Source organism: Neolamprologus brichardi, chromosome 5, assembly GCF_056152115.1.
Source record: "Neolamprologus brichardi isolate AB-2024 chromosome 5, ASM5615211v1, whole genome shotgun sequence".
Lineage (NCBI taxonomy): Eukaryota > Metazoa > Chordata > Actinopteri > Cichliformes > Cichlidae > Neolamprologus > Neolamprologus brichardi.
In genome coordinates, this window is record NC_142108.1 from 13,876,644 (window position 1) to 14,119,734 (window position 243,091).

General features: G+C 40.2%; 14 protein-coding genes and 1 long non-coding RNA gene across 24 annotated transcripts; 5 read left to right on the top strand and 10 right to left on the bottom strand.

Moving 5' to 3' along the window:
* Positions 1–241: 241 nt before the first annotated feature.
* On the bottom strand, positions 242–11,290 carry LOC148102747 (uncharacterized). The gene is made up of 3 exons (XR_015719035.1): positions 11,173–11,290; positions 6,283–6,353; positions 242–724 (listed from the first exon to the last, which is right to left on the bottom strand). It is a non-coding gene; the product is annotated as an uncharacterized LOC148102747 (long non-coding RNA).
* On the top strand, positions 4,716–10,615 carry LOC102782313 (thiol S-methyltransferase TMT1A-like). The gene is made up of 2 exons (XM_006807543.3): positions 4,716–5,272; positions 9,922–10,615. Exons 1-2 carry the CDS (start codon positions 4,778–4,780, stop codon positions 10,153–10,155), a joined length of 729 nt encoding a protein of 242 aa, XP_006807606.1. The 5' UTR covers positions 4,716–4,777; the 3' UTR covers positions 10,156–10,615.
* Positions 10,666–12,590, top strand: LOC102782606 (thiol S-methyltransferase TMT1A-like). The gene is made up of 2 exons (XM_006807544.3): positions 10,666–11,313; positions 12,160–12,590. Exons 1-2 carry the CDS (start codon positions 10,816–10,818, stop codon positions 12,394–12,396), a joined length of 735 nt encoding a protein of 244 aa, XP_006807607.1. The 5' UTR covers positions 10,666–10,815; the 3' UTR covers positions 12,397–12,590.
* Positions 12,557–19,656, bottom strand: atf1 (activating transcription factor 1). Of its 4 annotated transcripts, none has more exons than XM_006807547.3 (8): positions 19,640–19,656; positions 16,600–16,703; positions 15,628–15,750; positions 15,430–15,527; positions 15,209–15,342; positions 14,738–14,920; positions 13,838–13,991; positions 12,557–13,549 (listed from the first exon to the last, which is right to left on the bottom strand). In XM_006807547.3, exons 2-8 carry the CDS (start codon positions 16,696–16,698, stop codon positions 13,405–13,407), a joined length of 936 nt encoding a protein of 311 aa, XP_006807610.1. In that variant the 5' UTR covers positions 16,699–16,703; positions 19,640–19,656; the 3' UTR covers positions 12,557–13,404. The 4 variants fall into 4 exon arrangements, with proteins under 4 accessions (XP_006807610.1, XP_006807608.1, XP_006807609.1 ...); XM_006807545.3 differs by lacking the exon at positions 19,640–19,656 and adding an exon at positions 17,502–17,691; XM_006807546.3 differs by lacking the exon at positions 19,640–19,656 and adding an exon at positions 17,340–17,475.
* A 3,603-nt stretch (positions 19,657–23,259) lies between these two features.
* Positions 23,260–68,488, bottom strand: dip2bb (DIP2 acetate--CoA ligase B (putative)b). 3 transcript variants are annotated; one of them, XM_087840715.1, is made up of 39 exons: positions 68,208–68,488; positions 50,846–50,917; positions 49,463–49,606; positions 45,117–45,242; positions 44,711–45,037; positions 44,159–44,305; positions 43,410–43,529; positions 41,478–41,675; positions 41,160–41,251; positions 40,723–40,833; positions 40,505–40,628; positions 38,851–38,960; positions 38,599–38,701; positions 38,372–38,436; positions 38,004–38,097; positions 37,796–37,915; positions 37,588–37,702; positions 37,197–37,336; positions 35,418–35,554; positions 35,212–35,292; positions 34,978–35,105; positions 34,614–34,728; positions 34,267–34,468; positions 33,293–33,405; positions 32,820–32,843; positions 32,254–32,334; positions 32,028–32,151; positions 31,820–31,941; positions 31,296–31,407; positions 30,036–30,145; positions 29,452–29,582; positions 29,194–29,362; positions 28,935–29,105; positions 28,775–28,836; positions 28,199–28,256; positions 28,006–28,080; positions 27,743–27,917; positions 27,389–27,512; positions 23,260–26,416 (listed from the first exon to the last, which is right to left on the bottom strand). In XM_087840715.1, exons 1-39 carry the CDS (start codon positions 68,290–68,292, stop codon positions 26,164–26,166), a joined length of 4,860 nt encoding a protein of 1,619 aa, XP_087696841.1. In that variant the 5' UTR covers positions 68,293–68,488; the 3' UTR covers positions 23,260–26,163. The 3 variants fall into 3 exon arrangements, with proteins under 3 accessions (XP_087696841.1, XP_087696842.1, XP_087696840.1); XM_087840716.1 differs by lacking the exon at positions 32,820–32,843; XM_087840714.1 differs by having other exon boundaries at positions 37,588–37,915.
* Positions 68,489–70,578: 2,090 nt separating this feature from the next.
* atf7b (activating transcription factor 7b) lies at positions 70,579–77,575 on the bottom strand. Of its 2 annotated transcripts, none has more exons than XM_006807551.3 (12): positions 77,266–77,575; positions 76,269–76,330; positions 75,932–76,028; positions 75,657–75,784; positions 75,434–75,559; positions 75,187–75,344; positions 74,069–74,165; positions 73,828–73,947; positions 73,552–73,701; positions 72,919–73,107; positions 72,677–72,782; positions 70,579–72,530 (listed from the first exon to the last, which is right to left on the bottom strand). In XM_006807551.3, exons 2-12 carry the CDS (start codon positions 76,314–76,316, stop codon positions 72,301–72,303), a joined length of 1,449 nt encoding a protein of 482 aa, XP_006807614.1. In that variant the 5' UTR covers positions 76,317–76,330; positions 77,266–77,575; the 3' UTR covers positions 70,579–72,300. The 2 variants fall into 2 exon arrangements, with proteins under 2 accessions (XP_006807614.1, XP_006807615.2); XM_006807552.3 differs by having other exon boundaries at positions 72,397–72,557.
* A 210-nt stretch (positions 77,576–77,785) lies between these two features.
* larp4ab (La ribonucleoprotein 4Ab) lies at positions 77,786–88,102 on the bottom strand. 2 transcript variants are annotated; one of them, XM_006807553.3, is made up of 15 exons: positions 87,511–88,102; positions 85,806–85,944; positions 84,486–84,711; positions 83,875–84,011; positions 83,329–83,432; positions 82,931–83,041; positions 82,636–82,689; positions 81,851–82,078; positions 81,505–81,608; positions 80,921–81,082; positions 80,747–80,798; positions 80,464–80,625; positions 80,253–80,371; positions 79,981–80,158; positions 77,786–79,840 (listed from the first exon to the last, which is right to left on the bottom strand). In XM_006807553.3, the coding sequence occupies exons 1-15, from the start codon at positions 87,511–87,513 to the stop codon at positions 79,472–79,474; spliced, it is 2,148 nt and encodes a 715-aa protein (XP_006807616.1). In that variant the 5' UTR covers positions 87,514–88,102; the 3' UTR covers positions 77,786–79,471. The 2 variants fall into 2 exon arrangements, with proteins under 2 accessions (XP_006807616.1, XP_035771109.1); XM_035915216.2 differs by lacking the exon at positions 87,511–88,102 and having other exon boundaries at positions 85,806–85,950.
* Positions 88,103–89,021: 919 nt separating this feature from the next.
* pfdn5 (prefoldin 5) lies at positions 89,022–92,728 on the bottom strand. The gene is made up of 6 exons (XM_006807554.3): positions 92,592–92,728; positions 92,244–92,346; positions 91,376–91,407; positions 91,184–91,258; positions 90,971–91,076; positions 89,022–89,319 (listed from the first exon to the last, which is right to left on the bottom strand). The coding sequence occupies exons 1-6, from the start codon at positions 92,655–92,657 to the stop codon at positions 89,237–89,239; spliced, it is 465 nt and encodes a 154-aa protein (XP_006807617.1). The 5' UTR covers positions 92,658–92,728; the 3' UTR covers positions 89,022–89,236.
* Positions 92,729–94,582: 1,854 nt separating this feature from the next.
* Positions 94,583–110,043, bottom strand: espl1 (extra spindle pole bodies like 1, separase). The gene is made up of 32 exons (XM_006807555.3): positions 109,876–110,043; positions 109,644–109,732; positions 109,183–109,485; positions 108,336–109,088; positions 108,123–108,224; positions 107,376–107,487; positions 106,964–107,091; positions 106,551–106,744; positions 106,174–106,416; positions 105,871–106,015; positions 105,214–105,373; positions 104,954–105,093; positions 104,083–104,217; positions 103,882–103,995; positions 103,581–103,755; positions 103,311–103,448; positions 103,065–103,221; positions 102,773–102,882; positions 101,401–102,545; positions 100,913–101,306; positions 100,527–100,658; positions 99,992–100,205; positions 99,711–99,904; positions 99,388–99,515; positions 98,727–98,849; positions 98,398–98,547; positions 98,131–98,298; positions 97,873–97,977; positions 97,559–97,674; positions 97,392–97,475; positions 96,438–96,602; positions 94,583–94,814 (listed from the first exon to the last, which is right to left on the bottom strand). Exons 2-32 carry the CDS (start codon positions 109,722–109,724, stop codon positions 94,613–94,615), a joined length of 6,510 nt encoding a protein of 2,169 aa, XP_006807618.2. The 5' UTR covers positions 109,725–109,732; positions 109,876–110,043; the 3' UTR covers positions 94,583–94,612.
* An 867-nt stretch (positions 110,044–110,910) lies between these two features.
* On the bottom strand, positions 110,911–119,506 carry pfkmb (phosphofructokinase, muscle b). Its single transcript, XM_006807556.3, has 22 exons — positions 119,263–119,506; positions 116,979–117,052; positions 116,499–116,576; positions 116,034–116,223; positions 115,650–115,815; positions 115,517–115,561; positions 114,992–115,100; positions 114,798–114,893; positions 114,622–114,714; positions 114,407–114,532; positions 114,203–114,267; positions 114,043–114,106; positions 113,773–113,919; positions 113,558–113,628; positions 113,368–113,455; positions 112,326–112,478; positions 112,061–112,225; positions 111,902–111,963; positions 111,705–111,816; positions 111,504–111,603; positions 111,292–111,397; positions 110,911–111,172 (listed from the first exon to the last, which is right to left on the bottom strand). The coding sequence occupies exons 1-22, from the start codon at positions 119,345–119,347 to the stop codon at positions 111,031–111,033; spliced, it is 2,337 nt and encodes a 778-aa protein (XP_006807619.2). The 5' UTR covers positions 119,348–119,506; the 3' UTR covers positions 110,911–111,030.
* Positions 119,507–154,215: 34,709 nt separating this feature from the next.
* c1ql4b (complement C1q like 4b) lies at positions 154,216–172,524 on the top strand. Its single transcript, XM_006807557.3, has 3 exons — positions 154,216–154,713; positions 155,456–156,602; positions 171,761–172,524. Exons 2-3 carry the CDS (start codon positions 156,063–156,065, stop codon positions 171,938–171,940), a joined length of 720 nt encoding a protein of 239 aa, XP_006807620.1. The 5' UTR covers positions 154,216–154,713; positions 155,456–156,062; the 3' UTR covers positions 171,941–172,524.
* An 8,982-nt stretch (positions 172,525–181,506) lies between these two features.
* On the top strand, positions 181,507–193,239 carry smarcc2 (SWI/SNF related BAF chromatin remodeling complex subunit C2). Of its 3 annotated transcripts, none has more exons than XM_087840718.1 (26): positions 181,507–181,624; positions 182,255–182,374; positions 182,472–182,557; positions 182,679–182,760; positions 183,286–183,378; positions 183,474–183,543; positions 183,630–183,699; positions 183,874–183,949; positions 184,355–184,599; positions 184,725–184,849; positions 185,021–185,074; positions 185,252–185,289; positions 185,378–185,508; positions 185,676–185,747; positions 185,833–185,946; positions 186,035–186,188; positions 186,268–186,384; positions 186,492–186,554; positions 186,673–186,931; positions 187,330–187,491; positions 187,618–187,679; positions 189,415–189,535; positions 189,623–189,786; positions 189,894–190,028; positions 190,153–190,521; positions 191,173–193,239. In XM_087840718.1, the coding sequence occupies exons 1-26, from the start codon at positions 181,514–181,516 to the stop codon at positions 191,254–191,256; spliced, it is 3,177 nt and encodes a 1,058-aa protein (XP_087696844.1). In that variant the 5' UTR covers positions 181,507–181,513; the 3' UTR covers positions 191,257–193,239. The 3 variants fall into 3 exon arrangements, with proteins under 3 accessions (XP_087696844.1, XP_006807621.1, XP_006807622.1); XM_006807558.3 differs by having other exon boundaries at positions 190,153–190,516; XM_006807559.3 differs by having other exon boundaries at positions 182,685–182,760; positions 190,153–190,516.
* Positions 193,240–193,561: 322 nt separating this feature from the next.
* On the bottom strand, positions 193,562–198,175 carry myl6 (myosin, light chain 6, alkali, smooth muscle and non-muscle). The gene is made up of 6 exons (XM_006807561.3): positions 197,987–198,175; positions 197,685–197,712; positions 196,636–196,779; positions 195,757–195,930; positions 195,517–195,594; positions 193,562–193,897 (listed from the first exon to the last, which is right to left on the bottom strand). The coding sequence occupies exons 1-6, from the start codon at positions 197,987–197,989 to the stop codon at positions 193,869–193,871; spliced, it is 456 nt and encodes a 151-aa protein (XP_006807624.1). The 5' UTR covers positions 197,990–198,175; the 3' UTR covers positions 193,562–193,868.
* A 1,597-nt stretch (positions 198,176–199,772) lies between these two features.
* On the bottom strand, positions 199,773–204,306 carry tsfm (Ts translation elongation factor, mitochondrial). Its single transcript, XM_006807562.3, has 6 exons — positions 204,178–204,306; positions 203,757–203,909; positions 203,526–203,654; positions 203,279–203,401; positions 201,889–201,970; positions 199,773–200,360 (listed from the first exon to the last, which is right to left on the bottom strand). Exons 1-6 carry the CDS (start codon positions 204,223–204,225, stop codon positions 199,969–199,971), a joined length of 927 nt encoding a protein of 308 aa, XP_006807625.1. The 5' UTR covers positions 204,226–204,306; the 3' UTR covers positions 199,773–199,968.
* An 8,581-nt stretch (positions 204,307–212,887) lies between these two features.
* Positions 212,888–215,565, top strand: LOC148102748 (uncharacterized). The gene has a single exon (XM_087841297.1). The coding sequence runs from the start codon at positions 213,013–213,015 to the stop codon at positions 215,218–215,220; it is 2,208 nt and encodes a 735-aa protein (XP_087697423.1). The 5' UTR covers positions 212,888–213,012; the 3' UTR covers positions 215,221–215,565.
* The last annotated feature ends 27,526 nt before the right edge of the window (positions 215,566–243,091 follow it).

Here is a 243,091-nt window from a genome sequence, read left to right on the forward strand (position 1 = left end):
CTTTTTGATTGATGTTTTCATTTATGAACCTATAAGTGTATTGTTTGGTTCAGTACCATGACTCTTTTCAGTGTAAACCACACAACATGGGAGTTTATGTGATTGAAAAACCTAGAGACAAATTTTTGCCATATAAAATGCACCTGTTAAAAAAAACTGAAGCAGCTGTAAGGTTTTAAACATTAGGACATTTTTTTTTTTTAAAAAAGAAGAAGAATCAGGTCCGTGGCAGGTTCTCAAATTGTTTAAACACATCAAATGAATAGATGAACAACAATACATGAACTATTTTACAGTGTCATTATTAGAAACAGTGTTTGGAAAAACTAGGTACATGTCATGACTCAATAGCTTGCAGAACCACCTTTAGAGGAAATATCTTGAAACAATCATTGTCCTGTATAACTTTATCAAGTTCTCACATTGTTGTAGGGGAATTTTGGCCCTCTACTCTTTACAGTATTGCTTTAGTTCAATAAGGTGCATAGGTGTTTTTTAGGCACAGCCCATTTAATGTCCTGCAGCATTTCGATCTGGTTGAGGTCTGGAATTTAACTGGGACATTATGTCACCTTGAGTTCTTTCTTGCCCTCACATTTGACTCTAGAATACACTGGTACACACAGAAGTTCATGGTAATTTCAGTGACTATAAGGTGCCCAGGTGCAAAACAAGCCCAAATCATCATCCCTGGGCCACCATCTTGACAGCTGGTTGATGAAATCTGAAAAAAAAAAAAAATTATCTTTATTAGTTTTATTTACCTTTGCAAAGGGGTTAAAGAAGCGTATTGAAATCATGCCATTGTGTTTTTTGACAAAGAAGAATTACAAAAATAAAGACATTTATAGCTCTACAGTTGTGATTAGAAGTTTTCATACCATCATCATTGGCATGAATGTAATTTTGGGCTCTATATAATTTCTTTGAACTGTTTTCCTGGGTTGAATAACTGCACAACATACATCTATGTTGACTTTAAAAAACAAGAATGGGGTGCAAAAGCATGAATTTATTTGTGATTTTCCCAAATCCACACAGGGTCTATACTGCACATATAGCCTCAACAATACAATACATCCCGGCTAATATTTGGTTAAATCTGACAGTTTTAGTAGCCATTGACAATTTCACCAATTTGGTTGGTTTCTGGTACAGACCTGGCTTTTAAGTCCAAGCTTCAAATTTTCATTAGGGTTGAGGTCGAGGCTTTGCTCCAGACCAACAAACTGCCAAAACTGTTTTCATGGGTGTCCACACTTATTGATGACATGTTAATCGAATGCATTTGATTAACAGCACCTGGCTGCTATTTACCTTTTTAATTCCTCTTATTGGAAACAAAAAGGGTGCTATTATTAAATAAATAATGAGACAGTGTAATATGTCATGTGCTGTTGGTCATCTGAGGTTGTATTTTAGGTTAATCTGCTAGTTTCACATGGTGGACTCTACTATGGGGCTAGAAAAATTATTTGGGTGTGTGCATTTTGATCTCTGTGGGGATTTGTGTGTGTGTGTGTATTCTGATTCATGTATGCGTGATCAGAAATGTGCAAATATATTTGTAAATCTTTAGAGAGATTTGTTCATGTGTAATTTGGAATGTGTGTGTAACCAGATTTGCAAATGTGAAATTAAATCTGTAACCATGCATAGATGGTTTTACTCTAAGCACTGAAAATACAGACAAATCTTCTTCATCTTTGTCTTCTTTTAGCTTGTCCATTTAGGGGTCACCATAGCAGATCATTTGCTCCATATCACCCTCTCTTCCCTCTGCATGTTCTCCTTCATTACATCCATAAAACTTCTCTGTGGTCTTCCTCTTTTCCTCCTCCAAACCATATATTATAGCAGGTCTCACTACCACCTTGCAAACTTTCCTTTTTTCTCTTGCCGCTATCTGTCTTTCTGTCTCAAATCACCCCTAACACTCGTCTCCATCCACACCGTCCTACACTTTCTTCTTCACTTGTCTCCTGAATTGTCCATTTCTTTCGATGATTGACCCCAGTTATTCAAACCTGTCCAGGCTCTCTTCCACCTACTCCCTACTTCCACTACAGATCAATATCATCTGCAAACATCATAGTCTATGGAGACGCCTGCCTGACCTCATCTCTCAGCATGTCTATTACGAGTGCAAGGGGCTCAGGGCTGACCCCTGATGTAATTAGTGAAATACTCTAGATAGCTGGGAGGGCATGGTGGTTTCCCCTCATAATTTGGGGGAAAAGACCATGGATGTCTTTCCCCACTCTCTCCATTAGGGTACCCTGCAGGAAACCATTGAAGATGGACATCACCTGGAGCACCATCTCCCACAGGTCGGTGGTATGAGCAACTGCCATTTCTTTTCTTCTGTGGGTGGCTCTCACCAGCATTACACTAACATAAACAATCAAACACCAACCAGAGTCCCTTTGGAGCTTGAGACACCATGGTAATCTCACACAAGTACCAGTTTGATGTGAACATCATCTTCATGTATCCGCCTCCACTCTGCTGCATCCTTAGCAATAAGCTTTTGGCTGATGTCTCTTCAAAAAAACCCGGCAATGTTCAAGATCTCCTGATCCAACACTGCTGACCAAGAGGAAGAAGGGCTCAAGTGAGGAAAGCACTGGGACCTCCACTAAGCCATCTGTAGTGAAGTGAAACCTTAAAGAGGTTTTTGGGCTTCCATCAAACTACAGAAGGCTTGTAAGGGGTTTCTCTTCCACTGTTGTTCTTTGATCTACTTACTATAGAAAGGAGCACAGTTTTTGTGTACAGAAACCCCTCTTTAAGTCCTGAATACATCTGAGGGTTGGCCAATCCCTTACACATTCTACGGAGCTTACATCATCAGTGCCTTAGCCTGTGGCCTACTAACATGGCCTTATGTCACATGAAGCACCATTTATGTAGATGTTTTTGCCTTCCTGCCTTCATCCTCTCCAGTACACATCCAAGGGCTTCAAAAGCACCATTGAAAGATGCACTGTGCGCAAGAATGTCATGAAGAGACCACAAGCTAAGACACTCTGAATGGAAGTGGCCATGTGAGCTTAGGTGCATTCCTTCAGTACCATTAGCCTGGTCTTAAATGTGAAACTGTGAATAAAAAGCTTCCCTGTCAGCCTTGACATTATATGTCAGAATTTTCATATTAGCATGGAGGCTTTCCTGGTGCACATGTGCATTTCTGTCCACATCTCCAGCGTGTGCTGGTTTCACCTAAAAGGTACACCGGGCACAAGAGTGATAGAGCCTGCAAAGCTAGCTTCAGTAGCCATTTTTGCAGTCACTTATCTGACCTGCTCTCTGCTCTTTAACCACATCAACTTCCTGCTTAATCTTGGAGCAGTCCACCAGAAGTTTTTTTTTTTTTTTTTTAACTTTTGACATCAATTGAATCTTCCCTCTTTGTGAACATAGCGGATTAGACAATATACAGTTCTGCTCGCCATTTATTTTGAAACAGCTTGCCGTTAATTCTAAGCTAAGTTTTTCATTTAATATATGCAGTTCAATTTCATGTCAACCTTCATAGTAATTGTGTTGCAAGTTATGTAGTAAATGTAGTTTAGTAGTAAATGGGTAAAAAAAAAAAAAAAAAAAAAAAAAGATTGTTATAAAATATGGATTTTACCAGAGAGAAAAATTATTGATTTGGAACTGGTTTTAGTAACTAGTAGAATTTGTGTTTATTGTAATTATTAATAGCTTTTATGGTAATTGTTTTCTTGCTTGTTTTGCAGCCTTCCCCTATGTTTCTCTCAGTGTAAAGGTTCTGTGTTTATATGCGTGTCTAACTCTGTATTTGTTAGTTAGCTTTTGGTAATGGTTACACTGTGTCTTATGTTAAGTTATGTACCTTAGTCCTGTTTTCAGAGAGAGAGAGAGACAAACAAGCGTGAAAATACATTGAACTTTAACTCACTTTCCTCTCCTTTGTCATGTGACCAGCAGAGATAAAAAGTGCCGGTCACCTTAGAGTGATCCTTTAGTTTTGTAAAAAGAAAAGATAAACACTAAAAAAACACAGACGGTGTATAATACAGATTTTGTATCCAGCTAAAGTGACAAATGTATTTTGGTGTTTGTTATTCTGTTCCTCATCTTCCGAGACTCTTGCCTATACAGTTACTAAAATAAATAATGACCCAGTGTAGTCCATCATGTGCTGTTTATTCATCTGAGATTGTATTTTATATCCTGGTCAGTTTTCATAGTAAAACATCAGAATTTAACTGAAGAAGCGTCTTAGATGAGGGGTGAAAGACTGCAATGACCTGGATGAGCGAGAACCTTCACAGACAATTGAAAAGGGGATAAACTCTTTTCTTTCTTTTTTTTGACATGACTCGACAATTTTTGAGAAGTTGATGGAGGAAAAAAATGATCTTATAAAAACGTGATAAAGGATGGGTGGTCAAAAACATGATTCCACCATAATGGATATGCCCATGTCCATTAAAGTTTCACTGATATATCAGTAGTCTGATATATTGTCTGAGACTGGCCTGTTACCAGTGAATTACACTGTACTGATATGTGGTAATATTGAAATATGAGCAGGTTAACTATTTCTGAAATATATTTCTGTAAACTTCAGCAATACCGCCACGTACAGATATATATGCTTGCAGCTACTGTTTGTAACGTGATAGCTTTTTTAGGTCGACTTTTATTTTGAAAAGCGTGACACACTTCCCGTCTGACCTCCTATACCACGATCATTCGCTGCTGTTTACGCGGCCTAGCTGCACGACAGTCGTGCTCCGCAAAAATGACTTCTGTAATGAGATTTCTGAGCTCTGTAGTAAATATATTATGCATTCCGCTTCACCTGATTCACGCCGTCGGCCTGTCCGGAATATACAAGCGTATTTTCCCAATTTGTATAAATTGGATGGCGAAATCGTACAATAAGAAGATGCACAATCAAAAGAAGGATTTGTTTTGCGTTTTGCCAGAGTTCAAGAAGGCTGGCGGGCAGCTCACAATTTTGGAGATTGGCTGCGGCACAGGTGCAAATTTTGAGTTTTATCCGCCTGGTTGCAGATTGATCTGTACAGACCCGAACCCGCATTTTGAGAAATATCTGACAGAAACTATGGCCAAGAACGATCACCTGAGATATGAGAGATTTGTGGTGGCGTCGGGGGAGGACCTGAGGGCAGTGGACGACGACTCGATAGATGTTGTAGTCTGTACCCTAGTGCTCTGCTCTGTGGACGACGTGAGCCAAACCCTGCGAGAGACACACCGCATACTGCGACCAGTGAGTGGGCTTTGCAGCAATAACTTCAGACTGAATCGAGTCCATTAAACACTGATCGGCAGCCATGCTGTTTACGTTATTATTTGTGCTGCTTCTCTGATTATATGCTGACAGTACGTGTGGGTTTTGTTGTTGTTGTTGTTGTTGTTGTTGTTTTTTTTTGGGGGGGGGGGGGGGGGGGGGGGTTCAGTTCAGGGGCGATTCTAGGATCAGAGCTTTGGTATGATAAATGATGCTCATAGTGAGTAAAAAGTAAACTGTGTGCATTTTTTGGACAGAGATTCACTTCTAAAGTGTATGTATAATACAATACAGATACATAAAAAATACACTCCAAAAATAGAAGAGTCCTTGAAATATACAAAATATTATTAGAAAATGGAGACACTTGGCCTTTGGTACAATGTATACAATGTATGAAAAGATCTTTACTGCAGATACTACTATGGCTCTGCAGATTTTTTCTTTTCTTTTAACCTACGTCGCCTCACCTTGAGGTTGGTAAATCTGTCTATCACATTTTGGTGGTCAAGTCTCTCACGCATCTCTTTCTCAACTGACATCACAGCCAGGTGCTGGAGTCTGCTTTGACCCATGGTCCTTCTCAGCCAGATATGGAGCTGACTCAAGACACTAAAAGACCTTTCACAGCTACAGCTGCTAACTGGGTTTGTTAGGGCAACCTGAAAAACAGTTTTCAGTTTGGGGAAGATCTGACTATCCAGAAGATTGTACAATGTCAACATATCTGGAATGGCACCAGCCTCACTCTTGAGCTTTATAAAGTCTTTGGCAACCGTGACTTCCTCTGACTGAAGCTCAGTATGGTAATGCAGTGCCAGGGCTGACAACCCAGTTTGTTTTGCAGAGACTGTATAGCAGCTTTAATATAGGGAGAACACAACTTCCAGATTGTATGAGTTGTTTGTATTAGTTGTTTGTCTTTCTTTTTCTTTGCCAGTTTAACAGTTACTGTTTTGCCTGTTAGTACTCCCTGTCTGTTTTCTTACCTGGTACTTCCTGATCTCGTACTTTGTCCTCATGTTCCCCTCTTTCCTCTCTCCCTCTTTGGACTGACAATCTGTACACACACACACACACACACACACAACAGGAGTTATAAGGTTAATGGACATCCAGTCAGTTAGCTAGTTAGTACCTTGGGTTCAATATCGGCACATGGACATATGGCAAAATAACCAGTTTCTCTCATTACATTTCAAACAGGACAGTGGTAACAACAGCAGGCTACGGACAATGTTAAGTTTTAGATTTTAAATAGGCTGTATACATTTCAATGAGATCAACAGGGCAGTCAAATATCGCTAATTTTACTACAGAGCAAACATCGTCGGAAAACACGTTTTCAACTAGGGCTGCCACAAACGATTATTTTGATAGTCGACTAGTCACCGATTATTTTTGCAATTAGTCGACTAATCAGATCATGCATCCATTGGATGTACAGCGTACAGCTTATTGCACCAGCATGCATCTGCTCTCATATAACTATCATTAGCTTACAGCTTTAAGTGTTTAAGGTACGTGCTAACTAAAAATAAAGACAAGATGATAGTTTATTAAATTTGAATGAAATTTGCAGATTGTTTAGGTGAAGTTTAATAAACTCATTGTTATCTAAAATATAACGGGACACCGGAGTATATTCTCGAGCATCTCACACTTCTGATAATCCGTTGTCTGCTTGACGTTCATTCAGCTGTGTAAAAACTATAACTTTAATCTCAGCCTAACTGATTTACTCAGGAACAAATAAAATACTAAAAAAAGCCAAACAATAACATTTTTAAGTTATCTAAGTGACTTATATATGTTTAACCTGAGTAGCGAAAGACCGCAGTGGGTTTGAAAACGATTTGCCGGAGTCCGGTGTTCTCACGGGCTCTAGTGAGCCTTGCCCCCGGCTAGCTGTCAAGCTAGTGGGTAACAGACGTCTCTGAAAACGTCGGAGCGCTTTTGAAAATATGTGGTGTCTTGATAAACTGAGCAGATATTTGAGGTTTACACAGCTACATTATCGCCTGAAAATATGCTAAACGTTTATTTTGTGACCCAGAAAGAATAATAAGAGTAATATTAAAACTAACTAGCTGCCGCCATTGTTGGAAACTGAGCTGGGCCGCGCTATGAATTCTGGGCAGTGTTGCCAACTCCTCAGTAAGGAAAATCGCTATTGGTTGTCCTAAAAGTCGCTAGAAGTCGCTAAATGACGTCATCACCTAATTTGCATAATTTGTCATGCTAATGTCATTGTAACCTATGTTGTTGTAGAGAGAAATAACATCGTGGAAGAGACATAAAGTGAGTAAAAAACGTCCTAAATGCATATGAAGTTTATTTAGAACTACAAATTAAATTTATTTTAGCAATTATTGTTTTTTTTAATGTCACATTTCCAACCCTGCTCCTTTACCCGGGCTTGGACCAGCAAAAGTGACCCGAAATAGGCACTCTGGTGGAGTTACTTTGTGTGTGTGTGTGTGTGTTTATAAGTAGTTTTAAACCTTGTGATCCACAAAACAGCATAACAGTAAAAGAGTAAAAGAAGAACTGACTGCGTTACAGCACCCGCTGCTTGTTGAGAGTAAAAGCGATATGCGCTTTCACGTCTTTTTTTTAGAAAAAAAGTCGCTAGGGGGTCTGAAAACTCGCTAAATATAGCGACAAAGTCGCTAAGTTGGCAACACTGGACACAGCTCCTTCTTCTTCTTCGGGGTGTAACGGCAGCTGGCATCCTTGTACATGCAGTGCTGCCATCTTCTGTTTCAGTCCGTTATTACACTCTTAAATTATACTACTTGTTCCTGCGTCTTTTGTGATCTTACAAAGTTTCAAACGACGCGTCGACTATTAAATCAGTCGTCGATGATTTTGATAGTCGAGGTAATCGTGACTAGTCGACTAATCGTGGCAGCCCTATTTTCAACACAGCAGGTTACCTGGTGTAATGTTTTTCAGTTAAAAAGAAACATGGTCTGACTCCTACCTAACTATATAAAGAGTAACTGAAAGTTAAATGCAGCTAATATGTCCTGTTTTAAGCCAGGCACTTCCACCTCTGCTCCGCTGCGTCTCAGCCACCATGGCTCTGGCAGCAACGACGCTAGAGCGAGTAGGAGAGAGCCGAGCTGGAACAAACCATTTTGGGAGGGGGGAGGGGTTATCTATACTTTTGTTGTTAAAATGTTCCATCTCAATTAAGTACTGTATGCTTTTTATACTTTTAGTAGTGTGTCCCACAAACAGCAAATATTTTCAAAAAAGTAAGGCATCTTTGGGGGTGCTTTGATTCATTTTGGGGGTGCTGAAGCACCTCCAAAACTGGGCTAAAATCGCCCCTGGTTCAGTTACTTCGTATCCTAAGAGTCTGTCATTGTCTAGAGTCAATATATTTTCATGGAAGTAATAATTGTCTAAGTGTTCTCTATCGCTTTAACAATTGTGAGCTTTAGGACACGTGATCGTGATAAGCGGGTACTGCCACCTTCTCTTGGTGGACTTTACTGCCTTCCAGCTGTGGTTCTGCATTAATCAGTAAAAGTTGAGGAGTCATCAAGAAAACAACTGTAGTGTTCACACTTTAAAAAGTTTATCATCATTTTCTGTTTGATTGTACAACATAAACATTACTTAAATTTATTAGAGACCACCTGTTATATCCAACAGCAATACTGAAATCAGTTCTTAGTTTCCAATATCAGTCCAATAGGCACTAAGTCACTAGATGGACAGTAATAGCACTTTGTACCATGCACCTTTTTTTTAAAAATCTGTCTCCAGTTTAAGGCCTTTAGGTCTGTTTTATGGGATTCCATATTAATTTAAAGCAATATTAATTAAATTATTAGATCGTTATAGTGCATATATTTCTTAAGGATATTGTTTTATACATTGAATTTTTAATTTAATCAGAAAAATGATGATTTTCATTTATTAAGGGTTAAAAAATTATCCAAACCTACCTGGCCCTATATGAAAAAGTAATCACTCCCTAAACCTGGTAACTGGTTTTTCCACCCTTGACAACAAAAACTGTTATCAAGTGTTTGTGATAACTGGAATCAGTCTTTCACATTTCTGGGCAACTCTTGTGTTTTAATTCAGCTACACTGAAGGGTTTTTGAGCATGAATGGCTGTTTATGGCTATGTCAAAGGATCTTGGCCACGCCAAAACCGTCATTTCTTTTTTGAGCCATTCAGAGGTGGACTTTCTAGTGTTTCAGATAATCGTCCTGCTGCATAATCCAAATAACCTTGAGATTTAGGACATGAATTGATGGCCGGACATTCTTCTTAGGGATTTTTTTCAGTAAACAAATTTCTCAGTCTTTAGATTATGTTCTGTTTTTTTCTTTCTGTCCTCCTGGATGAGACATTGATGTTTTCTTCGAGTGATTTTGGTAGGCTGGCCACAGCTACAAAAGCTCACCACTGTTCCACTGTTTTGGTTGGTTGTTTTTTTTTGTTGGGGATGTATTTTTTCTGTTTATCAATTTGTGTGTTCTGTAGTAGATCTTAAGTTAATGAAATGAGCGCCTGCGTGTTTGCCAGTTAAACTATTAATTTACCACTCATTACCCAATATTGACACACTTTATAGTTTACATGTTAAATCTTTGTCGTGCAGGGTGGAGCCTTCTTCTTCTTAGAGCACGTAGCTGGTGACACCTCGACTTGGACGTACTTCTTTCAGCACGTTCTCCAGCCTTTGTGGTACTACTACGGTGACGGATGTTGGATCATCCGGGAAACATGGAAATATGTGGAGGAAGCCGGATTCTCTGATCTCAAACTAAGACACATTGAAGCGCCATTCTTCTTCATAATAAAACCTCACATCTCGGGCTATGCTGTCAAATAAATGCAGTCTGATTATCTTTTTAGGGAGCCCCCCCACCCCCTTCCAAAACACACAGACACACAACCAGCTTCTGAATATGCTGAGCATTAACTGCCTTTTTCCTCTTCTATCATGTGACCACCAGTGATAGAAACCACCAGTCACCTTAATACTATTTTTTTTTTTTTTATTAGAGTGAGTCATTAGTGTTGTACAAAAAAGATGAACACTAAAAAGACAACCTTACATAGACAGCACACAACTCTAATTTTGAATCCAGCTAAAGTGACAAATACATTGTGGTGTTTCGTCCTCCATTCCTCATTCCCAAACTGCTTGCTGGGAAAAAAAATTTGTTAGTGTTTGTGAGCTATGGGGATTGATTTGTACCTTTTGTGATTAAAATCAGATAAAATTTATATTTTTTGCTGTTATTTAGGTGACTGTGTCAAAACAGCAGCAATTAAAAGTCTTTATCCCACTGAGTTTGTCTGTGTTTTCTTTCAAAGATTGGAGGAACTTGGTGTTGCTTTCACTCTCATGTAGGCTGCACTGCATTTCCAGCACCTCCTGGTGTTAATGAGATGCGTTGGTCACGTGTTAAAGATTATAATCTTTTGAGCTTCTTAAGTCGTTCATCTTCAGGTGCCACAGCAAAATTTCAGGTAAGCTCAGTGAGAAATGAAGGTTTGTCTAATGAAATTATGCAGGCTGCTTTGTTCAGCCTTGAGTCTGCCCTTGCACGCAATGCAGGTCATAGGGCTGCGTGGCATGTACAAACGCCTTTTTCCCTTGCTCGCCTACAATGTGACATTTTCATACAACGACAAAATGCACAGAGTCAAGAGGGAGCTTTTCCGAAACATGGCCAGATTTGCAGATACCGATGGCACCCTTCGCCTGCTGGAGATCGGGTGCGGCAGCGGAGCTAACTTCAAGTTTTACCCCCACGGCTGCACGGTGATCTGCACTGACCCCAACCCGCACTTCGAGAAGTACCTGCGGATGAGCATGGACGCAAACCAGCATCTGACTTACGACAAGTTTATGTGCGTCTCCGGGGAGGACATGCGAGGAGTACGGGACGGCTCTGCGGACGTTGTTGTCTGCACCTTGGTCCTGTGCTCTGTCAGCAATGTGCAGCAGGTCCTGCAGGAGGCCCGGCGCGTTCTCAGAACAGTAAGTAACGTCTCGGTGCTGCCTTCAGGCTCAGTAGGATTTATTTTATTTGCTGCTAACGCGCATGAATGGCAGTGTAGTCGGTTACATGAGGACGGCTAGTAAATCCATTATGTGGCATTAAACACACTCGGTGTGTTATTACCACCATTTCCCGGCTTCTTGTAGAGCAGTGGACAACATATCCAATTTAACTCAGTCTTATTTACATAGCGTTACATCAGAACAACAACCTACTCTCAACATGCTTTACATCAGATGAGCCCCAGGCACTTGGCAACAGTGAGAAGGAAAAAGTATTTGGCCCCAACGTCCGCCAATATTAAAAGCTAGGGCTAGAGACTGGGCAAAAATCTGTAGCTCTAGAAGCCCTTCTTCCAGAAGTACTCAACATGTAGTATAGTCAGTGGCATCTCAAGTGATGAAATGAAATGAAGCCATTCTACAAAGTATTAGACTGGTTTCTCTGTGAAGTATCTACTTATGCAGATTTTGCATCATCTGTGGTCGACCCACTGAAGGTGATATTTTACCTGAACTTCACACGTCTTGCATGGCATTTGAACAACTCTGTTAAATATTTTAAGTTAAAATATGCAAAAGACCGCACTTTTAAAGTAGACTTCTTTTTCCCCTTATGCTTGTCAAATCCTAAGATATCTGATAGATGTATGGCTCCAATGGAGGAGTCCAATGGTTATACTGGGGTCGCCACACCCCTTCTCTGTCACACTTCATCTAGTTTGAACCAGTATCAGTCAGAAAGTCAGCCCCAGTGTATGTATAACCAGCATTACACAACCACACATGAACACAATGTAATCTTTTTTGCTGACTGTGTTTCAGGGCGGCGCCTTCTACTTTTTGGAACATGTTGTCTCAGATTCTTCATCCTGGACATACTTTTTGCAGTATGTGTTTGAGCCTCTCTGGTGCTTTCTCGGGGATGGATGCATGATTACCAGAGCAACATGGAAAGATATAGAGGTAGCTGGTTTTTCCGAGCTTAACTTGAGACACATTGATGCTCCAGATGTCAGTTTGATGATCAGGCCACACATCATGGGATATTGTATTAAATGACTGCATGGTGGACTGTGGAGTTTATATTAAAGCATTCAGGTTATACAGTGACATACATCCTAAAGCAACACTTGTAATGGCCTGTCCAGAGTTCACATATGAATTTCAAACTACTAGTTGAGGTCCAAGTTCAGGCTGGAGGTTTATTTTGAAAGGCAGCCCATCTGAGTGCACACAAGTTTAAAATTCTGAAAAAACACCTGAAATTATTTTCATTCATCCCTGTAAGTATAACAGATCTGCTTACATTTTTATTGCAATACATTAGCCACACTACATAAATTGAGTGAAAATATATTTATTTACACAATCAGCAACATTTCATTTACTGTTTTGTTCTCCTTTCCCTTCCCTCCCATGATGTATATAATAAATATTACCTGGACACCGTGCTTTTTTTCCCTGATTGTCTAAGGAACGGCCATAAAACACCCAAACAAACCACACTTAATTTTGTTTGTTTCCTTTCTCTCTTACCTTTTATATTGCATTGCACAAACATAAGGAATGACAATTGTAACATCTCCTTATAGGGAAATGAAGGGAAATGCTGGTTCATAAAATAAACAAAATATGTCTGTGTAGTAATTATATAGTCAAATTTCTGCAGATGTTGTTTAAGAAAAAAAAAAATCCAACAGCAAAGTTTTAAAAAAAAAAAAACAAGAAAAAAAGGAAAGGGATACATTTAGAAACTGAGACTAAACATTAAAGCTCACAATTTCACATCTCCCATTATTAAAAATGTACACAACTATAAATGTTATAGCATTAGCATTTTTTAAAAACAGCAGGTGGAAAAATGGCCAATTTGTATTTTTTTTCTGAGTAAACGTCACTGCTATAAGTCACTTTTTTTTATATCAAACAGAGTAAAAAAAACAAAAAACAAAACCCTGTAGAATCTCAGCCTGAAATGAAGTGTTCCCAGAAACCCCATCACGTCCAAATGGCTGAGGTGCACCACTGTCACACTACGTCCCAATCCATGAACATTATTCACACAGGTTACCCTGTTTTAACACAATAAAGATCTTTTAATGTTTTGAGTTCTTCAATCAGAGTCTTGTTTTGGTTCTCAAGAACAGCTACGCGGTTTTCCAGGCATTTAACATATTCCTTTTTCTTCCGTCGACATTCACGGGCTGCCTCTCTGAAAACAGGAAAAAAAGTGTTTCACAATGTGCACTATAAACTTACTGATACGGTGATAGAGGATTTTGTCCAATCCCTACCTCCCCAAACTATAACTATAACCATAAAATGAATGTACACAAAGTAAAAGCACCTAGGGCATTTTCACACCTATAGATTGTTTTTTCGGGTCCAAATCAGTTGATGATTTTGTAAACTTGTAGCTTTTTCATACAACTTGTTAAAGCTTCCCCATCCAGGCAGAATATGAGACCTTGTTTTACTCACAAATACACTGTGGATTTACCTGTTTTTTGCGAGCCTAATTTCTCTTTTCAGTGTTGGATCATCAGTTTTAGTCTGGGACAGTCCCACAGGAGACGTCATAACTACAGTCTGAGGCAAGGAAGTGGATGTGGGTGCTGTGCGGATCTGGTACGTCTGCACTTCTCCTCCTGCACCTGTGTGGAACAATAGTCAAAGAATTACAACCGGAAAAACAAGAGTTTCGCAAGCAGGCATGAGTTAAGATGTTTGATCAGTAATTATTTCTCAGTTGACCAGAACTATGTACAGTGGTATAGTCCAACAAGACATATATTACTTCACTTGGCACACACGAGGAATTCTTGTGTTCACCAGAAATTTGAATTATTACTGCTTGGGTTTGTTGGCCTTTTTTCTACCCTTCTTATTTCAAAAGATTTCAAACCTATGTGACTCAACTAGCAGTTTGGGTTTGTTTTTCAAATAAACAATAATTAGACTGAAAAATAAAAAGACATCTTGTTGGAAGTAAGATGGTTCTTATAAAGAACCTTACAAGCTGTATCTGGCAAGTTACTACACACATACCACTGAGCAGATAAAATCTAAGAATGTAAAGATTTTCAGACACAAGGCCACTACACAATATGCTGCATGGTAGGTATATATTTAGTGTAGTATGTGTGTTTTCCCATATTCTACTGGTCCGTGGTATGTACTACAGGATGTTGGAGTAAGCTCCAGGAAGACTTGTGACTGGATTTACTTTTTTTAACTGCCAATCCTACATTGTTCTTGTAGTCAGAGCCCCTTGATAAGGCACCGTCATCTGACTGGAACATGTTATGAGAGAGCATAATTTAGCTGAACACATTTAATCTCACAAAAAAGTAATCAGGCAAAAACTGGTTGAAAACTCTGGCAAATTCTATTGACTAACCTTGTACAACAACCTGATTGCTAGGCACCAGTATCTGCTGTCCATCAGGTGTCTGGGCATACTGAAGGATGGTGGTGCTTGACTGGGCTCCACCAGAGTTGGCCATGGTGACAGCCTGAAGTCCCTGAATGCCTTCAGACCCTGGAGATGCCAGCTGGATTGTGCCATTTGCAGCTATGGTAACTAGAAAAAAAATTACACAAACAGTATTAGAAGCCGGTAAAGCAAAAGTAAAAATGACATTTTTTGTGAGTAGCTCAAGTACTACAAAAATTCTAACTTTCAGTATAGCGCTCCATGTATATAGAGCTCTTTCCCATATATATATATATATATATATATATATATATATATATATATATATATATATATATATATATTACATTTCAAGGCAATTCTTAATTTCGCAAGTCAGCGAGAAACATTTTGTAGGTTCTCCTTTCAAGTATAACTGAAGGGAAAAGCGCTTACTGTACTGGCCGCTGCTGGTCTGGTAGATTGGTGTGGTTGGTACTGTAACACCCGTAACTCCTGTGGATGTGGGACTGCTGTCCTTTCCCTCAATGTGTGCCACTTCCTCTGCTGAAAGGTCATTCAGGATTTTTCTATAATGTGAGAAAATGACAGTCCCTGAATTGTTGTTTATTAAACGAGAACTGGGTTTTCAGCTTCTTTTTGTTTGTTTTCCTTACCGATATGAAGGCCGCCTCGCCAGTATTTCTCTGGTTTTTTGAGTTGCTGCTCCACTGTCTGATGAATCCTGTGAGTCTTCACTGTCTGTACCCAGGGCCTTGAAAGTAGGTGGTCAATTATGATATAAAAACAATTTAAGCAAAAGGTCCATTTGAAAATAAAATAAATACAGAGCTGAGAAAAGCAGCCGGTCTTACTTGTGTATTCTGCCCCTGAGGGGACTGAATGACTGATGACTGTGCAGACTGGATCACACCCTGAACCTGAAACTGACCACCAGGCAGCTGCACAACAGCTACAGGAGAACCACCCAGTGACATCTGGAAAAAAAAACACAGAAAAGTTCTAAATGTAAAAAAACTGTATGTTTGACATAGTAGCTTGGTGTCAGTGTGTGTGTGTGTGTATACATACACACAAGTGTGCTCAGAACCTTTGAGAACAACAGAAACATTAATAAGGATATAAGGAAATTTTCACTCAAATTTACACACAACATACTTTTTATTTTTGCCATATTTCGTCACGAAGCTTCCTGTGGCACTCCGGTGTAGTTTTAGTAGAGGTAAATTCGTCTTTAATTGTTCACAAATGCTTTTCCCCTCCTTTTTTTAAAAGACACTCAGTAGCAAGGGCAATATCCAATTAGTATGACTAAAAATAACAAACTATAAGAGAAAAAATTAAGAAAAACTATCTTTAAAATTATTATTTATAAACCTGACAAGCTGATAACAATATGATTCCACATAGTTGCTTTTTGTCACATTTACGTCTTCATTTATCCTCATTTGGACACCATGTACTTTAAGTGGATAGTTCATAGATACTGTGACCTCAATAGTACTACAGATATGAATTGAAACAGCTTTATGAAATAAGCAGCAAGACTAAACCAAGCAGACTTACTACACTACAACCTAGAATGTATTTGGTTATTTCGTTTCAATTTTTCTTTAATCCATTTTAAGTAAACAAATTTAAGGTGTGTAACAGCAAGAGTTGAAAACAAAAAACTTCATGAATGAACCTAAACATGAAGCTGTAACAAAAGGTCAGATATGCGCTTTCAGCCTGGCATTCATAAGTGGCCTTGTATTATCAGCAGTGCGAGAGCAGCTGTAGTATAGCAGTGATACTTCTTAATGCATTTTGAATCTATTAGTTACCTGGTGGCCTATCTGTGAGAACTGAGAGGTTGTGATGGTAGTGGGAATGGTTGCAGTCTGTAACTCAATACCATTGCTGACCTGCTGTACTTCTTCCATAGTAACTGGGAAGAAATAAGTCAATATTACCGTTTCATAGTGGCGCTAGTGTTAACAACAACTTTCTGTGGCGGGGTGGTACGCCTGTGACATGTTGTAACCAATCCGCTGTGGCCTTCTCTGCTTCTTTTCCTCTACTACTTAACACCATTAAAACAATCACTGTGAAGAATATATGAGCGGTCAAATCACAGTTTATTTAATTATTCTGCAGTTTAAAAAACGTGAATTAAGGCCAACTAAAAAAAACCAACTTCCTCTTTGGTTAGGTCGCGCTAGCCCAAATGCAACTAACGTTGCAAAGGAGTTACGAAACATGCCTAGGCCCGACAGTCAACAGTTTTAACTTTTTTTCTTTATTCATTTATTGCCAATTTTACAATGTGCAACTTCCATGCCAAGGAAACGTTTTCGGATAAAATAAAAGCTCCTCACTGCTAGAATGATCTAGATCACTAAGGTTACACTTGCTAGTTAACGGTAGCTAACGTACAGTAAAACGGATGTTGAGCAGTTTAAATCTTATAAATCGATTTCATAGCAACATCCGAGGCAAGTTTCTCTCCTCTGATTCAAAGGATGGACAAGCTTTTGTCTGAATGAGCAAATATGTGCAACTCTGTCACTGGCACGCAAGTTACCGCGTCAACAGACGTCAGCGATACGGGGAGCCATTAAGCTAACTACACCTTCCCTTTTCGTAAAACGGCGAGGAGTTGACGAAGTAGCAGCCGCCATTACCGCCACAGCCGAGCAGACAGCCACACGAGCACAAAATTACCGCTCAGGCAGCTGAAATTTACCTTTTCAAATGCAGAGAAGCTGCTCTCGCTCACAGCGTGGACTTCCTGCGATTTGGGTATAGACCTTTGATCAAAAAAGTAATCCTAAAAGTACTTAGCACCGAAGGCTAAAAGGCTAAAAACATAAAGATGTCAGCTAAAAAAATCGCTGACCACTTTTTTCCCAAAGGAAATGGGCGGTGCTGCTAAAGCAAAGACGCATTACGTAACAGTTTCTTTAGGCTTTGTGATTGGTGAGAAGAGTTTGAACAACTAGTAAACAGAGAGAAATGAAAAGTTTACTTCATTATGTTTTCAGGGAATAAAGACAATTCTGACTATTCGAGCTGCAACATTTTCTGAGATGTTGATTTGAAGAAGGTTCATTTAAACTGATCAAAGAATGACAGGTGTGAAATGCTCTATCTGTGGACAGCCTCCTGACACATCTTCTCATTTGTTTTTGTCTTCATGTTAATGGTTGATATAGTTGACAACATTTTCTCTGATTCTTCTCTAGTTGTTGCTGATTATGCATTTTATATTATTCATGTAGTGCAGGTTCTTGCCATGTTCTACGCATTCTCAAATCAAAATTTGCACACGAAAGGCCAATTTTTTTCTTGCTTTTAATGAAACAACAAACTCAACTATCTATGATATTTACTCATATCATATATATATATATATATATATATATATATATATATATATATATATATATACACATATGACTTTGTGCTTGCAATGCAAGCAGAGCATTCAAGGCTAAATGTCTGCAACTTTTTAACGTCGTCCATCTGTCCTTTTGAGTTTGATTTCTAATTTGATTTTTCTTTTTATGATTCTGTGTCCTGATTTGATGATGCTAGTGCCTTCTTAGTTATTTTTGTTTTTTAATTATAAGTTTTTAATAGAAGTTGTATTTTTTTTACTATATCTATGTGATTTAAATTTGACAAAAATATTACATATTTTTTAGATCATGTATAATGTACAGGGAAAGAATAAAGTTACGTTGAAACCAAGCTCACCATTGTTTTTCTTGTGACATTACCAATAAGTTTGATGTGTCACATGGCCCTCTTCCTATTGAAAAAACAAAAGTTGTATCCAAGAAGGCCGACTTCTAAATGGCCACCATGGTCACCACCCATCTTGAGGAGTTTGCCCCCTCGCATATACTAAAGTGCCACAAACAGGACTTTAATATCACCAACCATTACCATGTTATTACGGTGTATCCATATAAATGACCCGCCCTGTAGTATATTTTGTTGTTAACGCTTCTTAGACACTTGCCACTTTTATGTACGCATGTAATTTAATTTAGTTCACATTAATTTAATTTGTATAATGCGAAATCACAACAACCATCACCTCAAGGCGCTTTATATTGTAAAGTGTAGACCCTACAGAAAATAGAGAAAAATCCAGCAATCAAACAACCCGCTTGGCCAAAGTGGGAAGAAAGAACTCCTTTTTAACAAGAATAAACCTCAGGCTGAACCAGGTTCAGGGAGGGGCAGCCATCCGCCACAGCTGGTTAGGGGTGAGTAAAATCTCAGTACCAGTAAAAAAAAAAAAAAAAAAAAAAATCCCCTCTGAAGTCACATCAGTGGTTTGACCCATTTGCTAAAAGTTATGTTCATGTTTGTTGCATATCTTTTAAAATACTTTGATATGTTTTCAGCTCGGAGTCAGTGACAGCTGTGCAAATGTAAATCTCAAACTCCATGAGGCAATTTTTTTCAGATTTCACACAAACTGACACGGGCACGAACTAGTTATGGTGATTATGGTCAAGGTCACTGTGACCTTACAAAACACGTGTAAAATTATTGGTAGAACTGTAGAGCCTGTTAATTGAGAATATGACCCAGGTTATTCTGTAATAGGTTCAAAAGATGTATCCTATAGAAATACACTCACTAAATGTCTGTGTGCAGTTGTGCCTGCTGAAAATACGGCAGTGCAGAAAAGATAAGACTGCAGCTTTGCAAACCTACAGTGTGTCTAAGTGAGTGACTTAAGAATTTTTCACAGAAAAAAGGTGTTGAGTTGTTTTCACATCCTTTCAGAGAGGATCAAGACTTCTACTGCACATAGTGTGGAGCAGGTAGCAGTTACTGTAAAGGAAGCACTTACACTTAACTTACACTTTGTTATGTGCACCCATTCAGCAGCTCCTTAACAAAAAAAATATTTAAAAAAAAATCACCCATTCCCATGGTAGCACGTCAATGTATTTAGGCAAGACAACTTGCAAGAGCAGTTGTCCCCTAAGAAAGGGGATTTAATGTAGCTTTGAACATGGTATCCTTGCTGGTAACCAGTGTTGGGACTAACGCGTTATTAAGTAACGCGTTACAGTAACTACGTTATTATTGTGGTAACGAGCACGGTAACTAGTTATTATGCCAAAATCAGGAACGCGTTAGTCGTTACTGGGATTTAGATACGGTCGTTACTCGTTACTTCGTGTGGTGGCTATCGCGGAGCTTCCACAGATTCAGTAACATTAGCAAGTGGTGGAGGCCAGCAGGTGGATGAGGGAAAGGGGACGCAGAAGGAAAAGAGACCCGAGGCGGCCGCTGGTCCAAGTGTGAACTGAACTTCAGGTAAGAAGTTATGACCTGCAGTCTATCTGGGTCAGATATAAACCAAGTTTAGGTGGAGTTTATTTTCGTTATGCTAACTTTTTCCGTACTGCGTACTAGCTAGCATGACAGAGTTTCTATACAGCTGGGTGGGTGCTATGAATGATGTTGAACTTTATTTTGTTCATAAGCAGTGTTGGGGAGTAACGGAATACATGTACCGCCGTTACGTATTTAAAATACAAAATATGAGTAACTGTATTCCGTTACAGTTACCGTTTAAAAAGGTGGTATTTAGAATACAGTTACTTTGTTGAAATAAATGGATTACACGGCGGTACTTCCCTGTTTCATGTTGTCGCGGGTCAGGACTGTTTGGGGTTTGTTTGACAGCTACGTTCTGTTGTTCCAGGCGGCAGCGTTACGGTTGCCATGGTTACAGGGTGACGCTCTCTCTCTCTGCGTGTTTCCTGGGTGAGAGAGGCCTTGTTGTTGTTGTTGTGCTAAGCTAACAGGCAGAATGCTACAGGTATAGCTCTAAAGAATGTAGCATCATAGGCAGTGTAGTCCGTGCTGCAGGGAGAATGGACTGCCATACACGTTATGTGTCTGTGAGCGAGGGAGGGAGAAAAAGGAAAAGTACGAGCTGTCATCGAGCAAAAACGGGAGCTGGAAGCATGTAAATATAATAATAACCACTGCAGCCAAGAAGAGAGCCTGACGAGCCCAGCTGTAAGTAAGCTATTAAGACTCGACTGTACACCGTGTTCGTGTTTTCCTCCAAAAACAATAAGTTCTGTTGGAGCAGCCTTTCAACGCCTCTCTCTGTCTCTGCTAGCAAAGTTGACCCAGACAACAAAGTAAAGCTAGTTTTCAGCTACGAGCCCGACACGAACCCAACGTATTAGCCAGAGGTCCCTTTACTACGGTTCGGAGCCGCGGACCTTCAGTAACAGTAATAAATCACAGCAATAGTACATTCATGTAGTTGTAAACAGCATGATAATATATTAAGTAATCCAAAGTATTCAGAATACGTTACTCTCATTGAGTAACGTAACGGAATACGTTACAGAATACATTTTGGGGCATGTATTCTGTATTCTGTAATGAAATACATTTTAAAAGTAACCTTCCCAACACTGTTCATAAGTTATTAGAGTTGCCAACCGTCCTGTCTGGTATTCAGAGAAAATATTAAGCGTTTTGTATTGAGGTGAAAAGGAACAGTTTGTCCCATAATTCAGCTACAATGAAAAAGGCACAAAGCTGGAGTTATTCTGTGTCTTTGCTGCACAGCTGCCTCTCCTTCGCTCATTCTCCCCCTCCCTCTCCCGTTTCTACTTCAATTATGAAAACTGATCAATGATCAGCTGATCGGCTCTCTTGTTTATTTATCGCCCACTTTGCGCCAGAAAGAGGAAACCAGCTGATGTCGCGCTAAACAACAGCAGCACGTTTAAGCTTGATCAGCTGTTGTTAGAATTTATTTAATATTACTTTCTAGTATCAGCTGATGTTTGCTGGAGCCACAGCTGCAAAGCTGCTGGTCATGATGTCGGTTTGGTTATCTGGTGAGAGGGAAACATGAAGATGAAACCAGGTGATGTCCTTACTGAATCATCAGAGCTGTGATGGAGAAACAGGTTTACCTTTTAGGTGACATGAATGAGTTGAAGTGAAGTTATGAACTGTTTCTGAGAGACAAATAACACCAGGATCCTTTTTTAGGTAGCTGACAGCAGGTAACTGTGCAGGTGCGGATCTAGCAAAGTTTTGCCAGGGGGGCCAGGTAGGGCATTAACAGGGAGAGGGGGGCACAAGGAAATACTTTTCTTTCTTATTCTCATTTAAAATGTCTGGCTTTTAAAAAATAATTATCTGAATCTTACAACAAACGATTGATAGATTGATGCATATATATACCATCAAAACAGTGTACATCACTGTCACAACAGCGTTTGTTTTCATTCAAAGGCTTTATGATTTTTCCTATAATGGTGGGCCGGTCTCTAGTCAAAATGCCCGGGCCGATTTTCTGTCCCAGTCCAGCCTGTATGCAGCTCATCTGCAGTCTGTAGTTGCCTACATCTTCCTATTCAGAAGGCAGAATTTCCGAGTTCTGAGTACAATCAAAGCACCACGACTGCAGTTTTTGTGTTGGATGTAAAAGGCGCACATGATGCTGTGATGTAGGCTAGAATCATGGCAGCAGTCAATGACGGTCCAGGCGTGGGATTTCTCTCGTGGAAATATGCACATTATCTTTTCCTTTCTATTGGTAGGTGGCACAGTGCACTTGTGGAAAGTAAGCAAGCTAGAAGACTGGCAAAGTTATGGAAGCAACACATTAACAAGAGAATTCTGAGTAAAACCAAAGTTACTTTCCCTAGTAACTAGTTACTTTGAAAGTAACAAGTAACTTGAAGTAACTGAGTTACTTTTGATAGAAGTAACCAGTAATGTAACTAAGTTACTATTTTAAAGTAACTTACCCAACACTGCTGGTAACAGAGTGATCTGAGAGTTTCAGTAACTACTGATGTATTGGGATTTTCCCCACACAGGCATCGATAGAGTTTACTGAAAATGAAATGAAACGAAAATGATTGGAAAAAGAGAAAATATCCAGTGAGCAGCAGGTCTCTATGTGAAAATGTGCTTTTGATGCCAGAGGCCAAACAGCTTCTACTTGATAGGAAAAGACAATAATTCAAATAACAACTTGTTACAACCAAGCTATGCAGAAATGCAAGACATCTACCTGTGAAGTAGATGGGCTACATCAGCAGAAGACCTCATCGGGTGCCAGGTTTGTCAAGGCTAAAATTCACATGGGCTCACTAAAATTGGAAAAAGGTTTCCTGGTCTGCTAAGTTTCGATTTCAACATTCGGATGGCAGGGTCAAAATCTGGCTGGAAACATAGATCCATCCTGTTATATCAACAGTTCCAGCTGGTGGTGGTGCAGTAATGGTGTGGGGGATCTTTTCTTGGAACATTTGAGGCCCCAGCTGACCATCGTTTAAACACCACAGACTATGCGAGTCACCGACCATGTCCATCCCTTTTTGACCACAGTCTGTGGGGATGCAGTGTGTACAATAATTCAAAGAGTGTAAGATATTTAGAGTAATAACAGTATTCATTAGTAAGCTCAAGAATATCCAGATACTTGAAATGATTAAATGGTTCTTTTTATTCTGCATTACTTATACATAAAGTATAAAACAAAGTACAACAAACCAAAATAGAAAATAAGTGAGAAAATGGGAAAGTGCACCACCTTAGTATTATTTTTTTTAACTATACGAGTTGCAACACCTCTGTAGCAATAAAGATTAATCAGTGGATCACACCTTCTTGGAGCAAGTTTAGATTTCACCAAATAATTAAAATACAACATACTAAAGTGTGCATACACAAAACATTGACAGAACAACTCAAGAGATGAATACAGGCTTAAGAACACTACTGGTTAAATTTGTTCAGTCCTCCGTTCTTAGTAATTACAAAATGTATAAGCATCATGTTTATTTCACCAGACTGTGCAAGCTTTGAAAAGAAATTGCACCGTCGTCGGGATTGCATAGTGTGTAAGAACTCTGACGGAGAAAAAAGAGTGGAAACCAGAAGAAGCCCTTGTAGACTTCCCAGTGAAGCAGGTTGATGGTAGATGGACACTGGTTGTCAGCTACCCCTCTGTATGCTTATTAGGTTTGTAACGCCTCATTTTGACAAATGTCTACATTTTATGGGTACTCTTCACAGATTGCACCACGGGACCAGCTGGTCCATCCCTGTCCTAGGAGTTTTGTTCCCTGAATATACAGTTTCAAACATATTTAAATCCCCTCCCTCCCCCACATTTGTGCCTAAAGACAAGATGTGCCTCAAGACAATTCCTTCTTGTGCTTGGCTGAGTCATGCAAACATTCTCCTGCAACTGTAGGATGCAGTGTTAAAGCTAAGATGAAGAGCTATTCGTTTTTATATATATGTGTGTGTGTGTGTGTGTGCGTGTGTGTGGATTTAAAACTAGGCAAAAACAAGTATCAAGCTGTAAAATTACATTACATAATTAATGTAACATTGAACGGGGATAAAGTCCACACATTAGAAACCTGCTGTTAAGTACAACCAGTGCAAAGTGCAGTCATTAAATGATTATCATTCCCAGTTATGTTAAAGTTGTTTCTAAAATGTTTGGCATGACTGAATGTTATAATAAAACTACAGCAAAAGTCCAAACAGAACAAAAAACAAAAAAACAATTACTATATACATATTGATATTCAAGGTTCATCACTGAAACAGTATGATCCAAAACAAACAAACTTTTACTTCTCTGAGGAGCACAAGGAGAAGCACAAGTTCGCAGGAATCCAACTACAGTTTGCAAATATATCTAGCTGCTCTTTTTTTTTTTTTTACCCATTTTTCTGCATTACCTTTCATTATCAACCAAAGATGTTTTAAATCTGGCTAAGCTCTGCAGATGGATTCACGAGTGCTTCTAAAAATCCAGTGACTGAACACAGAAAATAATCCAGATACATAATGACGGTACTAACAGCATTGCTTTTGCCATTCAGAGTTAACTATTTACAAAGTTGCACAAAGACAAAACACAGTTTGAATGAACCTTCAAGCGGTGAGGGGAGAAACGGGCTGAACTTTTACATACTTGCCCTATTGTGTAAAATAAACTTAGAGGGGCATGGCTCTTTTGCAAGTATGATGGTAATGGATTATATATGAACACTTGTGGGGCCTGCTTTTTCTTACAAAATAACCTGGTAGCCTGAAAACAGTCATAATATTGGTTTTTAGCCTTCTCCGTAGACACTTTTTCCCCCAGCAGCTGATAGAAAGTTTCCTGGCATTACCAGTAATAGTCCTCCCACTGACACCTCAAAAGTCCTCAGCCAAGATTCATCACACGCATGCTCCTGAACCATTTATAATGCCTCATTGTTATAATAAAATAGAGATTTTTTTTGTGAAAGTGCAATGTTAAATTCATCCTGACTAATAATGCTTTAAAGTTATTTACCTTTATCCTCCATTACATAGCTAGTGTACCACTTCGAAACTGTTAAACTGTATTTACAATCTTCTTTCTGCTACTGTTGTAATCTCCCCGTTCGGTTCTTTATCTACAAACCATCAACCGAGAGAGCTGAGTAAGCATCTATACATTTTTACAATTAAAAATATCTATACAGTTACGTACAGTATCTAAAATAAAAGGAGGCCCTCGTAAGTACAGTACAGAATATGGCCTCTTTCATCTTTTGCTTTGATCCCTTTGGATATCTACCAGGATTTCAACTACTATTCAGACCCAAAGGAGAATCAACAGCCGTTCAGGGTAAATTCTTAAAAATTAAGTTAGGAATGTATGGCTGTTTGAAAGTTTTATAAGGCAAGAAATATATTAGGGCAGGAAAATCTATTTGGCTTCATTATTAAGGGGAAAAAAAAGCATTTTAAGTAATGTCCACAGACTTGCTGTTATTTTCACAGTTTGCCCTCTTATTCATCTGTATTAGTGATAAATGACGAGGGCTCAGCAGATGCGTTTGTGTGCGTCTGAAATGTAAAAATATTTCAAGTTGCAGATTGAAGTGCAGTTGCGGTGCGTAGACACAAAAGGGAAGATTTTTGTGGTAACGGCATAATAAAAGGATGCATTTTCACAAAGACTTGATAAAAAGTGGTCCTGTTGTATGTGTTGTTCCGCCCCTTCTGCAGAACAAAAAAGAAAAGAATAGGGGCAGCAGGGACTTTTTCTTTTTTTGCTTCCAATGTGCGACATGCACATGTTACCTCTTCCCCAAAATTCTATATATTGAAAAAAAAAAAACCCAAAAAACACAGTGAACAACTCCAAGCATCACAGATCCAATCGCAGACATGCATGTGGCCAAGATATGCTGGTGTCACACAGGGCTAGGTGTCAGTATATGTGGTTCATGCTTTTGCCTTACACCTCAACCAAGCCAGTAGCCAGATGGCGGAATAATGGCTAAAAAAATTATTATTATTATTTTCAAATCCCAGAACACCACCACAAGCGCTCACATGTTGTAAGCAACATAGATAGGATCCAGCTGGTCAGCGAGGAAAGAGTCACGAAGGTGCATGCGTTGCTTTTCTCCCCTGGAGTTGATCGGAATGACACCGGGGTCAACGATGACCACCACACCCACAATGAGGTGGTGCTCCTCCAGCACCACGTTGGTTATCAGAGGCACGAGGTCCAACGCATCCTGCTCTGAACCACACAGCTCCGACACCACCACCAGCAGGTTGGTCCACGTAAACACAGCACTGTGAGGCACAAGGACGAGGCACTTAACAGCAGTGTCACGATGAGGAATAATAAAAACTAATCGGATATCACGCTGTGATGACAGCCTGAAATGTAATCTTTTATTAAGGCAGTGGGGTTCCAAAATTTATACACAAAGGCCAAATTTTCTGCTTTTACCTTCATGTTTTCAAGGTTTAGCAATAATAAGAAACTGGGAAGAACCCATGCTGCTGCTCTTTTTATTAATTATGTTTTCACAAATGAAAAAAGTGAGGTTATTTTCTCAGTTGCTCCTCCTTTGAAATTAGCTCATCACTTCTTGTATTTCTTTCTCCCATAAACAACAACAAAAACAGCTGATTTCTAAATGAATGTAGACATAATATTTTCAATGATTATCTGCAAGGTTTATATTTCTATACTTATTAGTACCAGCCAGGCTTTTTACTCACGCCAAGGAGGTTATGTTTTTGGCAGCGTTTCTGTGTGTCTTTCTGTCTGTAAACACACTAGCTGGAAACATTTGAATGGATTCTGATAAAACTTTGTAGGGTCATGTTAATGATCCATCGATTCCTCTGTAGGTCAAAATGATATTGACTTTGTTTGCATTAACAGCATATAGGCACATGTAGGGATGTTCATAACATGTCTTTTATCTTTAAAACTATGTTTATAATTGTACTGCCTTTATTTGTGTTGACAACATTTATGAAATGATACTGTTACATGGGGTTTTTAAATATCACAATATAGTATCATGATACAATTGACCTTTCCAACTGCCTTTTTTCTCAAGTTAACCCCAAAATTTGTTATATATCTAAAGTCCTGCCAAAAGAAAGAGAATGAGCTGCCCTTTTATTTTTGATAAATACTATAGGATATTATTATATATTAAGCTCAGGTTATTTATGTACAGTTATTACCTACTCCTACATTGTTAAAAACATTAAAGTGTGCGTCGGTGTGTGTGCATGCATTCGCACCTCTCAGCAATACTTCGGTGAGCCCGTGACACTGACGTTTCAATGTCAGTAGGATGGTAGCGCAAGCCTCGTAGCTCCAATGTCTCATCCAGTGAGCCCACCACAAACAGAGCATCATGCCGATCTGAGCACACAAATGCAAACAATATAAACAACACCCCCCCAAACAAATTCAGTCACATTAGAGCAAAATTTGTAATCGGTTACTGTAGGATCGAGGTTACTTTAGTTTCATAAAGTTTAAGTTTATGCTTTATCAGGTTTAAATCTGCAAACCTTGTTACATTAAACTTATCAGCACTATTCCATCAATATTTCTGAGTCCAGGTTTTAGCTCAGTTGTGGTCTATTTACCCCCGCTTGCATCCAGTAGCTCGGTCCTCTTCACAAAACCCAGGTATCCAGTTCTGGCCCATAAAGTGTGCGGGTCTCCGAAGCTGAGCTTGGTGTTGAAGTGATCAGCCTGAAGACTTTCCTCTCCGTATATGGTGTAGTAGCCACTGGCACTGTGAGGGCTGTTTACCCAGATCTAAGAGAAAGAAACATATGTAACTTTCAGAGAAAAATCTTCTCTAGCTGCAGGTTTGGTCTCGATATGCGTGTGTGCTGTGGTTAACCTCTCCTAGATGAGAATCGCCAAGTGGGCCTCGGGTCTCTGGATTTACTATGATCACCCGAACACCTGGCAGTATCTAAAAATGACAGAAAAACAAAGACACTAAATACAACTCTGACATGCTTTTCATTAAACCTCTCAAAAATTGAGAAAAAAACAAACAAACACACAGGACAGCGCATAATGAGTTTCACCTTGCCAGACTCCATTAGAGGAAGACTCTGAGGTGCTCCTCTCTCCACCAGCCTCACTCTGCCAAAAACACAGGTAGCGCATTTATAAATATTCAAAGTTCTAATTAATCTTTGCGAATTGGACCATGTCAGGGATTTTCCTGCACGGAGAAGTTTCTGATGCCAGTGAGGTTTTAGCCAGAGCCAAAGAAAAATCTTTTGTGTTATTGTTTTTATTGTTTTTTCAGAAAACCCCCCAGAAAAATACATACAATTTTGTCAGTGAACCTCCTGAAACCCCGAGTCCTCATATGGGAGCGTTACATTTTGGCTTTCCTGCACCTCATCCGTCATTCTGCTTAATAAAGCATGTTATTCTTTGTGTCATAATATAAAATAAACTGTCTCCACATGAGGACATATGAGTTTTTTTATATATATAATATAATATAATATAAAACAACTTTATGTTCACACGTGATATTATTTTTTATATTGATCACGTCTAATAAATCCCATTTAGCTAGAAAAAAAAGTGTAAAGTAAGCTTTTACTAAATACTAGCAAGTTTACTTTAACTAACTTGACTGTTCTCACCTGTCATGGCGCAGGGACTTCATGTCCACATACACCGTACAGGGATCAGGACCAGTGGTGCCCTGAAACACACACATATATAAAAGAACAGGTTTAAAGAGGTTCCACTTCTTTCTCATTTGATCTATGATCAACAGCTACATCCTGCTGGTTGGTGTACCTGCAGGCAGATGGCCAGGTTAACTCTGGAACCAAAAGCAGTGCTGACAGCTCTGGACGACAGCCCGACATCCTTAAACAGTTTGGAGAAGGAGTGTGTGAGGGCAAGACGAGGGCGTTCCTCTGCTATCACCACGCAGCTCCGCACACACGACAGGTTCACACCACGGGCCTTAAACAAACATGCAAATGATCAAACCCGTGATGTTTTATTTTAAAAATAGCTGTATTGTTTCTCTTCCTGCATGTCGAGTCCTAACCTTGAGTAAATCTGTCTGAGTACCCAATCCCTTAGTGCACAGCTCCATGACAGAGTAGGAGCAGAAGGTGTCTCTGATACGGTACTGACTGAGCGTGCTTAGCCACAGAGACAAGCTGGTCTCCAGCTCGAACGGAGGAATCAGGATTGACTGGTGACCTGAGTAGACACTGTGAGACAAAACATGTAGGTGAAAAAGTGGGGAAAGTGATACCTTTGTAAATAACCGTGAAATATTGTAGCTGACGTTTTACCGTACCTGGCGAGGCACCACAAGACGAAGCCCAGACCACAATAAGGATCCAGACAGATGGCTATTTGGCGAGAGGAGTACAGCTCACACTGAAGCTTTATAGAGCGGCAAAGTGCGCTGACTGCTGCATGAGAGATCTGATAAAAGACGAGAAAAGATAAAGAATTAATTGTTCATATGTTTTATAAAGCAAAGTAAAGTCTTCCATAGATATCTGCCACTCATATATAATCAGAAACTGTTCCTTACACGCTTTCACTTTTTAAAAATGAAGACATGCTCCAGGTATGTGCATCTGTGACTGTACTGGATTACAAAAAGAAAAACAACACCCTGCTGATTCCTGCTGGTGTTTTAATACTACTCTACTGCTGCTATAATGTATGAGACAGTGTACCAGACAGTCATTAACAAGTTTAAGATACAGCCAACACGAAATTAAAAAACAACTACAGAATTGATGCCAATATTTGGTTTAAAATAGCACCGTGACAGAACACAGTATTTTTACAGTCTTTTTCATGTGGCAAAATTCATCTTGTAAAAGCCCCAGTCAGTAGAGGAGTCATATAAAAAGTCACGTGTCTCACCTTGACTCCAGTGAGCATGCCTGTTGTGGACACGCTGAAATCCAGATAAGCTATCATCTCTGCTGTGGGCGGCTTATAGATCTGTGGAGGCCGGCGGCGAGGAAGGTCATCTGCAAACACAAATAATGCGGGTTTTACAGCGCTGTAAACTTAAGATAATATTGAGCAATGATATAGAATAGGATCCAGCAAGCAACAACTAACTCAAAGTTCTCCAAGCAGGTGTCTATTCACAAATCTACCCACTGAGCAACTTGGATAACAATTGTAGAAAGCAGTGAAATGTCCAGCTTCCTGTTTTAGTGTCTCAGTGTTGCATATTCAAACAGTCCACAATAACTGACGCCAACTTCATCTAAGCTGCCTCGACTGCGACCCACAACTAATGAACCCTGTTTCTGCTTTGAATCTGACACATGAGAAAGTCAAGCGCTGTGAACAACGTGTGCTTAATTTGGAGTGTGTTCGTAAATAATAAGAAACTGCAGGATTTAAAGTTTTGTCATATGTTAAAACTGAACAAGGGAAAAAGTGTTTTATTTTCTAATTATCTTTTCGGCATGTTCGCTTATTTACAGCTTTCACGGCTGATTTATTTAAAAATCATGTTGATGGACCATTGAAAACTATAGCATAGCAAAACGACAGCAAACCGTTATAAAAGCAGCTCCCTCAGTCACAATGGGGCACTGCAGCGGGCAGCTACACACGTTTGCTTTTGCATCGGATGCCTTTACATTGGACACAACCCCAAAAAGGATTTGTGTAACCTCCGGAGACCAAGTAATGGATCTTTTCCTTGTTAGGCAAATGGGTAAACCACTATACTATGAAGCTACTAATAAAAATAAAAACAAAGAGTCATTAACCTTTAATTTTTGATTAATTTTGATCAACATTCTGTTAAATACGATAGTTTATAATAAACAAACTTTTATATTTACCAGAATATTTACCTAAATGAATGAACTGTGAGGACAGTGAATCGTCTTTCTTTAGAATGCCTGACTTTCCCATTACTGACTTATTATTCATAATTCTTTGATACAAGGATTAATGACTGAATACTAACTGCAAACTTACATCTGAGTTGCAAATACTTGACGGTGTTTATAAAACATTAAAAATAGCTGGAATGTCTCAATCATACCAACTGGCACCACAAAGGGGGGCCTGATTTGGCCCATGGCTTGTAACCAGAGCATCATGCAGTACTCAGATATGTTCAGGCTTGATTAACATACTAAGAGTATTTACTACCTGTGTCAATGATTGTTGGCCAGGTTTTAACATTAACAGAGGCAGCTGCCTCTTTGGAGCGCAGAGTCCTCATGAGGTTTTGTGTCGTAAGGATGCACGCAGCTTTACTGACCTGGTAACAAAACACATTTGAATGGGAGCGTGAACAACACAACAGTCAGAATCATTTTTGTTGTAAAATTGTGAGCAGCACATTCCATCAGCGGGTCGATTACAGTTAAAAAGTGGAAACTATGATGGACACTGTAACTGGACCCACTTCATGAGCATAATTTGCTCTCGGAATCAATGTAGCTTGTAAATGGAAATTATTTCAGGAAACTGGATGCCATAAAGATCTGTTAAAATCTAATGAAGCGCAGAGAGGCGCCAAGTAGTTGCAGAGTTATTTTTGGTGAAAGCATAAGCAGAAGTAATCCAGTGTATGTACGTGGTTTTTTTAGTCCTAATATCTACACAAATGAGATCCTGCTTAGGATTAAATGAAAGAACAGGCATAAATGGATGTAACCACATGCACTTACGTCAATGATCATGCGGACAGTAGGCAGCGTGGCTGCCAGGTTCTGAGGGTGCGGAGGCCTGACGTTTACAGGAACACATCCAGCATAGAGACAGCCGTAAAAAGCAGCAATCAAATCGATCCCTGAGGGAAAACAAACGGAGGAAAATCGTTTCATAACAATGATGACGGAAGGAACGCTTAGACATGGAGCCGGAGGTAGAACCCACCAGGAGGATAGAGCAGCACTACATTCTCTCCTGTGTTGATGCTGCCTTTCTCAGTGAGCGCTGCAGCTATCTTCTCAGCTCGCTTATGAAGCTGGACACAGGTCGCTGTCCCCACTGTCACACCCTGAAGGACAGGTGACAGTAAGGTTACTATGATATATTGTTTTTATCAATCACATAGATGATGTACGGCATTTTGCAGAGTATGGACAGATCGGTTTGGTACCTTGGCATTAAGAAGAATGTAGAGAACATGGTCTGGGTCTGTCTGTGCCCTCCATTGTAGCGCCTCTGTCAAATACTGATGCTGTTATTAAATAAGAAACATAATTACACACTGTAAACTGAGGGGTTTTTTTTGTTTAAGTGTATAAAATATTACAAACCCAGCCACTGAGGGTAAATACAGGAAGGGTGGTGTTGAAAAAAAGAATTTATTAGGGTCTAAATTTAAACTAAACAAAGCGGTGCTTACACTAAGTGTGCTGTCTGAGAGCTGTCTGGTATAAATGATCTGAACAAGAATTTATAGCACACTAAGCCAATAAAGCTCTTATAGTAATGAACACTAACTTGGGATGTGAAAGGTACATCAGCAATAAAAAAAAGGGGTGACATTCATGGAAGGTGCTTATTTTCTGAAATACCAAAAAATTAAAAACCCATGCAAATTCTTGCTTACGTCAGAACTGAACGAAAGCACACAAACTAAAACCACAATACAATACAGATTTGAGCATGACCAGAATAAACGAGGGTGGGGAACATGCCAGAGAGGGTCGTGATTCTTACCATCACGGTGGGCCACATACAGAGCTACATCCAGAGAGTGACGAGAGAAGAGAGAAAGAAGAGTCCAGATTTTTCTATAAAACTGAGCTCTGGCTGAGGTAGAGCCATTGTTACAGTGGCAGCTGAAATGTTTCAGCGTTTCCTATTTTAACACACTTTGCTGAGCAATGCTGTTAATCACATGCACAGGGTGCCTGCAGCTTCTGAAAGACTTGCATTTAGCACTTTTGAAAAACAGGAGTGTGGTTAAAAAGGGTACGGTCACACTGCAAGAATCAACGCAAAATTATGATATAGTTCTTGCATACATTCATCCATTCACATTTTCATTTATTGCAGATTCCAATTAATGTGCAGTAGACGCCTGAACATTTCAACCAGTGCCAAAGAGGATGAGAAGATGAACATTTTATGGCCACTTCTGCCAGCAATTTGATCGAAGCTTGGGTTATCAGATTCGGAGTTCGGTGTACCTTTCGGACCAGATCCTGATCTTCAATCAGACCGAGGTCTCTCCCTGCAGCCTGGGCAATCCTCTTTCCTGCCACCAGGTTTCCCACCATGACAGATGCAGGACCGACACCAACTACAAGACAAAACAGTCCGAAAGAGATAAAGTGAAATAAAGTAGGAGGCAAAAACAAGACAGGGAGGCCAGACCTCAAAATTATCAAAGCTGTGTGAGATCATTTTGACACAGAAACAAACAAAAGGCAGCATCGAGAGAAGAGCTTTGAATATCATTCAAGAAGCTTGGAGAACTATTCCTGAAAACTACTTTTTCATCCATAAATACATAAAAAAAATAATGTATACTTTATTGATCCCTGTGGGAAAATTCCTCTCTGCATTTGACCCATTCACTAAGTGAAGCAGTGGGCAGCCATTGGGCACTGGGGAGCAGTGTTTAGGGACGGTACCTTGCTCAGGGGTACCTCAGTGTAGCTGTTCAGTGGATTCGAACCCCCGACCTTCCGATAATGGGGCCACCACTCTACCTACTGAGCTAGCCCTGCCCCAAAAATGGCAGGAAAGCTTGTCTAAGAGAGTTCAGACTCTGTTTAAGACTGAAGGTCGTCAAACCAAATACTGAATTGTTAGAATAGTACAATCACTGTTTATTTAGATGTCATGCATGTTTGCACATTTCAATAAGTTCCTGCTCTTATTTTGCAGTTTCCGAGCAAAACGCCTAGAAATGAGGGGTGACTTAAGACATTTGCAGATTACTGCATACATATTCTTATGACTGCACAGCAGACCCATAGGTTTCCTACAAACTACATCTATTAACAGTCTCTGTGCCAGACTCCATTTAATAATTTATGCTAAATACGTTTAAAATATGAACCTCCTCACCGAGGCTTCGTTTGGCATAATCTTGTAAGAAATTGATGGGGATCATTTTCAGTCATGTTGAACAGAAGTTTGTGTCAGACAGACCTACCTGGCTGCTTCTGGCGGGGCTTGGGCAGGTTGGTGACACAGGTATGGGGACACATTAGGATGTTGCAGGGGTGGAGATTGCCCTCTAAGAAAAACTGCTTTGTGTCGGAAATGTGGATGCCACCCAGCGGCGTTTTTGGTAAGGTGTTCGCCGGGACCAGAGCCAAGCAGTAGAGCCCCACTTGGTGGATGCTATCAATAGCCTACAGATGAAACCAAGCACTGAGATTAGCTTTGCTGGGTAATGCTCTATATGACAAATGATTTTTCGATAACTCCAAAGACTGAAGATTATATTGTAGACACACTGAATGGAGGCTTCCATTCGAACGCTGTGGCTGAATTTACCTGAAGCACCCGGCTCATCCACTGGAAGCTGTCCTCCTCGCTGGCATCGGGCCTCTGCTCTGCCACAATTACAACCCTCTCATCATAGAACACCGTGACTGAAAACACAGCGATCCTGACACACACGAGGATACACAAACTCACTGAAGATTAGCCAGAAGACGTGGAAATCAAACACAAATGAGCAGTTTAAAGCATACAGAAATACTTTATCTTTCAATACTCCCTCCAGTTGTCAGTGTGGGGCCTGCTGTGTTTCCTCTATACCACTAGATGTCAGTAGTTATAAATAAGATTTGCACTTGACCCACCAACGAGCTCTAAGATTATTTTCTTTAATCCATGAAGAAGAGTTTTGCCTCACCTGCCACGGTACACAGTCTTGACCGGCTCAACTGCAAGAGCTGTGGCCACCAGGTCGTCGGCGTTGTGTCTCCGCCCGCTCACCATCAACAGGCCTTCGATCTTCCCCACCACGAAGATGAGACTGCCCTGTACGGAGCAAGTGATGCAACAGCAGGGTTGTTATACTGTTAGTGAGAGAGACGAATGGTTTCAGGTTGCCACAGAAGTGCTCTAATGAAAGAGTCCTACTTACTGGGCCAACAAACCCCAGGAGTCCAGATCGCACAAATGGAATCTCTCCAATGGGAACTCCGTTAGCGTTAACTGGTATCACCTGGGCACGACGACGCAAAGAAAGAACAGCAAAACACACAAAAACAGAACCAGCTTTAACTGCGTCCCTTACTAACGATGGTGGCAGCATGTGCAGTTTGAGTGTTGGTTATTCTGCTTTCGCACCTCAAAGGTGTTTTTGGTGAGTCCAGGCAGGCCGTAGTACATGTTGCCTCCTGCACGGGAGTTGATAATTATCTCTCCAATTTCGTCTGTTTTACACAACTGAGGCGGTCCATCTGGCTTAACGATACACATCAGAGCTGGAGGGACAAAAAGGCAAAGTTAAGAAAACACGGACTTCCTAATTTAAAATAATTCCCTTGATAATTTTATCTTAGACGTATGATTTTAAAAAAGTCCCATTTTCATTCTTTGTTGCGTACATGTATTCAGATTTACATGTTTTCTGTTATTTTTGCAGTTTAAAAGGATTGACTGGATTGACTGAATGTGGGAAAGTGTAGACTTTCAGCTTAAATTTGAAGGGAATTTAATAAAAGAGTGTATTACTTGTTTTAACAAATAACAATTTTTATATGCAGTCCCCTATCTGAGTGTCATAAATATAAATGAACAAATTAACACAGTTACATCAAAATATTCATTTTAAAGACTTTGCTGAGGATCCTTTGCAGGAAATGGCTGCACGATGTCAGGAAGCAAACAGATAACACCAAAGAATGAGTTTCCTCCTTTGGGATTCTTTGTTGCCAGGCCTTTTGCTGCAAATGTTTTTTATATTATATGGTTCTTTATGCCTTCAGTCTTGCCTTTCTTTACCTTCAAAAACTCCTGGGTTTCATTTTAGCTTAAAGTACAAATTCGTCTGCTTAACCACAGATGCACACTTATGCATCAGACTGCCTCCAATGTCTAATCTTTGTTTTCTACTGCTGAGGCTTATGAGGGGCTTATTACAGGCTTGGATAATGACATGTCTGTCTCCTAGAGGTTTGATAAATGCTTTTTTTTCTCTTTATGATGGAAAGGATCCCATGATCACTGACCAAATTAGTCCAGGTTCAAGTACAACAGTGCATCCTTTTACCCCCCTCATTATTGTGCCAACGTGCTAATGTCCCTGCTAGTTCTCTGGTGGATATTGACCTCCACTGAGAGCTCCTTTAGTGCATGTTGTGGGTTCACAGATTAAGCTTTTAAAAATGAAATGTCACACTTGGAATCACTTCCAAACCTTTGATATCATTCATTTATGAGGAAATATTAATGAATAGGCAGAGTCAAGTTTTTGTATGGATTGTCCAATTACACATGAGCCCAGATAAACAGGGCACTATATATATATATATATATATATATATATATATATATATATATATATATATATATATATATATATATGGCAGTTGTTGGTACAATATTTTACTTTGACCTCCTAAGTGAAAACTTAAAGTCTGCATATTCATTACAAACTGTAACATGAACAAGTGTTGGTATATAGCCAAAATAATAAATGCCGTTTTCAAAAACCCAACTGTTTATGTCATGAAGTCTTAGAAATAAACATCTGCCATGCAGATGATCAAAAAACTGGAACGTTTTATCTGGATGTTGAAAAGAAGAAGATAATTATTTGAATTTCTAATTTTCTCTCATATGATTATATTTTTGAACAACCTTGTTTGCCTCCATTTTCTTGGAGACGTGCAAAAGGTCATACAGAAAGATTTCAGAGCTGGCGGCAACTAGGCCTATTACATTTTTACACTATAACCACGTGGTTATAGTTAGTCAATATTGTAATCTCCTAATATGTATAGAAAACTGTTTTTTTTTTTAAGTGTCAGTCGTAATGGTCTCTTTTTTAGCAAATTAATTACAATCAAAAAAACAAATGCAAACAAAAAGCCATTTATCATGCAGCTTTTCTTCTACCCTCACCTCCAGGCATGACGTGCCCCACATCTTGTACAGTCAGAGCAGAGTTCTTGTCTTCCGTGTTCACCCTGATGACACCGTGGCTCAAGCCACCCATGGAAAGGATGGCACGGGCAGGGAGAGGCGCACCAGGCACTCCGGGTCTACACGAGTAGACAGTTCCCAATCAAACATGGATGTTTCCATCTGTTAGCCATCTGCCTACCCTCTTATGAACAACATCACATATAAATTCTGTCTAGTTGGACTGAAATACAGGCTGTGAAGGTGACTTGTGTGAGACATGAAAGAATAGAAAGAATTTGGTTTTAATCTTCTTCTGGTTTTGCCTTTAAGTTTTCTGTAATGTTTAACAACATCCAATAAGAACAGCGAATATAGGTCAGTGAGTTACCTTCGTATAGCTACCGTCATGGCCTCTGGAGATGTGGCACAGGGGCAAATCACCTCAGGCTTCAGCCCATGAGACTGGAACTTGTTCAGGAAGGCATCGCAGGAAGACACTGACCCTGGAAAGCACAATTTTAAAAGTGTGACATCTAATTTGGCTTGTTGGAAAAGACCCAGTTTTACAAAGCAGCGATGGCTCGGGACATACTCACAGGGATTAGCACCATCAGCAACAATGAGCATTCGTAAGGAAGCCAGGCTGATGTCTCTCTGCTCCCGATGAGCCATCATGGCCCAGTGCAGATCACGGCACTTCACCAGAGCTACACGAGCTGCACAACAGCAGGAGTTCCATGGAGTATTATAAAATTATAAAATCATTTTTTAATACACTTCGTCTCAGAGTAAAAGATAATTTACCTTTATGGATGTGGACCCTCTGCACCCAGGAGAGAGGACAGGCTTTCATCACTGCATAGGGAACGCTGATCGTGTGTATCCTGTTCATTACAGCCTGCAATCAAACAACCTGATTACTGGAGGTTGCAAATAAAAAAAACTGGAAGGGATTTTTTTCCTTCCAACTTGACAAACAACACAAACAGTGAGAAACCCATTTTGTGATGATTTTGCTCAAGAAATCTCTTTCATTAGTAATTTAACATTTTACATTTACTGGAGAATTTATAGTTCAGATATAATGTGCACACAAATTAAGACATTGTACATGCACCTAACTGTATATGCAACCTAACCTAACCTAGAAATCTACAGCTAATGACACTCACTGTGAGAACTCCATGCCATAAGCCCATGTCCTTTTTGAAGTCCAAGACATTCACCAAAGTTTCCCCTTAAAACAGAGACACAAACACACAAGTGAGGTTGGCTATGTCTAAACAATCTACACTGAGACATGACTCAAGTTGGGATTTGCTGTTATATAAATAACATGGAGCTGAACCGAAATAAAGCTTTGTGTAATGGATGATGCAAACACTATCCTTCTACTCACCCTCACAGTAGTTGCAGGCCTGAGTCAGTGATTGGCAGTGGGTTAACATGGCCACTTTAGACACAGCCACGCCCACCACTGTGCCCTCCTTATTTGCTTTATACTACAAAGAGATGAAGCAACAGATGAGCCACAACACACCAGACTAAAATGATGCTTTAAAGTATTTTTGGTACTTTGACAGGATGGAATAGGTTCTAAGAATGAAGCAACAAAAGTAAAAAATAATAATAATAAGCACAGCTGTGTTACCTCTATATATGCAGGGTCAGTGTTAGCAGTGGGAATGTGCGGCTGCCAGTCTTTGGATGGTTTCGTCAGGTACTTTGAATCTGTTATCACCCACTTCATTCGAGGCCAGCCTAACAGAGACAGGGAAGATATGCATCACACAACAATTTTGAGAAATATTTAATTTCTTTAAAAACAAAAAACAACAACAACAAAAAACCTCACAAGTATCCTAAAAGCCACCAAAATTGATCTGAATTACAACCCCAATTCTCCCCAAAAAATGGGATGCTGAGTAATGTGTAAAGAAAAACAAAATGCAATGATTTGCATATCATATAAACTCACACATAACACAGAAAACATGTCAAATGTTTAAACTCAGGCATACAAATATTAGATCATTTTATATTTGGATGGATTTTGTAACATGTCTGAAAAAGTTGAGATGGAAGAAACAAAATGATGGAAAAGAAAGTTATGCTGAACTGAACTAACTGGGTCAGTAACACGAGTGTGAATCTGGAAAAAACTGAGACTACAAATTGTGAAGCAATTTCACAATAATGGTGTAAACTATGTAAACTTTGAAGACTTTGAATAGGTCATCTCCCCTCATCTACATAATATCATCAAAAGATGAAGAGAATCTGGAGAAGGGACAAGGCCAAAAATCTATATTGGATGCCTGTGATCTCTAGGCTTTCAGGTTGCACTGCATTAAGGCGTGACTCTGTCATGGAAATCACTGCATGGACTCAGGGACACTTCCAGAAATCACAGTCTGTGAACACAGTTCGCTGTGCGATCGACAAATGCAGTTTGAAGCTTTATCATGCAAAGAAGCAGCCGAAAGTGAACATGATCAAGAAAAAAGTGCCGTCTTCCCTGGACCAAAGTGCTTTTAAAATGGACTAAGGCAAAGTGTAAACCTATTCTGTGGTCACATGAATCAAAATGTTGTATTGTCTTTGGAAAACATGGATGCTGCATCCTGTGGACTAAAGTGAAGAGGGACTATCTGGCTTGTTTTCCATGCTCAGTTCAAAAGCCTGCATCTCTGAGGGAATAGAGCTGCATTGGTGCCTTTTTGGAAACGGTATCTTTCACAAGTTTAAAGGTGCCAACAATGCAGAAAGGTATATGCTCCCATTAAGACAAACACCTCCTTCATGGAAGGCCTGAAGACAATGCTAAACAGCATACTGCATCTATTACAACAGCTTCATAGTAGAAAAGTCGAGGTACTGAACTGGCCTGCCTGCCTGCAGTTCACACCGTTCACCAAATGAGAACATTTGGCTCATCATGAAACAAAAAATAGGACAAAGAAGACCCAGGACTGTTGAGCAGACAACATTTCCTTCCAAAAGGTCCAGCAGCTGGTTCCTCAGTTTCCAGATGTTTATGGACTGGATGCCACACAGCGGTACGCACAGCCCTGTTCTAACTTTTTTGATACGTGCTGCTATGAAATGTTACTTTTTCTCATTTAAAACATTTGGTCTGTTTTCCAGGTTCTACTGTGAATATATAATAGGAGTTTATGAAATTTGCAAAACAAAGCATCCCAATGTTTTTGACATTAGTGTTGAATTAGACAAAGGTTGCTTTTTTTTTTTTTTTTAAACAAAACAGGTATTCAGGACATTCAGGACAGAACTTGCTTGCTGACCTTTAAATTGTAGTATTTCGCCCGTGGGGGTCTTGGGTAGGCCTTTCAGGCAGATCTCACTAGTCAGAGCCAGACCAACGCCACAGCTACCGAGCAGAAAACCCACCTGGCTGATACCTGCATCCTAAACACGTCACAAACAGGACAACAAGAAAGCACTCAGATTTTTGAACATAATCAAAACATAAAATTAAAGTTTCCTGTGACGGTTTTTATACCTTGCGAGACAGCGGTACCTCAATAGGTACAGGTATAACTTCAGCAAGGAGGCATCCATAAAATGCCACCCAGAACATCCCGGGGTCACTGTTGGGGTACACCAGCGCCACCTACCAAGACAGTTTAGTTGGACGTTAAAACCAGCACTTTCTGGGGCCTGTGGTCATTTTAATTAAGTAAACCCTCTTCCATATCAGTCGTTTTACGTAACAGGACATAATAGACATAAAAGCAGCATAGAAGCAGTGTGTGAAAAACTATTTTCACACACTCTATGTGCTGTTATTTTCAACAACAACAACAACAAAAAATCTTGCCTCCCACAGAGGCAGCAGCAATAAATCGGGATACAGTCAATGTTCATTGCAAATACACAAGTTAAAAATAAATAAGTGTGCTGTAAATAAGTGGGATTTTTCTGAATGTGAGCTCTTACTCGGTCTCCTGGTTTGAGGATTTGCTCGTTTTTAGTGCCCAGTTTGTTTAGGAGGGTGTACGCCAGCTTCACACTGCGACTCCACAGCTTCCCTAACAGACAGATGGTAGATTTTTTTTTGGGGGGGGTTAGCACCTTTAGAAAAATATAATGTCAAAGAGTTTGCACATTTTTTTTTTACTATTACTAGGTTTTAAAATAATAAACATATATAATGTTATCTTTCAGTCGTCACAATAAGTGTTTATGACATTAAATGACATATCATTTTACTGACTTGATGACGCTACACTTCTCTCTTTGAATCTTGTGTCTCACCATAAGTCAGTGTATAGAGTGGTTTGCCCGTGATGTCGAGAGCAGTAAGGGCAGGGCTCTTCCCCTGAGTGGCTCCCCAGCGAGCCAGCGCTGCCTGCAGGGCTGGGGGCCAGTTACTGACCACTCCCAAAGGCTCCCCTTTCACTGGGATGATCTGACGGCCCTCTGGCTTGGGTGTGTTGGGGTCCGGTTGGGGCACTGTGAAAGAGAGACAACAGGACACTTTTGAGTATATTAGAGACTAATGAGATGAGATATCACAGAGGTAAAACCGGTCCATGCAGGGTATCAGTTTCCTCCTACACGGTTTCCCCCTTTGTTTCCTGAGCTCTCATGTTACCTGCTTTTTTTATTTACTATATATATATATATATATATATATATATATATATATATATATATATATATATATATATATATATATAAAAATCCAGGAATCTCTGTATGTCTCTGCATGTGTCTGTTCATCTGGTTTGCAGGGAATCTGACAGAGTGCAGTGTTGACTGTGAGCTACTTTCCTTATTCACAAGGGGTCACTATAGCAGATAGAGCCATATATTTTATGTGGCAGTTTTTACACCAGATGGCCTTCCTGACGCAAGCCCAAAGGGATTTTTGTCTCCTCCAGGGAGAGAAACCAGGGATTGTCGCTTGCTAGGTGAGTGCATGCACCACTGTACCATGGAGCCACTAAGTTTGAAGTTTTCAATAACACTGCACGTGAGACGTTCAGAGAACATCAGTAAATTCTAACCTGGCCACACACCTTTACAAGCAAATTCTCAACCTGCAAAAAAAAAAAATTGGGGACATTTATAAAACAATCAGTTCTTACCACATATGAAATGACTGGTTTAGTCATTGCATATGTGGTTTAATAAAATAATACAAACTAGGTTTCTCCTTACCAGCAGCTGTTGACTCAGTTAGCATTAGTACCCACAGGGAGTGGACATTGAGATAGTGGACTCTTATAGGTACCTGGGTGTTCACCTGAATAATAAACTGGACTGGAGCCACAACACTGATGCTCTTTACAGGAAGGGTCAGAGCAGACTCTACCTGCTGAGGTGGCTGAGGTCATTTGGAGTCCAGGGAGTGCTTTTAAAGACCTTCTATGACTCTGTGGTTTCATCTGTCATTTTTTACAGTGTAGTATGTTGGAGCAGCAGTTTATCAGCAGCTGAGAGGAAGAGGTTGGATAAACTCATCAGGAAGGCCAGCTCTGTTCTGGGATGCACCCTGGACCCAGTACAGGTGGTGGGAGACAGAAGGACTCTGGCCAAAATAACATCTCTGATGGACAGAGTCTCCCACCCCATGCATGTAGATGTTGCTGAACTGCAGAGCTCCTTCAGTGACAGACTGCTGCATCCTCGATGCATGAAGGAGCGTTTCCGCAGGTCCTTCCTCCCTGCAGCTGTCAGACTGTACAATCTGAACTGCTCCCAACAAACATAGATGTTTACATCAATGCTGTAACTGCAATAAGTTAGTTAATTAACCAATTCGCACTACAACCTGGTTTGCCTCTTACCTGTAATTATTTTTATTTAATTTAATAACTGTACAGTACTCTCTGTTTATAGTAACTATTGTCCTTAATGTAAATATGTAAGAAAAATTGTGTATGTTTCTGTTCCGTGTCCTGTGTACTGTTTGTTTGTATATTTGTCTTTTTGGCTGCTGTTACAACCAAATTTCCCCTTGTGGGACAATTAGAGGATTATTCTATTCTATTCTATATACATTTGTAAAACAGGTAAGTGTTCATAAATAATCAGAAATGTCTTTTTGGAGCACTACATCTGACTATTTTAACTTATTATAAAACATTGGACTAAGGAGGGGCACAAATTCCAGTTTTTCTATGTGTAATTTGTGCAAGTCAAACAGTCTACCGCTACAGCTAATTCAGTGCAGCAGCATACCTTCTACAATCTCCTCGGCGTCATCGGTGAAGAAGTCACTGAGCGGGGGCCTCTTAGGCCTCTTCAGGGTGTTCAGCAGCTGCTGAATCTTAGTGGAGACCCTGCTGCTTACAGGAACTCCTACAGGCAGGGTGAAGGTGGAGAGGGGCAGCAGCAGGGATAAATACACAGTCACACATCCCACGGCTCTGACACACAGTGACAGAACATTAGAACATTGTTTAAGCATCTTACCATCACATAGTCTGCTGTTTTTCATGCCGTAACTTTTTAGTAAAAAATTGAATTAACCACAGATACACCATTTTGAATCAACTGTAACATATGTCCGGACTGAAAAGCAGCAGCGCGGTGGGTGGCGTCAACACAAGGAGAACGGAGTGAGAGCCGGGATAAAGGTTTTTTTGGTTTGGGATCACACATGAGGATTCTTTTTGTGCGTGTAGACGTTGCTTTTGTTTCATTTCCTGGTAAAATCACTAAGTACACACAGCAGGGAGAGTCAGAAACACAGAACGCCATGGACATTGTAGATTAAGGAGTTTCCTTACTCTGTATATTACCTCTTCCTATCAGCCGGTCAAAAATAATTTGACAGAGTGGGAAAAAAAAAAGAAAGAAAAATCGGGAAGAAAAACAACTTGATTAATAAAAAGGTCACAGCTGGAAGTCAACACTTACTTGAAGAAAGAGAAATCAGATTCTTGCAAAGAGACACAAAATGTTAAAAATTAACTGTTCTCCATTACCATCCGCTGTCTCCATCATGCTCGAGCGGCTCTGTCCCCGGCTCATCCCTCGGACGACAGCGTTGGAGGGCAGGTCCACGCGTGGGCCTCTGGCCGGAGGGGCCACAGCTGTCACATCTGGAGGAGGTGCACTATTCTCTGAGTGGGCTGTAAGGGAAAGCAGTGAGATTTCCACGTGTTTTAATGGGACGAATGTACTGTAGCTATAATTTTAATTTTAAATTTAAAAAATAAAAATAAAACACTCATGCATTAGCAAAACACAAAAGACTATTATTACCTTCACACATGGCAGTGAAAAGCCCCCAGTTTATTTGTATGTGAAACACTACTCACAAGCTAACTATAGCTGGTAGGTTTATGTACTCTGCGTTACAGGATTAGGCTATATTAAAGCTAGTTGTACAGCATTACATAAATTGACCAATCAGATGATCCAAACTTTTTACCTGCTGCTTTTCCTCCAGTTAAATAATTAATAAGTCTACTGTCCTTTGCTTTAACATACACAACGTCTGCACAGAATATTCTCCACACAGGTGCACGTCTCACCAATGCGACTGTGAGCCAGCATGTCCGTCACTGCGGCAGTGCGAGGCTGCTCGTGGGGCTGGTGCTGAGGTTGGTACTGTGGTTGGTGGTGAGGCTTATAAAGAGGCTGGTACTGCGGTTTGTACTGAGGCTGAGGTTGGCTCTGAGGCTGTGGTTTGGCCTCCTGTGAGAGGGTGGAGGAAGCCGAGGAGGAGGTGGAAGAGCCCTGGACGATGTGGTTGACCCAAGACTCCGGGCTCTGCAGGTTGGGGTTGACCTGAGGCTGGGGAGCAACCACTGACGACTGCCTGCGCACGGCTGTCTCATCTTCGGACCCAGACGAGGAGTCTTAGTGCCACAAAACAAAATGTAAATGTCCATAATTCTTAACTAAAAAGTCCAACTTTAATGCCTTCGCGCGTCCTACCTGGTGGTGTGCGTGTTTCAATGGGTGACTGCACGTATGTGGACCTCCGTTTGGTAGGCATGGGGAGCGCCATCTTCTCCTCCTTATGTTTAGCCAAGGCAGCTTGTACTGCCTCAGTATGGATATCTGTATTGACACAAACACATTTAGTTTAGGTAGAGATTAGTTCCAATGGCTTTGGATCTCATTCAGAGCAACAAAACAAAGAAGGCCACAAAGAAAAAAAGCTGTTAACATTCTTTCAACATGACTCAAGAATGTACATTTTGTTTACTACCTCCATTTATGGTCTTTTTCTTCCATTAGTGAGACCTTTTCTTTTCCGTTATATGAAAGTTTATTGAACTACTTCAAAAAGTCACCGCTGTGTGAATAACATTTTCATATGTTTGAATGATTTCCATAGGGGATCTCAACCGAGGAGCCGAGCCCCCTAAATGAGATTTCAAGGCACAGTAACTAACTTTAGGAGTCCCACGATAAAGAAAAAAAAGAAGAAGAGAAGAATCTAGCAAGCTTGCAAAATAATGATGAAAAACATTACTTTGCTTTAGCTGGTGACAGCATTTTTTTGAGAGCAGGAGTGTAGTGTTATGTCTATAAGTCATGTTTAAAACTTGAAGAACGGTGACAGGTGAGAAGCCTGAAGAAATCCTTACAGGAAGACAGCGTTTTCCCAATGAAACAGCACACAGAGAGGAGAGAGCCAAGCCGTGTATTAGCCCACTCACATGCCTACACGCGCAAATGCACACAGTAATGAATGCCGAGATACTTTCACTTGATGACACCCACAGGCGCATTAAAAGGCACCGCGTAGACAGACGCACGCTCAGACCACAAAACAGAACACGCGCCACAAAAAGCGACTTAGTGAATTTTCACATCTATCGACTGGAGGGCATCATTTTTGTTGAAACATCAACAGATTTAAATAAATCACAGAGCACAGCTCATTTCACAGCAGCAGCGGGGACCATAATTACATAACTGCCATTCTGCTTAACAGATTGTTCTCAGCTAAATCATTCTCTCTCATAATGTGCTGTTGCGCATCCTCGCACCGGAGCGTCAGGAGAGACGACTCCTTGCACATGTCCGGGAGGATGAGGGCGGTTTCCACGGTGATGGGCACAGTGGGGTGCGTGGCAGCTTGCGGTGAGTTTTACTCCAGTTCCAATCAACACTGACATGTGGGCAGCTGAGGACCTTTACTTAGTTATGTCTTTGATGCATGCCCGTTTTATTTATTTATTTATCTTCTTAATCTGAATCTAAAATGGTGTACATAAAACATAAAGTGTAATCATAGCGAGAGCAGCTCCAGAAAGCAGTCAGCGGTGTATTCAAGTGAACTCCGTAGTGACAGGCTGTGTAAGAGGTGTAATAACTGGAGGAAGCCAGAGGCAATTCAATTGTTCTGCAGTCTGTTAAAATTATAACCACCTTATTTTTTGTGTTCCTCACTGCTGCAGTTTCGACTATTCTTACATTATTTTAGGCTATAACACTTCTAATTAGAAATCTCTGACCTGCCATTTTCTAACAACATGACTCAAGGCCATCAAGTTCATTTTTTCTGTCGAGTAGGATCACAACTTTGGTTCTGATAGAAACTCCTCATCAGTTTTTGGATGAACTGCCATTATAAGCCTACTATAGTAAACATTTGTTCCCCAGAGGGGTACACCTCCTGACTTTAGTGATCTTCTTTTTTTCCTCATGCCACCATCAGAAACACATGTGCATTTTTATTTTATTTTTTATGTAAAATGTCTCATGTACTCTCAAATACATGCTGCCAGCCTTTATCATGAGATATCCATGTGCCTCAGGGTGAAATGTAACACTTTTGATGATTTTTTTCATTAGTGCAAAATTACAACAAAGTACCTTAAAACTGATGGGCTCAGCTTTAGCTTCTGTTTTACTGCACATTAGCAAAACGTGCGCAAGCTAATTAACGTGCTAACATCAGTTATTAGCACTGCCATTGTACATGGCAAGACTAACATTCAGCTTCAGCATACACCCCATAAACTTACTACCACAACTCTTCTTCCCCTCACCTACAACCGGTTGTGGCAGATTCCCTTTTAACAGGAAGAAACCTCCAGCAGGTTTTTTCCTGTTAAAAGGGAGTTTTTCCTTCCCACTGTCACCAAATGCCTGCTCATAGGGGGTCATTATTGTTGGGGTTTTCTCTCCATTATTGTAGGGTTGCTACTTTACAGTATAAAGTGCTTGAGGCAACTGCTGTTGTGATTTGGTGCTATATAAATAAAATTGAATTGAATGGAATCACCACAGCTTCAGACTTAGTCGTGTAGCCTAAAATTTGCAAGATCAGGAACAGAAATATTGTTTTATACATTCTGTGCTGAAATGGTTTTTGTTGATTTTCTCCAAACCTCAGAGTTAAATATGCACTATGTGGACACAGTATTGGGCCAAACAATGCCTTAATCTTGGAATTCAGGTGTTTTCAGTCTCATTGCCACAGGTGTATAAAACCAAAGAAACCTAGCCACACAGGCTGCCTCTAAAAACATTTCTGAAAGAATGGGTCCTCTTAGATTTTAGTTGAATAAACATAATTGTGAAAACATCAATGTGTGTTGTGTTGTATTTCCTCAGTGCATCAATATATTTGCATATTCTGTATTTTCCAACATGTAAAGGAACTTCTTGTCCACTGTGACACTCCTTTTTGTTCTCATCCTGCAATATAAAATTAGTTGAGGAATACCATCTGCCATTCAGCTTGGTTTTATTTTACATTTTCTCATCTCTCAATTTTAACCACTTTTGCAGTATTTGCAATTCTTTATACCAGAATTCATTTCATATGTCGGAGACTTTCGAGACTACAAAAACATTGTGGAACAAAGCACAACAATTCTGGGAGCAATTTTCATTCCACTAAATATGGAATCCAAATTAAGGGTTTTGAACCACAGAAGTGACTGTGACATAGACAATAACACAGATAAATGCATGTGTCTCAAATCTAAATTCACTGCCCACTACACTGTAAACTACTGATTGTCTTATAAAAGAGCAGTAACTGAATACACAAGGGAGCTTTATTGCCAAGTTTGACTCACGGTAAGTATAACAATCATAGCCTGACCAACATAACAACAACCTATTTTGAAGCCAGGACACAAATATAGCTTTTGGGGACTTTCAATATTTAAATTCTTATCTATCATGCAATGCCATCAGCGAAACATCAAAACAAAGATTTATTTCCTAACACAGACCTGTTATCACAATTTCAATTTAGCCTCTACTGAATTTTTTTAAGCTCTAATCTTTCTGAATCCTCCAACCAGATTAAACAAAAATAATGTATGTTGCCCCTGCCAGTAAGATTTTCTGTAAAGCTGAAACATTTTTAGACAACTCTCCACCAAACTCCAGTCTGACAGACAGACTTTAGATTAGTCAGCCTGGCATTTAGCATGCTGCACAGGCTGAGAGGCTTTTTAAGAAAAGAACCAGCAGGGTGTGGGTCAGCCCACAGGGAGATGCTTTTAGAGTCCGACTCTCAGTCAACAAACACTAGTTGTGTCCTGCACACGTGCTTTGTGCTTCTCTTGTCTCATCTTCACGTGAAAAGGAAACAACCATCTCTGAATCGAGGAGGGGGCCTAAGGGTACATCTTTCAACATGTAACAATGCTGAGATCGCAGACATTCCCTACTCTCTGTGAATGGTACTCGTGACTATTGATCATCAGTCTTGGCAACTTACACAGTAATGATCATGAAACTGGCCGCACAGCCCCACTGTTAGTCAGTGGTGTTGGTTTTGATCATTAAGTAAATATGGCGTTTATGAGGCTGAGGAAATCTGAGGAAGAAACCATGTTGCTGAGGAAGCTGCAGAACATGTCACACGGATGAGTGACGAAACGTTTCTCCCACTGAAAACACAGCGGCTGAACAGAATCAACTTTCTCAGATCTTTACCACTTATATAGGATTTTTTTGTAAAAAAAAAAGAAAAAAAAGAAATCTGTATTTCCCTGCTCTCCTCACAACCTTCTCATACATAGCCAGCCACTGACATCACTCTTCTGCCTGAGAAGGGGGTCCTCACTAAGGGGGTTTCCCAGCTGCGGCAAAGCACTGCTGTCTGCCTCGCTCTCACACACACGTTCCCCACAGCTCTTTAATTTGTCCCTTTGAAACAGCCCAGGATCTGAGCTTAAAAACAGACTGTTGTCGGATCGTTTCAGCTCTGAAAACTGTGCTGTAGTGCGCTGTACCGCTGGTGGGACCGTGGTGGGACAACCAAATGGGATAAAGAACATTTTGGCGCTGGACTTCTCGCTCACCTGATCTGTAGCGGTCATCCCGGGTTCCTCCACTGCGATGCGTTCTGCGAGCGCGTCGCTCACGATACCGGGATGAGCTGGAGGATGGAGGTGCATGGCTCGAGGAACTAGGAGCAGGAGGCTGTACGTTTTGAGGAGGTGGTGCTGTAAAATAAACACAAACAATCAAAAACTGCTTTACATACTCATTTCTGCAAACACTTTGATTTAATAGGCAGGCCTTGAGTATCTGCTGAACTTTTAACTGTTTCTGTTAAACACGATCTGTTTAACTGTGCTGTGGAAGGTGATGATTTGGTTTATGTCCTTCTGCACTACCCGCTAGAGTCAGAGCCATGTAGTAGCACTGTCTTAACATTGCTATTGTAGAGCTGGAGCTTGCTTTTGATCCTATATATTTCTCAGTCACCTATAAGCACCTCTAGCTTTGTTAACTCTGGCTGTGATGTTTTTATGGGCTCTGTTGTGGCTGCTCACCAGGCTACCAAAGTACGTGAATTCTTAGCAACGGGGTGGCTAGAGGAGGAGGTAGAGCAGGTCATCATCTACTAATCAGAAGGTTGGTGGTTTGTAGTCTTGGACAAAGTATTCAAAGTATTCTTGGACAAGATTCTGGAATCTGAGTTGCTCCCAAATATGTGTTGTTCATCAGTGTGAACAGAAGCAGTGCATAAATGAAACGGTGTATAAAGCACATTGAATGTTCATCTGGAGTGGGAAAGCACTATATAGGAATCAGACCATTTAATATTCTTCAGAACCTCAGTGATGATAGTAATGATATTAATGAGCATCACAACAAAGACTGGATAGTTTTCTCTGTTTTAGGAAAACCTCAAATGCCACTTTAGCCTTTTTACCATGAAACCATGTTGCTGTCGTATGTGCACAGTGTGGCTGTGCATTAAACACACCATGTATACTTGTCATGTCAATTGGTCTCTGCTATTGCTATTATTACAGATGGCCGCTCCTCTGTGAGTCTGGTTCTGTCGGAAGTTTTTCCTGTTAAAAGGGGGGTCCTTCCTTCCTTTTTAGGTGGGCTTTTTGGACGTTGTTTTAAGGACATGGATTGTCATATTCCAACTGAGAGAATCGGCTCGTTTTTGTCTGCTTTGTAGATCTGTTGTTCCAAGTCTGTTTTTAATTTCATTTTTGTAACATAATAAATAAAAAGCTACTAAAAAAAACTATGGGTGTGAAATCATTCTATTTTTAGATATAGTTTTTTTAATTTAAGTCAAGAACAGATTCTTTGCCACAGCAAAAAGACAAAGAAAAATATTGTTTTGAGTATGCCTAAGCAAGACAGGAAAACAGCAAAGACACGAGGGATGCACATCTATGCTTAGCCCGATCAAAAAAGGGATTATGAACACTTACGTGGAGTGTGGATTATGTAGGGAGCCAGGAGTTTTGCCCTTTTCTTCTCATAGCCCTTCTGTGTGATGTCACCTGTAGAAAAAAATAAAATAAAATAAAACTCTGTATTGCTTCTGAAAAAATGAGCATAAGATATGCCACCATAAAAATAACAAAACATCTCATTGTTTTATTTGATGGAATTCAAATATACACCATTTAGTCACACTGTCAAAGGTGCTCATTTGAACCCTGAACTTTAATAAAAAATGTTATGATGGTAGTGTTTTCACATTTCTTTTTGCCATTAAAACAATATCAGCATTATTAATATCACTTTTTTCCTCTCATTAACCCTGCTTCAGCAAAGCGGATCGTAGAAAGACTGTCATAAGGACCAAGCAACAGTTACTCAAGAGTTATCGCAGATCGATGGTAGAATAAACAGCTTCAGCATGATCAGCTTTCTATCTGTGAATGGAGTCAGCCAACACCTGTTCCAACCCACTGTGATAGAAAAAGCAGGAAGCAGCAGGGGAAAAAAATGATAAAGAAGATGATGAAAACACAGCTGGACCCACACAGTGTTGCAGTAATCTCTGGAGATGACTGCAGGCGTCAAACATGTGGCTCAATTCCAGCCTCAAAGAAGAGAAAAACAAAACAGGACTAAATCTGGAAACGTACGGAAGCGTGGGCAAGAAATGGGATGATTCAGAGACACCGAGAGAAAAGAGAGAAGTGTGAAAACTGAGGACAAGAAAGGGAAAAACGGAAATGCAGAGAAGATAAAGCGATGAAGTCAGAAAAAGCTTATGAAGATGAGAATGATGCTGCAAAGGACAGAAGAGGAGGAATCCTGAGCTACGGGTTTGACTTGATCGTATTCAAGTGATAGGTAAGCAGTGTCCCTTCGACACCATCTTCCATCCCTCCTGCCAACAGCCCATCTGCAGCTTCCTCCACCCCACCAGACCCAACACAGCCTGACTGAGCTCTCGGCTGGCCCCGAAGCGATACAGAAACTCTGCCAAACTCTTCTGTGGGCAAAGCTGTCAGGTTTTGAGTTACTAAAAATCCATCTGGAGAGCCCGTACACACTCTTACAGTAATTGTGTTGATCAGCAATGATTCATTCAGTATGTTCACCAGTAGCTGCCCTGGCTGCTTTTTAAACTTCATCTCCACATGTCTCTGAAACAACCTGTTATCCTTTTACAGTGCCTGAAAATGTCTGTACGAAGGGGAGATAGCTTTATATCAACTACAAGTATTGCCCGGTCTGATGGAGGACCCTGATGTTTGTGAATCAGCCACTCAGTAGCATAATGCCCTGCGGGCCTCAGTTTTAATCTGTGATTACAATTTAGGATTCTGAGATGCAAAGAAAAATACAAATCTTTCTGGCACTGATTTTTATTCTCTGCCCAGTTACAGCACAGAGGACAACAGAGAGGAGATGAGGATTTTCTGATGTGGTTCCAATAAACCACAAAGTTAAAAGCACTAACGTGAAGTGAGCATCTTGTTACAAAGACAAAGGGTGGAATATAAAGCAGCAAGTGAAGTGTCACTTTTTGAAGTCGGTGTGTTAAAAGCAAAGCAGCATAAAATTGGGACAAAATCATGATGGTTACACGAATCCCCAAAACAGAAGACCTTCCAGCGCAAACCAAAACAGAAAGAGGTTCAAGGTCACAAATTTGTATGAATTCTTTACAGGAGATGTGCAAAGAAGTTTGCACTGTGAACATGTTATTATTAAATCAACATGAAACGCATATGATTTACAACACATGCAGTCAAGACATCATCCAAGTTCGCTCTGAGTAACTTTAAATCTACTTAGAAAACCGCTCAGAGAAATAGCTGACGATTTGTATCCGCAATTATATGCAAACTTCATCTTTAGATGAAGACCATCAGTTATGACTAAACAGTCCAGAAAAAAAAATACACCAATACCTTTGAAACTGTCGTTTGCTTAAACTTTAGTTATTCTTATTTTGTAAAGGGTGAGAATGTGTGCCCTCACATGTTAGGCTAAAGGTGTTTTTAACTGTGGTGGATATTCAAACTGGGCCTCTGTTTCCTGCTTTATGATTGTTGGAATTTTTGGATTTGTTGTTATGAATGCATGAAAACAATAAGAATCACATTTTGCGTAATTGACATTACAGATGATACAAAGATCCTCCTCTTATATTTAAAAACTGACTAATCTGCTTGGTCTCAAACAGAACCTTTAACACAACTCTTAAGCAGAAGAGACAGAAAATCTTAGGCAACCTACAACACAGCCATATAAATTGCCACACTGCTGACATCACTGTGGATAGGACGGTAACAGTGAAAGTGCTCCTGTTTGGAAGATATCGCCTGAGAGCCCGCTCCAACACAATATCTGCTCGGCGACTGAGGGCCCTTTTTTCTGAAAATGGAAGAAAAGCAAACACTTCCATAAGTAATGCATGAACAGTACAGTTGGCCACGCTCAGTCACACAATTTATTTTTAGCTTATGTGAACAGGCAGTTTCACTGCAGATAGGCAGAGAGGGAGATGGAGTCAGTGAAGGGGGAGGGGCTTGTGTGGCATTAAATGAATCTCAAAGTAATCACTGTTCCATCTGGATGATTTGAAAGTCATCTGTGTTTTTACGGCTGCGTCATCACATTTGGTCTCCAGCAGTTGAATTTGAAGGGTTAAACTGATGTGAAAGCACTGCATGCGATCAGTGAACTACAGGTGATTAGAGCCCTGCATGAAAATATGTATGTGTGCTCCCTTATATTTTTTTTTTCCATCAATTATTCCTAAAATGTGACTATAAAAAAAAAAAACTATTACAATTACCAACATCTTTTTTTTTTTTGTACTTTTCCAAAAAGCTATTTTGAGTGAGGTTTTCCATGGGATTGGAAACACTTCAACGCTTGCAGCTTGTAGCAGTGCCTCGCCCTGTGAATAAAGGGCACAGGAAAAACAAAAAAAACTGATATGGCAAGTTCTTAGAAGAAGGATCAGTTAGTGTGACGCGCCTCAATTTTTCACATCATCATAGAAAAAAAAATCGAAGTGCAATATGCTAGAAATGGCTCCAGAAGCATTTATAAAGACTTTGGGGTTTTCTCAGTTCATGATAACTAGCACAACAACTCAAACCACCTTTAGTAGATGGTGTGTTTTATGGATACCCATAAATCCTATTAAAACCTATTAAAATTTGGAGTTAAAGTTCCAAAGTTTATGCTCTCCTCTACATGTTCCAATGCCATCCAGTGGGCTGGATTGGAGATCTTTAATGGGCCCATTCTGGCCCCTGGGTTTTTGTTTAACATCCCTAGTCTAGCGATAGAGGAACTCTCCATAGTGTCGGGCATCATACAAAGTTCACACTATGAACACAGCCCAGAAGTGGTGAAAAAAAATCCACGAGAACGGCAGAGCACCTGCAGATAACTCCACACCTCAACGTAATCTTTGTTAAAGTGTCCAGTGTGAGACAAAAATTGACTGTTCGGTAACACAGATGAGATAAAAATGTAATTTTCTGATAAAAGTTATAAATGTTGTGTTTGGAGGACAAAACAAGTTATGTGGACGGGCCATCAAGATTTGGGACCTGGACAGATTAGGTCTGAATTTCATTGAGAAATTTTGCAGGAGCGTGTCAGAGCAGCAGTCCATGACCATGGACCTCGGTTGTGTTGTGCAAGCAGAATGAGTCAAAGCACACAGGTACATCCACAATGATATTGTTAAAAAATAAATAAAACTAATGTTTTGCAATGGCCAAGGTTAAATCCTGTTTTTCTGACATTCTGTTCAATAAGAACAATCCTGAAACATTTATGAGCTGAAATGGTTTCGTTGGGAGATTTTTTCCTCCTCGCCATTGTGCAAGTCTCATAAGTAAAGGTCGTCACTGTTTGACTCTTTCCCGCGAAAATACGACGTTTGACAATCTCCCCGTACCCTTAATGACAAAGTTCGGTCCCCTAAATGTATATCACCACCATATTTCAGGCCTGCTTCTCGTGCAAGCAGGCCTGAAATATGACAGAAAGTGCTAGTGGTTACCCCTAGCAGGCATCCAAGGGGAAGCAAATTAAGGAGGGTCTATATTCAAGAATTCCCATACTTTACCAACAATTTTCAGTAAAAACATGAGGCACTACTGTTTTAGTCAGTGGGTAAATATAATGACATTGTAATTTCACATAAAAAACATTGAAATCCCATTTAATTAGAGGGGAATTACACCCTTAGTTGCAAGCCATATTATAAAATGTTACCAGAAAAAGAGTTAAAAAGATGTATTATTTAGCCTAGCTTATATTATAAAGACAAACGTGTCTACACACACTATAGATGCAAACAGTCAAAGAAATCTGATCAAGGCAAATCACAGCCCTGCTGAGGTGATGAGGGCCTCACTCGTTAACCCACTTTCTCAGAGTGGCCCAGTCACGTCTGTCCTATTGGTGGAGAGGTCACCATGCGACTATTTCAGTGTTACAGTCAGGCTTCACACGAGGCTGCCGCCACTCTGCTCTTTTGTCTTTGTTTGACAGTTGCATCAGTAAAGGAAACCGCCTCAGAGCGTACGTTTGCACTTTCCACGACGTGAAGGGGAGAAACATCAAAGCAGTGCCTTGTCTAAGCCCTCCACACTCTCACACTTTCTAGCTTCAGATTATTTGAATTGCAGCAGGCCTGCACTCTCCTTCCTCCCCACAGGCACTCAGTCTGAATAGTAATTAGCTACTGCCCTCTATTTTCTTTCCCTGCTTCTTTCTCTCCCTCATCACATTATCATTCGAATACTTGGTCTCCAAAAAGAAAAAAAAGAAACAAACAACTTAAAGTCGTGTTAACACCTGCTTTGTGAAAATTATATAAACACTTGGCAAAATATTACAGAGGAAACGTGGATTTCCTGCCGTTTTCTCTCATCTTACAAGACCGAATAAGCCTGATGATAATGTGTCTACTATAATCACACAATAGCAAACTCCAAGGAGGATCCTCCAAACGGAAGAAAACAAGTTTGTCAGTGAAGTATTCGAATTTACCCAGAGTAACTGACATACGGCCCCTCCTCTTTGGCTCTGGAGCTCCTCTGCATTTGCCTGAGTTCAAGGGAACATGTACAGTGGGGCAAAAAAGTATTTAGTCAGCCACCGATTGTGCAAGTTCCCCCACTTAAAATGATGACAGAGGTCAGTAATTTGCACCAGAGGTACACTTCAACTGTGAGAGACAGAATGTGAAAAAAAAATCCATGAATTCACATGGTAGGATTTGTAAAGAATTTATTCGTAAATCAGGGTGGAAAATAAGTATTTGGTCAATAACAAAAATACAACTCAATATTTTGTAACATAACCTTTGTTGGCAATAACAGAGGTCAAACGTTTACTATAGGTCTTTACCAGGTTTGCACACACAGTAGCTGGTATTTTGGCCCATTCCTCCATGCAGATCTTCTCAAGAGCAGTGATGTTTTGGGGCTGTCGCCGAGCAACACGGACTTTCAACTCCCGCCACAGATTTTCTATGGGGTTGAGGTCTGGAGACTGGCTAGGCCACTCCAGGACTTTCAAATGCTTCTTACGGAGCCACTCCTTTGTTGCCCGGGCGGTGTGTTTTGGATCATTGTCATGTTGGAAGACCCAGCCTCGTTCCATCTGCAAAGTTCTCACTGATGGAAGGAGGTTTTGGCTCAAAATCTCACGATACTTGGCCCCATTCATTCTGTCCTTAACATGGATCAGTCGTCCTGTCCCCTTGGCAGAAAAACAGCCCCATAGCATGATGTTTCCACTCCCATGCTTCACAGTAGGTATGGTGTTCTTGGGATGCAACTCAGTATTCTTCTTCCTCCAAACACGACGAGTTGAGTTTATACCAAAAAGTTCTACTTTGGTTTCATCTGACCACATGACATTCTCCCAATCCTCTGCTGTATCATCCATGTGCTCTCTGGCAAACTTCAGACGGGCCTGGACATGCACTGGCTTCAGCAGCGGAACACGTCTGGCACTGCGGGATTTGATTCCCTGCCGTTGTAGTGTGTTACTGATGGTGACCTTTGTTACTTTGGTCCCAGCTCTCTGCAGGTCATTCACCAGGTCCCCCCGTGTGGTTCTGGGATCTTTGCTCACCGTTCTCATGATCATTTTGACCCCACGGGATGAGATCTTGCGTGGAGCCCCAGATCGAGGGAGATTATCAGTGGTCTTGTATGTCTTCCATTTTCTGATGATTGCTCCCACAGTTGATTTTTTCACACCAAGCTGCTTGCCTATTGTAGATTCACTCTTCCCAGTCTGGTGCAGGTCTACAATTCTTTTTCTGGTGTCCTTCGAAAGCTCTTTGGTCTTGGCCATGGCGGAGTTTGGAGTCTGACTGGTTGAGGCTGTGGACAGGTGTCTTTTATACAGATGATGAGGTCAAACAGGTGCCATTCATACAGGTAACGAGTGGGGGACAGAAAAGCTTCTTACAGAAGACGTTACAGGTCTGTGAGAGCCAGGGATTTTCCTTGTTTGAGGTGACCAAATACTTATTTTCCACCCTGATTTACGAATAAATTCTTTACAAATCCTACCATGTGAATTCATGGATTTTTTTTTCACATTCTGTCTCTCACAGTTGAAGTGTACCTCTGGTGCAAATTACTGACCTCTGTCATCATTTTAAGTGGGGGAACTTGCACAATCGGTGGCTGACTAAATACTTTTTTGCCCCACTGTATAAGATTGAACTGAAACCTGGTGGTGACATTTCAGCATTTTGTCCACGCATTAATAATATATTAAGGGGACAAAATATTAAGAACACATTTGAATTTGATTATCAGCTCTGCTTTTAGACAAGAAGAAAACTGAATGTGTGTACTAGAAGACACACCCACCCACACTGGGATAATATAGCTAGATAAAAAAAAATGTATGTTGTCTGTCTCTCTGTGTGAGCCATGTGACAGATGGGCGACCTGGTACAGGGTGCACCCTGTAGATAAATATGTACATCCAAATACTTTTGTCTATATGGAACATAAATGTAGATCCTAGCAAATGGTTCATGTCCTTTGTATGATGCATGCTTTCTGTACTGAACAATCAGTCCAGACTGCTTGTGAATACAAGACCATGCAAGCGTATCAACAAGACCATGCAAGTGTGAATGACACTTAGGGTGCTACTGACAAAACTTGGAGCTTTTTGTTTCTTCTGTGACTTCCATATTGTTCGCCTTTCTTCAGCGTCGAGGATCTTATTCTACACTGTCTGACATATCACACTTTTACACTGCTTTTTTTTTTAATGATCATTTCACCAATTCAAGGTGTCTTGTGCAATGTTTTATTTCATCAAACAAAACATCTTTATCTTTTTTAGAGAATTTTATAATGATGGTTTTAGTAATTATTGCCGTTTGGGAGGATACAAAAAACAACAATGGATTATCGTAAAGAAAGCAACAGAAAATTTCTGTGTACCTTTACCTTTACCTGTACCTTTACTCTGTCAGACAACAAAACTGGAATTACAGGCACTGGTGAGTGAAAGAAAGTGCTTCAAAAAAGCCTCAAGCTCTAAAACACACACACACAGTTTCCCTGTAGTTGATCTCTCAGGTGATTCGGTTTCCCTGAAATTGTAAGCAGGGTGTGGTTAACTCTGGCCAACAGTGCAATTCATGTTTCCATGTTTGCCTCCACACACTGAGCTCAAGACGTGTCTGGGATGAAACCGTGACTCAGTCGGCAGCCCTTCCACCTCCTTCATTAGTTTCTTTCTTTGCTGGAAACAAGACTGAAAGAAAAGGGCGTGGAGACACACCTGACACATTGCATTTCAACACTTGCTGGAAGAAGCCGTTGCAAACGTTGAACACCGTCAAACGCATATCCTCCTACGGGATTTACACAACCAGTGAGATGCTGAGTTCTGGCTGTAATGTTATGTATGACAAATGATGTAAACCTAAAAACAAAAATGTCCCAGGATCAGTGTCACCGTGTCCAAAAACATCACGCAGGTGCTGACAGAGTTTTGCACGCTGTTAAACACAACCTTTATATCTGTTTTTATTTTTTTTTTAATATTATGCTAACTTAGCAAATGCTATGATTTTGTGCTGTCTTTGACTGCATTAAATATGTCTAGCGTCTTACAGAGCGAGATCTAAACCCAGGCGAGGATTGTATTCCTGGTTTTAATTGTGTGCGTGTGTGGTGGGGGCTGAAATGCTGACTGTGAAGTTCAACACACTTTTAGATCGGCGTCACAGAACTGCCTGGTGAGCAGATGTCACAGTCAAATCCTTTCCAGTCAAGTCAGATTACATCAAGTGTATTTGTACAGCTGACTGTAACGTATAACGTCTCCCTGTGAGGGTTCATGACCAAGCCTGTACACTCTAGAACCACAAAGGAAAACAGAAAATGAAAATGGGAGATGAAGCTATTATACAAAAAAGTCTGGTAAGGTTTCAAAATGGTGTAACAGCAAAGGTTAAGGGTCAGTGAATGGAGCAGCTAAGTGGACGTGTGGTTTAGTTGATGAGATCAGAACAATCAGCCTGGCGGAGCAGAAAAAGAGGCTACCTCTGCTTAACTCGTTCTTACTGTCATTTGCAATTCCTACGAAAACTCTTCACACACCAGTTCTCTTGCTGAGACCTGTACCAGTGGCCAGTATCCAATATGTAGACATCAAGAATTTGATCAAACATGAGGATGTGTGAACAAGTGGTGTGGTCCTTATGAGCAAAATGTAAAAATAACTCAATAAAAAAAAAGATTTGTTTTTCAAAATAAAAGTTGCATGTTGTATAAGAACAACAAAAGCACCAAAGGAGCTCACTTAAAAACTGTTTTGGTGTTAAGCAAAACACATGAGAGTAGCCCTGTTTAATGCAAGGCCTGATACTTCCAAAGACCCATTCCACAGAGACAGTTTATTTTGGAGGACAGCAAAGCATGACTTAACGTGAACCTCCAGAGAACCAGACGTGAAAACTATGATGGGCACTCCTCATTAACCAGTGTGAGGTTTCCCTCAGAAGCATGTAGAACAGGGGTGGGCAACTCCACGCCTCGAGGGCCGGTGTCCCTGCAGGTTTTATACGTGTCCTTGATCCAACACAACTGATTTAAATGGCTAAATTAGCTCCTCAACATGTCCTGAAGTTCTCCAGAGGCCTGGTAACGAACTAATCATGTGATTCAGGTGTGTTAACCCAAGGTGAGATCTAAAACCTGCAGGACACCGGCCCTCGAGGCCTGGAATTGCCTACCCCTGATGTAGAAACTTCAAAAATTCATTCAAATTCAGGGTGAAAGACTATTTTCACCATGAATTCCTTTGAGATTATTTTCTTTTTGATTTTACGTCTTTGTTTATATTCCCTTCTATTAAAGTGTGCAGCTAAGCGTTTACAAACTGAGCTGTAAATAATTAAGAAAGCATTAGAAGGTTCTTAGGCCTCTCATAAGTATTATAGTTACTATAACTTGCTTTAATTGTTAATGGTTTTGCTTAAGGATCCCTGTTCTGTAGCACTTTTTTGCCTCTTTGGTTATTTGAAGTCTGAGTGTTTCGTCTTGGGTTTTTCTTTTTTTTTTAAACTTTTGTCAGGACCCCCTCCTTTGACCTCACAGTTATAATTATCCAATCAGATGCCTTGTTTTTAATCTGTTAGCAACTGCAGAACTTTTACTCGTCCCACCGAATAAAACTTCACGGAGGAACATTAAAAATGTAGAATATATACACCCATGAGGGGCTTTTATTCGTACAGTTGAAACTATAACCAGCTAAACCGTATAGTGCATTTCCTGTCTTCACGGGTTGATGGGAATCGGCTAATTGCTCTCGATTGACTAATATGATTTATAAGAAAATCATGCAACACAGCAACACTCAACTGCATTTCTCCCCCACATTTGCAAAAGCATCTCAGCACATTATCATTGGTGGCAGAAGCCTCATGTTTCCCGTATAATGGTTTTAACAGCTTAGCACAGTGTGCAGTTGTGTTCCTGTATGTGCTTCAACATATGGCTGTTTTAATCTGATAAAGACTTTATGGAAAATTTCAAAAGGAAAAAAATGCATGTGTAAGGGGGGAGGGAGGATTTGGGGGCAGGGTGTGGGTGGTCACACAAGAGCACGAGGGAACGTGACATACGAATCCATGATGGTGTCCTGCAGGTTTTAGATGTGTCCTTGATCCAACACAGCTGATTTAAACGGCTAAATTACCTCCTCGACATGTCTTGGAGTTCTCCAGAGGCCTGGTAATGAACTAATCATTTGATTCAGGTGTGCTGACCCAGGGTGATATCTAAAACCTGCAGGACACTGGCCCTGGAGGCCTGGAGTTTCCCACCCCTGTGTGAAATGAACACGATGGCGCTTTAGAAGCAGGTGAAATCAAGATGAAATAGATTTACAGAAGTAAGCTTGTGAACTTTGCTCAGTCACTGAATGAGCATTTATTTGGAGTCGGCTCCAAAATGATCAACAGCATGCTGAAGAGGTCCTGTTGTGCAACGGATGTTGATAAACGGATGGGCGAACAGTCAAGTGTAACGTAGTTTGCAGTAGTTTGCATATTACAGCCAACAGGCCCTCCAGGCAACAAAACTGCAGGCTAACATATCTGTGTTAGGGCAATGAACTTGCATGTTTAACTCTATTTCAGTATGTTTGGTTTGACCACAGACATCCAGACAAGACAGGATGAGAAGCCTCGTATCTGATCGAAAGGGTCAAGCGGCACAAGGCTCTTTTAAGCTATTCCTCTGTAGTTCTTGTGCTTGAATTAGCAGCTACTATAACATTATTTTCCAGCCAGTACAATCAGTAATTGATTTGGGCTGAGTTATGATGAGGACAGTTTATCAAAATATTAACCCACTGACACGTAGAATAAGTGTAACGTGTTGAGCTCTGGAGGCTCGGCCTGAAAGTGAAAGCAACATAAACCAGAAAGAAACTTGGATAGCAGTGCACTGCCTGGACTGAAGCATGTGAGGCCAAGTCCGACTGCCACTTCTATTTGCCACTTTTAATAATTCAGCAAATAGCATATCGACTTAACCACACTCTCTCTTTCCAACACTGTCACCCTCACTCTGGCATTTCTTTGACTTGTGCTATTTTTAGCAGAAAGTGGCATGAGAATGGAAACTAACAGATCAGAGGAAGTTTAGCTTTAATTACCAGAAGGTGTTGGGAAGCACAACGTTAAAGCCAGAGGAGGCTAAAGACCCACCTGTGGTTCACTGTGAACTTGAACGTGAGACGATTCAGTTACCCAGCTGGAGGGGTGCGCTCGAGTGTCATCTAAATAATTCAGTTTCTTTAGTACACAAAGCAGCAGAGGGTTTTTAGTAACAGTGTGTCTGCGCTCATGGTGAAAGTGGACATGCAAAGTTTTACATGAAAACCATGATCCACAAATTAAAACAAACCAAACCGTATCCTGCTGTGAAACAAGCAGCAGAAGAGTTCATCTTTTCATGGTGTAGGATCAAGCCTGTGGCCTGGGACAGTGAAGATCAGAGGGCAGCTCCTCTGCAACAGTTAATGAGCTTTTAAAGAGATAAAATTAAAGAGATAAAAGCTAAATCAGTTTCCTTCCTGTCCCGGTCAATGCTGTGTGCACACCAGCCACAAATAATTGGAGCTGTAAGCTCTGCAACATGAATACACACATTTTTAAAGCCTGGTACCAAAAAAGGATTTGGTAGAGGTAATTTCACCAACAGGTACAAAGGATTAACTTCACTCAGTTATACTATGGTATAACTAAGGTTAATGTTATGTGATATTAAGGGTGTGACTGCTTTAGGTGGGTGTTGACTGATGTTCAGTGTTTGGTTGCACTAAAAGACACCCTAAGAGCTTAGATTTGCTGATGCTGGCCAAAGTTAGCATCCCATCACAAATCAGAGTAAATCAGCCTAGCTAGCACTAGCAGACAACACTGAAGGTCTACCCTAATTCGAATGTGGCTATGTCCAGTTTTTAAATAAAGAAGCTAACAATACGACGGCCACTTCTAAAAACAAACCTGTCCATCTTTTATATACAGTCTCTCATAATGACAAACTATAATTGTATTAGGTCTTATTATAAAAAACAGCCCACTGAGTCACTCCAACACACACCCTGCGTCTGCTCTTAACACTCTTCACTGCAGGAAATGCCAACAGAACTACTTCAGTATTATTGTTATTTTTTTAATCAGACACACAGGACAGCATTTCATCTATTTTTGTGGAGGGTAATACTGAAATAATAAAGCAATAGGGGGACAGAGGAAGACTGAGAGAAGTCATTTTTAGAGTCAGAGTGGATGGGTGGGAAAGGAGGAGAGATCCCCCCGCAGCAGTCCTGGCCCACTGTGACTCACAGGCTAAATGAGCCAGGCTTGTTGCCCCCTGATGCTCTGTGACCTAGATTGAGAGATGCAGGCAAGGCTATAATCTCTCATTTCTCTCCCTCTCTCTCAGTATGTAGCGGGCTGCCGACATGAAAACCTGCATCCCCTCTGCAGCAGCATCGCAGGCAGACAGCGGGATGGATGCTATTCATTAGAGAATACACACATCCACTCAACAGCAGGCCCTTTGCAACAGGGACTGGAGAGCTCGTAAAAATATGAGAAAAAAAATACTATGTAAACACATAACTGCAGTCTTACTGGACTCGTGATGCACTTATGGTCAAACACATCCATGCAGAAAATCATGGTGCAGATGGCATATATTATCATTACAAGCACCAAAATGATATCTAAGCTTCAACACTAATAGCAAAATGCTGTTTTTGTTTTGTTTTTAGCATAGCATTGCATAGGTTTGGGGGCAGCAAATTCAATCTGACAGTCTACTCAAACATCTCACCCACTGTTGGATAAACTGTCATAAAAATGCAGACGTATATTCATGATCTTCGAAGAATACACCATGGCAAAATGTGCAAACTATTACCAAGGTGTAGATAGGGTCCACGGGCTCACAGCGGCCAGATTTGTCAACACAATAGTGCCGCAACTGTACAAGATGCTATCATCAAACTTTACTAGAGCTGAGTTGAGCTCAAAATGAAGCCCGAGTTCAAAGATGGATCAGTGCCATCCCATAAATAGTGCCGGAAGTAGGGTCAAGGGGGCTATGGGCCCTTCCCACAGTATGCTCCTATACCAGAGTTTTTTCACACATGATGTATTTCCATGTCTTTCCATTTGGTATATAAAACTGGTAGCATTTCAGCACTGAATGGAATAGTGTCAAAAAGCTTGACAGGTAGGTCTGTGCGATATGAACAAAATCTCATATCCCAATATAAGAATTCTATTATCGTTATTCTATTCTATAACGATATAAATCACAAAAATGTAATATTTTCTGTAAATTATGTGAATCTCGGGCAGCTCGACTTGCGGGAAGTGTTTCCAGCTGGGCGTCGTGTACCTGGAGTCGAGTGTTTTAACCGATGCATGAAACGATACATTTTTAGACCTAAGTTGTAACGGCCGCCGTTTTCTTTGTGAGTATTTATCACACGGTGTGCTGTGGGGAAAAGCCTGCTCTAACGTTTGAGTCTAAGGTTTATTTTTTTAGCACCTGGCGGCTCTTTTTTACTTCTCATCCGTAAATAATCTGCTCTTTTACGTGATTCCGTTTATTTTGAAAAGTCTCAACAGGATCTTGAGCTTTATTGTGAAAGGTTTATGTGGAACATAAACAAGCGGACACGCGATGGTGTTACCGTCGTTGTTGCTAACAACAATGCATAAAACAGGTGCTTTTCCGTCAGTAGTGTGGTTATTCAAGAGAGAAAGAAGAAATTAATATAGCCACTACAGTGACCATCAAAACGATGAAAAAATATTGCCGTAAACAGTTTATTTTGCGACACCATGAAACAAATGATAGCATAAAATTAAACGATAGATGTTTTTATATCGTCATCCGATATATATCATTATATCAACAGCCCTATTGACAGGTGTGTGAAAGTCATAGCTCAAGGGCAGGTGTGATCTGACAATGAAATGGTGTCACAGCTGCTGTGATCCCACAACAACAGTGTTTAGTTAAAATCAATAATTGTCTGACTGGAGAATAACTAAACATTATACTCAACATTGCTTGACAAGCTGCTGAAAGTTGTTTTTCACTTTCCTTCTTTTACTTTCACTCACTAACATACTCTGAAGATAGAAGCTGCTGATATTATGAATCCCAGACGCAGAAAACAGTTGTGGTTCAGAGGCTCCAAATTCCAGTCGAGTTCAAACAGCAAGTCTTTGACACCAACCAACCCCCACCCCCCACTCCCCCGCCTCAAAGGTTCTCTTTGTGTCCGTACAGTCAAAGAGGTTAAAGTAGGTGGAGCTGTGCCCTTTCTCTCTCTCACACACACACAGACACACACAAATACAGACGAATAAACACCCACACTGCAGCCCACAACTATTTCTGTCAAAAAAACGCTGATCCACATTTCCTCTGTTTGTTGCTAGGGGAGTCCCATCTATGTGGGCAACAATGAGGGGGAATTGTTGCCATGTATAAGATAGCCATGAGATAGCTTCAGACTCATTGGGGGTCCAGCTGCTGTTCGCCTTGTCCCATCGTATGTATTCTGAGCAGACGGCGAGGGCACTTTATCTCACTAGAAGTTGCGGATACAGAAACAGGACATCTGGACAGCAGCGAACCTTTTCATTAGCAAGAGAATCATGTCTCATCTAAAGTTACAAACGATGCACTCACCCTCTGAGGCTCAGTCCCCAGAAGAGGGACAAGTGGTGTCGACTTACCTCACAATCTCACTAAAAGACTCTCGCAGGTAACTCTGACCACGGTAGGCCCCTATGCTCAAAAATTCCTGCTTGCCAGCAACAGCTGCTCCAGGCAGACCATTTGACAAGAATGAAGAAGCAACCGTTCGCGAGGTCATAACAAAGCAAAAACACCAAAAACTGTACACAGCTGAAATCAGATAACTTGAAATCCAATCAGATTAGAGTAAATAACGAGTAGTTTGAAACCTGATAGACATCCTTTAAAGAAAAGCACATTTGTTTCCTCCCATTATAAGAATAAAATTATACTAGAAAGAAATCATTTATCATAAATATCTATAAAGGTGCACAGAGAACCATTTTTAGCAAATTCCCTCCTGTGGCCCAGTGGTCCACGGTGTTAACTGGTTAAACTGGCTGGTCAAGTGTACCGAGCACAGCTTCTGTGGGTTACAGAAGAACTTTCCTCTAAAACCTATTTCTTTTCTTCTTCTAAGGAAAGAAGGCTACTCCATGCTGAAGACAACAGCGTCCTTCACAAACCAGCACAATCCGGCTCTAAGCAGTATTATTCAGTGAAGTAGCCACTGAGGACCCGAGAGGCATCTGTTTCTCAAACTAAGGACTCTGACATACTCTGGAGCATGTTTGAAGGTAGTGGTACACACACTCAGACCTGGCAATGAGTGGCCTTCATTTATTTAAATAAAAAAAAAAAAAGTCCTGACAGTTTATGAATAACCCTGGGCGATCGTGGCTCAAGAGTCGTCAGTTCGTCTTGTAATCGGAAGGTTGCCGGTTCGACCCCCGGCTCTGACAGTCTTGGTCATTGTGTCCTTGGGCAAGACACTTCACCCGTTGCCTACTGGTGGTGGTCAGAGGGCCCGGTGGCGCCAGTGTCCGGCAGCCTCGCCTCTGTCAGTGCGCCCCAGGGTGGCTGTGGCTACAATGTAGCTTGCCATCACCAGTGTGTGAATGGGTGAATGTGTAAAGCGCTTTGGGGTCCTTAGGGACTAGTAAAGCGCAATACAAATACAGGCCATTTACCATTTTTTTATTGCTTTTGGCCATTTTAATAATAAGACCTGCCAAAACTGATGCTCCAGACATTCAACTAACTATATTTATAGTGGAACAGAGGATATTCATTTCTTTTACAAAGACATTTCCAAACTACATGATAGGTTCTCTTAGAGAAGATCTGACTTAAAAAAAAATCTCAAACTCTTAAAACAGTAAGTTTCACAACCAAAGTGCTGCCTTTTGGGCTCAGTGGCACTTATATTTTGCAATCATGCCACAGTGCTCAAACACCAACCCACACCAGGTAAACTGATCTGACACTGCAGTTTTTCCTTTTTCTTTTTTAAAAGTTCATCAGGAAAAGTGCAGGATGATAACAATCGCAGTTATGAATGTGCCATTACTGCACGCCAGCGTGCACATCATTACGGTTATTTCTCATTCGCTGCCTCTCAGCCACGTTCAATGAGATGAACATACAGTGAACAACCTTAGTTATTCACTCTCATTATCACACTGCTGATTGGAGCCTATAATTAAAGACACAACTCTTTCCCAGCACTAGCTCAGGTCTGAACAGGCTGCAGTCATGCTCTGAGACTCTAGTCTATTAAGAGTGGTGCTGTTTTGTTTATTTTGCAGTTCCTATAACCTGAATCTAAACCAAAAAGGGGGAAAACATCTTTTACATTTCACAGAGGCGTCACCTTTTGAATGAATAAAAAAAGAAAGTCACGACACTTTTGCCGAGGTTCTTTTTGCTCTCGTGCCCATGTGAAGTTTCACCTCTTCTTTCACATGGGCTGGGCAACTCTGTGCTGCAACAGAGACTGAGGCATCATTAGTGGCCCATGCTTCCTCCTGCATGGCTCTCCATGTGAAACACAACATTACTCATCCACCCCCAGGCACCTGAGAACTGCACAGCACCAATCAAGTTGCTGCACAGTGATTCACAGTGTGAGGAGGAGACTTGCATAACAGTCAGCTCCATATTCTCTTTTCTTCCAGCCATTCTTACAAAAATAAATAATTAAATAAATGCACAAAATCCATTTTATTTGTGCAGCAGTTCAGGGTTCAGAGCGTTCAGAGAGCCCAATGAATCAGTTCGTGTCCACAAATTCTTCACACACAATGCCTTGACCCATTTCATTAAACAGGAGTGTATGTGCTCTGTAAACATTGCGTGGTATAGATGTGGGTTCATTAAGAATATAGAGAAGCGGAAGCTAAATAAATAAATAAAAAACCCAAATATTAAGGTGATCATGCCATACACACGAAGATGACGGATGGAGAAACAACAGCTGGAAAAGGAGGTCACTTTGTTTTTATAAATTCTTGCAGTCGTGTCCCGATGCACTGCAGCAGCACCGACTCTCCTCCAGCTGACACGGGAAAGCAGACTGTGGATGACTGCACACAAACACGCTCACGCAGCCCTCTCTATTAACTTCAGCGAGCCGCAGCTTTCCCATCACCACCACCTACTTATCGCCGCTATATGCAAACCCTACCTTCGGAGAGCTCCAGATCCAACTCCGCCAGCTGGTCCCTGACCTCTTTAGGCAGAGCCGACAGATCAACGCCGCGGTCGGCCATCGTTGGAAGCACAGCAGCCTGCGGGATGTTTGTGAAATCTCAAATGACAGCAGGTAAGATCCACCATGAAGCTCAGAGGAAGAGGTGGGGGGATTTACAAAAAAAATCAAGATGTAATAGTCGTGTTGTTTACTCCATCTCCGCGACTTCCCGACACCGCCATGACTGTGGGAGATGGGAACAACTCGCCAGAGGAGTCCGTCAGTCACATGACCAGGCTTGATGGTAATTGCCGTGACAGGATGGTGGGATGAAAAGCAGACTCTCTGCTCCCTCTGCTGTTGTGTTTTTACAGCTGGGAGAAAAAAAAACACAGCATTCCTGTCGCCTCAGCTCACCTGCCACCTTCCCCTCAGGTGGGTGCTAGCTCGAGTTTGTACAGGTATTTTCATGCACTAATGGTGGAAGTGGCGCCAGGTTTTATTGGAGATATTTTGTGTGAAGTTTCAAGGAAATATGTAATCCCCCGTGGATTGGGGGGCGTCTTTTCCTAATAAAAAATAGATAAATAAAAACAAAATATCTGAATAAAAAAATGTAATGTTCACTTGCACGCTTAACAAATTTAACAAATTTTTCAGGCTGCATCACTTTTTATTTATTTTCCACCTATTCCAAACAAAGATGGCGCCGGAAATCACATGTACGCACTCATTTTAAACACGCTCGCCGGTCAACTCCGTACTCACACCTTTGTAGTACCAGGTTGGTCGGTCTTTTGCCTCCAGAACTGCTGATTCAACAAGGTGCGTCACATTCCCAAATGTGCTCTGCTCCATTGAAATCTGGTGACTGTGGCCATTTGAGTACAGTGGCAAGCTCAAGAAACCAGTTTAAGATGATTTGAGCTTATTGTGACATTTCACACTGTCTTGCTGGAAGACAGTGGCATAAAGAGATGGGCATAGACAGAAGGAGTGGAGTTTAAACAGTGCTCAGTTGGTTCTAATGGGCCCAAAGTCTGCCAAGAAAATATACTCCATGCCATTTACACCAGCAGCAGCAGCCTGAACTGTTGATACAAGGCAGGATGGAGGCATGTTTTCTTGCTGTTTCCACAAAATGAAAAATTGAGTCTCATCAGACCTAAGAGCCAATCTTCTATTATCCAGTTTTGGTGAGCCTCAGTTTCCTGTTCGTTACTGGCAGGAATGGAACCCGCTGTGGTCTCTGCTGCTGTAGCTCATCTGCTTTAAGATTTGTCGTGTTGTGCATTCAGACATGCTCTTCTGCGTACTTTGTTTGTAACAAGTATTTACTTGAGTTGTCCTTGCTGTCAGTTCAAAGCAGTCTGGTGATTCTCTTCTTACATCCAGAGAATTACTGGATGCTTTCTCTTTTTCAGACCATTCTCTGTAAAACTTTAATAGACTGGTTCTTATATGGCATCTTTCTACTCTGAGCATTCAGAGCACTTTATACAACTTACCTTATTCACTCATTCATACAAGCACTTTTTTTATCCAACATCCACACTCCAATGGATGCATCAGAGCGCAACATGAGGTTAGCATCTTGCCCAAGGATATCTGGCATACAGACCGGATGAGCCAGGGATTGAACCACCAACTTTCCGTTTAGTAGACGCCTCCTGAGCTAAAGCCAACCCAAACTTACAGCACCTGGTATGCCAAGGCGGTCTGCCATCAAAGTACTAACCAGGCCAGACCTGCTTACCTGCTTCGTTTTTGAGATCAGACAAGTTTTGGTGTGCTCAGGGTGACATGGAAATATCCATGTCTAGGCTGGTGTGCTTGTGTGAAAAGTCCTACTAGATAACCAGTTTCTGAATTACTCAGACCACCCCCACCTGACACAACAACTCTGCCATGTTCACAGTCCCTTTAAATCTAATGATCAGTTTGAACTTCAGGGGTTCGTCTTAACCACGTCAAGCCCTGGTGAGATCTGTGTGCAACTATTTTATTTGAGTAAATACTGTTAATTTGTATAATTATAATAATATTTATATAACAAACAGAATTTGTGTTTCTATGTATCTACGTTGTTGCCCTTTTGGCCAGGTTAACCAACCTATTTTGACAGCAGTAAAGGCAACACTATGTTTAGAGTGATGTTTCAATCAGTGGTCTAGATCCTGCATTTAACACCCTTTAACTTGTTTTTGGTTTTCCACCAACCAAAAAAAAAAAAAGTGGAAATTTTTATGCCATTGTTTTATCAGCTGCACCCAAAAAGATGCGATAAGTTTAATGAAAAATGACTTGCAGGCTTAAAAGCAGCTTACTTACTTTTAATCCCAACATACTATTACTGAAGCACAAATCAGGTTCATTAATTTATTTTTATTATTTGCTCAAGACAACTTATTCATTAGTTGAGACTGTACACAAATAATGTATCCCATCTTGAGGCCTGAGTAAACTCCTTCCAAGACATTTTCCCATGTGGATTCACTGTCGCTAAACACTTAAAAACTGTCCTCTTTACAAATTAAGGGGAAGTACTATTACATGAATTGGGGGGTGGAGGGTCTAACATACCCACAGAACAAAAATAAACATCTTAAAACAAAGACATGTTATAAAAGAGCAACAGGGAGGGGGGGCAATATGATAGTCTTGGAAGTACAATGCCATATAAAATAAGCTGCATTTTAAAACTTGCAATTAAAAAGAAGCACCGTGCACAAGTATTGAGTCTACTTCATTATACAAGACGGCTCGTCAAAAGGTGGAAAGCACACAAGACCAGGACACCTGTAACTCTCTAAAAATGCACACTAATCACAAATCTCATTCACTCAAGAATACTTATCTTCACATTTGCTTTGGTCACCTCATAACTTTAGCTTTTAAAACTCGACCAAACACCCACCACCCCCTCAGCAGCTGGGCTACACATGTCATCTAAATGCAAGAACATCAATATTCAATAGAAAAATATATTGCACTAGTCTTTCCTCAACTGAAATGCATGGGTACTGGAGTTTAAAAATCTACGTATGATTATCATTTAAAGGCCGTCTGAAGGATCAAACTTTTCAAGTGTGTTACATTAGGACCGAGGATGGAATCCTTACAACGATTTTTGCATTGATAACAATGTTAGAGAAGTGAAAAATAACATGAAAACAGTGAATAGGATGAATCACAAACAGTGGTAATCTTCACCCCTAAATACTCCATGCAGTCAATAGGGTTTCATACACAGGACTAACATGTCATCCATTCTGAATGGGTTAAAATACATGATTTTTTAAAAAAAAAAAAAGTGTCAGGCACACAATCACAGGGTAAACAGTGAACACCATCTACAATTTGGTTTGCTAAGAACTCAGCTAACTAAAGCGACAAGTGTATTAACTCAGAACTGAAAGAACAGGTTGAAAACAAAACAATAGAAACACTTTCCAGGCTACTGCTCACTGCATTCAGCTCTCCTCAGACTTTCACTGCATTAGCAAAACATTATCTGACTAACATATCGGGCATAAAAAATCTTTTCTTACACGTGAAAAATACAAGATATTTTACAGAAAAAGTGTCAGCCTGGGAAGGACAAATAAAGAAAAGAAAAAAAGAACTCATCACAACCAGTGTGTAGGAAGAAGATGGACTACAGTGGCTTTGTGAAAGGAAGTTACAAAAAAACTATGTTTCTGATGCAATGATTTTCCATTCAGATTTTTCTTCTCGAGCCTTTAAACCTTTCCCAGGTGTCAGAACTGAACAAGAACTTACCCCAAACCCTGCAGAGTGAGTGTCTGACGTGTAATTCATATTTACATAGAGAGAGTGACGAAGCTTCAATGAAAAAGGGAGCCTGCTTGGAGTGGAGGGCTGATGGAGGCACTGTGCCGCGTCTTTGTGTGATTATCGGTGACTGTGAGGGAATTGGGTGGGCATGGAAGTGGATCTTAGTTTTGGGGTGTGTGTTGGAAGGGGAGAGGGATTTGAGGGCAGGTTCCTCTTTTCAGCAATCTTTGCACGAGTCCGGCCTCCGAATGCCACTCGAGTTCATTCTGGTCTATTAAGTGTCTGCGGATCATCTCGGGGCGGACTGCGGCTGCGTTGCCATGACAACCCCTGCAGCCTGGCCCGATCCCATGCCGGCCAAGACGGACATGGCCACCGCCTCTGCAGCCCGCACGCTCAGCCCGTTGATGGTGGCCCCCGGACTTGTTGCCGAGGGCGACGGCACGTGCTGAATGACTGCCGCCGGGGAGCCGATGGGTTCAGTGGAAGTATCCCTGGAGGTTTCCTCTCCTCCTGCAGCTACAGACAGAGAGAGCAACATTCACCCTTAGAGAGGTGAGCGAGTAAAAATAATGCATTAGATGGGATGAGGTGACAGATGAATCCTGGCACAAGTGACACAGTACAAGAAGTCTGATGGTCAGTTCATTATCTCAACTTGTTACCTAATAAAGCTGCCTTCTTCTGCATAATAGTGACAGGGCAGTCCTTGTGGGCCAGGAGAAGCTGCTTCAGCTGTGCCACCTCATTCCTCAGATGGGTTACTTCATTCTGACAGCAGCACAAAAAGAAATACAGTACAAAAATCATTCCCATCATGCCCCGTTATTACCATATCACCACAGAAACCCATTTATGACCGCCAGGGTGTTTACATGCTTGATGTTACGCCCTGGAGACAACTCACTGTGAGGGAGACGTTCATGTTGGCCAGATCTTCTGCTTTTTTCTCCAGAGAGTTCACCCACAGCTTCCGCTTTTGCCTGCAGCGGGAAGCAGCTGCCCGATTCCTTTCCAGAAAACGCTGCCTCCTCTCGTCAGGGTCCATCTCTGCTGCTCGCCGCCGCCTGCCCCCTGTTGGCTGAGCAGGGGACACCTGGAGAATGAGGAGGGGGTAAAAGTTGGCTACTTGTAAACCCAAATGTGATCATTAAGTGGGGGGAAACAGAACAACTGCATCAGGAACTCCTGACATTTAACAGGGGTAAAAATTCAGGAGTAGCAGATAATTTGGTGCCCTTAACTGTCAAATTAAAGCATCCAAACCAAAACACACTAAATCCAATGCTCATGCGTGACTTAAACTGACTCAGCCTTTATTTTGCATACGTGAGCACAAATTTTGGACAAGCCTGACATTCTGCTAAATATTTCTCTTTGATGCCATCAATAATGTGAAAACTACAGCTGTTAGTATTGAGTCTCATTTAGCTTTTTGAGGGAACATTCAAAGGTTTTCCTTCATCACACACATTTAACAGTCTATAGTCCTAGGTGTGCTCTAGGACCACATAACTTGTATGATATGTGCACCATCTACCTGTGGTTGGGCAGGTGATGGTGCATCAGAGTTTTGAGAGGGCTGCTGGCTTTGTTCCTGTCGCTGTGGAACAGCAGGGATGGATCCTGATCCCCCACCAATGCTATCTTGTGCTCCTGGGCCCTGATGAGTTAGAGCTGCCTTCAACCGCTAAAAAAACACAGAGACAACACCCAGGTCATGTAAAAGTTTTATAAATGTCATTCGTTTGTTTATGTAAATGAAATGTTTAGCCAGCAGCCTACAAAATGATCAAAGTACAACTGATGGTCTCACCATCTTTGCCTCAGAGTGAAGAGTATAGCCAGATGGGGAGGATGAACCACTGCTAGCGCCTCCAACAGGCGGTCCTGGAATCCCAGGGATGTTAGGCACTGTGTTCACTGGCCTCGCAAGCTCCACATAGCAACGAATATCCATAAAGTGGAAGAGAGGGAAAAACCAAAAGGATATGTTAAAATTCCATCCCAAGTACAATTTGTTGTATAGTTTTTCATTTTTCTGGAAAATATCTTACAGATATAACTGAGGTCATCTGCACAGGACTGGGCAAGAGAGGAACTGCCTGCCCATTAGGGAGGTGCCTCACCAGTGGATACGAGCCTGTGGGAGAGCTGTTGGCCAGATTAGACATTTGTTCTCAAAGGTAACTTTGGCTTGAGGAACACGCAAGTCTGGAGAATCGGAGTGGTGCAGAGCTGCAGCTCTCCAACACCTGCCTCAATTTCCATAGTAGATCAAGACACATATGATGACAGTAACCATACTTCTTTAGGAAATTAAAAAACAAAAAGATGCTTTCGGTTATCCTTTCTGGACACATTACTGCACCATGAGCTTCACCGATTAGCGTTTTTATTTGACCTTCCACAGTAGACTTCATGTAGTAATAGATATTCACCTCCCTCTAATTTTAAAAATTCACTCCTGCAGGTGTACCAGGTCTCTGTTGTAGCAACTGCTGCCTCTCCATTGAGTCTCAATCCCATGACAGGAAGGAGCCTAACTCCACTGTGTTGATCTGTGACTGAAGTCAGTAGTCCTTGTTCTACTCTGTGGATCCACTGCAAGCTGCAGGACCACTCTAACGAGCACATTCACGTGCTGCTACACTAAACTGTGGTACAACACAACAACTACAGCTGCTTACTGTAATCCAAGTCTACGGATAACAGATTCGCTGAAGAGGCAGCTATATTTTTAAGTTTGGGGGGAGCGTCTCAAAAAAGTTTAAATATTGGTAGAGAAACAATTTGTTAAAAGAGAAAAAAAAAGTGATGCTTTCTTTTGCACAAAAAAACAAAACAAAAACAAAAAACTTTACAATGGCCATAAATGATGGCTAATAAATAACAGACGCAGAGTCTAAAAGGCACTTTATGGTTCAATAGAGAGCGACTGACAAATATAGACTTTCTAATTAATAGGAGCATATCTCCCCACCAGGTAAAAATCAAACAGCCCCATCTTTGATTTCTGGTTGGACTGGATTACTGACTTTCTTGCTAGTTGGTCATGTGAAATTAGACCTATAATTTCTACATTTTACCAGCAGTTAATTCATTTTAAGTTTTACAAATTGTCAGCATGGTCCACAAACAGTAAAGCAAACCACAGCAACCTAAATTATTTTACCCAAGCTGTCTGTTGGAGGGTGGAGCTTGTGTGATGACGGAGGTTGGAGATGGCAACGTGGGGTGTAGGGAGTCATTACTCATGTGAAGGGGAAGAGAACCAGGACGCACAATAGTTGGAGTGGGAGCAGAGCTTGCCACGGGCTTTGTGTAGATCTCCTGTTAATAAATTAAGCAATGTAACTATTTTTGTGTGTCCATCATTTTTACCTGCGTGCAAGGACAGCAAATTACAACACAGCTCTCACCCTAGAGTCTCTGCTGTTTTCTGACATGCTGGACGAGGAATCAGGAGTTCCAGGAGGAGAAGAATCGACTTGTAAGGGCCCCTCATCCTCATCTTTTACTTCAGATGGTGTTTGTAAAGATGCGGCCTTGAAGACCAAAAGCAAAGATGAGAAGATGAAAGCCTTCAGATTTTATCTCGAAACCAGCACACCGCATGATCTACAGTAACCCTGTCTTTCTCACCGGGTTTTTCGTCCTCTGATCATCTTCCTGCGTTTTGCAAAACTCTTGCTCGAAGGAGGTGGCCAGCTCATTGAACAAACCGACCTCCTCACAGTTCTTCAGAAAACGTGTGGGAGTGGGGGTTTGGTCTGCCAAAAAACAAAAAAACTGTCAGTATCAGTGGACAAAAATATCACCTTCAGACACAGACTATTATATACAATTCATCTATTCAGAGCACTGACCACCTCCTCAGCACAGATTAACATAAAAAAGACAAATGGCGATGCCATTACCTGCAATGATAACAGAGTCTGTCCTGGCAGGACCAAATTTTAATGTCATTTCATGCTTGTGTTTGTGTACTGACAGGTGATCTTCATTTGTGAATCTCTGCAAAAGACACCACACATGACATTTAAGGAATATCAAGACAGTTTTAATCCTGATGTGAGATTAATAATGCCTGGTTTCCACTATTAAAGCAATGTTTCATCATACATTACACAGCACCTTATCAGCAGTCGTAATTGGTGAGCTAAGCTGGGTTCAGTTAATAACAAGAGAATAAAAAGCAGAGATTCAGACTCCTATGGCTGTTTAGAGTTAGAGGTATGTCTTAAGAAATCATACCTGCCCACATCCTGGGGCAGTGCATACAAAGGGCCGGTCATCCGCCATCTCAGACAAATGATCTGTAAAAGAAAGCAACAAACACAGCAATGTCATCCAATTTATTAGGCGATAAACCAGCTGATGCTCAGGTTCCCAAGACATATTACATAAGGGCACCAGATATGTTACTACCAAATGTTCTTAACCTACAGCATCAGCTTGAGTGTTATGGAGCTGATAAGAACTACAATCTAAATCGTCATAATTTACACGTGCCTGCTCATCTGTCACCAAAATCACAATAACATCTGGATAGGAGGGACACAGGCCGAAGACTGTGGGCCTGTTTTGAGCATTTCTTTAGACTCGGTTGGGTATAATGTTGGACTAGCGTTCAACGATGAGGCAGCAAGAGCCAAAGCACCTCACCATGCAACCTCCACTTAGCAGGATCGAGTCACTGGCGTTGGCTATTAGCGCTGTCGATGTAGTCCGGCTATGTAGTTAGCTATAAGACATGGGTTACAGGCTGTGGACAGGACACACAGGTTACCAATCCATTACTAGTTAGCTATGACTTAATGAGAAATGGGCCGCAAGGTAGCACATCCACATTGCTAAGCACGTGAAATACTGTTTTCCACAACCTGACATACGTGTCATTATAGCGAACATGGAAGCTAACATTGAACAAACTCATTCCACATATCAGAAGGCGCGGCACGTCTAGCAAATAAAGCTGTTTAGTGCAAGTACAATCCCCTAGCTGAGCTCATGCTAAGTGCTAATGGAAGCTTCGTTAGCTTGCCTTAAGTTACACTAACACGTCCGCCAACTTAGTAGCTAGCATTACACGTTAGCACGCTAATGCTAAATAGTGCCCATATACCAAGCCACGACTGTATGAGCGCGGTGCATGCCTTATGAATATCCAGACACACATATACACACACATTTTTTTTTTCTTTAAATGACGATTTACATTACATTTTACTAAACTATGCCCTAAACTTACCCCACGTTTAGACTGCCTCTTCACTCCCCCCCTCCCAGCTCCGGACAGCGCTGCTGTGCTGCTGCTTGGCCGTTGTTGACACTCTTGACACTTCCATTACCCAAATACCGCGAGAGAACTTGGAAGAGTTATTATGTAACAAGATTTCTCTGTGCGGGAGGGATCGTAGATTTTACACGAAATAAGATTGATTTTATATAAATCATTACATATTCCCAGACTTTTATCTCAATGTGCCGTTATATCAACTCTCTACATATATGTTCCGCTGTGTTCGCGTCAACTATCAGCGAAAGCTATGAACACACCCACTGAAGACTAAGCCAAACGCGCCTACAGCAGTTACATAATGTTTATTTCCGGATGTTTACTTGGCAGATGGCATGTTGAAATCCTTGAACAGATTTTGTTTTCTGGCTTAAAACACAAAAACCCCAAACCAATTTTAAAAAATAAACCTTTATTTTTTTGAATACATCAAGCTACTATAACTCAGCGTATAAACCAATGTACTCCGAAAAATGTCCAGCCCATTTAATAATTAAAAAAAAAAATCAGGATTGAAATTGTTTTGGTAAGTTAAAAATAAAATGCACACAGGGCAAGTCCTACAGAATGAACTGAAACTTTTGTTGCCTCAAAATGAGGTGGTTTTGTGAACTTTATCACGTTAATTATGACAAGTTTACACCCTTTACAGCATTTTTATAATGAAATTAAATCCCATTAAGGCACTCGGAGTTTGGTTTGATAACTCCTTATAGTCTAAAACACAAGCAGTGTCAGTCAGCTGCACACTTTAAAAACAAAACAAAAAACCCAGTATAAACTACTGATTACTACAGTGTACAGCCTGTTTTGTAAATTCCCTGTTAACATCTGAATTCTATCTTAAATTGCTCATCTCTTTTAACCATATTTAAGAAAATCTAAGTACAAATTGAAAAATCCATCCCAATACCCTTCTGTCATTTGTAACTGAAAGATATTCATTGTCAAGCCACAAGCTGCATTACAGATCAGAACCTAACCGCTAATAAACATTAGTCTACACACCAATTCATCAACATTACAAACACCGAATAACATGTAGTCAACGCTAACAACATAAAATACACTACCATGTGGACAAACGAAAACTGAATTTGCATACACAAAACCACATACATGTTAAAATCATTAAAAAAAATAAAATAAAAAAATGGTTTGAGATCCACAGCTACATTCATCATTTTGATAGCACGTGTGATTCAAGCAATAAAAATGCTACTTTTGAAATCAAGCAGTGAAAACATTCAACATTGAGGGGAAAATTTCTGCTCCCTGTCCCTCAGGCCATTCATAATATTTTAGCAGTAAAGAGGGTTCACTGACGAAGACTTGAGTCAGCATGACTGTTCCACTTCAACAATCTGAAACTATGAAGGAACCACAAACACCAAATTACTACAATGACCTAGTTAACTGGATTATTTACCTAATCCCAGTGTACACTGGTTTTGTGAAATAGAAACCAAAGTTAGCTGAAAACAAACAAACAAACCCTTTTTAGTTGTACTTTACAAAGCAGATGCCAACATTACCAAGATCTGGTCAAACACTTTCCTGCCTACATCCACCAACCATTAGCACTGATAGAATAATTCGATATTTATAATTTATGAAAAAAGAAAGTTTTGTAAAGTCTAGTAAAAATGACATAAGCAGATCTGCTCCACTTATTCCAATGTTAGCGGTATTGATCCAATATTTGCGCCACAAAGGAAAATTATTGCAAAACACAAAACCCAACAAGTATTATAAGTTCAAGACAAGATTCACTAGTCGTAGAACAAGTGTCTACAAACATTTCTACAAATATTGCTACTCTTACCTTTCAAAAGTTCAACCCACTCTAAAGCTGAACACGTCAAGTCCATGGATAACTGACAATAGATACTAGTTTTTCAGATTACTTGTTAATTACATGTTTAAAAAAAAGAGATACAAGGTCTCATATTTTCTAAACCACAGATGTAGATGCCACAAATTCAACAAATGTACAGGGATATTCTCATATCATATCGTGACACTACTTTCAGCAAAGTTCAGCATCTCTAAAGAGATGTGACGAACTCATGAAATGAAATATAGGCATCTGTCTTTATATATTACATATGTACATATATTCTTTTCTGTTTTCAGTTCATTTTTCTCCACCCTTTGGTTACTTTGGTGAACTTGGAGGGATATTCTGTTCTTTGCCACTGCGTCTGGCTGCCCGCTGTGGTGAAAATCGTTTCCCAGTGTTCAGGCCCTTCTGATGTTCCCGAATCTTCTGCCCTGGCTCTCGGACTCTGGCTTGGCCACTTCCCCCTCTGAAGGAGCGCAGTGGTTGCCGAGGAGGCCGTTTATCTCCACGTTTCTCTGCAGTTTGTCGGCCATTGGGACGAGGCTCCTCCACCCTGTTTACCTTGAGCTCTTGCAGGGGTTGGCTGTCTGAAGAGGTGGGAGTGGAGGGAGAGGGCATCTGTGCTGGCAGCGGTTCTTTGGCCAGCTTCTGGCACACCTCTGCATAACTGAGCTTTTTTAGACCCTGGTGAAAGAACAGGGAACCACAGTTTAGAAAAATTAAAACAAAAAACCCAAGATGACAAAACACGCTGAGTTTGGGGAGTTGTAAGCTGATGTTACAAGACAATATAATGTAATAATCAGCACAAAAGAAGTCCTTACCGGTTCTGATGTTGGGGATGTGGGAGGCGATGAAGAGGTTTCGGTAGAAAGAGCCTGGCTGCAGGTGGAGGGAGCATGTTCTGACGGTGATTGTGTGTGAGCTTGTGTGGACGAGGAGACATTTTCCTTTGTTACAGGAGCTTCAGTTTTATCCTCTTCCTTTACTACAAGAGAATCACTAAATGTATACAAAAAAAGTAAGGGATAAGTGAACTGTTGAAGACTTAATACCTTTGTTATTCACTGATGTATTAGCCTGAAGCAAAGGTTACCTTGAGACTGGTGGAGTGGTTGTTTGTGTGGACACAACAGCAGGTTTAGGTGGAATTACAGGATCAGGTTTGTTTACAGGACCTTCTGCGATGTTTGTGGGAACATCTTTGCTGACAGACTGTAATGACAATTAAATTTATGCATTATATTTTACCTTGTTTTGTAAAGAGTCTTAAGGATAGAAAGCAGCAGGAGAGGCAACATATTCACCTTGTTTGTCACCTTCAGGCCACGCACAATATCAGAAAGGCGCATCTCAGGAACACTTTCCTCCTGCATACTGACCACAGATCCTGGCAGAGGTGGAAAATTGGAGGCTGCCAGGTCAAACTTTGGATGCGATGCCTTGGCCTCCGGTACAGGGACGGGCTTCTACATTGAATGAAGAAATAAAATTCAATATATTAAAAAGCAGCACACCAAGACACTGTAGGACACAGTCCCGGCAGTCAACTTCTTAAATAAAGAGCACGAAAAGAGGAAACCAACTGACCGTTGCCTGCTCATCTTCCCTTTTTCTCCTTGTGCTTCTACTGGGGCCTCTTCTATAAAAAACAAACAAACAAAAAACAAAACAAAACAACAACAACATACCATTAGACTGCCACATCAGATTGGAAATCGTTTTAGTGTTAACAGGGGTAAGTGTAGGATAATACTAACTCACCTGCCCCGTCCAGACCCGCTCACATCTTTAAGGTTGAAGGAGGCCAGAGAGATCAGCTGTTGTGTTTGCAGGACCTGTGGACCAGACACACCATCCAACTGGTTCCTTGGAGCAAAAGAAGAGTGCACATCTCCAGGCCTGGGATGACCTTTTAAATGATTTCTAGGTGCACACAAAAATAATTACAAGTTTTACTACAGAAATCAAGCGCTACCACAAAAGCACAGTTTGACAGGATTGTACACGTTTTATTAACAAAGAGTGAACATAAGAGCAATGCAAGAAAGCTCATCTTTATTGGTTTGCAAATGACAATAACAGAGGAAACAGAGTACTCTTTTTTTTTTTTTTAAAGAAAAAAGTTTCAGTCCTGAAGCAAAATAATGGACTCCGGAAGGACTGGTACCAAACTGCGTTCCAGTTACGTTAATGCTAGCATTACCATCCGCAGAAAGTATTTTACCAAGTTCAAAGTCCTTAATTACTTAAATTAAAGCTTACAACAAACACTGCCAGCACCTGATGGTAACGTCAAGTCTGCATTGATCTAATAAACTAAAAGTTTGTATCATAACTGTACATACCGGTTCCTGGTCATAGCAGCATGTGTGTTGATGGAGCTTGAGTTAGCTTTGTAGTTCCCGGAACTGCTGTAACCATTCATATATCCACTGTTGGGGAAAGGTGCCTGCATATCACCAAACAGAAAAAAATCATTACAAATGTAACTAAAAAAACCCCCAAAGACAAACAAACAAAAAAAAAAAAAAAAAAAACCCTCTGATACTCTAATATTAACTTTGAGTTTACAGAGGTTATAAATATTAGTTACAATGGAGACTGCCATTAATTTGAACAGCATTAAAAACATTAAAATAAATAACATAGCAGCTTTAAGGGACATTCTGAATAGTATATTAAGGTTCTCACCAGCGGTGTTTCGAAATAAGGCATGTTTGATGGCTGAGGATTCCAGGAGGGAGACACAATAGGATAAACAGGGTATTGCTGCTGAGGGCTGTACATCGACTGCATGTACACTGGAGCACTTGAGTCATACGGGGCCTGCAGCGGAGCATGTTGACTGTACACACCTGAATCCTGGACACTACAGAAGCCATTCTTGCCAAAGAATGTATTAATGGCCTTAATGCGGGCCTGCAGGGAAAATGAGAGAATCAATATCGATACAACATTTCCACAGGACCCATATAGCTCTACTGTCCTTAGTCCCCTCAGATCTCATAATCTCACGGTCATTAGGCCATAAAAACTGCACCGACTAGGAGGAAAGAAAGGTTTTGAGGAGGGGGAGGAGGGGAAGGAGTATAAAAGAAAAATAAGGGAGAGAGGAACAGCATAGAAACAGACAGATTTTAAGAAAGCTAGTGAAAGTTTCCACCCAGCCAGCCACAGTGCATATGGGTCCTTCCAAGCGCGATACTGATCATCACTGGGGCTTAAACAGGACCATCAACAAATCACTGTGTCATTTGCTCCATCAGATAAAACAGCAGGGCACACGATGTCATAACAAAGTCCAGCAAAAATATCACTGATAGAAAATCTTTTTTTAAAAGTCCTAAAAATAAATAAATAAATAAAAATCCCCATTCTTGCTTATCAAGTGGAACACAAAGTGTAGCAGGCTCCATACATCTATAAACCTATAACAAGCAGTGACTGAGGTAGAAATAAAAACATGGGTTACTCACCATGATTGGTTTCCCTTGGAACATTTTAACTTCCTCTCTTAGGTATCTGTAAGCCTGAGGGCAAGAAAAGAAAACAGTAAAGAAAATGTGGTAGAAATGCCCCTTTAATGCAGAACCTTAGTGAAACATGAAAAGATCAGAAAGTACTGCATCTGCTAGGTAGTGAGATTTAGCAATTTTAAGTTAAATATGCCAGGTAATAATAGAATATTTAACTGGTTGTATACACCTAAAGTTGTACAACCAGTTTAAAAATAAGTAAAAGTAGCTTGTGGTAATTCATAAGGGGACGTACCTGTAGTGCATCCATGTCTGACTGAAAAGTTATGTACCAGTTGCTGTTGTGCGCAAACTCAACACTTAACAGTTTCGGGCAGTGTTCGCTCTTAAAAAGAGCCTCTACTTCCTGTGAGAGGAACACAACATGAAACATTTTGACCTAAAACAGACCATTCCATCACTCTCCACAAGTCAGCATGCAAAGTCTGAGCGAAAAGAAAAAGAGCTATCACTAAGCTACAGCATACACACTACCACACAAAATTTTAATCATCTAAAGCTGACTTGACAATAGTTATCACAATTTATGCAAGCACAATCAGTTTGCAGCCCTCGTTTGTAGATTTTACTATTCAGTCAGACAGTCTGGGGTTACAGAGCAATATTTTATTAGCATGTAGGAGTCATCTTTACCTCAACTGGGGTCGTCTCCGGCACTTCTCTTAGAATAATGATGCAGCGACTGTGGTTTGGTCGAACCTTCTTCCCAGTTTCATCAACTTGCACCATGGGGGAGGCTTATTAAAAAAAAATAATTTAAAAATTATTTTCCTAAATCTTCGCAGTGCAGCTGAAGACAACTGACATATACCATTTATGTAATAGCTATGAAAGACTTTTGCTCCACTGTAGCCAATTTAAAGTTGGTAGACACTGTGAATAATCTTATTTATGTGGTAAATTAACCACACACTAAGAGTAAAACAAAAGTAATGTAATGAAGTGTAATGAAACAAATTATTTCAAGTATGTAATGCATTACTTTTTAAAAAGTAACAATGGGCACTTTAAGTAGTAAACTAGGTAATTGCATTTACCTAATAAATAAAAAGTCTTACATTAAATCTTCTATATTTGATAAAGCCGGAGCAGGTAGCAGTTTAAGAACTATTAGAGTTCAAAACTCTTAAAAGTATCAGCTTGTCTATGTGAAACAAAGACAAACAGAAGCACTTGTACCTCGCAGTACATCCAGAATGAGGTCCATGTCAGTGGTAAGAGCTTTAATGTTCTCCATACAAGCAAGTGTCCAAATGGGAACAAACTGATCACCATCCATCTGGGATATCAAGTAGAGGTCCTTTGAAAGATTCTCTCTGCAATACCCAAAACATTGGTCTCTCTGAGTTACAGCTTTTTCTTTGCAGTAATAGTAAAACACAAACATCAACCTTTTAACAACCAAAATGATGATGGTGGTGGGGTTTATGTTAAATCATTTACATTAGTGTAGGAAAGCCATTTATTAAGCACTTTTGTGTTAGACATTGTCCAATTTAACACGTCACTATAAAATAATTTTTAAAAGAAGTTTTGTTCAATAAGCACAGAGTTTGCAAATACTAAGACATTTCAGAACATTAAATCACTACCAGCCTGAATCATTGTTTGTGCAGCTGAATCAAGATGAAAACCACAGTTAAGCCAAATTAGAAACTTCAGACACCAATGACTCAATATAAGAATATACTCCAATTAAAAGTTAAATGGCTTCTTACAGTTATGAAACAAAGTAAATTCAGTAATTACTGCTGTCCCATTAAGGCAACAATACATTATACACAACTCACCTAGAAAAGAAGAACTCAAGACGTTCCTTTAAAGACTGTCTCAAACTCTCTTCGGACATCGCCTGCACCTCAGATGCATTATCTATGGTGGATTCACACTGTGGGTCAAAGCCTAAAAACCCCTGGTCAGACGGACTGATGTCATTCACAGGGGTATACTCAGCAGTGCTGTCCACGTTTTCACTGTAGTATCCTTTACCTCCTGAAGAGGGAACATCTGAGTAATCTAAGAGAAAACAGCCAAGTGATAAGTGTCACATTCAATAAAGCAGTACACAACAGGACTGAGTGCACCTTTGTGCAATCTCACTAAAAATGTTTCATTATTTCAAATATTACAAGTGCAAGGCTTCATCCTATGGAGATAGATTTTTTTGAGGACTACACTGAAACTATAACGGGCTATAAACTATAACCCTGCGGCCCCTTAACATTGAAATGAGAGATAGGCAAAAAATCCAAGAGATTTCCAATTAGTTCAACTACATGCATGTAAAATGACATGTGAATACGTGAACTCCAAATTGTGGATCAACTGCCAGTGAAATTCAAACATCTGATTATAAGACTTTAGCAGAAAAGGCTACAGAAAAATGGGTGATGACAATCGGTACAGTAATCAATACGTATAAATGAGTCAAAGCATCAGCGACACAATATCTGTCTTCTTAAAATGACAGAGTACCACTTGCACAATCTAAGTGATGAAATTAGATGGGCCAGTGTTTCAGACTTGCCAAAGGGCTTATTAAAGGAAATGACTGTTTCTCTGTCTGCTTGAGAAGTGTCATGGACAATACAGAACTCAACCTTCATGTGTCTTCCAGGGGGGTGGGGAATAAAAACAAAGCAAAACTTCATTGGCCTTCAACACAAAACTGCAAGACCAAACTTTGCTAAACAATATGAACCTGATAAATACAGGAGCACACTAACAGAAAACCCTCAATCTCATTCATGAAAAACCACCAACTTTTGTTGCACTCAGGTCCTACTGTTTGGTCAGCATTTTCAGTTTAGTGAACCTGAACACTTAATTCATTCAATCCTCACTGTGCAACATTTATGTCATAACTGTTGATACTATAATACACAAAACAAGGTTTGTCATGTTTGCATTTACTGCATACTCCCATGGACAAGAGAAGCAACCTCAACCATTTCCTCATACCATGTCTATCTATAATTTTACTACACATGTCTATACTTGCCACACATTAACTCCCTATTTTTTAACACTGTACCAGAGCAAGTGAGAACGTTTGGTTTTAGTGTAGTACCATATAAGAGGAACTAACTTTTTCTTCCCTACAAACATACCTTCGGTCATTTCAGCAGGAGGAGGGCAGGTATTGAGCCATGGAGCATTGTCCATCTCCTCAGGACTCTCACTCTGTTGGGCAGGGATCTCCTGCCACACTTTGGCATTGGGGTTCAGGCCCGCTCCCTTTGTGGTAACCTGCATGATCATAAAAAGAGACAGAATAAACAGCTTTTTCCTTCAAAAATTACACTTTAACATAATTGCATACAGTTGGTAGGTCAGCAACTAATTTCTGAGAAACATGCATCAATCATAAGAAAGTGGTATTCAAATATGTCACTCAAAGTGGAGTGAAAGTAAGACTGGAAGAATTGTAGCAAGAGTAAATGGAATTTTTTTTTTTTTTTTAAATGAGAGATTGTGTACAGCCTTGTATAGTGTGAAAACATGTATATTACTGAATAAAGAGATTACTTTAGTGTTGTACTTACTGCACTGTGGTCTTAATTCATATTTTTGATTTGATATTTTTTAATATATGTACTGGAGTTTAAAAATAAATAAATGAGTCATGATGAGTCTCGTGTGTCAAAAAAACATTTGTGTGCTATATGTCAAGTCAACCAACAAGACAGGTCAGTCAAGATCCTAAATAGACATTCAAAGCTAATTTAGCATTATACATCAGAGCCAATCCAATGGATGAACTCTGTTCATTAGCGATCCTTTAATCCAGCTTTGCAAATGTGTCGACTCTTCACACACATTCACCGGAGCCCTGAAGTAGTACTACTAAAGCTTTGACACGCATACGCACGTAAGCGCCAGCTGAATTTTCATTGGCTTGCTTATCACCATTGTTCCGCCTCTCAGTCGCTCACATGCACCCGTACATGGCGCAGACCCGCCTCAAGGCAGCATGACTCGAATAAGGCAGTTTGACCTGTCATCCATTGTAAAATCTCGAGTGTGCAATATTTAGAGCAGCTACACACTACTAGAATCTTATTTTCAATCCAATCTGCTATCCCACACTGTATTACAAAAGCAGCAGGTCTGGGTTTACAGTGAAACACTAGAAGTACTTTGAGGGTCGAGAAGAGCACATGGCACCGACGTGCCCGAGCGCTTTCAAACACGAAGTGATATTTACTGTGTTCATTTAAAGTTCGCTTAAATAAGTCTCCCTCTGGTTAAAATGGGTGTCATCGATCATCATTACCCCTGCTGTACGTGTTCTTATATTTTCATAATGAACGTCGCATAGGGCTATGACCTTTATCACGGGCTATTCAGCTACAGTGGTGCTAACGTTTAACACAAATCACGTGCCATATTTACTACACGTGTAATCCAACTTTAAAACGCACACCGAGTGTAACTCGTAAAGCAGCAACACCAAGTCAACGAGTTCGTAAATACGTGTTTGCCGAATCGGGTCTTTGGTTGGTGTCCTACCGTAACGTTGCCATATGTAACAAGTGACACCACCATGTTTCGCTAACTCGCTCTCGTCTTACCCGCACACGACACCGGCTACACTTCGTACTGCTAAACTAAGCTAATGTGTTTGACAGGTTAAAATAATGCAAGAGAGGTGCTTGTGTGGAATGAGAAACGTAAAGACAAAGTGTAGTGTAATCAAAGAAAAAGCACACAAGTATCTGAGAAACTTCACACAGCACGCGTGTGTGAAACGAGAGAAAGGAAGCAAACAGGTTGCTGCTCGTTAGCTAGCAATAAGGCCTCGTCAAAACTCACCATGCTGATTTGATCTTCTCCGTAGGTCCTCGTCAGTCGCGGGGAACCGATAGTTCAATTGTCGTGCAAAGTTTGCTATTAAATATCGTAAGTCGAAGTTGCTGATCTTGGTGTCTACGTTTAATTAACGTCTCTTCCAACAACTGCGGCAGTACGGTTAAACGACAGCTCGCGCTCCAGTTCCAAAGGCACGTCCGCGCGCACGACAACTTTGAGATCTGTTATCTTTAAGACACCGAAAACTTTTTTCGCTATACTTTTTTCAACAAGCACTATCCATTTTACTCATGAATTTCTTCCATTCAGATCCTCATCCCGCAGATAAACTTCGCTACGCTCCTCCAGCATGTGACAGTTACGTCCTCTATCTTCAACCGACCGTCCCGACAGGCTGCACTCCGCCTCCACGGCAACAGCAGCGCAGCATAGCAACCATCGGTGACCTCAGGAAACCGAGTACTGCCAAACAGCCTTGAATTAGCTTTGAAAAGACGCAGTCCAATACGTTTGAGTTGTCGCAGTAGGAAAAGTAAAAGCAAGGAGAGGTTTTAAAATGTGAAGTGTGACAGCATGCAGTTCGGACAAAACTGGGTCACCGGGCGAAGTTCACCTAAACAGTAATTGGTGGGTGGGACTTGATCCGGTGCTGCTCCAGCACGACAATACTGATGAAATCATGTCGATTGAATCAGCGCAGCTCTCATAAAACCCGCACATGTGATTTCACTTTTGGCTGATTAAATCTGCAAATTGAATCAGAGAACTGTGGAGGAGTGACAAAATTAGAAAACTGCTATTAATTACAGAGTGAAATAATTAATCAATATAAATAAGTTATCGATTCATTTAATTTAACATTTAATAAGCTAGTTCCAATTTTATTTAATGATGTCACATTACTATTTTTTTAGGGCAATTGTGGCCTTCTACAGTGACCTTGCAATTTAAGTATGGCCCTGCCCACCGTCAGCCTGAAGGGGTCAAAGTCTCATGATCACTTTGTGAAGCTAAGCACATGGCCGTCGGGAGAAGCTGTAGTTTACTCTGAAACAGTCAAAATGTCCTGTAGAGGTCACTGTTTTTGAGATTTACCTCAGTCAAACTTATTACAGGGAGTTCGTTTACCACAGTCTTTCAAAAGCAACACAATTTACACAACACTATGTGATTAGTGGATTGCTGATTACCCAACCTGTGCAATAAGTCAGAATCCCTGCTAACACCTGAAACACTGCAACACAGAAACAATGATCACTGTCTGCCTTTTAAAGCCCTGCAAGCTTCATTCTAACTCAACCCCTTCTAAACCCCAGCTAAACAAGTCAGAAAGGATGGCGCAGCCCCTGTGAATTTAATTAACCAAAATAAATAAAAACATGGGAGTGGGAGTGCAGCGTCTTGTAAGTAAAGTAGAGTCCAGTAGTGCATTTTTACAATGTTCAGTCTTACAAACAAAACAGCTGTCCTTATTAACTTTCACTGATAAACACAATAACACAAACACTTGAATGTTCATTGAATCCACAGTGACCTCTTTAATAATCAAACATGCTGGACACCCAATTTAATTTAAAATTGACCAAGCGCATATGGCTGCTTTACAATAACAACAGGCTACTTGTAATATACTTGAAACAAGGTTTGTGCTCGTCAGATTGAAGCATGTTTTCTCAACACAAACTAAAAAAATCCTCCCGCTCATAAGGAGTTCAAACAGCTGTTCTTATTATGCCTTGGTGGTCCCCATTTGCGAGGATTGTTGGCTCTGTTGTAACTGCTGGATCTTCATGTTCATTACTTCAATTACAGCTGCAAAAAAGAAGACAAGTATAATATAAATCCAACGCTGCTATCGATTACATTACATAACATAACATTTTCCGATATGCACTCATATCCATCTTTTGTAATGGCATGGACACTGGAAATTACTGTTATTCTTTAATGTTAAAGACTCAATACTTGGCTTCATAAAAAAAAAACAAACAGTCATGGTTCATAAGTCCACTGATCAAACATTTGCTGTCCCAGAAAAAGCATATTTAGTTTCTTTATATATTGCTAGTTTAATCAATAAGAATATACATAAAATTCCTGCTAGATTAATAATTTATATTATCCAAATCCCAAAGAATAGTCACTAAAGTGACATTTGGCCCCTCCTTAGACTCACCCCTGTGTAGTGCAAGAATCGCATTGCAATACAGACAGCAGGGAGGGGCAGGAAATGTGCCAAATTTAAAGATTGGGCAGTTCATAAGCATACAAATGACTTTCAGTTGAGCTGTTTCTTAATTTAGCATGCTGTTCCTGTTGGATGGGAGAGGCTGAAAACATTGCTTTTCTTCACATTTGAACTATTCACTCAGGTGATTTGATGAACAACTTTTATTGTATTTTAGCTCTATTACCCTTCATAGCTTACTCAGAATAACCCTTGAAACTCTTTCCTGAGTGGTTTCTCTCATATTTAATTCCTATTAGAACAAAATGAGTGTGTTTGAATCAAAAGTTAGTGAGGGGGTTTCTGCCCCTAGTTACCCTGGATAAACCCGAATACTATTCTAATGGTTGTTGAACCACATCTTCATTGATAAATGCCAAGGTGTAAAGTCGTTACTAACCCAACAACAATAACATGCTGTTTTATATAACTTACACATGGGTTAAATCACCCAGCATTAGTGTACTAGGTTGAGGGTACAGGAGAGGTCATCAAATGTCATCTTTATAGGTTAATTCATCAAAATTCATATTAGCTAGCTATGCTGAAAGCTACTTAAGTATTTAGTTTACTACTCTTTAGTGTATAAAACAAAAACTGTACGGTAAAAAAGCCAAGGCTAAATGAACTAAAAAAAACAAACAGACAGAATGAGGACGAGTATGATGCCTGGCACAGACACAGTGAAGATGCGGGGGAGTTATGTTGCATTGCAAACTTATTATCCAATGGACAACACATTACATGAGTGGACATGGATTTTTAGCTGATATCATCTTCACCTTGTAAGTCTGTGTTTTTGTCAATGATGATAAAATGTGTTTATAAAGATACCTTCTGTACCAGGAACAACTGCAAAGGCACTATGAGTAATTTGGTTGTTATTTGGCACAATCTGTCACCACAACAGTATCACAACTCTGCAAGATACACACATGAAGCTTTGTCGATGAGATCAAAATGAAGGTAAAGTTTCAAGACTGAGGTTCGATCCATTCAAAAAGAGTCGACATTAACGTGGTGAAAATAATCATAATTGCTGTCGTCTAATTTTTAGGATAATTTCCTTTTAATTGAAGAAAACAACAAATAAAAAGTACAGAAACATGCATGTCATTGAATAAAATAAGTAATTCATCCCCCTTCAACCCAGCCAGAATTCTGACTCATACAGTGCTTAATATCAACCAGTATAATGTCACATGGAATGATGGTGCACTGAGATAAGGAAGTTACCTTGTTTCATGGCATGTTTTTCTTGTAGGGCCGGCTGAATTTTCTCTATCTGCTTTGTGAGGAAGTCTATTTTGCGCTTAAAGAATGCCTTTGAGTCTTCCACGTTCTGCAGAGACATAAAGGAGAAATCTCAACACAACTCAAACACATTTAAACATTTTGTTTCACTATAATCCATTCATGGCTTTTCAAATTGCAATTTTTTTTTTTTACCTTTTCAACATAGTATCCTGTCCCCACATCCACTAAAACGTGTTCCACATCATTTAATGTCCCAGGGACATACATCTGAGTAACAGGAATGTCAAGGACAAACATGCATAGCTCAAGATAACCATGGCGTAATTTAAAGCACATCATACAACACAGCAAAACACTTACTGTCCAGTGCAAACAAAAGGATACAGAACTGGTAAGAGGCACAAGGAGTTCTTTTCCTATATGAGAGAGGAGGAAGGAGGAGGTAATAATAAATCAAATTAAGCCACAGATTTCCAGCAAACATTACTGAAAAAGCAGAATTCTGTTTTTGGCCAGAAATGGTCGTGGGGGGTGTCATAAGAACTAATAAGGTTGTAACAAGTGTCATTTTTAATGTGATGACTGGTTATATCATTAGAGTGTGACGCTGTGTCAGCAAAGCTGATGTCGTACATATGAGCTCAGATCAGTGCCTCAGCCCTTCTGTGTTTTGCTCTTGCTTTTTTGTTTTGTTGAAACTGCAAAAGGGGTAATATCCACAAACTCAGTCATGTACACTATAATCCAGGATGTGTAGTTGATTTCTAATAGAGGACGTCGGATGAATGTCTTAGACCTTAGTTATTAAGAGTGGTTATTTGAGTTGCTGTTGTTCTTCCAGTAGCTCAAAGCAGTCTGACCTTTCTACTCTGACATCAACATGGCATTCATTTTGGAAACTCTGGACATTTGTGGCATTTAAACTCCAATACTCTTTACCGTTACATCCGTCTCTCTCACATTCACACTTGTGCTGACTTTCAAACCTCTCTAGGCTCTCTTCCACCTGCTCCTCACTCTCACTACATAACATTTATCAGTTAACTGGCAGGTTAAAAGGGGAAGTAAATAAACAGGGTAGTAGCTGCTACTTGCATTTCATTTGAATACCGGTTCATCTAATATATAATAATACGAGTAATTGCCGATATAGTCAATTTCACGCCTCTTGAGTGTTGAGATAAACATGTTTTTCAATCTACCAGAGGTGCACTGAATTAATAGGCTGTCAGAAGTTAAAATTATTACTCACCTTTATTGTTTTTGTTTAGGACATTCAAGCTATCTTTTGCCTCAACATACTTGGTCTGGACAACTTTGAGCTGACCTATCGAAGACGTCAAGAACTCAACTTCCTGCAAAAAGACACAACAACGTGTAGAAAGCAAGTGGCACACGGTTACCAACCAATGGTTTTATGCTTGACTTGATAAGGTGTGCCGACAACATCAACAACAATGGGTTTGCACTGTTAGCATCAGTGGTGCTAGCCGGCTGAATACCCGGGCCCGTTCTCAGCACGCTTAAAGCTCTGATTAGACCCCTTTATAAGGACACATTCCTCTCTCACACACACACACGGACAAACCAGGCACACTACCTGGTCTAGCTGGGTTTTCAGTCCCTCTAATTGAGGCAGGGAGAGGTCTGTCAGATTCACCGCCATGTTGGAAGCGTGATGCTAAGAGACCTTTAGTGATGCTGTTTCCGGGTTATGGAGCTGGACCGTCACTAGTCTGAAACATCGCCCCACTGCGGAGAAGTGAGGAAGTGAACCAGCTCCTTATGCCTCTTCAAGGAGAAGTATGTGAGGCTGACAGATGGGTTCAAGTTGGAGCTGGGATAACATCAGGGATCTGCACTGAGCCCCTTCGTGTTTACAATGGTGATCACTGACAGATGAGGTCAGGGAGGAGTTTCTGTGGACTATGATGTTTGCAGATGACACCGATCTGTAGTGAGAGCAGGAAGAAAGGAAAAGAGCCTGGAGAAGTGAGGATATACTCAGGAGAGAAGAGGAATAAAAGTTAATAGAACTAAGAAAGAATACATATGTGTGAATGAGAGAGGCAGAGAGGTGCAGAGGTAGTGAAAGTAGAAGTTTAAATACCTGCAGTCAACCATCTGAAGCAATGGACAGTGCACAAGAGAGGTGAAGAAGAGTGTGCAGGCAGGGTGGAGCCAAGTGTCCGGGGTGATTTGTGACAGAAGGATATCAACGAATGTGAAAGGGAAGGTTTACAAGGTGGTAGTGAGACATGCTTTGATGTATAGTTTGGAGATAGCTGAAATGACTAAAACACAGCAGTCCGAATTGGAGGTGGCAGAGTCGAAGATGAACTGAAGACGCTTCTTGGATAAAAGATGAAATGTCTTCAAGCAAGTCCAGATGCTTTTTTTTTCCCCCCCAAGCTCCATAGACTACGATGACCTGGATAACTGAGACCCTTCACAGACAATCGAAGATGTAGTTTTCAGTGGGAGAGATCAGGATTTAGTAATGAGTACACAGAGGGAATAGCAGTTTGATGAGGTAAAGCTGAGATGGTTTAGACCTGTGAAAAGGGGAGATGGCAGATGTATCAGACAAAGGATCTTGAAGATGGAACTGCCAAGCAGCAGGAGAAGAGAAAGACAACAGAAAATATTCATGTATGTAGTTAAGGATGGTATGCAGAGGGTTTGTGTGACAGAGGATAGAGTGTGATGCAGGCAGATGATCTGCTTTCAATCTGCTCAGGCCAAAACAAGAAGAAAAATATTGCTGGATATAGGCCCTATATAAAATTTATTTTTTGTGCTCGTGACAAAATAAAACTAAAACTGCAAGAGCACCCAGAAAGTGTGGACATCCACCAACTGCTGTTAAAAACTAATAAATTATTCCAAAGAAATAACACCATGCATGCCCCATGGGTGCAAAGTTCAAAACAGTGACTAGAAAAACATTCAGCAGTGATACGAGAAGATGGACTATGGGGGGCTCCTTCCTGAAGACATTTTTTGTGTCAAACACTTTTATACTGTTACTCTTCTATTTTTGTATTGGTTTAAGGTAGAGAGCTTTATGTAAATATGTCAGGTACCACAGGCACCAGGTTCAATGTACACTCATTGGCCACTTTATTAAACAAACATTGCTAGTACTGGGTTGGACCCTCTTTTTCCTTCAGAACTGCCTTCATTCTTCGTGGCATAGATTCAACAAGCTGCTGGAAACATTCCTCAGAAATGTTATTCCATTTAAACATGAAAGAAACACAGAGTTGCTGCAGATTTATCTGCTGCACATCCATCATACCAATCTCCTGGTCAACCAACTCTCAGAGATTGAGATCTGATAATTGTGGAGACAGATCTGGGCTTCATGTCTTTACGTAATTAACAGGGCACCGACAGATTTTGTGTGAAAAAACATTTATTATATTTTAAAAAGGAGTTCATTCTATACATTAATGATGAATTAAAAAAAAAAAAAAAAATCCCAAGTTATTTAAAACATTGACACACACACACAAAAAAAAATCAAAACAATGGTTATATAACATTATTTTTATAATGTTATACTCAAAATGCATTAAAAAAAAAACAAACAAAAAAAAACAACACCTCAGCGGCTCCCTATGATAAGTGCACTGGCAGGCCGTATACCACGGGCGCAGAACCTATCAGATATTTCAAGTGAGTGGCCTGCCGAGACGACCCCATGAAGTCGAGGAGCGGTGCCCCGGAGCCAGCAGAAAACCACGACTCTAACAAGGCCTTGGTGAAGCGATCAATATCCCGATCTGTGACATCCCAGAGATTTCCCAAGATGAATGGGCTAAAACAAGCAAACAAAAAAAAAATAAATCAAAAAGATGATGACCATAAGACATGTTACAAACTAGATACTCTACAGGGTGGGCCATTTATATGGATACACTGTAATAACATGGGAATGGTTGGTGATATTAAAGTCTTGTTTGTGGCACATTAGTATATGCGAGGGGGCAAACTCCTCAAGATGGGTGGTGACCAAGGTGGCCATTTAGAAGTTGGCCATCTTGGATACAACTTTTGTTTTTTTCAAGAGGAAGAGGGCCATGTGACACATCAAACTTATTGAAAAACAATGGTGTGCTTGGTTTCAACGTAACTTTATTCTTTCGTGAGTTATTTACAAGTTTCTCTTTGTTCACAGCCATTGACATGTCGAGGAGGTTAACACGTGAGGAGTGGATCGAAATTGTGTTGATATCTGGTGAACGCAGTAACCAGGTCATTGCAGCAGATTTCAATGCAAGACACCCTACGAGACCACCCATCTCCCATGCTACAGTTAACAAACTGCTTGCTAAGTTTTGTGAAACTGGTTCAGTGTTGGATTTGCCAAAATGTGGACACAAGAAAACTGTCACTAATGAAGAAACATCAGTGGCTGTCCTAGCTTCATTCAGCAAGAGCCCACAGCGTAGCACTGCAGCATCTCAATGAGGATGACCCAGATCGGCGCACCGAATTTGCAGAATGGGCAAAACAAAAATTGGAACTGGACCCTCAGTTCACGCAGAAGATTTTGTTCAGTGATGAGGCAAACTTTTATGTGAATGGTGAAGTTAACAAACAAAACCACCGCTATTGGTCTGACACTAAACCACATTGGATGGATCCCTCCAAGACTGTTGGAACAACAAAAGTGATGGTTTGGTGTGGTATATGGGGTACAACGATAGTGGGTCCATTCTTCATCAATGGAAACCTCAAGGCCACTGGATATTTGAAATTGCTACATGATGACGTGTTTCCCTCTTTATGCACTAAAGCTGGCACGTTCCCCGAGTTTTTCCAGCAAGATGGTGCACCACCACATTATGGGTGCCATGTCCGAGCATTCCTAGATGAACAGTTTCCTGGAAAGTGGATTGGTCGTCGTGGGCCAGTTGAATGGCCCCCAAGGTCTCCCGATCTGACCCCCTTAGACTTTTATCTTTGGGGTCAAAGAAGATGGCCGACTTCTAAATGGCCACCATGGTCACCACCCATCTTGAGGAGTTTGCCCCCTCACATATACTAATGTGCCACAAACAGGACTTTAATATCACCAACCATTCCCATTTTATTACGGTGTACTATATAAATGGCCCACCCTGTACATAAGATTCCCAAATATTCCTTCTGTTAACAACAGTTTGTTTCAAAAACTTGCAATTAAAACTGCAACAGCAGTATTAAAAAAAAAAAATTTATGTTTATTTTTCTTTATTTAAATTTTTGTTTTTAGGTTGTAATCATAAGTGCTTTGTTTGTAGTGCACACATTAAAAATAAATGCATACAATGAAAATGTTTCACATCAGCTATTATAACTGCTTCAGCCATCAAAAGGAAATGCTGTGCATTTCATATGATCACGTTATCCAGTTTTCATTCAGCTGCACATGAATGAAAATGCAAAAATATCTTACCAGCCTGCTATGATGTAATTTAGCACAATGCCATTTCCTTCCTGCTGTCCCCGGACAGCCAGGGCTCCGCTGCTGCAGCCAAACAGCAGAGATGCTGCCCTCAGCGGCCGTTTGAGAACAGCCTGGCTGTCCAGGAACCGGGCTCCTGCTCCATGGCCCACATAACTAAAATCATGGAGAGATAGATTAAAAAAAGTGAAACTCACAAAACGAACAGAAAAAAAAAATAAATAAAAAAAAAATAGAAATACAAGGTAAAAAAAAAGATGGATGGAAATCTGATGACAGAACTGAATGTTACGAAAAACAAGCCCTAATTATGTAAAATAGAATGACTATTATATGTTTGACAAAGAGAAAGTTTTATTTTTGATTAAGAAATCAGTCCCAGTGTGAACCATCTACAGTAAAGCTCAGGGTCACCATCCAGACACCTTCACTTTCTGCATACTGACCCTTACTTATCTCCAGAAGGCCCTCAAAGTAGCACATTAAGCTTTGGGTCTTTTTGTACACATCTCTATGTACACATGGATTTGGACTCGTTCTTTGCCTGGGTAACTCAGACACAGGCAGACTTGTCCTCAAGCTACTCCAACAAGACCGTGGTTGAATTATTTTTACTAATAGATAAACTCTCACCCCAACCTCTTTCCCTTAAGCCCTGACAGGTACACCAATAGCATGATGCTGCCAAGATGAGAGTATTACCCAAGTGATGAAGTGCCTTGGAGTCCATTACAGTGCTTAGTGGTCTGCTTACAGAGTTAATTTTTACAAGTATGTATATATATGTAGTTCATTCAGGTTGACATTATTGGTTTTGATGCGTTTTTAAGGGAGACCTTTTTTTTTTTTAAGAATTTTAAAGTGAATCTTGAAGAGAGAAAAATGTTCAAACAATAAAGGGGTTTGAATCTGTAGTTAATTTTTACTTGAAAAACTGAAACTCACATGTAGACGTCTTTTGTAGCAACAGCTTCTTCTAGTCGGCCCAAGGCAGGTGCAGCTCCACACACTCCTTCCCAGTCCGGTTTACTTTAATGAGAATAGAAAACTGAACTGATGAAAAACATTTATGCATGGACTTGTGCTCAATTACTGATATGTTTCAGTCTCACCTGCAAAACCAGTCTTTGAAACGCTCCTGGGAGTTTCCTAAATTGTCATCAGGATCGAGCACATAAAACACTTTCTTTGCATCCACACCACGCCTCAAAATAGACTCGGAGTCAGTCTAAAAGAATGATTGAAATAATGATAACATTGCGACTATTGAAATCAACTATTTCATTAGCAATACAGACACTTTGCATTAATCCTTGACAGCATGGGAATGTCTTTATTAGCATTGCAGTTAATGAGAGGTGTGAATGTTAAACACCTTAACATACATGTATGAGTCCTACCTGACAGTTATAGAGCTTAATCATACCTCTTTTTGAATGCTCAGTCCAAGCAGCGAGTGCAGAGAAGGCATCCGACTTACAGAGCTAGACTTTAAGACGGGAATGCTCTCCCACGGCAACTTCTGAAGGTACTGCAGCAAAAAGCACAAAAGCTCATAAGCAGCAAATACTTTGTCTTCTCACAAGTGATACATTGCAGTGGTGTTTTTCAACTCTTAGTGACACACATGCCTGCATTAGCTATAAAAGTGAATTCAGTATTTCACAGAGATGATGAAACCAACCTTGTCAAGGATTAGAACCACGTGATTTCGGGGCTCATCCCTCTGTAAGAGCTGGGACACAGCAGTGTGAAGAAGCTGATCACACTCAGTGTCCCACTGTGGAGAAACTCCTAGAGTGAATCTTTTCAAATCGTCTTCAGATAGCACAGGAGATGCAGAAAGCAGAACCTAAGACAAGTCAGAGGCATTAGTGGTCAGAATAATCGATTAGAACCTGATGTTAAAGATCCATAGAAATGAAACAAAAAACAAACAAAAAAACACCACCTTCAACATCTCTTCTTGCACTGGCACTCCCCTTGCAGATAATGCCTTGTAAAGGTGTTGGGTCTGTTTGGAAAGCTCAGCATCCAGTGAAAGGGGTAGAAGGAAGGTTCTCCAGCATCCAAGCAACCTCTCCATGTCCTTCAAGAGTTGCTGAAGGTGAGATAGCAAAATGTTTCCACTTTAAAAGAACGCTCTAAAACAGCAATTCACATTGCTCATAGAAATTTTGTTTCCATGACACTTTTTGGTCTAAATGACTGTTTAACAAAAGTACGTGAATAATGCAGGCACTATGAAGTCCAGCAACGTCATTTATCTGTAATACTTACCTCAACTCGAGAGTCGAGAGTCCTGCGGCCCTCCCACCACTTGGCTTTCTCAGACACACAGCTCACAACCTTCTGCTCGACCAGAATACTATCCATCTCCTGGACTAACTGGCTAATGGGATGCTGCACAACAGAAAGTCAAAGTTAGTCATTATCTGTTAAAAATATGATTTAAGGGTCTTATAAACAAAGCTGGACAAAGCACTGGGTGCTGTTGAGTGTCACGACTGAGGCATGAAGTCACAGAACCAAACAAAGTATTTAAATTCAGGCGTCAGATTATGACAGTAATAAAATTCCCTTACTTGATTGTTTCTAGATTTAAGCTCCCTAGTAGATGCACCTATGCTATAAATTTGAAAATCCTAGGTGACTTCTTTCTTAAGCTATTGCATTCACAAGATTTTTAGAAAACTTGACCTCTGACGTTGACGAGATTAAAAGTTGTCTGAGATTTTTAATAGATACACTTATGGTATAAAAATCCTACGTCTCCTTGTTCATGTTATTGTGTTCACAAAGTTGGGTGGTAATACCCCATCAGTCTTTTTATGGCTGAGAGGTAAAAACTATGTTAGTTTACATTTTCATTTTGCATTAACTGTAAATGTATTTGCTTTAACGGAAAAAAATAGATCAACAGTCTGCTGAAAACCTTCACCTTTTGTTTAGATGTGTCAATATAAACTGTGACAGGAGCAGAACTTTTCTCCAGACGTGTCAGCATGATGCTGTTGCCCATTTCTCCTGGTTTGACTCCCATTACAGACATCACACATGCCGTCACTCCTAAAACAGAAAGTATAGACAGAGAAACTGTCAAATGATGTTATTTAGGTCACATTGATAATGCAAATTCTGCTTTTACTTAGCTTAGCCTTTCAAATGCTAAAGATTCTGACATAGTTGGGCTATGGATGCTAAAAAAGAAGACGCTCACTGCTGTCAGGGTAGCAAGAGAAATCAAAGAAAGTATTATTCTACCTGAAGGAAGGTGCTGGATTTGTTGGATAAACTCTTGGCCGTGGGTCTCTGGAAAAGTCGAGGGGTCAGCTGTTGGGAATGAAAAGATGTTCTCCATCTGAGTCAGCCTCTGTTCACACACAGTCTGAGTGAGCTCATTCAGACTCAGAGTATGCATCTTGTCCTCCAGCTCACTGGAAGCCTTTTTCAGCTTTCTATTACAATAGAAATGACAGGTATCAGAAAATAGAATGTCATGAGTGGAAAATCATAAATTGACACTTCATATTACAGGTGCTTACTTGAGACAACTGGCTATATGCCTGATTGTGCGATGCCGACTTGTGATGCCCACAGAATGGCTATGTAGCATTGCTGTGGTTATAGAGTTTTGCTGTCCCGTAGTCAAGGCCAAAAGAGCACACAGGGTCGGATAAAGAGTGGGAGGGGGGAAGTGCTGAAGAGTCAACCACGCTGAATGGAGCAATGACTGAACATCCTTCAAAGTGAGATTGTCTGAAAAAAGATGTTAAGGATGAAACTTCATTAGGAACTCCACATCTAATATATAACTTCCATGTTTATTTTTCTATTGTTGTGGTCCTTCTTTGACACTTTGGATCAGATAATTACATTTTAAAACTTAAAAACCGTGTTAACGTACAAATCTGGTTTACAGTCGAGGTATCATAGCCTTTGTTTTACTTTATAAAGCAACCCTTCCTTTATAGTACTTGAACTCATTTTACATTGTTTTCCTTTTGCTGGCACCCAATCATAAGATACAAGTATAAATCCAGTCCATTAATAATACTGCATCATCTGAATTTGGCTCACCTGGCCTGCTGTCTGCATGAGAGAGGTGGATTTGTGCATTCTCTCTCAGATGACCTCTGCTTCTGAGAACAAACAGCTCATCTCTCTCCAGATTACCACACATATCCCTCCGCAGCACCTCAAAATCCACGTCTAGAGAAACAGTCAAGATATTCTGTTAGAGACTATAGTGACCACTATGGATATTTGTATTTGCTTGCAGATATTTGTTCCTCAAGTAAATGTTGTGAAAACTAGAACTACGCACTTTGCTGACAAGAGAGTTAGGGAGAAACTTCTCTGTAATCTGAATTCACTGATGTAATTTAAAAACAAAACAGCAATACATGTGAATGACTGACATGTAGATTTTTTTTTAAGTTCCAAAATGTGCACAAAATACATACTGTTATCTTTACTTGCAGCTGAATTGTCCTCAGCATCTGATGTCCTAAGTTGTTCAATGCTCATGTCCAGAATTTCTGGAGTTTCCTCCTCAATGGTCCTCATTGTGTCTGGTTCCTCCACAGCATCTGCGGAAGCTTGTTTTCTGGTTCTTCTTGTTGAACCAGGCCGACAGACGAATGTCTCGTCCTCAGAAGAAGCAGCACGAGGAACCACGGTGCTTTTTTTCCCTCTAACCTGCCTCTTGGGGGGAACCTTCTCTGCAGGTGCATCTGGGGTTGTTTTGGTATTGTGGCCAGCTCTCCTAGCAGTTGTTCGTGTCTTAGAGGCTTCAGCTTTTACTTTGGGCTCTGCCTGCGCATTAGCCTCTGAGTCGCTTTCATCACTAAATTCCACCTATAATTAAAATTTAAAGACATTTTTCTTATTTTTGCATAAAATTGGAGTGCACATCATGAAATAATAAAACCTCACATCATTAGATGCTTACCTTGAAACGGGATTTCTTTGTTCGTTTAGGAGCAGCAGGCACAGGCTGAGCTTTGCCTTGAACTGGAGACAACTCTTCATACACATGAAACTGTAGCTTAGGAGCAGTCCTTGATGGTTTCTGCGCTGAAGCAGGGCATCTTACCTTCTGTACAGGAGTAAGGGCCAAAGTAGGTACCGCTGTGTTGAAGTCATAAGAGCTGAGCTCTTTAACAAAAGGATAAGACTTTACAGTTACTGGTGTGATAGGAACCTGACTCTTCTCTTTGGTTGAGGAGCTTGTGACTCGAATCTTAGGTTTGACAGACCTGGTCTTCTTTGCCTCCTTTTTTGGATCAGCAGTAACTGAGTTTTTAATGACGTCTTTAGATTTTTTCAGTACAGATGCAGGAGGATCAGTTTTCTGTTCTGATTTCAGGTCTTTGCCCTCTTTCGGCATATTCCAAGTCCAAGCTTTTGAGAAGAGCTCCTCAGGAGTGCATTCGTTTTTGGCAGCCAAGCTTATCAAGGATGCAATGGCTTTGGCTGTCATTAGGCCTGCTCTCACAGGCCTTAGCATTGGAGAAGGTGTAGACTCAACAAAAGCTAACCCAGCTTCCAGTATTTTCCATATAGCACAGACCTTGGTAAGGCTCGGATCTACCCCAGACAAAGCCATGTGCAGATAAACACGGCCAACTATATCCTGCATTAGGGAGGGTTTAGAAATAATCTTGCCAGTATCGTACAGAGGGAAGAGTTTAGCCAATTTTACTCCAAGTTTGGCAGTAACAGTCTTAGAGCGGGATAATGTTGCCCATTGAAGTTTGGAGCTGACACTGGTGTCATTCGGATCCAGCTGAAGAAGCAGATCAGCTTGTGCAGCTGCCCAGCGAGCAGTGGCACGACCTAGACAGGGTTCGGAGCAGCAAGGGCACTGACATTCAGGTTCATGGGTCAGTGACGACAGCCAGCGGTGAGGCAGGGCTTTGAGAGGTGGAGAGCCGGACAGATCCTTCACTATAGGCTCTTTGGAGGTCCACCTGGTGCTCAAGATGTCCTTGAGATCATCCTCTATGGTTGGAAGAGGAGACTGAGGTCTCTGGACAGGACGACCTTTCCTTGGCTTGATTTTCACTTCAGCCCTCTGCACCTGATCAGAAAAATCTTTGGGAAAACAAAAGAGAAAAAAAAAGTTACAAAACAAAACAACAACCTTGCAACATATTTTATAATTTCACGTGGCCTCTGGTAAGTCCAGTCTCATTGTCTATTGTGACTCAATAACATGAAAAGCAACATTTCAGTTGTGATCATATCATTACCTTTTTTTGGTAGTCAACACTATTAAACTAACATCTGGCCCCATGTGACGGAGCTATACATTTACAGACCTGTGGAGCGCTCCAGAAGATTTCTGACGATGTCCAAATCAGTTCTACTTTCATCTTTTTCTCCCTGCATCAGCTCCAACTCAGCTTTTATCACCAGCAACTCGGAACATCTACAAAACAAACAACAAAATAAAACACTGTTAACAGGAATTTATATTTTACTGTGCTCAGTGTAAAAAAAACCAAGCCACAATAAAAATGTCACTTCAATACATTAACATCACCAATGTAGACAAGCATATAGACAAATATCTCATAAAAACTGCATTTTAACTCACTACCATGTACATACTGGCTGAGTGTTTGAAGTTTTATGGCCAGTTTCAAGGCTTCTAGACACTGTAGTCTGGCGTCATTAATGGCCCCGCAGTCGCTCCTCACAGACACCATCTTCTTAGAACAGTTTAGCAGTTCTGCAAGCAGCTGCCACTTAAGTGCCAGGTTATCTCCTGCTCATAGGGGATAAGAAGGGAATAGGAAGACAGTTACAAGATGCAAAACAAGCACCGATGACTTTCAGAATGAGGGACAAACATACCCTGGTTGATGAAAGCCACGTTTGTGCTACTGTTGCTGCTCGTGGTAGTCCCATAGAGGCCCTTTCCCACCAAAGTGACCAGAAGGCTGCAAAGAAGCTTTAGGCTCTCGTACAGGGCACCATCTGAAGTACTTATACCTAAGAGATACATACACACAGCTCCTTACCTGATTATACTATAGGTGAAACTTCTTCGCCATATTCTAACAATGCAAAATTAAAAACACACAAGGCCATCTGGCTCAAGAAAGAGTTGCAAGTGCTTCTAACCTTGTTCCATTATAAGATTTTTCTGAACTTGGGGAAGCAGAGCTGCATCTATGCTCAAAAAAGAAGCGCTTGTTTGCAGAGTCCGTGCACGCAGCAAGTACCAGCTTTTTGACTGTTTCTGCTGCTTCTTTAGTTCCTTCAGCACTTCAATAAGGCAGCGAAGTCCACAGTCAATCTGAAATGGGAGCAAACACAAGAAGGGCAATTAAAAGACAAAACCCCGCCAACAATGATAACTTGCAAGAATAATATGTTTTAAAAAAATCAAAATCAGTGGATTAATGTGAAGAATGCTACATACCTGCCCATTGTTGTAATGGCATTGAGCTTTCACCAGGATTGCCAGTAAGGACAAGGATGAAGATCCCTCTGCTGTGTTACTTGGGAGAACTGATTCCACTTGGTCTAGCTGTGTCTAAAAACAATATGGTGCATTTGGATATTGCCTCTTATTAAACGAAAGCATATAAAGTAAGAAAGGTTACTAAACAGCATGCATTACCTGCGCCAGTTCTGTGGAGCCCAAATCAAGAAGAATACTGGCTGAATGAATGAGCGAGCTGGCACAGGCCTCGTTATCAGCCAGTTGCCTTGAGAAGTCCGTCAAAATCTGGAGAGCCTTCAAAGCCTGGAGAGGCTAAACAACAGAAAACCAAACAGTTACAAGAAATCTCTCTGGACATACACTTATTCTGGTAAAGTTTGAGATCATAACTATTTAACATAATTATTATTTAACACACAAAAAGGATTCAATCATGTCTTTTTTTGTCTTCTTTTTTTTTTAAGTGGATGAATTGGTGTTTAGATAACTTGCTGGAAACAAAAATTGCAATTTTAATGAAAACTGGATTAATGGCCCAACATGGTCAGTGAATATTCTTGCAACACAGCAAACATACCATTACTTGCAGTGCAGCTTCAAATAAAAAACAAAACAAAACAAAAGAAAAAAAAAAACACGTTCAACCAATTAATTTTTCATTGGTTTGGTTTTACTGTATCCAAATCCAGCTTTAAAAGGTTCAGCAATTCATTAAAATGATCTCAATGACAAACTTAAAATTTACATTTCATGGTTATATAAAAAGCTCAGAATCTATTTGTACAATAAAAAAAACAAACAAAAAAACCCAAAGTTAAATGCATAGAGAGACTTTTTTTTTTTTTCTTTTAAATGTGGTTTAATAAAATTTGACTGGTAGATATACATCATACTTGTATCCAAGTGACAATACAGTTGATTCTGATAAGCGTTAAAGTGCCAAAGAGTGTTTGAAAGTGGTTACCAAGTGGCAAAATGTGCTTCTAGAATGACTGATATTAGCAAAACGGAGCATAAAGAAAACATTTTACACATCCTGTGCTGTTACCTTTCCCATGAGTCTGAACAGCGATGCAGTCACACCAATGGAGCGACACGTCTCTTTTGGCTCTCTGACAGAAGGCAGGGTTTCACTCTGAAAAATAGTGGTCCAAATATCCAAAGCGCTTTCCAACGGCTGACACAACTCTGAAGACAAAAAAATACAAGAAAAAAAAAAGAAGAGGGCTGTAAATATCACACAAACATATCCAGTAACAAACAATAATCAGTTTAGATTTGACTGACGGGGGAAAAAAAGTTTCTTACTGTGCTCTGCAGTCAGGTTGAAATGCAGCCCTTCATAAACCGGAATACTGTCCTGTGTTTTCTGCTTGTCTTCATAATCAAAATCATTGTTTCCTATGGAATTGGTCACACACTGTGTCTGCTCACGCAGCTCTTTCCTTTTTCTGTCACTATCAATGGCCTGGTTAAAAAAAAGAAAAGAAAAAAACAAACAAACAACAATTAATCCAAACACAAACAAATAAGAAGTATCAAACTAACACCAGAAACATTACATAAAACGAGGAGGCAAGCTAATATGGCTGTTGTCCTTCTCTAAAGAGCCAATCGACTGCTGAACTGGGAAACAGCTTAGCCACTTATGTTCGTGAAACATATCATGAAACTGTGCACGTGCACATGCAGAGTATAAAGCTTTTAAAAAGTATTTCGGGACAAAGCCATCAGACTTTGATGTCTGGTCTTTACTGGACTCAACTGCTGATTCCATACACAGCTCCCTTAAAATTAAAATATATGTCTCTCTTCCCATTCATAGGGACCTCTAAATAACCTCTCATGGCTGCCACTATGCAAACTGGACTTTACACTTTCAGTTTTACTCCTTCTCACACCTTTGTGCAAACAAACAACAGCAATCCACAAAAACAAGCAGATGATTGATGACACAGCGCTCACCTCCTGAAGGTTCTTCTCTAGAGTGCAGATGTAAAGCCATAGCAAAGCATGGGCTTTGTCATCCTTCAGTTTGTCTGCATTCTCTGGAGTCTCTGGTTCTTCATCAAGAAGTCGTAGAGCTTCGTGAATAAAATCCACTGCTGAGCTGTGTACACAAATAATATGACATAATGAGCACAGAGAAAACATTTACTTTCCATAGATGGTGATAACCCAAGTACACAGTTTGGTGGTACACTAAAGAATGTATTTTGTCTCTCAAGGGCCAGAGTTCATTAGAACTGGTGCAAAAAAAGTTCTTACCAGTCAGTCTGTTCACTGAAATCCTGGAAGCACACAACTTTGGCCATTTCACAGAGGTAAACAGCCCGCAGATGTATATGGGAACTCTCCTCGTGACAGATATCCAACAGATCACACAGAGTGTTGTACCGTTCCTGGGCTGTATCTCCTGGCATCTCCTTGTAAGCACTAAGCTCTTCCTCCAAAAGGCGCAGCATTACATTCTCATCAGGTACATCAGGACCAAAACCGTCACGCAACGTCCTGCTCAAGAAATGGCCAACACAAAACAAACATTTATTTTTTTAAATCAATATTCTACTCATTTAATATTGTTAGAAAAGACAAATTTAAGACAAGCATACGATAAAAGTCACTTCATTAGTCCTTGTTGGTACCTGAGCCTAATGTCTCCTTCAGAATTACATGCTGCATCAGTCTTTGTTTTCACCCACAGCGATACAGGTTCAGTCATGTGAGCAGTGATTTTGTCCCCCAAAGCCTTCAGCCACAGGATCACCCAGTCCAGAGCTCGATCATACTGCCCAGTCCGCCGTGAAGTTTGCACAGCCAACATGAAGGGCCGGCTCAACTGTTCACAAACGTAAAAACAGACTTTTTAAAGAAAGTACTCCAAATATTTAGCAAATATAATAAATTTCCCATACGTTATGTTGGTTTCATTCGTAAACCAACTGCTGCAGTCTGCATACCAATGTTTGTCATAAACCCCCAAATTTCCCCCTAGCTGTGCCTCACTACAAAATATGACCAGAGATATAAGATTACACAATCATTAAAGAACACTTACCCTATCCACAGAGAGAGAGGCAGGGCAATTTTTGCACAGATCCCTGCAGAGGATTTCAACTAGGATAAAGGCTTTGTCATAGAGACGTCTGTTGTACAACCCACAAGCCAAGTTGCTCACAGCAATTACTAGAAGACACATGAACACAAAATGACAAATAAAAAAAGTCACAAAAACCCTGACCAAATAAACTGAACTATTTACCTTATGGTATTTCTTATTTGAGCTAGAGACAAAAGAAAGTCAACAAAACTTTCACGTAATTATATTCTTTAAAAGCAGTTTTGTTACTTGATGTTTCATTTATGCACGTCAGGAAAAATCCTTCTATCTAAAGTATGGTATAATTTAAGGAACCCTTTCATATAATTTCATTTCAAGTGAAATGACAACATTAATAACAGAAAATCACCTGCTTTGATGACAATGTTTTCACTAGACAGTTTATGCAGTTCTGTCATCATCAGTCCAGCTGTGGCTTGGCAGTAAAGCAGCACTCTTTCCAGTGTGTCACTGTCCTCCAGCTACGTACAACAAATCACAACCAACAGTTAAACCAAGTACAATCAGAACTGAAAAAAAACAACAACACAGAAATATATGATTTTTCAGTTTTGCCAACACAGTCCTCATCATCTACAGAAACACTTTTGACTGTATGTGCACAAGTCAAACAGTAATAAACCAGAACAATTCTATTATCTATAACAGTGGTTAACAAGCAGCTTTCTCTTTTTGAATTTGTTTACCAAAATGTTTTTGTTTTTTTTAAAAAAAATGAGCTATAAAGCAAGAACTTTCCAAGTTCAGTTTAAGAGAAATATATATATATATAAAAAAAGATCAAAATCATTCTATATTTTTCCCTGGTCATCCATGCCCCTCCTGCAGTGGCTCTAATCCCCACTGTTAGAGAACCACAGCTCTGTATTGGCAGACAAAGTACATATTTTTTTTCCCTCTTTCTTCTTTTCTAAATTAAAAAACAAAATCAACAACAACAAAACAACAACAGTAAAAGAAGAAGAGCAAAAGAAAGTTATTAACAGCACAATGTAATTATAAGAGAAAATATCTAGTTGGGTCTTAGTTTTGTTACTTTCCTTGAAAAACATAATCAAAACAATGTTATGTTGTCACTCTATCCATCCCTACTTACCTCAGATGCAAGCATGCTCTCGTAGGCAAACTCAAAGCCTTTGTAAATACTGAAGCAAAGCGACTTCTGTAGTCTGCTGCACTCGGCCTGGCATGACAAGTTCTGAAAAAGTAAATGTAAAAAAAAAAGAAAAAAAGAAAAGCACTTATAATCAGGAAAAAGTCTGTTCTTCCAAACTTCAACCCATTTTGACTCGTCAGAGGCAATGCTAACCTTGTTTAGTATCCTCATTACGCACTCTTGGTGTTCCTCAAAAAAAGAAAACAAAGCCAGTAGCACCGGTCCACTTAAACCCTTGTCATACCCACTGTCGACAGCCCACACAACAAAGCTGCACCCTTCCAGAAGAGCATGACCTTCTCTGTCACCCAGGTTACCAGAGACTGATCTCACGGCCCTAGCACACTCTGTTAAAGCCTGGCGAGCCTCATCACCTGCTTTCACTGTTGAATGAATCATTACTCCCCATTTGGCAAGCACCACTGCTGTACACTGGCAGCTAAGAAACTCTGAGGCCTTTCTCTCAATTTCACTCAGGAAGGAGGAAGCCAGCCTGTGGTGGCCAGCCTTACACAGCACCTTCAATATAATCAGCACCATTTCAGAAAGCACATAAAAACGTGACGCTGCACGCTGCTTTGAGCCATCCCCATCAGAGTCTTGATCACCAGTCCAACATGTGTTAAAAAGTGTGTTCATTTCCTGTAGAAGAATGGAGGTATCCTCCTTTGTCATCACTCCACAGCTACTCTCAAATTCAGTGATGATATCTTCAATGTATACAACAGCTTTAGGCAGAGATGGAGTTGCATTTTCAGTGTCCAAAAGCAAAAGAAAGCTCAAAGCCTGCATCTGGCAGCGCAGTTTGTCTTGAGGATTTAAGATTTTCTTGTCTTTGGCAGCAGATAGTCTGTTCCACAGCACGGAAAAACAGCTCCTCACAAGAACACAGTAGTCTTCTTCATCCTACAGAAAATACAAATTTTGTTAAAGTATTAATTTTTCAACTCAATGTCGGACATACTTCACAAGATACTCTTGTAGAGAAAGCAACGCATACCTGTTGGGCTTTAGAAAGACGACTGTAAAGTAGTCCAGCTATGTGGCTGCACAGAGTGTGAACTTCTATGCTGCTTAGCTTTTTGACAATATGGAAAACAATCTTTTCCATGTATAAGGGGTTGCTCTGAAGCACAAGTGCTGCAAAGATGTCATAGCCATGAAGAGAAAGCTCCATCAGCTTCACCAACTGAGCGATGTGCTCCAAGTCAAGGCCTCCAACTCCAAGTTGATGGTTACAAGCTCTGATGATCCGGTCACACAGTGTGCGACCCTGAAGCCCGGGCTTACCCTTTACATAATTCTGCAAAATAAAGACCATACATAAATAAATCCAGCTTTCAAATCGAGAACGTAGAGGCAATTAATAATGGATTAATATAGGTACATTAACAGCTTGTGTCAGACTAGCAATGTAACGTGAATTCTAAAGTTAATAGTATTCTTCTTAATAAACCCAACCTCGAGTTCGTGGAATAAAAGTTCCGTTTCTCTCACGGAAGCAGTCCGCTTGATGTATTCGTCCACCTTTAAACACTTCATGACGACAGCTGTGGAAAACACGTTAGCCAAGAGTAAATAAAAGATAACTTAAACTTCAATACAGTGGCTAGCCTAGTTAGCGTTAGCAACAACGTCAATACACTATGACGCTATAACAGAATTTTAACCGAGAACAGTTACTGCGACTTACTTGAAGGTCGACGTCTTTAAAAATGTTTTTTGTGTGTAGATAAACAGGTTTTTAGCTGCCCGCAATAAGCAACATTTCCACAATAGTGTAATGTTGTTTTTAATAGTGTACGTTAAAAAAAAAATTACTATCAATGTCCGCCGCTTTCCTCTCACAGAATTTACTCCCCCGCTCACTGTTTTTAAAAGATCGTTGAAGACCAATCCGACAAGACATCCGTTTTAGCCGGAAACAGAATGAATTATGGGTACCGTAGTTTTATTGAGTCTCACTTCATATAAATCGTACATTAGCCGGAAAAATGCAGAAATCACACTGAGAACTCATTGTCAAAATCTTAAATTAAGAAAAATATTATAAGCAGTAATTAAACTTTATGCTTGTAAATAATTATACATGTCCATTGTCGTATTATATATTATATTGAGGAACACATGTTTGTAAACTATTAAATAGCGTCATGGGGGTGTAAAGAGTATTTCATCCTACTCCTTACTAGACATTTAAATTGTGTGGCATATGGAGTTATTAATGGTGACTTAATTTTGTTTCGATTTTTACTTTGTTTTCTGTTGCTCTTTTATTTACATGTTTCAAATGAAGCAGTCAATCACAATCTATTTTCAGCCCATATAAATCAAAGATAGCTCATTATTTCATTTATATGTTAAAGGTATTAGTGCCATGTTGTACTTAATTATCATAATTATTAATAATAATTAATTATTAATTAATAATAATGCACAGTGACAATGGTATTTCAGAGCACATTTTGAGTCTAAAATGTGGTTAAAAGAGGAGAAGAAATCTGATGTAATATTGGACAGCTCTCATATAAAGGGAAACAGTTACAGATAACTGAATAGCTGTATTTTATATAAACTTCAGATTGAAATAAAGTGACAGGCATTATATTTGGGTGCATAAAATTGACAAAAAAACCTTTTTTGCACAGCAGCAGCAGCAGCAGTGAGATAAGCAATGAAGGGAAGTGATCACCCTTGGGATTTGGTGAAGGAGTCCACTGTGAGACAATTTTTTTTAAATTAATATCTTTATTTATATTGCACTCTCCTTAAACATGGTTTACAAAGTGCTTTCAAAGAAGACAGTCAGGTCATGTGCCCATGCCTTATAAATAATCCCACAGTTGAACTACTGATTAACTAAGCCTCCCTTCTTGATGACATGCTCCATTGCAGTCTTTTCAGAGATGTCCAGGCTGACCTTGTACTTGGCCAGGATTTTCAAGATGGGCCTCAGCTTTAGCCACCACTGAGTCTTTGGAATACGATGACTGCAGAGGGAAATCAATGAAATCAAGAGATCAGATTCTTGAGTAAATATGTAAAACATTCTTTCTGAAGTTGCATTTAGCGCACTAGATAGCAGAAAAGAATAGAAATGCGGTCTCACTCAAAGTCAGTCTGTTCTGACAATTCTGCCAGAGGCTGAAAAACCAAAGCTCTCTTCCTCATGCCCAACACGCAGGCTGAATCCTGAGAGTTGGCGAAGATGCGACCTTGAGGTTTAAAGTTTAAACAGCACAAGTGGCATTAGCCCAGGGAACATCGATGGTCAGCAAGTCAATACAACATTTTGCTTTCTGAGGTATACTGAAATCTCACCATGTCTGTAGCATTCCTTCAGCTTGTCAGTCAACCACAGGACAGACTTCATCCCCATCTTTGTGCCAAAATTCCTGTCAAAAGGACTAGGGGTTCCACCCTGATAACATACAGGTTTCCTTTAATGCATAATATTGAACTGGGTGTCAAATAATGATCTTGGAAACAAAAAAACAAGAAGATCTTCATTAAGCAGCGTACCTGCTGCATATGCCCAAGGACGTTTTTCCTGCAGTCAAACACGCCCTTACCCTCCTCTGAGTACAGGTTGAAGATAAAGTCAGTGGTGTAGTTTGCATTGCACTTCTCATTTCTAAAACAAAAGTAGAATAACAGATAAGATATGACCTCCAATGGTGAACCCTATGAATGTAATAATGTTGATAATTCCCTCAAACCTCAGAATGAGTCCTCTCTTCACTGTAGTCTTCATCTTCTCCACCAGATGTTCCACATTTAGCTACAAATTAATTATTTTTTTGAAGTCAAGAATCAGAAACCTGTGTTTAAAAATATCCACATATCCATCAGTGATTCTCATAATGAGACAGACAAACCTCTAAGTCATGAATGTTGAAATGCTCTTCATAAATGTAGGCTGCATCAGCTCCACCTGCTAAAGCAGCCGTGGTCGCCAGATAGCCGCAGTATCCTCCCATAGTCTCTATAATGAATACTCTTCTCTTGGTTCCAGCAGCAGATTGCTTGATCCTGTCGCACGTCTACAAATGCAGACACATGAGAAGAGAACAATGTGCTGCATAGGACTTTGATGCTTTGTTGTTTTGTTGTGCTTAAGAGTGTGCCAAATAAGAGCTTTACCATAGTTATGGTGTTGAGGGCAGTGTCAGCACCAATGCTGAAGTCGGATCCAGGAACATTGTTGGACACAGTAGCGGGAACAACAACGAGTGGGATACACAGCTCCTCATATTTCTCTCTAGCTTGCACCAACTGCAGACCTCCCAAAAATGCCTATGAGGAGAAAACAGTAAAAGAATGAGTGTCTGTCGTTCTTGTTTATGTGCTCTCAATGTGACAGGAAGATATTGAAACAGAGTAGACTGGTTTCATCCACACAGAAACTCACCTCCACATTTGTTGTGGGTAACTGGCACTTACCGAGGGTTGGTTTTGTGTGTGTGTGTGTGTATGTTTTGCAATTGCTGTGAACCTGTTTCTGTGCTTGTTTTGGGTTAATTGAAGGTGCATGTACTGGGTTGTGCTTCCACTCTAGTGCACAGATGCTCTACACTACAAGCTCAGCTGTCACATTTTCCTGATTTTCTGTGTAGGCCAGAGCCTACTACATGCTGCAGTCTGAAGGCAACCTACACTGTAAGAGGTCTGGGTTCTATTTTTAACTGTGAAAGTTAAAAATAGAGAGCGTAGCTGACCTATGGCACAGCTGGCTCTAGCTTTGGACTTTGTGTTTTGTCATTCTCCAAGTGGGAATTGGATGCTCCCTCGTGGGTGCAAATGTAAACACATGTTAAATACGTTATTACTGTGTTAAAGAGATGTGAAATGCTGCATCAAATACATTGTTTGTTTGTTTTCCAGAATGTACTGTTTTGTGTATTAATATTTTTAAATTATAAAAGAAATCAACTTAAGCTTACTCTGATACAATGCATTAAATGGCAACATTTATGCTAATACTGTACATGGTCCCTTTTAAATAAAACGACTTATACTACTACTACTACTACTACTACTACTACTACTACTACTACTACTAATAATAATAATAATAATAATAATACCTGCATTTACTCTTTATCCCTGCTCAAACCTAAAATATGTAGGTTATGGTGTGAATACTGATCTACCTGTGGCATTATCACAGTCTAATGCTGCTCACCTCAAAGCCTCCGATAATGATCACAGCATGAATGTTGAACTTAGTGATGCTCAGACTGATCTTCTCCATGGACTCCTGAGGCAGGGATCTTCAGAACAGAAGAAAGCCACATGATAACAGATTATATCTCCCTAAGATAAAAGTTATGGAGATGTAAGACTTGTAACTGTCATTACTGCACTTGTCACACCTCTTTGTGCCCAGGAAGGAGCCCCCCTTTCCAGTCCATCCTGCCACTCCAGACCAGCCAATGGGCTCAATCTGTGGAGTCACAGAGCATGTGCTCTATTGTATGTCATGGTTGTGCACAGTTATGGTAAACAGCTGTTTAAATGCTTAAACAGTAAACGGTCCCTGGTCTGGCTTATTTATTTAATTATTATTTTTTGCATGCAATTAGATTACCATTCCATGGGCCAAGCCATCGAAGCCATCATGCACAGCCAACATCTGGTGGCCCTGGAGGAGTCCAGTTCTGACAGCTGAACGGACTGCAGCATTCATTCCAGAACACGGAGCTCCCACATTCAGTATGGCGATGTTGATATTACTCTGGCAAAGAAATATTTACAGAGATATTTGATTTTTATTAAAAATATTTACAGAGAGATATCGTTTTTCAATGAGGCTTAATGACTGAAAGACAATTTATTTGGTAGCACGGCAGTTTCACACCTTTGCCTCTGGGGGGCGGACATGAGCCAGCATCTTGTAAGTGTTCCAGTTGTTCTCAAAACTCCTGTTGCCAGAAATTAGAACAAAAAAATATAGACATTGAAAAATTATTGCAGCACATGAGCATTTCGTATTAGCAACACAAAAGTACATGTCTCACTTTCCCCTGAGCTTCACCGCGTCATCATACCGCCCCTCAGCCATGGCTGTTGTGACATCTTTAGTCTGATATAGGTGAAGGTGGAAGGAAAAAAAAAAAAAGTAAATTAAAAAAAAACCAAATCCAGGTCAGATATTCTAAAATATCTTAGAAGATCCCGTGTGTCGAAATCTGACTTTTTGTGTGCTTAGGATCTTAACTCACCACTTGCACACACTCTATGAGCGGAAGTCTGACAGCCATGTTTCCCGACAAGCTGACCACACAAGCAGGAGTCTCTGGTGTGGCCTCCAGTAGAGCCATAACTGATTCCACTCCCATTCTGCTTGCCTGAAACACATTTTTGTTTACAGAGTTAACTTTATAAAGAAAACAATACCAGCCGGTGATTCATTGTGAAGATCTTACTGAGACATTACCAGGATTCTATCAAAGGCAGAGGGAGTCCCTCCTCTCTGCACGTGGCCCAAGATGGTTGTGCGGGTGTCAAAACCTAGTTTCTTTGATACCAGCTGCACAGACAGATGATTTATGAGCAGTCTTTCTAACTATAGTCGAGCTTAACGTGGTATTCTGGAGTGCTGCCAATACTGACCTCTTTGACATGATCACAGGTGATTGGTTTACCTTGGCGGTCCATCGCTCCCTCTGCAACAATGATAATATTCAAGCGGGTGCCACGGCCTCTTTGCTAAGAGGGACAGAGTAAAACACAGTATCGCAATTCACTTTTCATTGTCCTTCTATGGACTGTAATGAAGCCAAAGTGAACATGAATGTGAAATCCACCTCTGTTAGTCTTCTGAACAGATGCTCCTCCCATCCATCATCTGGGGGCATCTCTGGGATGAACACCCAGTCAGCACCACAGGCTAGAGCTGTCACCAAAGCCAGGTAACTGGAAACCAAACAAACAAAACCAAGTAATATTTTTTCTAAAACTTTAAAATATCTAACACTAATATTGGGTACATATTAAAATGAGATTTTTGTTGTAAAACGAATTCCTAGAATAATGATAATAACAAACACGATAAAGCAATGTGACCAAGTAAACATAGGATAAAACGAAACAAAATATCGTCCTCAATTTTAGAGATGATATCAAGAATTTGTGGATTCTTTTTAAAGAAACTGGGATGACATAACTTGAACACACATATATCACACACAATTCATCACCTCCATTTTCATCTATTTTGGTGTCAGTGCCATATTCTGTGGTTCCACAGAGATAATGTAATTACAGCTTTGTGACCACTGAACTGACACTTGCACTGATGCGCACAAAACACTCACACAAGCTGTACTTACCCACAATGCCTGCCCATTACCTCCAGGATGAAGGTCCTCTGGTGACTGCACAATAACAGATTTTTGGTCAGGAGTTCTGAAATCAGTTGTCTCCTTTGTTCACATTTAAAAATGCAAATGCCTCTGGGCATACCTCTGTGCGGTGGTGGTGATGGCATCCACAATCTCTATGATGCGATGCAGGGCAGAATCAGTGCCGATGGTCATGTCAGTTCCACAGAAGTCATTGTCAATGGAGCCCACCATGCCAACAATATTAAGGTGGGAAGCGGACTTGGCCTCATTTACCGTGATCTTACCTGAGGACCAAAAGGACAAAACACTTGACAAATAGGCTAACAGCAGTAAAATGCACCACGCCACGTTCCATAACTAGCCCTGTGATTGGCTGGTGATCCAGAATCGGCGCCAGGCATAGGCAACCCTGAACTGAATAAGTAGTTTAGAAAATGATGGATGTTTCATAACAACATGGGTTTATTGTGTCGCTAAGAAAAGTGAATTCTGTGTTTCTCACCGGCTTTAACAAGGTCTGCCAGCAGCTCGCTCCACTCTGTTCTGAATTGGTTTGCACCCGTCAAGCTGCCATCACCTCCAATCACACACAGGTTGGTGATACCCAGCTTGACTAAGTTACAAGCAGCCTTTGTGCGACCCTCCTTGGTTCGGAAGTCCTGACAGCGGGCACTGCCGATCACAGTCCCACCCTGACATCAGGCAATGAAGAAGGGTTTCAGACCCCGACAAGAATCACAAAGAGGCTAATAAGGAGAATGGCAGCTGCAATTATACAAAATCTAAGCACAAATGTTTAATTTCTGTTTAGTATTGCAATTTAAAAATGCTGATATTTAGCTGCTAGTTTTATCTACTGCTCTAGAGTGTAGCAAAAAGTAACTCTGTGACCATTTTTTAACATAAAAAACAATAAAACAAACAAAAATGAAAACCCAGCAGTTTTTGCATCCTTGTGTGTTCTCACCAGCTGCAGCATCATTGACACACTCTCCCACGTAGCAGGGCAGATATGGTCTCCTCCATCTACTAGACCCTGGTAACCCTGTTAACAAACAAGAACAATATCACCTCAGTGACAAGGGTCATATCTTGGATAAAGCTTGGGGCTTAATAACACGGGAATCTTAGTGATTATATAGTCAGCTACTCTACTCCGTCAGTTGATTTTATTATTATGATGGGGATATTAGGCAGTGGAATATATGCAACATAGAATCAAATAATATTTTTAACATTTAAAAGGAAAAATAACAAGCATACACTTTTTATTTTATTATATATTTACTGTTAATGGTAGTATTAACTGAATAACAATATTAGGTATGGTAGTTTTGGTTTGTTGCACAAACATCATGCCGAAACTGAACATACCACCTGGAGCTCTTGAATCTGTGTTTCAATGATTAATCTGAAGAAACCAAATGAAGTTAAAAGCAGAATTTACCTCATGCACAAAGAAGACCTTGGCTCCAGTGTAAATTCCCACTCGGACTACGGCCCTCACAGCTGCGTTCATACCTGCAGGAATAATGTATAGGAAACTTATGACAGCACAAAAGTTTGGTTTAAATTTTTGGGATAGATGCGGCACTTCAGCAACTTCCTGCCTAACATATGTATGTTTAATGATTTAAAGTCTGAGTGGTTTCAAGTTTTGTACCATTGCCCACAGCCAGAGGGTTCTGGGTTCAAACCTGGGCTAAAGGTCTTTTGCGTAGAGGTTTCTTGTTCTCCTTGTACTCCCACTGCCATCAAAAACACACAGGAGCAATTCTCCTGTGATTGCCTTTGGCTAAGGTGCTGGGTTACACGTGGAGCTGGCCCCCAGAAGCTACATGCATGAATATCCACCGCTCCTAATCCTACAGATTTTCTTTACCTATGGCAGGGATGTCACACTCCTTTTACAATATGGGGGTCATACGGTCCACTTCAATCTCGGGTAAGTTAGATCAATGAAACACCTTTTTCTATCAGTACAGCGATGTTTAACTGCACATTTAATCCTTAAAATAATTTAGTATGAGAAAAAGCAATGCAAAGTCAATCACAACAATATATCCCAGTTTTCTGCATAACAAAGTCGCCACAACTCTTTGGGCATAAATTGTTAGAAATAAAATTGTGTAAAAAGACAGAAGAGGTTCTGGTAGCTCATTCTGCAGACTGTCCTGCAATTATCAAATACAAGTTTATATTTATTAACAAAAATATTCTATTATTTTATTACTGGACACATTGTTGAAATGAGAATAGGAGTGAAAAAACAAACAAACAGGAAGGTTTCTGTTATTTGTTTATCTATTATGGTGGTATGTAAATGGCCATAAGAGAGGTCTTTATTGATAGGAAAAGCTGTAAAATGCATGAAAATACAGTTAAAAGTTCAAAATTATGCCCTTCTTAAAAACTTATGATAACTGGATTAGCATATTTTCACAACCGATTTTTACACCTCAGCCTCGTGGGGATCAATTAAGAATATTCCACCCTTGCTTGCATTATTTTTAGTTTTACATCAAAGTCTGTCTGGTTGTCTCTAAGTTAGTGTGGTAACTCGAGTAGGCTATTTACTCATTCCAAGGCACCATTTTCTTTGATAATAATCTGCACTGATTTAGCACAACTAATCTCTGCAAGTATAATGACAGTTCTTTTTTTAGACTTCATATTAACATGCTTCATCAGCTGATAAACACCAAATGGGAGCATCAAGAACCACAAGAGAGCTGATAGTGGTAAACTGCTGGAAAGGAAACTGGGCCTGTGTCTGCTCTTTTGAAGGGGTTGTTTAAAGGACAAGATATGGTTAAATTAACTTTAAGGGTGCCAAGAGCATCTCCACTTATGGTGTAAAAAAGGAGAGGAGAGTAAGGAAGAATTGGACTGCACTCCCACTCTATCTCCCCCCTTTACAAACACATGACAGAAAGGTCACGCCTCTAAAATTAGCCCCCATAACAGATACAGTTCTACAGAGAAAGGTGGAAGGAGAGGAGGAAGAAACTTGGTAAATGACATACAAGTTCTAATGAGGATTATGTATTTTAGGAAAATAAAGAAAGGTTAGAGATATTGAGTTTTGCACTCTGTTCAAGGATCTTATACATTTGAAATGGAAAAAAATGAATCATTTGAATAGCTCACTGCCTCACATGCTTACATTACAGGATTGTGTGGGGTCACTGACACGCCTCCCAAAGGTCACAGTGGAGATATTCCTCATCAAGTTAAAGGTCAGGGGAGCATCTATCTCTGTCTGTAGTTCTACCACGTCTGGGTGAAGTCCTTCATGCTGCCCTTTTACATAAGTTATCCATAAGAGTGGATAGCTCAGTAGTTTAACTCCTTAGAAGGAAAATCATTAAATATGATCAGTGAGTAAAAATTTGCGAGTAGTTACAGTTGATATTAAAATAGAGCTACTGTGGTGATTAAACTTGGCAGTGAAGTTTGTCTGGGCCATTCTTAGTACTTTAGCTAAAACTAATTTACAGTGTTAAGTCAAATTCATTGTTATATATGCACAGTTTGTATTCATCATATTTATTATTTGTCTTTGACAACCAACAACAGTTTCAAAGACAAGACTTAAATTCTTGACTGTATTGTCACTGCTGATGAGTCCCTAAGCGCTGATTTTCACCAGTCAGATCTGCCACCTGCTGAAACAAAACAACATCAATACTGCCCGGGCACACCATGCTCCCCGGAGACCATCTACTTACCCTGGGCATCGCCTCCGGAGGTAAGCACGGCAATTGCCCGACCCACTCCCATCTTCGTGGGGTCGGTAGGACTCTGTTGTGCCATGGTCCTGGAGCTGAAGCTGACTGGGAGAAAGAGACCTTGAGTGCAGAAATCCCTGCCACCCTGCTGTACTGTGTACAGTACAAGGAGCCTCTAAGTCAGCCTGCCTGTTATGGAAAGTAGTAACAGTTGCAAAAGTGCACAGCCCAACTATCCTGTTGGCAGACATTCGAGGCACACATAGTTGTGCTTACGCATTTAGACACACACACACACACACACACACACACACACACACACACACACACACACACACACACACACACACACACACACACACACACGCACGCTCTACCAACCCCCCTTCCTCAAAATATGGTTTGTCCCCATGCTGTCCCATAAGGCCATTGGGACACAGTACAGCCAATCTAACAATGTCCACCGCCACTGAATAGGAGCATGGCAAGGTTGTACTCTCAAGCCATGTCAGAGGAACGCTGCACAGATCAATGCTGGCGGAGATGGTGTTTACTTTAATTGCAGTCTGGCTTACCAGCAACCTCTGCTGAGAGGTCATCACCACCTGTGGAGGAAGAATTAGAATACAATGTTATCTTAACTGTGATCCTACCACAGCTGTATGTGACTTAACTGTACATGAATCACTGGTTAATTTTTACAAAAAGCACACCCATCAGTCACTTTAAAGTGCAAACTGGCATTTCACTCACATGACAGACCCTCCCTACAAAAGATGAGCTTCTCCAGCATTATCCTTCAGCATTTTCTCTCCTATCCATTTTGTAATTTAAAGCATTAGTGATCCCTCTGCAACATCCTCTATCTGTACATTGCAGTTAGTTTACTCCCACAGGCTTTATCTTATTTGTGTTTTGCTACAGGCTGCAGTTGATAGGCTGGCTCCTTAGGAATGAATGCCGAAAAACAAACAAAAAACACACGATAATATATATATATATATATATATATATATATATATATATATATATATATATGTATTTTTTTTTTTTTTTTTAAATTTTGTTTATAATAAGAAAAAAGTCTCCTCTCAGTTCAGCCAGTCAATAAGTCCAATTCAGTGCTGAACCAACAAGACCCTAGGGTATTCCATATAGATGACTACTGCTCACAAAGCCTGTTATTCACACAGCAATTTACACTTGTTTGTATTGTTTGTATGCAAGAAAATGTACAAATCTTCTGCACCACAAAACTGTGCCCGTTTTTTTCTTTCACCTGCACTCACATTATACCTTGTTAGTCCCCTGTTGACATGCACAGTTATGAATAATGAGTAATTACATGCAGCACAGTATTACACCTCCAACAGATGTGGGTACGGGCTTGTTTGTGTATGAGTCCAGAGGGTTTTTGCAGTTTTTAAAAATGTTTGATGAATCACAGCTGAAGAAGCTGAATTAATTGAGGAACCAGCACAGCAGAACGAAATACATTATTTTTGGTCTCCTAAATTAATGTTGAATTAACTATATTGCTATGTGTTAGATGAAAAATGAGACAAAACAAAGCTAGATGAAACTCATTACTTAACCCACAATAGTTAAACAAAACACCAATGTGTGAGATGTCGCTTTTTGATATCGATGCATGTGTGAATTGATTATATATGAAAAGTAAGGATCAATATGACAACAAGCTAACTGCAACAGTTTCGTCTGTTGCAGTTAGCTTGTTGAAGCTGACTTTAAATAGACGCAGGAGCTGCTATCTATAAACCTCACAGGAACCCCTCCCTTCCTTTCCCCCATTACTGTGAAAATGCACAGTCATCCTAACTGAATATGTCAAACCGTGTCATTTTTCTGTATTTACTACCCGGCAAGGCATGACAATTTACCAAAATAAAAATAAAAACAACACGTCAAAAGTTCCTGAAAACAAATTCAACCAGTCAACCGGTCTCATACTGCCATTTGAATAAAACACAGAGTGAAACATAGACCATATGGGCCCATCCCAAAACACACAAAGGAACAAATTTTACCTTGGCACTTCTTTCTTAGCCAGAGGAGCAAGCAGGCCAACAGGGTGGCACAAAGAAGCCACAGAGCAATGAGGAGCCCCGAGTGCCACATTCTCCCAGTACCTCTGTTCCTTTGAAACCATTCTGATCTGTATTAATAGCTTTGATATCACTTCTTCATTGTGGAGTAGTGACCTTCATCTTGGCCACAATATCTAAGGTGGTGGAGCTTCCACAAATGGCGCCCCCTCCTATGTATTTTTGATAGATTAATTCTAAGTTTATGAGGATGCATCAGTTTGTTGGAAGATTTAATTACAAACTAATAAAAAAATAGAATTATTATTTTTTCTGATTAAATAACCTCAAAAAACAACTGTCTGTACATTTAAAATTGCCGTATGCCGCACAGAGTTGAACTCACCAGACGGTGTGTTCTGTAGTTCAGTTCATTATAACTTTGCCAAATTTATTTAAAGAGCTGACAAACTGGTTTAATGTCTCTCTGTTGGTACAGTATGACATTATAACAGTGGTGTCATGTTAAATGGGGTCAGTGTTTTTTAAACCGATAGCTGACTTTGCAGCCAGCAAGCTATGCAGCCACGTGACAATGACACTGGAGTGGCTCTCATACCAACACAGGTTAAGATTACAGCAGTGAAGCACAGGCAGACTGACAAAGAACATGCATTATACACACAGCTACAGTATATTTTTGAGGACCCCCACTAATATAATGGACGCCCCAACCCATAATCTCAGCAGCATACCCAAATGTTTGACGTATCCTAACATTAAGCCAAATCTTAACTGTAACACCACATCCTCACCTTTTTCAAAAAAAACCCCTTTCAAGGTCTCAAAGTCTAATTCTGTGTCATAGGAATAGATTAAGACTTTGGGCGCACATACACAACCAGACAAGCTCATGCATCATGATAGTTTAAAAAAGAGCTTTAAGTTAAATGGTTTTCTTGTTGTGATTCATCAACTCATGTCATCTGTGAAGGTCACGACTCACAGCAGCCCCTTTAAGAAAACACCTTCCCTTCAGTAAATTGACCTCTAAAGCAGATACATCACTGTGGACAAAAGGCAGCTTTGTGCGCCATCTTTCGAAAAATTGTGTGCCCCTGGTGGTTTGAGTGACATGCAGCTCTCTCCTGAGGCGAACCCCAATCAATAGCACCATTTCCAGGTAATCCCTGCTCCTGTCTTCCTGACACTGTTAACACTCACACTGGCTGTAATAAACCAGATGGATCAATACAAGACCAGTTCAACACAAAACACTTCCATCTCAGCTAATGCAGTGATATGTGGACTGGATATCCCTGCAATCTGATCCCTCACCATCTCTAATTATCCAGTTGTCTGTCATATTCTGTAATTTATGTTGTGATTAAAAGACTGTGATTATCTATCTATCTATCTATCTATCTATCTATCTATCTATCTATCTATCTATCTATCTATCTATCTATCTATCTATCTATGTAGACATAAAGAATCATTTTTTTTAAACATTTTTTCATAGATTGACTTTTCCATAGTAATTTAGATTAAGTTTTTTAATTTCTGCACTATTACATTAAACGTTTTAACTACAGGTTACATGTTTAGTAGTTACAGGTAAAACTGACATCTTTGCTTACCAAAGGGTCACAAATAAAAGAAAATGTTTACATTTTTGTCAGATATGGTGAAACAGAGTCGTTGCATTTGCTGTTTGTGAATGAACATGATTAACATTGTGTCAGGACCTCAAAGGCCCATACTGAACCAGAAAAACTCTGCTCATTGGTGTGTTTTATTACTTTAAGTCAATCTAGGACGAGTATATTGTCCTAGATTGTCCTAGAAGTATTTTGTAGACTTTTGTAGACTCTAGACCTGGCATTGCATGAAGTTAAAACCACTGTGGTAAAAATTAATCAGAATGAAAAATAGATAGTGAAGCAAAAGGCCATTTTGAGGTCAGCACTTTGCTCCCTTTCAACATAAATCCTGTTACGCTATTGCTCTCCCTGATCTTTAAATAAAGGGGGAAAAAAACCCTGACAGATCCTTGCTTAAACTCACAGTCAGCCAAGAGATGGCGGCAGCATCAGACCTTTCCCATCGCTCTGTTTATGAGCACTGGAGAAGCACACGCAAAGCTTTAGCCAAATGAATCATGCACTGAAAGTGTCAGTGGAAATTTTGTTAGATTTTATTGCAGTTTAATCAGCTCAATGAATGTTTTAATAGGCTGATATTTCAGAGAGTGAAAAGCCATGTGGTGATAAATTTTGTGGGGTGAGCTGCCCCCCACAGCCTCTGTACCTCGCCCCTCTTCTCTCCTGCCTTTTTGCTGCAGAGAATTGCTAATGTAGACCTGCACAGCTATTTATCCACTTGTTGGTGCAGAGGAGTCTTATGTTATGTACCCAGATTTTTCATATTCAGGCTAAAACAGACTAAACTGTAATTAACCAGAAAGGAAAGAAGTGTGTATGTTGCTCTTGGTTCAGCCTTTTTTTTTTGTTGTTGAGATAGCAGCTCCCACTTTCCCCCTTTTTCTGCATGTTATCCTCTCCTCCTCCTTTTTCCATGGGGGTTTTATGAATTCATCAGGTTGGGCCACCAGGTTCCACCTTATTCTCAGACCTCCAACACCATTTAACATGTATTTACCCCTCCTCCTCTCTCTGAGGATTGCTCTATTTCTGCATTTGTTATCTGCAATCCTCTCATTCCCTTTATGTACATATCTTAATCACTCCATTTCCCCCTCTCCTCAATTTTATCCATTCTGCGTTTTTTTTCTTCTAGTTTTGACCTTCAGTTCCCTTGTTTCATTACTCTCTCCCATTCCTGTATTTCTTCCCTGTTTTCCTGACCATGAGAAAGTAATAGAATGCAAACTCAATGTAGCGATGACATTTTGGGCTTCAGCCTTTCCCCTTCAGGCTTTGTCTCATACACAGTTGTCCTCTGCTAGCATGGATGTATAATGTGTGGTATGACTCTTCTAATAAGGACATGGATGAGAGAATGAAGGAAGCTGGGGGCTGTAATTAAAGACCGAGGGGTCTTGCTGAACAAGTAGGGAAAGGAGGGGGCAAAATGGTGGCTATCTGCTGCAGGAACAATAAATCAACCTGCCCCGTTAGCCGCCCTTAACACTATGACTACACAGCATTCAGCCCCCCTCTTTGCAAAAGCAATTCCGTCATGTCTTGTTAGCTCATTCGTCTTCATCAGCACCAGTGGGAGGTTCAAACCCCTTCCTCATTCCCGCCGCACCTTCCAGCACCCCACCTCTCCTCCCTCCCAATGCCAGGCACCATCGGTCAAAGAAAAACCAGCCCGCATCAGCACGGCCATGAGTGTCATACCATTCTCAGACACACAAACACACACACACACACACACACAGCAACAGCTGAAGAGACAACAGTTAAACTTAGCTTGGCCGTGCAGATCCGTGTCCCGCAGTAATGTTATTAATGAACGCATGGTTAACACACACAGCACACTAATGGCATTCAGGGCCAATTAAGGGATGACTAATTAATGAGACATTTCCTATAAGGCTTATTGATATGTTAATTTGCAGTTATATAAATCACAGTCTTAATTGTACTGCCCTCAGCTAATAAGATTTTCATTACGTGTAATAATGAATTGTTAAGCCAGCTGAATTTGTTGATTTACCAAGGAACGTTGTTTTTGAGAACACATAACAACATTACACAATGATAACAAAGTATTATTTAACTAAATGCGTTTACTTTTTGAAAAAATCTTAAGATAGCAGTTCCCTTTCCATATATTCATGCCTGGGTGGTTCCCACTTAAGAACATTGTTTTAGGTCATCTCACTTCTGAGCACTGTGAGACATGACACGTCCATGCAGCAAACCTAAATGAACTGAAACATTTTTGCTGCACTATATCACAATGACTTGCACATCAGTAGCTTTACTGTGTCAACTAAAGTTAGATTTGATGTAATTTTCTACTACTTTGAAGGTTTTTAGGTTTATGGGGTTAATTGATGTTTCTTTTTGATATTAGGTACCTAAATTGCTGGGAAAAAGTTTTTTTTAATTGTTTTTTGTGTACTTCTGATCATAAAACAAATGGTAATAGTAGACAAAGATGACCTGAGTAAATACAGTGCAGTTTTTAAATTTCATTCTGTCTGAAAAATGCTACCACTGGGTCTGGGCTTGCTGTGATTAATGGAATCATGAGTTCTGCTCTCTACCACAAAATCCTGAAGGAGAAGGTCTCATCATCAGTTTATACGCTGAAGCTCATGAACACTTTTGCAGTAGGACAATGATCCCAAACTCTGGCAAGTCCACCGCTGAATGGCTAATTTTCCACCAATTCATGTCTTGTAAATGAAAAATGTGATATAGTTTAAACTGCCAAATATTAGCCATAGCTTGATACCATTGAAATGATACATACATAATGGGCCTAAAATTATGATTCGCTGTATATCTATATGCATGTGATTTTTCATAACGCTAAAAAGCTGAGTTTCACTATTTCACAAATGCCTTATTTTTTATGAGCATTTTTAAAATTGTACTCGAGGAAAAGATCTCAGTGCTTCTTCATTTTACCTTCAGTCAGCGGTATCTGATAATTTATAGAGATAACATTCAGTTGGTGTTGTGTAAAGTAAAAACTTTAAATCCAAACTAGATATTTTTAATATCTGAAGGCACAGATGATTTCTTGCCCTTGACCCACACAGTCTGATACAGTTCAGTCTACAGTCTTCACTTTGTTTGCTCTGATTATGACTAGAGATCCGACCTGGCTGCCATAAACAGAGCCGTTTGATCTGAATGCTGTGCCATTAGTGGTTTAGGTGCCAGTGAAGAATAATAATGCAGATAAACAATGGAAATGTCTGTTGCTCCCACACAAACAAAAAGAGGCGGGATGAGAAATCTTCAGAGCTCCAACAACAGCTTCAAAACCTTTAACCGTCTGGAAATTTCTGCCTTACTCAATAACACAACACAGGAGGACACAACTTTTAAAATGAAACAAGCTACTGAGCTTAATTCCACCTCTCTGCCTGTTTAGTCATTAGTTTATTGATTAAATACAACCAGTCCAGTAAAGCACTTCTTTGTCTTTTATCGCTGTACATTGGAGAGCAATGAAAAGAAAGGACAAAACTTTTATTTCGACAAAGTTTTTCAAAATGTTAAATCTATAAAAGCTCCAATAATGAACCTCACATCAGTTTTTTTAATCAATGAATTTGGACAACTTTGATATTAAGGACACACATTGCTGATGAGTATAAACACACAAATACACACTAACAAACATAGCCGCTGTCTATCAATGCCTCTGCATGTCACAACGCAGCCCAGACATTTGATTGACAGCTGTCAGTCTGGCTGAAGAGAGTTGACTGAAGGGGTCAGCCATGGTACCAGGAGGCCGCCTGTGTCGTCAGGAAGCGACCGGGAAAGGGGGATGGAAATAGACAAGGTCTGCTGTGGTGTTCTGGGCTCTCCTCTGCCTCACCCCAGGGGGACAGGCTGGTGAGATGGTAAGAAAGAACGAGAATAACAAACCTCCAGAATGTGTAAAGCTGTTCAGAAAAGCAAAACCAAACTATGTAGTCACATCATACACATACCCTACATTAGAGACCATGGCAAAAGCAAATTCACACTAAAATATGTCTAAAGTATTTGCCTATAGAGTTTGATCTACAGAAGATGGGTGAAGAAGATGATAGGAAGAGACAAATAAATTAACTCAGGAGGAAAATGCACCTCACGTCCTCCTCCAGCCTGCTTGATACAAATGAGTAAAAGAAAGAAATGAAAGGAGACACGAGACGAGAGAAAAGCTAAATGGCTGGAGGGAAGCAAGAAGCATGCAAGTTAAATAAGACTGTATATTTTTGGTTACTGTCTCTTGCTGAGAGGAAGAGAGAAAGGGCTTCTAAAGCAACAGAAGAGAGTGTCAAAAACAGACAGCCATATAGACAAAAGCAGGATGCTGAAAACATTCACCTTTTAGAGGTAAGGGGAAAAAAAGCAGGCAGATAGTCAGAGAAAAGACTGCTAGTGTTGACAGAGGCTATTAACAGTCAGATGGTACACTGAAAGACTAAAAGGAGAAATGGAAGGATCAGGCTGTATTCACAATGAAGATGGAAAGCGACAAAAGAGAGCAAAGTGCAGAGAAAGGCAAGGAAATGTAACAGAGGAGAAGCTGTCAGCGGTCTGTGGTCCATGCTAACCTAAACCTTCTAACACAGCTGCTGGTCACATGCACGCAGACACACACACACACACACACACACACACACACACACACACACACACACACACACGTATTGATACCCACACACAGAAACACGCAGAGATTCATTCCTCTTGCAGACTGTCTGATCCTCTCTCCTCGGGGAGGTGTTAGTTTGGAAGAATCCAAGGGGCTTCGTTTGGACACCAAAGTGAGGGGAGCAATAATTCTCTCTCTCACTCCTTGTACTTGGCAAAGACACACCCATCGAGGCGAAGTACACACACATGCTCACACAAACCCACACACGCTGAGCAAAGGTAAGCATGGAACAGTCTGCACTTTTACTGTGGTGGTGGCCTCTCATATAAGATCAGATTTTTGTGCTCATCACTGTAACCTGAGTAAACCACCAACATGAAGAGGACAGCTATAGACAGTTGACAAAATAACACAAGTCCAGACTGATTTTTCTTTCAAACACTCACCTTTCTGATCTAAAATTGGATTCATTTGTTAAATGTATACAGCATAAATAAAGTTAGGCTTTGGCTCACAACACAGAACTGTGACCTAAACATATTTTGGAACTTTTATAATGTGTAAAATCTAACTAAAGACGGCAAATATATACATCCCATGTAATGTGTAAAGGCCCATTTGATAGTTATGTCAGCTGGTCCCTTCTTACCTTCTAGGTTCTGGCGCTTTTAATTTAAACTAACAAGTACAGCTTCAAGAGGACTTATAGCAGTGAAAACAGTGAGTGTGGAATGCTGCACGGCTCTCCTGCTGAAAGGTCACCATACTGATGGGATGAGCAAGACCAACAAACAACTTTAGTAGTCACAACTAAACAATATTGTAAAACACTGTAAAATTAACAGTACAATGCCTGATGGATAAAAGCATGGAGAGAACCATTAGTGATGTAACCTGCTGGTTTTTACTGACACACTGATTGTACTTTGATTAGTTTTATTTTGTAGGAAAAAAAGTTGCAGCTCTACAGATCAAGCAACCCAGTAATGAAATCCATCACCAGCTCTAACATTAATTTATTGTTAAATAATTTCACATAATATGTCATCAGTAGGACAGAGGGTTACACATGAGCCTGAAATCTGAGCCCAGTGTTTTCTACTCTTATTTTATTTCATATTTTATTCCAGGTACTGCCATTATGTGAGTCGAAATTGACTTTTTATGAGGAAAAAACTTTGCAGCCTTTTTTGTGTTGCAAGGAGACAAGTTACTAATATGAAGCCATTTACAGTGTGACACTCACAACTTGCTGTGTTTGATTTGAGACAAAATTATCCTAAAGAAATTCACACATGTTGACATGTATTGAGAAATTTTGGGCAATTATTAAAGTAGAGAAAGTACAGAAATCTCAAAAAAGATGGTTACAAATATTTATATTTTGGTTAATGTTAGAGACATACTAGATTATTAGACAATTCATATTCTATATTTCTCATTAATTTCCCCCTATCTCAGTTATTGTGCTGAAGTTTGTGGGAATGCATATGCGAGTAATATAAAACCTCTATACTTGTTACAGAAGAAATTGGTACGAATGGTTCATAATGTTAAATATAGAGACCATACAAATAATCTATTTATAAAATTGTTGAAATTAGAAGATTTAGTGACATTACAAACTTAATTAATCATGTTCAAGGCAAAAAAATTATACATTACCTCCAAAGTTCAAAGTTTATTTGTATTGTGTTCAGGTAGTGGGGACTGTAAAAGGAAATTTTATTTTAAGCATCAGTTTGCCAGGACCACACAAAGGCAACCATCTATTGGTATTGTATACTGTTGATTATGTTGTTTTGTTGTTACATTTTGCATTGATAAGCGTAGATAAATGTTAGAGTGCTTTTGGGGTTGTAGGTGCGCACTTCAGATAGGGGTCAGGTGCTAATAAGAATTTATTCTTCTTCCTGCTCCTTTTCACTCATGGATGCAGTGTTATATTAATGGGAACGAGGGTTTGTCAGTAAGAAATGAAATACTGTTGAACCATGTGTGAAACAAATAAATGAAATGAAATGAAAGTATGTATTACAGTAGGTTATTCTTTTTAAAATTCAAATATTGGAAAAGTACGTCAAACAAATTTGTTTTTGATAGAAGTAAACCAGTTAGAATGTGTGTGTGTGTGTGCGTGTGTGTGTGTGTGTGTGAGAGAGAGAGAGAGTGAGACCAGATCAATATCAAACAGTGCTGTGACACCATATTCATCCTAGGGGCCTATCAGAGAGAATGTCAACACCCTCTGGTGAGATGACCTCACCAAACACACACACACACACACACACACACACACACACACACACACACACACACACACACACACACACACACACACACACACACACACTCTGTGTCACCTTTTTCCCCCAATTCATTATTAACAAGCTTGCTGGGCCTCATTAGCAGAAGGCCACACAATGCTGCTTCCACAAACAAAACAAAATGCTCCCCAACAATAATTGCCTTCTTCCTCAATGTCTCCGCCTCCAAGTCTCCTTCTTCAGCTGACACCTGCTGTGGAGAAGTTTAACAGGAAACAAATCGACAGACCCAAACTGGCTAGAGCTGCCTCTCTACAACCACCCATTCCTTCTTCTCAATTTTAGTGATTTCTATTTTATTTAATCTGGAATTTCAAAGAATCTAGAGTTCATCGTATAACTCTTGTCCCCTGTTACAGCTCCTCCAGTTTGGTTCTCTTCTAATCTCAGTGTGCATAACACTGTAAGCTTGAGAGTTTATGTTTTTGTCTGTAACACCTCTGCTGAAAAACACGTTTAAAAGCAGCAAAATGTAAAAACAAAAGAAAACATAAAGGAGGAAAGAGGAAAAGAGGAGTGCGAGAAAGACAGCAGGAGAAACAACAAAAATAGGTAAAATAGACAGAAGGAATGCTCCACTGCTTGGCTGACACACATGGGGTCTCTGCAGACTGAAAGGATGCTAGGAGAGGAAGGGAGATGGAGAAAGAGAGTTGTGTGGTGTGGTGAGCAGCATCCATCCCTCCTCCCTCACTCCGCCTCCCTCTACCCCCACAGCAAAACTGTATGCTTGGCTTCTCCTGGTTTCTTTAGCATTCCTCCCCATCCTCTCCCAAAGCCTGGGAGAGGACCGAAGCAGACAGCAGGGCTTGTCATAGTCGCAGGCCTAGGTCCAAGCAGTGTGTGTGTGTGTTTTAACATTTGTATGTGCACTTCATTTATAACGTTTGGCCCCTTTTTTCTTTGTCGACATGCTGGCACAACTAAACCATAACTAATCAACCTGAATGAATAAATCTTAACTTGGAAAAAAACCCACAAATAAAGAAAAGAAAACTTAAATAAATCAGTCCCAGTCGACAAATATGTAATTATGTGCATTTTCTTTAAAATGTGATAATGTTCAGATGTGTCTGTGTTGACATATAGATTAAATTGGATAAATGTATATGCATAAAGTCAGTTTATGAGGAAATATTTAAATGAACCTATCTGGCAATTTTAGAAACCAATTTCCCTTTAACCATATCAAGCTGACACAGCTGAACATCACTACTAGCAAACTTGGAAACTATTCAACTCAAAATGTGGAACGAGTAACAACACCATTGTCTTTAAGAGAGTAATGTGTTCCTCTTTATCAGAAATATAATATCCATCACTCTCTGACACACACTTAACATGCAATTTTTTTAAAACATGTTTTTATACATTGAACATATATTGTTGTTTTCGATCACTTCACATTATTTCTTGCTCTTACTAGGCAATTTTGTAACCATCCTCTGTATGAACTATTCCTTTGCTTGTTTGCAACAATTACTGATTTAATGCACATTTTTCTTTTGTTATTTCTTTAAATTATTTAATCATTTTAAGACCAAAAGTTTAATTAAATTAAATTAGATTAAATGTATTATTTTTTCATGATATCAGCAGTATATTTCCTAAAAGATGACAAGAAACAACATAAAGTAAATGATAACAAATGTTACTTGCAACTCAAAAACAAAACAAAAGAAAACGTCTGGTTTTCAAAAACTGTATTCCATGGTAACCACATGTGAATAAAGTAGGTGGAGAAGGAAGAGATTAAGAAAAAAGAAAGTCTCACTAGTGGGAAAGATTATTAGAGGATGCAACAGGCCTGGAGTTTTTAAAATAAAACATGGCATGTTGTGTATGTCGGTGAATCTTAAGCCAACAGCAGACTTCTTTTGTCATGGATGTGGTTCCCAGTTGGTGCAGCTGTGGGAGAGCGACGGCAGGTAAGCAGCAAACTGCAGGGTGGAAAACTAAAGAAAACTTAGACGTGCCAAACATTGCTCTTTAGAAGCATGTTAATCTCTGTAGACACGCATGTTTAGATAGAAGTAGAAATACAATATTGTACAACCAGCTACCACATGTGGTTTGGTTTCCAGAGTTTTCCTGTTCATAGTAAGTAGGGTGGATTTTTATTACCCTAAAATTATTAGAATCACTTTGACTTTTGCATTGTTCAGCATTTTCTAAAATTAGCATTGCATTTAATTCGTTCAGAGTGAACTACATCTTGCTAGCTAGTTTGCCTGAGCTAGCATTAGCTGGCAGCTGTAGCCACCTAGCTGCACACTGTTAAGTAAGTAAGTAAGTAAAATTTATTTATATAGCGCTTTTCACAGATAAAAATCACAAAGTGCTTCACAATACAGAGAATGAAAATGTAAAACAATAAAATACAACATAAAAACAACAAATTAGTTAAAAGCTTGTATACTGAAAATGTCTTCAACTGCTGTTTAAAAGAATCAATGGAGTCAGTAACAGGATAAAAACAGTGGAAGACAATTCCAGAACGGTGGTGCCACTGCCTGAAAGACCCGATCACCACGAGTTTTAAATCGAGTGCGTGGGGCCACCAGCAGACTCTGGCTTGATGAATTTAGAGCTCGGGACAATTAATGCGGTTTCAGCAGGTCAGGTATAAACTGGGGAGCTTGACCATGTAGGGCCCTAAAGGTTAAAACTAAAATTTTAAAATGAAACCTGAAACTTGCAGGCAACCAGTGAAGGGAGGCCAAAACTGGAGTGATATGTGATCTTCTGTTGGTGCCTGTTAAGAGTCTTGTTGCAGCACTCTGAACGGTCTGAAGACGATTTAAAACTGATTTGTTATAACAAGTTACCCTTTTATCTAAAAGGTTTTGTCTGGTTACAAAAGCATCGTGACAGAAGCCTGAAAACCTTGACACTTGTCCACAAACCTGTAAGTGTTTGTCATAGCTGTTGTGTCTGTGTTCAGTATGACTCTGTACTATCCTGTTAAAAGTGTTGCTTTGTATTTCATTGTCCTATGAGTTTTGTTATCTTCTGATGCTTTGTATGGGTTCTTTCATTTTTGTATTTGTTTCTTTTGTTCTTAGTTTAGTTAAAGATGACTTTAGGTTCATTACTTCTCCGGAGTGTCACATCTCTATGTTGGTCTTTTCATCTGTCTTTTTTTCCTGTTCAGTTTTGTCTCTCTTCCTGTTTTACTTTGATTATTGTTGTTCTCTATGTCTCATGTTCTATGTTTTATTTGCTTAGTTGTCTTCAGCTATTATAAGCTTTAGCTATTTCTACTTCTCTCATTAGCTTTTGCAAATATTGTCCCAGTCTCCCCTTGTCCTTTGTTGAGTCATCCCACATAACTGTGTCCCTGGAGCCCTGCAGTCCAAGTTTTTTTTTCTTTCATTTTTTGGATTGCACGGCTGTAAAATAACAGTGTTGCAATGTTGACTGTAAAATGTTTCTTTTGACCTGACTTTAAACTGAAACTAGTAAATTCCACATAATTATTTTTCAGAGCCGTATGTGTCTAAATGCGTACAGAAAGCATATACTTGTTTAAACTGCATCCCATGTGTGCATCTATGTTTATTGCTCAGTGTGTGTGCTCACCTCTACATTGCATGTGGATATGTGGTCTGTATGAATGAATTGGAGATCTGAGCTTGTGGAAATATGGACAACCTCCCCCCCCCGAAGTCTCATGGAAGCTTAAAAACTGAAATCACTGCCTTTGGCTGCACACATGCACATATCCCCCCTGTAAACTCTTTTCTGCAACGTCTATAAATTATTCACCAAGCCTCGATTGACAGGACAGAGATCCTAATGAGAAAAATGTTGCAGGGAGACACTCAGCCGTGTCATTGCGTCCACATGAGCATGTGTAAAGCGTAAATAGGCACCATGTCTTTGCATATGTAGAGGGTGTGTGTTAAAATGTGCACAGAGAAATTAATTAGCACTGGACCTGCTGGACAAGAGAAATGATTAAAACTCTGTGTAATCAAGGCAGGGTGGGAAAGAAGAAATTCACCCATTTCTTCCACACTTCCTCAGATTTACTGATACATAGCAGTGAGCAAACACATATTCTACCTTCTTCTTTTACCTTATATGTGTGCTAAGTTACATTTTTCCCCATGTCAAGAATGCGTCGGGTGCAGTATCTTTCATAGGAGAGTCACAGGAAAAAAAGTATACATTTATCTATATCTAGCAGATATTTGATGTGTATAGTGGCGCTGTCGTAAAAATACACCTGTTTTCTAAAGTGTTAAACTTTTTTCGTTTGTATTCCAACCTCTTGGCTGCTAGCAATCTTTCAATGGGACACAGCAAAGCAAACAGACAGAAGAGCAGATGACACAGATACCTTGAAGTTTCTATCTCCCCTACCTGTCGAATTTCTCCTTCTCCTCCCAACAACCCCCACAACACCTCTCCCTGTCTCTCTCCCTCTCTGTTACCTTGGAGTCTGGCCGTCATGCTCCTGTGGCTCCACTCTAAAGGTTACGCTGTGTACCCACCGTCACTGCCTGTCACTCCCCCACCACCAGCAGCTACACACACACATACACAAACACACTCCATCAGTCCCAAGTCCTGTCAAAGAAATACTGTCCGTAGAATCACCAACGTATCTACAGTTTGCCTTTGCAGAAAGAACGTGGTGGCAAATAGCAACCTCCTCCAAACAGCTCCTAACAGCACTGCTGATGAAGTAAGTGTGTTTGTTAACGTCTGGTGCATGTGTGACAGTCACACACACACACACAGAAAGGCAGAAGAAATGTACATGTAAAAAAGCGATTGTTGGTGTTTGTGTTCAGTCGCTTCACCGTGGCATGTGGAATTGAAATGCTGCTCACTCAGAATTCAACAGGGTCCTCTGTCTCTCACAAAGATGAATCCTCTGCAAAATGAGAGCATGTAAGATGAGTGCAGAATACTCTGCATAGTTGCAACACTGGTGACAGGATATAGTTTTAACAAAATGCCTGGAAGTTTACTGTAAAATTTAAGAAATGCATGACTTTGTTAAAGCCTCTCTGTAATCTTACATGTAGAGTCGTAATCACGGTGTCAAGTGTAGACGACCTGCATTTCTCTCTTATATTCCTAGATGTTCAGAAATTCCTCCACAGTTGGTGATGCAGTTGCTGCAGGAAAGGAATTTAACTACAAAATGACACTGGCACTTGGTAACTTTACTTTTATGCAAGAATATAATATATAGTGGCAACCATTTGAGTGGAGTCCGCTATTGCAAATTACGCTTCTTGCAGACTAGGAGCGCCAACATGGTTTCTTCAGACGTGCAGTGCACAGCCTACAAGCAGCTTTGTCAAAAGTCATCTACATCAGTGGTCCCCAACCCCCGAGCCATGGACCAGTACCAGTCCGCGAGTCGTTTAGCACTGGAAAATTTATGGTTTTCAGGGTTTTTATTGTTGTGTTTTTAAATATTTTTATCGTTAACTCGGTTTCCCTGGGTCTTTTTCCGTGTGTTATGAATAAATACGCTTTTTTTTTTGGTACCAGTACAATTTGTATTTTGTTGTATTTATCCGCGACACCTTAAAGGCCGCTCCGTGAAAATATTGTTGGACATAAACCGGTCTGTGGCGCAAAAAAGGTTGGGAACCGCTGATCTACGTATTTTATTTGTTTACTGCCACCAGGGGGCAGCATCATGAACAAGCGGTCTGTGAGCTATGCTTGCTTGAGCTGTTATAGCATAGGAAGGTCTGAAATGAAGTGTTAAAAACAATAAAAAGTAACTAAATAAACCAGGTAAAAGTGTCCAGTAAAGCCACTAGCTATGCTTCTCATGCTTTATTTTTTGATATTTGATGTGTTTTCACATTTATCCTGTTTTCCAACCAATCACCATTCAGCCTGTGCATAGCGTCATCTACGCTGCAGAAAGAAATACATTGACAATCATGACTCAAATATTAACATCCTGTCTGTTAACTGCTTCAAAGAATAGTAGCTACATGTATATCACTTCTACATCTGAATGCATATGATATAAATGCACACAAAGAACATATGTACACTAGAATGGAGCTGTTTTAATTTGCTATTAGCCATTTAATGACACTTTGAACTTTCAGTGTAATTATGCTGACCTCACACACCTGGCACACACACAGTTTGAAGAGCTAAAATAGAAATCGCACATGCAGCTGCTTGGTGTGGTGTCTCAGTGAAGTTCTCTGTTGTTTAAAGAATACACATTGTTTATTCATATATATCTGTCTCTCCTAACTTTTCCTCTCATCATTCTACCCCCCTTCTGTCTCTCCTTCATTCCTCCTCTCTGTGGGCCATCCGTGGAGCGTTCAAGCGCTCTGGCGACATGCATCGCTGAGTTCTCAACATCTTGTCTCGTCACGGCAATTACACACACACACACTCGCACACTTACACACATTTAACATACTCAGTACACTTGAAACACATTTCAAAGAGTCTTTTATTTTGAGCGCAGGAATATATTCTTGAAAGTCATAAGATAAAAAAAAAACATGTTTCGGGTGACTTATAATGAGAAAAACTGTTTGTATCTCAATTGGATCCACCGTTTTGATTCAAGAAAAGACAACTGCACACTGCCTCACACGCTAACGGGACGTATAGTGAAATTCAGGAGTGAAAGATGGAGGGAGTGAGCAGGTGGTCTGAGAGGTCAGGGCAGGGATCAGTCACTGACCCTCTCCACACTACTGCAAAAGGATAAGGGTTAATTAACAGCAGACTTTAATCGCCTCTGATGAATGATTCATAGCTTTCCAGTCTATAACCAGTATTTAAAACACATGGACAGAGGCAGAGCCAGCATGAATTATTCAGGTCCAATGGTAGCCCACCCAACCCCACATTTCACTCACACTGAGCGCAGACAGAGCTGAATTTCAGTCTGTGGGCATCTAGCTAGCCTAATAAAGAGTTTACAATCAATGCACCACAGATTTGCACTGAATAATCTGACAAAATCTGAGAAAAGGGTTAAAGTGATAATTATAAGGCAATCTCCTGAAATGAAGTTATTTTTCAAAAAAAGAGGCAGCATAAGAAACAAAGAGAAATTTTGGAAGATGGCTGCAGAACAAAGATAGATGAACAAAAGTGGGGGAGGCTGAGATTTACTGTCTCGGCTGTGAATGCAGCAAATAAGTCGTCACCAGCTAAGCAGCTTTGATATATTCTTAAAATCCATGGCTGTCTTGTCTTTGCTCTTTCAATACGCCATAAACCCCTACCCCTTCATCTACTCCTGCAATAAACTGGTAGCTATAGGTATAGTTATAACTAGGGCAAAACGCGATGAATATGAACAAAGAAGAGTTTGAGAGTTTTTTTTCAGTAAAATTATTAACCTGCATTCCCAACCTGTCAGACATTTTGTGGTAAGGTGCATTTTACAGCCTTGTAAAACTTTATGACATTATGACATTTTTTAAACAAACAATAGGCTAAATATATATGTGTGAAAACGAAATACACTTTTACTATTTCCACTGGAATTAATTCCAGTGCAATTGGTAAGTATCACCAATTGCACTTGATTAACTGATCAACATCAAGCATGTCTATGGAAGCTTTGTGAGTTTGCTGGTTTGGTGCATTATGTGCACGTACAGTATTTGTTAACACAATGCCATGGAGGGGCGATATAAGCAGTTATCTTAGAAAAGCAACTGTTGCTGCTTCTCTAAGGTCTGTGAAGGGTTAAACAATTTGAAATCCGTAATTCGGCAGCGAGAAAGATTACTCACAAGTGCAAAACGTTCAAGACAGATGCCGATCTTTCCCCGAGTGAACGTTCCAGCAAATTCACCCCAAAGTCAGACTGTGCAGTGTTCAGAGAAACTACAAAAATCCAAGAGCTACATCTCAGAAGCTACATTCCTCAGTTAGCATGTTAAATGTTAAAGTTCATAACTATACAAACAGAAAAAGACTGGAAAGTATGGCTTGTTTGGAAGGTAGAAAGTAGTGATGTGCGATACCACTGATTTCCTTTCCGATCTGATACCAAGTAATATTCAGGGTGGTATCGACGATACTGATCCGATACCGATACTTTGTACAAAAACGTATTTTATTTATTGTATCTCAAATTATAGCGTCATAATGATTACAGGACATCAGATTACTTGTTCTTATCACTTAATAATGCAGAGTTCATCATATAGAAATAAAAAACCTGAAGTTGTGCGCTATTTGAACACCTTGCCTGCCTGCAGCACTAAAGGACTCCGTGAGAGACGTCTGTCTCGCCCTAGCAGCACCTGACCACTCCTCCTCTTCAGTTCGCCTTAACATATGCTCGTCATATTCTGTGATATGATTTACTCTGAGGTGTTTGACGAGGTTAGTGGTGTTGCCACAACACCTCACTTTCTTGCCACATGTATCGCAAACCACGTTTGTGGATGTAAAATATGGCCGCACATAACTCCAGTTACGCTCAGCCATTGTTGTGAGTGCGCACGCCAAGGAGCTGACACGTTTATACAGCCGTATTTCGCACATGACTATGAAAGGCGAAAGAGGAAGTAGTTCCTTCCAATGTAGACAATCTGAATGAAATAGGTTCTTCCCACTGTGTTCCTGTTAATGATAAACTACACATTTACGCTAAATTACTAAAATACCGATATTTTAATGTGAGAATCGATTCTAGAACATAAATGACTGGTATCGGAGGAATCGATATTTCAGTATTGATCCACACATTACTAGTAGAAAGCTGTATCTCTTTAAAAAATAATATTGGCAGCACGGCTTGGACTTGCAAAGTTGCATCAGAACAAACCATAAGACTTCTGGAGCAATGTCCCTTGGAGTGACAAGACCAGAGTGGGAATGTTTGGCAAAAACCAAGCATTATTTTGGAATAAACGCCTCATACCAACTGTCAAACACAGTGATGGACGGGTGATGATTTGGGCACCTCGTGCTCATTGATTGAACTCCTCTGTAAACCCAAATATTGAAGAGTCAAATGTGAGCCCATCTGTCTGACAGCTAAAGGTTGACCAAAACTGGGTCATGCAACAGGACAATGGACCTATACACAGCAGCAAATCTACAACAGAATGGCTGAAAAAGAAAACAAACAAATGTTCTGTTTATAAGGTTGAGGAAACCTGCAGTCAGCTGAGACTGAAGAAGTCACTTGGATGAGTCACAAAATGTTTCTCCCACTGAAAACGCCACGTCCAGATGAACAGAATCAGCCTTTGGGGATTTATTTACCTGGATGATTGAGCATGCGTCAAGACAAAAGAAACAAGGAGTTGCAGTGGTCCACTCAAAGTCCACACCTCAACATGTGTGAAATGTTGTGACCTTAAGAGAGCTGTGCATTATGATGAACTGAAACAAAAGGTGGATGAACTGAAGTGAAGTGGATGATGTGAGAAAAATAAGAAAACAAACAATAATCCTAATAAATAACATGTTCGAAGAGGAGTAGGAAGAGGCATAAGCTGTTTTTAATCCTACCCTTAATAATAATCACTTTTACTTCCTCTTTATACCTTTTTTGCCACATATATTAATTAATGACTGTGAACAACAACTGTGAAATATCCTAAAGTATTATTTATTGTGGCCACAGTTTTTTTAATGGTCAATTAGGGGTTTCTTTTTGTGAGAATATTTTAAAATGAAGAAATATACCTCAACTAAATCTTTCTTTATTCTTCTCAGTGTGATTTAAAGTTCAACCTCAACTCAGTGGACTAAGTAGACTATGTGGTTCTTTAATCATCTTTAAAAATCTGCAAAAGAACTGCAGCTCTAAACCTTTTTACTCTGCATATGTTCTTCTTTGTGAGTTCAACTCAAATGAAAAGAACACTACTTTTTTTTTCTGCACATAGCTTTACGGCTGTCTTGTTAGTTCAGTTTTATTATTCAAGTTCAAGCCAAGCTCAATCAAACATATCTTTAAACAATCCAAGGCCTCATGACCACATGCTGCATTTTCATTACTTAATATGGGAAGAAAAAGAACGTAAAACACAATATTTTGCTTAACAAGCTGCTGGCGTATGCCCTGGAGGTACTTACTAACAAAGAGTCTGGAAAGCTGAAGTGAAAAAGCTGTGCATATGAAACAGAAGAAACGATGCTGCGTCTGAACCACACATATGCTAAAGTTGATGACTTAGAGGGGGCAGGTATACAAGCAGCTTCTTAATCAGGTGTCCAGAATGAGCAGAAAACACTGATTAAGAGAGAGGAGAGACATAATAGAATAAAAACACTTATTCAATGCACTTTTAAACTGTGAAGATAGGGGTTAATGCTGCAGAGGGAGGAAGGCTTCTTTGGACTTTGTACATTAATTTAGAGCTAAGATTAGACTAGAGAGGCTAGTTGCCCTTCTAGACACGATATGTGCTAATGGTGACACAAATGTACTCGTGTCTTTTTCTTTTCTTTTCTCACAATGATTTCTTTTTATGTCACATCTCATTTCTCCTTTTTGGCTTTTGGCTTTATTCTCCTGTGCCCCCACATCCTTGTTTGTCAGGATTGCAGTGTCTTCGTGTTTTTTTTTCTTTCTCAACAGCCAAGTGTGTATTCAGAAATGAAGCAGTGACATCTGTTTGTCCGGGTTCTTAATTCAGTGTGTCAATCAGTCCATTAAAAATGCCTCACTAAAGCCTTGTCTACAGTAAAATGCACCATTAGACAGCTAATAAAAATATGTGAAGACTCATTAGCATCAACTGAAAAGATCAATAACCCATTGTGAACTCTAGGAGGCATTCACTCCCAAAGTTTCGACATGAAAAAGGTACAATTTGGCTCCTCTTCTTTTTAAGAAAATCTGAATCCCGAAAGCCGCAGTAGTGCCCATTTGCTGCACAAGTTTTTCTCTCCATCTGACAGAGAAAAATGAAGAGTTTTGGTTTACCTACCCAGCCAAGCAGAGCCTAAATGAAATGTCATTATAACCACAAGATAAAAACAAATGAGGCCAGCGGTACTGTGGTGTGAGGAGAGATCAAGAACAAGAGAGTGCTGGAGGTAAAGCTTGAAATGAGGGAGAACGGGTGAGACTGTGTAGGAGGAAAATAGAAATAGTGTGGGGTGGAGGGTAATGGTGGTGGTGGTGAGGGGGGATTTGTTACAGTAATTGTGTCCAGAGCACTTGTTTACCCAGGAGCGAAGACAGGTAGAGGCATTAGATGAAGGACACAGATGGATACATCACTGTGAGAGAGACAGATTATGGGATGGATGGCTTTTCAGTTAGACTGCACATTTACACCAAAAGAGGAAAGACGGATGACCATTTAGTCTTAGTGTACGGTGCATAAAATAATGTCCAGCCTAATGAAATGTACAGAATCAGATATTGTTGGAATAAAGGCATGCAGTGTCCCAAACATAAAATCCACAATTGAGCAAAGCAGCAAGAATCCAGGAAAGACCATGCGTGGAAACAAAGAGAGGGGGAATGGTACAATACAAACAAACAAAACAAAAAAAACTGATGCAAGAGGCTATAAATACACAGAAGGTAACGAGGGTGGTGAAAATAGGAAAGAAACTAAACACAGCTGAAAACAATCAAGATAATGAGGCATATAACTAGAAATAAAAGTAGACAACTAACTAACAAAGTACAACAGGAAGCGAAACATAACTAAAACTAACTCACTGAAAAAAGAGGGGGAGCAACAAAAGAGTCTGTGCAGGGGCATGAAGGTGGGAAGAGAAACAGCGTATAAAGATAACAGGAAGTGATTCAAAACGAAAAGTGATGCACTGAGCACAGGTGAGCTTTAAAGAAGGAAAAACACCAGATGATAAATGAAGGAAACCAGTAAATTTAATGAATGCAAATCCAAACATAAAACAAATTAAACAAATGTAAACTAAAGAGTTAAAGAAAGGAGATAAAGAACTAAATTAGGATTTTAAAAAAAACTACAGACATAAACATAGAGGAGTAATAAATCAAATACAAGAAACCAAAAAGTAACTAGTACTCAAAAAGAAGCAATACTCTTGTTGAAGTATAAATGATACCAAATGTAAAGAATGAAACTCTACAATAGTCAAAACCCTTGTGACAATATTTAGTTTGATTTTGTCTGAGTTTAGATCTGGTAGCAGTGAATTAACCAATCAGTTCACTTCAGTTTTTAATTCATATTTTATGTGAAATTAATTCTTAATTCCATAATTAATCTTTTGAAATTCCATCTCCAGGATCAATTTTAATGTTCCCAGACAGTTTTAAAATGTAAACCATGTAAAAAGAGCGGGTGATGACCCCTTCCAGTTTCCCTGTTTACCTCTTACTTTCCCCTGTTTTTGTGTTGGAGTTGTGGATGTGCTATAACCCTCTCTTCTCTCCAGCAGGCCCATGCTTGCTCTTGGTTTTGTTTGCTTTTTGTTTAACCTCACTTCTTGCAGACATCTCCACTTTACTTGCAATATCACAATATGATATAGCCATTCAACTTTTTAGTAAGCCTAATTTAATTCAGCTTTAGGTTATTTAACCTCCATTATCTGTGTGGTCTCCTTGTTTTTGGGAAATTTTTGACAATGTCTGAAACCTATAGAGGGCAAAAATAAAAGCTCAACAATATCCCATAAAAGAATGATCATTACACCTTAGCATTAAATAAATCCAAATGTAAAAAGTTACCTTGGTTTTAATAACGGTGTCTACTCGCAGTTTACTATACGACATTCAATAATAATGATGCACAAGCAACAGAGATAGGACTCTAATCTTTAATATGGTGTTATATTGGTGCCCATGCACTCATTCTTGAGGGGTGATTGTAATGTAAACCATAACAACCCCCCTGGGCGACCGTGGCTCAGAAGGTTGGGAAGCGCACCTGTAACCGGCCGTTGTGTCCTTGGCAGAGATGGGCAGTAACGCGTTACTTGTAATGCGTTACTGTAATCCGATTACTTTTTTCAAGTAACGAGTAAAGTAAGGGATTACTATTGCAAAAACGGTAATTGGATTACCGTTACTTTCCCGTAGGAACTCTGCGTTACTGCGTTCCTACGTTAGATTTTTTGAGAATGTCTCATGACAGTACGTTTGTGAAAACAGCTGTGTACAGAGCAACAATGGATCATATATCAAGTGCGGGAGAGAGTATGAGCGTGCAGCGTTTAAAGCGTGGAAGTACTGACCTTAGTTTAAGTTTGATTCCATAAAAAGTGACAAAAAAATTAGTGTCCGTTGTGCGTGGGAAGAAAACTTATTTTTACAGCGAAAAAACCCCCTAAACTTCCGAGCAAACACCGAGTGTGCTATGACGTAATGGGAAACTCACAGAGAAACTCGCGGATTCTTCCACTGACCACTGCGGCACACCTACACAAAGGTAAACCTCCGCCCACCTGCTTTACAGGTGAAAATAGAGCAAAAGGACCGCTGAGTCTTTGACTTTATTTATTCTTGCTGTGTTTTACTTGCATCTATTTGAAATAGTGAGTGTAAACACAAAAAATATTTTATTTTATGTGCTGGAATGTGCAGAAAATAGGTTTAAATATTAAACAAATTTCTTCCATTCAGAGAATGGTGCATATAATTAAATTTTTGCTTGATGCATAAAGTTAAAAGATTAAAACTAATAAAACAAGTTTTAAAAAGAGACTTTTCCATTTGATTATATTTTGTATGATGATTATGTAGAAAAAGTAGAATTGGGCTGAAAGATCTATCGCTTTATCACCTATTCAGGTTGTAAATCGTGTTTTTAAAAAGTAACTAAGTAACTAAGTAATTAATTACTTTTGAAAATAAGTAATCAGTAAAGTAACGGGATTACTTTTTAATCAGTAATTAGTTACTGATTACTTTTTTCAAGTAACTTGACCAACACTGGTCCTTGGGCAAGACATTTCACCTACTAGTGTTGGCCAGAGGGGCCGATGGGACGATATGGCAGCCTCGCTTCTGTCAGTCTGCCCCAGGGCAGCTGTGGCTACAACTGTAGCTTGCCTCCACCAGTGTGTGAATGAATAGTGGAATTGTAAAAGCGCTTTGGGTTCCTTGAAAAGCGCTACATAAATGTAATCCATTATTATTACCATCCATGCATCCATCTTCTTTATAAATAACACAGACAAATATATGTAACGTCTTTTACGTCATTTAAAAAAATAAAAAGTGAAATATTCTGAATGTTGTGAAATATCTGTGAGTAGAGGTGGGCAGATCGATGCAAATACCGATGCCAACACTGGTATAAGATCGAGACTAGCCTGATGGGATCAAAAACCTCTAAATTCAGTATGCAGCCCCCTGAATTGTGTTAAATAAATGAAAAACAAAATAAAATGAAATAAAATAAAATGTTATATTCCAGGTCTCCAAATAACAACAAAAAGAAAAGTCTCAAAATACATAAAAAGCTGAAAAGTGTGTTTTATTGTGTTAACTCATTATTTTGGAAAGTAAAAATCACAGTGATTCAATGGTCATTAAAACGTGTTTAGAATTTACAAATTGATGATGATTGATGTCATAAATTATGACACACGTTCTCTCCTACATAAGCTGAAAGTATCGGCAATATAAAATTTGCACAAAACTACCAGTAAGTGAAATGAATAGAAATGATACAAACCTGTGCCACAGGGGTACGACTCTCAGTGCTCTGAAAATCAAAGAATGATCCTGGAAACATGTCAGATTTAGTTATGCACCAATTCAGGATCATGTGACACACAGACACAAAAACCCCATTAAAACACATAAAAACACAATGAAGCAATAGATTTAATCCTCTTTTTCTCCCTAATTTAAATCTATTTTTATATAAATTTCACTTGGATATATTGGATTAAAACAAATCCAGCTGATCCTGTGAGGTCGTCTTTATAATTTATGTTTCATCGTAGATGAAAATGTTCTATTGAGGCAATTCAATTTAGAAATACAACATGAAAATGAACCAATGTGAAAATCTGATGTTTTACTGTACATGTAATCACAGAAAGCCTCTGGAGCAAAATTATGTGCGCATTGTGCTTGTGTGTGTGTGTGTGTGTGTGGCTGTGTCTATTAGAGAGCATTGTCCAGTATATCAGACAGCCCTGTCATGTTCATGTCGCAGCAGCAGGGTATAGGAGGTGTTCTTGTCTCTGAGTGATGCGATGGCATGAACAGCATGGTTTAAGAGCTAAAAGAAGGTCATCGATGTCTCGCTTCACTATCTCTCCCTCCTTTTCTCTCCTCTCTCTGTTGCCCCTGTCATCCCTACTGGATGATCCCTCGTGCTCTCTTCCAACCCGGCTGTCTTTCTGTCCTTCGTCACGGGTTGCTGTGTTCCATTTTTTTCGTTCTTTTTTTTTGCAGTATTGCATCCTGCTCCTTGTTTAACTCCACTGCTCTGAACTGATTTTATTTTTGCTACATTCACGGTCCATGGAGGGAAGTATTTGTAAACTGAAAAAGTAAGAATTGTGAGGTACCTTGAGTGCAGCGCAAGACAAGGGCCCCAGACCGGACCAGGTTTGTCACCATATCCCTGAGTAGAATAAGACGTGCATGGAACCGCCAGATCCATGTCACTAAGAGAGGCTGTGACCTGCTTACACAGTTGCTAAATCATTTCAGCATTTCAGAGTGTGGTTTACATGGCAGTTTGGTTGGTTTAAATTAATATCTGACTGTTTTCAGCACTACTATCTAAGGTGACTGAAAGCTGCATCAGCTTGCAGGTTCTCACAGATAAATTCCACTATATCACCTCTGGTCATCTTAGTACACAGATCTCCATCTTTATACCGTGACTGCAACTATGCAGCAGAGGATTGGGTGTGCATTTGGCTTATCTGAAATAACATGGGAAGCCAATGTACTGAAATGAATGTGACCTTACAAATGTTTGTAAACTCGGGCACAGCCAACCACTCTCACTTTCACAGCACCTCTGTTTTACTTAATACTTGACCTAATATTTCAAAGTTGCTGAGCGGGACACACCAGTGTGCTTTTATGTATTTAGTGATGTGAAGTAATTGGCTTTTGTGGACTTCTCATCCGCTTTCAATACAATTATCCCGCAGACACTAGTTGACAAATTACTGACCCTGGGACTGAGCTCCTCTCTTTGTAACTGGGTCCTGGACTTCCTGACCAACAGACTGCAGTCTGTGAGGATCCACAACGTCTCCTCATCTTCCATAGTCCTCAGCACTGGCTCCCCTCAGGGCTGTGTGCTAAGTCGCCTCCTGTTCACGCTGCTTACATATGACTGCTCACGTGTGGCACGGAAACTGCACTGTAGCAGAGAGGAAAACTCTACAGATGGGTGGTGAAGGCTGCACAGAGAGTTGTCGGAGGCTGCCTCCCAACCGTCACAGACATATACACCTCCAGATGCAGGAAGAAGGCCACCTGTATCATGAAGGACCCCACTCACCCAGCACACACACTCTTGGTCCCGTTCCCCTCAGGCAGGAGGCCGAGGAGCATCAAATGCAAAACCACCAGACTGAGAAACAGTTTTATTCCAGAAGCTGTGAGACTTCTCAGTGCATAAATGGACAAGAACTGTTATTGTAGCACCTTAACCACTACTTGACACTTACTGACACTGTCACTTTATCAATGCTGGTCATCATGCCCTTTGCTGCTAAAGTATTTATTTACACCTATATATATTTATACCCATACTCCATACTGGTACTCAGGCTGTTGCACACTAGTTATAGTATTATTTATTGTATTGTCTTATTACTTGTCATTTCTGTTTGTTAAAAAAAAAAAACTTAACTATTTATTTATAACTTAAAAAAAAAAATTCTGCTCCTTCATTATTTTTGTTTCTTTTCACATTTCGGGACCGTGTGTACATAATTTCGTTCCACTTCATGTTAACATGTGATGCAAAGGCAACAGTAACTCAAGTAACCACTCATAATAACCAAGCAGAAGCTGCTCCTCTGAAAGCACAACATGCTAAACGTTGAAGCAGATGGGCTGTAGCACTAGAAGACCACACAGGATGCCACTCATGTCAACTAAAAGCAGGAAACCGGGGCTATATTTCACAAAGGGCTCACTAAAACGAGACAATAGAACATTTGGAAAGTGTCGCTCATCTGCTGACTGTTGATTTCTGCTGCAAGCTTCAAATTATATTTCATAAACAACACAAAAGCATTGATTTACCCTGCCATTAATAATCCAGTGGTAGCACACTTTGGACCCACTAATATGAGCTGAGCATTGTTTAACTCCCACAGCCTACCTGAGAATTGTTGCCGATTACGTCCATCCCTTTATGATCACAATGTACAATCTTCTGATGGTTGTTTCCACCAGTATAATGCACCATGAAAAGCTCAGATCATCTCAAACTGGTTTTCTTACACACCAATGAGTTCTCTGTATTTAAATGGCCTCCACAGGCACCAGATCTCATATATAACCTGTAGGGTGGGTGTAAATATTGTATGTGTACTAAAACAAACAAACAAATAAATGCAATTAAACTTTTAATCAAATTCTTAAGTTACCACATTATATTTTAAATGACACTGAAATGTGTTGCTGTGCAGCACTTCACACACTGTCAGCTTATTTTGCTGAATGTTGCCACTCTTCACGAGGCTAGCACCAGCAGTTTTCTTTCCTTAAACGTCCTTTGCAGAATGTGTTTATGAATGGCTCTGTTTCAGTACTATTTATATTTTTGATCAAAATAGTACAAAACTATGCTGCCTTCGTCTGTCATAGTTTCCACTTATTGCTTCCCATCTTGGAGAGAGAGGTCACACCCTTATCTAGTAGCAGGTGACTGCGATGCATCTCTAACCCAACAAATGACTGGTGTTGTATTCAGAAATAAAACATAAATATTTAGTTGAACCAACTAGTAGTTCTAGTGCTGACAAGAACAACATGGCAGAATCTGATGCTGTTTGATGAAAACAGGTTGGAACAACAAGCTTTCGGCTTTGGAAACATTTCCCCAGTAGCAATGTTTTTATGTGGAGTGTTATTTTAGCACATTAGCATGCCGCATTCAGATCTCAGTGTTTCTCCTTTATATCACTGGCATCTCTTTGCAGTAGTGTAAAAAGCACAAGTGTGAAACCTGCTAACACATACTGTGCTCACATGTCAGCACATCACCAGCGTCGTCTCTCTAATTGTGATCAGCCTAATCAACGGAGGAAGTAATCCCTGCCACAAAGTTAAGAAAATATGACAGTTTTAGTGATGATTCCCCTAATTGTTGTTTCATTCATTTTGTATTTGAATAAAAAAATAGAAAAAAAGAGGTATAAACTAAGAATTTAAGGTTTCATGCATCAGACATTTCTTACAGACATTTCTTCTTTTAACTCATGAAATCAGAAACCCTTACACATCTAGGCTTTTGTTCATATAAAATGCCAGCGTTTTATTTAACAAACAGCATTTACAGTACTGCTTCACATCTGTTCCAGGCTTGTGTGTCTGTGTTTCATGACTCGGGTGTAGTTTCACTCTGTGTTTCTCACACAGATATCCTGGTGGGAGCAGCAGGTTGTTGGGACAGACAAGAGCGTTAATTAATGTTCAGTGTAGGGGGGAGGATTTGACACAGTTGCTCAGTAGGGATTTAGTAGTTACAGTCGATTCAAGTAATGAACTTGGCTCTTATAGTATTTTTATCTCCTTTTTCTATCCACAGAGAAAGTCATCGGACTCACTGGAAGTGCACCAATTCACCACAACATTGAAATCACTGAGGTAAAGTGACCATCTGGTTAAAATGCAGCAATCTGCAGGGAGTTTGTGGCTGTTCCTCTGGCATGAACCAAGCACAACCCTTTGGGGTAATGGCACTTCCCATTGGCAGCAGCTTTTTTGAGCACACACCCCATCCACACAGCAAAAAACCCATTCAAATAACTGCCAGATGCCTCTCCAATTGAACATTCATGGGACTCACCAGAACAAGATTGATCCACAAGATCCAAAGACACTCAAGAACACCCCCAGAAGATCCCAGTCAATGCCCACATGGGTTGTGACTGCTCAATGTGTAATGCAGCAGCTGTACAGTTACAGAAAGACAGAGTACAGCAGTCACATCACATTGTTAGCCATGCTTTCGAATCCAATATAATCTATTAAAAGAAAAACTTTTTTACACTTTTGACACTAATGCATCTCAAAATGTTAAAAGCTAACCTTTAACCTTTAAGCTGATCATTAGTTTTATCAAATGTCCATAGGTTGTGTTATAAAAATGTCTAATTACCAAGAAGCAATATAGGGATATGAATTGGAGTGATAAATCATTATTTACTGATGTAAGAGGGCTTACTTAACCTTGGAGTGCTGGCAGAATTAAAATGTGGATTTCAGGGGAAAACTCACTCTGTATGCTTGACCATGCTATGGGAGGAGAGCAAGGGAGGGGAAAAAAGGAGCGCATGAGCTTATGCTGGAAATGCAAGTAGTAACGGTAAGAAAGGGAACAGGTGCCAAAAGCAGAAGAGAGAAGATGCTTTTAAAAAAATAATGATTTAAGCAATGAATGTTGTGATGATAATCTACGGAGAGGTAAGTCAGGAAGAGACCGAGGGATGAGATTTAAGCCGAAGATTGTAGGAATGACACAGAGGGAGCAAAATGTGCTTCGGGCAGGAGGAGGAGAGGTAGAGAGGGGAAAGGATAGAAGGATGGGGGTGGGGGGTTGGAGAGCAAGACAGATGACAAATTGTGATTAATAGATGGGGTCCGGGGCAGCAGTGTGGAGCGCAACTCATTAATAGAGAGAATTAGAGAGGCTGTGCAACTCAATCTGCACACTGTCACTCGCAATCAAGGACCATAATCAGATTTGCACACAGAGGTAGATGCACCGGCGTGTGGTTCGTGCACGTACACATATTTTTAGGACACTTATGTTCCTTGCTGGAGTCACTATCCTACCACTAAACTGGCCACTTAAGGGTACAAGTAAACAGGATTGTCTTTTTTTTTCTTTTTTAAAAACTTTTTAGTAGGATTCACAAAGCAAACATTTCAACAGTATAATGCTGAAAACTGTGCAGAAATGTAAACATTCATGTCCTGTATCCTGACACACCTAAATTACTAGATCTTGTAATTCCCCAAACAGTGACAAAGGCCTCTGGAAGATTTGTGGTTCTTATTCATTTACAGTTTTTTCACTTCAATTCAGTTTTATTTAGAAAGCATCAATTCAGAACAACAACAGTTCTCATTGTGTTTACATTGCTTAAATCCATTGTAAAGTAAAGACCCTACAATATTTGAGGGAGAATCCAGACCCTATGAGAACTATTGGACACAAGAAGAGATCTCCTTCAGGGATCTTCTAACTTGCTGTCTGTGGACAGCTCATCTATAAAGGTAAATGTATTGGTTCTTATACAGTGCTTTTCTACTCGAGCACTCAAAGCACTTTATACAACATGTCTCATTCACACATCAGTTTTTAAAATTTAGCATTTGCACGTGAGTGCATTGGGAGCAGCTCAGGGTTTAGTATCTTGCCCAAGGATACTTTGGCATGCAGACTGACTGCTCCAGTCTGCATGATTAGTAGATGACCTGGTCTACACCCTGAGCCACAGCCATATTGATTCAGTATAATTGTAATACATTAACGCAGTACACTTTTTGAGGAACATATGGTGATATCCAGATTACATTTTATGGTGTAAGTATCAAGGCTCTCTGTGTAGCGGGCAGAACTCAAAGATCAGGACTTAAAAGAGAGTTTATAAAAAGAACACAGGTGAGGAACAAATAATCAAACAGACAGACTCTTACTGGACACCACATAAGGAAAACCACAACAAAGAACACAAGCAAACTTTTTAAATACACAAGTTTAAATACACAAGAGGAGAGCAGAGTGGAGACACCTGGGGAACACACAGCTGAATTGAATCTAGATGATGAGACAAGGGAAAGCAAAACTGAATGTAACACACATGAGAGGAGAGACTATCAAAATAAAACAGGAAGTAACAGAACATGAAAACAGAAATGTAGAACTGATGAAAGACTGAAAGGTAACCAAACACAGAGACAAACTGGCTTTATCAAGGTGGCTTTATCAATTTATTAAGGTGTGGGGAACAGACGGGAGCCAAGATAAAAGAAATAAGAGACAGAATACAAACAGACTAAAACCTAGATAACAAAACCAAGGAGACCTGAGAATACAAATACTAAACACCCAAAAAACTCAAAACCCTGTGTCAAAGACCCAGAAACCATTACAGAAGGCCTTGCTTTTTTCAGAAAGAGAATGCCAAACCACGTTCTCCTTGAATACAACAACATGAAAGAGTCCAAACACTGCCGCCTGATATAAACATTTTTCTCTTCATGAAATGACAATTACAATAAAAGATGACCATAACTGTTGAGTAGCTAGTCCATCAGCAACAAAGGATGGCAAACCTTCAGAATTGCAGATCTGGTCTCCTCAGTTGCCAAACAACAAAAGAAGAAGTGATCCGTCACATGCCCGTGATTTCAGTGTTAACTTTTAAAACGCCTTCATTAGAATGCAATGATTTTGACAATCATTTGCAATCTGTTTTCAAACTTTTACTGTGCCCCAGCTTTTTTTTTTTTTGAAAACATGGTTGTAAAAACACAACAGAGATGCTGAACAACTGCATGTTACTGCCAGTGTGATGCTTTGACCCTTACATTTCCATTAGCCCCGCTGTCTCTACATTCTCCCTCCTCTTACTCTCGCTCTCTTGCTCACTGCCTGACCTGTGAGATTGTAGGTCAGGTTAAGCCCTTTCCTCCGCTACTTACTTGGCTCGTATGTGTGTCTCACAGCGTTGATAGCACCTCCACCTTGAATGAGCCAGTTAATACCATGGTAACCTCTCTGATCACATGGTGACTCTCTGCTCATGCCCTGATTGCTTTTACTGATTCTTCTAAACAGACAGAGTGACTGTCCTGTTGGTAAATTACCTCTGTCCAGGCTTATCTATCTCACTGTGCGACTTTCTGGAAGACCAGAAAGTATCAACCGGAATGAGTCATTCCAACACATGGAGCCTGTTTTATTTACTTATTTATTTAATTTTTAAATCCAGAGGAAAAGCCAACTGGTCTGCACAGGCATGGGTTCAAATTGTCATGATTGGAAGCTTCACAGAAGCAAAGCTTTCCCACCACCTCTGGGAATGGTGATATTAGAGCAATGTAGATGTCACAATCTGTTCCTATGTGTATATACTCTAATATAAATCAGATTTTTCTAAAGGCCCACCCATATATAAAACAGTTGCACACAAATGTTTTGTGCAGATACATGTGCATGCATATCTGCATACATGTGCACAAATGTACAATGTATATATTTGATTTTTCTTTTAATTGATAATGCAAGTGGTGAAAATCTATCTAAAAATCATTAAATTGTTTGAATCTTTCCAAATGTGTACCGACTGCATCCCTGGATTTTGCCTCTTGTGTGGACAAAAGTGTTATCTATCATTGGGTTTTGGGTTAAACAGCAATTAAAAGTAAGTTGCTTGATGAATTGTGTGATTATAATTTTCATATGTGGTAGCAATTTATTTACCAAAGTTCTTATCATTTACTTATTTCATGGATGGTTGGGTGGATCTGTGATACAAGATGTCTTGTGTTGCTCTGCCTAAGCTTACTTTCATTTTTTTCTGTTTTACACATTGTTACAAAGGTATATAACGCTTAATTCTGCCAGAGGTTTCTTGCTGTGAAAAGGGAGTTTTTCTTTCCCACTGTCGCCAGGTGCTTGCTCAAAGGGGATTGTTTGATTGTTTCTTTCTAATATTGTGGTCTTACAATCACAGAAAATGACATTCATGTTATTCCTGTAAACTCTTTGGTTTTAATCAAACAGAGGATAGTGCAGTGCAGAAAAGACCATGAAAACATGTATCGTAAGGAAATAGAGTCAGGGGGCTTTATACAAAAGATTCTTTCAAAGTTTTCTTTCCTTCTTTGCAATATTAACTTAAATTCACTGAGCTATTTTAGTGTTTAATCAGCGTGTCAGAGCCCACATTTAAATTACATGTGGATGTATTCACACATGTGTGCCTGCAGGTGTTCACACTTGCCATAAAGGCTCATGAGTAGCCCAGCAAGGTCTACTTATATAGATGTAGAAATAATTAAAGACTATAAATTATCATCAACCCAAAATACAGAAACTTCTTCAGCCTCTATACTTCTGATTTACCAGTTTTATAAAATGCAGAGACCACACAGTTTCCCACTTTCTGACAAGCAGTACTTATTTTCTATCTCTAAATGCAAATGTGACCAGAGGCTTGGCATCTGCCTGAGGGCTCAGTCAGCTGACAGTATGCATCCTGGGGAGTGATCTATTGATCCATATTCAATATCTGCTACACTCTCCAGCTCAGTAAAGTTGGGAGATGAATAAATGAGGAGCAGAACTGACAGTGCATACAAGTACACTAGGACTGGGAGTGCCTAAATGGCTTTACTTTGCTGTGTTATGTGTAAATACCCCCAAACCAACATTTTTGATACACAAGTGTAGAAATAATGATGAGCTGCATAACGGATGTATTTCAGATGTCAGGTGTATTTCTCATGCAGCTGAATGAGAGCTGACACAAGGATAGACCGTGTCGGCAGGGAATCCCAGAATATTTAGAGTTTAAATATTCAGTCCAATCTGAGAATTAATTAACCGATGAATACTGTAAAATAAAGCAGAGAAGAATGGAAAGAAAGTGACCAGGACGAGATGGAGGAGGTGGGGGAGTTGTCAGCAGTGATACATCTTTCATCTCTAACAAGGTCTGAAAGCTACAAAAACACAGACATTGACAACAGACCCCGAGAACACCACTCTCCTCCTTTCATTTTATCTTTTCACTTCGCCTGCCTGCCTGATGTGTTTCAGTCTCACATCTGTAGCCCACGTTTTTGTACTTAGACTTTAGTCTTTTCACACCTGCTGTTCTCCGCAAACACAACTCCACAAGTGTCTATACCTCTTAACGCCACCTGAAAATCTGTAAGGTTACAGTCAGGCAGAAAAAAGAAAGACTATCACAGAATATCCAACAAATATGCTTTAAATCTACCAAGTAATATTGTAAAACCTTTGATTAAACCGTTAAACAGATGTAGTCATTTGATTTATGAAAAGGTCACATGCTGGATAGGGCGATGCTGGGTGTGTGTTTGTGTGTGGCTGGAGGTGTTAAGGAGGGAGGATGAGGGGGGGACGCAGTAGCGGGCAGATGCTGAAGAGAGAGAGAAGCAGGATATGGGAAAAGACAACAAGTGAGTGAACTGTTGCTCTGAAAATAAAGTCGCCGTGCGCCGGATTAATTCGGCGAAAGTCTGCAAAAGTAAGCGGTCAGAATATGTAGTTTTCTCTTTGAAGGTGCGATCCACCACTTCGGCATCGCTTCCACTGCTCCCGCTGCCTTGAGCGTTTTTCTTTTCTTTTCTTTTTCTTTTTTAATTAAATGTTTTTTTCTTTTTGGGCGGACGGTGTGGTCCCGCCAGCACGCAGGACACCAGGATGACATGCTGTAAGTTGGTAGTATTACTATGACTCTGTTTCCGCCGAGCAGAGTTTGGACCGCAGCGCAACTTCAGCCGAAGCGCCAGTAGACGCGCCTCAGTCTTTCGCTCGGGTCCTGGACCAGCTTTCCTGCGGCGTTTCTGTCTGAACCCGTGGGATGAAAACCCACTGAAGACCGGGGTTAAAAAACAGAAAGGAGCAAAGAAAGAAGACATCTGGGTGAGCTGATTATTGCAGTGTACTTTTATTTTTGCACTAGTTTATAAAAAAACTTTCGGAATCGTTTTTACCCACCCTGGCTATATTGAAGCTTGGTCACTTCAATTTTAATTTAAATGAAAATGCTAAAATAATTCATGCATTTATGCTGTTAGGTGAGCAGAGAGCTTGTGAACAATGCAGTAGGCCTGGAATAATATCAACATGTAGCTTTTGTGTCTGTTGTGTTAAACTAGTGTTAACCTGTTTGCTTTTATGAATAATACAAAAATGTTTTAACATGAATTTTGAGGACCTGAACGTGATTAATACAAAAACAATCCACCTGTGTGGGTCACACTAGTTCCAATTTTGTACACCTTTAAATATGAAATTACTGCAACATGAAATGTTTCTTAGATGCCTTCCATATTTAACATTTAAATTATAAATATGTGTTATAAGGAGATCACATTTTCTTAGTCCTGTTATGATTAGGCTATATGTGTGTGTTCTTTTTCTTTTAGAGTGCAAGGGATTCGCTGATTTTCTGTGATTCTGTGTTTTTTTTTTTTTTGCTTTACCTTTACCTCTAAAAAAACTTAGATTCTTAGCCCTTCTTATGAGCTGCAACAAATCTGTTGTTTGAGTGGAGGAATGGGTTTTTACGATAAATACAATGGAGCACCAGCAGTAAGGGAGATAGAAAAAAAGACCAGAGATTTAGCAGTTTCCTTGTTCTTCTCTTTTCATTCCTGGACAGACAAGTAAAGCGCCCTTCCCTGTATGTGGTGGGTGAGATGAACTCCAGTGGGAATACTGTAGACCCCACCTGACAGCTCTCTGCCTGAGCAACTGAAGGATTTTCACTGGAGCTTCTACAACCACAGAAGTGGATTCGTATAAAAAGCAGCTTGCCTAAAATCCAGCATCTCAGCGGTTTTACTCATTTTGAACCAAGTAATTTAGAATAGTTGTGTTATATGATGTATACCTTTAAAGATGATAAAATCCTGAAGACATAATGATCTAGGGGAAAGTGAAAAATAAAAAGGATACACATGTACTGAAAGCCAAGTAATGGAAAACCCTAGATTTCAGTCTCCCCCTGACTTTTGATTTTTTTTTCTCCTCCTGTGTGATGCGTCAGTCTTTCCCAGTCCTTGAATAGCACCCCATTTTCTTTTCTGCGTCCCGCACAATCACATATTTTCCTGCTCCACCTTCTCAATTCAGTGGTTGCTTTCTACCCAGAGTTCAGCCTGGCCGGCACAACCATTCCAGCTAAAGGGGAGGAGGACTTCCTCACACTGGCAGCCTCACGGCTCAGCCGAAAGAAACGTGTCATTGGGGCTGGAGTCGGCGTGGCCATGGTTCTGGTCCTGCTGGTAGCCATTCCCCTATTGGTCCACACCACCAAGGGAGGAGGGTCCGGAGGAGGAGGCACGCACTATGAGATGTTGGGTAGCTGCAAGATGGTGTGTGACACTTTCACCCCCCCACAGGGAGAGCTGACAGCTGTCTCCCCTCAGCCCCCGGACTTCTCAAACCGCAGGGGCAAACAGGGGTTCAGAGGAAGCCCTGGACTTCCTGGTCCTCCAGGTCCTAAAGGCCCCCCTGGAGAGCCCGGTAAGCCCGGCCCACCTGGCCCACCAGGGCCTGGACCTGGTGGTTACGGCCCTTCCCTCTACAGCCCCAAAATTGCCTTCTACGCCGGCCTCCGGAAGCAACACGAAGGGAGTGAAATACTCAAATTTGACGATGTGGTGACCAATGTAGGGAACTACTATGAGCCGAGTACCGGCAAGTTCACCTGCCCTCTGCCAGGTATCTACTACTTCACCTACCATGTCCTGATGAGAGGAGGTGATGGGACGAGCATGTGGGCAGACCTGAAGAAGAATGGACAGGTGAGTGCGAGTTTAGGTGGGTTTGTGCTGCAGTGTTTCTGAACTGGACTGACCTCCCCTTGCAATCAAACTAACACACAAACATTAGTAAGAATCTTTTGCATCAGTGAGTTCAAATACAAGAGCAGTAAATATAAAAGTATATAACTAAATAACATGCTTAGATCAGAACTTCAGGTAATAGATGCAATTCACTAATTTAAGAAACATATTGTCATATAGTTTAAATGCAGGAAGATGCTGTGTTATTTACTATTGAAGTGGACTTCATTGTGCTATGCAGGTGGTGACTGCCACTCAGATTTTGAGCATGGTTAAAAAGAAATCCCCCAAAAGTGAATTCTAAACAATACTCCACTGAGAAAATCATAGTGAAGTTTTAGACAAATCAAATATAGACAGAGATAATTAAACTGAAATACACTAAAAATGTAAGAGACTTCAAGGATGCAAAAAAGAAGAGGAAAGGAGGTGGGAGTAAGAAATGGTTTAGAAGAAATTGTAGTTATTTGCACAACTTGCATGTGGAAAAAGAGAGAAAGAGAGGGAGAGAGAATGACAGCCAAGCGATCAAGAGGATAACAATCCTCTGCGTCTCGGTGGAGCAAAGCCAAAATGCAACAGCTGGCTACTGTCCTCTGAGAAACTCTGACTTTAACACTAATAAATAAACAAGTACAAAATGCCTGGAAAAAGCCTTGAATGCTTCCATCTGGAGAGCAGTGACAAGCTTGAAGTACTAAGCCCTCGCTCTGTTGAGGCGCTCTGATTCTGACATGTGTGCTACAGAACAGAAGAGTGATGTCCTGGGGATTACTGGAGAAGAAGAAGACGAAGGGGGAAAAAAGCATGCTTTGCATTGTTGCAAAGGTTTAATGGTAACACAGTTTGTCCACACAGATTACACGGTACATGAACTGACAACAATATGCTACTGAGCAGAGCATCACTGTGCTGGGCTGCTGTTCATTGGTACGCTTTATTAAATCTACATCTAAATAAGCAGGCTAAGAAGGATTTACCAGAAGAACACGGGCTAGTTTCTAATTTGAGAATCGCCACTGTGGAAACAGACAGATGCAGATTTAATATAAGGGTTAAATCTTATTCTTACTTCAATCAAACATTGCACATACAAATTATGTGTGTTACTGTACATGTCTTAACTATTAGGACACATTGATTTCTAGTTTTCATCAATACTGAAGCACCAACATCCCTGTAGGCCTCATCAGCAGCCCTTGCCCAGTCTACTGTAAGTGTAAGTGCTTGCGGCAGATTGCTGTTGCTTATTTATGACCTGAAGCTACCCCCAGGTCAACTACTGGGAGTCACTTGTCCAGCAGCAAGAAAACACATCTGACCTTGCTAGCTTTTCCACTATTGGCCAAAATTTAGCAGCAGCAACATCATGGAGGATGCTACAAGGAAACAAACCCAGGGTTGCTGCAGTGGTGGACTAAAGCTATATTTACAAGTTGCCCGTGTTCCCCAATGTCAGTTTCTTTTTTGGTTAGTGGGTTGTGTCACAAAGCTCTGAGACGTAGTAGTTCAAGAAATAATTTTTTTTAATTTATTTATTTATAAAAGTTTTTTTTTTTTTTTTACTGAAAATGTGCTTGTTGTAGCCTGACATTCTCTTTTTCTTACTGATTTTGAATGATATATAATATATAATATGTGGCATCCCCTGATTTTCTATTGCAGTGTGTGTGTTGCAGATCTGAGGACAGATAATAGTTATAAATTAGTGCCACAGCGAGTTTGATTATTTATTATTATGCCTACATTTTATATTTTATTGTGACAAATTGATCATCACAGCCTGTGAAAGATTGACTTTGCACTTTGAAAAAAACCCCCCTTTTCCTAGCCCTGGAAACAACATAGTATATCTTCCAAATGATTGTTTGCAGGGAAAAAAGCACCTAATCTTTAAAGTTGAAATGTTGGAAAACAATATTTGGTTCATTGGCTTGCATAACGACTGATATTGCTAACCAGTTATCATACTTTCCACCAAAACGACATAGTCTACCCATATAATAAAAACAGTAAGTTAAAATGAATGTCTTATCTTATCTTATCTTATCTTACTTGCTGATGCTGTGTAAACGTACATTTGAGCTAACCATTACTTTCAAATTCAGACCTGTTAGTCTGTTTCATGCTGCTTCCAGACATGTAGTATATTGAATATACATTATGTGACTGATCGAGTCCATAAAGAAAGCTTTTCCTAGTATTATTGATTTGACAGCATGTACCTAAGGTGCAGAGTAAAAAGGACAGACAGCTTAATGCCAGATATAATTGGGGGGGACCTGGTTTGTTGCAGCGTGCCTTCACAGACATTGTCATTCCTGTCTTTTCCTGCTATTAAATCTTTCATAGCTTTTAGATGAGATCTTCTCCCCTTCACCTGTGCCCTTCCTTTAGTCATGTGCTCGCGCACATACACACACATACACATGTGCACCTTGCACTTTTCCTGTCCACACTAGCTATTGACTCCTTCCCCATTAATTATCTTTTTCAACAACTAAATTATTAAACCCAATTCAGTGCTGATCTTGCCCTTTTCATTGCACCCGCCTTCCTTTTTTTCTATTCTTCTGCTAATAGACAGGTGCTCATGAACCTTGGTGAAGCTGCTAGGTCAATGAGAAAACTTTAATACAGAAATTCTCTCTTGAGAGATAGCCAAGACACTACAACTACTACACCACACTACACTACAACTATTGTTATTATTGGTCATTATTGTGAATTTGTTGTTCTTCAAGGAAGATTTGATTCTGTTTCTTATAAGACATGAGAAATAAATGATCAATTAAAATATTCACAAAAAAGAAGAAATATTCTTGTTTGTTTTAGATGAAAAGATAGATACCAATCTCTTTCCTGTACGGTGACATGAAACACAGATTTTCATATCACAAATTACCCTACCCAAAACTACAAATCTTAAGAGCACATTTCAAGGTCAGGCCAGTTTCAGCCAAATGGGTGATTTTCAACAGTTTTCTGTTGGCTAAGTGCTTTTAAAAACCAATGAAAACCAAAAGAAAAGCATTTAAAGCCAATTCAGGGTAAAATAAGCAAAATATGGCAAGAAAATAAACAAGGACACTATTAGATAAAATACAGACGCTCTTTCATACATTGAATGGAAGCATGACCAACAAAGGGTGTTTACTGCTACTGTGGACCATGTTAGTATGTCTCCAGATAGATAGATGAATAACAATGTTTGCAGATGACATTGTGATCTTGTGATTCTTGTGATCTGGAAGAGATCATAGAGAGGTGGAGGTACGCTCTGTAGAGAAGAGAAATGAAAGTCAGTAGAAGAAAGAAAGCATACGTGTGCGAATGAGCAGAAGACAGGTGGAAAGGTGAACCATGGAGTAGAGATAGTAAGGGGAAGATGAGTCTAAGTACCTATGGTCAACCATCCAAAGCAATGTACAGTGCATAGGAGAGGTGAGGAAGAGTGTGCAGCCAGGGTGGAGATGCTCGGAGATGAGTGTCAGGGCTGATTTGTAACTGAAGGATGGCAGCAAGAGTGAAAGGGGAGGTTTAGAAAATGGTAATGAGATGTGCTTTGATGTATGGTTTTGAGATTGTGCAACTGACAGGAGGCCATCTGGAGGTGGCAGAGCTGAGGATCCTAAGATTTTCAATGGGAGTGACCACGATGGAAGGAGTAGAAATAAGTACATCAGAGGGAGGGGACGAGGGGTGGAGACAAAGTTCGAGGATGCTGAAGATGCTTTGTGTAATGTTGAACTTAATTCCTGTTACTGAACAAGAATGGTTTAATAATCAGTTACTAGCAGCTCATGTGCTTATTAACCAAATCTTTAGTTAAACTTGAACTGGATCCAGACCTTTGAATCCATTCAAACTGACTCATTACCTAATCAGACTGTAAGTAAAAGATGGAGGTACTTGAAGTAAAAAGTGAGGCGCGAGGGGCAGCTCGGGCTGAGAAACTAACAGACATTGCACGGTAGCGACTTGTACTACACTACAAGGTGTCCAATTCATAAATCATACACTGGTTTGTCACCTGTTGTTCTCTAAATGGGACCAGTATTTTCATGCTATAGTTAAAAAGACTTGAAACTAGAGATGAGATGATCGTTGATCATAAACTCATTAAGAAAGTGTTTACTGAGATTATAATTCAAATAAACAGTAGTGTATTGACTTCTATACAGCCTGACATGTTTTTTAGCTTGAAAATCTGTCCTTGTCAGTTAAAAAGAACATAAGGTTAAGACTTTTTATTTAAGCCTTTCCAGAGGCTACTTTCTTTAAACCAGCATTATTACTGAGTAATAAGTCGAAAAAGTGACTGAAGTGTTTTTACTTTGCTTGGCTCTATTTTTTAACCCTTTAAAACCAGTCAGAGCAGCACGCTCCGTTTTGCGCAACTACATTTAAATCCCGGTAGCACTGCAACCACGTGAGCTAGCGCAATAATTTTTTTTGCATATGAAACCAGAGGAGTTGTACATCTTATGCCATCAGCTTGTCCTAAGTCACAGTTTCCTTCCACATATAGCTTTGCAAAAACTGCATAAAAAGCACTTGCAGCAACAAAAACATAATAATCCAGAAACACTTTTGCCGATCCAATCAGCTGTTCGTAACTATCGCATGTCCGCCATGACCTGCCCGAAACCGGAAGTGACGTCATTTTCGCGGAAATGTAGTTTTTTTTTTTTACCATCAGGGCCTCATGAGCCTATACTGGTGTTTTTAAAAGTTATATTTGACTTTATGACTTTCTGTGTCGTTTCTGGGATGCTTAGGACTAATATCGCACTGCTGGAAATAGTTTATTTTGATGCATATGCAGCTTTTTTGCAAATTTGCATTATAATATTTATTTTCATTTTTCCTGCAGTATATAAAAATTGGTGTATTTCAAAAAACTATGAAGACACTCAAAATAAATTTCCTGTGGTGGGAAACTATTTTGTGCAACTTTTTTGTATTTACAGTTTTGAGGGATAAGCCTCTTAAATTTCTCTAACTAGAAATATATGTTAAAAAAACAAAAACGATTTTCAATGTTTTTGTAGTTTATTGCACTTTTTTGCAATTTATGTAATTACTATGCACTTAATGCAGACATATTATTAAAATTTAGGCTGTAATGGTTGTAATGATGTATAGCAACTTGAAATGCTCCCAAAAATGGCTCTACAACATGTAAAAACATAATATAAGCTCTGGCGGACTAGGTTCTATGGTAGGTCTTAAAGGGTTAAAGCCCATCAAAACCCATTTGTGGGTAAGGCCATGTGTCACTGATGAATATACTTATCCATTTTTATTAAAGTGTGCTTCAGCTATAACCCCATAACTTCAGCTATAATGAAGCTATAACGTCATTAGGATCAGGTGTCCTATAGACACTCTGCACTTGCAATTTGTCTCTAGTCATTGTTTACAGAGCATCACACAATACATTTGGTTAAAGTAGACATTTATACATTTTATTCAGATGTTTTGCAGATTTTTGTTTTTACTCTGTGCTAATTGAACACTTAAAAAAAACAGATAAAATCTGATCTCACTGGCAGTTGGGTCCAGTTGCATCCTTGCTGTACTGAAGGGAAAAAACCATTTCCTTTAAAGTCTGCCTTTAACATATTTCACAGCATGAGGTGACTTGTTTGCGTGCGTGTGTGTATGTGTGCGCGCATTGGGCCTACGACAATCGTCAGACTGACGGGCACAGTGTTGATCCACTTCTTGTCAAAGGGAGCAGAGAACAAGACACATCCTGGGGAGAGATCACTGCAGAGTGAGACAGAACAGACGAGCGGGCTGACAGAGAGACAGAGATGGATGGATATTCACAGGAGAATGGACAGAGGTTCTCTAAATTAAGACATGAGCTGAAGACTAACCACAAAGCAATGCAGTCAGCCAGACAGTATATGACAAAAAAATATCAGACGTGCGGCCGGTTCTTCATCTCAAACAATGGCTAATGAATTATGTAGCTGATAAGCTTACGCCACGTTTGCAGAGATTAAGCACTCAGTGCAAAGAATCTTCTTCCCTCGCTGCGTCCCATAACTCATCAAGAGATTGGTGTTGAGGTAGATGACCTTTTCAATGGATATATAATTCACCACCAATATGTTCTTTGCCCTTTCAGTGATGAGCATGGAGTGGGAGTATGAATATTTATAGCTGGTCCAATATGGTGGAATCAGGGTTGGTCAGTTGGTCAGTCTGTGGTTCTGATTGCATCTGTGTAGTTGTTGCGTTTCACTTTCTCAGACAACCTCGCTTTGGTAGCGCCACTGGTTGCATCTTTGAGGCTGGTGGACAAACTGGGCCCTTATAAAGCTCAAGTGTGAGGCTGAGAAACTGATTAAAAGTTGTCCCTAACCTTTGGATTAAAAGATTAAAGTTTCATTTCAGTTTCAAGCTTTTAAAGAAAGGTCTTGATTTAAAAAAAAAATAAAAATAAAAGCGAGGTTTGTCCTTAAGCGTAAAGCACCAAAGATATTTTTTCAAATGCTTTTCATTTTGATACTCATAAACATCGCATGCCCCCAATACTTTTTTTAATTATTATTTTTTTTAAATCTTCTTGAAACGCCCAGCTAAAGTGTGTCTATAATGAGGTCTGTGAGCTAACTTGTTAATTAAATAATACAGTAAAAAGTCATGATTATGACAAACTTGGACTCAATTAGGAGAAAGATGAACTCGCCTCCAGTAGGTAGGTGTGATGCGGCTGCTGTGAGAAGAGGAAGCTGCTAATTACAGTGAGCCAGACAAGGTGTCAATATGAGGCTCATGACTTCATTAAGCACTTTTAATTTTATTTTATTTTGGCACACTGGCATGCTGTTTTCTTTCTCCTCCAACAGTTGTGCATGTCTTGATAGAATCATTAATAAACATTTTCTCCTGTGTTTTGAATTGCATTAGTGTCACAACGGCCCGACATTTTAATGGGGAACATTTTTCGATAAAGGATGAAAGTCCATCTTTTCAGACAGATTTCTTGTAGAGCAAACTTAAAGAATTTGTCCTATATACCCTGCAGCTTTTCTTGCTTTTTTTTCTCTTCTTCTTGTCTTGTCTTCTATGTATTTATGCACTTGTCCGTGTGCACGGCCATTATTTAACTATATGTTTCTTGTTGTAATGGCCGAGGCCATTATATTCCAAAGACTAAAAGGACTTGGCTGGTTGTTACTGTGTGTGGCCGTGCCTTTGTTGTGCTTTCCTTTTGCCTTCCCATTATATCATTATTCCTCCTCATCAAGGAAACTGTATTTTGTCTCTTTCATAAGCAGCAGTGTGCTACAGTGTTTCTGCTTTCATAACTAACAGGAACAATTCTGAAATGTCCCTGGGTTATTGTCATTTTTAGAGGTTAGAGCAGAATTATCAGAATGGGCTAATCTGTGATCCAGGGTTTGCATGGTGATTTAGTGTTTAGTTGTTTTCTATTTCTGAGTATAAGTTTTTTCCAGTTAATGCAAGATAGTAAACACTGGTTTTAAAAACAGAAAAAACATCAGCTCCCTCAGCTCTGGCATTAAATAATGCCAGAGCTGAGGAAGCTGATGTGCTTCAGGTAGACCATCAAGAGAACACATTTATATCCAATTAAGCTATCCCCTCTACTGTCAAAGGTTTCAGTCTAGAGCCAATTAGAGACTTTCTAATCAACATCTTGACACCTTGGGTCCTAAGTGTCATGGCGAAATATTAGCATTTTGTATGCCAATTAGTGTCTGAGTCTGCAGTGCAGGAGAGGGGTTACGCGTCGACCTGCATAATAGAAACAAGAAACCTCAGGCTGGTACACATGGGTGGAGGTTGAGAGAAAACAGACGCTTTTATGAAAAAAAAAGGCCAATTCAATTGCCCTTCTTCTCTCTCCCTGTTCACCTTTAGAGGTCCCTCAGGTAAGTTTAAGAGACCCCGTCTCAATCGCTCGCTCCGCTCTGAGAGGTCTGTACATCACAGTGAATGAATCCTGTCAGTTTTATTACCAAAGGATCAAGGCACCACTGCGAAACAAAACAAAACCGAGAAAAAATAACACACTACATGGACAGCACACCTCCCAAACCTCATTTATAGCCCCCGTTCTCCTCTAAAACAGGCATGCTTGATCAGTTTGTTATCCAACATCCTCCCTCTCCATCACTCAAGGCCTCCCTCAACTTTGGCTTCCTTTACTCGCATCCTGTGCTCGGACTACTAAAGTGCACGCAGCTGCTTACTCGTCTGTGCGACCTAATCCAAATTTCTGCTCTCACACCCACCTTTTCATTACGCATACACTCTTCTCCTTGCCCCATGCCCTCCTTACATCAATTTTCTCAGACATTTTATGAATGCCTCTATAAATATGGTGAATGCATTATGGCTAAATAAATGTGAAATACATGTGTCAGCCCTTAAAAAAATGTCACATGAATGAGTGGCACACAGCTGAAAATGTAGATTTTATTGAGCATTTAGGACTGTCGGTGAATTATTTCCATGCTGTCAGTTTCCTCACTCTCTCTCCTCCTACCACCGCTCTCTGGCTCTCTTTCCACATTTAATGTTGCCCCAATGAAAAGTGTAGGCAGTGTAATCTTCTCTATTGTCCCTTGGGTCTTCCTTCTTCCCAACAGCAGCAGATCACGTCAGAACAGCGTTGGGCCAACAGACAGAAATTCACTCCCTTGTCGCTATCAATCTCCGCCACTGTTGACAATAATCCTGATCTGCCTTTGCTTCTTGTTTTCACTCCCAAAGCCCCAGTGCCTCCTGCCCACTTTAGGAAAACAAGGTTTCACTGTGATTGTTACTGACAGCTGAACCTGCAGACTCATCTGTGCCGGTTTCAGTGTCACAACACAATACGATCTTAGTATGGCCCGATGGGGGAAAAATAAAGTCCTTTTAGTGGTGGAATAAAAATTCAATATTCAGATAATGAGGAGGGAAAATAACAATTCAATTAATGCAGCACATATCTACAAAGCTTGGACAGGACAATATAAGCATGTGGCTATGGACTGTATGGAGACCAGTGAGTTAGATGAAGTGTTTTCTTCATACTTAGTTGTTATATTGGGAATACATGCATGTGGTTTGGCATTGCATGATTAAAAAAGCCAGGAAAAACATCATCTGCAGCATAAGTTGTTCGAAAGATGCACAAATGACCTGTTCCGTGTGGATTAATGCACCCCAATACCATCACTGATGCTGGCTTTTAAACTATGACGAGCTGGGTGATCCTTCTCCTGTTTAGAATTTCACATTTTGAATGTTCAGTTTTTAAATTTACATCAATTTGATTTATTCCTACTTTTCTTTTCCAATGTCAGTGATGACACGGTATTAGTGAAATTGCAGTGACACACAAAGGTAGCCTAGGTAAAGTTTTTCCTGGAAATTTTAAGTAAATGTAGAACAGAAGTGAAAAACACCAACTAAAGTAATTTAAGATTGAAACTTTTCAAGAGATGCACGATATCGTCACGAAAATTGAAATTGAACAATTTATTTCCTCCTGGGATGTTGTATCTGATGTTGAGCATTTTAACCAGCTGCTCATAGCTCTTCTTTACAACCACGTAACCACATTGCTACTTTCCAGCCTGCTTTTCCTGTAATATGGAGAACAACTAGCAAGTACTCCAACAATCCTTGATGAAGTCATTTGTTTACTTTTGGGTAAAACATGATCAGCTCCTACTAACTCTGTTTTTAGGTATTTAATCATCACTGGATGCTAACACGCGACTCTTGCTGTCAGACATGTTTGGCTTTATGTTCATTGATTGTCCTAGGGAACATAAATGCATTGCATTGCTATATCATTAATATGGAGAAATCACACTTCTTTTAAATTATGTAAATTATTGTGGATGTCATGATATGGCACAGACCCAGTTTTTCACTACATAATCCTGCATTTCTAATGCAGTGCCACTTGACCTTGCTCTTTGCATACAGAGATTTCTCTGAATTGTCTGAATGTTTTAATGATACAACATAAGAAAAAAAACCATTAAGAAATGCTTTTCTTTAATTGGTGAGCTGTTGTATTTGTCGACATTTCCTCACCATTTTTCTTCTAAAAGTGTCTTTGGGGTATTTTACTGAACCCCATTCATGTCTCCAATAAGTCTAATAAGTTGGTGTTTTACAGGCATTACAAAACTTTATCTTTTGTTTTCCCTGTTGGGGACAGATGCAACTTTAGTGCCTGAAAGATTTTGTTGCTGACACAAAAATAAATATATTTTTTTGTTTAAATTAAGTAGAAATTCTAAAATTAAAAATTAAAACTTATATATGGAGAGTGAGAAATTAATTATTTTTTAATGTGGAAGAATAAACATTCAATAAACTCCAGTTTGAAAAAAAAAAGTTTTTTTTGCAATTATCTCATGGTTCAGGTTTTACAAGTCACAGAGTAAAATAGGTCACACATTTCATCATGTGATGTCAGAGTTCAACTTACATGCAGATATATTTGTTCGTTTGTTGTTATGAATGTAACATAGAATTCGTGAAGCAGCTTATGTTCATCCATGAATTACTTCTACTGTCAATCGTATTAATATTGATAATATTTAAAAGGTCACACTCTTGTAAATATGTAGATAAAATGTACAAAGATGCGTCTTGTCCACTAGTTTACTGTATATAGGAGGGGAAAGGGATCCATGAATTAATCATAAACATAGCACATTAAATGTCAGCATCTCCACTGTCTGAGTAGAGGCTAAGTAAACCTACGTGCCTCATAAAGAAGTCAACCATAAAAAGCCATAAATAACAGTGTGTCCTTTTGGCTGGCAAATATAATTAGCTGGTGTTCATTTAAAAGGCCATTCAATGAGGTAGTGTGAATATCACTGCTGCAACTTTTGTTGTGACCCTTAAATGCTGATTCAGGTAAACATCATTTTATTTCAAGCATGGTTTAGGTTTGCTTACGATAATATTGTCAATGTACATGCAGAGGTAAACTCACTTTAGCTGTAATTTTTACGCAGCAAAACAGTTTCCCCACTCCTGTTTAATATGCTATTGGTCTGTCACTACCCTAAAAACAGTTCAGAGGGCTAGACGCTCCTACAGGGTCTAGACTTCAGGAGCAGTCCGCACCTTCTCCAGCACATCCCCTGCTCCTCCATTGAACATGTAGGTACATTTACATTTTCTCCGATCAGCCCTCCGGCCATAACAAGGTAAAGGTGCTTCAGTCTTTACTCATTGATCCAGTGGTGAAAACCTGAAGAAAACTGACCTTCACATGCACAGTTTTTATGAGACAATCCTTATTCCCTCCATTTTTGAGTGGTCATAATGTTTTCTGCTCACTGGTGTACTATACAGCAATCCTCACAGCAGCCGGCCAGCCTCTACCTCAGCTGACAGTATACTGTCAGGGGAATCTTGCTGTTCAACCATGTAGACAGATGTTGAATGTACAAGATGTAACAATCCCTCTACTATAATATTTCTTCTAAACCTACTTGTTCTCCTCAGGGGAGACATGCAGTCCCTTCAGAGCAAAGCAGCCTAGCACTGTAAAGTAACAAAATGTCTTCCATTGTTCTTGTTCTTTCCTTAGCTGTTCACCTGAGATTCACAAAACAAAAAAGGAGGAGATGTGAGGTTATCATGATGCATAGAGAGGGCAGGGTGGCTTGTGAATGTGCCATAATGTATCCTGACCTCCTGCTAGTATTTGGTGGGCCCGTTTGACCACTCTAGCCTATCCTGTGCCCCCATTTATTGTGATTGTACGGAGTTATTGAGGAGTTGGACCTATTAGGCGAGGAGCTGCCATAGCTGTCTGCCTACCAATTACTAGCCAGCAGCTATGTACAGCCTGCCCCGAGGTAAAGAGGGGTAGAGGATGTTGTAAGAGGTTGTGGGGGAAGGATAAAAGTGGGGTTGGGGATGCTGGGTAGGGGTTCTCAGGAGACCTGCCACAGCAGCACGTCGTTAATCAATCCGATTTAGACCGGACAGGGACACACTTAGACGCTGCCCCCGCCAACACTGCCATGGCAGGGGAGAGAAAGCGTGTGCGTGACCTGCATCTTATTCCAGTATGCGGACACAAAAAGATGGATAGATGGGTCCAGAATGAAGAGAAAGGAATGGGGTGGCAAATGAGAGAGGGATGATGGAAGGGGCGTGAGGTGTGGAGGGAGAGACAACAATTAATGGAGTGATGTGAGTTGAATTAAAACAAAGGAAAGATATTGATTCATTTCTGTCCTAAGGAGGGGAGTAAAAATGTTCACCTTCTTGATGTGAAAGAAAACCCCACAGAGAGAAATGTATTTGATAAAATTGATGAAAGGGGCAAAATAAAAATGTTGGATGGAGGAGGAGAAAGGGGGAAGTTTAGTCTGATTTGATTTGTCTTTGTGATCACAAGAGATCAGTGAAGTTTGATGACTGGCGGAGATGATGGACCATATCCTTAGTCAGACTCACAGGAGGAGACAAGGATAGAGTTAGGGCGTCCTATTTGCATTCATTAATATGTATGCACATGTGCACTTTATTTTCCACTATTAAATGGATTGCCTGCTTGAATAGTTTGTTACCCAGCCAGTGATAGTGCAATTTATTATAAGGAGATTTGCTTACCGAGTGCGAAAACAACTCAGATTTTACCGAGAGCGGATGAAATAACAGGCACATTTAACAACATCATAAATAAAGACGCTCCTTTGTCACCAGAAAAGCTGCTCAACTAAATCCTGGGATACTGGATTGGTCTTCGAGAATTAGGTACACAACATTAAGTCTGGTAATTGTGCTCCCTTCTGCAACATGTATGGGATCATTGCCATCGTGTAATATAAGGGCAGTGCTAAGTGGTTGCATATTAGTATGCATGTAAATATGTATTGTTAGATATAATGACTTCTTCCTAAATGACTGGTCATATCATTACAGACCAAGCATCATGTGGATTGCATTTCCTTCTCCAATCACAAAGCTGTCCAGATGTTGATAGAAGAGTAAATAATGCCTCATCTGAGCAGATTTACTTTTTAAAATTGTGCAAGGCTCCATGGTTTGCAGCCTTCACACTGGATAATGTGTTAGCTCTGTATACCAGCAGTTAGTGGGTGGCAGAGTTTTGTCTTACAGGAGTGTTGATAAGATTGTTTAGTGATTCTGAGGCTGCAGTGTGCTGACGTTCAAATGTCCTTGGCTGTGCCTTTTATTCATATCTGACGCCAAACAGGGACGACATTCTTCTTTTGAATGTTTTCATCAAAACATCGGACATTTTCATCATCTTGCTTGTCTTGAAACTATGGTTTTATCGTGTTTCCTTAAAGCCAAGTGATAATTACTTTCAGTGCATTCAATTCAATTATATTTTATTTTTATAGTGCCAAATCAAGTAAGGTAAGCACCCTAAAATAATAGAGTGAAAACCCAAACAATGAAACCACCCCCTATGAGCAAGGACTTGGTGAAAGTGGGAAGGAAAAACTCCCAACAGGAAGAAACCTTCAGCAGAACCAGGCTCAGAGAGAAGAAGCTATCTATTGCATTAGGGCTAAGGTAAAGATAACGGGTAAGAGAGACAGGACAAAAATTTAAAGTTACAGCTCCTGCCATGCGCCTTTAAGCCTCATGCAATACATATTTTGGTAAACTCTCAACACTGTCATCACTGATGCCTCTGGGTTATTTCTCTTGTTTGCTTGTTTTTTTTAGCAGTACCAAGTAGCATTAGGGATTGATGAGTTGAGCTTTTAGCAAATAATAGTTTTAGTGGGCAGTGGAGATAGCTACTGGATGTGTAAATAGACAAGTTCACCACGTCCACTTGAAAGGTCACAATAGGCCAATGTGGTATTCACAGTTTGTCTACGATCCCTTTCTTGTGATGAGAGCAGCACTGTCCTCTGACACAAACGGTCAATGCATGACAAGCAAAGACAAGAAAAAGGTAAATAAAACTGAAAGCTGTTTGCAGTTAATGACGCTGACATGGATGAGCAATAGCAAACACTTATAGCAGTGATCAGAATGTGTGAACCTTCACTGTGTTTTCTGTGTTTGTGTGAAAAAATGAACTGATGTGTTCCTTGATACTTTTCTGCTAATCTCCCATCAAACTGTCCTCAGCAACAGGTGGATCAGGTGTGACGGCAACAATCCTCTGGAAAAAAAATAAAAAATTCATGGTGACTAAAAAAGCTGGTGGTCTGAGACGGGAGTGTGAGGCCAAAGATCACTGCACATCTCATTTATCTACCCAGTGGACAGGAAGGCATCAGCACTGATTACATTACACCACGATAACAGAGTGAAACAGGAAATAAAACAGCAGTAGTGAACAAACTGGTTGTAGGTGAGATAATGTGGTGAAAAAGATAAACGTGTTAAAGGGAAAATGTAAAAAAAATAGAGGAATTTTAGTTATTATCAACAACGAATTTAAATATAAATAAAAGTAAATGCGTTCTTAACATGTTGGATTAGATAACTGGACTGTATAACACATTTTTGACTAGTGTGAAGTCCATAGTTCTGTCATGCTGACTAGTTAATTAACATTTAGATGGCAGTGGTGAACATGTCTCCTCTGCAGGCGATAATTAGTGTTTGAAGGCTATAAGAGGAGACCTCCAATTAAAAAGAGAGATTTGTAGAAACTTGTAGTTGAGACTGGATACTGAAGATGAAATATTAAAAAATAGCCACTGAAAATCACTTTTGGTGTCTATAAGTAGGTTTATGATTATATACATAAAAGCTGTTAGAAAAACAGAAAATATTTTTAACAGTAATTTTTTTATTTACACAAATGTTCATGTAATGGATGTGCAGCATAGTTACATTTTAGCTAATACTAATCTTTAATTTCTCTGAAAAAAGCAGGTTGTGTCAGCATGAAAGAAGAGTTGCTGTTTCCTGCCTTTTTGAGAGTGCGTGCAGACCATTGTCGCCCACGAAAACATGATTCAGCCTCACCGCAGACAACAACGTGTCTGCAAAACACACTCGTGACATCAAACGTCTGCTTTCCATGTGGCATTTTCTTCTTTAATGGTCTTTTTTCAATCTTGGCCGCCTATCAATTCCTTACTTGTGATTTTTCGCAGGTGAGGGCCAGTGCAATTGCTCAAGACGCAGATCAGAACTACGACTATGCCTCCAACAGTGTTATCCTGCACCTGGACGTGGGGGATGAAGTGTGCGTGCAGCTGGACGGGGGCAAAGTTCACGGGGGAAACACCAACAAATACAGCACTTTCTCCGGCTTCCTCATCTACCCTGACTGACAATGTCCTCACATTCCTATACTCCCCCTCTGTAATCAAGCAAAAAGTTTCATCTCCTTTCTTCATCTAACACTGCCATAATGTAATTTGTCATTTAACTGCCCTTCAGTAAATGAAACATTGTAATAATATGACCACAGCTAATAGATAGAGCTTGAAGAGAATTTGTGTAAAAATGAGTATAATATTGTACATATTACCAGATAACATTTACTCAATATAATACACTTGTGTGATCACTATTATGTGCCATGTACAGTATGTGTAAGCATGGCTAAAACACAATTTAAATACATCTTTTTCATATGCACACGTTTGCCTGTACACATGCGAGTGTCCACGCGTTAAGTGAAATTTACTTGTCGTTCTGAGAGAGGATGATCGTCCCGGCCACCGCTCTGAAATCGACTGGAATGATATCTGAATGTAGACTGTCAACCGAAGTGTGCGTATTCGGCTGCGGCCTATCGCCTTTACCGTGAGATGGATTTCCAATACGGCCGTAGACGTCAAACAAGAAAAGTCATGAATATATTGATCAGAGCTTATAATAGAGCCAACTTCATGGTCATAATCCGGTGTGTTGTATGCAGAGATGGGCAGTAACGCGTTACTTGTAACGCGTTACTGTAATCCGATTACTTTTTTCAAGTAACGAGTAAAGTAAGGGATTACTATTGCAAAAACGGTAATTAGATTACCGTTACTTTCCCGTAGGAACGCTGCGTTACTGCGTTACTAAAACCGTGATTTTCTTGCGAGAATGTCTCATGACAGTGACGTAAGCGAGTGCGATGTTAGTGACAACAGCTGTGTGCAGATCAACAATGGATCATATATCGAGTGCGGGAGAGAGTATGAGCGTGCAGCGTTTAAAGCGTGGAAGTACTGACCTTATTTTGAGTTTGATTCCGTAAAAAGTGACAAAAACATTAGTGTCCGCTGTGCGTGGGAAGAAAACTTCTTTTTACAGCGAAACCCCCCCCCCCCAAACTTCCAAGCAAGCACCGAGTAGCTACGACGTAAAGAGAAACTCACAGAGAAACTGCGGTATCCTTCCACTGACCGCTGCGGCACACCTGCACCAGGATAAACCTCCGCCTACTCTACTCCTGCTTTACAGGTGAAAATAGAGCAAAAGGACCGCTAGTCTTTGACTTTATTTATTTTCTGCTGTGTTTTATTTGCATCAGAAAGAGTGAGTGTAAACACACACACACACACATATATATATATATATATATATATATATATATATATATATATATTTTATGTGCTGGAATGTGCAGAAAATAGGTTTAAATGTTGAACTAATTTCTTCCAGTCAGAGAATGGTGCATATAATTAAAATTTTGCTTCATGCATAAAGTTAAAAGATTAAAACTAACAAAACAAGTTTTAAAAAGAGACTTTTCCATTTGATTACATTTTGTATGATGGATTATGTAGAAAAAGTAGAATTGGGCTGAAAGATCTATCGCTTTATCACCTATTCAGGTTGTAAATCATGTTTTTAAAAAGTAACTAAGTAACTAAGTAACTAAGTAATTAATTACTTTTGAAAATAAGTAATCAGTAAAGTAACGGGATTACTTTTTTGGGGAAGTAATCAGTAATTAATTACTGATTACTTTTTTCAAGTAACTTGACCAACACTGGTTGTATGTCTGTGTTGATGCCGCATACACGCCTGTGCTTGCCCTTTATTTTGTGCTGAGGTGTAAAAGCATCATGTTACTAATGGTATGACTTGCACAGTCTCTGACTCCTGCAAGAGGGAGGAGGAGGGGTTTTGAGATGTTGATAACAGACCTTTAACAAACCCAATATGTCAATACTGAGATTTAGCTTCGAGATTTATCCTGACACCGCCTCATCATATCCTGCTAATGAGCTGAGGCTTCTTCTACAGCCTCACCTGTTGGGTGACACACAAATCTTTCCTCTTTAAATAGTGATAGTTTGGGAAATATGGTGATTTTTCAATATGAAGATCATGGGATGCAGTCGAATAGCTGAAGTAGCTAGTTCGACATGCTATCTGCCCACCTTAAATGTTGAGATTGATGGATTGTGTTAAAAGCCAGCTGTCATAGTGAGGTTTAGAATTGATATTATTTCTTTTTAGAGAGTCTCACATGAAGGCTTCCATAATGTTCTGCCCACTTCTTCAGTCATGGCCACTAAATTCGATAGATTGTGTTTTTTCTATCTGCAGAAATGTTTTTTTCGTGGCATGGCTTTGCCGGGAAATCAGTCTCTCCACCCTTCAACTCACATATGTGGAAAGCGTAAAGCAGGGAGAGCAGCAGGAAGACCCTCATACAGAACAGAGCAGGCATCAGTAACAACAGATAGGACAATGATGCATGACGGGATGAGAGGTGGGTGGCAAAGCGGCTTGCAGATGAGCAAGCTAAAGCAGCTTATACAACACTATCAGTTGATGCTGACCGGCACCGAGATCAGCTGATGTGTCAGGACTGCAGCTGAGCTTGACTTCATGGCCTGCCTGAGCTAATGCTCTGCTGAAATTGTGCAATGGATTTAAAAAAAAGAGAGAGCCTCCCTACCTCCTCACAGCAGGCCAATCACAAGAGTGAAGCGGTTGTAAATGTGTGATTGCAAGAAAAACAGTTTCCCAGTCTAGTTCCCAAAATGTGAAGCTTTTTTCTTTTTAATTTTAATGTGAATGTATCCATGTGAAAAATCTCTTGATGTTACTGCCATGTGCCATACCTATAGGTTCTCTGTGCCTTATACTATCAATTTATTTTTATTTTTTATGCATGAGATGGTTTTCCCTTGTTAAGCTAAGTGAAGAAGATGGTCCACGTCATGCAAATAGAAATCAGACACACTACTTATAAGAGGGATTGTCTTTACAATGTTAGTGCATACTGACTTAATGAAATGCACACGTTTATGTTGCAAATAGTGACTACGAATCTTTGTGTGTAACTGGATGTTACTGACCCTTGTAAATAAAAGGCCACAAAAAAGACCAAGATGAATTCTGTATGGTGGGAATCAATTACAGAAGCATGACACGGTGTAATAGAAACTCTGCATCCACAAAAATTGTAATATTTCAATGGATCCGAATTTTCACGTTTAATTTTTTAACATTTTTTAATAATATACCTTGAACGTAAAACTCTTTTTAACACATTTGTTAGAGTTTAGTGCCATGCAAGTAGAGGGCTTCATTTTAAACCGTGTGAAGGAGACGTTATTATTAAGGGAGCATGACCATACCCAGATATTTGGATGTGGATTATTCTTACTCTTTTTAGTCTTGTGGTGAAATTGAAAAAAAAAAAAAAAACCATCTTAATGTCGTATATTGTACACAGACATCCCCCATGTGTAGCTTCATTTAACCTCTGCGCCACGATGCGTCCTACTGTGTGTGTTTTCTGGCGCTGCTACCTCTGTTCCCGAGCAGTAAAGATCCATTGCTCTTACTGTTCTTTGCGAGCTGAGACCATGAAATACAATTAAAAAAAAGAAGATTCAGGATGATTTTACTGTCAGGCGGAACCAGTGCTTTCTTTATTGCTTTTATTCTGTCTTCTTTCCACAGGAAAACAAAGACGCTGTTGCAGACCTGTTATGATAAAGTGTCTTTGAAGTTTTCAGGGTGTTTTTTATATGTTAAAAAATGTTCTTTTTCCTCTTTTTTTTTTTTGCAGCGCTGAGGTCTAACACATTTTTCAGGTTCAGTTATTTGCTCACATAATTTTGCAACAGTTGCCTTGAGATGCACAACTCTCTCAAAATGCTGAACAACAATGTGTGTGTGTGTGTGTGTGTGTGTGTGTGTGTGTGTGTGTGTGTGTCCCTGCTTGACTGCATTATATGCAGAGGCTTTCTGTCTTGCACTTTTTGTATATAAATATGACAAAGAAGAACAGCAAATATATATATATATATATATTTATACTTTTAACTTTTATACTTTTAAATATACAATATATATATATATATATATTGTATATTTAAAAGTATACAACCCTAACTCCAAAAAAATGTATATGCTCCTTTCTCAAGGCACAAAATAGAGAGAGGAGAATCTTTAAAAAAAAGCAAACTGGTTTCCTAATGCTTTCTGGTATTTGCATCAATAATAATAATCTGTCTACACCTGTGTTTAAAATACAGCTTTGCAACTTTTTAAAATCACCTGCAAAAGGCTGGAAAAGTAGGTGGTAATTAAAAAAAAGTTAATTAGATTGGAGTAATAACACTTATTAGTTTATCTGTTACATGATTGGGTATAAAAAGAACATTTTATAGTGGCACAGTTTCTCAGAAGTAAAAATAGGCAAATCCAAACCCAAAACGGTATCTACAAACTGCTGAACAATTTTAGGACAATGGTCCTAAACATAAAAGTTTAAAGACTGAATATCTCTTCAATATCATCTACATTGCATAATGTCAAAAAATTCAGAGAATCTGGAGAAATCTCTGTGTGCAATCTCTGTGAAATCACTGGCCCTGTGGCAGCACTGCATTAAAAACAGGCATAGAAATAACTGCACGAGCTGAGGAACAGTTCCAGAAATCATTTTCTGTGAACACAGTTTGCTTTGCCATACACAAATGCAGATTAAAGCTTCAACAGGATCCTCAAACACCACCATCATCTCTGAGATCTGGACTGAGACAAAGTGGAGAACTGATCTGTGTACAGACAAATCTCTTTGGAAAACATGGAGAACAGGTCTTGTCTAAAGAAGAGAGGGACCATTCTGCATCTTTGATGGTACGGGGATGCTTAATTTTCTATTGAATTGGCAGCTGGCACAACTGGAATGGCACCAAAAATGCTGAAATGTATTTATAGGTTTTAGAACAACATGTGCTCCCACCAGAATGGGAAGGCCTATAATATTTCAGCAAGACAATTCTAATAAGTTCTCTGTGTTCTATTGTGAATAAATTATGGGTTTATGAGCTTTGCAAATCATCGTGCAAATGTAGAAAATTAAATTTAACTGAGTTTACATTTCTGGCAATGTGCAAATTGCTTAGGATAATAAGCACTGTAAAGGTGGAATTGCAATATGTTGTTTGTGTGCAAAAACATTGATTTTACTGTAAACTACATGTATTTGTGGACATTTTTAGCTGTGCGTTTCTCTTTGTAGGATTTTAGTGGCAGTAAATCCCCAAAACAAAACATACACAAGAATAAGGTATTCCAAATTTAGTGAGTTGGTTAAGCAGGAGCATGTCAGCCACAGGCATCCATAGCCACACAATGTTGACAAATAGGCACATATTTGATATTCTGATTTTTTTTGTTCTGTTAAAAAATATCTTTAACAGGCAGTATTTCTTTACGTAGACATGTTTGTTTTTACAATATTTTGATTTTGTTAAAGTGTTGCTTTGACCTCAATGCTAACTTCCAAACAGGCTTAGAATGCTAGCATGTTGATGTTTTGTAGGTTTTTCCATCCATGTTAGCATGCTAACATTTTTTGTACTAAGCACAAAATTCAACTATTGATCAAAAATAATATGAATAAGAAAAATGCACTGTGGTTTGTACATGGTTGCTTTTGCACTACCTACAAACATCCAGTGTAGACAGAGGAGCCTGCATATAGAATTTAATTGCATCAAACAATGCCTGGTGAATATCTTTGTTTCAGGTTTATAATTAAAAAGCTTGATGCCTAAAATTCTTCATGAGTGAGCTGAACGTACTAGTGTTGCAAATAGTTATTGAAATGTCAAAGATTTGTCTTAATTGCTGCTACAGCAACCTGTTTGAAGAGAGCTTTCCCATTATCAGACTTGTTTCTTCACCTGCTGCTGCTTCTGGCCCTTTCCGAAGCCACCCACTGAAAGTGAAACATTGAAACATGAAAGAGTCTCACCTCCCTGGAATAAAAACAAGGAGATGGATCTTTAATTAAAGGTGAGAGCTAATACTATTCAGAACGAGGAGGTTCTTGCTGAATGTGGACAGTAGGTAAGGGGAATGCTGCACGGGGGGTTGTTGGGCATGTATCTCGGCAGTGTCTCCCTCCCTCTGAGTCCCAGCACTCCCTCCTTGCAGATTCCAGCGTTAAGTTAATTGGACAGGGAGAGGAGAGGGCTGAGGAGGGAAGCGTTCAGCCCCATTAGCAATCCCCCTGTGGAAGGCTGAGCCGAGAGGATCACAGACTCACAAATAGGAGGATTAAAATAATCAATAGGCTTCACTCTCTCTCCCTCAGCACAGGCAGCCCTGTGTACAACGCTCACACACACACAAACACGCACCATTACAAAGATATGCACACACACGCACACGCTCCTGAGCAAATACAAACACACCAAGAGTCTGAGGAATACTAGTTCAAGGAGCGCTACTCTGCCCAGTGGTGTCTGTGGACTTTCACAAATTAGTCTGGGTCAGGCAACATTTACACACATGCACACACACACACACACACACACACACACACACACACACACACACACACACACACACACCTATTCTTTGTTAATGAAGGTTAATTCAGCCTCTGACTAAACGAGGACCAGTTTAAAGGTCAGGAACATGAAAACAGTCTGACATATCTATATTTTGCTCAGTTATTTCTGAACTTTAATGGCTGCTGAATTTGCTCTCACATAAAAGACTTTTGTATATATATATATTAGGGGTGCAACAATACTCGTATCGATATTGAACCGTTCGCTATTTTATCAACTTTTCTTCTGACGATGCGGTCTGTGTTGAGCGCTCAGTGGATCTGCGTTCGACTACTCCGCCTAGGCTGCACTGTCGAGTGCAGATCCACTGAGCGCAGCGCAAGCTAGCAAGACAGAAGCTAAGCTCGTTGCAACATGGCTACTGCCTCAACGCTACCCGAAATTGAACCTCCTCCATCCTCATTCAGATCTGGTGTTTGGAACTATTTTGGTTTTCATGTGAAGCATGACCCTGATGGTAAGCGCGTCATGGACAAAAGTAAAACAGTGTGTCGGATGTGCCACGCAATGCTCAATTGATGGGAACTACTGCGTTAGCGCAGTTTGCTCGTTAATGTGTTGACAACGTCCAGCCCCACGCACAGGGCGATCCGCGGTAACTTGTTAACGGAGATTTGCCGCGTTATGGCGTTAACGTCATTTTAACGAGATTAACACTGACAGCACTAGTGGGAACACAACGAATATGACTGCACATTTACGCCGACATCATCCTAGTGCAAAGACAAGTGGAAGCAGACAAAAACAACAAGCATGCATGCTACAAACTTTACCTGAGTCTTAGCACATGATTCTCCTTATGGGGACCTGATATGTAATATGCTGCTGAGAGTATAGCCCAGAAGAAGCTTATAGTATAGCTTTTATTTTGGAAAGCGCCATCTCTCTGTAGTAAACTCTCTTTTCCAAAGATGAGTGATTTCTCGATCAGATAGATTTATTTTTTTTATTACTTTGTTGTTTCAGCAACATTAAATTTAAAAACTGTACTTTTGAGTTAAAATCTATATTTCTAATTTTAATAGATGACAAATTAAAAAGGCATGAACATTTTTTGTATCGAAAAAATATCGAACCGTGACACCAAAGTATTGAACCGAACCGTGAATTTTGTGTATCGTTGCACCCCTAATATATATATATATATACGTACTGAATATACTGTGTAATTAAAAGTCTTGTATCCATACAACATTAAACTTGTGACATGTGTGCAATTTTTAGTTCTTTTACTGCAGCAATTTAACTGAACACATATTTACATATGTATTTTTGATTTAAAACAAGTACTTTATAAGAAGACATGAAAGGTGACCAGAGGAAAATATCAAAGTGTTCAACATAATAGGCAATAGCAGAAAAAAATATCTACTCTGGCACTTAGCTGAACCAAATCTGGAATCTAATTTGAACTTTCAAATTCTGATAATGCTCACCACCTTTTCCCCACATGACCTTTTTAAATGAAGCACTGCACAGTTCAGACTCCTCATGCGGTACATACAAAATACTGCTCGGTTTTACCACACAGTGAGTTTATATAAGATTGTTCATTTGAGTAGTTTTTGGAGGATTGAAAGAAAAAAACTTAAAGTCCTACTAAACACACACAAAGATGAAAAAAAGGACAACAAACAGGCAAAGTTAAAATAATTTTATTTTTATAGATAATTGAAAATCCATTGAGAGATCCTAACCCCCAAGTTAAGATAACACCTCCAAACGCATTTCCTGTAGTTATCGCCAGGCTGAGGAGGGGAATTGATTTAATTTGTCCACAATCACATAACAACACATGATATACATCTTTTTTTTTAAAATTAAAATTATTAAAGTATTCTGATTCTGATGACACTGAAAACTAGAGGTTAAATAGAGACTGGACACCTGCTGGAAACATGTAAGTGCTTTCATGATTTAAGTTAAAATCATTGACTTTAGTGCATAAAACACATATCCGATTCATGTGAATTACCATCAAATAACAGGATTTACTCACTTTTTGTTGCACTGGATCAGAAATGGTCATTTTCCATTTTTATTTTTCACAGTTCAATAAAAGATTAAAAAAAAAATACCACTTGCCTGCCTTCTTTCTTGAGTGTCTCGTGAGCACTCTTACTGACATCCTGTTGCAGGGGGTCATTTAACTGCTAAGGAGGCCAATCACTGCCATTTCATTTTTCCCCACACACATTTACAGGTAAGTGCTTTATTTTAGACTCACCCTGTAGCCCATTCAGGTCACTGGCATAATGAGCCTCCTCATCCCTTCTAGAGTGGATGCATAAGGTGAATTTTACAAACTGGCACAGGCGTCAAACTAACTATTAATACTGGTTATTAAATAATATTTTTATTAATACTCTGCAAGCTGCTGTACATTTTACACACGCCTGGGGATTTGTTCATTAGTGTGTTCCACATTTGTTGAGCTTTTACTCACACAAAAAAAACATAGACTGGCTTCAGTATAACTTAAAGATCTGCTGAAGTTTGCTTTTGATGACCTAAGGATCCGCCTGACTCTCTTATGTAAGACTCCCTTCAAAACTGACAGCCGAATTGCAAAATGATCCATTACCGGACATGATTTTTTTTTTAAAGTCACCTTATTAATTGGTCTCAATTTAATTGCTGACTGTTTGATGAAAGTATGATAAAATCAAGAATAGGGTAAAAATGAGTGCTTTAATTTTTAAACACAGAAAGTAGGGAAAGTAACAAGCTTGAGATCTCGCTGTCAGTTTTAGTCTACTTTATTCTCCATTTTACTAAATTACTCATTTTTTTGTACAAATAAAACAGCAGTTAGTTACCAGATCAGCTCCAGATCACCAAACTGCAATATTTAAACACTGATAAATCTATCTGTCTGTCTGTCTGTGTGTTCTGAGAGGGTAGCATAAACATTTTTATAATATTATTGTTGAAGGACAAAAAACATTATCTACACCGCTGCGCCCCCTGTTGTACTTTGGTTGTCACTACAGTCTCTATGCTGTCCTGGAGCTGCAGTTTCGCGCTGTGGTCGCTGGGCGGCAGGCAACTTCGACTAGTTGTCTGCAGGCAAAGATGGCGGTGCGGAAGAAAGACGGCGGCCCGAATGTAAAATATTTCGAAGCGTCTGATACCGTTTCTCAGTTTGATAATGTCCGCGTCTGGCTGGGAAAGAATTACAAAAAGGTACCGACCGCATGTTTTGCTATCCTACAGAGAGACCTTCCATTTTTCACGTTGAAATATCGCCACTTACCTATTGGGCAGAGGCAGTGACAAAGAGAGGAGGGAGGGTGCTGCTGAGCGTCCAGCTGTTTGATTCACTCGAGCCGGGATACAAAAGGATGCTGAGCCAACAGCTGCATCAGATGCAGCCACTAACGGCAGCTTCTCTGAGCACTGTTGTAGTTAAACCGATCTAAAACAAGCACACAGTCTGACCTCAGAGGATGGATTTTTGTTGAAGGGTGACTTTAGCCGGCCAGCCCGCTAGCTAGCTAGTAAGCTAATGGGCTAATGGTGAGGCAGCTCGGATCCAGATGTTGGCTCTGTGGCGCGCCGCGCTGACTGAAGCAATGTCCGGTGTTGAATAACACTGAGCGCTGCGCTGGTGTTTAAACACAATAATCGAATAAAAAAAACAAACATTTTTAGTAAACAGTGATAAAAAATGAAAGGTTAGCGATATTTGTGACTCCATCCCCTCCCCATTTACCAATCCGTGTCGCAGTTTTCACTGAAATTTCCTTCCTTTGAGATATCCGATAAAGGCATCCAGCAGCACAGTTGAGTTTATTTTCATGTGTTTGCGCACAGTACATCCAGGCCGAGCCCCCCACCAACAAATCTCTGTCCAGCCTGGTGGTCCAGCTGCTCCAGTTCCAGGAGGAGGTGTTCGGTCGGCATGTCAGTAACCCTCCGCTCACCAAGCTGCCGGTACGTGTCTTAAACATCTGTATATCTGTTAAATTCAAAAATAGATACCTAATTTAAACTGCTGTTATTCTGAATGTGTTGAGTTGTATCCCTGCAGATGAAATGCTTCTTGGACTTTAAGTCAGGAGGGGCTCTCTGCCACATCCTGGCTGCAGCCTACAAGTTCAAAAGTGACCAAGGATGGTAAGACTTTCTTTCTAGCTGAGTTTAGGCGTCTGGGCTAGTGGCTGTTAAGTTACGGTGCTCAGTTGGATATTGGCTATGTTGCCGTTTCGTGTGTAACTCCAGTCTAAACTCCTGGTAGGCGCAGGTTTGACTTCCAGAATCCGTCGAGGATGGACCGAAATGTGGAGATGTTCATGACGATTGAGAAGTCCTTAGTGCAGGTGAGTTTTGCAGCAGTGCTTTTATGGTTGTCAATGGACAGTAGAAAATTTCAGGCCATATTTCGATTAATTTATCTAACAGGAGTAAATTTTTGATGGTTTTTCCTACTGCAGGCATTAAATTTAAATGATAGCAAAGTGAACACCGTGTCTTTTGGTTACGCTAAATTTCAAAAGAGTCTGGGAATTAAGCTGCCTGATCATTATGTACTGAAAGACATCCACAGAAATACTACTTAATCAGTCCTGCAGTTTTCCAAGATCATCTAGATTTCTTCATCTGCTGTGGCATGGTGATTTCGACTTTTAATCAAGTTCATAGGACAAGTACTGGACAATTAATATTCCAAAGAGGGCACATGAGAAACTGGGACTGTTATGGAAGACTGTACCAATAAGCTTATAGCAAAACTAATATTGGGCAGAACTGAGTTTAGACTATTGTTTTGTGATTCTTCTTGATTATTTGAATCAATGCTCGCAAATGTAGTTGTGTAAGTGATGTATCTGCTCCAATTCTTCCAGAACAACTGTCTGACTAGGCCCGTCATCTACCTGAGTCCTGACATAGAGCCAAAGCTGCTGGGGAAACTGAAAGACATCATCAAAAGACATCAGGTGTGTTTTAAAAGGAGCCTTTCAGGCAGATCATTTACTACAGACAGATTTAATTTACATTCAAATGGTTCTACTGATGTTTTCTTGTGTTGCAGGGCTCAGTAACCGAAGACAAGGCCTCCAGCTCCCACGTTGTTGTGCCTATTCCTGCCAGTCTAGAGGAAGGTGAGGTTTTGTCTCGGTAGGCATTGTTACAAGTTTTACTGCACGAGTCAGATTTGCGCTAACATCGTCCGATCTTCTTGGTCCAGAGGAGTGGGTTCGTCCTGTGATGAAGAGAGACAAGCAAGTGCTGCTTCACTGGGGATATTTTCCTGACAGGTTTGTTCTGAGCACTGTGCAGCTCACTTTTATCTACTTGTCTTATTTTCTCAATACATCTTTGGTTTTTAGAAGGTTAAGCTGACATTACCCCTCCTGCTGTGGTGTTACATGGCCAAACTTTTGCTTTTCACACCTAATGCGAGCTTCGACCTCATTCCCTTCACTGTTTAGTTACGATACCTGGATCGCAGCCAGTGAAATTGAGGCTGCGGTAGAAGATCCTCCCTCCCCAGAAAAGCCCAGGAAGGTATTTGTTGTTGCTTTTTTTTCTGTCTGTGTCAGTCTGTATGACTTTAAACAGCAGATTTTCTAATACTCCCTGAGTTTAATCAAGTATTTGACCCCTTTATTAATGCTACATGATACTTGCAGTATTTAAATTCATCTGTATATTTTTAGAAACCTTTTTGATTTCAGCTTGAATTTTAATTTGTTCTTATTCCTTTCTGCAAAATGAAGTCTTTAATAACAGAGGTTAATATCATGAGTTTCAGTCTTTTATTATAACTTTATTATAACTCAGTTTAGGTCTTCCTTCTTCCACCTCCTCCTCTACCATCCTGGTGGTTGACACGATTGCTGAAAATATTTCACTTCTGGGCAGATAATAATTGGTTTATTTATTTATCATTTATTTATTATTTATTTACAGGTCCATGCAAAGTGGATTTTAGATCTGGACCAGTATAACGAGTGGATGAACGAGGAGGACTATGAGGTTGGAGAGGGCTGTCCTAAGAGGAAGAGGATCTCCGCCAAGACCCTGACAGATGAGGTGACCACACCAGACGAGCGGAGGGACAAGAAACCTGGCAGCACCAAGAAGAGGAAGCGCTCGCCATCACCCTCCCCAACCCCACCACCTCAGGAGAGCAAAAAGAAGAATACCAAAAAAGGGTTTGTTAAGAGTCACGTCCTGATGCATGATGATGTTCTTCGACTCCCTGTTGGAGAAAAAAAAAACAGAGGTTTACGAGAAATAATGCAATACACATTTGTTTCCTTTGTGTGCGTGACGACAGACCAACGACCCCGTACACCAAGTCTAAACGGGGTCAGAGGGAGGAGGAACAGGAGGACCTGTCCAAGGATTTGGATGAAGCTTCACCTGTTCCAGCATCTGAAGAGGGAAACCCAGCAAAGACAAGTATACAAGTCTACATATATTTTTGAAAACACATCATATGTATATATATATATATATATATATATATATATATATATATATATATATAGAGAGAGAGAGAGAGAGAGAGAGAGATATTAATGGGTCCTCTTTTAAAATATTAATAATCAAGCCAATTCTGTCTCCCTGCAGATAACACCAAGAAGGACTCTGATTCCACCCCAGTTAAAGGAGGGACAGATTTGGGTGAGCTTCACCTACACAATCATATTTAACCACCGCCAACCAGTTTAATAAATGCTTCACCAAAAATGGCAAAGGCTTGTTGTGTTCGGCTGTTATTCATCAATAATTTCCAGTAATAAAGCACTGCTTAATCTATTGACTCTTTCACGCACGCGTCTCTTTTGTGTGATTTAACAGATGAGCAAGAAGACGAGTCCATGGAAACAACAGGAAAGGTACTTTAACAATTAATAGTACATATGACAAAATCATTGCTGTGATTCTGTGTTGGTGAGCCCAACTGTATGTTTGTATGAACAACAGGAAGAGGAGGAAGGCTCCCCGAGTGTGAAGGGCGAGCCAGTGAAAGGCTCAGACCTCCACGAGGACAATGTGACTGAGCAAACCCATCACATCATCATTCCGAGCTACGCAGCCTGGTTTGACTATAACAGGTAAGAATAAAAATGTTTTTTTCACATGTGAGAACAGAATGAGGAAATGAAAAGTGAACTTGTTGAAATGAAAAGCAACGCAAAACGACGTAGTATTAGAATGTTTTAAGGGTCATCCATGAGTGAGTGAAATTTGTGTTGCATACTTGCATCTGTTTTTTGTCCAGTGTTCATGCCATTGAGCGCCGAGCCCTACCAGAGTTTTTCAATGGGAAGAACAAATCCAAAACGCCTGAGATGTAAGTGTTTGATCAGTGCACAACACAGTGCTCAATCATTTAAATCTGTTTATCTGTCAGATATTTAAAAGCCTCTTTGTTTCAGTTATCTAGCATACAGGAACTTCATGATTGACACCTACAGACTGAATCCTCAGGAGTACCTGACCTCCACTGCCTGCCGTAGGAATCTGGCAGGAGATGTGTGTGCAATCATGAGGTAAGGGGAGGATAGGTGTTTCTAACCAGTGTTTGCAAAATCACTTACTGCCTGCGACTAATACGCCGGACTTTTTCTCCCCCCACAGAGTCCACGCCTTTCTGGAGCAGTGGGGGTTGATCAACTACCAGGTGGACTCTGAGAGCCGGCCCACACCCATGGGTCCTCCCCCCACCTCGCACTTCCACGTCCTGGCAGACACTCCATCCAGCCTGGTGCCCCTGCAGCCCAAGACATCTCAGGTTTGTATACACACACGCATGGACACGTGCGCACACATCTTCAAGGTTGTTTTACATATGTTCCTTTTTGACCCTGTAGACCCCTGCCACCCAGCAGATGATGTCATTCCCTGACAAAGTGAAGGACAAGCCAGCAGATCTGCAAAACTTTGGGCTGCGGACCGACATGTACAGCAAGAAGACAAGTTCTACAAAGGTACAAGTCCAGGAGGGTGGATAACAGAATGAATAGTTTCTGTTTACTCACCATAATATCGGTGGTTTAATTGTGTTAACAAGGTGATGGTGATGTTTTGTGTGCAGAGCAAGAGTGCAGCCAGCTCCATGAGGGAGTGGACAGAGCAAGAAACACTACTACTACTTGAGGTACACTCAGTCAGTGTTTTAAACATGATCAGAGTGTGTAAAAGCAGCCACTGTAATACCACACTGGGAAATGTCATCATGGAAAGATGGAGCTAAATGTAGGTGTTACTTCCCTCAGGGTTTGGAAATGTATAAGGACGACTGGAACAAAGTGTCCGAACACGTGGGCAGCCGAACGCAGGATGAGTGTATCCTGCACTTCCTGCGGTTGCCCATTGAAGACCCGTACTTGGAGGACAGCTCTTCTTCCCTGGGCCCACTTGCCTACCAGCCGGTACCTTTCAGCCAAGCAGGAAACCCTGTCATGAGCACCGTGGCCTTCCTCGCCTCTGTAGTCGACCCACGTGTGGCCTCGGCCGCAGCCAAGTCTGCTCTGGGTGAGAAGTAACTCCATTTGAAATTTCCCAACTCTGTAGAAAACAAAAATGGTCTCTTTGTGTTGTTGAGCTAATAGTAAGTGCCTGAATGGGAAAAAGAGGAAGCAACAGGGCACTGAAAACATCAACCAGTAAATAATCCAATAGGATAAAAATTAAGACAGCAAAATACATTTTAATTTTCTACAGTGAGACCATTAAATGTTAAACAACACCTTTCCAACACTTGATCAAATCCTGTATCATTGAAGCTCCAAATGTCTGTACATGCCATTCATAAGACCGCTTTTGTTCAGACAATAATTTTGTTCATTTTCAATCTACTAAAGGTGACTAATCCATCAGTGTCCTTGTTTTTGCTTCGCATCATTAATTGTGATTTATCGCTCCCTGCTCAGAGGAGTTTTCGCGTATGAAGGAGGAGGTTCCAGCTGCGCTTGTGGAGGCTCATGTGCGGAGGGTGGAGGAAGCAGCGAGGGTCAGCGGCAGACAGGACCCTCTGTATGGCCTGGAAGGCAGTGGCATCGCAGGGACCGGCCTGGAGGAGGGAGAGAGGCCTGGTAGGATAAATGCACACAGCATAAATTTTGGAACGCTGCATTACAAAGAAAATTAAAAATAATGATTGTAAAAGTTGAGTAGTCGGAAAAAGCACATTGAAAGATTGTGGCTTGCCTTCTCTACAGATGAAAGCAATGATGAAAGCAAGAGTGATAACCAGTCCAATGAGGAGAAGCGAGAGGCCAAGGTATGATGAGAATTCACTGTAACATAATAGAATGTCATTTTATAAACATATATATAAATATATACAGTGGGGCAAAAAAGTATTTAGTCAGCCACCGATTGTGCAAGTTCCCCCACTTAAAATGATGACAGAGGTCAGTAATTTGCACCAGAGGTACACTTCAACTGTGAGAGACAGAATGTGAAAAAAAAATCCATGAATTCACATGGTAGGATTTGTAAAGAATTTATTCGTAAATCAGGGTGGAAAATAAGTATTTGGTCAATAACAAAAATACAACTCAATACTTTGTAACATAACCTTTGTTGGCAATAACAGAGGTCAAACGTTTACTATAGGTCTTTACCAGGTTTGCACACACAGTAGCTGGTATTTTGGCCCATTCCTCCATGCAGATCTTCTCAAGAGCAGTGATGTTTTGGGGCTGTCGCCGAGCAACACGGACTTTCAACTCCCGCCACAGATTTTCTATGGGGTTGAGGTCTGGAGACTGGCTAGGCCACTCCAGGACTTTCAAATGCTTCTTACGGAGCCACTCCTTTGTTGCCCGGGCGGTGTGTTTTGGATCATTGTCATGTTGGAAGACCCAGCCTCGTTTCATCTTCAAAGTTCTCACTGATGGAAGGAGGTTTTGGCTCAAAATCTCACGATACTTGGCCCCATTCATTCTGTCCTTAACACGGATCAGTCGTCCTGTCCCCTTGGCAGAAAAACAGCCCCATAGCATGATGTTTCCACCCCCATGCTTCACAGTAGGTATGGTGTTCTTGGGATGCAACTCAGTATTCTTCTTCCTCCAAACACGACGAGTTGAGTTTATACCAAAAAGTTCTACTTTGGTTTCATCTGACCACATGACATTCTCCCAATCCTCTGCTGTATCATCCATGTGCTCTCTGGCAAACTTCAGACGGGCCTGGACATGCACTGGCTTCAGCAGCGGAACACGTCTGGCACTGCGGGATTTGATTCCCTGCCGTTGTAGTGTGTTACTGATGGTGACCTTTGTTACTTTGGTCCCAGCTCTCTGCAGGTCATTCACCAGGTCCCCCCGTGTGGTTCTGGGATCTTTGCTCACCGTTCTCATGATCATTTTGACCCCACGGGATGAGATCTTGCGTGGAGCCCCAGATCGAGGGAGATTATCAGTGGTCTTGTATGTCTTCCATTTTCTGATGATTGCTCCCACAGTTGATTTTTTCACACCAAGCTGCTTGCCTATTGTAGATTCACTCTTCCCAGTCTGGTGCAGGTCTACAATTCTTTTCCTGGTGTCCTTCGAAAGCTCTTTGGTCTTGGCCATGGCGGAGTTTGGAGTCTGACTGGTTGAGGCTGTGGACAGGTGTCTTTTATACAGATGATGAGGTCAAACAGGTGCCATTCATACAGGTAACGAGTGGGGGACAGAAAAGCTTCTTACAGAAGACGTTACAGGTCTGTGAGAGCCAGGGATTTTCCTTGTTTGAGGTGACCAAATACTTATTTTCCACCCTGATTTACGAATAAATTCTTTACAAATCCTACCATGTGAATTCATGGATTTTTTTTTCACATTCTGTCTCTCACAGTTGAAGTGTACCTCTGGTGCAAATTACTGACCTCTGTCATCATTTTAAGTGGGGGAACTTGCACAATCGGTGGCTGACTAAATACTTTTTTGCCCCACTGTATATATTATCTCTATCTCACCTCAAAGTTCTGTGGATCATATTGTGCTGTTTACTTTGCCACACAGGAGACTAAAGATGGAGCGAATGAGGAAGAGGAAAAGCAGGCAGAGAATGGGAAGAAGGAAGAAGAAAGGGGAAGAGAACCTGAAGGAGAGAGGGAGGCAGACAAAACAGAGTCTGAGATGGGTACAAAAGGGTTTTGTCTTCATAAGATGTTGCAGACATAAAGGTTTTGGTCAACAGTGAAAAACATTAAACTTTTGTTTCTCATAGGTGATGGGGAGAAGGAGAAGGATGGAAAAGAGGGAACAGAGGAGGGACAGAGGGAAGGGGAGAGTGAAGGAGAAAGGAAAGCTAAGGTGGAACGTGATGTAGGAGAGGGGAACCTGGCCACTGCTGCTGCCTCCGCTCTAGCAGCTGCTGCTGTCAAGGCCAAGGTAAAATTAATTGAGTCAAGGTCTTAACTTGTCGTATCTTCAATCTTCGGCTTTTTTTTTTTTTATTTTCTCTAATCTGAGATTCTTCTTCTTCTTTCTCCTCACAGCATTTGGCTGCAGTGGAAGAGCGGAAGATCAAATCTCTGGTGGCTCTGCTGGTGGAAACTCAAATGAAGAAGCTTGAGATTAAACTGCGACACTTTGAGGAGCTGGAAACCATCATGGATAGAGAGCGGGAGGCTGTGAGTGGGGAATTTAAGGATATGTAGCATTAAAATAAGAAAATTCTTAAGTTACATTCAATGCAGTGTGTATAGTATGCTGTTTTCCTAAATCATAGACATGTCTGTCTGTCTCTGTGAGCAGTTGGAGTACCAGCGGCAGCAACTGCTGGCTGACCGTCAGTCCTTCCACATGGAGCAGCTGAAATACGCTGAGATGAGGGCTCGCCAGCAGCACTTCCAGCAGATTCAGCACCAGCAACATAGCCAGGCAGGGGGCCCTCACTCCACTCAGGCCACCGCGGCCCCGGCACCTCAAGCCCTGACCGCAAATCAGCAAGCTCCCAGCACACCAGCGCCACAGCCAGCCCCCAGCCCAGCACCACCAGCCGCTTCAGCCCCAGCTCCCGAGTCCCAGCCACCACCAAGCGCTCACACCTCGCCACCTTGTCCCCCGGGGCAGACCCCAGCTGCTCACTCCAGCTCCAACACTACATCTGTACTCCATGGTGAGGTAGCAGCTTTTTCCTCGTACACCGTAGTTGTAATATTTATTTATAATTATTACATTCATTAGTTATGGACATGTTCACAGACATGTTTATTCTTGAAGCAAACTCAATAATATGAATGTGTGTGAAATACATGAAATTGTGCAGTGGTGCAGTAACGACAATTAAAAGCTGCACAGTTTATCTTATCTTTGTCAACAAGTTATTAAGTAAGACCAAAAAGCTGAAATGGAGTTCACTCATTAAAACAGGACTTCTCACTGTCTTGATTGTGAGATACTGTTAGCATGATGCAAATGATCAAACAATACCAAACATTTCATGCCAACATGACTTGGGACGGCTTATAATGTTCTGAAACCTAGCTTTGAAACAACACTCGTCTCAGTCTTGAGTTATTTCTGAATTGAAGAATCTAAAGTTGACACGGAGAAGATCAATCATTCTTTTATTTCACAAGTACACATCAGTGTTATAGTATTGTTTGGACTACGACTCTAGTCTAGTATTATAATATATCATGATTATATCATAGATTATAATATATTATGCATAATTCATGTTTTGTGAATATAAATTACTAATTTTAATAAATTAATGATACTATGTTACAAATCATACGTAACATTTTTCTCCTGTTTGCCCCCTCACAGAGCCCACCGCCCCTCTCCCCGGAGAGACACTCCACCCCTCAGCTCCGGTCCCTCCTCCACAGTGAGAAAAAGCAAATTTCCTGAGAATCTGAATGACTCTGACCACTTTGAATCCTGCCTGTATTATCTAAAATGAAGAAGTCATCAACCGAAGGAAGAGAACTCATTTTACATTTTCTATTTCTTTTTTTTGTTTGCTTGTGTGTTTTCAAGAGGACAATTGATTTGAGAAAGAAAAAAAAAAACGCCAATATCAATCCACCTTTGTTTTGACTCTCTGTTAGAAAAGAAGTCCTTTTTCAAATTGAACCGACTAATGAAGAAAATAGATTTTCATCCTGCGTATTCGACTGCGTCTCACTTTGGAATTTTAAGCTTGACACCAGGAGATCTGGTAAGCTTAGATGGTCTTATCAACATGCTGGCACTCAGTGAGAAGAAGAGAAAAGACTCATCTCATGTTTTCAGTGTTTTGGAAATTGTTGCATTTATTTTCCTGCAACAGTTTGTCACAGCTAGTGAAGTCTCGTACTTCCTACGCTCTCTAGCGTCCCCCTCCCCCCTCGTACTGTAGGTACTAATTAAAATATATGTAAGACAAAAGCACTTTTAATATGTTTCTGTAGGTCGCATTGAAAGACTTGAAGCAACCATGAAATTGAACTTGAGCACTTATATGATCTCTTTCTTGTCTTAAATACAGTTTTGGAAAGCTAATTGGGAAAATTATTATTTTTTCTCTGTTTTTAATTGTGTCATGTTTCTAAAACCCGTATAAAGTCTGAAAGGAATGAAGACAATTCTAATCAAAAGATGCCACACTGAAATTTAACGCAGAGTGGATGCAGTTTGGGAAAAGTGTACTGTAAACTGGATTTTCTGTTACAAACACCTCTCTTGTTACTCTAATGATAATATGGGAACTATTTGAAAGTAATGACAACCTGAGGTCTTGAAAAGGCCTCTTTTTGTTATAGGAGGTTACTCCCTCCCACATTTCAGCAGCACTTAGAGAAAAACGTGACCGTGGCGCTTTGTGTTTTGCAAGTGCAAATGAACTTGAAGCATCCAGGCTGTGGTTTTTGTGAGGAATGTAATTCTGTTTGAAAAGAAAGTCTGGGATTAATACCGTTAGCGACCACGCACGCGTTTATTTGGATTTGGACTTTGTGTAAACTGCTAAGCCAAAATGTTTTTTCTAATCATGTTTATCATACATTTATTCAGTGAGTTTCATTGTGGTTTCTTGGTGAGTGAGGAGGATGTTTTTTAGCAGCTTGGTGCATTTCGCTTTAAAGATGTAAGAAATGCTGACGCTGTAAAAACACAAGGGAGCACCTTAAACAGCTGACAATGGAGAATCGTGTCCTTAATATCTGCAACAATATCCTCACTTTGTATCCTATACATTTATATATTTTTTACTCTTTTTTGCCATCTTCTTTCTTTGATATGTCAACATTGTAACTGTATATTACCTTTGTAACTGATATTTACCCTCTCCATAGTTGTGTGTGATTTGGACAGGACTGCCGGATCTGTCTGAGATGTGACTGTGAGCATGTGTGTATGTGAACGCATGCCATTAGGATCTGTAAACCATGTTACCGTTCAGTTTTATTTTGTTTTGTTTTTTTGTTTTTTTTTACAATTTTTTCCAGTGCCATCTGTTGTTTGAAGAATTTACGAGAAGAAACACGTGTTGTTCTGCACATCATGTCAGTATCATGAAATATAATCCAGTCAGATGGTGAAACTTTACAGTCGATGTCCGTCAAGCCAGTATTGCAGTCCTCACCACAGTTGTGAGCATAAATGGACTTCTTTTATCTGTGTTATTATTACATTGTGTGGATTTTGTGATATGAAATAAGTGTCCGTTCAGTTTCTATATGTTTTTCACTATGCCGAAGGTAGCAGCAGTTCCATTGATTATTATACAGTAGAAAAGTTTCCTCTGTAAATCATCACATTAGTGCTGACAGTTATTCTGGCAGTTTGTATTAAAAAAAAAATGTCAAAACTGGTTTTAATTACAAAATGTTTGGGAAAAAATAAAGATGTGAAGAGGAGACATTGTTCAGAGTGGTTTGTTGACTTACTAACTTAAAGTATCTGATGACGAACGACTGCACAGTATTTCCTGGTGGACCTCGAGGAGGCATCGCCTGGCTGATGCTCTTTATTTGGATGTATCTAATTAGCTAATCAGCCAATTATTTTTGCTCAATGTGTAAACCTAACATCACTAATTCATATAGCTCAGGACACGACACACAGAAATCATCTGATATCCGATTGTGAAATATTTTTCATCATGCTTGTAATGCGACTTAATAAATATAATATAAACCTGTTAAAAGGTATTTAACCAGACTCACAGGCCTGATGACACTTTGTAAAACAGCATTTTTATTTCAAACTTTCAGAAATCCCATTATTATTTCCATTCACAAGAAAACTGCTGACAAGACAGATAAAGATGACAAAAGTTAAACAATCCGGGGGGGGGGGAATAATACTACTGATTGTGCCTGCAGGTGAATGTTTGGAAATTGAGGTGAAAGTGTCTCTTCACATTTGACAGAAAAGGCACAAAAATGTCACAGAAACAAAACAGACTTATTGGGGAAGGAATGACATGGATAGAAGGGCAAGACAACAGAAAATAATCTGGAAGTGGTCCTCGGAAGTTCTCAACCGCTCAGCACCATCCGGACGAGCTCTGTGTGGAGAGTGATAGAGAGTCAGGTATAAGCCATTTCCTAACCAGCCATATCAGCAAATAGGATCAAAAGCCTGAATTTATTTAGAATAATTAGATTTATGAAAAAAGGCAAACAGCTAGGGAAGAAAAGTGTTAAAAAAAAAAGTGTGGTAGAAATGTTTGAGTTCTGCAGACAAATTAAAATAAACTATTTGTGTCTGTTTGCAGCATTTTAGCTCATGTTTACACTTGGTGCACCCTGATATCCTCCCCCCCCTCAAAATCGTTAGCATTAAACATGGGAGCAGCCTTAAGGCGTGCAAGGATGCTACATGCAGGCCACATTTAGGTGGGGCTGAGAAGCACCGCAGGAGAGAAAGGTTAAAGGTCAGAGAACACCATCAGTGCTCAATATCTACAGACTAACGTCACAATTCATTAAAAAAAAAAAAAAAAAAAAAAAAAAAAAAAAAAAAAAAAAAAAAAAAAGGTTAATTCACTACCCTCTGTTCAACCAGATATAATATGATGGACAAAAGCTATGAGACAGGAGTCAGTGAGCATGAGGCAGTCGCACAACTACGGTGGCTCTGAGAGGTCAAACACTGCAACTTAAGAAAACACCAGCAAACAGAAAAACACTGCAAAAGTGCACAAAACAAGAAAGAACTGTGTCTGGGGAGACATTAACAATGTGCAGAATATGCAATGTGTTTTATGATTCATATAACATCATTAGCCGTTTACTTCTAGCTTCTAACTTGTGCATCCCCTCCTCCCAATTCTGCTTGCTGGCATTTCAGTGTTGCAGTGTGTTTGACCTCTCAGGGCCTCCGTAGCCAGAAAAACACTGTGTACAGCGGCCCTACATACATCCAATGCAGCCTGAAATCTATTCTAGGCAATACCCAGCAAAGCTGCAACTGAGAACTCAAATGTCCAACTCTGATGAAATGAATATCACACAGTTTTTAGCCCGACACAAGGCTGCGCGAAGTCCCACTAAGATTATGTGACAATAAAGCAGGTAAATATGTGTAGCTGGCACCACAGCACATCTAAACCAAACACTCTGTAAAACAATCTCCTGTGCTACGTGTGAGAAATTTACAAAAGCTACTGAAACTTGAACTTGACTTTGAGATTTGATTTCATCTAAGATTTTTAATTAATGAATTGGTATAATTTCAAAATTCTATGTCGCCTCATTATTAAGTTATCGCATTCACAAACTTGGGTGTCCACGCAAGGGGGGCAACTTTTATGTCTTTAAAAGCTGTCCCCGCCATAATTGTGTTTTTGTGGACATTTTGTTGACTCCATTTATGCATAGGGGATTTTCACATATTTCACTGAAGAGGAATGTGCCACTCTAGTTCCGCCACTGGTCCATGCCGCCTGCCTGCCCAGCGGGGTAATGACAATACCCCATCAGCCTTTTACAGCTCAGGGGTAAAAATCAATGGCAGTAGTATTATTTTTCCTCATATAATCTGGTTCTTATTTGTCACTGAATAAGTCACTTGGATGAGTGATGAAACGTTTCTCCCACTGAAAACGCTACGGCCAGATGAACAGAATCAACTTTTGGAGATTCTTGTTTGTTGTTATGAAGGTTTTTATGCACAATGATCTACCTTCGTAGTTAATGCAGCCATTGGCGTCTTCATGTCCCGCTAAAAGAGTCTCCACCTCTTCTTCTGTCATCTTTTCACCTGGAAGATAAAGAAGAACATATTAGCACTGAAGCACAGAATTAAGAAATAGACATTTTAAAGAAGCAGAAAGCACAGCCTTTACACAGATAACTACTTGAACGCAGGCCAACTGTGATTTATAGATTGTGACTAATACTTCATGTATTCTGCAGGTCTTACCTAATGTGGTGAGGACATGACGCAGCTCAGCTCCCATCACTGTGCCATTTCCCTCCTTGTCAAAGACCCGCAGGCCTTCAACAATGTCGTCAAAGGAGCACTGGTCCTTGTTCTTAGCAATGGCCTGATACATGGGCAGGAACTGCTCAAAATCCAGCATCTTGGTGTTCATCTCTGCAGGGGGACAAACAACAGTGAGCCTTCAATGGTGAAGGTGAATAAGTGAATAAGTTTGAGATAATGTGAGTTTTTGGGTTGAATTTAGTAGAATTTTGTGATGTTTTTCTGTGAGGTTTTTGTTTCTTGCCCATTCATGGTGATGATTCAGAGTTCAGTCACATGGATGTGGGGGATGATATTTAAGGCTGACACAAATAACCTGTTCATCTGCATGCAGAGCTAGTAAATGTATGTTTTTCTTGCTGCCACTTTCTTTAGACCTGCTGTGGTGACCCTTTGGGCAAGGGAACAGGCAACAGTAGCATCGGATAAATAATGTTTTGTGCACATTGTTATTATGATCAAAACTCGTTTTGATTGCATGTGAGAAAATCTAGACATTTTCTCAAGATTTAGAGTTTCTCTAGTGATGTGAGGGACATTGGAGCCCCTTTACCAAGTGTTAGATTGTCCAGAACAGTTTGCACACAGCAGTAAATTTAGTCTGCAAATAAAGACATGTATTTTAGTTCAGGTGTGACTCTTACAAGTTACACTGACAAAGTAAGCCACTAAGCAGTGACTTATCACCTGTACTACTTTGCGGAGGTTATAATGAGACCTTGTAATTGTACACCTAACCACACTCTTAACCAAAACAAACTAATGCTGCAGTGATAGTCATCTGCTTTTGTTGTGAGTAGTGAATCAGATACTAGCCTTCCAGCTTGGGGTTTCCCAGGACTTTGAGTACTTCAGCATTGACCGGGTTCTGTCCCAGAGCTCGGATAACATCGCCACACTGGCTGTAGGTGATCTTCCCCTCGCCCGTCCGGTCAAACAAAAGGAAGGCCTCTTTAAACTCTAGTGAGAAGGAAAGCAAATGCAGAACTCCAGTTCAGCTGCAGAGCATGTTAGGTTCCCAAAAATTACAGACAGGCCTTCATGACACAGGTAATGACATATGCACCAAAGCTTTACTGATACCCTGTATGTAGGAAGGAAAACATGATTTTTCATACGTTTTTCATACAGTAAACACTAGCAGCTTCTGTGCGTTTCATTTCAAAAAAGCAAGAGGTTAGCAAGTGGGCCAATAAAATTCTCACGTCTGTAAATACTTGTTCGCAATCAATGGTGCTTTTACACTAAAAATAATACACAGCACTTCATTACTATAAAATACACAATGTAGTTTTTTCCACTGGAATCAAAAACTGACACGCTTCACATAAACCAAGTCCTCTCCTCACTGTCAGTGGGTGAGTGTGCGGCACAAAATTACAAAAGCATGAAAAGATAAGAAAAGAAAAAAAAAACACCACTACAAAGCAAACGTACCATAGCAAACAATGTAAACTGTGTTTCAGTGCCGTTTGACACACCCACAAAAATGTCAGTCGTTATTATGTCTGCTAGCATATCACACATTTAAAAAGCTCAAGCATGCAAACAAATCAACATGTTTCACCCAAGTCCTGTTTTGCAGGTTAGCACTAGTGATGAACTCAGAGTTAAACGGTTGTCCAGTTTGAGTCGTGAGGCGCCTTCAGGTTTCCCACACAGTGAATGCCATTCAGTGAGGTGAGTTAAATTTAGCTCACTTTCACATTGCAGTTCTCATTTACCTGCAGCGATCCTACACAAGTACAGGGCCAGAAGTCAGAGCGTTCTTATTTTCTTTTTTTCTAAATATGTACTGGTTACATTAATCCGATGAATGTTATGGATAATAAACCCCTTTAACCCCTTTTCATAATGAGACTCACCCATGATCTGGTCCTCCGTTAGGTCGGACTGGTTGAGGCACAGTTCAGAGAGAGGGGAGAAACAGTTAGATGAGACAAAACGACAGAGACTTCAGTGACATTTACAGATGACTTAATCCCGCAATGGCATCAATTACAGGCAAGAAACGGCTCGGAGCTAAAGGCTCGAGTGAGTGAAGCAGGCTAGCAGATTCGCATTTAGCGTTACCTGGGCTGGAATAGGAGATGGTAAAATCATTTTCCATAAATACAGCAAAATGCCGATATTTCCATAAAATTTTCTGCGGGAATCTTTGACTTACCATGTTTGTTTTTTTAGAGGGTTTAGATGACAGATGGCTCAAGCTGCTGGACCTCCTCTGAGCTCCGAGGACTCAAACGGCTCCTGCGTGGTACATCCCCGGTGATGTCACCGTTGCTTTGGCAGCAACAGCCAATCACATGCCTCCATTTCACAGCTGCATTTCTCGCATAGTTGCAGGGTTGCAGCTCGTTTGTGGTGCAGCACGGTGCTGCAGAGCCATAACCTGCACGCACGCTACACACCCCCTTCCGGTTTTCTGAAAAAATAAGATGCGACACATTAACACACAAATGTAAAGCACAGCTACTGCGTGAACGCTGTAATATCGAATATTTTTTAACGGGGAATTCCCATCGTTGAGTCCTGCTATAGCCACACATTAATGGTATAAAGCTGTGACAGATGACGCTGTTCTTTAGACTTAACCTAACACCGCCTGCTTTTTAATCCCGGGCTCAGTGAAGAGCCAATAATCAGGCAGCTTGACAGCTTTGTGCCTACATTGCATCTGCTTACCCTGACAATAGGTTATCAAATGGGTGAAATTCCTCAGTTCTATTTTTATTGAAGCAACAGCACTTGACGCATGTATAGCTTTTTCTATTAACAGGAACCCCTGTAAACGTTTCTGTAAATTAATACAAACTTTATATTTTGAACTGCCAGAGCTTTCCCCCCCAGTTTTGCAAATTCATCATGTAGTTTCACTGGTGCAGCCCACTTACGATGAGTGTGGGCTGCATGTGGACCACAATAAAATGACTTTGACATGATTTATAGGGTGATCTAGGCTTGTTTTTGATGAGGCATTTGATATACTGTGTGCACAGAGCACTTCTTCACTGAAGTATATCATTAAATTTGTTTTTTTATTTTCTTCAGCCTGTGTTTGGCCCCATCATCTGATACTGTTTCTTCTCTTGATCCCCAACCAGTCGCAGTTGGCTGCCCTCCCTCAGCCTGGTTCTGCTTGAGGTATTTATTCCTGTCAAAAGTGAGTTCTTCCTTCCCACCGTCTTCACGTGCTTGCTCGTAAGGGGGTTGTTTGTTAGGGTTTTCTCCACAATACTGTACTGGCTTTAACTTGCGGTATAAAGCACCTTGAGATGACTGTTGTTTTGATCTGGTACTATATAAATTAACCTAAATTTAGTGATAAGGTTTAAAGTGATTTTGCTAAAAATGTTGTTCGTTGCAATGAGGATGCATAACAGGTTGGGCAATTTCTCAGGAACAAGATCACAGATACAAGCGCGCTTTATGAGCTTTCTCTGAAGGGTGGCTGGGCTCTCCCTTAGAGATAGTGCAAGGAGTTCAGCCATCCGAGAGGGGCTCAGAGTAAAGCCACTGCTCCTGCACATTGAAAGGAGCCATTTGAGGTGGTTCAAGCATCTGACAAGGATGCCTCCTGGGTAAGGTGTTCCAGGCATGTCCCATCAGGAGGAGGCCCTGGGGCAGACCCAGGACACGCTGGAGATAATATCTCTTGGCTGGTCTGGGAATGCCATGGTGTTCCCCCGGACAAGCTGGAGGAGGTGGCTTGGGAGAGAGAGGTCTGGGTTTTTCTGCTTAGGCTGCTGCCCCTGCGACCTGGCCCCGGATAAGCGGAAGAAGATGGATGGATGGTAAGTTCAGTTAGGTTACAAAGCAAGAGGTTCGTCATATATAAAGAACTTTAGAAAATAATTACCACTAAACCTTTTCATTAAAAAAAAAAAAAAAAAAAAAAAGTATATTTATGTGTTAAAATACAGAATAGTGTTTAAAATAAAATACTAAGTAGGTTTTTCAGGAAAAAGATTTTATTGTTGGATTGGTCATTTCATCAGGTACCAGTGTTTGCAGGCGCACACTCTTTCAAATTCATGATGCTGTGTGACTGTGATGCCTCAGTCTTACAGAGTACACAAAAACCTGAATTATATTCACACATGAAATGAAGACATGTCAAATTCAGCTGAATGAACAATTTCCCTCTCTTCATTCTGCGTCTTCAGTCGTCTCGCCGCATTGAAATCGGACAAAGTCTAGCACTCGAGCCTGCTGACCTCTGAGGAACTGTGCCACAGTCCTGCTGGGGTCTGCCAGGAAGGTCTGAGGCAGCAGGCGTGTCTCACTTTCGCCACAGGGCAGGTCATCCATGTTACCCAGAGACAAAGGCGACTCTCCCACTATATGCTGTCCCAGTTTACGACCTAGCATTTCCTGCTCTCCTTCCTTTCCACCCTGAAATACGACCAGGGCTCCGTAACGGCCCATGGCTACCTCTGTCTGGGTGCTGATGCCGCCGTGTATATATGAACCAATTTTCCACTCAGCAGGGATGCCCACCGTCACTGCCCGCTTCAAAGACATGTTCTCACCAAGGCGACCTGAGGAGCAAGAGGCACCGATATAAAAACCAAAGCCTGCTGCAACAGACTGTTCATTTTCATGCTATTAAGCAACAATTCAAAAACTTGACAATTTCAAATTGTTCCGCTTATATTTCTATTTATTTACATTTTTTGTTTCAAACCAAAACAGCTAAATTTATTCAACTTTCAGATGTTCACTCCTTCCTGACAATCTGACAGCATCTAAACATGTCAGCTTTACACTTGAATGAACAACCTAGCCTAGCAATTTTTCTCCAAAACTTTAACTGCCTAATAACATCCAGCCTACTGCATCAGTTTAACAACCAAAGTCTGAATTTATAGTTACAATATTTCATACACTGCTCAAAAAAGGTTAAAGGAACACTTTTTAATCAGAGTATATTATTGATCTGGTCAGTCAAATAGCAGAGGGGGCTGTTAATCAGTTTCAGCTGCTTGGTGTTAATTAAATTTACATGGTCATATGAGGCAATATCTGGACCCTAGGGGGGGGTTACACAGGTAGTTCAGCTCCTCTATGATGGTACACTCGTATGTGTCATTGCTAGAAGGACCGCTGTGTGGCAGCACAGCCTCAAGAGCATGGAGGAGATCCCAGGAGACAAGCAGTTACTCTAGGAGAGTTGGCTAGGGCCGCAGAAGGTCCTTTAACCCATCAGCAGGACCGGTCTCCACTCCTTTGTGCAAGAAGGGACTTGAGAACTGCCAGAGCTACAAAATGACCTCCAGCGGGCCACTGGTGTAAATGTTAATGTGTCTGAGCAATCAGAGACAGACTTCATGAGGGTGGCCTGAGAGCTGGCTCTGTGCTCACTGCCCAGTACTGTGGAGCTCAATTGTCATTAGCCAAAGAATACCGAGAGTTAGCAGACAGTTGCTGAAGGATGAAAGATTTGATACAGTTGACCGTCCCCCACACTCGCATGATCTAAATTCAATAGAACACATCTGGGACATTATGTTTCGGTCCATCCAACCTCACCAGTCTGCACCTCAGACTGTCCAGGAGCTCAGTGATACTGTGGTCCAGATCTGGGAGATGCCCGAAGACTCCTAATTAGGAGCATGCCCCCACGTTATCAGGCATGCAATACAAGCACATGGGAGCCATTCAAACTAGTGAGTACCATTTTGAGTTGCTCCAATAAAATTTTGGTAAGACAGACTAGCCTGCCACATAATGTTTTCACTTTGATTTCAAGGGCATCTTTAAATTCAGCCCTCTGCAGGCTGCTAATTTTCCTTTCCATCAAAGAATTTTGCATCCTTATAGATACATAGACATCCAACATGATCCCCCCCCCCCCCCCCATTGAGATCTGATGTGTTTAACATATTTTTTGAGCAGTTTACTTTGTGTGTACCACATTTCTCTCCATCTTATATTTCTATTAAGCTGTGAGCATAAAAGTGAAATGCCTGAATAACAGAAAACCATAATTTTAACACTGCAGTGTTATATGTCCCATGTGTGAAAAGTGCTTTACAATGAGCAATGTCCCTTAGGCAAAGTACTGACCTATAGTGAGAGCCACCTGATCAGCTAGTGAAGTTCCTTCACCCACGCTGAGTTTGCTTAAGTCATCGCTTGACAGGACACTCTGGAAAGAAAAGCCAGTTTGTTAGTGCAAGGACTGCTAAACAAGGCTAATGTGTAGTTTTGCTTTTCTTCAGGAGTGTCTAAGTGACTAGAGCAGTGATTCCCAATGTGGGCGGGGGCCCCCTGGTGGGCTATGAAGGTTCTGCAGGTGGGCCGCAGTAATGACACAAATTCAGTTTGAAATTACTCACAAGTATGTACAGTTACCTATTTATATACAATTTATTTATTTATACAAAAAGGGAATTTAAACTGGTAATGGGATGTGGTTACTTTACAATATCACTCATTACTCTGACTTAAATTTACTGCTTTTGTATTAAAGTTGGTGTCCCAGTGACAGATGGGTCATCCATTAGCCTAATACTTCGCATATGACTGGGTAGCATAAAAAATGTATAGCCAAAGGCCTGTGAGGTTGATTTTTTTTTTTTTTAATACAATTGTTCTTAAAGGAAATGCAACATTTTAACTCATATTTTGATTAGATTGAAGATTTAAGGTTGGACCACAGAAAAAGTATGCAACACTGAAGTAGTAAAAAACAAAAAGAACAACAAAAAACCAAAACACTGAAGTAGTAATGCACTTTTAACCTACCAAACCCAGTGATTGACTGATAACACTGTTAAAGCATGCACTGCCATAATGTCTGTAATCTGTGTGTTTCATTTCACCTTTGGTGGGACATATGGTTATGCAGCTTCAGGTTGACCTGGTCAAGAGGAAACAGAACTATCTAATAAAGGAGATGGGTAGCATCATCATTGTTTCCCAGGTTCCCTGAAGCATTCTTGAAGGAAGCTGCAATATATTCTCATCTGGCACGCGTCATAAGTGTTACTCTGTCAGCACTGACACATCAAAAACTCTGGTATATCAAAAAGTTGTTGCACAAATCAGTTTTAAGAGTTCAAGTACTTGTGTGGCATAACAGGATGTTCAAATCACCAGTTTCAGTTTACATGAACAACTAGCAGTGTTTGGTCATGGCTGTACACAGCTCATGTTTGCCTGAAGCTGCAGGACCAATTGCGATGCTCGTCCCTGTAGGTGCCCCATTAGTTGGTGTGCATGTTGATGTACCCTGTTCCTGATGTATTGCTGTGCTTTCTTTCTGGTTCATACTTACTCTATTATGTTTTGTCTGAAGGCCACATGCTAAATCATGTTTTAGTTTAGACTTCCATGCGCCTTAGAGGTAGGTGAAGTTGTGAAACAATCCACTGACCTGTTTCCATTAACATTTATGAAATTTAAAAAACAAAAACATTTATTTCTACTCCCAGGCCTCAGCATGCATCTTTACCTTTACATATCCTGACTGACTTTGAGTTTTATTTCTGAGGTGGGCCAAGGTGGCAAATGTCACATCCTTAACCAGCTGCTGGAACTTCTCATTGCGTGCCACAAAGTCTGTCTCACAGTTCACCTGCATCAAAAACAAACAAACAAACAAAGAGACAAAAGACCAAGTTGTTGAGAAAAAGAAAAAAAGGAAAAAGGAGACGAACTAGGAGGAGATGGCTAATGAATCCCCGCACCAGTGGGCTTACCTCAACCATTACCGCAGCTTTGTCCCCTACAAACACGCCGATTAGGCCCTCTTTGGCTTTGCGACCTTCGAGCTTGTTTGCTTTGCTCCAGCCCTCCTTCTGGGCCTGCTCATGCAGCCATGTCTCTGCCTGAACATTTGCCAAATTACATTAAAAACAGTCCCACAGCTCATTAGTTTCAAAGACGTAACAACGCTGAACAGCACCTGACAGATTACGAGAGGCCCTCACCTGTGCTACGTCATTATCGAACTTCTCCAGGGCCTTCTTACAGTTAATAAAAGTGTAGCCGGTGCTTTTCCGCAGTTTCATGAGGAGGGCTTTCTCTGCTGCCAGCAGCTGACATCCCGTGTGTAAAAACTGCACATGCTGGCCAACACTGACCTGAGAGACACAGATGAGGAACACACACCACAACTTCAACAAAGCAGCCGCATTTATGTATTTGAGGACCAATCCGATGCCATTGGTCACAGTAAATACCAATTTATAGTAAATTTTGCTTCTGTTGTGATTTCAAGTGGCTATGAAATGCACGAAATGCGAATGAATTAGCAAAGTTAAGTCACTGAAGATGTCCCACAAACGCAGGAGGCTAAATCAGCGAGACAAACAACACGAGTTTAAAGTTAAACGTCAATCATGCGCTTACCTTTGCGACATCTCTTGTTAATGTTCTGAACAAAAAGGTTAAGGACATCTTCGCATCCAGCAGAAGTGAGCAATCTTATGAAAGCTCAGAATGTCATTGACGTCCACGCTGTGGAAGGAAGCCGTCCAGGGACAAAAGTGTTTAAGTGATTTGCTTATTGCACTTCTGCGCCACCTAGAGTACTGGAGGGCAGCCAGCCCAAGGTTTTGCGGAGCCTTGGGCAGATTTTTGGGCCACCGTCCCCAGCTAGTCCTACTATTAACTACATATTGTCCATGCTTAATTGTTTATGCATTATACATATTAGCATGTATATGTATTATATATTAGTATGGTGAAAAGAGTTAAAATAAACCAGCGGGTTCAATATTTTTATTGTTTCTGAAATGTGCAAACAGAGCAAAAGAGTCCCCTAGAATGTAACACAGGCCTAAATGTTCTTTTTCACATAGTAATGTAAATGTAAAGACAGACAACTTTTACTAAATGAATTAGAAACTAACTGACTAGAGAGCTAATAGTCGGTTATCAACCATGATATCTGTGGTTTCCAGTCAGCATCACCTAAACTTTCCACACCTATACTGAAATAAAGACTCAGTTGATGCTTCCTTTTAACCATCAACATTATTAGTGAATGTTAAAGATTAATAACTCATATATTGCTTTGTTGTATGTTGTATGTATGCTGCTGTGACACCTCAGTTTGTTTTATTTTGAGAGGGATGAATCCTTTTTTGAGCTTGATGTGATCTAACACTTACAGTTTGCATGAACGTGACCCCAGCTCTGACTGTGAAAATGATAAAACTTTAAAGATTAAGGTTTCAGTCTGTTAACATCTTTATCGAACTATTTCACTTCATGTTTTATTATAACTACACACAATAAGAGAGCTGGTTCTCTTAATAGTTTTCAGTCATGTGACCGACTCGCTACACTGGCAGGTACAACATCATAGGAAAAACAAAGATATAAAGAGAAATGATATATTTTGGGGACTTGTGATCTGTTTTCTGACCTGGCAGCTTTATTTAAAACTCCTGAAAGCGGCGACGTGTCTCCCAGAGTTTCAATTTGGTGACATCTAGTAGTATTTTGTAGAGAATCGCTCACCTTGCCGGGATAAAAGTTTTCAAAGTGCGAACAGCTACATATGTTTTTGATCCCGATGGGTAAATAATGGGTAAATAATGATGCCCTGTGGGAGGTAAGAAACAAGAAATTTTTCATGGTTTAAACAAAATTAAGTGCTACAGGTTACGTTTTGTTGACTGAGACATTTAAAGTGTAGGACCAGAAACGTTATGGTAGTTTTAGTTCGGCACATTAATGTCGTGCCATATCAATTAAGTTAACCGAGTATTTTTCCAATGTCAGCTAAATCATTCCTACAGTTTAAGTGAGCCGCCACTGACAGGCGTGGTTGCTGTGGAGAAGCAGGGATTGGTGGGATTTGAACCTGTAAGGTGGGGTTAGGCGAGATGTGCTTACGTGTTGGTGCCATACTCTACGCTGTTCTAGCAGCTCTAACATTGATTAATGCATTTGATAGCATTTAGGCCAAGTTAAACTGAAAGAGATTAAAAGAATGGCTGCACAGTGAAAGGACGGGCTACATGTCCCAGTAGCTGTCACATCACGTGAAAACTATGGATTGATCGATACTGAAAATGCAGGGTCTGTCAACAGAACATAAAGCAAACATGAAGTGCTCCCTATGTCACTACCTGATGACGGGCTTGCCTGTGTCAGTCACAGCTGCTTCCTGCACTGCACAACTTGAAATTTCCCAAATGTGCTTGACTGCAGTGATAAACTACTCGTTCTGTGAAGCACTTTGGCATACCTGTGGTTTTTTAAATGTGCTATATAAATAAAATTGTATTGTATTGTATTGTACAGATAACAGGCCATCGAAGCAAAATTCAAATGTCTGGCACAGCAGACGGTAAACAATTTGTCTCTAGAAGCAGATCACGATCGAGTTTGTTCGGACACAGTAAACGTATTAAACCACCTGAAAACACACAACATCCTGCAATCTAATGAATGCATGAAGGGCAAGAGCAACAATGCAGTCACTGCTAATGTGAATCGTCTCTGAACTCAGATGTCCATAAAAGGTACTGTTACTTCAGTGCAAAGCAAAAGCCTCAAATATAATAACAACACTGTTATCTCAAATAGCATGGCACTCAAAATTAGAGATGTACATATAGGCCCTTGGGGGTGGGTACTTTGTTTCTCTCCCCCTTAAGTTCAGTAGGTATAACGAAATTGTATTAAATAAATAAAGTTTTTGGAAATTTGAATTTCAATCACAGCTCACACCCTGTATTTTCACTTCCCGGCAGACTCAAGAGTATTTTGTCATACGCTCTGTTTTGTTTTGTTTTTTTTCAAGTTACTCATTACTTTCAAAGTGACTAGTTACTAGGGAAAGTAACTTTGGTTTTACTCAGAATTCTTCTACTAATGTGTTGCTTCCCTAACTGGATACCGAGCAAGGATGCCAGTCTTCTAGCTTGCTTAAATGGTAGCACTATCCTGCCACAAGTGCACTGTGCCACCTAATGGCCTGAACCTAAAATGCCAGTGTAGTAGTGTGAGTGCAATTTAATGATGAAATGAATGAAACTAAATTTGAAATTAACAATGTTTTTTTAATGTGTCACTGTCTGTTTTAATCTATTTCTATTGTTTCAAACCTCTATAAATGCAAACACATCATTTTGGAGTTGATGCAGCAGTGTTATAAATCTAATCATTGTACGTAATATCACTAGGAAGAAGCAGTGGATGACAAAACACAACATACAGTGTGTTGAAACCTTTGAAAAGTATATTTATTTTTGCCATTGAAATTGGTAGAAAGTATACTTTTAGCAGTGTAAACATTAAACTGTGCCTCAGACCATTTAGGAGCTGTAGGTATCAAAATAGTGCAAAAATGTAGTGCAAAAATGGTCCAACATAAACACAGTGAGGTTTGTCCATTCTTTGTAAACTTAACTGAAAACAGCTGAACTGCAGCAACTGGAGACATGTTCAGTAATGATGGGCAAACTTTAAAGTATTTTGAGCCTCACAAAGAAACATAAAATAAATAATAAGTATTTTCAGCCTCATAAATAGTCGATATTTAACCAAAATAATATTTCCTCCAGCCAGGCCATGTAGATAAATAAAATATGATGGTAGATTAAGCGCTTCAGTGGTCTAATATTCTAGCCTACGTCACAGCGTCACGTGCGCTTTTTACGTCCAACACGGAAAGTGCAGTCGTGGTGCTTTCGTTTATACTCGAAACTCGGAAATTTTGCCTTGCGAGTGGGAAGATGTAGGTAACCCCAGACTGCAGATGAGCTGCATATGTGTTTATTGGTAATTTGTTTTTGTAGAGGGCTAGCAAAACAACCGTTTTCGAGGGCATTGCCATATTGGAATCCTGACTTCTCTGACGAGGCTAACCAGAACGCCGTTTACTCGAGTGTGACATCATTCCCAGGTCCGTGTTCTGATTTCCAAGGTAAGTCGAACGCAACACACGAAGTAACGAATAACGACCCTATCTAAATCCCAGTAATGATAAACGTGTTCCTGATTTTGCCATAACTAGTTACTGTGCTTGTTACCACAATAATAAGTGGCTGTTTGTTGATCCTCCAGCCTGGAGGATAAACATTTTACAACATCAGGCTGACACTAATCCTCATCTGCAACGTTGAGGTGCACATAAGCAGGCTCATAATGAGAGAACTGCTGATTTAAACTACAAATTAGCTGAGTAAACACGTGCAACAGAAAATACAGCAGATACGCGGTGTTATTCAGGAGAAATGATCAGAGTGAAGAATGTATAATGTAAAGGAGTCTCTCCCCCCCTCTACCTTCCAACAGTAACAGAGTTTTATTTGCAGCGGCACGAAGGATGCAGGATGAACAGAAGAGGGCACCAATGCAACACTGAACTGGATGCAGTGAAGGAAACAGGTGGCTCTTTTTACACTGATACAGAAGTCTTTGTGGTTTATGTCATCCAGTGAGGGAGTTTAGAAGGAAAGCTCAGGAGCAGCGGTTTCCAATTTGTGAGTCCCAACAGCTCTGAGGAATAGCTAATCCTCAGGCATTAAAAAGTCCTATCTCAGAAGTCAAAAAAGATTGAACTTGAAGGGAGTCAGAAAGCCATGGCTTCATTTTAAGGAGTGATAAGGGTTTGATTTGGAAACATAAATTGGCACTAACTGCAGCTGTACACAATATATCCCAACCATGACTGCGGTGATCCCACACTAACCTGATAAGATAAGCATTTGCTCCATACCTTATCAAAAAGTAGCCTTTACTTCCTTTTAATATTATACACCATCAACCAATTGATGTGAGTTTTTAAAATGCACATGTAGTATATGGTTTACTAGTATTCACTATGACACACAAAAAGAAAATTATCCAATTTTTTTATGAATATTTGAAGCAGGAAAAGCAAAAAACATCAAATCTTACAGGAGGATGGGAAAAGGCAAAACTTCACCCACTCTTTTGCTTAACCTGTGGTGACCTCTCTGTTTCCGGAGGTGCCCGGTGAAGCCGTGGTGAAGCCATGGTGAAGCTGCTGCTCTACCATGGTGAAGCTGCTGATCTGTCGGTAGTGTTGGCTGTTGATGGTGCGGTCGATGGTGTCGTGTCGAGGAGCCTGGATGACGCTGAAGACGATGGATTCCGCCTGGAGGAAGGTCGTGTAATATTAGGGAAAATGCAGGGAAAGGAAGGACGACTCAATGATATCGCCTCCAATGTCTCCCTAGGATGAAGCTACATAAAGAAGCAGTGTTGGTTCTGCACAACCAACAAACCAGCAAAATAGTGAGAACTCAAATTCAGGAATCAGCTTCAAAATATCTATAGTGGCGAACCTTAACATTACTTTTGAGTTTTATTCTCTAAAATTGTACAATAGGCAGTAGAAAATAAATCTTCAGGTTTTTACTGAGAATTACAGATTTATTGGATTAACAGTGTTGGATTATCCTTTAAGCTGGCTGCTTAGTTTAGCCAACTTAGGTAATGATCTCAAAATAAACATTCAGAGGTCCAGCTCTTTTCTAAACTGGTAACTTTGGGATGATTCCAAACATGATGCCAATTAGTTCACAAATCATACCAAGCTTCAAAGATATGATCTGTTTCTATTGTGCAGCTCATAACGAGAATCAGCTGCTTAAAGAAGGAAAAAGGCAAATAAGCTAATTTAAATTACTTCATACATATTATTAACTTTACAATATATGCAGCAGAGGATGGAGAGCAACATTTGATTTAGTTTCGCATTAATTAAAGAAGTATGAGTGTGCTTGCTGAAGAAATCAGTTCTCGAATGCTGTATTTTGACCTCAGTTACACATTTGAAAAGTTTTTTTGTTTTGTTTTACTTTAATTCAATTCAATTCAATTCAATTTTATTTATATAGCGCCAAATCACAACAAATGTCGCCTCAAGGCGCTTCATAGATACAGAGAAAAGCCCAACAATCATATGACCCCCAATGAGCAAGCACTTTGGCGACAGTGGGAAGGAAAAACTCCCTTTTAACAGGAAGAAACCTCCAGCAGAACCAGGCTCAGGGAGGGGCGGCCATCTGCTGCGACCGGTTGGGGTGAGAGAAGGAAGACAGGATAAAAGACATGCTGTGGAAGAGAGACAGAGATTAATAACAGATATGATTCAATACAGAGAGGTCTATTAACACATAGTGAGTGAGAAAGGTGACTGGAAAGGAAAAACTCAATGCATCATGGGAATCCCCCGGCAGCCTACATCTATTGCAGCATAACTAAGGGAGGATTCAGGGTCACCTGGTCCAGCTCTAACTATATGCTTTAGCAAAAAGGAAAGTTTTAAGCCTAATCTTAAAAGTAGAGATAGTGTCTGTCTCCCGAATCCAAACTGGAAGCTGGTTCCACAGAAGAGGGGCCTGAAAACTGAAGGCTCTCCCTCCCATTCTACTTTTAAATACTCTAGGAACAACAAGTAGGCCTGCAGAGCGAGAGCGAAGTGCTCTAATAGGGTGATATGGTACTACAAGGTCATTAAGATAAGATGGGGCCTGATTATTTAAGACCTTGTATGTGAGGAGCAGGATTTTGAATTCAATTCTGGATTTAACAGGAAGCCAATGAAGGGAAGCCAAAAAAGGAGAAATATGCTCTCTCTTTCTAGTCCCTGTCAGTACTCTTGCTGCAGCATTTTGGATTAACTGAAGGCTTTTCAGTGAGTTTTTTGGACATCCTGATAATAATGAATTGCAGTAGTCCAGCCTGGAAGTAATAAATGCATGAACTAGTTTTTCAGCGTCACTCTGAGACAGGATATTTCTAATTTTAGAGATGTTGCGCAAATGGAAGAACGCAGTCTTACATATTTGTTTAATATGTGCGTTGAAGGACATATCCTGGTCAAAAATGACTCCAAGGTTCCTCACAGTGTTACTGGAGGCCACTTTAAGACGAAGTGCTCAAAGCGTCTCTGTTCCCGCCACAGAAGGTGACACCTGATTCTTGTCATGATGTCACGCATATACTGTAATTGAAGCTGTGAAAGATTAGCAGAAAACGTATGTAGTCTGTGTGTTACCTCTGTGTCTGCATCAGTGGCTTTCAGCTCAAACTCAGTGATGGTCTTTCTCACACCTTCCTCATTAGTTTGAATTAGCAAGGCAGATTTATGCATGAGGTGACCGGGACAAAAAGCTGCCACTTTTTTGCTGTTATAAAAGCTGTAGAGTTTGTTAGATTTCACATTTCTTTCATATCTTTCAATTTAGTGACATCATTAAGATTTTTTTTTAAATTAAGCCAAGCATTTAAGTGATCAGAAAACCTTTCTTTCTTAATTCCTGTCAACAGCTTGTTTTCTGCACCATTTAAGGTTGTTCCCTGCACTTGAGATTAAAGGTCCCTCTTTGGACTCACAAAGACTGTTGACTTATTTCTTGGCCAAAATGGGAACAAAGTTATTTTAAAAACCCAATTAGTCTTTAGGAAGAACAAATAATATTTCAGAGCTTCTGTTGTAGTCAGCAGATATCTCCATCAAGACCTCCTTCTTGAATAAATTTTAAAATGTGTTAAGCTACCAGGTATTGTTAAAATCTTCTGCCATTCACCTCATTTGTCCCATCGGACACGGTGATGGAGAACTGGGATACTTAATGGATATACATCTGTCCAATTAAGAAGCAGAAACCACTGTGAGTCTATTTCAACCTCGTTAGTTTAATATTAAAGCGACAGCAGGTACAAAACTACAAAACTCTGAAACAGGGAATGGCTTGGCAGACCGTTGCTCTCTCCTGATCCCTCCTGATGGATTTTTGTCTACCTTTGATTTTCTTTGTGTCCATTCCACCAATTCCGGTGGTCTCGGGCAAATGCCAGTTCAACAAAGTGAGTAATTTCAGAGATGAATTCTTCTGCATCTGTTTCTGTTATAGTTGTGATGTCTTATCTTTCATATTTTGTTGTGACATGTGTTTGTAAGCCACCATGGCATTTTCTGGCCACACACTGAGTTTGTTTCCTGAATTTGGCTCTTATCAAATTTACAAGGGGATAAAACTAAATTGAGACTAAAGTTAAACTGGAATAACAATGCTTCTCTTTACTCTGTGTTGCCTCCGAAGTATAAAACCCAGTGGGAAACATAATCAGGTTTGTTTGCAACAATCCAGCATTACTCAGCGTGAAACGAAAGGTGACTGTCTTAAAAACAAGAACCAGATTTTTCTTTTTGCTTTCCAGGAGTTCTGTGATCCTCGCTTATTTTGGATGCAAAGACCTGATGCAGCCGTTTGTAAGACAACACATTTATGGTTATTCCTGACATACAAAGTGTGCAACAGACACATTACATAGTTATCTATGATGTGCATTAATGAGGAAAAGGACAAAACGTCTTCTGAATTTAGACTTTCATTGATTTCCAGCTGTGATATTTCATTTCCTAACATTTTCACAGAACAGTTTAACAAACCCATAATACTATCATATAAATTGCAATATTGAATGAAACAAGGAGCCAAAAAAAACAACAACAAACAAACAAAAAATGGTTTTACATCCTGATTTGTATCAGCTACCAGTTAACCTATGTTAGTTCCTTTCAGATTAATCAAAGTTTCTTTTAGTTGTTGTTCTAACTCTCTGATCAATACAATCGATAGAACTCCACTCAGTTCTATCGATTTAATTTAGCCTGATTCAGTCCACCCAATGCTTTCACTCACTGTATGTGCAAACTGTCTGGATATGATAGCCAGTAACACTTCAACGAGTTACCAATACAACTCAAACAAAATGAATTTGTGCTGAAAGGTGCTATATAAATAAAACTGTACTTTTACCTTTTACTTACTTTCTTTACTCACTTTGTATGTTATTGCAATAACACTTTTTTTTATTTTTAATTAAATTTTTTTTTTTTTTACAAAAGTAACAGGGATTGAAACTTCATTGGTAATTTTCCAGGCAAAAACATTATCCTCATTCAGAACCTCATTGGCTTACGGAATGTTGATGTTATTTAAAAAGATTCAAACAAAAATATGACCTCATTCAAAAATGTCATGTGACTTGTGGAATTCTGATGTCACAATCCTCTAAAGCTTTGATCCTTTGAAGCTTTGATTCTCATGAATCCTTAAATAGGGGTGAGGATGTACAACTTTTAGTCCGTTATTTGCAGCACTTATGTTAGCAGCATTCAAACGTTCGCCAGTAAAACACTTTGAAACATTTGGATCCTTTTCGTAGTCACGGTATACAGACTCCAACATGTCTCAGAAAGATCAAGAAAGACAAGAAGTTGACCCCAGCTCTATTCCGTGGTATGAGTCCCTAGACCCTTATATCAGCTCTCTTCCTTGGGACGAACAGGTAGAATTAGAGGAACAGCGATTGGAAGAAATGCAAAACGAAAATCTCATGAACAGAGAGAAGATTAAGATCCTGACGGAAGAAAATGAGAGAAAGAGCGCTGAATTAGAAAAATTATCCTACCAGCTTCAAGAAAAAGAGGGTATTATTGAGGAGAAACAATGGGCTCTTCAAGATAAGAAGAATCAAAAGCTCCAAGAAAAACTTGATGAAGCTTTGGAAAAAATTAAAGATCTGCTCCAAAAGGAGAAAAAAGAGAGCATTAAAGGGGATACAATGCTCAAGAAGAATCAAGAGCTCCAAGAAAAGCTTGACGAAGCTCTAGAAAAACTTAAGGAAATCCACCAAGACAAGAAACAACAGCCCACAGAGCAGAGAGACCTGCAGAGCAAACTCCAAGGCATGGAGGAAAAATACAAAGCGCTGCAGGTGAAGTATGATAAAACTCTGCACAAAAATCAACAGTTGCTTCAAGACAAGAAGCAACTGAGAGAGCAACGGGAAATGCTCGAGAAAGGAACGGACTCCAAGGTTGAAGTCTTGGAGGAAAAATTAAAAATGCTCCAAATAACTCTTGAGGAAACACTGCTCAAAAATAAAGAGTTGCTTGATGAGAAAGACCAACAGAAAATACAACAGGAAGAAATGGATTGCAAGCTGAGGAACATCGAGAAACACAACGAAGGCTTGCAAGTAATCCTTGATGAAGCTCTGGAGAGAAATAAAGAGATCCTCCAAGACAAGAAACAACAGCCCACAGAGCAGAGAGACATGCAGAGCAAACTCCAAGGCATGGAGGAAAAATACAAAGCTCTACAGGTGAAGTATGATAAAACTCTGCACAAAAATCAACAGTTGCTTCAAGACAAGAAGCAACTGGAAACAAAACAGAAAGAAATGGACTCCAAGCTTGAAGAGATGGAGGAAAAACACAGAGGGCTCCAAATCAGGCTTGATAAAAAAGTGCACAGAAATAAAGAGTTCATTCAAGAGAGAGAGCAACGGGAAATGCTCGAGAAAGGAACGGACTCCATGGTTGAAGTCTTGGAGGAAAAATTGAAAATGCTCCAAATAACTGTTGAGGAAACACTGCTCAAAAATAAAGAGTTGCTTGATGAGACAGACCAACAGAAAATACAACAGGAAGAAATGGATTGCAAGCTGAGGAACATCGAGAAACACAACGAAGGCTTGCAAGTAATTCTTGATGAAGCTCTGGAGAGAAATAAAGAGATCCTCCAAGACAAGAAACAACAGTCCAAAGAGCAGAGTGACATGCAGAGCAAACTCCAAGGCATGGAGGAAAAATACAAAGCGCTGCAGGTGAAGCATGACAAAACTCTGCACAAAAATCAACAGTTGCTTCAAGACAAGAAACAACTGGAAACGAAACAGAAAGAAATGGACTCCAAGCTTGAAGAGATGGAGGAAAAACACAGAGGGCTCCAAATCAGGCTTGATAAAAAAGTGCATGGAAATAAAGAGTTGCTTCAAGAAAAAGACCAACAGAAAATGCAACAGGAAGAAGAAAAACTTATTCTCCAGAGGAAAATTCAAGAACTCCAAGAATTGTATAATGAAACGAGGTACAAAACAACTGTACTGGACGGAGAAAAGAAAGAAATGGAAAAACAATGCTCAGCGATGCAGAGTAGCATCAATGAAATGCTGAGAAAAAATACCGAACTTGAGGAACTTTCAAAGAACTTGAAGTGCAAAAACACTGAAATCCAGGTGCAAAAGCAAGAACAACAGAAAACACATAAAGACCTGCAGTGTAGACTTCAGGAAATCCAGAAGAGAAACCAGCAGTTGGAAGACATGCACAAGAAAGTAGAACAGAGAAATACAGATGTGCACAAGGCAAAGCGAATAGAGGAGGCAACAGTTAAAGAACTGAAAGACAAGCTTGAAGAAAAACAAGAACAATTAGAAGACATGGTGAAAAGATGCAACAAACTTGAGAAAGAAAACACAGAAACAATGGATGAGCTGAAAACCCTCATCATTGAGAAAAAGGTGCTCGTCGAAGAATATCTTAAAAAGAAGAAAAAACGCTTCTTCTGGTTCTGGAGGAGGGACACTGCTGCTTCTCACCTGATGTAACCTTGTCTTCCTCCACCTTTATTCCAACTTAATTTTCCCCCTTCCCCTTCCCCTTCCCCTCCCTCCTTTTCTTTTTTCACCCTCACCCCCCGACCAGTCCCGGCAGTTGACTGCCCCCTCCTGAGCCTGGTTCTGCCATAGGTTTCTCCTTTAGGTTTCTTTCACTTTAAAGGAGTTTTTCCTATCCACTGTTGCCTGGTGCTTGCTCAGAGGGGATTGTTGGGGTTTTCTATCCCCCCCCCCTTTTTTTTTTCTACCTCTTTTCCCCCTTCTACATTTTCCTTTACCCAATAAATACAATTGGCCACATTTTACATGTGTTTGAAAAATGTCTTCATTCAACAATAATTCATCTTAGGTATAAAAACAAGAAATGTGTAATAGCTGCATGTGTGTTTGTGTGTGTGCATAATATACATACTTAACTTGTATCCCAGAAAGAATTAATACTAGATGGGTAGAGACAGGTTTTAAAGACTAGACATGAAAACATGTGAGTCCTATAATCTAAGCTCGTTTCACCAATAGGTGATGTTACATTTTAAATTAGGCACTTCATTACAGGACTGTCATTGTACCGAGGTATATTAAATAACATGAAAATGGATTTCTCGTGTCTCCGGTGACCTCGCTGTGAAGGTATTAACTTGTTGAATAATTTAGCTCTGCAATAGCAAAGTTATTTCTCACCACAGAGATGAGGGAATTTCACAAAGTCAAAATTAAAACTTGCAAACATTACACGGGGAAGGCAATAACTCAACATGCCAACAAGGCATCAAGGAAATAAAGACATCTCAGTATCAGCTCTCTTCATGTCGTCTACTGACATCTAAATGAGCACACTTCTATGGTCTTCTTGGCTTTTGGCATCTATTCCTCAGCTGAAGGTTTATACATCATCGTAATCAGGACAGCCAGGCTGGGAGACAGATCCAAAATTCTCAGTCAGTGATGAAAATCAAGCTTTTTTAGTTCCATCATATTAAAGCAAATTACATTTTCATTTCCATTTGTCCTGACAGGAAATAGCAGAAAATGCCACATTTTGTTTAAACATGGGCTGAATGCTATGCAGGTTAATATATGAGCTGATCTCGTGGTACAAAACAAACAAAAATCGTTCCTATTTTCACACGTGAAGTCAAAACTTTCTGGGAAGTTGAGTATATTGGATGTTTAATGGTAGAAACAGACTTTTTAGACTTCTAGAGACTGACTGATGTGAGTTTAAATCAAATCTGAATCCGATGTGCTTATCTTTCTAGTTGTGGTCTGCAAAGATGTCAGGTTTTTAAAACTAATTAAAGGGCAATAGTGTGATATTTTGTATTTATTTATTTCCTTTTTTTTGTCCTTCTTTAAGAAATTTGTATTGAAATAAAAACAAGTACAAGGGCTTTTATTTTGTCCTGATGAAACCCACTTTACTATACTTGACATAATTCTTTTTGATTTACACAGATATGCAGATATACTACATGTGTAACATTCATGTCATTGTTTAAATGTTTAATAATAAAGTACATGAATAACTTGAGCTTATTATATATCATAGTAAAGTATATTTCCTATTAACTAGGCAGGTCATTCTCTTTCTCTTGACAACGCTGTCTTTAAATAAAAATATATAATTCTCTATATTCCTATCTATTCCAAACAACGGTAGTAAGTAACAAAGTTTCAAATTTGTCTTTCACTTTGACTCTTAATTTAATAATAATAAAATAATGAACAAGAGGTCAGAGGTCAAATGTGGCATGATACCTTAAATCTTTCTATGACACTTTCTGTATGTGGACCAGAGATGGGCAATAACGCATAATGCGATTACTTTTTTCAAGTAACGAGTAAAATAAGGGATTACTATTGCAAAAAAGGTAATTAGATTACTGTTACTTTCCCATTAGCACGCTGTGTTACTACGTTACTAAACCGTGATTTCGTTTGCGAGAGTGTCTTGTGACAATGATGTAAGCGTCGTTCGTGGCAACAGCTGTGTGTAGATCAAAAATGGATAATATAACGAGTGCGGGAGAGAGAACGACTGTGCACCGTTTAAAGCATGGACCTTATTTCGAGTTTGATTCCATAAAAAGTGACAAAAACATTAGTGTCCGCTGTACACTGCATGGGAAGAAAACTTCTTTTTACAGCGAAAACCCCCCTAAACTACCGAGCAAGCACCGAGTACGCTGCCACGGGAATGCGAAATTCACAGAGAAACTCCAAGATTCTTCCACTGACATGTGGCACACCTGCACCAGGGCAAACCTCTGCCTGCCTAACTCCTGCTAAGCAGGGGAAAATAGAGCAACAGGACCACTGAGTCTTTGATTTGATTTGATTTTTTTTCTGCTGTGTTTTACTTGCATCTATTTGAAAGAGTGAGTGTAAACACAAAAAACTATTTAATTTTATGTGCTGGAATGTGCAGAAAACAGGTTTAAATGTTAAACAAATTTCTTCCAGTCAGAGAATGTTGCATATGATTTAATTTTTGCTTGATGCATAAAGTTAAAAGATTAAAACTAATAAAGCTAGTTTTAAAAAGAGACTTTTTCATTTGATTACATTTTATATGGTGGATTATGCAGAAAAGGTAGAATTGGGCTGAAAGATCTATTGCTTTATTACCTATTCAGGTTGTAAATCATGTTTTTTAAAAGTAACTAAAAAACTAATTACTTTTGAAAATAAGTAATCAGTAAAGTAACAGGATTACTTTTGGGGGGAAATAAGTAATCAGTAATTAGTTACTGATTCCTTTTTTCAAGTAACTGGACCAACACTGATTGTGATTACTTTGGTTGCAATCAGATTGCCATGGTCACCTGCAGTTTGCATGTAGGATGCCAACTACTCACCAAGTGGTGGACAAAGTTTGGTTTGGTTTAGTTTGGCTTTCATCTTTACTTTTGCGCCCTCCTGTGTCTCATGGTCTAATCAGCCCCTTGTGCATTTATAATCCCTCCTTTCCCTCTGCTTTGCCTCACAAACAGCATGCACACCTGACTTGACTGCCAGATAAAATAAATAAGGTCAGTATAAAAAGAAAAGGAGCAGAGAGAAGAAAACATTTAAAGTCCCCCCATCAAGCAAAGATTTATCAGTAAAACCTGGCTTTTGGCAGCGTTTGGGAAAACAATTCATCCAAAATTAAATCAAAGTATTAAGCATGCAAGCAAGCAATTTATTTATATAGCACTTTCAGAAAAACACAGCTGAACACAAAGTGCTGTACACTTGGCATTCCAAAAATGATACATGAATAAGTAAAAAAAAAAAAAAAAAAGTTTTACCCAAAATAAATAAATAAGAATAAATAATAATAAAATGAGAACAAATAGCGCAAAATAAAAATGTATAAAATGATAATTAGAATTAAAAACAATAAAATCTGTGTCATACAGAGTCATATGCCAAGGATTAGAAATTTTCTCACAATCTCATAAAGAATAGTGTCATTTATAGTACCTCTACTCTCTGCGTTTATGTGGTCATTTATATGGCGTGTCATACAAAACCTAAACTGTTTTAGGTTTTCTAGCATCACTTCTGATGCTTTCAATCATTGTTTCCACACAAATTTTGCTTAAATGAATGCATGTGCGCGTCACACTCCTGGTGTTAATGCACAAAACGAGCAGTTCCAGTACTTGCAGATGTTGACTTGTAATACACAACACCCCCAATGGGTTAAATAAAGAAGCATAAGCAGATATTTACTTGATAAACTGTCTCAGCCATGAACAGAGCTCAACAAATGTTGTGTTTGTGACCACTCGAAACATCGTGCACTCTATATATGAAGACGTAGATTCTCTTTTTCACATGTTAGCATGTTGTTTGGCCCACAGCTGTGGCTTACATTACCGCAGCTGTGATAAAATGATCAGGAGTAGTTCTATGTGCACATTAAGCATCTCCTGTAAGTTTCCTTGTACTTCCTTGCAGGTCTATGTGGGAGGAGGCAAATATGTTCACCTTTGTGTTTACGAGAAACTCCCGGCTTATGGAGGAACGCTCAAGCTGACCAGGCTGCAGCATCCCAACAGTCAACATGACAATATTGAGTACTTCTAATGGGACAATGAACCAGCCAAAGAATTAAAGCTATAGCCTGTATTCTCATATTACGTTCAGGGAGTGAGAATGTGTTGCGTTTACATATAATAACATACTGCAGATAATGGAAGTAAGACAAAGTGGATCATGTTTTATACAAAGTGCATAAATAAATGAAGCAGATTTTTTTTCTGAGTTGTGAAATGTCTGCAGCCCCGGGAGTGGACTGTATTTGATTTGTCACATTGAAAGAGGACCAGAAAATTACATAATCAGTGAAGCCAAACACATGTCTCTTTCCTAATATGGGCAATGTCTTTAATAAAACTCAGCTGTAAGCATGTCTCCAGGCTTTGAATTGAAGGATTTTAGCACACAATGTTATGTGTTTTCAAACTCACAAAATCATATTTTACGTTCTTGTAGCAATAACCACGTGAGACTGAAGTTTAAATACAATTCTTCCCCACATCCCGTGTGCAAGAGTCAATTATAGCATCATTTGGAGAGTTATATTTCATTTAGCATGTTATCCTTTTTGAACGCATATCTGAAGGTGACTTAAAATAAAGCACCTTTCAGTCAGAGGGTCTCTTATTGATTGAAATCTACTTTTCCAGCTTTTAGGAGATAACTGAAAGCACACATGAAAGGTGGTCAGTAGGTTGTCAGCATTATTTTATTAGCAAATTTGACCATTAGTCAGTGTTTCTTTTATCTTGTTAGTGACACTTGTCTTTTTTAATTACATCAATGTGAATTTTGTGGTTTGTTTTGTTCAACAAAGTATTGAGTCAGGTGTTGTACTTAGTTTTTTATAGGACAGCACAGAGTTCTGTGAAAAGTTTCTTTTTCACATGAGCTAGAGCTAAAGCAAAAATGTCAGCTTCATATATGTTTTAAAAAGTGAATAAATAATATTATACAATAGTCAGGATGAATTGTAGCACATAAGCAGTTGATGATAGACTTTAAATATTTGACTTTTAGTTGATGATTATTATGTTTACCATATAGATCAGACATACTTTGTCATTTGAATGACAAACTAAGGAAAAATAAGAAAGAAGTACTGTGTCAGACTAAAAGAGTTGACTTTAGACTTAACTTGCTGTTGTCTGATCTTCAAGCTTACTGTATACCCATGAGGGTGGTATTTATGTTTTTAATTACATTAAAAACAACAACAAAAATAAATTAAACCACACCACCATATCACACAGTACTCTTCATTGCCCTTAATGATATAAGCAGTAAATGACACTATAAACTGAGTTGATCTTACTTACTGGATATAATATGTGTTGATCATGAGTCATGCTCTGAGTGCGTGCACCGTGATGTCATTAAGAGTGCAAGCCTGGGAATGCTGGGCACCCCATGACTGGAATAAGACAGCTGCACACTGAAGTGGGAAATGGCAGATATATGCTGTGATGGTGGTGAGGAAAGTCCAGGACTGCCAGTGTGTGTTCATATACCTGTAAGTATATTGATTACTGCAGTGTGTGTTATTGATGGTAAGAGTTCTGGTGATGTTGATTATGAACGCAACTGCATCTTGGATTTATTTAATCAGTGTTTTGCGTTTATCTTATAAATGTGAACGCATTGTGACATGTACAGCATTTTGGATAAAGTCGCTGCTCTTTGGATGGCCTCAGTGCTGCGTGTGTATAATGTAATTACCGCCATAGCGCTGCGTGCACCAGAATAGTTGCAGCTGTCAACCTTACGGTAAGTTGGTGGCAGAGCAGTGGGGAAGGCTAAAGTAACTGTGCTTGTGTGTGTGTGTGTGTATAGATTATATAATTCATATGTTCATTTATATAAACTGTATAATCTATTAATCAATTAATGTATTATTTTAAAATTCCCCTCTCGCCCCTGCGGACTGTCTATCCTTCCAGCTCAGGTCCTCCACCAGAGGCCTGGGATCTTGAGGATCCTGTGCAGTATCCTGCTGTTCAGGACAGAGATCTCGGATGTTGTTCCAGGATTTCCTGGATCCACTCGCCTAGCTTGGGAGTCATTGCACCTAGTGCTCTGATTACAACTGGGACCACTGTTACCTTCACCCTCCACATTTCTCGAGCTCTTCTCTGAGCCCTTGGTACTTCTCAAGCTTCTCATGTTCCCAGTCATTACAGGATCTAATCTCGATATCTTTCTGCAAAGGGACAAACTCTGCAAAAGCTGTCCTATTGATGCATCAATCAGCATAGCATCTGTGTCTTTTCCAGACTTTGATCCTACAGTCCAGCTGCTGAAGGCAGAGCCTGCATTCATTGCTAAACATAAAATTTCTCCTCAGGCTCATGCTTAGTGCGCATATCGCTGATGTCAGTGCTAATGGGCCTGATGGATTGTCTGGACAGAGCACCATTGGCAAAATCATCCTGCAAACTTTGACTGCAAATCTGTAGCACACTGCTTTCTAAATGCAGACAGTGTGTGGAAACGGTCTTCTTGTAGTGTCATGTTCCTCTGGTGTCAAGTTTGAAGTTGCCCTATAGCACAGGCTCTATCCACATCAGTTAAATGTAGCATGCTTGGAGCATATGATCACTGCACCAGGGTCCATGCTCACAAAGATACTAAGTGGGCACCAATCAGGCACTGAATTGTCAGTACCTGGGGTACCTGAAGCTCAAAACAAGAGTCAATAGCAGAATAAGCGATTTGGCTTTGGCAGAGAAGATCTGGCAATTTATTATGGGCATAATCCACATACTCACCTCTGCTGCTCAACGCAGGAATATATTTTCCTTACAAACATGGCCCTATTTAAGGGAAAATAAACAGACTTTCCAATAACATAAGATTTATTGCCAAGAAGTGTGACAGCAAAGAAATGATTGCTCAAATATAAGTTACCTTACTTTTTCTATGAAGTTTATATGTTTGTAAAAAATAAAGTAAATCATCTGCTCTAAACAGGTTTAAATAGACTCAAGTTTCCTTTTATAATTTTCTTGAAAACATGTTTTTGGGGTGTTTTGCAAAACTGTGAGTTTCCTCAGTTACCCACTTTTTCACTTCACTTAAAAAAACTTGCAGATCTGGCATATTGATCTCAGGTTTGATAGCGTATCTGTGGACAGTCAGCTTAAAGAAGAATTTGCAAAGTTCATTGTATTTATTTAAGATAATTTTTGACAGTCACAGCTGTGGCACATAAATTATTTTTATAAGACATTTATCACAGACTATAGACTGACAGGACTACGAGAAACACCTTTTAGTTATTGTTCCTTTTTAGTCGTCTAAAAAAATGTTAATATAAAAGCATAGGTTTATCTGTTTTAAAGACACAGATAATTTAAGACACAATTACACAAGTATATTTCAAGAAGACATTGTAAGCAAACATTTAGGGGCTGTCGTTTCACATGTTGCTCCTCCTATCAAGCGTTAGAGTCACCTTCCAGGTTTCCAGCTCACTTACTCATATATATGTACTTGGACTGTACAATACATTACATTACAATACATTAAAAATCTTTATTTCTAGACATATAGCACTGACTGGAGTTCATAATTTGAAGCATTAAAAGTCGGATTCTGTAACAAAAAAATAAATGATTGTGATTGTTGATTTCTTGCTAGTTATTAACTTTTACCATTGCATTTACCATCAGCTTCTGATGATTTCTTTGATTTTAATATTTGTCCAGAGCTTCATCTATAATAACTGTAAGGTTAACAGTACTCTTGTCTGAATTATCTCTGTGTTTATGTGTGTGTGAGGGAAGACTCTCTAACAGAGTCCCAAAAGTCCAACACATGTTATCCTGTTTTTAGAGACATAATTTGTGCAGCATATACAGAATCTAACCAAACATTAAAGGATTATTCAGGCTTCTAATCTCTCTAATTTATTGTGTTTTACAATGATGGACATGGTCGTCCATACAGAAGATAATCAGTATTAAGACATCAGTCACAGCTGAATTTCTTTTTAATCTTGCATTAGTCCCACTTGTCCAGCAGATGTCCTTGTTATGTCTTCTGCACATCTTGCTTGTTTGTACGTCTCAACCATGCTTTGACCAGATCATTCAGCCTTCCTTCTTTTATTTAAAACTATGAACCATTTAATCCAGTAGACCATCTTGTAGTGGCGTTATTGCAGCCTTCAACGTGTCATTTTCAGATGGTTGTTTGTTCTGCTTTTTTTCCCCCTTTAGCTTGTGTCACTTTGTGGCTGTATCTTCATCTCCCTGTTTTAATTTTGATGCTGTTTGCAGTCATTAAAATCTCCTTTTTGTTTTTTTGTTTTTTTAATTTTTTTTGCATCTAACATTTCCAGCTCTAAATGTTAACTAGAAAAGAGTAATAATTAGGCAGAACCCCTTGAAACTCACTTAAAAGTATGTGAAGACAAGATTCCCCCTGGTGAAAAAAAACAAAACGAAAAAACAAACAAAAAAAACAACAACAATTAGGGAACAGTAAAATCCAATCTCTACAGCCTTAAACAACAAATAACAGTAATAAAATAATATCTAAACCACAGAGAGGAGTATACACTAGAGCAGGAGTGTCGAACTCCAGACCTTGAGGGCCGGTGTCCTGCAAGTTTTAAATATCACCCTGGGTCAACACACCTGAAACAAATGATTAGTTCATTATCAGGCTTCTGGAGAACTTCAAGACATGTTGGCTGTATCCCAATTCAGGGTCTGCAGCCTTAAAGTACGCAGCCTTAACGGTTCACAAGTGCCGCATACTCAAAGACCACTAAGGCCGGAAGTGAGAGGCTTGTGAAATGGGACGTCTAGCCTCCGTTGCTAGGCAACCTGGTTGCTAGGCGGTTGCTAGGCAACCTGGTTGCTAGGCAATTCGGTCGCTAGGCAACCCGGTCGCTAGGCAACCCGGTCGCTAGGCAACCCGGTTGCTATGCGGTTGCTAGGCAGTGTTGGGGAGTAACGGAATACATGTACCGCCGTTACGTATTTAAAATACAAAATATGAGTAACTGCATTCCGTTACAGTTACCGTTTAAAAAGGTGTTATTTAGAATACAGTTACTTTGTTGAAATAAATGGATTACACAGCGGTACTTCCCTGTTTCATATTGTGGCGGGTCAGGACTGTTTGGGTTTTGTTTGACAGCTACGTTCTGTTGTTCCAGGTGGCAGCATTACGGTTGCCATGGTTACATGGTGACGCTCTCTCTCTGCGTGTTTCCTGGGTGAGAGAGGACTTTTTGTTGTTGTTGTGCTAAGCTAATAGGCAGAATGCTACAGGTATAGCTCTAAAGAATGTAGCATCATAGGCAGTGTAGTCCGTGCTGCAGGGAGAATGGACTGCCCTACATGTTATGTGTCTGTGAGCGAGGGAGGGAGAAAAAGGAAAAGTACAAGCTGTCATCGAGCAAAAACGGGAGCTGGAAGCATGTAAATATAATACTAACCACTGCAGCCAAGAAGAGTGCCTGACGAGCCCAGTTGTAAGTAAGCTATTAAGACTCGACTGTACACCGTGTTCATGTTTTCCTCCAAAAACAATAAGTTCCGTTGGAGCAGCCTTTCAATGCCTCTCTCTGTCTCTCGCTAGCAAAGTTGACCCAGACAACAAAGTAAAGCTAGTTTTCGGCTACGAGCCCGACACAGAACCCACCATATTAGCCAGAGGTCCCTTTACTACGGTTTGGAGCCGCGGACCTTCAGTAACAGTAATAAATCACAGCAATAGTACATTCATGTAGTTGTAAACAGCATGATAATATATTAAGTAATCCAAAGTATTCAGAATACGTTACTCTCATTGAGTAACGTAACGAAATACGTTACAGAATACATTTTGGGGCATGTATTCTGTATTCTGTAATGGAATACATTTTAAAAGTAACCTTCCCAACACTGTTGCTAGGCAACCTGGTTGCTATGCGGTTGCTAGGCTAGGCGGTTGCCAGGCAACCCGGTCGCTAGGCAACCCGGTTGCTAGGCAACGTTTCATACAGCTTTGTTTGACAGGTGAAGGACAAAATCTTTTGTTCATTTGTGACTGTGAAATCATGATTATTGGGCTTCACTTCTGTACTGAACAGTCATTTAATGAATAACTGGCTTGGTTCAGAATTAATTGTGCGTGTGTCAAAAAAAATCAACACACTGCTTCAGAAGCACTGTGTCGAAGCTTGATTAGTTTGGCCAGAGTCACGTGATCAGTGACGTCCGAAGCTTCATTTAGAACCTAACTGCTTCGGTGTCTGATTCACTGGTTTTTAAGGAAGTGAATCATTTGCGGGATTTGTGGAGTGTTTTGATGGTGACAGATAGCAAACCACTGATATTTATACTGAGAGATTTGGAGCGAGCGAGGAATAGAAGAGTTTCTGTCATGTGGGAGTATTTTGAGTTGATTTTGGTCAATCGGGTAGGTTTTCCAGCTTTGTGTTCTTGTTGTTTGCCTTTGTATTTTGCGTGTTTAATTTATCTGAAAATGGGAAAAACTTAAAATGTCAAAAATCTGCTTTTTAAAATATAAATATAATTAAATAACTTTAGAAAGACTCCCATTTGACTCTTTACATTTAATGTTATAAAAAAATATTTTTTATTTTTTAAATAATCTTAAACTGTTAGTCTGCAAAATGTGCAGCAATTTAATTTATTTATCCTCTTTAGCTGATAGTTTGTGAGGCCCAGGTAGACTGTATAACTGCATCTCTACCAGTTTTTCTGCACTCCAGGCTCTTCTGTTCCATGTGAGGGGATTTTCCTTAAGGCAGGAGAAATTATCTCCATGAAAAGAAACAGGTTCGGCCATCGCACAGTGGAACAAATTTTCTTCTTAAATAAAGGTTTAAAAGGGTTACCTTAAATGCATCATGTTGTAATTTGCAAGTTCATAAGCATTTTCAAGCATAGGCCTGACCTGTCTCCCCAATGGGATGTTTGTGTATTGTATGTACAGTCGGCAAGGTCTGTCATCTCGGTTGTGGGCAAAAGACCTGCAACTGACAAATAAAGGCTATCTCATCATCTCATTTTCCCTTTCCAGTTCACAATCAATTCTACCCCCAGGTCAAAAATATGTATAGGAAAATTTCCCTAATATAATATTATTTATAAATATACCCCTCCAGCGATTAACTGAAGTACATGGAGGCGGGACCTCACAGCAGAAGCATACTCCATAATGTGTTGTACCAGGGGCGATTCTAGGATCAGAGCTTTGGGGGGGCTGAGCACCCAGAGAGCTGCCCAGCCAGGCAAGATGGCTTTACTCGTCACGATGAGACTTCTTCCCTGTCTCTGTCAGTCCCTGCATCCTTAAATGTCTCCAGTTGTCCCTAGTTCCCTCTGACTGTCTCCTTGGTGCATTTATGATGAATGATGATCATAGTGAGTAAGAAGTAAACTGAGCGCATTTCTTGGACAGAGATTCACTTTTAATGTGTATGTATAATACAATACAGATATATAAAAATACACTCCAAAAATAGAGTCCTTGAAATGTACAAATCTAGAAAATATTGATAAAAAATTATAAAAATGGAGGCAACTTTGCCTATGTGTCATGATTCTGGGTCTTTTGACCCAGCGTTTTAAGGTTGAGTTTATTTTGTTCATTAGGTTATCTAAGTTCATTTGTTTATTAGATTGCCCTTGTGTGTCCAACCCCTGTTAAGTCTCCCTTGTCCTTCATGTGCTTCATGTCTGTGTTTCTTATGTTGTCATGTTTGCGTTTCATTATGTTTCCCATTTTATTTTGAAAGAGGTCCTGTGTTCCTGCATTTTTTTTTTACTCTTCTCCTGTGGCGTTGTCATGATCCTGGGTCCTTTTGACCCAGCGTTTTGTGTTTTCTATTAGTGATTTTGGTTCTGTTGTTCCTCCTGTTTAGTGTATTCTGTTCTGCCCATCTATTCCTGTGTTAAGTCCGCGTTTCCTAGTCCGTGTCTTTGTGTGTTTGTGTTTCCTGTTGTATTGTGAAGGTCTGTTATGTGAGTGTTTTTAAGTTTGCCTCCCTAGTCTCGTCACGTTAATCGCTCCCAGCTGTGTCCCCCACCTGTGTCCCCCACCTGTGTGTAATCTCCCTGTGTTCTCTGAGTGTTTTTAAGTCGTGTCTTCTGTCTTAGTCGTTGCTGGTTCGTCTGTGTTGTTTCCCCTCGGTCTCCCTGCGTTTCTCCATCCATCTCTCTGTGTATATTTTCCCCGGACCTCCCTGCATCTTTGTTCTGGTTTGTTTTGTTAGTTTGCCCAGTTTAGGTTTTCTGTTACAGCTTCACCCGCGCCATTTCTGTTGTATTTTCTTTTGTAAATAAATACTCACCTGCACCTGAGCTGCCGCTTCCGGGTCCTAAATAGTTACCACACGGCTTGCCCCGGCAGACCGTGACAGTACGAACCAGCCAACATGGACCCTGCGGCACTAGATCCGTCCGAGGAGTTCCAGGATGACATCAGCTACAACGTGGCAATTCTCCTCGGGCTGTGGCTGGAGAACCCTCCGTACGAGCTTCGCCGCACCGTTGAAAAGCGGCTACAACGGCTCTTTTCCGGCCTCCCATGGCTTTTGAAATCACTTCCTCCGACCATGCAGGCTTTTCTCCAGCACACACCTCACCTTCTCTCAGCCGCTCCTGCCTCGCTGCCCGACTCGTCGGATGTGATCCTGCCCGGCCCGTCGGAGCCGTCTGCGGGGGAGGAAACGCCGATCGTGCCGCCGGCGCGCCACCCCACAGCCGGACGTTCGGACTTCTAATTCGCCGTCTGTGGTGAGTGGGGACTCTTTTCCGTTTTTGGACTGTGTGACTGTTCATTCAGGGGCTGTGTTCTGTGCGGCAGATGATGGTGTGAACAGCTTGTCGCCTGCCCAGCAGCCACTGTCAGCTCAGTTAGCCGCCCAGCAGCCACTGTCAGCTCAGTCTCCGGTGCCTCCGGTGTCACCTGTGGTTCAGGCCCCAGCGCCTCCGGTGTCACCTGTGGTTCAGGCCCCTGCGCCTCCGGTGTCACCGGTAGTTCAGACCCCAGTAGTACCAGTTTCACTCATTCACTCCATGCAGGGAGAAAGTCTTATTTCGACTCAGGGTGCTTTTCATGGTTTAGCTGCCATTGGCACAGTTTGCCGCTCCAGGGCTTCCCCAGAGGCTAGGTCTCAGTCCCCAGCTGATTCTGGACCCCTGAAGTTTAAGCAGCCACCTGAGAACTGCACCACGTCAGCGTTGCCTGGGCAGAGCCAGTGCTCAGTGCATTGCCAGTCGCCTTTGTGTCAGCTAGTAGCCTCCATGACTGCTGGCTTAGTGATGGCTTCAGCTGGAGGGTCCGAAGGACCGCTCCAGCCTTTGTCTCCTGTCTCCGCTGGAGGGTCCGAGGGACCCGTCCAGCCTGCAGCGCCTCCGGCTTCCACGCCGCCGCCTGCAGCGCTTCCGCCTCCGGCTCCCACGCCGCCGCCTGCAGCGCTTCTGCCTCCGGCTCCCACGCCGCCTGCAGCCTCATCTTCCACGCCGCCTGCAGCCTCATCTTCCACGCCGCCTGCAGCCTCATCTTCCACGCTGCCTGCAGCCTCATCATCCACGCCGCCTGCAGCCTCATCTTCCACGCCGCCTGCAGCCTCATCATCCACGCCGCCTGCAGCCTCATCTTCCACGCCGCCTGCAGCCTCATCTTCCACGCCGCCTGCAGCCTCATCATCCACGCCGCCTGCAGCCTCATCGCCCTCGTCTGGTCCAGCTGCAGCCTCTTCGCCCTCGTCTGGTCCAGCTGCAGCCTCTTCGCCCTCGTCTGGTCCAGCTGCAGCCTCTTCGCCCTCGTCTGGTCCAGCTGCAGCCTCTTCGCCCTCGTCTGGTCCAGCTGCAGCCTCATCGCCCTCGTCTGGTCCAGCTGCAGCCTCTTCGCCCTCGTCTGGTCCAGCTGCAGCCTCTTCGCCCTCGTCTGGTCCAGCTGCAGCCTCTTCGCCCTCGTCTGGTCCAGCCTCATCTGGGGCTGCAGCTAACCGGCCACTTTCCTGGCCACTGGCCGGGCCCTTTCGCCGTCTTGAGCGGCCCCCAGACTCCCTTTGCCTGAGTCGCCACTGTTGCCTTCCGCAAGGTCGGCCCCCTGAACTGCGTCCACGTCGGCGCCGCTGCCTTCCGCGTGGCCGGCCTCCGGACCCCCGTCGCCTGGGTCGTCACCTGGGTTGCCGCCGTTGCCGTCCGCATGGTCGGCCCCCTGAACTGCTTTCACGTCGCCGCCGTGGCCTTCGTTGCGGCCGGCCCCCGGACCCCCTTCGTCTGAGTCGCCGCCGTTGCCTTCCGCACGGTCGGCCCCCTGAACTGTTTGGACTCCTGTGCTGTCAGCCCCCTGGCCAGCCCCCTGAACTCTTTTGTTTTGGACTGTTTTCTTGGGCTCCGGTGTATTCTTTTTTTGGTGCTGGCTCGTGTTTTGTTTTTTTTTTTGTTTTTTTTGTTGTCCCTCTTGTGCACCTGTTTTGTTTTGCTCCGGGCCCTCCGTCCTGGGCCCCCGCCGCCCGCCCTGGTCGGGTTGTTTTCTGTTTTTTGGTGGTTTTGTTTTCTTGTTGGGCTGTCTGGTGCCAGCCTTTGGGGGGGGGGGGGGGGGGGGGGGTACTGTCATGATCCTGGGTCCTTTTGACCCAGCGTTTTGTGTTTTCTATTAGTGATTCTGGTTCTGTTGTTCCTCCTGTTTAGTGTATTCTGTTCTGCCCATCTATTCAATTCAATTCAATTCAATTTTATTTATATAGCGCCAAATCACAACAAATGTCGCCTCAAGGCGCTTCATAGATACAGAGAAAAGCCCAACAATCATATGACCCCCTATGAGCAAGCACTTTGGCGACAGTGGGAAGGAAAAACTCCCTTTTAACAGGAAGAAACCTCCGGCAGAACCAGGCTCAGGGAGGGGCGGCCATCTGCTGTGACCGGTTGGGGTGAGAGAAGGAAGACAGGATAAAAGACATGCTGTGGAAGAGAGACAGTGATAATAACAGATATGATTCAATACAGAGAGGTCTATTAACACATAGTGAGTGAGAAAGGTGACTGGAAAGGAAAAACTCAATGCATCATGGGAATCCCCCGGCAGCCTACATCTATTGCAGCATAACTAAGGGAGGATTCAGGGTCACCTGGTCCAGCCCTAACTATATGCTTTAGCAAAAAGGAAAGTTTTAAGCCTAATCTTAAAAGTAGAGATAGTGTCTGTCTCCCGAATCCAAACTGGAAGCTGGTTCCACAGAAGAGGGGCCTGAAAACTGAAGGCTCTGCCTCCCATTCTACTTTTAAATACTCTAGGAACAACAAGTAGGTCTGCAGAGCGAGAGCGAAGTGCTCTAATATGGTAATATGGTACTACAAGGTCATTAAGATAAGATGGGGCCTGATTATTTAAGACTTTGTATGTGAGGAGCAGGATTTTGAATTCAATTCTGGATTTAACAGGAATATTCCTGTGTTAAGTCCGCGTTTCCTAGTCTGTGTCTTTGTGTGTTTGTGTTTCCTGTTTTATTGTGAAGGTCTGCGTCTTATGTGAGTGTTTTAAGTTTGCCTCCCTAGTCTCGTCACGTTAATCGCTCCCAGCTGTGTGTAATCTCCCTGTGTTCTCTAAGTGTTTTTAAGTCGTGTCTTCTGTCTTAGTCGTTGCTGGTTCGTCTGTGTTGTTTCCCCTCGGTCTCCCTGCGTTTCTCCATCCATCTCTCTGTGTATATTTTCCCCGGACCTCCCTGCATCTTTGTTCTGGTTTGTTTTGTTAGTTTGCCCAGTTTAGGTTTTCTGTTACAGCTTCACCCGCGCCATTTCTGTTGTATTTTCTTTTGTAAATAAATACTCACCTGCACCAGAGCTGCCGCTTCCGGGTCCTAAATAGTTACCACACAGCTTGCCCCGGCAGACCGTGACAGGCGTTGTTATGTTCATGTTGTGTCTACTGTGCCTTTCTGTTCCATGTTTCAGGTCCCTATGTTCTGTCTCCCCAGTCTGTTAAGTTTACATGTCTTGAGTTCCGTCAGTGTGTTTCCTGTTTTACTTTCACAGTCTGTCCTATGTTAATGTTTCTAGTTTTGCTTCCCTTGTCTCGTCCTGCCTAATTACTCCCAGCTGTGCTCTCCTCCTGTGGCTCATTCCCCCTCGTTATCCCTCAGTGTATTTAAGCCCCATGTTTCTCTTTGTCAGTGTTGCGTCCTCCCTCATAGCTGTGTGATTTTTCCCTCTGGCCCCTTGTGCTTTAGTTTTCCTGGTTTAGTTTTGTATTGTTTTTCGTGTCCCACTCCACGCCAGCAATAAAACTGAGTTTACTTTTTGTCTCTGCGAGTTTGCGTTTGGGTCCTACTCTTGCCTGCACACAGCCGTATTGTGACACTATGGTACAATGTACACAATGTATGAAAAGATCTTTACTGCAGATACTACTATGGCTCTGCAGATTTTTTTCTTTTATTTTAACCTATGTTGCCTCACCTTGAGGTTGGCAAATCACTGTCATACCTAATGTACCCAATGGTGATGATTTTGCCGATTTAGAAACGCTGAAAACTAACTTAAAAAGCAAAAACAAAGAAAAGGTGGTCGGAGCAGTCGTGACGGCAGCCGACCTCACCGGCGCCATCTTAACAAGTTATAAAATATAATGTGGATTGCACAACACTGGACATTATATTCCTCATTTCCAGTTAATATTTGTACAGCTGCTGTTATTGTGTGTGTATATATATATATTTATATTTATATTTCTTCATACATTCTTATATATTTCTATACTGTGTATTTTGCTGTACAGTTATTTTATTTTTAACTTTAATTTATATATTTTATCTATTCTTCCCAGTTAAATTTACCCTTTTCCCTTCATTCTAATTTGTGTTGTACAATTATCTCATTCTTAACTTAATTTTTATATTTTATTTTATTTTATTCCTTCCTGGTTAAATTTACCCTTTTTTATTTTCATATTTATTTCCTATCTTATTCATAGCCTTCTCTTTTTTTTTCTTTAGGTCACGAGCAGTTGTCCAAGCATTTCACTGCATATCGTACTGTGTATGACTGTGTATGTGACAAATAAAAATTTGAATTTGAATTTGAAATCAGTTTTGGTGAACTATCTCAAGCATTTTAACAGTTTCTGTTGTGCCTGTCACTATTCCCTGTCTGTTTTCTTACCTGGTTCTTCCTGACCTTGTACTTTCTCCTCACGTTCCCCTCTTTCCTCCTCTCTCCCTCTTTGGACTGACAATCATACACAAATAGATTGTATTCAATTAGATGAAAAAATTACATTAATATGAAAAAAATATATTATTAAGATCACTAATAAAAAAAAGTCCTCTTACAGTTTACTTTCAACCAAAAGGCAAATAACCAAACCACATGAACATCTAATAAAAGATATAAATATTGAAACACTGATCCAACATTATCCTTTATTGACGGATCATTTGTTCTTACACTTTTACCTGAATGTTGTTCCTGGGTTTAATATCGGCACATGCACATATGACAAAATAACCAACTTCTCTCATTCCATTTCAAACAGGACAGTGGCAACAACAGTAGGCTACGGACGATTTTAAGTTTTAGATTTTAAATAGGCTGCATAAATTTCAGTGGGAGCAACAGGACGGTCAAATGTTGCTGATTTTACTACAGAGCAGGACTGATTGTAGGGTAGCAAACATCGTCGGAAAACACGTTTTCAACACTGCAGGTTACCTGGGTGTAATGTTTCTCAGCTAAAAGGAAACATGGTCTGACTCCTACCTAAATATATAAAGAGCAACTGAAGGTTAAATGCAGTTAACATGTCCTGTTTTAAGCCAGGCACTTACACCTCCGCTCCGCTGCGTCTAAGCTACCTTCACTCTGGCAGCAAGGGGCTAGAGCCAGAGTAGGGGAGAGGCGTGTGACAGCAAAGAAATGATTGCTCAAATATAAGTTACCTTACTTTTTCTATGAAGTTTATATGTTTGTAAAAAATAAAGTAAATCATCTGCTCTAAACAGGTTTAAATAGACTCAAGTTTCCTTTTATAATTTTCTTGAAAACATGTTTTTGGGGTGTTTTGCAAAACTGTGAGTTTCCTCAGTTACCCACTTTTTCACTTCACTTAAAAAAACTTGCAGATCTGGCATATTGATCTCAGGTTTGATAGCGTATCTGTGGACAGTCAGCTTAAAGAAGAATTTGCAAAGTTCATTGTATTTATTTAAGATAATTTTTGACAGTCACAGCTGTGGCACATAAATTATTTTTATAAGACATTTATCACAGACTATAGACTGACAGGACTACGAGAAACACCTTTTAGTTATTGTTCCTTTTTAGTCGTCTAAAAAAATGTTAATATAAAAGCATAGGTTTATCTGTTTTAAAGACACAGATAATTTAAGACACAATTACACAAGTATATTTCAAGAAGACATTGTAAGCAAACATTTAGGGGCTGTCGTTTCACATGTTGCTCCTCCTATCAAGCGTTAGAGTCACCTTCCAGGTTTCCAGGTCACTTACTCAGTATATGTACTTGGACTGTACAATACATTACATTACAATACATTAAAAATCTTTATTTCTAGACATATAGCACTGACTGGAGTTCATAATTTGAAGCATTAAAAGTCGGATTCTGTAACAAAAAAATAAATGATTGTTATTGTTGATTTCTTGCTAGTTATTAACTTTTACCATTGCATTTACCATCATTGCAGCTTCTGATGATTTCTTTGATTTTAATATTTGTCCAGAGCTTCATCTATAATAACTGTAAGGTTAACAGTACTCTTGTCTGAATTATCTCTGTGTTTATGTGTGTGTGAGGGAAGACTCTCTAACAGAGTCCCAAAAGTCCAACACATGTTATCCTGTTTTTAGAGACATAATTTGTGCAGCATATACAGAATCTAACCAAACATTAAAGGATTATTCAGGCTTCTAATCTCTCTAATTTATTGTGTTTTACAATGATGGACATGGTCGTCCATACAGAAGATAATCAGTATTAAGACATCAGTCACAGCTGAATTTCTTTTTAATCTTGCATTAGTCCCACTTGTCCAGCAGATGTCCTTGTTATGTCTTCTGCACATCTTGCTTGTTTGTACGTCTCAACCATGCTTTGACCAGATCATTCAGCCTTCCTTCTTTTATTTAAAACTATGAACCATTTAATCCAGTAGACCATCTTGTAGTGGCGTTATTGCAGCCTTCAACGTGTCATTTTCAGATGGTTGTTTGTTCTGCTTTTTTTCCCCCTTTAGCTTGTGTCACTTTGTGGCTGTATCTTCATCTCCCTGTTTTAATTTTGATGCTGTTTGCAGTCATTAAAATCTCCTTTTTGTTTTTTTGTTTTTTAAATTTTTTTTTGCATCTAACATTTCCAGCTCTAAATGTTAACTAGGAAAGAGTAATAATTAGGCAGAACCCCTTGAAACTCACTTAAAAGTATGTGAAGACAAGATTCCCCCTGGTGAAAAAAAACAAAACGAAAAAACAAACAAAAAAAACAACAACAATTAGGTAAAATCCAATCTCTACAGCCTTAAACAACAAATAATAGTAATAAAATAATATCTAAACCACAGAGAGGAGTATACACTAGAGCAGGAGTGTGGAACTCCAGACCTTGAGGGCCGGTGTCCTGCAAGTTTTAAATATCACCCTGGGTCAACACACCTGAAACAAATGATTAGTTCATTATCAGGCTTCTGGAGAACTTCAAGACATGTTGGCTGTATCCCAATTCAGGGTCTGCAGCCTTAAAGTACGCAGCCTTAACGGTCCACAAGTGCCGTGTACTCAAAGACCACTAAGGCTGGAAGTGAGAGGCTTGTGAAATGGGACGTCTAGCCTCCGTTGCTAGGCAACACGATTGCTAGGCAACCCGGTTGCTAGGCGGTTGTTAGGCGGTTGCTAGGCAACCCGGTCGCTAGGCGGTTGTTAGGCGGTTGCTAGGCAACCCCGTTGCTAGGCAATGTTTCATACAGCTTTGTTTGACAGAAATGAAGGACAAAATTTTTTGTTCATTTGTGACTGTGAAATCATGATTATTGGGCTTCACTTCTGTACTGAACAGTCATTTAATGAATAACTGGCTTGGTTCAGAATTAATTGTGCGTGTGTCAAAAAAAATCAACACACTGCTTCAGAAGCACTGTGTCGAAGCTTGATTCGTTTGGCCAGAGTCACGTGATCAGTGACGTCCGAAGCTTCATTTAGAACCTAACTGCTTCGGTGTCTGATTCACTGGTTTATAAGGAAGTGAATCATTTGCGGGATTTGTGGAGTGTTTTGATGGTGACAGATAGCAAACCACTGATATTTATACTGAGAGATTTGGAGCGAGCGAGGAATAGAAGAGTTTCTGTCATGTGGGAGTATTTTGAGTTGATTTTGGTCAATCGGGTAGGTTTTCCAGCTTTGTGTTCTTGTTGTTTGCCTTTGTATTGTGCGTGTTTAATTTATCTGAAGACGGGAAAAACTTAAAATGTCAAAAATCTGCTTTTTAAAATATAAATATAATTAAATAACTTTAGAAAGACTCCCATTTGACTCTTTACATTTAATGTTATAAAAAAATATTTTTTATTTTTTAAATAATCTTAAACTGTTAGTCTGCAAAATGTGCAGCAATTTAATTTATTTATCCTCTTTAGCTGATAGTTTGTGAGGCCCAGGTAGACTGTATAACTGCATCTCTACCAGTTTTTCTGCACTCCAGGCTCTTCTGTTCCATGTGAGGGGATTTTCCTTGAGGCAGGAGAAATTATCTCCATGAAAAGAAACAGGTTCGGCCATCGCACAGTGGAACAAATTTTCTTCTTAAATAAAGGTTTAAAAGGGTTACCTTAAATGCATCATGTTGTAATTTGCAAGTTCATAAGCATTTTCAAGCATAGGCCTGACCTGTCTCCCCAATGGGATGTTTGTGTATTGTATGTACAGTCGGCAAGGTCTGTCATCTCGGTTGTGGGCAAAAGACCTGCAACTGACAAATAAAGGCTATCTCATCATCTCATTTTCCCTTTCCAGTTCACAATCAATTCTACCCCCAGGTCAAAAATATGTATAGGAAAATTTCCCTAATATAATATTATTTATAAATATACCCCTCCGGCGATTAACTGAAGTACATGGAGGCGGGACCTCACAGCAGAAGCATACTCCATAATGTGTTGTACCAGGGGCGATTCTAGGATCAGAGCTTTGGGGGGGCTGAGCACCCAGAGAGCTGCCCAGCCAGGCAAGATGGCTTTACTCGTCACGATGAGACTTCTTCCCTGTCTCTGTCAGTCCCTGCATCCTTAAATGTCTCCAGTTGTCCCTAGTTCCCTCTGACTGTCTCCTTGGTGCATTTATGATGAATGATGATCATAGTGAGTAAGAAGTAAACTGAGCGCATTTCTTGGACAGAGATTCACTTTTAATGTGTATGTATAATACAATACAGATATATAAAAATACACTCCAAAAATAGAGTCCTTGAAATGTACAAATCTAGAAAATATTGATAAAAAATTATAAAAATGGAGGCAACTTTGCCTATGTGTCATGATTCTGGGTCTTTTGACCCAGCGTTTTAAGTTTGAGTTTATTTTGTTCATTAGGTTATCTAAGTTCATTTGTTTATTAGATTGCCCTTGTGTGTCCAACCCCTGTTAAGTCTCCCTTGTCCTTCATGTGCTTCATGTGTGTGTTTCTTATGTTGTCATGTTTGTGTTTCATTATGTTTCCCATTTTATTTTGAAAGAGGTCCTGTGTTCCTGCATTTTTTTTTTTACTCTTCCCCTGTGGTGTTGTTATGTTCATGTTGTGTCTACTGTGCCTTTCTGTTCCATGTTTCAGGTCCCTATGTTCTGTCTCCCCAGTCTGTTAAGTTTACATGTCTTGAGTTCCGTCAGTGTGTTTCCTGTTTTACTTTCACACCACTCCACGCCAGCAATAAAGCTGAGTTTACTTTTTGTCTGTGCGAGTTTGCGTTTGGGTCCTACTCTTGCCTGCACACAGCCGTATTGTGACACTATGGTACAATGTACACAATGTATGAAAAGATCTTTACTGCAGATACTACTATGGCTCTGCAGATTTTTTTCTTTTATTTTAACCTATTTTTGTTTGACAGCTACGTTCTGTTGTTCCAGGTGGCAGCATTACGGTTGCCATGGTTACATGGTGACGCTCTCTCTCTGCGTGTTTCCTGGGTGAGAGAGGACTTTTTGTTGTTGTTGTGCTAAGCCAGGGGTCTGCAACCTTTTACACCCAAAGAGCCATTTGGACTCGGTTTCCACGCAAAAGAAAACACTGGGAGCCGCAAATACTTTTTGACATCTAAAATGAAGATAACACTGTATGTATTGTTTTTTACCTTTATGCTTTGTGTGAACAACTAAGGTGTGTTGCTTGAAATCCATGAAGTGCTACAGAGAAAATTACATTTTATTTATGTAATCAACACATTTTGAACTCTTAAAGAAATATAACAAAAGGAAAGACACCAACCTGAACTAAAATGATCCATGTAGCAAACAAAAACTATTCTCAGCCACCACCCTTATATCGCCTTTGGGCTGTTGGAGCCTTGACCTGACTTTTAAAAAATAATTGGTAAAAAAGCACTATGCTGCTGAAAAATTAAAAATAGGTATTTGCAAAATTCTGCCTAAATATGTATTTTACCAGGTTAATGCGTGCGGTGGGGCGTGGTCTGCAGCGCTGCTGCAGGGGAGGCGGACGCACCTGAGCCACACCCGCAATCATGCCTCGCTGCCTTTACGTCTGCGCTATCTGTGCTGTTGTGTTGTTGGTGGTGTATGTCGGGCTGTGAGGTGAAAAGCTATAGCCGGCTGTATGCGTACAGCAAACGTGTGTGAAAAGTGGTCAATAAAGAGATGCTGAAAAGCGTGTTCATGCAAACATCGTCGGTCTGCCGTGATATGTTTACAATAAGACTTATGGTCCCGAACCTCTGCGCACAGCGTCTGCTAATCGGGGCTGTACGAAGTCAGTTTACGCAGGACTGTAAGCTGTCATCTGTCAGGCGTGAGCGGTGTTTGTCTTTAACATAGTTCATGGTGGAGCTGCTGACATAATGTGGATCCGAAGATCCATAACTGGCCTACCTGGGGTTGAAAGTCTCGATAAATGCACGGCGTTTCGGCGGGTACACCGGCTTCCGCGAGTGTGACGCTTATTTTGAGCGATGAAAAAATAATAGAATATAATTTTATTTTTATATTTCAATATCACAATAATCTTCCACTTTAGAACTACAAGTTAAAAAAAAAGAACTAAACACAAATAAAATACACTTCAGCTAAATACTAATTTATTTTCCCAAACCACGCGGAGCCGCAGTATAAGGACTAAAGAGCCGCATGCGGCTCTGGAGCCGCAGGTTGCCGACCCCTGTGCTAAGCTAATAGGCAGAATGCTACAGGTATAGCTCTAAAGAATGTAGCATCATAGGCAGTGTAGTCCGTGCTGCAGGGAGAATGGACTGCCCTACAGTTATGTGTCTGTGAGCGAGGGAGGGAGAAAAAGGAAAAGTACAAGCTGTCATCGAGCAAAAACGGGAGCTGTAAATATAATAATAACCACTGCAGCCAAGAAGAGTGCCTGACGAGCCCAGTTGTAAGTAAGCTATTAAGACTTGACTGTACACCGTGTTTGTGTTTTCCTCCAAAAACAATAAGTTCCGTTGGAGCAGCCTTTAAATGCCTCTCTCTGTCTCTCGCTAGCAAAGTTGACCCAGACAACAAAGTAAAGCTAGTTTTCGGCTACGAGCCCGACACAGAACCCACCATATTAGCCAGAGGTCCCTTTACTAGGTTTGGAGCCGCGGACCTTCAGTAACAGTAATAAATCACAGCAATAGTACATTCATGTAGTTGTAAACAGCATGATAATATATTAAGTAGAGATGGACCGATCTGATATTAGGTATCGGTATCGGTCCGATACTGACCCAAATTCCTGGATCGGATATCGGCGAGAAATAAAAAATGTAATCCGATCCATTAAATATCAAAAAAGCACCTCACAAAACTTGCTACAAGGCGTAACCCGGCTCATAACCGTAGCACTTGCAGCAGTGTGCATCACGTGATAGAGCGGTTGTGTGCTACCAAACCAGCATTTCATCTCCGAGGAAGTTTTCCCAGAGAGAAGTAAAGCAAGTGTGTAAGTTCATCTCTGAATGTTTGTAAAGCATTCCCGCGTTAAGATTAACAACCAATATATAGAGGGATTGCCTCTCTCTCTCTCTCTCTCCTGCTCCTACTTCAAACGTGAAACTGATCAATGATCAGCTGATCGGCTTTTCTGTCGCGAGTCCTCTCTCTTGTTTGTTTTTGGCCCACTTTGTACCAGAAAGAGGAAACCAGCGGCTAAACAACAGCAGCACGTTTAAGCTTGATAATCTGCTGTTAGAATTTATTTAATATTACTTTCTACACCAGGATCGTTTTCTATGCAGCTGACGGCTGGTAACTGTGCAGGGGCGGATCTAGCAAAGTTTAGCCAGGGGGGCCGATAGGGCATGAACAGGGAAAAGGGGGCACAAAGACATACTTTTCTTTCTTATTCTCATTTAAAATGTCTAGCTTTTAATAAATAATTATCTGACTCTTACACCCAAAGTTTTAATCTGATGTAAAAAATATATATAAGTCCATTACTATATATAGTAACTGTTAATTCTAATATACCCTAGTAAGCTATAGTACTTTTTCCTTTGGGAAGGTACCATCTGTGCAGTCTGCAATTTTGTTGAAGAAAGATGTTGAATCTATTTAATTATTCTTGAAAAATAATTTATTTCTGTGCATTTTCCTCCCTGCATCAAATTAAATTTAATTACATCGATTAAGCATCATGAGGTGGGGGGTGTGGGTGGTTCCCTATTTTTTTTTGCTGGGAGTTTGCAACCCTATTAGTTAGGTTGCTTAATATTTCTGCTAAGTACTCTTTAAAATACCAGAATAGGAAGGATGGAGCAGGTTTAAGTTTATTAGATTGATATGTGTTGCTGAAATATGAAATATTTTAGGCGCAGTGTATTTTTTACATACAGGTATAACAGAATAGCTTTAGTGTTGTTATTTATTTAAACTTGAGTATAAACTTATACAAAATGCAGCAAGATATAAAAAAAACAGTTTTATTGATTAAAAAACACACTATATCGCATTCATATCGGTATCGGCAGATATCCAAATTTATGATATCGGTATCGGTATCGGACATAAAAAAGTGGTATCGTGCCATCTCTAATATTAAGTATTCAGAATACGTTACTCTCATTGAGTAACGTAACGGAATACGTTACAGAATACATTTTGGGGCATGTATTCTGTATTCTGTAATGGAATACATTTTAAAAGTAACCTTCCCAACACTGTTGCTAGGCAACCTGGTTGCTAGGCGGTTGCTAGGCAACCTGGTTGCTAGGCGGTTGCTAGGCGGTTGCTAGGCTAGGCGGTTGCCAGGCAACCCGGTCGCTAGGCAACCCGGTTGCTAGGCAACGTTTCATACAGCTTTGTTTGACAGAAGTGAAGGACAAAATCTTTTGTTCATTTGTGACTGTGAAATCATGATTATTGGGCTTCACTTCTGTACTGAACAGTCATTTAATGAATAACTGGCTTGGTTCAGAATTAATTGTGCGTGTGTCAAAAAAAATCAACACACTGCTTCAGAAGCACTGTGTCGAAGCTTGATTCGTTTGGCCAGAGTCACGTGATCAGTGACGTCCGAAGCTTCATTTAGAACCTAACTGCTTCGGTGTCTGATTCACTGGTTTATAAGGAAGTGAATCATTTGCGGGATTTGTGGAGTGTTTTGATGGTGACAGATAGCAAACCACTGATATTTTTACTGAGAGATTTGGAGCGAGCGAGGAATAGAAGAGTTTCTGTCATGTGGGAGTATTTTGAGTTGATTTTGGTCAATCGGGTAGGTTTTCCAGCTTTGTGTTCTTGTTGTTTGCCTTTGTATTTTGCGTGTTTAATTTATCTGAAAATGGGAAAAACTTAAAATGTCAAAAATCTGCTTTTTAAAATATAAATATAATTAAATAACTTTAGAAAGACTCCCATTTGACTCTTTACATTTAATGTTATAAAAAATATTTTTTATTTTTTAAATAATCTTAAACTGTTAGTCTGCAAAATGTGCAGCAATTTAATTTATTTATCCTCTTTAGCTGATAGTTTGTGAGGCCCAGGTAGACTGTATAACTGCATCTCTACCAGTTTTTCTGCACTCCAGGCTCTTCTGTTCCATGTGAGGGGATTTTCCTTGAGGCAGGAGAAATTATCTCCATGAAAAGAAACAGGTTCGGCCATCGCACAGTGGAACAAATTTTCTTCTTAAATAAAGGTTTAAAAGGGTTACCTTAAATGCATCATGTTGTAATTTGCAAGTTCATAAGCATTTTCAAGCATAGGCCTGACCTGTCTCCCCAATGGGATGTTTGTGTATTGTATGTACAGTCGGCAAGGTCTGTCATCTCGGTTGTGGGCAAAAGACCTGCAACTGACAAATAAAGGCTATCTCATCATCTCATTTTCCCTTTCCAGTTCACAATCAATTCTACCCCCAGGTCAAAAATATGTATAGGAAAATTTCCCTAATATAATATTATTTATAAATATACCCCTCCGGCGATTAACTGAAGTACATGGAGGCGGGACCTCACAGCAGAAGCATACTCCATAATGTGTTGTACCAGGGGCGATTCTAGGATCAGAGCTTTGGGGGGGCTGAGCACCCAGAGAGCTGCCCAGCCAGGCAAGATGGCTTTACTCGTCACAATGAGACTTCTTCCCTGTCTCTGTCAGTCCCTGCATCCTTAAATGTCTCCAGTTGTCCCTAGTTCCCTCTGACTGTCTCCTTGGTGCATTTATGATGAATGATGATCATAGTGAGTAAGATGTAAACTGAGCGCATTTCTTGGACAGAGATTCACTTTTAATGTGTATGTATAATACAATACAGATATATAAAAATACACTCCAAAAATAGAGTCCTTGAAATGTACAAATCTAGAAAATATTGATAAAAAATTATAAAAATGGAGGCAACTTTGCCTATGTGTCATGATTCTGGGTCTTTTGACCCAGCGTTTTAAGTTTGAGTTTATTTTGTTCATTAGGTTATCTAAGTTCATTTGTTTATTAGATTGCCCTTGTGTGTCCAATCCCTGTTAAGTCTCCCTTGTCCTTCATGTGCTTCATGTCTGTGTTTCTTATGTTGTCATGTTTGCGTTTCATTATGTTTCCCATTTTATTTTGAAAGAGGTCCTGTGTTCCTGCATTTTTTTTTTACTCTTCCCCTGTGGCGTTGTCATGATCCTGGGTCCTTTTGACCCAGCGTTTTGTGTTTTCTATTAGTGATTTTGGTTCTGTTGTTCCTCCTGTTTAGTGTATTCTGTTCTGCCCATCTATTCCTGTGTTAAGTCCGCGTTTCCTAGTCTGTGTCTTTGTGTGTTTGTGTTTCCTGTTTTATTGTGAAGGTCTGCGTCTTATGTGAGTGTTTTTAAGTTTGCCTCCCTAGTCTCGTCACGTTAATCGCTCCCAGCTTTGTCCCCCACCTGTTTGTAATCTCCCTGTGTTCTCTGAGTGTTTTTAAATCGTGTCTTCTGTCTTAGTCGTTGCTGGTTCGTCTGTGTTGTTTCCCCTCGGTCTCCCTGCCTTTCTCCATCCATCTCTCTGTGTATATTTTCCCCGGACCTCCCTGCATCTTTGTTCTGGTTTGTTTTGTTAGTTTGCCCAGTTTAGGTTTTCTGTTACAGCTTCACCCGCGCCATTTCTGTTGTATTTTCTTTTGTAAATAAATACTCACTTGCATCAGAGCTGCCGCTTCCG

Bases quoted from the DNA above. Each gene is read 5' to 3' on its own strand.
- LOC102782313 (XM_006807543.3), top strand. From the start codon at position 4,778: ATGACTTCTGTAATGAGATTTCTGAGCTCTGTAGTAAATATATTATGC. The intron at 5,273-9,921 runs GTGAGTGGGCTT...TTTGTCGTGCAG, and splicing joins CACACCGCATACTGCGACCA to GGTGGAGCCTTCTTCTTCTT.
- LOC102782606 (XM_006807544.3), top strand. From the start codon at position 10,816: ATGAAGGTTTGTCTAATGAAATTATGCAGGCTGCTTTGTTCAGCCTTG. The intron at 11,314-12,159 runs GTAAGTAACGTC...ACTGTGTTTCAG, and splicing joins CCCGGCGCGTTCTCAGAACA to GGCGGCGCCTTCTACTTTTT.
- atf1 (XM_006807547.3), bottom strand. From the start codon at position 16,698: ATGGAAGAAGTACAGCAGGTCAGCAATGGTATTGAGTTACAGACTGCA. The intron at 14,921-15,208 runs GTAAGCGCTTTT...TTTTTTTTCTAG, and splicing joins GACCAGCAGCGGCCAGTACA to TTACCATAGCTGCAAATGGC. The intron at 13,992-14,737 runs GTTAGTCAATAG...TGTTCCACACAG, and splicing joins CAATCAGGTTGTTGTACAAG to GTGCAGGAGGAGAAGTGCAG.
- dip2bb (XM_087840714.1), bottom strand. From the start codon at position 68,292: ATGGCCGACCGCGGCGTTGATCTGTCGGCTCTGCCTAAAGAGGTCAGG. The intron at 38,437-38,598 runs GTGAGTAGAAGG...CTCTGTTTTAAG, and splicing joins GGCCTGCAACTACTGTGAGG to GGGAAACTTTGGTGAATGTC. The intron at 31,942-32,027 runs GTGGGTTCTACC...GTTTTCCCTCAG, and splicing joins AGTGCTGCTCTATCCTCCTG to GGATCGATTTGATTGCTGCT.
- atf7b (XM_006807551.3), bottom strand. From the start codon at position 76,316: ATGGCGGATGACCGGCCCTTTGTATGCACTGCCCCAGGATGTGGGCAG. The intron at 76,029-76,268 runs GTATGATTTCTT...TGTCTTTTGCAG, and splicing joins CTGCCCCAGGATGTGGGCAG to AGATTCACAAATGAAGATCA. The intron at 73,948-74,068 runs GTAAGATATTTT...TGCTATGTGGAG, and splicing joins AGATGACCTCAGTTATATCT to CTTGCGAGGCCAGTGAACAC.
- larp4ab (XM_035915216.2), bottom strand. From the start codon at position 85,950: ATGCAGGTTACCACAAAGGGAGCGGGCCTGAACCCCAATGCCAAAGTG. The intron at 82,079-82,635 runs GTGAGTAACCCA...TTTTCCCTGCAG, and splicing joins TCCAAGGGAAACCAATCATG to GCCCGCATTAAGGCCATTAA. The intron at 79,841-79,980 runs GTAAGGACTTCT...TTCTTTCACCAG, and splicing joins CATCCCCAACATCAGAACCG to GGTCTAAAAAAGCTCAGTTA.
- pfdn5 (XM_006807554.3), bottom strand. From the start codon at position 92,657: ATGGCGGTGAATCTGACAGACCTCTCCCTGCCTCAATTAGAGGGACTG. The intron at 92,347-92,591 runs GTAGTGTGCCTG...GTCTTTTTGCAG, and splicing joins TGAAAACCCAGCTAGACCAG to GAAGTTGAGTTCTTGACGTC. The intron at 89,320-90,970 runs GTAACTTCCTTA...TCTTTTTTGCAG, and splicing joins AAAACATGCCATGAAACAAG to CTGTAATTGAAGTAATGAAC.
- espl1 (XM_006807555.3), bottom strand. From the start codon at position 109,724: ATGAAGTGTTTAAAGGTGGACGAATACATCAAGCGGACTGCTTCCGTG. The intron at 109,089-109,182 runs GTATGCGTTGCT...TATTTTCTGTAG, and splicing joins GTCTTTCTAAAGCCCAACAG to GATGAAGAAGACTACTGTGT. The intron at 104,218-104,953 runs GTAACAGCACAG...TCTGTTGTTTAG, and splicing joins TGTTCAGACTCATGGGAAAG to CCTCTCCAGGCTTTGAAGGC.
- pfkmb (XM_006807556.3), bottom strand. From the start codon at position 119,347: ATGGCACAACAGAGTCCTACCGACCCCACGAAGATGGGAGTGGGTCGG. The intron at 114,268-114,406 runs GTGAGTTAAGAT...CACCTATATCAG, and splicing joins TCATAGAGTGTGTGCAAGTG to ACTAAAGATGTCACAACAGC. The intron at 114,107-114,202 runs GTGAGACATGTA...TTCTGGCAACAG, and splicing joins GCGGTGAAGCTCAGGGGAAA to GAGTTTTGAGAACAACTGGA.
- c1ql4b (XM_006807557.3), top strand. From the start codon at position 156,063: ATGGTTCTGGTCCTGCTGGTAGCCATTCCCCTATTGGTCCACACCACC. The intron at 156,603-171,760 runs GTGAGTGCGAGT...GATTTTTCGCAG, and splicing joins ACCTGAAGAAGAATGGACAG to GTGAGGGCCAGTGCAATTGC.
- smarcc2 (XM_087840718.1), top strand. From the start codon at position 181,514: ATGGCGGTGCGGAAGAAAGACGGCGGCCCGAATGTAAAATATTTCGAA. The intron at 182,558-182,678 runs GTAAGACTTTCT...AACTCCTGGTAG, and splicing joins TTCAAAAGTGACCAAGGATG to GCGCAGGTTTGACTTCCAGA. The intron at 182,761-183,285 runs GTGAGTTTTGCA...CAATTCTTCCAG, and splicing joins TTGAGAAGTCCTTAGTGCAG to AACAACTGTCTGACTAGGCC.
- myl6 (XM_006807561.3), bottom strand. The intron at 195,595-195,756 runs GTAAGACCTGCA...TTTATCTTCCAG, and splicing joins TCATGTCCTCACCACATTAG to GTGAAAAGATGACAGAAGAA. The intron at 193,898-195,516 runs GTAGATCATTGT...CTCTCCACACAG, and splicing joins TGGCTGCATTAACTACGAAG to AGCTCGTCCGGATGGTGCTG.
- tsfm (XM_006807562.3), bottom strand. From the start codon at position 204,225: ATGTCCTTAACCTTTTTGTTCAGAACATTAACAAGAGATGTCGCAAAG. The intron at 201,971-203,278 runs GTAAAGATGCAT...TTTTCTTTCCAG, and splicing joins GTCAGTCAGGATATGTAAAG to AGTGTCCTGTCAAGCGATGA. The intron at 200,361-201,888 runs GTCAGTACTTTG...CTTGCTCCTCAG, and splicing joins TCAGGTGGCTCTCACTATAG to GTCGCCTTGGTGAGAACATG.
- LOC148102748 (XM_087841297.1), top strand. From the start codon at position 213,013: ATGTCTCAGAAAGATCAAGAAAGACAAGAAGTTGACCCCAGCTCTATT.